This window comes from Trifolium pratense, linkage group LG5, assembly GCF_020283565.1.
Source record: "Trifolium pratense cultivar HEN17-A07 linkage group LG5, ARS_RC_1.1, whole genome shotgun sequence".
Classification (NCBI taxonomy): domain Eukaryota; kingdom Viridiplantae; phylum Streptophyta; class Magnoliopsida; order Fabales; family Fabaceae; genus Trifolium; species Trifolium pratense.
Window position 1 is genome coordinate 52,348,769 of NC_060063.1, and position 284,700 is coordinate 52,633,468.

The 284,700-nt window shown below is 33.6% G+C and overlaps 34 protein-coding genes, 1 long non-coding RNA gene and 1 other non-coding gene across 63 annotated transcripts; 12 read left to right on the plus strand and 24 right to left on the minus strand.

Annotated features, from left to right (window-relative positions):
* Positions 1–14,585: 14,585 nt before the first annotated feature.
* On the plus strand, positions 14,586–18,943 carry LOC123884150 (serine/threonine-protein kinase STY13-like). The gene is made up of 6 exons (XM_045933170.1): positions 14,586–15,219; positions 15,492–15,613; positions 17,047–17,243; positions 17,346–17,520; positions 18,148–18,282; positions 18,403–18,943. The coding sequence occupies exons 1-6, from the start codon at positions 14,880–14,882 to the stop codon at positions 18,607–18,609; spliced, it is 1,176 nt and encodes a 391-aa protein (XP_045789126.1). The 5' UTR covers positions 14,586–14,879; the 3' UTR covers positions 18,610–18,943.
* A 1,604-nt stretch (positions 18,944–20,547) lies between these two features.
* LOC123885288 (bidirectional sugar transporter SWEET5) lies at positions 20,548–23,119 on the minus strand. Its single transcript, XM_045934565.1, has 5 exons — positions 22,249–23,119; positions 21,938–22,154; positions 21,487–21,648; positions 21,242–21,361; positions 20,548–21,114 (listed from the first exon to the last, which is right to left on the minus strand). The coding sequence occupies exons 1-5, from the start codon at positions 22,305–22,307 to the stop codon at positions 21,001–21,003; spliced, it is 672 nt and encodes a 223-aa protein (XP_045790521.1). The 5' UTR covers positions 22,308–23,119; the 3' UTR covers positions 20,548–21,000.
* Positions 23,120–24,230: 1,111 nt separating this feature from the next.
* LOC123886884 lies at positions 24,231–26,868 on the plus strand. The gene is made up of 2 exons (XM_045936158.1): positions 24,231–25,955; positions 26,857–26,868. Exons 1-2 carry the CDS (start codon positions 24,231–24,233, stop codon positions 26,866–26,868), a joined length of 1,737 nt encoding a protein of 578 aa, XP_045792114.1.
* A 4,195-nt stretch (positions 26,869–31,063) lies between these two features.
* LOC123885801 (protein DSS1 HOMOLOG ON CHROMOSOME V-like) lies at positions 31,064–31,879 on the minus strand. Its single transcript, XM_045935133.1, has 2 exons — positions 31,691–31,879; positions 31,064–31,413 (listed from the first exon to the last, which is right to left on the minus strand). The coding sequence occupies exons 1-2, from the start codon at positions 31,776–31,778 to the stop codon at positions 31,283–31,285; spliced, it is 219 nt and encodes a 72-aa protein (XP_045791089.1). The 5' UTR covers positions 31,779–31,879; the 3' UTR covers positions 31,064–31,282.
* A 5,132-nt stretch (positions 31,880–37,011) lies between these two features.
* Positions 37,012–39,463, minus strand: LOC123884536 (U-box domain-containing protein 19-like). The gene has a single exon (XM_045933649.1). It carries the CDS (start codon positions 39,258–39,260, stop codon positions 37,176–37,178), a length of 2,085 nt encoding a protein of 694 aa, XP_045789605.1. The 5' UTR covers positions 39,261–39,463; the 3' UTR covers positions 37,012–37,175.
* A 3,156-nt stretch (positions 39,464–42,619) lies between these two features.
* Positions 42,620–46,393, minus strand: LOC123883149 (aldehyde dehydrogenase family 2 member B4, mitochondrial-like). 2 transcript variants are annotated; one of them, XM_045931878.1, is made up of 13 exons: positions 46,250–46,393; positions 46,035–46,154; positions 45,730–45,864; positions 45,230–45,372; positions 44,988–45,141; positions 44,654–44,883; positions 44,410–44,499; positions 44,073–44,246; positions 43,849–43,986; positions 43,536–43,673; positions 43,384–43,445; positions 42,831–43,102; positions 42,620–42,795 (listed from the first exon to the last, which is right to left on the minus strand). In XM_045931878.1, the coding sequence occupies exons 2-13, from the start codon at positions 46,117–46,119 to the stop codon at positions 42,734–42,736; spliced, it is 1,683 nt and encodes a 560-aa protein (XP_045787834.1). In that variant the 5' UTR covers positions 46,120–46,154; positions 46,250–46,393; the 3' UTR covers positions 42,620–42,733. The 2 variants fall into 2 exon arrangements, with proteins under 2 accessions (XP_045787834.1, XP_045787833.1); XM_045931877.1 differs by lacking the exon at positions 46,250–46,393 and having other exon boundaries at positions 46,035–46,212.
* Positions 46,394–47,407: 1,014 nt separating this feature from the next.
* Positions 47,408–50,704, minus strand: LOC123883150. The gene is made up of 4 exons (XM_045931879.1): positions 50,176–50,704; positions 49,998–50,078; positions 48,007–48,146; positions 47,408–47,908 (listed from the first exon to the last, which is right to left on the minus strand). The coding sequence occupies exons 1-4, from the start codon at positions 50,494–50,496 to the stop codon at positions 47,659–47,661; spliced, it is 792 nt and encodes a 263-aa protein (XP_045787835.1). The 5' UTR covers positions 50,497–50,704; the 3' UTR covers positions 47,408–47,658.
* A 789-nt stretch (positions 50,705–51,493) lies between these two features.
* LOC123884700 (protein NUCLEAR FUSION DEFECTIVE 2) lies at positions 51,494–52,565 on the plus strand. Its single transcript, XM_045933864.1, has 3 exons — positions 51,494–51,724; positions 51,811–51,866; positions 51,941–52,565. Exons 1-3 carry the CDS (start codon positions 51,665–51,667, stop codon positions 52,347–52,349), a joined length of 525 nt encoding a protein of 174 aa, XP_045789820.1. The 5' UTR covers positions 51,494–51,664; the 3' UTR covers positions 52,350–52,565.
* Positions 52,566–62,950: 10,385 nt separating this feature from the next.
* LOC123887544 lies at positions 62,951–66,777 on the minus strand. 12 transcript variants are annotated; one of them, XR_006801564.1, is made up of 7 exons: positions 66,324–66,777; positions 65,562–66,039; positions 65,232–65,455; positions 64,551–65,150; positions 64,083–64,319; positions 63,907–63,979; positions 63,355–63,718 (listed from the first exon to the last, which is right to left on the minus strand). It is a non-coding gene; the product is annotated as an uncharacterized LOC123887544 (long non-coding RNA). The 12 variants fall into 12 exon arrangements; XR_006801566.1 differs by having other exon boundaries at positions 62,951–64,158; positions 64,551–64,584; positions 65,050–65,150; XR_006801568.1 differs by having other exon boundaries at positions 63,351–63,979; positions 64,083–64,158; positions 65,050–65,150.
* Positions 66,778–69,408: 2,631 nt separating this feature from the next.
* On the plus strand, positions 69,409–70,322 carry LOC123887213. The gene has a single exon (XM_045936495.1). It carries the CDS (start codon positions 69,527–69,529, stop codon positions 70,154–70,156), a length of 630 nt encoding a protein of 209 aa, XP_045792451.1. The 5' UTR covers positions 69,409–69,526; the 3' UTR covers positions 70,157–70,322.
* A 795-nt stretch (positions 70,323–71,117) lies between these two features.
* On the minus strand, positions 71,118–72,185 carry LOC123886228. The gene is made up of 3 exons (XM_045935562.1): positions 72,165–72,185; positions 71,601–71,859; positions 71,118–71,499 (listed from the first exon to the last, which is right to left on the minus strand). Exons 1-3 carry the CDS (start codon positions 72,182–72,184, stop codon positions 71,257–71,259), a joined length of 522 nt encoding a protein of 173 aa, XP_045791518.1. The 5' UTR covers position 72,185; the 3' UTR covers positions 71,118–71,256.
* Positions 72,186–73,650: 1,465 nt separating this feature from the next.
* LOC123886885 lies at positions 73,651–74,712 on the minus strand. The gene is made up of 3 exons (XM_045936159.1): positions 74,334–74,712; positions 74,124–74,246; positions 73,651–73,923 (listed from the first exon to the last, which is right to left on the minus strand). The coding sequence occupies exons 1-3, from the start codon at positions 74,664–74,666 to the stop codon at positions 73,651–73,653; spliced, it is 729 nt and encodes a 242-aa protein (XP_045792115.1). The 5' UTR covers positions 74,667–74,712.
* Positions 74,713–87,584: 12,872 nt separating this feature from the next.
* On the minus strand, positions 87,585–93,277 carry LOC123886886. The gene is made up of 7 exons (XM_045936160.1): positions 92,350–93,277; positions 91,822–92,263; positions 90,839–91,740; positions 89,523–90,743; positions 89,226–89,444; positions 88,257–89,105; positions 87,585–88,174 (listed from the first exon to the last, which is right to left on the minus strand). The coding sequence occupies exons 1-7, from the start codon at positions 93,275–93,277 to the stop codon at positions 87,585–87,587; spliced, it is 5,151 nt and encodes a 1,716-aa protein (XP_045792116.1).
* Positions 93,278–95,320: 2,043 nt separating this feature from the next.
* On the minus strand, positions 95,321–96,607 carry LOC123884217. The gene is made up of 2 exons (XM_045933278.1): positions 95,713–96,607; positions 95,321–95,608 (listed from the first exon to the last, which is right to left on the minus strand). Exons 1-2 carry the CDS (start codon positions 95,986–95,988, stop codon positions 95,354–95,356), a joined length of 531 nt encoding a protein of 176 aa, XP_045789234.1. The 5' UTR covers positions 95,989–96,607; the 3' UTR covers positions 95,321–95,353.
* Positions 96,608–96,679: 72 nt separating this feature from the next.
* Positions 96,680–101,701, minus strand: LOC123884216. Of its 10 annotated transcripts, none has more exons than XM_045933273.1 (20): positions 101,273–101,605; positions 101,132–101,157; positions 100,988–101,023; positions 100,803–100,838; positions 100,631–100,666; positions 100,439–100,471; positions 100,312–100,347; positions 100,180–100,224; positions 99,566–99,760; positions 99,189–99,456; positions 99,014–99,104; positions 98,790–98,917; positions 98,608–98,698; positions 98,353–98,512; positions 98,104–98,261; positions 97,899–98,019; positions 97,617–97,790; positions 97,455–97,523; positions 97,302–97,361; positions 96,680–97,137 (listed from the first exon to the last, which is right to left on the minus strand). In XM_045933273.1, the coding sequence occupies exons 2-20, from the start codon at positions 101,153–101,155 to the stop codon at positions 96,976–96,978; spliced, it is 1,923 nt and encodes a 640-aa protein (XP_045789229.1). In that variant the 5' UTR covers positions 101,156–101,157; positions 101,273–101,605; the 3' UTR covers positions 96,680–96,975. The 10 variants fall into 10 exon arrangements, with proteins under 10 accessions (XP_045789229.1, XP_045789228.1, XP_045789230.1 ...); XM_045933272.1 differs by having other exon boundaries at positions 101,132–101,160; XM_045933274.1 differs by lacking the exon at positions 100,439–100,471 and having other exon boundaries at positions 101,132–101,160; positions 101,273–101,701.
* A 4,093-nt stretch (positions 101,702–105,794) lies between these two features.
* Positions 105,795–107,377, plus strand: LOC123883019 (norbelladine synthase-like). 2 transcript variants are annotated; one of them, XM_045931700.1, is made up of 3 exons: positions 105,795–106,108; positions 106,703–106,991; positions 107,028–107,377. In XM_045931700.1, exons 1-3 carry the CDS (start codon positions 105,922–105,924, stop codon positions 107,029–107,031), a joined length of 480 nt encoding a protein of 159 aa, XP_045787656.1. In that variant the 5' UTR covers positions 105,795–105,921; the 3' UTR covers positions 107,032–107,377. The 2 variants fall into 2 exon arrangements, with proteins under 2 accessions (XP_045787656.1, XP_045787657.1); XM_045931701.1 differs by lacking the exon at positions 107,028–107,377 and having other exon boundaries at positions 106,703–106,995.
* An 8,637-nt stretch (positions 107,378–116,014) lies between these two features.
* LOC123883016 (RNA-dependent RNA polymerase 2) lies at positions 116,015–122,444 on the minus strand. Its single transcript, XM_045931696.1, has 4 exons — positions 120,274–122,444; positions 118,072–119,984; positions 117,249–117,399; positions 116,015–116,998 (listed from the first exon to the last, which is right to left on the minus strand). The coding sequence occupies exons 1-4, from the start codon at positions 120,823–120,825 to the stop codon at positions 116,234–116,236; spliced, it is 3,381 nt and encodes a 1,126-aa protein (XP_045787652.1). The 5' UTR covers positions 120,826–122,444; the 3' UTR covers positions 116,015–116,233.
* On the minus strand, positions 121,461–122,437 carry LOC123883017 (RING-H2 finger protein ATL47-like). The gene has a single exon (XM_045931697.1). The coding sequence runs from the start codon at positions 122,435–122,437 to the stop codon at positions 121,532–121,534; it is 906 nt and encodes a 301-aa protein (XP_045787653.1). The 3' UTR covers positions 121,461–121,531.
* A 1,438-nt stretch (positions 122,445–123,882) lies between the features above and the next one.
* Positions 123,883–129,413, minus strand: LOC123883018 (ubiquitin-conjugating enzyme E2-23 kDa-like). The gene is made up of 7 exons (XM_045931699.1): positions 129,233–129,413; positions 127,372–127,444; positions 125,953–126,032; positions 125,564–125,678; positions 125,406–125,458; positions 125,111–125,239; positions 123,883–124,254 (listed from the first exon to the last, which is right to left on the minus strand). The coding sequence occupies exons 2-7, from the start codon at positions 127,413–127,415 to the stop codon at positions 124,115–124,117; spliced, it is 561 nt and encodes a 186-aa protein (XP_045787655.1). The 5' UTR covers positions 127,416–127,444; positions 129,233–129,413; the 3' UTR covers positions 123,883–124,114.
* A 1,672-nt stretch (positions 129,414–131,085) lies between these two features.
* LOC123883020 (RING-H2 finger protein ATL48-like) lies at positions 131,086–133,742 on the minus strand. The gene is made up of 2 exons (XM_045931702.1): positions 133,485–133,742; positions 131,086–131,503 (listed from the first exon to the last, which is right to left on the minus strand). The coding sequence occupies exons 1-2, from the start codon at positions 133,561–133,563 to the stop codon at positions 131,328–131,330; spliced, it is 255 nt and encodes an 84-aa protein (XP_045787658.1). The 5' UTR covers positions 133,564–133,742; the 3' UTR covers positions 131,086–131,327.
* Positions 133,743–134,772: 1,030 nt separating this feature from the next.
* LOC123884344 (WAT1-related protein At5g40240-like) lies at positions 134,773–136,971 on the plus strand. Its single transcript, XM_045933430.1, has 6 exons — positions 134,773–135,158; positions 135,496–135,612; positions 135,760–136,000; positions 136,084–136,242; positions 136,333–136,484; positions 136,683–136,971. Exons 1-6 carry the CDS (start codon positions 134,902–134,904, stop codon positions 136,825–136,827), a joined length of 1,071 nt encoding a protein of 356 aa, XP_045789386.1. The 5' UTR covers positions 134,773–134,901; the 3' UTR covers positions 136,828–136,971.
* Positions 136,962–143,087, minus strand: LOC123884343 (protease Do-like 9). Its single transcript, XM_045933429.1, has 9 exons — positions 142,235–143,087; positions 140,513–140,712; positions 140,242–140,422; positions 139,927–140,118; positions 139,065–139,297; positions 137,819–137,920; positions 137,685–137,735; positions 137,470–137,574; positions 136,962–137,390 (listed from the first exon to the last, which is right to left on the minus strand). Exons 1-9 carry the CDS (start codon positions 142,845–142,847, stop codon positions 137,292–137,294), a joined length of 1,776 nt encoding a protein of 591 aa, XP_045789385.1. The 5' UTR covers positions 142,848–143,087; the 3' UTR covers positions 136,962–137,291.
* A 12,791-nt stretch (positions 143,088–155,878) lies between these two features.
* LOC123882937 (nucleobase-ascorbate transporter 6-like) lies at positions 155,879–161,859 on the plus strand. 2 transcript variants are annotated; one of them, XM_045931589.1, is made up of 15 exons: positions 155,879–156,225; positions 156,403–156,546; positions 157,605–157,702; positions 157,853–158,029; positions 158,153–158,253; positions 158,542–158,617; positions 158,706–158,765; positions 158,908–159,092; positions 160,005–160,101; positions 160,335–160,421; positions 160,514–160,572; positions 160,669–160,760; positions 160,844–160,921; positions 161,027–161,187; positions 161,330–161,859. In XM_045931589.1, exons 2-15 carry the CDS (start codon positions 156,426–156,428, stop codon positions 161,546–161,548), a joined length of 1,611 nt encoding a protein of 536 aa, XP_045787545.1. In that variant the 5' UTR covers positions 155,879–156,225; positions 156,403–156,425; the 3' UTR covers positions 161,549–161,859. The 2 variants fall into 2 exon arrangements, with proteins under 2 accessions (XP_045787545.1, XP_045787544.1); XM_045931588.1 differs by having other exon boundaries at positions 155,965–156,225; positions 157,853–158,253.
* Positions 161,860–165,741: 3,882 nt separating this feature from the next.
* Positions 165,742–166,629, plus strand: LOC123886888 (uncharacterized mitochondrial protein AtMg00810-like). Its single transcript, XM_045936161.1, has one exon. The coding sequence runs from the start codon at positions 165,742–165,744 to the stop codon at positions 166,627–166,629; it is 888 nt and encodes a 295-aa protein (XP_045792117.1).
* Positions 166,630–175,822: 9,193 nt separating this feature from the next.
* LOC123887122 (myb-like protein D) lies at positions 175,823–177,576 on the plus strand. Its single transcript, XM_045936412.1, has 3 exons — positions 175,823–176,348; positions 176,470–176,609; positions 177,201–177,576. Exons 1-3 carry the CDS (start codon positions 176,042–176,044, stop codon positions 177,315–177,317), a joined length of 564 nt encoding a protein of 187 aa, XP_045792368.1. The 5' UTR covers positions 175,823–176,041; the 3' UTR covers positions 177,318–177,576.
* A 4,162-nt stretch (positions 177,577–181,738) lies between these two features.
* LOC123885091 (LIM domain-containing protein WLIM1-like) lies at positions 181,739–185,644 on the minus strand. Of its 2 annotated transcripts, none has more exons than XM_045934319.1 (5): positions 185,319–185,644; positions 183,340–183,436; positions 183,186–183,226; positions 182,947–183,036; positions 181,739–182,114 (listed from the first exon to the last, which is right to left on the minus strand). In XM_045934319.1, exons 1-5 carry the CDS (start codon positions 185,454–185,456, stop codon positions 181,923–181,925), a joined length of 558 nt encoding a protein of 185 aa, XP_045790275.1. In that variant the 5' UTR covers positions 185,457–185,644; the 3' UTR covers positions 181,739–181,922. The 2 variants fall into 2 exon arrangements, with proteins under 2 accessions (XP_045790275.1, XP_045790276.1); XM_045934320.1 differs by having other exon boundaries at positions 181,739–182,102; positions 185,319–185,633.
* Positions 185,645–187,701: 2,057 nt separating this feature from the next.
* On the plus strand, positions 187,702–187,862 carry LOC123887734. The gene has a single exon (XR_006801737.1). It is a non-coding gene; the product is annotated as a U1 spliceosomal RNA (small nuclear RNA).
* Positions 187,863–189,351: 1,489 nt separating this feature from the next.
* On the minus strand, positions 189,352–194,100 carry LOC123884395 (calmodulin-binding protein 60 A). Its single transcript, XM_045933481.1, has 7 exons — positions 193,581–194,100; positions 193,052–193,130; positions 192,045–192,097; positions 191,396–191,883; positions 191,015–191,175; positions 190,388–190,591; positions 189,352–190,292 (listed from the first exon to the last, which is right to left on the minus strand). The coding sequence occupies exons 1-7, from the start codon at positions 193,652–193,654 to the stop codon at positions 189,708–189,710; spliced, it is 1,644 nt and encodes a 547-aa protein (XP_045789437.1). The 5' UTR covers positions 193,655–194,100; the 3' UTR covers positions 189,352–189,707.
* A 5,729-nt stretch (positions 194,101–199,829) lies between these two features.
* Positions 199,830–201,585, minus strand: LOC123884641 (snakin-2-like). The gene is made up of 4 exons (XM_045933782.1): positions 201,428–201,585; positions 201,136–201,201; positions 200,991–201,033; positions 199,830–200,298 (listed from the first exon to the last, which is right to left on the minus strand). Exons 1-4 carry the CDS (start codon positions 201,482–201,484, stop codon positions 200,114–200,116), a joined length of 351 nt encoding a protein of 116 aa, XP_045789738.1. The 5' UTR covers positions 201,485–201,585; the 3' UTR covers positions 199,830–200,113.
* A 4,535-nt stretch (positions 201,586–206,120) lies between these two features.
* Positions 206,121–211,254, minus strand: LOC123885337 (alpha-mannosidase I MNS5). Its single transcript, XM_045934610.1, has 15 exons — positions 210,954–211,254; positions 210,675–210,717; positions 210,527–210,592; positions 210,370–210,431; positions 210,151–210,250; positions 209,789–209,971; positions 209,310–209,358; positions 209,043–209,222; positions 208,806–208,926; positions 208,602–208,683; positions 208,434–208,519; positions 208,205–208,305; positions 207,045–207,186; positions 206,766–206,916; positions 206,121–206,603 (listed from the first exon to the last, which is right to left on the minus strand). The coding sequence occupies exons 1-15, from the start codon at positions 211,199–211,201 to the stop codon at positions 206,385–206,387; spliced, it is 1,833 nt and encodes a 610-aa protein (XP_045790566.1). The 5' UTR covers positions 211,202–211,254; the 3' UTR covers positions 206,121–206,384.
* Positions 211,255–212,076: 822 nt separating this feature from the next.
* Positions 212,077–215,367, minus strand: LOC123887027 (putative DNA glycosylase At3g47830). Its single transcript, XM_045936302.1, has 4 exons — positions 214,972–215,367; positions 214,673–214,873; positions 212,685–212,741; positions 212,077–212,607 (listed from the first exon to the last, which is right to left on the minus strand). Exons 1-4 carry the CDS (start codon positions 215,317–215,319, stop codon positions 212,356–212,358), a joined length of 858 nt encoding a protein of 285 aa, XP_045792258.1. The 5' UTR covers positions 215,320–215,367; the 3' UTR covers positions 212,077–212,355.
* A 14,807-nt stretch (positions 215,368–230,174) lies between these two features.
* LOC123885561 (ribosomal RNA small subunit methyltransferase G) lies at positions 230,175–234,484 on the plus strand. Its single transcript, XM_045934845.1, has 7 exons — positions 230,175–230,462; positions 230,552–230,744; positions 231,270–231,379; positions 231,465–231,543; positions 231,981–232,048; positions 233,175–233,241; positions 234,025–234,484. The coding sequence occupies exons 1-7, from the start codon at positions 230,280–230,282 to the stop codon at positions 234,135–234,137; spliced, it is 813 nt and encodes a 270-aa protein (XP_045790801.1). The 5' UTR covers positions 230,175–230,279; the 3' UTR covers positions 234,138–234,484.
* Positions 234,485–235,873: 1,389 nt separating this feature from the next.
* On the minus strand, positions 235,874–237,809 carry LOC123885562 (protein JINGUBANG-like). The gene has a single exon (XM_045934846.1). It carries the CDS (start codon positions 237,185–237,187, stop codon positions 235,976–235,978), a length of 1,212 nt encoding a protein of 403 aa, XP_045790802.1. The 5' UTR covers positions 237,188–237,809; the 3' UTR covers positions 235,874–235,975.
* Positions 237,810–247,579: 9,770 nt separating this feature from the next.
* LOC123885556 (betaine aldehyde dehydrogenase 1, chloroplastic) lies at positions 247,580–256,619 on the plus strand. The gene is made up of 14 exons (XM_045934835.1): positions 247,580–247,817; positions 247,911–248,134; positions 248,237–248,385; positions 252,976–253,068; positions 253,158–253,281; positions 253,418–253,483; positions 253,670–253,736; positions 253,894–253,970; positions 254,192–254,305; positions 254,936–255,013; positions 255,104–255,255; positions 255,354–255,414; positions 255,501–255,607; positions 256,229–256,619. Exons 1-14 carry the CDS (start codon positions 247,709–247,711, stop codon positions 256,317–256,319), a joined length of 1,512 nt encoding a protein of 503 aa, XP_045790791.1. The 5' UTR covers positions 247,580–247,708; the 3' UTR covers positions 256,320–256,619.
* A 1,414-nt stretch (positions 256,620–258,033) lies between these two features.
* On the minus strand, positions 258,034–261,731 carry LOC123884120 (E2F transcription factor-like E2FE). 2 transcript variants are annotated; one of them, XM_045933131.1, is made up of 11 exons: positions 261,316–261,731; positions 261,119–261,186; positions 260,973–261,025; positions 260,786–260,863; positions 260,645–260,695; positions 260,423–260,558; positions 259,402–259,466; positions 259,212–259,284; positions 259,052–259,113; positions 258,536–258,916; positions 258,034–258,376 (listed from the first exon to the last, which is right to left on the minus strand). In XM_045933131.1, exons 1-10 carry the CDS (start codon positions 261,399–261,401, stop codon positions 258,536–258,538), a joined length of 1,053 nt encoding a protein of 350 aa, XP_045789087.1. In that variant the 5' UTR covers positions 261,402–261,731; the 3' UTR covers positions 258,034–258,376. The 2 variants fall into 2 exon arrangements, with proteins under 2 accessions (XP_045789087.1, XP_045789086.1); XM_045933130.1 differs by having other exon boundaries at positions 258,544–258,916; positions 261,316–261,729.
* A 4,104-nt stretch (positions 261,732–265,835) lies between these two features.
* LOC123884121 (RNA-binding protein 25) lies at positions 265,836–278,469 on the minus strand. Of its 3 annotated transcripts, XM_045933134.1 has the most exons (8): positions 278,128–278,469; positions 273,381–274,091; positions 273,196–273,247; positions 272,411–272,494; positions 266,840–266,904; positions 266,580–266,738; positions 266,439–266,503; positions 265,836–266,105 (listed from the first exon to the last, which is right to left on the minus strand). In XM_045933134.1, the coding sequence occupies exons 2-7, from the start codon at positions 274,077–274,079 to the stop codon at positions 266,453–266,455; spliced, it is 1,110 nt and encodes a 369-aa protein (XP_045789090.1). In that variant the 5' UTR covers positions 274,080–274,091; positions 278,128–278,469; the 3' UTR covers positions 265,836–266,105; positions 266,439–266,452. The 3 variants fall into 3 exon arrangements, with proteins under 3 accessions (XP_045789090.1, XP_045789088.1, XP_045789089.1); XM_045933132.1 differs by lacking the exon at positions 265,836–266,105 and having other exon boundaries at positions 266,130–266,503; positions 278,128–278,468; XM_045933133.1 differs by lacking the exon at positions 265,836–266,105 and having other exon boundaries at positions 266,130–266,503; positions 273,381–274,096; positions 278,128–278,468.
* Positions 278,470–284,700: the final 6,231 nt, after the last annotated feature.

Genomic DNA, 284,700 nt, shown 5'->3' on the forward strand with positions numbered 1-284,700 from the left:
CATCGAATTTTCTCAGTATACAGAAAGCAAAAGCAAGGATCTTAGACTAATTCATTCTAACCCTCATAAAAGAAAACTGAAATTTATTTTGATATCTCACAGTAAGAATATAATTCTTAGTCTTCACAAAAATAAACAAAAATATTTTAATTAAAAACTATTTTGATAGTCACAATAATATAAATAAATAAATTTAGCCTTCATAAAAATAAACCTAAAATATATCGGTCCTTGACCGAATCTCTATCGAATATATACACCTAATTTAAATCTTTAAATTGGTCCCGTGAACTTAGCTCAATTGTCAGGGACGTTGCATTATATGTGCAGGAGGCCCAAGGTTCGAACTCGATCATTCCACTTATCCACCTTAAGGGTAGAAATTCCAGTCACTAGGTTACTTGACCCCAAAAAAAAAAATCTCTAATAAATTTTATTTTTTTATGAATGAAATTGTATCTACTTAAAATCCGGGATGGCGTAGGTGGTCCGGGGGCGGGTGGTTCAGGGAGAGTGTTGTGAAGCAGGTGGATGACGGTGTTGAGACTTTCTTTTGGACTGATCCATGGTTGGGTGGCAGCCCTTTGTGCGAGAGGTTTGGGCGTTTGTTTGATTTGTCTAAGAACAAATCGTGTTCGGTAACGGAGATGTACTCTTTGGGGTGGGAGGTCGGGGGGGGGAGGTGTGGGAGTGGGAGAGACAGTTATGGGCGTGGCAGGATGAGATGTTGGGGGAGTGTCAGGTCTTACTCATGAATTTCTCTTTTCAGGCTCAGTCTTCATATTCATGACACTGACAGCCAGACCCTGACACAAATTATTCAGCGTCTACTAGCTTTTGACCTCACACTATCCGGTTAATACTTTGACACTTAATTGAAACACCTTTGACACAACATGATATATGACTTCTATAACTGTTCTGGGCCGAGCTTAGAGCTCGAGCATCAGAGGGTGTCGAACACACATACCATCCGAGCACGTCCTAACGGTCAGATACCCTTGCGTATTGTAACGGCCGTAAACCGGAATGATGAGCATTTACTGCACATCAAGGCCTCCAAGCCGTTTTCCGGCAGCCACTTGATGGCCATTAATGCCATCAAGGGCCTTAGCCCAGCGCTGGGGGCTATATATATGCATCTCCACTTCATTTGCAAGGTACGCATTTTTATAGCTAAGAAAACCTTACACACATACTGACTTGAGCGTCGGAGTGCCTGCAGGTACACAACCCCCCTCCGCTCCAACAGGGGTCTCAAACGCTCTCAACCACCGTCAAACGCCGGCGAGGTCGCATCTTTCTGGTCTACACGATCAGTGGCGCCGACTGTGGGGACGATAGTTTCCCTGTTTATTCAAACCAAAACTAAAAACTTCCTCAAAACACCTTCTTCACGACCAATGGCTGGCGTTAACAACCACCAAATCCCGGAGCACGTGGCGGAGAACCATGGATCACCGATGGACTACGCAGCGTACCACCCAGGGGACGGCCAATTCGCCTCCGTAACGGAAGATGGCCAGGGAGAGCAAAACGCGCATTACGAGCCCTACAACCCAGAAGAACCGCAGATCCCTGTGGCTACCCCGCCACAGGCGACTCCGGCAGCGGCTATCCCTCCGGGCGTTCCCATGCAAGAAATGATGGCTGCGCTGGTCAATGCAATCAACCGCCAGTCGGACTTACTGCTGCAACAGAACCAGCGATTCGAGCAGCAGAATCAAAGGCTCGAGCAACAAAGCCGTCGCATCGACGCAATTGCCGAGTCGAGGATCACGGCGCAAGCTCGCCCAGCTCGCCGTTCACCCACACCAGTGAGGAGCAGAACCTACTCCAGGTCTCGCTCACCACCTCGCCACAGAAGCGAAAGGAGAAACGAGGCTATATCTCGAAACTCCACCCCGCCGAGGAGACATTCCCCTAGAAGGGACAACCCTCCTCGTCGCCAAAGGAACCGATCCCCGGAAGAGAGAGACAATCACCAAGGCCCCCTCTCCCGAAGGATCCGAGAACTCCCCCTACCGGTCGGACTCGAAAAACCACCGGCAATGGATACCTACGATGGCTCGACAGACCCGGACGAGCACATCGAAAATCTTGAAGCTCTCCTCGAGTACAGAAATGTACGAGGCTCTATCAAGTGTAAGCTCTTTCCCACAACTCTGAGGAAAGGCGCTATGGCTTGGTACAAGAGCTTGGCGCCAGGATCCATAGATTCTTGGTCGGACCTGTGCGCCCGTTTCCGGGCTCACTTCACTTCCTCGAGGCGTCACCCAAAAACTGAAGCAACCCTCGAGGCCATCATCCAAGGCGAGAACGAGCCTCTAAGGGCCTACCTCGAACGGTTCAACAAGGCAGCCGTTGAAGTGAAGGTCGATGAGAGCATGAAGCTGTACCTGCTCGACAGGGGATTACATCCAGACAGCGACTTTGCTAAAGCTGTCGGTATCGAAGAGCCGAAAACGCTGGATGCATTCTTCGAAAAAGCGAAGAAGTACATTACCTACGAGGAGAAACAAAGGGCCAAAGATATAAGAAGGCCGAAAAGTCAAGAAAAAACCAGGAACCATGAAAAGGACGAAGCTGGAACCTCGCGAAGAGGTAACGAAAAGCAAAGGGAGGAAAGGATAAAAGATTCCAAACCTCCTCGAGGAAAATTCACAACATATACTCCACTGAATGCGTCAAGAGATCGCATTTTCGCCGAAGTCTCCGCTGCGGACTTCAAAAAGGCTGGGATCCACTTCCCGAGACAGCAGCCCATGAAGGCAAATACTGATAGGACGAAATTTTGTCGCTATCATAAAAGCCATGGACACGTCACTGAGGACTGTGTCCATTTAAAAGATGCCATCGAGATTCTGATACAAAAGGGTTATGCCCGAAGATATGTTCAGAACGATGAACAAGCACAACAACAACAACAACAAAGGCGGGAGCCTCAAGAGGTCGCAATGGCCATTGATGTTCCCGAGCAGGAAAACAGAGGCATCGTCCCTCAGGCGCTTGCCATCTCAGCTCCTGAAATTCCACTTCCATCCCCGGGGTCAGACGAGGGAGCGCTCCTGAGGCATTTCAACGCCCACCTGAATGGCTCATGGGAAAATTTCCCAAAGGCACTGGTGATAACAGGTGGAGGGCTAAACAAAATCACCCTCGGATCGGTAAAAAGAAAGTTCGAGGAGCTGGAAAACGTTTGCTCGGTGACTCTCATCACCGTCACCAAACCTGAGGGAGACTCCGACCCGCTGGCCTTCTACAAATCAGAAGTTCCTGGGGGCTCACCAAACTATCAGATACCACTGTTGGTGAGGGCTCGCATGGCAAACTTCGACGTCCACCGCATCCTCGTAGATCAGGGGAGCTCGTGCGACGTAATGTACTCGGGGCTATTCAAAACTCTACAGCTGTCGGAGAAGAACTTGGTTCCATACGTAGGACCCGACCTTCAGGGGTTCAATGGGTCGACTACCAAACCTTGGGGATACGTGGACCTCATTGTCACCTTCGGCGAGGAAAAGGCTATGAAATCCGTAAGGACGCAATTCATGGTCGTCGACTGTCCCTCGCTGTACAACTGCATCATCGGCAGAACCACTTTAGCGGAGCTATTTGCTGTGTCGTCCACTGTTCACTTGAAGCTGAAATACTACACACCGGACGGCCAGGTCGCCACCATCAACGGCGACATAGCTGCTGCGAGGAGATGCTTCGAGGCCGCGGCAAAGAATCTGAGCACCGTGGCAACCCCCAAGAAAACTGAAAAGAAAAATCCGGGGGTAAACACTGTTGGAGGTTCCGTCGACATCGATGCTCGACTCACAAAAAAGGAGCATCAAGAAGAAAAACAGAAGGACCTCGCCGATGCTGAAAAGAAAATCTACCGCCCCATCCCGGACGGAGATTTCGAACTGGTGCCCTTGGGCGAAGACCCCCTCAAAGGGATCAAGATTGGAACTGGGCTCCCCGACTTGGTCAAAAAGCAGCTGATCGCCTGCCTTAAGGACAATGCTGAACTGTTCGCCTGGAGCGCTGCAGAGATGCCTGGTATCGACCCTGAGGTCGCTTGTCACCAGCTGACTTTAGATCCTAGGGCTAGTGCCGTTGTTCAGCGGCGTAGGAAGCAGTCTCCCGAAAAAGCGGAGGCTGCCGAAAAAGCTGTAAAAGACCTCCTCGAGGCAAATTTCATTTCGGAAGCTAGGTATACCACCTGGCTATCCAATGTTGTACTTGTTAAGAAATCGAATGGAAAATGGCGCATGTGTGTTGACTATACCGATCTTAATAGGGCTTGCCCTAAAGACGCTTACCCTTTACCTAACATAGACAAATTAGTAGATAATTCATCAGGATTTAAATTACTATCGTTTATGGATGCGTACTCGGGTTATAATCAAATAAAAATGGCTGAAATCGATAAAAAGAAAACAGCGTTTATGACCGAATCCGGTAATTATTATTACAACGTAATGCCTTTCGGGCTTAAAAACGCAGGCGCCACATACCAAAGGATGATGAACAAAGTCTTCAATAATGAAATCGGTGACATGCTCGAAGTCTACATGGATGATATGATCGTCAAATCCGAAAAGGAAGTCGATCATACAGCCCATCTAAAAAGAGTATTCGACCAAGCGAGAAAGTATAACATGAGATTCAATCCTGAAAAATGCACGTTCGGCGTAAAAGCTGGGAAATTCCTCGGGTTTTACTTAACTGAAAGAGGAATCGAAGCTAACCCCGATAAATGCAGAGCATTCTTTGAATTCCCTACGCCGGACTCAAAGAAATCTATCCAATCATTAAACGGGATGCTCACCGCCTTATCTCGTTTTGTCGCAAAATCCGCTCAACACGCGCTACCTTTATTCAAATTACTTCGAAAAGAATCCGCATTCGAATGGACAAAGGAATGCGAGGATGCGCTACAACATTTAAAACGAGCACTATCCGAACCTCCTGTCCTAACACGACCCAACAGAGGGGAAACATTATATCTTTATCTCGCCGTAGCATCGGAGGCCATCAGCGCCGTTCTCATAAGAGAAACCGAGCAAGGGCAAAAACCCGTCTATTTCGTGAGTAAGGCTCTGCAAGGACCAGAACTCCGATATTTACAGATTGAAAAAACGGCCTTAGCAGTAGTCATGGCCGCAAGGAAGCTAAGACACTATTTCTTAGCTCACTCCATCGTGGTTCGAACTGATCAACCGATTAAGCAACTCCTTGCGAGGCCGGATATGACAGGACGAATGCTAAAATGGTCGCTCGAGTTGTCCGAATTCGAAATCTTTTTCGAAAGCAGAAAGGCTTTAAAAGCCCAAGTGCTAGCAGACTTCATAGCCGAGATGACCACACCATCTACCCCGGACAAAAACAAATGGACCATCTTCGTAGATGGATCCTCGAATCCACAAGGGAGTGGTGCAGGTATCATACTCGAAAGCGGTGAAGGAGCACTCATAGAGGTTTCACTCGAGCTCGCCTTTCCAACCACAAACAACCAAGCCGAATACGAAGCTTTCTTGGCAGGATTAAGGTTGGCTCAGGATATGGAAGCCGAGGAAATTAAAATATTCACGGACTCACAGCTCGTCGCATCACAAATAACCGGGGAATACCAAACAAAAGACGAGCGACTCACGGAATATTTAAACTTAATCAAAGAAAAATTAACCAAATTCAGACAAACCGAAATCAAGCACGTTCCTCGCGAACACAATGCAAGAGCAGATATCTTATCAAAGCTCGCAAGCACTAAGAAAAAGAAAGGCGGAAATCAATCGCTTATTCAGGAAACGCTATCCAAACCAAGCATAGTGAAACCCACCGAGGTATTCCTGATATGCGAGATCGACGCCAACAGCTGGATGACACCCGTGTTCGAATTTCTGAACACTGGAAACCTCCCACTTGACAAGAAGGAGGCGGCTAAGGTAAAAAGGAGAGCCTGCGCATATGTAATCCTAAATGGAAAAATGTACCGCCGAGGATTTTCCATCCCTCTGCTAAGATGTGTCGAGGAAAGCGAAGTAGCCTTGATCCTCGGCGAGATCCACGAAGGAATAAACGGTCAGCACATCGGTGGACGCTCCTTGGCCAGAAAGGCCTTGCGAGCAGGATTCTATTGGCCTACCATGCAAGCAGACGCAAAAGAGCATGTCAAAAAATGTGACAAATGCCAACGTCACGGGGATATGCACTTGGCCCCTCCAAACGAGCTAAGAACGCTATCGTCCCCGTGGCCGTTTTCTTGGTGGGGGATGGACCTCTTAGGACCGTTTCCAACGGCAGCAGGACAAAATAAATACCTAATAGTAGCTGTCGACTACTTCACGAAATGGATCGAAGCCGAACCTCTCGCCCACATCACAACATTCAACGTGTTGCGATTCTTCAAACGCAATATACTTGCGAGGTTTGGGATCCCTCAAGTTGTCGTCACAGATAACGGGACTCAATTCACGGACAAGAAAGTGCGAGAATTCATGGCAAAAATAGGTACAACCCAACACTTCACCTCTGTCGAACACCCTCAAACGAACGGCCAAGCCGAAGCTGCAAATAGGGTTATACTGCGAGGACTCAAAAGAAGGTTGGATGAAGCAAAAGGAAAATGGACAGAAGAACTGCACAGCGTACTCTGGTCCTATCGAACCACTCCACATTCTACAACGGGAGAAACGCCTTTCCGACTGACGTACGGAACAGAGGCCGTAATTCCAGTAGAAACCGGAGCATCATCTTTCCGAACGGAAGTACCCCTCGAAGGGGAAGACAACCACGAAATGCTCAGAGAAGAGCTCGACCTCTTGGAAGAGCTCCGAGACGGCGCAGCCCTCCGAGAAGCTACTTTGAAACAAAAAATAGCAAAACGGCATGACAAAAAGGTCATCAAACGAGAATTTGACGTTGGGACACTAGTACTCCGACGCGACCAAAAAGATTCTCGCGAAGGTAAACTCGCGGCAAATTGGGAGGGACCTTATCGTGTTCGAGCCAAAACCGAAAACGGTGCCTATTATTTGGAAGATCTTTACGGAAAAGAAATTCCTCGACCTTGGAATGCCGAAAAGCTCAAACAATACTACAGTTGAGAGAAGTTCAAAACCATCCCTCAACGAAGGCTGTGTCTTCGCCCATGAGAAGCACGCCTATACAACGGAAGAGTGCTTAGGTACGGGCATGAATCTTAAAATCTAAAACAAAGTCGAGACGTTTTTGAGCTCGATGATGTTGGCGAGGAAAGCTCTAGACCACGGAGCACCATCGTCATAGTACACGCCCGGTAGAACCCCAGCTCGCGATGGGATGTTCACACCCCGAGGAGGAAAGCTTAACAACAGCCCCTCTCCTCGTTATTAGTTTGGATTAACATCTCCAAACACTTAGAATGGTTCCCCGCACCTTCTAAGCCCGGCATCTAATGGTACCAGCTACCACAATGATGACCACGATCCAAACACACACTAGCGCGAAGAAACGAATAGTTCGGCGTATAGAATGTTTGGAAAATTACCAAGTTAAAAACCTCAAAATTGGTCGAGCGCAAACAAAAAGACAATCAAAGCATAAGCTTAAAAGCGTTGAGCGTACAAACGATCGATTCGACATTCAGAGGAAATTAAAAGCATCGCCACACAAACCCTAAATCTAGATATGAGATAAAGGTAAAAAGGCAAGAGAATAAATCAAAGTACTGATAGTTAAAGACCCCGAAGGGCCATAATTGTCGGTTACATCAAAAAAGGGCAAGTGCCCGAGCGAAACAAAGAAGAAAAAATAAATCTACACTTCATCATCAGGAGGGGTAACAATGGCTCCATCTCTCACCTCCTTCTCCTCATCTAAACCCTCCTCGTTCAAACCGGGGTTGAGAATCCTAAGCTGAGCCACTGCGTTGTTGAAACTAAAAGCTGCAGCAGCCACCATGTTGGACTCAAGCTCCTGGATCTTGGCGATCAAATCAGCACGAGAGGAAGAAGCATACTCCCCTTGAGGATCGAGCTCCTTTTCCCGATCTTCAACAACCCCGGTGACTTGAAGCCTCTCCAACTTCCCTGTCAACTCGCCAATCATCGCCTTCTGTTCCTCAACCGTCTGCACAGCGCTGTCCCTCTCCTCCGAAACTGTCTTGAGCCTATCCTCCGCTTCCTTAAGGTTGGCCGAGAGGGTCTTACGCTCCTCCCTGAACACCTCGCAGGAGGCCTCGGATTCTGCCAACCTCCGCTGCAACAACGGCAACTCCTTGCGAGCTTCGTCCCTTTCCTCCAGATACTTGCATTCCCGGCCATTCAAAAAAGTCGCCACCCCGACTAATTTGAGCAGAGCCATCGATTGAGCGGCAATTTCAGTCCGGAGACCCTCGGGACCCATATCCGAGAGGATGGCCTCATCTGCCGGATCAACCTTCACTTTGGTCTCTCCGGACAGCAGTCTCTCATGAGCGTAAAGTGGAGGAAGGACGAAATTTTCAGCAGGGACACCAGCAGTCAACCTGTGAGGTCCGGGGAGAGGAGGATCATCCTGACCAGAAAGATCAACGACCACATGATCCTGACGAGAAGAGGTTTCCTCCTCCAGTCGAGTCCTCTTCGAGCGATCCACGTTGGAAGCCGTGGGAGACTGAGGGGCAGAAGAAGTTGTAGCAGCACTGCTCGCCTCCCTCTTGTTCTTGGCAGCACGAGCTTTGCGGAGAGCAGCAGATCCACTAGTCATTGTACCTACACAAATCAGAGCATCAGTTAGCAAAACAGAAGGCGAGTAAATAGAGAAAGCAATAACAGTTGGTAGAAAATAAATAAAGAAAGCTACGAGCATACTCCAAAAAACGGTCAATTCCTCCGAGGTGTCGCAAGCGAGCAGCTCTTTCGTAGCGATCACCTTCGGGCAGGTCAATCTTCGACCATCTTCCCCAAGCAAAGGCTCGCCATTCGAGTCACTCAGAAGGAACGGAGGCAAGCCCTCCACAAACTCTAATAATTTTTTATAATCAGCTCTCTCCTCAGCTGACAACGCTCCCAGCGTAAAAACAAATTCTTTGGTCGACATGGAATAATGATCCCTGCGCCAATAGAAAGGAAATCTGGCAAAATCCTCCTCGATAGGGAGACCCTGCTCATCAAGCACTTCCTGCCCAAGCTCATCAATTCGATGCCCCCTACGAACGAAATTGTTCCAACCTTTCGTCGTGATTGGCCTAACTCCATAGAACACGGACTTGAACCCTCGTACCGACTCGTCGAACATATCAAAGAGGCGTTTCCGTTGCCTCAAAGAAACCCATCCATGCTTGGTGCTCGGTACTGGGGCTCCCTTTGCGAGCTTCCCTTTCGCCTGTTCCCCCCGAGGACAGCTCCGTTGAAGGCCAAAATGGTAAAAGAATAAAGGCAAGGTGGGGCCCAGACCCAAATACTCTGCTGTTTTTTCGAAAGCCTTGATAAAGGCCAACGAGTTCGGATGAAGCTGAGAAGGGGCCAAGTGAAGATGGCGAAAGATGGACACTTCCAGATCTGTGAAGGGCAGCCGAATTCCCAGATGTTTAAAGGCAATCTCGTACATGGGAATCGTCCCCCAAGCCCAGTTGCCGCAGATCCGGTGGCGAGCAGTGGGAATCCGCACCTCGAAATCTTCGGTGGGAGGAGTCTGAATATCCGTGCACATCGTCTCTGGGATGTCACTCTCGCAACCCTGATAAACTGACTCCGTCTCTCGGGGTTCATCCGCAACCCACGAAACGTCGGCTCGGATGCGAATCGATGAGGAAGGCTGTTGATCTACGAACGCGAAGTCACTTTGAGATCCCTCAGCCATCTAGAAAACCTGAAAAAGCAGAGGAAGGAAAAATGAATTCGACATTCAAATCCACCCTTCCACCGCCAAATCAAGCGAAAGGGCGAGGATCTCAAACAAAGATTACGCAGAAACTAAAGGCGACAAATAATCCCTCCGAACGCGAAATTCATGTGAACAACCGAGCACGAAACGCATGTGGTGCTCGACACTGTTCTAAGATAAAACCCAACCGTCAGTTGGTGAAAACAAGCGATTTTTCGCCTAAAAACCACGAAAAACCTTTCTTTTGGGGGGAAAAGGGTGCTAATCACCATCTACAACCTCCAAAAAGACTACCCAAACCACATGAAAAACACACACTACAACCCCCTACCGCGTAAACTATCTACAACAATCTAAAGCAAAATCCAAACAAAATCTTCAAAGATTAAAAGGATGAAACACTTACTTGTTGGTTAAATGAAGATAGGAGTAAGGAGTTTGTAGTAGAAAAACGCCGGAGGAGCAAAACCACTAGAGGAAGCTTGAAAAGGAAAGGCTAACGATGGAGAAAATGAGTAAGAAACTGTAAAGTTTCAAACGAAAAAACCTCCCTCCTATATATAGACCAACGCATCCGTACAGGAAAATTCGCGCCGCTTCCATTTGAACCACAGGATCGATCTAACGGTCCGGATCAGTCACGATCAAGTGGCCCAGATTCGATCTCAGGAGAAACGAAAAGGCGCGAAAATCCAACGGTCCAAAACGACCTCGAAGTTCAAATCTCAAAGAATAGCCACTCGAGTGCTATTTCATAGCCTTTACACGTGGCGAAAGGAAACGAAGCGACTCGTCCTTTCAAGTCACACCCGTCTGCTCGCGCAAATCTCGCGAAATCCAAGACACCACATCCCGAGAAAATTGCGACCAAATAAGGAAACGCAAGATCCTCGGAATCCTTCCCCTTATTTCTTTGCTAAAAATACGGGGAAGGCCGCAGCAACCGAATAAGGAAACGCAAGATCCTCGAAAAGTCCGCTCGGAATCGTTCGGAAAATCCGCGACATTATTAAACTAAGAGCATACATAAAGCATGAGTGCAAATAAATTATGCTCGGAAAAATCAAAGGAGAATTATTTTATTAATGATAAATCCATTACAAAGGGAAGAGAATTACAAGGGAACCGAGCACCTAATCCTCGTGCTCGGAACCTGAGCTAATTGCGGAATCCGAATCAGTCCACAGCACCTCCTCTGGCCATATCTTAGCCTCCTTCCCAACCTGAGACCCTCCTTCACCAGAGGCAGGGCCAGGAGGATAGAGATGGGGAGATTGATGAGCCCTCAGGAACTCCTCGACTGCCCCAATGAAATCCGCCGATTCGTCGGAACTGGAGGTATCAGAAGTATCCGAGGAAGGGAACATCACCTTAGCTTCTTTCCCCTTTTGAGAACGAGCCGGTGCAGACTTAGGAACTTCCGCTCTCTTTTTCCCTCTTCGAGACTCAGAGCCATCAGCAACAACCTTCTTGGAATCCCTATTATCCATCGCTAGCCTTCAAACTCAGGATATGGGAAGCAAAGGATAAGCAAGTATTTATAGCAAAACTTGCCACCCAAAGGACCAGTCACCACACCTGACATCCCATAAATGCGAGAGGCGGCTGCAGAATCCTAGGATTGACCACTTGGAATAAACGATTTTCCCTTTCCAAAGCTTGACTTTGACCATAGGGACGTTGCGAAAATTCAGCTACCCAACTCGGATCTGTCACGTTCGGTAAATCGAGACGAATCGATAAAGCTTCAAGTCATTACCCTCGCCTACGAGCATAACGACTTGGGGGGCTCCTGTTCTGGGCCGAGCTTAGAGCTCGAGCATCAGAGGGTGTCGAACACACATACCATCCGAGCACGTCCTAACGGTCAGATACCCTTGCGTATTGTAACGGCCGTAAACCGGAATGATGAGCATTTACTGCACATCAAGGCCTCCAAGCCGTTTTCCGGCAGCCACTTGATGGCCATTAATGCCATCAAGGGCCTTAGCCCAGCGCTGGGGGCTATATATATGCATCTCCACTTCATTTGCAAGGTACGCATTTTTATAGCTAAGAAAACCTTACACACATACTGACTTGAGCGTCGGAGTGCCTGCAGGTACACAACCCCCCTCCGCTCCAACAGGGGTCTCAAACGCTCTCAACCACCGTCAAACGCCGGCGAGGTCGCATCTTTCTGGTCTACACGATCAATAACCTTCTTAAGGTTATTAATTTTGTCTTTCATATTTCTCCGCATGTGGTCTTACAAGATGAACTTTGAGATTAAAATCCATGTTGCATAAAACGCATGTGTGACATTTAATAGCTCTGAAGTACACATTGATTAGTCTCAAAGTTCTTGCAAAGGTACCTCCACTCCACCACCTACTTCAACTTGTTGCTCGACGTCCACTCTGATTACCCCGGATCACATATAGTAGACGAGTTTCAAATGAAAAAAATAGTATATTTAAAGGGTAGAATTTGAAGATAAAAAATATCGAAAGAAAATTTGCATTGGTTAAAGTGGAGATAAAAGAAAACTATGAAAGATAGGCTTATTATAGATTCGTAAATCCATCTATAAATAAGATGTATAAATATAAATTTGATCAAATATTCAATCCACGTTACGGTAGTTAGATTTTTTTAATATTTATAGAAAATCTATCAAAGCCATGAATGGTAAAATAAATTTATGGCTTAATTCGTAAAATGGTATCTTAAAGATATTTTTTGTTTTATATTGGTCCTTTAAAGAAAAAAAATTGAATAGATTCCTTAAAGAAAAAAAAGGTCTGAATAGGTCCCTTAAAAACATATCCGTTAATCAGTTTGGTCCTATTTGGACATTTTTTTAGGACCAAACTGATTAACGGAGATGTCTTTAAGGACCTATTCAAACTTTTTTTTTCTTTAACAAACCTATTCAGACTTTTTTTCTTTAAGAGACCAATCTAAAACCAAAAATATTTTTAAGAGACCATTTTACTAATTAAGCCTAAATTTATGATATCTTCTTTTTGGGTGAAAATAGGTGATGCTAACATGTGCCTTTGTTACTTTAAATAGTAATTTTGTTTTGAAAAAACAATTTTTTTACTTTTAAAATCATAAAATACACAAGTTTTAATACAAAATTTCTTCAAATAATTCACTAAAAAATGTCTCAAAACCCCATGTACACTGTTTACCTTTTTCTTTATTCCTTTAATCAAATCAAAATACTTATTCTATTATTCCAATCGTATTTATGTTGATCTCAACTCCATACATACCAACCAATACGTTTTGAAACTAATTATTCAAAATTTAAATGTTGCTTTACTCTTGGAATACTAGTGGCACACGTAACAATACAAAAATATGTCAAACATTTAGGAGTATTATTTTATGAATTTAATTTATATGCACCGTCGATGTAAAGTTGTTTTGCACATGCGTCTAATAATATACCGACACATCATGTATGGTAATTAAAAACACATGACGTGTCACATTTATTAAATGATGTGGCAACGCATCATTGAATGTATGTGTAAAAAAAATTACACCGACAGTGCACAACAATTAAACTCTTATTTTATAGTCAAATGTATATTTTTTTGCCTAAAAGAGTCAATATTATTTGTATCTTAAAATATAGTAGTACTATCAAGCACTAAATTGAGTTATAAATAGTAATAAATTAGTCAACACTTAAATAATAGAAATTTAATATCATAAAATATTAACTAAGAAATTAAAAAAAAATGATCATGTTAAATGTGAAAATATGATTTTCATGTAAGGGCAGTTTTTTCATTTATATATAATATATATATAATTTTTTTATTTACAATAGAACTGAAGATCGAACTCAGAACGTTAAGCATATTAGTCAAACATCTCACTACTATACCAAATTTAGTGGCTTTATATGATACTCTCTTTATTCGACTTATCTAATATGTACAATAAAATCATTTTACTACTCGTGATATTTAAAATTATTTATTTAGTAGGGTTAATATGTTTTTTTCCTAAAACAATATAACACTATTTAATTAATTAATTTATTTTTTAGTATTTTTGTTTAATTTATTAAAATTTTAATTATTAAAAAGAAAAATTAATTTAAAAAAGATATATGTTAAGTATTTCATAAGGGTAATATCCTCATTTAAATATGGCATATATTTTATGAGTTTAATGGACATTAGTGTAAAATAGTTTTACACTGACATCCATTATGAGTTTAATGGACATACATGAGCCGGGTGATGTGACAAATTGGTGGATTTTCATTTGATGTTCGTGTAAAATTATTTTACACTCTGACCGTGCATATCCTTTAAATCCATATTATCGTGAAGGAGAATGTTAACTTGTGCCCTTAAGGCACATGTTAAGGAAGCAAAAATAGAAATTATTAAATGCTAATTTGTGCATTTTGATTTTGAAGCATTAAATTTCTTGTATCATTAAATGATGAATTTCTATTTTGGTATATCTTAACATGTGCCCTAAGGGCACATGTTAACAAGACCCTATGGTGAATTTGTTAATAAAGATTTTTGCTGCTAAAAAAAAATCAAGACTATTATTAATATCATGAAAAGTCCACACAAAAAATATTTGTATCATCTTTATATATAGTATAGATATACCAAACACATGATATAATAAATATTTATCATTTATTATTATATTATATCCTTATCTAATTTCTTATGCTATCTTAAAAGTAGTATAAATTAGTCAAAAAAGAAAGTAATAGTACAATTTAATTTTGGTAAAACAAAAAAGAAAAAAGTAAAAGAAGAAGAAGAAGAAGAGACTGAAGTAGTGGGTCATAGGTACACGTTTTGAGCCGGCAATTCCATGTGCCCACATGGAAATACAAGAATGAAGAACAACACCACCACCATCATCATCAATCAATAACACAATCTCAACCCTAAAAATTCCATCTTTTTTTTTTTTTTACCTTTTTCTCACACCAAACCCAAATCCCAATCCTAATCAATCATATCTCAATCATCACCACCATCATCTTCAGATAAGACACAGCCATGAAGGAAACCAGTGATGGATTTGTTAGAGCAGATCAAATTGATCTCAAAAGCATAGATGAACAGCTTGAAAGACATCTCAACAAAGTTTTAACAATTGATAAGAAAAAACGTGGTGTTGAAGATGAAGATTCTTCTACTGCTGCTTCTGCTTTTGATCATGTTCGTGTTCATAATAGTGCTACTACTTCACCTACATCTATTAAGTTCAAAACTAATTTCAAGAAGCAGAAACAAGATTGGGAAATTGATCCTTCTAAGCTCATCATTAAGAGTGTTATTGCTCGTGGAACTTTTGGCACTGTTCATCGTGGTGTTTATGATACTCAAGATGTTGCTGGTTTGTTGCTTTTTTTTAGGGTTAATTTTACTCATCAGATTTAGATGTTAAAGTTTTTATTTTTCGACTGAAAAGAGTTGACTTTTACAATTATTTAGTTAGGTTGAATAATTTTAAGGAATAGTATAAATTTGGGTGTTTTTTTAGGTTTTGGTTTTATGGATGTGATAAAATTTGATGTTTATTGTTTTGTTGGTTGAAATTTGGTAGATAGTGGTTTCATTTTCTGTATTTGACTGATAATTGACTGTGATGACTTACTTGATGATCAGTTAAATTGCTTGATTGGGGTGAAGAAGGTCAAAGGACAGAAGCTGAGGTTTCTTCGCTGAGGGCGGCGTTTATACAGGAAGTTGCTGTTTGGCATAAACTTGATCATCCTAATGTCACAAAGGTTGATTTCATTTTATTCAACTTTAACCTCTTTTCTTATGTTTGTGTGGTTTTTTTATAATATTACATGATGAGTTGTGGTTTCAATGTTGCATGTGCTGAATGCTGATGTTATTTGCTTAATATTTTCTGTTATTTGGGGTGGGATCTATCAATTTTTTCCTTTTCCGGATAATGCAACTCACTCGTCCCTTTTAAGTATACCTTTGCATGTTATATCTATGCATACCTGGGCATACTTTCATGCAGTAGTTTATCGAACCGAGATTCTAATCTTATTATGATTCATTAGAATAGATATGTTATTTTAAGTAAAAAAAGATTTTGTTGAAAGCAGAAAGAACAAGTGAAATAAGCAGAAAACATTGTTCATATACGGCAAAAAAGTGAGCGCCGGATAGTGGAATTTATGCCCAAATAGATGCACATATAGATTTGTATTGATTGGGTCCAATTTTGTTTCAAATCGAGTTATTACTCACATTTATTATGAGATACTGATAACCACTCAGAGTTATTGACACCAGATGGTGGAAGGCCAAAAACCCACCATATAAACATTCCATTGCGGCCTGTGGCACCGCCACGAAAGACATCCCTTCACAACACTGTAACCACTGTCAAGTGATTAGGTCATTTGGTTGGTATTTCTTTTATACCTAAAGATGAAATCGTAACTGTGTCATCACTACCGTCATAGCTCCCTTGTCTGCTCTTCCTTAATTTACATTAAGCTTGATTTCTATTATATCATTTAATCACCTGTGGTATTGATTTATATAATATTGCCTTATTAACAAGCTACAGATCTTGAATTCTAGAGTTTTTAGACAATTCCTAGTTGAATGCATGTGTACATATTTGGAGTTTTCTTTCTTTCTTATTCCAAAAGCAGTTTTGAGGAGATCTTTGTTGATAATATCCTACCCATCAAAAAGTTGTATATAGGATAACTTGACTACAGCTTTCTAATAAAAATATAGAACTTAATTCATATCTTTGTTATCTGTGTTAAATACTCTAGATGTTTTGTGAATATTCATTTTCTATTTGGTTCAGCATCCTTTGTACTGCTGAACAAAGATTGTAAATAAATAAACCAGCCCACCGGCATGTTTTGAAATTTCCTTATCGTGAAAGCTTCAAGTCTTCAGCTTTCTACAATTTATGGTGAATCTGTTCTTTTGAAGTATTTATGTTTTTTTACCATGTTCCCCTCTTCTTTTATTTCCCTTTTCTGCAACAAAAGATGCATGCAGGTATAGGCAACAAGTATAATCATAACTCCCCTATGGCCCTCTTTCCTCTTTTTCTTCATGACATTCTATTTCTTTCTCTATGATATTTTGTGGTATTTGGCAGTTACTTTTTTATTTTCTCTATTTTCAATCGGTATTATGCACTTATCTGAAAGCGTCTTGTTTCCATGTTTAGTTTATAGGGGCAACTATGGGATCTGCAGAATTGCAGATACAAACTGATACTGGTCTAATTGGCATGCCAAGCAATGTCTGTTGTGTTGTTGTGGAGTATCTTGCTGGAGGTACACTGAAATCATACCTAATAAAGAACAGGAGGAGGAAATTAGCTTTTAAGGTTGTCATCCAGCTGGCGCTTGATTTAGCAAGAGGGTAATTATCTATTTTAATTGAGGTTTACCATATTGGCGAAAATAGCATGGATAATTTGTCTATATAACTAACTACTCCACCTGAACTCACTTGGTCTTACAGGCTGAGTTATCTTCACTCTCAGAAGATTGTCCACAGAGATGTGAAGACAGAGAACATGCTGTTAGACAAGACTCGCACAGTTAAAATTGCTGATTTTGGGGTTGCACGAGTCGAGGCATCAAATCCTAATGATATGACTGGGGAGACTGGAACTCTTGGTTATATGGCTCCAGAGGTGTGTATTCAGTTCCTGTAAAATTCGTTTAAAATTAGAAATTATTGTACTAGCTTGCGAACAGACTGGAAACCGTAGTGGAAAGGCATGCAGTGTCTAAATAGGAAAGAATCATCTTGTAAAATTTGAAATGACCCTGTCATGTGAAAACCGCTGTTGTCAATCGCGGATAGTGGATTGTTAAAATTCTGCTATGCAATAGGACTATAGCGCCACTATAGTCGCTATTTGACAATATTTTTGTACTAATAGCGTAGAGCGGAAAATAACAGTTTGGCTAAATTCCGCCACGCTGTAGCTACTATTTGTGAAAACTTTGTCTATCTCTCTTCATAGACTTAAATAAGACCATATCAGATTTTATAAATGTATGAAAAAAGCGTTAGGCACAAACTTTTCACAAGACTTTGTCTTCTGAAAATCTCACACGAAAGGATAAATTCCGTCTGATGGGGAATGGGTATAACTAGCCCCGATTTCATCCAATTGAGGGTGGGTGTCTCCATTCTCCAGCGTCATTTTAGGAGTTCTTCGATGAGAATTAATGATTACCTTAATGTTTAGTTGTTCAAAGAGAAAACGGTTGTAATTGACTATTAATTTTTTCCCCAATGGACTTGCTTACAGGTTTTAAATGGAAACCCCTATAACAGGAAATGTGATGTGTACAGTTTTGGTATCTGTTTATGGGAGACATATTGTTGTGATATGCCATATCCTGACCTAAGTTTCTCAGAAATTACTTCGGCTGTCGTTCGCCAGGTATATTTGCTACCCCGTTTTGATTTTTTGTCTCATTTAAGCATATACGTAATTGTCACCGGTGGATCCAGGGTCAGTGAATCCATTATAACTACATTATTATTTTCTGTTGGAATTTAGAATTTGAGACCAGAAATACCAAGATGCTGCCCAAGTTCTCTTGCAAACGTAATGAGGAAATGCTGGGATGCCAGTCCTGATAAGCGGCCAGAGATGGACGAGGTAGTTTCCATGCTGGAGGCCATCGACACATCCAGAGGTGGAGGTATGATCCCTATTGATCAGCAGCAGGGTTGTTTTTGCTTCCGCAAGCATAGAGGACCATGAAATTTTATTCTTTAGTCGACATTAAACAATTTGGTTTTAGTGGTTTTTCACTATTTGAGGAATCAAATTTGTATCTATGATGAAAATACAGAAATTGGATACTGTACTGAGATGAGAGAAATACACAGTAGCAGGTATAGGTTGGAGGATACCTCTGATTTTCTTTTACTCTTACCTTTTTTTCTCCACCTTGGTTAGAGTTTTGTGGATATGGGTATTAATTTCAGCCTATGTTGCCTCCTAGCTGGATCTTCATTATACTATATATTATATTATACTGTTGCAAACTTGCAATCATATTTGATGTGATTAAATTGGATCCATTTGCTTGGTATTCTAATCTCTATTAGCTTTCATTATCTTCAGTTAATGCTAGTATTATTCAAAAAGGTAATGGTGGGTTAATTGGTAATTAACTGGTCTAATTGATATATATATATATATATATATATATATATATATATATATATATATATATATATATATATATATATATATATATCAGTATAAGAATGTGGAGGAAATACAGGTCAATATTTATGTTTCATTGTTCCTGGTGTTCATAAAAAAGGACAATGAAACAACGAAGTCAAACCGTATAAATATATACCAATGGTAAAATTTACATCATATAGATCATTTGTGTAAAATTTCAGACAAATCCAAAATCATTTGATATGCTATTGAGACACATAAAGATTAACGGCATTTAAAAAAATACAAAAACCGTTAATTTTGATGTATCTCAATAACATATCAAATGATTTTGGATTTATTTGAAATTTTACACAAATGATCTATATGATGTAAACTTTCAATCCAACGGTGGATTTTATAAAATTTATATCGGTTAAAACGTTATTGAGAGGTGTAACATTTGGTGTCAAACTAGTTGGTGTCAACGGATCCTGACTCTAATACAAAGAGTCAGGATCCGTTGACACCAACTAGTTTGACACCAAATGTTACACCTCTCAATAACGTTTTAACCGATATAAATTTTATAAAATCCACCGTTGGATTGAAAGTTTACATCATATAGATCATTTGTGTAAAATTTCAAATAAATCCAAAATCATTTGATATGTTATTGAGATACATCAAAATTAACGGTTTTTGATATGTTATTCAGGTCACTTTGGACGAGGCAAAATTGTGGCCTTGATTGTTGATCACAATTGCTCAAATTTGATGGTCCTTTTTCTTCCAAAATCTATACATTACTCTACGACGTGTGTGTTTGGTTTGGCGGTAACTAGAATTGAGTTTGGAAGAATTGAGTCTGACAGAATTGATTTTGATTAAAAGTGAGTTTAATTAAAGTGATTTATGTTTGGATACGTTTATGGCAAAAGCAATTTACAACAAAAATGTTGTTTGGATAATGTAAACCAAAATTGATTTTAAAGGGTAAATTACCAAAAGGGTCTTATAGTTATGGAATTGTCAAATTCAATAGTTTTGTTTTTCTTATTTGCCATAAAAAAAACCCAACCCAATAGTAAAAAAAATAAAATCAATCCAAGAGTTGAAAATTCAATCGTTCACGTGTCCCCCTCTCTAAATAACACCAACACCACCACCACCACCAGCTCTTCATTTCTCTAAAAAATCCCATAAGCATCTCTGATTCTACCATTTTTCTTGACCATCTTTAATGTTCTTCTCAATTTTTCATAAGCATTTCCTATCAATATCTCATCTCCCTTTTTCCTCGGATCATCATCGACGTTTCTACGTACAGATCTGTGTGGCTGTGAATTGATCAATGAGTCTAAAGATAAGGTTACTGTAATTGTATTGCAGGGAAAAATGCAGGAGAAATAAATGAAAAAAGAGAAAAAAAAATTGCTACAAGAAGAAGAGTACTGAAGCAGGAAGAAGAGTGGTAAATATAGAGTTTATTGAAGGACAATAAAGGAATATTATATATGTCATCAAATATTAAATGAGTCACCAACAAGAATCAATTTTCCATCAACGCAGAAGCTAGGAAAACCAGCTTCACTTTGAATCGCGTCTGAGTCCTTGGAATTGATTTTACATCAACCACCCAAACACCATTCTAAAAGAAAAAACTCACGTTTTGTCTTTGAAACGCACGTTTATTGGTTTCCAACGCATAACCAAACATATACAACATCTCATGCAATGACATGAACCTTTTGTTTTTTTCAATGAAGTAAAGATCATATACATTAGGTCCACAACAATAGCTGTAATGATCTCAAGTAAATTCTATTCTACAAGAGATCACTGCTATATGAAAACAAGTTATTCCTTTCAAAAAGTAAAATGAGAAAAGTAAAAAATCCCAAGAGACTTGGGTATGTATGTATTGAAATGAACAACTTTTTCTTTTGAATTTCCTCTTGTGATTCCAAGCTGAAATCATACCATGTTAATACTAGGTGGGGCATCATCGTTCCAATTTGTTGTTCTGTAGTAAACAGCATATAGGATGAGCTGAACCAATCCAGAAAGTGCTCCCAAACTATTTGGAATCTATGCATTCAAACATTTAATTAGCAATCATAATAAAAACCTAAAATAAATATAGATTCTTAGAACAAAAGTGAACCAACATTTAATAATATAGATAGATAGACAGACAGACAGATAGATTACTTACCACTACGAACGGATCCCATTTAAGGAGTGCATAAGTCGTCCAGACAACTCCGTTGAGGAAGTTGGCGAGTGAGAGCAAGAATGGCATGTACTTCACGCTCTTCGTTCTAATTACTTGACGCTGCTCTTTTTTTTAGGAGTCAAAATTTAAAAAATAAAACAGACAAGTAACTGCTATTATGCAAACCATAAACACAAATTTGGTAGGAAACTTTATTAGTTAAGAAACTGAATAATCACACGTACCATGACAGTCAAGGGTGAAAAGTACATAAGAATGTTGAAGACTATACATATAGATCCAACAACGAACCCTCTGTCTTTCATTGAGTTAATGAAATACATGACAATAAATACCACTAACACAAAGAAGACAACTTCAGCTAGAAGGGCCAACAAAATCTTCTTCTGAAAATGATAAAAATTCATCCAATCCAACAACCAATTAAGTCAAAAATTATAAAATCACTAATATTAATAAATTATCAAGCGAAAGAGCAAATGTTTTAAAAATTGAATCAAACATCGAACAAGACATGATTCAACTGTTTTAAACTGTTCGAACTGGAACAATAGATAATGCTACTTCACGATTCAACTGGTTGAGTTGAATCGTCCAGTTCGGTTCAATTTTTAAAATATTGAAAAGAAGAAAGATGCTTTAATTAATTAGTAAGTTTGACACACGCTTACTCACACGCTTACTCCCATTCGAGTATATGAAGAAGATGAAAGTGTAGAAAATCTCAAGGAAGAAACCAAAGCCATTAATTGTGAGGACAAGTATGTTATATTTACTCACAAAGGGCATTCCATAGAATGACCACATTGCACAATTGAGTATTGTTACCACATATGGATCTGATTTGAAATCTTGCACTGATTTTGCTTTCCATATTTTTATAAATGTAGGTCTGCATATTAAAAATACATATTTGACATTAATTATAAGTGCTAAAATCCATCCATTAAGTATAAGAATGAAGAGAAAAAGGGAGAGAGATTTACACCGGAGACATGAACAAACAAAATGAGATGACATTTCCTGCAAATAAAAAACACTGCATGCATTAGAAAAAATAAAAATTACCTGTATATACTTATGGAAAAAATTTTACCTGGTCGATTCTAATTCTAACGAAAAATTAAAGTTTATTTTAAGAGGTCGATTTTTCTCAACAAGTGTGTTTTCATACACACAAATCGAGATTGAATCATGATCTTATGCTTCAAAAATCCAAATATCTAACATTTATGTTACACCATGTTGATAATTTTGTTAGATTAAAATGACTAATTAAAAATATTGAGAGAGATTTTTGTGAACCAACCGATTATGCCAACTATAGTTCTTATTAAATCAGTGTTAACCATGGCTGCAACATTCAAAGAAGAAACTGAAGATTGAGTGAGGATGAAAACAAATTAAAATAATAATGTAAATGGAAAATTGTTTATTAGATAATTTTTTTTAATATTTGTACTTAAAACAATATGCCATAAATAGGTATTGAGACACTTATCTAAGTTTGGGTGAAGTTTAGTTCTTCACCGCAATAAGTGTGAAGTGCTGAGTGGTGAACCTGCATTCTAGCCACAAGAATTAAGCTTCTCTTTCTACGGAATTCACTGTCTAACTCCAGTCATGAGATGAGTGACATGCGGCAAAAATAAATCCAAAGGCCGAAATTATGAATTTTAATAAATAAATAAAAAAAGCAAAAATAAAATAAAAATAAGCCGGTATATTTTTTGATACATAGACGAAATGACAAAACCATCATAAACTCACACGCACATGTAAAGGAGTCGGAGTTCGAACTCCGATCATGACGTTTTGCCTAACAATTTATTTTCATCATGTCACAGCTGCTTCTCCCTCTTCCTATCGGTCTTTCCTAAACTCTTCTCCACACACGTTCTCCCTCACCTTGTCGCCGGTATAATGAGCAAACCTCACCATCCTGCCGGCGTTGTCACGAGTCAACCCAACATTGCCGTTACTGTTCTCATTTTACAAGATATTGCTTTTTGAAATTGCACTTTTAGTTCTTGGTTCTCTTTTGTTCTTGCAATAAGAGAATGATATTCTACTAAAATTGAAAATAAGTTAATTTTGTGTTGTTAGTTGTTCTTGCCGTGCTTCTCCATGAATGAAGGAATATAAAATGGGAAGGAATATAAAAAGTAGTAAGGTTACACTAAAATATAGACGCTCTCGCAAGATTACAAATGACTCTATTAGCTTGTCTTTTAATAAAAAATAGATTGTATCTAGTATTAGATGTAATACAAGTGACACCATTGGCGATGTCTGATGTAGGAAGGTTGGCCGCGCCAGATTGAAGATCAAGTGACGCGCAAGAAAGGTTCACTTGAAAAATAGTGAAGATTTAATTTTTCTATATTTTATAAAGATTCAGTGAAGATTTAATTTTATATTTTAGCTAGATTTATTATTTTTATATTTTAGCAAGATTTATTATTTTTTTAGCTAGGTTTGTTATTTTTATTTTTACAATCTTTTAGAAGATTTGTTATTTTTATTTTTCACTACTATTTAAACTAAACTATTGTAGCCTTGAAAGGCAACTTTTTCATTCAATAAAATTATAGAGAATTTGAATACCAAAAAAAAAATTATAGAGAATTTTCTCAAATTTGGTGGACTCCAAATTACTCCTTCTGGTGGATTCCGGAAGTCTAGTGGATTCTAGATTAGTTACTCCTTCTGGTGGATTCCGGAAGTCTAGTGGATTCTAGATTAGTTACTCCTTCTGGTGGATTCCGGAAGTCTAGTGGATTCTAGATTAGTTACTCTTTCTGGTGGATTCCGGAAATCTGGTGGATTCCAGAGCCTTATCTGACAGGTTTGTCGCTTGCGAACCTGTGTTTTATTATAGGATTAGCGCTTGCTTTTCCTTCACGTTTCCGTACTGCGTCAGTTGGCATCAGAGCAGGTTTCCCCTGTTCTTTCGTGAAGTGATCAGATGGGAGATCAACCGGTGACGAAAACAGAGTTTGATGGTGCCATAGCGGGTTTAACCGCGGCCATCACCGCTCTGACAACACAGATGACGACGTTATCCAACAACGTTAACAACAACAGAATCAATCTGAACAGGGGAGGAGGTCGTGGAAACAATCATACGATGGATGATTCGAATTCAGAAGAGGAGGAGGTCGTGACTGAAGAAAGAAACAATCGTGGCAATCACCATGATTACCGCGTGAAAGCAGATATTCCATTGTTTTACGGAACGATGGGAGTAGAGGAATTTTTAGATTGGCAGATTGATGTTGACAGATTTTTCGACGTCATGGACGTCCCTGAGCACAAACAGGTTAAGATGGTGGCAATCAGGCTGAAAAGTACCGCCGCTGTCTGGTGGGACAGACTCGTTGTTGAGAGGAAGAGGCAGAGAAAGAATCCCATTCGAACTTGGCGGAAGATGAAACAATTGATGCTTGAGAGATTTTTACCTGAAGATTATGAACAAATTCTGTATAAAATGTATATTGAATGTGTTCAAGGCAAGCGATCAGTGACAGAGTATACCGCTGAATTTCTGCGTTTTTCTGAACGTAATGAATTGGGCGAATCAGAAAATCAGAAAGTGGCTCGTTATATCAGTGGATTGAAAGGATCCTTGCAGGAGAAGATGGGTTTGCAGACCGTTTGGACCGTTGCTGAAGCGTCCAACCTAGCTTTAAAGGCGGAATTATTAGAGAAATCCCCCTTAAATTCCTCAAATTTCATAAGGTATTCTCCGGAGAATAATGTTGATGACAAAGAGAAAAGTGCAACAACCAAAGATTCAAACCCTGTTAACAAAGCAGGCAATTCTGGCAATGCACCGCAAGGCAAGACCCTCGTCCAAAAACAACACAACCCTTACGTGAAGCCTACCGATGATACTTGTTATCGTTGCGGTGGGAAGGGTCACAGGTCCAATGTGTGTCCATCAAGGAGGGTTGCTGGAGTAGTGGAGAAAAGGGATGATGATGATGATGATGAGCATCTTGCTGACAAAGATGAATACGCCGAAACTGAATTTGCTGAAGAAGAATCTGATGAGAGGGTAAGTTTTGTGTTGCAAAGAACTTTACTAGCATCCAAAGATGAAGAGCAGCGCAAAAATTTATTTAAAACACATTGTTCTATCAAGAACAAAGTGTGTAATCTGATTGTGGATACTGGCAGCACGGAAAATCTAGTGTCGCAGAAACTAGTAGACTATTTGAAGTTATCCACTGAACCTCATCAAAAGCCATACTCCCTCGGTTGGGTAAGCAAGGGTCCCCAAGTTCGAGTTACACTAGCTTGCAAAGTTCCTATCTCCATCGGAAAGCATTACAGAGAAAAGGTACTTTGCGATGTTCTTGATATGGATGTTTGTCATGTTTTACTTGGTAGACCTTGGCAATTTGATAATGATATCACTTATCGAGGAAGCGATAATGTGATGATGTTTACATGGGGCACACATAAGATTGTTATGGCTCCTGTTTTACACTTTGAAAAAAACCAAAGGGAAAAGAAGTCAAGCTTCTTGTTGATGAAGCAAAGTGAAGAGGAGCTTAATAAGGATGTTAAAGAAACTGTCAAGGCTAAGTTAGAAGATACTGGGCAGAAGAATATAGCAGTTGCTGAAAAATGTAGAAGTGTTAAAGTTTTCAATGTAGCAAATATATATGAATACCATGTCGATGAGGTCCTTTATCAAGATGAGAACTCGGGGTCGAGTTCTTTTGAGGTAGAGGAGACTGATGTAGGAAGGTTGGCCGCGCCAGATTGAAGATCAAGTGACGCGCAAGAAAGGTTCACTTGAAAAATAGTGAAGATTTAATTTTTCTATATTTTATAAAGATTCAGTGAAGATTTAATTTTATATTTTAGCTAGATTTATTATTTTTATATTTTAGCAAGATTTATTATTTTTTTAGCTAGGTTTGTTATTTTTATTTTTACAATCTTTTAGAAGATTTGTTATTTTTATTTTTCACTACTATTTAAACTAAACTATTGTAGCCTTGAAAGGCAACTTTTTCATTCAATAAAATTATAGAGAATTTTCTCAAATTTGGTGGACTCCAAATTACTCCTTCTGGTGGATTCCGGAAGTCTAGTGGATTCTAGATTAGTTACTCCTTCTGGTGGATTCCGGAAGTCTAGTGGATTCTAGATTAGTTACTCTTTCTGGTGGATTCCGGAAATCTGGTGGATTCCAGAGCCTTATCTGACAGGTTTGTCGCTTGCGAACCTGTGTTTTATTATAGGATTAGCGCTTGCTTTTCCTTCACGTTTCCGTACTGCGTCAATGTCGTTTACCACAATTTAACGATCACTCTTAAAATTGACTCAGTCATAACCATTATCCGTCACTATCTGAAACGGCGCAAGGAGGGTTGAAGCTCATATTCAACAATAGGAACAGTGTGAGGAAAGCACATAGTGCAAATTAACACAAAGTGACCTTAACTAGATGTGCATGTCACACATCTAACAATTAGATGGAAGTAAATAGAGGTATGCTATAAAAAAAAAATGGCGCAAGAGGTATGCTATAAATGGATTACCTGAATTCCTAAGTCACAAGGCTGGTTCCTATTCAGGTGCCAACATAGAATCATGAATGAAGTTTTGAGTGGTTTTGGCTGTCCCCATCACTTCAACCATTGTTTCTTCTTCTACCACTGATGAAAAACAACCACTTTTATTCATTCTAGGAAATTCTCCATCACTAAGGTCAATTTTTGGTTGTCCCGTCTTACTCTTAGTGCGGTGTTTTGTTTGATGGGAGGCAGATCAACTTTGACTCATTATAGGTTCAAACAAATTATATATAAATTTAGAGGCATAAATACTATAGTTGGAGTAAGGGGATTCTGGCGGTTATCACTAAGGTCAATTTTCTCCCAACCTCGTAAATTTATTGTTAGTATGTCGCAGAATCGGTCACCTCAAAGGCCACATATAGTCAATTTTTTGTGCAAACATATGCAAATATCTTTTTTCCGGAATTGAATGTCATCAAAGACTTTGGATCTCAAATTACTTTTTATCTTTGGTCATATGTGGGAGAATTTAGTCTGGTTGTTAAAATTTAGATTTTGGTTTGTTAATGTTATATTATCAGCTGAAAGTTTTATATATACTCCCTCCGGCCTTATATATAAGCAAAAGTTACTTTTTTAAATTCATTAGTAAAACAATGTATCTAGTCCAAATTATAGACAAAATACATATCTTTTTGAATGAATCTAAAAAAATAATTTTTGCTAATATATGAGGCCGGAGGGAGTATCTCTATTGAGTATTTAGTTATCTTCATTTCTTGTATCGCTATTATTTTAGCTCATAGGAATGAATAAAAGTTTATTTTATTGTAAAAATAAATAAAAATTCTCCATCAGTCCTTGATTGAAAACATTATGAGAAGAACAGAACCACTGTTTGCCCCTTATAAAATTGAACTTAGAACCGGTAGCTACCACATAAACTTTCACTTGATATTAGAAACCTTAATTAGTAAACAACATCAAAATCCACCAAAAAAAATTAATACCCATTAGAAAAATTAATACTCGCCACATTCAAAAGGGGTAAGGGATTGTTATGTCTACGGTGACAACCTCATATTGGTGTTTCATATGCAGTCGTTTGTAAGGTTAGGGAGACAAGAAACGCTTTTCATTAAATAAAAATTAAAAAGATAAATGAAGGAGAAATAATAAACTGATGTATTTGCCAGATAAAGATTCACCGGTGGTCGCTGCCGGCGGTGTGGTTCGTTGCATTAATGGTGTAGTTTCAGTCTAATAGAAAAGTTGAAGTGATGAAGAGAGGTCTGACAGGATTGTGTGTAGACAATTGTATCTAGGGATTTAATAGCTCCCTCATCTTAGACGTCATCATAAAAGAGAGTTAAATACACCATCTATAAATAATATAATTATTCCTTCTTTCACTCTTGGTCCAAATATTCCTTAGTTTTAAAATGTCTCAATTTACTTCTTTTCTAAAAACTTATTCAATCCTTATTCAAAGAAAAAAATTATTCAATCCTAAAAATTTACAAAAATAATAAAGAACAGCTGTTCATCAAAACAGACATATGCAACTAACATTTTCTCTAATTTCTACAAATCTAGGCATTCTTGGTAATAACATATTGATCTCCTAAACAAATGTCATAAACCAAATAATTTTTTCAAGGAGTCTTGTCTTGATTGTTGTCTTCATTGACTTGTAACACCTTCAGCTAAAGACAAGTCTCTAAAACAACGAGCAAGTTAAATCATCCATTAGTAAGTAAGTTCAACATCTTCTAACACTTTTTTTATTGGAAGTATTTGTTTTTTGTGCGTGGAGATTATTAGAAATAATTTTTGTCTTGACTCTAAGAATGTGTCAATCTTTTTTTGAAACTTTATTCTTCCAACATTTAGTGGTATTTGCACAACAAGGGTGGAAGGCTGGAACATGCCTTCCTTCGTCTTCCTCCCTCACAACCACGACCAATCATGATGTTCATGCTGAAGAGTTAGTCAACAGTGCCACACCCTAGATCACACTAGTTGCACCAAGTGTTTGTCACATCATGTAGCCAACAAGGGGAAAAGGTGAAAATTTCGGATTCCACCCTTTTACAACGTTGCTCTTGGTCTCTTAAAGTCGTTCTTCAACAAAGGAAGAAAGCAATCTGCGATAGGGAATTGATATGTGGTTTGCAAATAGGGATGACAATTTCAATTATAATTTGAAAGGTCAATTAGGTGGGAAGGGTTGAACTTGATAGACTGTGTTTTGGCTTGCAATATAAGGTGCCTCGAGTGAGGATCAAAAGTTGGCTCGATGTGGCCAAGATGGTGTGTTTGTGAGGATGGAGTGCTGCAAACTATATTAAGTCTGGAGGAATGATAATAAGCTTGGGAGAACATATCAGAAGTCTAGGTTTCCAAAGAGAACATTACTACTGTTTTGAAAAATGAAAAAGTTATAGGACTTCAAAATAATTATAGGACTTCAAAATAAATATCAAATTAACAAAAATTACTCCTTATGGGATATATATGAGTTGATTTCCCATAATTGAGTATTTATCACAAATTGTGGCAGAGCAAGCAACTCATATCTCATAAGAAGGAGCCCAATTTTTGTTGATTTGATATTATTTTAAAGTCCTTTAACTTACTATTTCAAGACTTGATTGGATGACAATCTTCCTTGTATCGGTTCAATCTAAAATCTAGATGATTCAATGTACAAAAAAAAAATAAAATAAATGATTCAACGAGCACACCAATAATTTATCACAACAAAGGACACCTTTCTATTCGAAGGTTGCACTCAGAATTAAGAGAAAATTCACAAGTTAACTTGTGTGAGATCTATCAGTCTTAAGTGATCTTTAAGATGCACTTCAATTCGACATATTTATAAGAAAAAGTATGAACCCCAACCCCAGATGATATCAAGATGGAACCATACCTCCTTTAGATTTTGACCTTTGAGCAAAGAGTTAAGAAATAACCAAAATTTGCTGCACTGCCACCTACGGAAGAAGGTGGGATTTAACATGAACAAATGCACTCTTATGTTACCTCTACATTGAATTTTGTTGATTAATTGAGTTCATGAAAAGAAGAAGGATTTAATCAAGAAATAGAATCAATCTCAAAATTGCATGACGCCTAGAATGATATCTTGCTTCAGAAGGTAAAGAGTTCAACAAAGAAGTTTTCTTTCGCGGAAATCGACAACTAGCAGATACCAATGTACTCCTTCGTCATTCATAGAAATAAAAATCTCGGAAACAATAGAATTTGTTGGCATGAACTTATCTTGATATATGGTCCTCACATACTCTGCATTGTGGTGTCCACCTAGAGCATATTGCGTAAAATCTGTAGCAAAATACCAAACAGACTTTCTTTTTTCTAATGAATCTATCAACCAATTGGTTCGCGCAACAACCAGATTGACAATCTCTTGATCAACAGAACATCTCGACATCAAAGACTTCAATGTTTTTCTGTCCCTAACTACATCTGATGTAGATTTTATCAAAACCACATCATCATTTTTTGCTCATCGTCACACACTAGGAAAGCATCAAATGACGATGAGAAAAAAATGGTGATGAGGTTTTGATAAAATCTACATCAGATGTAGTTAGGGATAAGATGTTATGTTGACCAAGAGATTATCAACCTAGTTGTTGCGCGAACCAATTGGTTGATAGATTCGTTAGGAAAAAGAAAGTCTGTTTGGTATTTTCCCACAAAGTTTGCGCAATATGCTCTAGATGAACACCACAGTGTTGAGTATGTGAGGACCATATATCAAGATAAGTTCATGCCAACAAATTCTATTGTTTCCGAGATTTTTATTCCTATGAATGATGAAGGGAGTGCATTGGTATTTGCTGGTTGTCGATTTCCACGAAAAAAAACTTCTTTGGTTGGACTCTTTACCTTATGAAGCAAGATATCATTCTAGGCGTCATGCAATTTTGAGTTTTGAGATTGATTCTATTTGTTGAGCAAATCCTGCTTCATTCTTCTTTTCATGAACTCAATCTAATTGGTTCTGATAATTTCATCAACAAAATTCAATGTAGAGGCTAACGTAAGAGTGCATTTGTTCATGTTAAATGCCACCTTCTTCCGTAGGTGGCGGTGCAGCCAATTTTTGTTCATGTTATTTCTTAATTTATTCAGATCTTTGGTGCCATTAATCAACAAAAAAAGGATAACATGCAACTCAAGTGCACCTTTAAATGATACTATGTCACAAACACAATAATTTGAAGTGGTGTAAAAGAAAAATTAAAGCTAGATGCCAATTACTAAAACATGACTCGGATCCAAGTGCAAACGTTCAACAACTTCATCGTAAATTTTCTTAGCGAACAATCAAAAGGAAAATCATGCTCTTATATGTTTCTGATCTAACATTCAATACACCTAAGGCAAAGTTTCAATTTCTTTTGCAGCAAGAAATATTTTATGGAACTCAGATACCTAAAACATGGTTTTATTTCTTCTGAGCATTGTTTTCTAGCTCCCTCCTTAGCTGAAGAGAGAAATCATCACTAACATCATCATCATCCCAATCATCTTCCCATTGCTGATTCACCTCTTTCCCTTCTTCCTTGTTCTCCCACTCTGCAAAAACAAACACAAAGAAACATCAATATGTAAGCATCAATACTAAAAGGATTTTCAATACAAACCCATAAAAATAAGTACTAGATTTAGACTCAATGGGTAACAATAGATCAAAAAACTCAACACTGTGATGAACAAACATTTAACTAGTCGCGATTGAAGGCATAGAAACTCGTATAAGACAACGAATTGAATCATAAAGCAAAATCGAAATTGAAATTAGACGAAATTGATTGCAACAGCGATTGGGAATAGTGGAACGAATTGGAGTTACCTTCGTTGATTTCAAACTCTTCGAACTCGTCATCGTCTTCGAAGAGATCAACCTTGACTTCCTCGGAAGGTTTTGGTTCAGCTGCCATTGGATTAAAACCAGATCTTCAAAAAACCCTAAAACAGAATTTGGGGAAAATTCAACCCTTTAGCTGAGGAAGTGTTTAATATATAGTTTTCTTTTTTGGTTTAAGCAAATATATATGCTTAAAAATTTGGTATAAATCACCAATCTCATCATTGAATCGTACGGCTTAAAAAATTGGTGTAAATATTATATTTTCTTTTTAGAAACTCTTTTTTTAAGAAACTGTCGGATAAATATATTTTACCCTTTATTAAAAATATTTTCTCACCTCATCTCTCTTTCATCTCCTTCGAATCAAACGGATCTTGTCTATCATATATTTTTTATTCTTTTATAATTATTGTGCATCATATTTTTATTTAATTTTTTTTGATGGATTTTTTTTTCGATAAAACAGTTTATCTATACCTATATATAAAGAGGATACACAATTTTTGGTGTGGACTTTTCGTAATATCAACAGTACCCTTAATTTTTTTTTAGCAACAAAAAATCTTTTATTAACAAACTCAACATAACATAAGACATTTTTTTAGCAACAAAATTTTTTTATTAACAAACCTACCGTAACTAAGGAATGTCTTTTTTTTTACATACGTTTGCATAATAGACACATACAGGCGCGGAACGCGCCCTGTCTGGCCACTTGTGAAAATAAAATACATTAATTAGTTTTTTTTTATAAAAAAAGACATTAATTAGTTTTGTCATTATATTAAATTCAAATCGAATTTAAGTTTTATGCACCATCGTCAGTATAAATTTATTTTACACATTCGGTAATGTAATATATCATGTGTTTTTAAACACATTATAAGATATGGTTAAAAAATAATATTTTTTTATGATATGTCAATATATAATTAAATGCATGTATAATTTTATACTAAAATTACATACAAATTAAATTCGTATCAATCAATGTGTTCTTATCCTTAATGTGATACGGTATGTGTATATGTGTAGTATGAGTTGCCACACCTTCAATTAGTAATTGAAGATGTACAAACTCATATAACACTATGAAGGTGTAGAAACTCATATAACTAATCGTGATATGTCAAAAGGATTGATATTTATCTTACTCACCATTCCCTTCCCAAAAGCTTTCTCACAAAAACCTAGAGAGCCATCTTGCACATTCTAAGGGCAATGATAGCGATGATGTGGTAGTGAAGGTGGACATTAACAATATCATTCTCCTTCTAATATGAAAGAAACTTAAAAAACTAGACAAAACAATCGACGATGTTAGGCAAAACATAAAACTTTATAGGGTGACGAAAAGGGTCATTTTGTTAGGAAGATAATTAGTCGGATTTATTCGTACATTTTTTCTTTGTGACGATCGCCGAGGTGACAAGTACGGTCTCTAGCAAGGTTAAGGTCAAAAAAGATTAAAATGGATTTAGGACTGAGATAGTATTATATTTGTCTTTAACTTCAAGAATGAGGCTTCAACATGACTGTGTTATTATGTTGCATTTGGAAATTGGTCGCATTTGGTCATAGGTGATGGCATTGAGTCTCATGAACGAGATCATTTTAAACCTAAACTAAATTGAATGAAACCTTAAAAATGAGTAAAAGATGAATACAAAAGATGAAGAAAAGTTTACACATGTTTTAGGAATTAGGAAGGGGTAAAATGAAGTAGAAGGTTACAGAAGTTATTTGCACACAATTTTTACTGAGATATATACGACAGTTGATTTTATACAAGGCATGGGGTTTGGACGTTTGGTTCTTGCACATAAACTAGGGTTAAAACATTGTGAAGAAAACCAAATTGAACCACCACCTGTGCAAATTTATGGCTGAAGCGTTGGGTGTTCCCTGGACAAATCCAGTTTGTCCGCGAGCAAGGTTTGCACTCCGTGTCTATATTTTCTGGTGCAGCAAATGTGGTTGACTGCATCTCTAACAAGGTGAAGATTGATTCCATTGAGTTGGTAGCTCAAAATTGTAGGGAATTGTTGTCTAGTTTTCCTAATGTTAGTGTCTTGTCTTGTTTGCCTAATTGTTGTCAAGATTGTAGGGAATTGATGTTCATAACTTAGCTTCTTTGGTACTTGGGTAGGGGCAGCTCCCAATGCTTCTGTTGTGTCAAATTATGCAGAAAATTCTGCTACTAATTGTATTATGTTTGGCTGCGTTCCAGCCTTTTTCTAATTATTTTGGTAAGACCGGCCTTTTTCTAATGAAATTATGTTTCCTCTAGAATAAAAAATAAAAAACTTTTCTCTGAAATGATTCAAATTTTATGAACCAAGCATATTTCTTTGTAATGAGGCCAAATAAAGTCTTATATTAAACATAACCAAAGCCAAAAGGTACAACATGTAGAAAAATCAAATGCTGCATAATATTATGCAGATATCACCCAATTCTTTTGGACACCTAACCTATTCCATGATGTTTTCTCTCCCAACCCCCCTCAATTCTTTTCTACCCCCTGAATTTCCATTTTTGCCCTTGGGGGTACTGCGGTTTATACGAACCGAAATAAGCTGACATGCTGATAAATTTCGGTAACCACTTACCGAAATCTGGGACATTTCGGTTCGCAGGTACCGAAACAATTATTTCGGTAAACTTCTACCGAAAATGGCCTAATTCCAGCGACCAACGTACCAAAATCTAGAACATTTCGGTTCGCAGATACCGAACAAGCTGACGTTCGTTTTTTGTGTACCGAAAACGCTAATGTTCGGTTTGCAGTTACCGAAATGGTCTAATATTTGGCTTCGGTGAATACGAACCGAAGTTTTTTGGCAAAAATGTTTGAAACCGCAAGGGGCAAAATTGGATTTTTGGGGGGTAAAAAAGAAAGGAGGGGGGTCGGGAGAGAAAACATCCTATTCCATTCCTACACAACAACCCTCAACTAACCCCTCTCATATATCCTACACAATTCACCAACTCCAATTGAAAGAGCAAACCATAAAAAAGGAGAAACAAACAATAGACCCAAATAGACTCCCACATCAGTGCACAATACAACTTCACCAGAAGCAACACCACTACACACCAGTGAGATGACTAAAATTAGACACACAAAAACATTGTTGATTTGGCAAAATTTCAAAATAAAGAAGAAGAGAACTGGAAATAATCTAATAAACCAACTTCATATCAAGCATAATTAGTATTTAATTATTATCATTATTATTTTAGGATTTGTATTCAATCACCTTAATTGTTGGAGATATTTGTTCCTTAATTTACTCCAATTAGGTTACTATACTTGTGTATATATACACCTCTTGTAAACTCTCAAAAGTAATGCAATATACAACTTTATTCATTCCCTTATATGGTATCAGTTGGTAACGTTCCAGCCCTACCCTATTAAACCAGAAAACGCCGTTTTTTCTCCGTTTGCCGTAACACTTTGCCTCCCATGGCTTCCGATGGCTCTCGCTCCATAGCTAACCCCTATGAACCCTCCAAACCCTTTGCGTGCATCACCCTCAGCGGTGTCACCAAGCTTCTCCCTACCAATTACCTCAATTGGAAACTCCAGGTAGAAGCCTTCCTTGATGGTTTTGATCTACTCAAATACACTGATGGATCGTTCCCTGCGCCGACAGCAACGATCACCATCACCGCAACGCCTCCGGTAACATCATCAAACCCTGCTTTTCAAACATGGCGTCGCCAGGATCGCCTCATCTATGGTGCCATCCTCACCACTCTTTCCGACGAGGTGGCCTCCTTGGTGTCCCAGACGAAGACCTCGCACGACCTCTGGGAGCTTCTCAAGAACACCTATGCCAAAGCCTCCCGCAGTCACCTTAAACAACTCAAGGAACGTCTTCGGATGGCCTCGAAAGGTACTCAATCCATCACGACCTACATGCACTCTCTGAAGCAAACTGCTGATCTCCTCGCCTCTCTCGGATCTGCTGTCTCCGTCGAGGACATGACCGACCATGTCTTGCGCGGCCTTGATGACGGTTACCGAGCAGTCATTGATGGGGTCAACGCAAGGGACACTCCAATCACCTTTGATGATCTCCTCGAAAAGCTCCTCATCCAGGAACTCTCTCTTGCTGCTGCTCAACGCCAATCACCTGCTCCTGTTACTGCGCTGCACGCTCAGGCAAGGTCGACCAACAACAAGCCTCGACCAAGTCAGGCACCTGCACCGACCAACCAACGCCCAGGTGATCGCAAACCATTCCTTGGTCGATGTCAATGGTGCAACACCAAGGGACACGTCCTCGCTGACTGCCAACTCTTTCGGACCCAACACCTCAGCGTCCCCGCACCTCCTCGTCCTTCTCCGAGCACCACTGGCCAGGCCCAGGCCCACACCGCTACTGCTGGCACATCCTCGCCTGGTTTTCTGCTCGACAGTGGAGCAACACATCATGTGACCAACGACCTTACAAATCTGGCACTTCACCATCCATACACTGGCCCCGACTCCCTCTTCATGGGGAATGGTTCAGGTTTAAACATCTCTCACTCTGGAACACTTTTAATTAATGATTTATCCTTGTCTAATGCTCTTTATGTTCCCTCCATGAAACAACAAATCATTTCTGTTTCTCAACTCACCAAACAAACTAACTCTACCACTGGTTACCTGCTCTATCTTGGCGACACCCCCATCTCTTGGAGTTCCCGCAAGCAACGCTCGGTTGCTCGATCATCCACTGAAGCTGAGTATAAAGCCTTGGCCGACACGGCCAGTGAACTCCTGTGGGTACTCTCTTTGTTCACTGAACTTGGTCACACTCCTACAGCTGGTCCTGTCATCTACTGCGACTATCTTGGTGCTACACATCTGAGTGCTAATCCTGTCTTCCACTCCAGAATGAAGCACATAGCCTTAGCTTATCACTTTGTCCGTGAAAACGTTCAACGTGGCCGTTTTCGTGTTTCCTTCGTCTCTACCAACGACCAGCTTGCTGACATTCTCACCAAGCCTCTGCTTCGCCCCCGGTTCGAGTTTCTACTATCCAAGTTGCATCTTTCTTCCAGGTCGCCCAACTTGCGGGGGGATATCAAGCATAATTAGTATTTAATTATTATCATTATTATTTTAGGATTTGTATAAAGTCTATAGAGTCAATCACCTTAATTGTTGGAGATATTTGTTCCTTAATTTACTCCAATTAGGTTACTATACTTGTGTATATATACACCTCTTGTAAACTCTCAAAAGTAATGCAATATACAACTTTATTCATTCCCTTATACTTCATTCATTAATTTCACACCACTTTAATTCACAACTATACCAATTACAACATAATCATAATTAAGCTTCCTGTGTATAAGCTGAAGCTCACTTATTGAAATTAGCTCACTGGGGAATGTGACAATAATCGACGTATATCTTATATTATTTACACAAAAAAGTATACCTATATATTCACAAGAGATTCTAATTTCTAATTTCTAACCTATTCATTTCGCGCAGAATTGAAGAACCTTTCAATCGAGAACTAGCTGTTTCATTGAAATCTTGAAGAACTGTAATAAGCAAACGCGCTTTTTTAGCAGCATGAGAATTACCATCAGTAAGAAGCGAATAAAGCATAGGCATAAGCGTAACATCCTTAGCAAGAACACTTACAACATCCACACCAACATTAACACACAGAGACAACAAAATCGAAGCACAATGCTCCTTCCCAACACGCGAAGTAGCAGACCTCAACATCCCAATAATCAAAGACAATGCAGAAGCTTCAAAAACAGCATTGGCACCATCAAAATTCTCAGCAAGTGCAGCAAGAACAGCCAAAGATTCAGTAACAAGTTCTTCCTTATCCGAAGAAGCCAAAATAGAAACAAGGGCGTGAACAACACCGGATTCAAGCACGCGTTGATGATTCCTAGGAAATAAAAGAAGTCCAAAAATCGCAACAACTGCATTCTTTTTCCCACAGGTTGTTCCTTCTTTAACCAATTTCACTAAACCATGAATCACTTCTTGATTTTCACCTATGATTTTTCTATATTCTTTTACAGAACAAAGATAGAATACTATAGCAGCTGCAATTTGACGAGCTTCAAGACTAAGCCCGTTTCTCAGTACATAAACAACACGCTTTAAACCGTTATGTGCCATTATATTTTCAGGCCCAGTTGCATGCTTTGAAAGCTTCATCAATGCAGAGATAGCATTCTCTTGTGTCGTTTTATCTTCCGTAGCTAAAAGTTCCAACAATGGTGGAACAGTTCCAACTTCAATCAAACATGCTCTATTAAAAATACTTGACCTTGTTAACAAACGAATCTCATAAGCTGCTTTGTTCTTCTGTTTCTCAGTTCCAAACACAAGCCGTCGTGTTAGAAACCATGAAAGAAACTGCATAGCATGAGCTGCTGCAGAACTACCTGGTAAAATAGTCCTAGTTATGTCGCGGCTACGGTTCGAATTAGAAAATCTGGTGTAAGATATACCATTGTCGAAGCAGAATTGTTGGATAAGTTTCTTCAGTGTTGTGTTTGGAACTAACTCTGTGTTCTTAAGATTCTCTCCTGTTTTGGGACATGTAGTGTTTCCTGATTTAAGCCATTTCTGAATTGAAGCACGATCATAGGTTTGTCCTGTTGAAACTGTTACTGGTTCAGTCATTAATTCTAGCGAAATTGGACATCGAAAATCCTCTGGATTTAGACAAGTAGTTAGAGTTATTATCTCAGTGCTTCGTCGAGCTTCGAGTTCGAGTTCATCAAAAGAATTTCCATCAAGAGATTCAAATATAACTACTCTGCAGTAGCTTAAAAACCCAACTAAGCTACTCAACAATGGAACTTCTCGTTCGTTACAATCGCGATTCTCTAACAAACTTATCTCATCTTCTAAGAATTTGATTTCTCTATCACAATCATTCCAGCTTTTTATTTTCAAGTAATCAATAATCTCATTCATTGTATTCATGTTTGGTTCAATTCCTCTCTCGAATTGTTGCAAAACTAAATGAAGTTTCTTGGTAGCAAATTCATCGCTGGGTTCAACTTCAAATTTAGCTTTTCTCGCTTGTTTAGCTACTAATTCAACAAACTCCTTAACTTCGAAGCAAATTTCCACCTTATGTAAAGGTAAAACATCTAGTGTAGTAGACACTGCACGAATAAGAGAACGAAACAAAGATGCCACGTGTTGCGATTTCGCAAGCAATAAGAGCTTGGAACCTTCTAGAATACAATCTTGCATTAAGAAGAGAATCTTTTGTAAAGTGAAGTGAAGTTCTGAAAAACAGAGGATTATTGAGTTAGGGATAATGGATTCAGTATCTTTAATTTCTTTGAGGAAGATTGAAATGATGGAGATTTGACGTGTTAATTCTCTTGCGTTACGTTTTTGGGTTGTGAATAATTGAGGTTGGAAATTTGATATGGTTTGTGAAAGTGTGATTAGTGAAGTGATTAGTGTTGATGAAGATATGGATTCACAAGGATGAACTGCTGGGAATGATAGGATACGGCGATCCCTTTGATTAGTAACATGAGTACTCATTGTTGAAACAAATTAACAAATAACACATATAGTAATTTGATTTGGTTATGGATCATGAGATGTTTCGGTTTCATAGTAGTAGTGTATTATTACTGCGGGTATTATAGGAAGAGATTAGATACTGTAGAATATTGAGGACACGTGGCGGGTATATGTTGACTAGGATTTAGAGGAAAGGAGTAGGAAATGAGAAAGATTCGTTACGGACACGTGGAAGATTAAGGTTGCTGTAATTTATCTTCTGTTTAATTGTGGGGGAAGGACTAAGTAAGGAAGGAGATAGGAGAAAGAGATTTGAAATGATGATGATGGTTGATATGGGACCATCCTTACAACCGACCTTACAAGTGGAGGTGTTATGTATTGACGTGTGTATCAGGAAATTTTGATGTTGTTGTCTATGATGCTGCTGACCTCAATATTAAAAAATTTGTACTAAACAATCGTTAGTTAGTTCAGTGATAATTGACGCTGAATTTAGTAGAGAGATCATGATTCAATCTCCCATAATTGCGATCAGAAGGAGGTTGAAAATTATTGATATCAGAACTGACTCCTAACCAGATTAAATTGGTGCCGTAAGGAAAAATAAATCTGTACTGGAATTTTAATTCCGTGTGTTTACCGGATCAAGGTTTTGAATATTGCTTCATACAATAATGTTTCATAAATGATTGGCCCACTCTTAGAATTAACACCAAAAAATCTTCGTACTAAAAAAGGGAAACTAGGATTTCTAGAACACCATGCGACCATTCAGGTTAGATATGACTAATCAAGAACGATTCTCTGTAACACAAGGTGATATCTCAAATTAAGTCCAAGCCGTTAATCATACTCCGATTGTACGGCGTGATAGAACAGATCCTGTTCAAGTAAGGTCGTGTTTGTACTTGATAGCAGTGGCGGCTTACACACATGTGCGAGGTGTGCGACGACATTAGGCCTCAAAATTTTGAGGGTCTCAGCTCAAAATTTTGAGGTCCTATAATATTACTTATATATTATTTATACATATAAAATATCAAATGTATATTAATAGATTAATTTTTAAGCCCTAAACTAATAGTTATATATTGTTAATGTTCATATAATATCATATGAGTATCAATAGATTAGTTATCTATACTCGTAAATATAGTTTTAGTCCATTTTAATCTTTGCATAAAATTTAAACTTAGATTAGGAGGTTCTTTTTGACGTTATATAAAGATAATTATTTTGTATTTCTTATCTCATTTGATTTAATGCAATTGATTTAATATTGATAATCTATATGTTTACAAGAATAAAAATGATTTTTTTATATTATAAGCAATTTAAATCGACAGTTTTTTTAAAAAAATTAAATTTTTTATATTAAAAAACCACTTTTATATTTTGCACAGAATCTCCTAAAACCCGGAACGCTCGTGCTCGATAGTTTGTAGGATTATGTTTAAACAATGCATGCATGGAGCATGGTCAAACACGAGTATGTATATGGGTCCTAATCACTTGTGCATCAACATATCTGGTTGTATATTGTAAAGTCCATATTTTCCTACTGCTAATCTTATTTATGTTACAATTCTATTCAATGGCTTATTGAAAATGTTAATCAAATTATGATATTGACGTTAAAGCATGAGGCTTGACGTGGACCAATGGCAACATGCCCAATCTAACGCGTTTCCTTTGTTGATCGAAATTATTATAGCAGAATAAATAAAAAATATCTGTTTGATTGCTATAATAAGACAAGGAAATATGTTTATCCCAACAAAAAAAAAAAACTACAACAAAATCACTTATCTCAACTGACAAACAAACAGTGTTCAATGTACAATTTTACAACTGACACATCAAAATATTCTCTGGAATATTCATGATTAACTAGTTTCTAAACTAATTGAATCCTTTTAGAACTGAAATCCTGTATCTAATTGTTTTCATTACATTCCAAGCATTAGTCCTATAGATCAACCTTTGTTGCTGATACACAAAATGCAACAAAACAGATGCAATGATATATGCAAGATATCATGGACTTCATTAATCTTTCTTGAGGCGAGTAACCAAGTCCATTGTGTCACCATAGGTTCTCTTTAGTGCCTCAGCATACCAACCTAACCCGTCCCTGAGCATCAAGTCTGGCACTATTGTTTGTATAGCAGGAATTGCAGGTTTGCATGATCCAGGAGGCATGATAACAGAAGCTGCAACCGTGAGAATGTTCCGACTGTTTATGTTCATATGCACCTTATTTCTGGATGACATGGAAAAAATTGTTCCCATCGACTTGAATTCCGATGGAAAGTGGTGTGACTTGAGAAATTGACAAATTCAAGTTCTCGGAGGATCAACAATGCCTGAAGCAACGGCTGCTGCCACTGCTGCCCCACAAACAGCAGCATCCTCTCTATCCATACCTTCATAAAGTTATGTTTGTGTACGGTTACATATCTTAGTAACCAAATCCTTCACCCATGGCCAATAACCACAGCTTCCAACAATTATAACATCATTTAGATTCTCAACTTTTACATCAGCATCTTCCAAGCATTGGGTGATCAGCCTTCCACACTTTTCAAACACCTCTTTGTTTACCGCTTCAAACTCCTCCCGACTTACATCTTTGCATCAGTATGTTCAGACATATTCAAACAATTGACAACATTTTGTGTGTCAAATGTGGGATTTCAATGCAACCAAACACAACCAATATGTGTCTGAGGTGTTTGTGTTCAGAAGTCGATATTACAGAAGAATTACTGAGGCATCTTATGCTTGTGCATTGCTCTGAGTGTGAAAGTTACTTGCAGCCACCGAGAACTTGGGACAAGTCTTTACTTACTAGCAGAGATTTAGTGGAGTATATAGTGTTGACTCTGGAGGTTGTTTCATCTAAAGTTGGTTCATCTGAGGTTACTATGTGTGGCACAGAATATGTTTTAGCAGATGTTCAAGTTGCTCGAAAGTCAGATTTTGGAAGGAATGACACAATACTTGAAAAAATATTAAAGGATTTTGAAGTAAGCAAGAAGTTGCTTGCTGTGGAGGGTAACATAGAAGAATAAGTGAAAGCAAGTCACTTCTATCCTAAAATATAAATTTATATATTGAATCTTAGTTTTATTGTTTTCAAGGGTACCATTATTTCATTCATGCTGTATTACTTTTCAATCTCTATTGATGTTTTTATTAACTTTGATTATTATTGTATTAGTTTGTTAACTATCTTTCATTAAATCTTCCATAGAGAACAGTGATGTTCTTGACTGTTTCATTCTCCAATCATATAAGTTCACTGGCCATGACAAGGGAAAATACTATTGTCATTATTCTTTTGGTCTAAACAATAACTTAAAATAAAGAAGTTTTGAATAAGTTATGTTTATTAATAACCTCATTTTTCTCAGCTTGATAACAAGTTTGTTGCTCTAGTACTAAGAGCTAACAAGTTCAAGTCTAGTTTCCATGATGAAGTAAGCTCAATAACTTCTAAAATGTGGATTCAAACTCGAGATCACTGAATAAGCTGAAAGTGACTTATGAATTAACATACAAGTTATTTTCGATACAATATTCACAACCATGCAGGATTGTTCAGTGGGGATACCACAGCTTTTACCTGCAGATAGTTGTGAAGACTGTATATTCCTTTCTCCCTACCAATCCCACTCATTTTGTAACCACCAAAAGGAATCGCAGCATCAAACACATCAAAGCAATTAATCCACACTGTTCCAGCTCTTAGTGCCCTCATCATAGTGTTGGCCGTGCTCACATTTTTTGTAAAAACACCTGCCGCTAAACCATAACGCGTCGCATTTGCCCGTCGTATCACTTCATCGATGTCCCTATATTAATATTAGAAAGAAGAAAAAAAAAAAGTATTAGAAACATTCCACATTGCCTCACTAGTATTCTAGTCATATTTAGAAAGTCATATTACGTGATGCAATAATGAAATATGATTGAATACATGTGTAAAATTCTTTTACACCGTGACTGCAAATAATGATGAAATCGATTCATTTAGAAGGATCTCATGCAGAATAGTTTGGAAGCTGGATCAAAATTGTATTCTTGTTGAATTTCAGCAAAGAAAACAAGCAAGTGGGATTCAAATTTCACTTACTTGAACTTCAAGATGGTCTGAACTGGGCCAAAGATTTCATCTTTTGCTATCAACATATCATCCTAAATAATCATTAGCATGTGTTAGAAAAAAGTACAATACAAAATCTTACGGTGATTTTCTGTAAACAACTTGTGGCAAATAATCAATACCTGAACATTGGAGAATACAGTTGGCTGGACAAAGAAGCCTTTTGAACCCAATCTCCCACCTCCACATTCAAGAATAGCATTGCTATCAATTCCAGACTTTATGTACCTAAGCACTTTCTCAAATTGTTTCGAATCAATCTGTGATTTTTGCAAGGACCAAGAAATAATGTTATTTTGTAACATAGAATGATCAAGAATATGCTGCTCCATCAAACATTAACTTATAACACAAGAAAAGAAAAAGAAAAATAACAATGAGACAATATAAGGTAATGTTACAATCATATAATGTTAATATTGAAAAGAAAAATACCTGAGGACCTTGTTCTACACCCTTCTTAAATGGATCACCAACAACGCGTCGCAAAGCTCGTTCCTTTGATTTCTCCAAGAACTCGTCATAGATACGCTCATGTACAAAGGTACGGGATCCAGCACAGCAACATTGCCCCTGGAACACATCTAGCATAAGGCATAAGCTACTACTCCACATTTGTATATGTGTTTAAGAGAGTAGTTGAAATTGATTGCACAAACCTGATTAAAGAACAAAGCAAAGTGTGCAATTTCAACAGCCTTGTTAACATCAGCATCCTCACAAACAATGAAAGGTGATTTCCCTCCAAGTTCCAGTGTCACTGGCTTAAGATTGCTTCTTGCAGCCAGTTCAAGTACAGTTTTTCCAGTATCTGTCGATCCGGTAAACGCTAACTGCATAATTAGAAGGAAAACAATTGGATGTGTATATGATATAAATGACTAAATTTTACTAATATCATTGTGTAAGGGGTATTCTAAAGGATATGGACATAAACTTCACTACAATCATGTTATCAAAAACTTAAGGAAATAAGCTGAAAACAACTCAAAATACCTTGTCTACATCCATATGACTTGCAAGAGGTGCACCAGCAGTTGGACCATACCCAGAAACTATATTCAGAACACCTGGGGGAAGACCAGCCTGTCGAAAATGTGCAAAGGTTACAACTTAACTTTGGAAATCCAAATACAACTGAAATAGTAATAAAAATCTAAATATGAAAATCAGAATGCTAGCACAAATTGAAGTTAACTTATATGAGGTCAAAAACTAAACTCATGAGTTATGAGCCAACCTCATGAAGTAGTTTTGCTACAACGAGAGCCGTTAGTGGTGTTTGCTCAGCAGTCTTGAGGACAATGGTATTACCACATGCTAGAGCTGGTCCAACTTTCCAAGCAAACATAAGTAGAGGAAAATTCCAAGGTATAATTTGTCCTGCTACACCAATTGGTTCATGCAAGGTCTGGACATGATAATCTCCATCAGCTGGAACTGTCAATCCATGAATTTTATCTGCCCATCCTGTAAAAACAATAATGGTTGGGAACAGAAAATTTATTACAACAATTGAAAAAGGATTGACATAAAGAACATGTAATTGTTGATAGTGTTGATAGTGATACTACCAGCATAATAGCGAAATAAACGCACAAACATAGGTAATTCAGCCTTCGCAGCCTGTTCATAAAGCTTTCCGTTGTTCCATGACTCCAAAGCTGCAATCTCGTCATTGTGTTTCTCAACCAAATCAGCAAACCGCAGCAAAATACGACATCTTTCCTGAAGGAGTTATCAACAAATCATCATCATTATAAATTTAAAACTCATAGAAGGTCATGCAAGAAAGGGACGCTCGAGAAATGCTTACATAAGCAGTCATTTTAGGCCAAGGTCCATTATCAAAGGCCTCACGAGCGGCTGATACTGCACGGTTAATATCTTCAGCATCGCCTTCAGCAACTTGAGCAATCACTTCCCCTGTGCGTGGATCATAAGTTGGAAACGTTTTCCCTGAAATCAAAAGGAACTCCATGTATTAAGAGAAGAACCTAGTTTGTTCTCACTTCCACTCAATAGATGGTTACTTTTTTGGTACTCCTATGATAGCTGCGAAGTATGCACTGTTTTTAAAATGACTAATCTCTACCGCAAAACCTAAATGCACACAAAATAAATAGTCCCTCCCAACCCGATATTTTTCATCCATAAGATTCAGTATCCGAACCCTTGACCATATGCTTAAAAGACCTAAGTTCTTAGCTCTCATACCAAGCTAAGATGGTTTTCTCAGTTCATGGATTGAAACAAAAAAAACACCATGATTTTGCTAGATTGTATAGCCGAAAGTATATATAAACCAAAACATACCTGATGCAGCATCCACAAATTGACCATTTATGAGATGCTGTGTATAATTTATAGAAACTTGTGGAGTAATCAATTCCTCAACAGCTGCAGCGGTGCTAAATCTGTTTCTGTTTATCCACCCTTCAGATTTTGTTCCTGAGGTGAAACAAAAAACATCAAATAGAAATCTTATTCCATCAACTGAAGAAAGCATAATGATAATTCAGTATTCAATCAATGCATTAGAAATAAACATATCCAAACATAGTTACATGATAATAAGGAATTAAGGATAAGTTAAAGAGAATTGTGAGTTGAATGAACACCTAGTGATGAACGAAGCAGAGAAGCAGAACCTCCAGAAGAAGATAGAGAGCGAGAGAGCAGACGAGAAAGTGTGCGAGCTGCCATGATCAAAGAACGTGATTCTTCACCTTATTCTGATTCTGATGATAAAAAAGAAACAAAGGTTATCACAATGGATCATTTGTTTGTAAGTATGTTATTAATCTTATCACTAATTATGATGTGAAATACTAACCACAAAAAATTAATGAAAATACTAATTAATCTTGTGGGGTTTGAACTGTTAAACTGATTTGGGAAGAAATTATTATTATGAAAGAAACTTGTAAAAGTTTGTCGTTTTATTAAAGCGGGAAGGTGGCAAACACAAATCATATGCATAATGCAAGTGGGGATGGAGTGTGGTGGAGATTTGTCATCTGACTCATGTCACCCTCGTGTGAGGAGATTTGTTAGGGTATGTTTGGATGAAAGGTTTTGGACACCAGAAGTATTTTTTTCTATTTTAAATTACGGACACCGTAAATTTTTTATTTTTTTTTGGAATCAATTAAGTGTGATTGAAGTATTATATAATCATTTATTACGTTGTTGAATTTTTTTAAAATATCTTATTCGAGCTGGATCTAGACGTTGACTCCGTTGATGGTGGTTGAGCAGCGACTTGTGTATGTTGATAGCTGGATCTAGAGGTTGTCCAAGTAAGTGAAGCTGAAGTTAGAGGTATGTGGAATGTAAATTGTGTACCTTTATCTTTGGTTTAATAGGTATTTATACAGGAGGGTTGAAGCTTTTGCGGAGATGCTTTTATGGCCGCGATGGTAACGGCCAAAATGGCCCCTTGACTTTTGCCTTGCCCATGTCCCTTCCTTATGTCCAGGCCCTTGTCCCAGTTAGTAGTTGCTAGCATGCTGAGGAAGTTTGACCCTTGAAATAGATCATATACTTTAAATTGAGTCGTTGATGATATAAACCCACTTTTACCTAAAATCTTAAGATATTGGACATGAGTAGTGCTATACATAGCGAAGTGATTCAATCGCGAAAGTCCCGAATCTATGTGTCATACTTTTATAAGTTGGTCAAAATTACAAAGTTGTTGTGCTGTGGAAATCAAGGAGGTATGTGGATAAATGAACCAATGGCAATGCTTCGTTATTTTTCACGAATCAATAATTCGGGATAAACAGCATTTCCCTATTGGACATATGGCTCACCTCCCTTATAGGTTTCTCCACAGTTTCATAAAATGTGGGAATCCTTACTCACATTTGATATTTCCAACAAGTTACAACTTAGAACAACCATAATTCATCCATCAAATAAGTTTGTTGATGTTAGTTAAGGTCAGACATAGTAACAATTTCATATTCACCGGACAGAACTTATGTTATTAGCAGCTACAATATGCTTTATATTTCGAACAACTTACAAGTACATTATGATACAAATCAAATGTCAAACTTCTGTATTCACTATCTTTTCTTCAAATTACAGATAACATGGAACATTTCTACATGTATGGAAGAGTTCAGGTCCAATTCTACAAAAATAATTATGTTTAATTAACATCTCATATGCTGGGAGCAAGATTCTAGACCGTGTAACCTACATTGCATTGGCAAAATCAGAAAAATCTCTACGTTAAAGTGGAATTTGATTAGAATCAAGATCTTTTGGGTACATGGACATTATACACAAACCATAAGGTAGAAAGAAATATACAGCTAAAAACACAAGAACACCAAGATCAGCTTCTTCTCCAACTGCTGGACGGCGCGGAGTGATCCAGTATATTTGGATTGTACACCATAAGCAGTATAAAGAAGCTATAAATATCATAAGTAGCATTGACTGATATGATTTTTTCTTTATTGAGTTTGAGGAACTTGCTCTGCAAGGCAATGAATGAGAAATAAAAAACATGTCAAAACTATGTTGTCCCTACATTAATACTTGATACTTAACATGGAAAGTTGCAATGACAACCACCTGTTGAAGTACAAAAATCCACCAATTAAGCAAGTGCATAATATGATCACTACAACAACAGCATCCGGATTAACCGGTGCTCTACTTTGCCACCAGCCAGTGCTTAAAATCCAAGTGTACATGGTTGTTTTCCCATTCTCCTATAAGATTTTGAGAGTAATTAATAAGTTTCAATCAGTTTAGAAAAGTGTAAGTGTTAACTTTTAGGAAAATTTATACATGCAACATGGCTACATCATTTTGGGAGCTGGAAGAAATAAAATGTCTCAGTGTTTGTTATAGGAGGTGGGGAACCGAAAGCAATAAAATGTCTCAGTGTTTCTTCTTTGAGTGGAGTTGGGATCCGGTTTTGTGCTTGATACAGTGAAAATTTGGGGAGCTGTTTGTGTTGGTTTTTGCTGCCAGCGGTCTTTGTTTATGTTTAGTGCTGGACTTTGTTTTGGAAGTAGTGTTTGGTTCCCTTGGGCTATTGTTTTGCATTTCGCTGTTGAGAACATCGGGTGCATGATCATAACCCCTTTGGTAGTCGAATTTTTTTGTTTCTGGTATTTAGTAGTTTTGTTTCATATTTAGGTGTTGGTGATAGTGGTATTTTTTTATAGCTGCCTTTCTAGTTGTTGGCTGTTTTTGGGTTGGAGCTTTTTCTTTAGATTGCTATCTGGTTTGTTGGTTTGAGGCTTTGAGCAGTTGCCATTTTGTTCCTTTTTGTTGTACCTTTTTGATGTACTATTTGTACCTTTATCTGGTTTAATATACTTTTGCAGTTCAAAAAAAAAAAGCATGGCTACATCATTTGGCTTTGACACCATTTGATACACTAGTAAAATTGAGCTGCATTCCAAGTTTCTCCCTTATTTTCCTTAAAAAAATCAAAATAATAGCCAATTTGCACTATATAAAAGCTAGAGATAAAGAACTGCAGAATTTAGTGTTGAAAAACATATTCACCTTATGATACAAGAATAAGCGGCAAATTGAAGTTGGAAACATGGAAGCCATAGTAAGTGTTGTACCGGGCGAATCCCAGAAAATCATATGGGCTTGATTCTCCCTTTACCATATATGGGTTGCATCCGCCCAAAATATATGGGCTTAGCTCGCCTCAATATCGCAAGGGCTCATCGGGCCTATAGGGTTTGGCCGGAACGCCACACAGATAGGAACCTAAAGATAACGATGGACTCAGTCATAGAAAGAAGGAATGGCCTAAATAATAGGCCACATAGGACACCTCATTCAGGGATAGCGGAGCTAACCGCTCCCATGACGCCCTTGAACTATTCTTGCCAGGGCAGGTACCTAAAGGCCTATATATATATATATGAAACCCTAGGAAAATGAAAGGATGGTCACTTTTGACAAACTCGCTCATTCTAAGACTTAGATTCAGAGCATTTCTGACTAAGTATTAGCATAAATTTTCTACGCAAGAACAAGTGTGAACTTATTATACAAAGCTAAATATAGGTGTTTGTCCCTTAAAAGACCATACACAAGCTAGTAGAGTAGAAAGTTCAAGATGCTGAGTGTAAAACTGCAGGGGAACCAAAGGTTTCACTGAAGAGTTGAAATGAAGGTAAATGACATGAACCAAAGCATTATCTTTATAGATTAACACCTTTGTCATTCACATATTTAAATGAGATTTCAACAAAGTCCCCTGGGTTCTATATTACTACTATTTTGCTTAAATCAATTTGAGATTGGTCCAATACTTTAAAATGGGAAAGTGCTTAGATTTGGTCACCATTTTTGCTGACATGTTATTATGTACACATTAAGAAAGTTATCACTTATCAACTTTTGGACTTTAAATGCACATACAAACAATTTAGTATAAGAAGGATTGAAACTCAAAAGCCAAAACATTCTGTGGTTATTCGATTCACGTGAATAATGAATGATAAAATATTGCTGAAGTTCAGTCAACAAAACAAAGATAAAATATTGCTAACAAGATCCAGCAGATACAAACAATGAATTAATATTACCTCAAAGAGATGATCTAGATAGAAGTGAGTAAAAGATCCAGCAGATATCAGGTAAAAACACTGCATCTTAGTAAGGGGCACCTGCAATATATATCATGTCATTAATAATTAACAATAACTGATGAGATCAAGCAACTAGATGGAAATTATACTTTTAGTAACAGTAAGAGTAAATCACCTTGGAGAGAGAAGAATCAAGGATGTGATTATGAAGAAGAAAAAATGAAATCCTAGAGTAAATAAAACTAAGAGGAATTCCCAAGATAAGGATATAGTAAAAAGGATGGTGAATGAGATCAGCTATGGTAGATCCTACAGTATCAGCTGGACCACCAAGAAGAGAACCAAGCCATTCAGAAAAAGAACCAATATCAGGTCCAAAGAAAGAATTAATGGTGTATGTAAGTGTGTGGTGTGGGCTAAACCTGCCATTAGTGACAGTGGTTAGACCCAAGCCAGAGGCCATTGCATACATCAGATGAGGACCAGGGCCTGGCATGATTAATAAGTAATAACCTCTCTTAGCTTATTGATGAGTTGCAAATTTTAGGAAGGTGCAAGAAGTATCAAATTTGAAGAAGAAGAAAGATAACTAATTGTACTGTGGTGGTCTTAAAAGAGTAAAGGTTGTGTAGGTGGGTGGGTAGTAAATCTATTCTTAACTATGTTTAGTTATTATATTCAATTGTGGTTACCGCCACTGGCTTCTGTTAACTATCCAAAATAACAACCTACTACTATATTATAACCTGTCATCATTTTCCATAGGAAAAAGGAAAATTTTGTATTGAAAAAAACATTTTATACACTTTTAAGAGATTAACTACTCATATTTTAAAATACTTTTATTATATTTGAGTTCATTAAATAGTATTTCAGTGTACTATTTAACATTTTCCTAATATAACTATCCCCATTATTTAATTAAGTTATACTCACGTAGGAAAATGTTATGACATGTGTTGGGATATGAACGAAGAGAGGCGATGTTAGAATGAATATAGAGGGAAAACTCAATATTTAGTTCTAAGATCGACTAATTCCATTTCCGGCATAAGAAGGACACTAGGAGGAATCTAACCTGAAACGTTGAGAGGGGCATACCTCGAGACCCAAGTCAATACCACTAGACCAAATTTTGAGCTTATAGCTTATAAACTCAATAAAAGACCTGTTTGGTAAACGTTTTTTTTTAAAAAAAACTTATAACTTATTTTATGTTTATAGATTATAGTTTTTCATTTTTTTCAAGTAGCTTATAGCTTATAGTTTTTCATTTTTTCTTTCAATTTTACCTATATCATCTTACTTGAAAAAAATTAAATATTAATTAAAACAAATAATTTTTATATTATTAATTAAACCACTAATCTTACCAAAACTACGAATTCAACTAACTAACTTATTCACTGTAAACTTATGGATATAAACTAGTTTATCAATTATCCGCTGACAGATGCATTTTTTGTTAATGCAATCTGAAATAAACAGGTGAAATCCGTTATAGCATAATGGAATCCGGATCCAACAAAGATACCTCCTTATTCGCAACTTGGGAGTAATCAATTCGCAGGGAAGTAAAAGGGGTTTTCAACTTTGAGTAACTGAGTGTGAGAACAAATAACAAACACTGAAGAAGTTTGTTTCATCACAGTTTTGATTTCAAAATGCGATCCACTCCTACCTTCACCATCTTCGCCATCTTCTTCATCACAATCCTTCCCCATGTAACTCCCTTTTCACTTTCCTCTTTCATTTTTCTCTAAATCCAAACGTTCCCTTACCAAAAACTCTTTTGCTTTTCTCCTTACAGGGACACTCATCCTCACCATTTTCTACTGCCCTCGAAACCCTCCAGAAACAATTAGGGTTTGTACTTTTTTTATTTTCCCATTTTCTTTATTTTTATTTAATTTAATCTCTTATTACTCGCTGCTGATCAGGTACAACTTCACGAGCGTAAGTCTTCTTCGTCGTGCCATGACTCACGCTTCCTTCTCCCAAGAGAACAACAAAGCTTTCAGCATTGTTGGTGCTACTATCATAGAATCAACGGTTTCTTTCAATTTGATTTCAAAATACATTGATATTTCTGCCAAAGAGTTGAACCATAAATTATCACTAATCTCTAATGTGGACTCTTCATGTGCTGTTGATGGAATCAATTTGGGTTTACATAAGGTTGTTCGTGTCTCGTCTAAGACGAATAGTTCTTCCACTGCTGTTGTTTGTGGTGCTTTTCGATCAATCTTTGCTGCTATTGCTATTGATACTGGTAATCCATGTAATGCTGGTAATTTTTTCTTGAATATTCATGGTGGTCTTGATCTAGGGGTTTACGCCGCCATGTGAAATGTTGCTCCAATTTTATGTTTGTCTTTCATGTTGAACACTTACTTCTTAGTGACTCGTGTATTTAGTTGTTTGTGTTAAGTTTTAGTTTATCTAATTCACTCTAATTAGTAATAGACCTGTGGTTGTTAAGCTGTGAAATGCAATGTATGATATTATAACTGAATTGTGTTAATTGAATCAAGATATATATAACCGGTTGGTTTTATATTATCATTGTTGTTTGTAAATTTGTATATGCCTTATTTTTTTTTTATTACTCTAAAGATATGGAAGATATCGTGTCGTCACATTATGTCCACACCGGTCATGTGACAAATATCGCTCCCTAGTTGTTGCAGGTTCGATCCTCAGCACGCTTCAAATATAAGATATGGAAGATATTATTAGGTTGGTCCTCTATAGATATGCAGGACATTGATTTGGTAGCTTATGTCAATTTTGTTATGCTAATTCTTTAAGGCTAAATTCTCAATTTTTTTCCTCCAAGGGTATCTTTGGGAACTAGGTTTTGGAGGGCTAAAACTATATCTTGATATATATTTGACACAATAGAATAGATGATAAAATAATATATGAATCACTCTTTCAATCAATATTACAAACATTTTATAATTCTATTAATTTAGAAATGAAAAACAAGTCTTTCTCTCCCCTTTCCTCCAAAAGCCAACTCCCAAACATAGTCTAAAGGTACACTGGAGATTAACTATTAAGTTGATCTTCTAAACATCACAGGCATCAGTTTGTTCCTGCATGTTCAGAATGGACATCTCTTTTTTGTCTCTCAACTTTTCTTTTATCTCTTTAGTATCTATAATGTTCATCCTACATTAATAAAAGACCAACATGATGTCTTATTATCATTAAAGCTTGGAGGAGTCTATTTATCTATATAGTTTAAGAAAATTCTTCTGCTATTGAGATGTGGCAGAATTTTGCACCTCTGCTGCAATTTTTCCCCACATTTGCATGGTATCTTTACTAGTAATTTAAATAATATAACCACCTGAATTAGATGTATTTCTTGCTTTGTGGAAGTTCAACAAGGATCCAAGTTTTGTTGTGTTCCAAGGCCTTACTTTGTGCATCCATTTCTAGCCTCCAACAGACACGTGAGTTTAACTAACTGGGTATAGCTTTTGAGTTCGGTATAGGCTATAGCGGATATGGCTAGGACAAATTATCCATGTACTGCCTCTCACAATAGCTTCGCTGCTTCGAAGGGGCAGATTTATTTAAAAGAACTTGGGATTAGCCTTGGCTATGCCATGATTGTTCTTAGGCTTTGTTTTGACGGTAGAAATTATAGGATTAGACAAGATGCCAACTTGTAATTGATGTTGTTGAATTACCATTGAAAACACATTGTTGAGGTATGGTAATGGATCAATTGATATTATTGTTGGAAAGTATGCAGCTGCATAATTCTCATTTAACCTTCCTTAAAGGAAGCAGCTCAAACAATCATTGTCATTGCACTGCTAAACTGTTTTAGAGGCTATGCAACAGCAGGTAGTAGGAGATGCTCATTGGATGGAAATTGTAGAGTTCATCTCATAATATCTTTAAATTTGTGATATTAGCGGTGGTTTTAGGATATTCTCACCCGAACATTATGAGTTTGAGTTTGGGGAGGGCAAATCTATCCCGGCTCTTTGCTGTTGCCATACCTAGAGAAAATGATGTCCCAATGAGTGCACTTGATAAGAATGATAACATGTTGTGAGAATATCCATGCCATTTTTCTCACTCTTTTTCACTTATTTCTCTTTTCACAATTTTTTTTCAAACCAAACACACTCTTAAGAAAACATGATATTTATTCCACTAGTCTTGTAATAATTGTAAAATAATAACCATAAAATTTACAAAAAAGATTGTTCCAAGAATATTGTTATTTTTAATTTTCAATATAATTTTTATTGTTTATTTTTTAATTGTAATATCTAATTATGTTATTATATATCATTTTTGAATTTTTATTTTTTATCTATAATAATGAAAATGCATCACTTGTTAAGATAAATAATTAGATAAAATCATATATTTTTTGTTTTATTTTTCTTCCATAATATGTGAAAAATATAGTAGGACCCTGAGGCACTGAGAAAGTAAATATGCTTTGTTTGAGGTGACAGAATTATGGATAAGAGCTGATGCTCAGCTATTTTGGTGGACTATGTCGACTCATCACTAGGACAGTAGGAGAGAGTCACTCACTGCCATGGGTGCTGGATTACGAACGAGATATCCGTGCGCAAGACGTGTGTGACACTCAGCTGTTTTCTTTTCTGTGGGCGCCCGCTCAACATTATTGCTGTAGTTATTAAATTTTAATCATTTTTTATTGTAACCAGTGTTTTTTGGATATTAGTTTGAGAAAAAAAAAAATCAAAACAAGTTTTATATTAAAAATAGTATTTCTTTATTTTAAAAGATTAATTATGTTATGAATAATATGTGATGAATGCCCATTATGGTGTAGGTTTTCTTGTCCCTTACATATGTCCTATAAATAGCACTCTCATTTTCATGTAAAGACACACAAGAAAGAAATACTACAACTTACTTTCCTCTTTCTCTCTATTTGTTTTCTTACTCTTTTAATTTTGTTTCACAACACGTTATCAGCACGAATGATCTCACCAACTGAGACATGTAATTCTTGTTAATCTATTTTTAATATGTATATAAATTTTAATCTTTGTATCGATGATTATAGGCTATACTGTTATAATTCCATCAATTGGAATGAGCGCCTTATAGATACATTTAATCACTACTAGTATTTTGTGAATTCATATATAATAAAGAATCACGAAAGATTCACAGATGATTTTGGAAGAATTCAAATTCTTCTAGATAGTTTGTTGGTATAGCTTAAATCAATTGAATGTTGGCCACTCACACATGACTACGGGTAGATTTGAATGCAACACATATTAAGGGTTCCAAAATTATTCTGGAACTGAAAGGTATGTCTCCTTTTTCATTTCATTTTTGTTGCATCCACTGTTTCTATTGTAATTGATAATAATTCAATGTGTTAAACTAATACACACTTAAACAAAACTATATATAGAAGAATATATTTGTTTATGCTGTTATAGTTGTTAATTCAATATACCTAAACATATATGCAGTGAACATAGAACGATGCAATTTTTTTTATATGTCGTAAACATGTAATTATGTTTTTGTTTTTATAATTTATTTATTCCTTATATATTCCAGAAGAATATATTCATGCATCCCTGAAGGATTGCACAAGATATTATTGTTATTATTATACAATTCCTGAAGAACTGAAGAATTCAAAAGCAACTCATTATTCTCTATGAATTCCTGAAGAATTCAAAAGGGTAGTTGCGGAAGAACTCAACATTATGCTATGTGAATTCCAGAAGAATTCAAAATGGTTAATCCTTGAAGGATTGATTAGAGAATTAATTTTATTGTTAAAATATATTATCTAGTTCCTGAAGAACATAGAAAACTCAATTTTTTCCATCATGAATTCCGGAAGAATTCACTATTAAGAAGTCTCACAGTTTATTATGATCTTAGTTCCAGAAGAATTTACGAATCTCAATTTTATTATGAATTCCATAAGAATTCAATTGTCATATATACCCTGATAAATTTTTATACGGTTCAATTGTCGTGTAAGTGAGAATTATCGGCAATTGGCTGAACACTTAAGTTGGCAGTGCCAGGGTTGTAGGGAAGTCTAGACACTTCTGTTAAATTAAATTGCCTACAATTGTTGTAGGGAAGTCTCCTGAGACACTTGGAATTATTAACTCGGGTTAATTAGACCGGGTTAATATCAATCTAAATTTCCTAATATTGTGGTATCCTAAAACAAAATCACGTAATATTAAGGTACTGTTTTGTTGCTTATGTGTGTCTATATATATATATATATATATATATATATATATATATATATATATATATATATATATATATATATATATATATATATATATATATATATATATATATCCATATCTTCTAAACCAGTAAATTTTATATGCCACGTTTCCTATTTATTTTGGTACATTAAGCCATGTTTCCTATTTTTATGTTGATTCAAAAAATATATAATTACGGGTGTACATAGTTTTGATCTTATCTCCTTTTAATTTTTTATAATATTGTTTTTAGAATATTTCTTTGATTCTAATACATCACATTTTACGATTATAATATTTTTTTAATTCAATCTGCGTTTAAAGAGAAAAAGGGGGAAAATTGATTGGTTATTTTCTTTATTCATATTTGTAACTAATGCTATTAAATAGAGCATTTCGGTTGATTATTGTCATCAATTTATTTTTTTTATTGCATTGAAAGAGAATCCCATGATCCCATGCGTTTATTGCATTGAAAGACAATCAATTTATTTTTTTATCACTTGAAACGTAACTACAGGCAAGGTGATAAATGCAAAACCGTTTTTATTTCTTTTCTGATGCCAGATTAATTTATAGTGTTGTGTGCAAGACTTTTAAAATTAGAAGTATATATTTATCATTATTTATGAAAAGAAGCAATAATTTTTTTTATAAATCCTGAAGATTCATTCTCTACAAGTTCAGAATAATTGTAGTAAAATAAACATAAATTACGAATCCGAAAAATTTATTATATACAATACAAGTAAACTATGAGTCCTGAAGAACCATAGTATGATATAATAGAGCTATGAATCAAGAAGACTCATTAATAGTTCCAACAAAGAAAGAATGTAAGCATTGAAATGCACTAGAAAATTTGATGCTTAAAATATCATATTTGTTAAGCTATGACTATTGATTTTCATAGAGAAAATGTTTATCTCGCTGATTGTGCAACAATGCACAATAAATTATCATTCGCATCCTTGGCAATGAAAGAATCAAATGTGAGCACCATATCTGGTACTGTAAAAATGATCGAAAGCTTCATAAGAGATAATGTATTGTTACATTAAAGAACAAGCACAATGCTAATGCAGTAAGTCCTATAGAAATTTATTAAGTTTCAAAGATATATTCGTCTAAATGAATATCATATTGAAACAAGAAATGGAGAGATGCCGAATAGTGATGCAAGAATTATTGAAAGCTCCAGAAGAGCTAAAATATTGTTATTTAGAGGAACTCAAGTAAATATTAAGAATGCATGATATTCCTCAAAAGCTAATAGAAATTTATTGAGTTTTAAATTATGAGCTCGGAAGAGCCATAATATGATGTACTTTAACTAAGAATCCAGAAGATTCATAGCAAAAATTATTGTAAACCAGAAGTTTACAAATCATATTAAATTTATCGTTGGCAAGACCGGATGGGTCATCCCGAATCTATTATGATGTGAAATATAAAATAATTTTATATGAATTGAAGGGCCTGAAGTTTCTTCAATCTAATAATTTTATGTGTTACTAGTTCCCGAAGGAAGTTGATAAATTAAGTAAATGAACATCTTTTATTTTTTAGAATATATATAAGGTGATATTTGTAAATCAATACACCGATCATGTGGACCGATTCGATTCCTAAAATTTTAATTGATGCATCAACTAAATGGTCACATGTATGATTGTTATAAACTCACAACCAGAAGTTTGTGAGATTATTTTTAAGAGCTCATTTTATATATATTATTCTATAAAGTATTTGATAAGTATCATATGTTAATTGAAATTTATACTGAACATTTTGTAGAATATGTTCATACAAACAAAAATAATGGACTTGAAGATCCATTCTTTAGAGGTCTAAAGTTAATTACACGACCGATACTTATGAGATCGTAACTTCTAAGTTATAGTTAGGAACACTCATGTATGTTGAGATATTAAATAGCATCATGCCAACAAATTATTATATACATAAGTTCTCCCCTAATTTATTTGAATTTTGGTTTATAAACCTAATTTCCCATATATAAACATTTTTGGATGTGTTGGGTACGTCTCAATTGCTCCAATATAATGCATTTAAATGGGTCGTAAAAGAATATTGGGAAAATATATTTGATATAACTCTTCATCCCTTATAAATTATATCGAGCCAATAAGGGACTTGTTTATAGCCCAGAAGGCTAATTTTCAAGTGATGAATTAGTTTTCCCAATATTAGGGGGAGATAATAAGCAGCTAAAAATATGAACTAGAAGTTCAATTGAAATGTTTTGAAATAAATTAATAATTGTTATTTTGATCCTCTTAGAAATCAATATGAACCAGAAGTTCAAAAGATAACTCATTTGCAAAGTTTATGAAATCAATCAACAGCTGCTAATGCTCCAATAAAAATGAATGTCTCTGTTGGACAATCTAATATTGCAAATGATTCTTAACCACGCTTGAAGCATGGTAAACAAATCGGTTTCAAGGATAAATTCCTCAAATAAGATAAGGAGCTAAAAAAAAAGGAAAGATGACCCAAGTGAGGATATGAAAATCTCAAAAGAGTATTTGACATAATTGATTTTTCAGTTCCAGAAGAACTCATCAGGTACCTGTAATTTATTAAAACAAAGAGATCTCAATAAATTATGTCATGAATAAAATACGATGGAACCGAGATGAAGTCAACGTTGACAATATGTTTGCACATAATAAAGCGCTATATGTGATAAATGACAATGAGGATCATGGATCAAAGTCTATTAAAGATTATAGACAATGAAATTATTGACTAATTAAATAGGTAGATGCGATTGATACAATATTAAACTAGCTTTGCAAAGCAAAAGGTTGTTGGACGAGCAGTCCGTACACCTGAAGATGAAAATAACTAGTACAAATTAGTTTTCGCGCGAAAAGAAAATGATGATAAACGTCTACCATTAATTTTCAAGAGGCGTACTCACCTGAAGTGAATTCAATACTTCTTAATAATTGATTAAGTTTTGTAGCACATGAAACGCTCGATTTATTTGAAAGATGTGTTACAACGTGTTTGAACGGCTCATTAGATAATGATTATGTGAAAATCCCTGAAGGATTTAATTTTCGTGAGACATGTAAAATAGACTATTGAATAGATGATTTAATAAAATGAATAAGTCCTTTTGTCTCTCAAACAATTTTGATGCATGTGAATATTTCCAAATGAGGAATATGAGAAGGACATCATTTATCCATTTTTAAGAAAATATTTGAAAATGAATTTGTTATATTTGAGACTTATATCGATGATAAAAATATCATTAAGACTCCTGAAGAGCTTATGAGATATTGTCATTTTTTCTTACAAAATAAGTAATTGAAGAATGCTTAGTGAATCATGAATATTATAGAAAACATGATTCTATATGAAATTGTTGTAAGTTCCTCAATAATGAAGAACTAATTGGTCCCGAAGTACCACATTTTAGTTCAGTTGGGGCCAAATACATTATGGATCTAATATTTGTTGACAATATATCATAAAGTATACGTTTCGTTATTTTAGATATTTGCAGGTTATTTCTCTTATCCTCATAATGATATATATCACAAACAAACTATATGTTTACATGAAGAAATAAAATCACTCATAGAGATCTGCGAAACAAATCACAACAACAACCCCATGAAATGATGAAGAAACTTTAGCGCTACGAGAGATGAGTCAAGAATGTGTTTTAATTGAAGTTCGTGATTTATCACATACAAGAGATTTGTAATTTTTTCTTCTAAAGGGTTCTTGCAACAATTCAATATGAAGATAACGTCGCAAGACTGCTAATTCGCGGAGTAACATAAAAGGAAGATAGAGCAAATTTTCTACAAGTCATCGCCAAGTAAACTTTTGAGCAACTACTACAGAAGATTATTTAAATTTTCTTCGTCTCATATATAATTGTCTTTATGAGGGGGAGATATAAATATGTTCTGCACTCTTTTTCCCTTAACCATGGTTTTGTCCCACTGGGTTTTCCTGGTAAGGTTTTTAATGAGGCAGTTCACACACAAAGGATAATGTACTCTTTTTCTTTCACTAGGATTTTTTTCCCAATGAGTTTTTTACTAGTAAGGTTTTAACGAGGCATATCCTTAATGGACATTCAAGGGGGAGTGTTATGAATAATATGTGATGAATGCCCATTATGGTGTAGGTTTTCTTGTCCCTTACATATGTCCTATAAATAGCACTCTCATTTTCATGTAAAGACACACAAGAAAGAAATACTACAACTTACTTTCCTCTTTCTCTCTATTTGTTTTCTTACTCTTTTAATTTTGTTTCACAACAAATTACACAAATTCAAAATTATTTTAATATTTTTTATTTCTTAACTAATATCTCAAATCCAAGAGCACTTAGATGAGATGACACGAATCTCTTTTAGCTTAACCAAGGTTCTGGATTGAATATTTTTTTTTTTTTTTAATGGAAAAATAATTTTATTAGGCACAAACATAGCACAAGAAGTATTCTTTTATCAGCAATACCATAAAAATGAATAAAGTTTTAACAAGCAAAAATGAATAAAGTATTATTATTTTTATTTTGACAAATAAAGTATTATTACTCGTAAATAAAGAAAATAGAAAAGTGTCTCGTGAGCTTAGCTCAGCTGACAGAACATTATATTAATGCAGAGGTTGAAGTTCGATTTCCGGTTATTCCACTTATTTATTTAAGGGGTGAAATTTTTATCATCATACTCAAGGTTTTAAATAGCGGTTGCGTCAAGGATTTCGCGATTTCGGCTGTTACAGCTGTTGCGTTATGAAATATGGTCGTCGCGGTGTGAATTAATCACAATATCGCACAAATCTTATTAAAATTATTTGTACTATGATATATGTATATCAACTTAAATATGAGATAAATGTAAAGTTTTGAACTTGGAAAGAATTAAAAAGATATAACATTTTATAATTTATGTTTGTAACACCCAAACCCATTATTTATATATTTCTACCTTTAGTAAAATTCTTTTTCAAAATACGCAACGGAAAATCACATCACCAAATAATTAAACACTTAAATAGTGAATAATAAATTTGGGTCGTTACAACTCTCCCCCACTTAAAAGATTTTCGCCCTCGAAAATTACGCTACTAAAACAACTCCGGATAACTCCTGTATCCGACCCTCCAACGAAACGCTCAAAACGCTACACATTACCAAGTATGACAAAATTAGTTTATCCCATCCAACACAATTTTTGTCTATTTATCAACAAGAGATCAAGGACGGCCAGTTCCTCAATTTGTCGATAAATATTCAACAATCATGATATCGACATAAACTATTCCTATCAAACCGCTAAAACGTCCACTTCGCACTAAACATCCACAGACACATTCTACGGTACTCACAATCTTTACCCCAAAACAGGTACAAACAATCGAACCCTCCGAAAGATACTTCCGTGGAATACTTCCACAACTCCATAATTCCCATAAACCTTTGATTCCCTCATGAATCACTTAACCGTGTTACATCACTTATTCATATTCGAATCTTATTCCAACTTATCACTTGATAGTTCAATTCCAACGATCACTTGATGACCCACATTCTCAAATCTTCCTCGACACATGCTAAAAACTACCGTCTCTAACCGTCAAATTCCTTTTCTAACATATCTTCAATCATTGAGTCGAATCTCATTACGACTATTCTATTCCCAAGTAATCTCTTAACCAACCTTTGCATTCCTTAACACAAACAATTTCCAATACCACTTCTTTTTAATCCCTTAGCAATTCGCTACTTCAGACTTAGGCTACCGCCTAAAATTGGTTCTCCAAACAATCATAACCTCTATCTCGTTGATTCCAAACGACATCTTCAATTTGCCCATAATCCATCTATCTATGTTCCTCATCATCTTGCATTGCAATAAGCATAATCTTCTCCGTTTATTCACTCATCGGTTTCTTATTCACCTTCGACCTCTACCAATCATCATCTTTCTATGGATAGCTATCTTTAAACTCCTCCTTAGTACATTCGATACCCAAAATCAAACTCTTGAATTTAAATCCACAAGGCTTCAAATACTCGTCATACGATCTAACTCTATCCATTAAATTCTAATATAAGGTACAAGGTCTTCCAATATCAACTCTTTGTCTTAGTATTCTTACTAGCGACTCCTTGTCTACTCCCAATATGACATCTCTAGAAAATTTCCAAAATTCTCGTCCAAAATACATCTCAAGTTTATTCCTCGAATCACTCTCATCCCGTCGTCCACGATGAGACCATACTATATCAACATCCACGATGCATCTAACAAAACTAGTCTCTACCGACTCTTCCATTCCATGAATCCAAATTCCTTAGCAAATACTTACTCACTCTTATCTTGTGGGCACTACAAAATGCTCTCCGACACTTACTTTAGGCATCACCTTCAACCCCTTACTATATGTGCTCAAACACAACATCTACTCGCATGTGCGGTAATCCTTTTCGCAACTCTCACCTAGCACAAGTCACTTTCAACATGACCTCATACTACTCATTCTCAACACGTTCTCCAACGGCTAACTTCCTTATTCTTCATCATTCAAAAATGATACCTCTCACAAAATCTTTCGAATTGTTATCCTACTTCCATCTTCGAATAAACTCGACTACTCATACAATCCTCACTACTACAAAAAAGGGCTTTTATAGCGTTTTTTTTTGGCTTTTATAGCATTTAAAAGCGCTATTGATGGATCCGCTATTATAGGTATCACGCCTATTATAACGTTTTCAAAAAGCGCTATTATAAGTATTAAAACGCTATAGTATAACTGATTACGCGTATTTTAATGCCTTTGTCAATAGGTTTTAATAGCGGTTTATGAGAAAAGCGCTATTAAAGGTTCCAGTTTTAATAGCGCCCGTGCTTAAAGCGCTATAGTAAGGCTGTTTTTTCTAAAGGTTTTATAGCGATTTATATGAAAGCGCTATTGTATGTCTTATGATTTTTTTTTTTTTAATTCAACCTGGTGCTTTTTTTTTTTAATATATGTAACCTGGAGCTTAATTTTAAAATTTAAAATATAGCAAATAATATCAAGTACTTTATAGAGAATAAAAAGTACTTTTCCAATATATAACATGAGTAATATACATTTGGACTGATACAATATTCAAGCTGAGTACATAACTATCACCATCAAAAGAAACTCAATTATGCTAATATGCTAATACAAAGGTCCTTCCTATATATGATTCTCAACCTTAATAAGATAACAACCAGCACAAGACAACAAAATTGGTTTACTACAACGTGAATAATAACCTCCCAACAGACCATTTCTTGCAACTAGCTGATGAGTTCAGAACACCAAAGCAACCAAATTAAAATTAACCTAAGCATTCCTCTACCATTTCCCAAACCAAGCCAACACCTCTGATGTTTTCATGTAGTCCCTGAAAAATTAAAAATATACTCAATATAGTCAATATCTTGTGCTCATGACATATTGATCCAATAACTCGTGTCTAATAGTGCAACTGAAACCTATAATAACAAAAGAGCAGAAAAAGAAACACTACGAAAGCATCACTCTCCAATTCCAAGCGTGACAAAGCACATAATGCAAATAGCTCAGGAAGACCTTAATTGATAAGGATGGAGATGGAGGTTCGACGAGATGGAACAACGACGGTCGCGGTCTCGCACAAACTAACCTATAACAAAATTAATTAACTATAATGAAATTAAAAAGAAAGGGGGAAAAACATAAACTAACTAATAACCAAAAGCTTTAATATCAATTAAGAGACATATAACCTGTAGTTGAGCTCTTCCATTTTGACATTCATATTAATTCTCACCTACACTCCACTTGGATACCTTAAGGTTTGTGCTGCATCATTTATATAACTTATTGATTCAAATGAAGCACCTTCGACAGAGACTGGGCATATAAGAATTGTTGCTGAATAGAGATTTATTCCATTTTCAATCTACAACCCTCGAATGCATGGCTTAATCATAACAGGACTTTCAAATGTCTTGAAACAAACACTATAATGAACATGAATGAGAATGTGAAGTTATTATTATCATGAAATTACTCATGTGATATGAATATAACAGGTTCTATTGAGGCATTTTAAAGTTATATAAAAACTTGTCGGCGCTTGGGATGTGCCAAATATATGCAAGACAAAAAATATACCCCTCAGTCTCTGCTAGAAGACAATACGTGAAAACTTTGTTTCCATGACTAAAGAAGTCCAACATTAGAGAACATACCTTGACTAAAGAGTTCTCCGAATATAATAATAACCTTGAAGTAAAAGACCATGTGGATAGTAAAAGAGAAATCAGCATTTCTAAGACAAATTGGAATCACTGAAGTACATTAAAACAAGGCTCAAAGTACAAAGGGATATCTAAAACCCCTGCATACATTTGGTCGTTCTTCTGATTAGAGGAAAGGATCAACTAAAAGTGGACATGGAAATATGTATCGAACTTTTATTCTACAATAAACAAGCCCAAATCTAACACTTGAAATTTATAACAACACAAATAAATTTAATGAGAAACTTATGACATAGATAAAATGGTGAATGGAGTGCATTAACTTAATCAATTTAGGACATGTACAGTGTAACTAGAATAAGGCTAGATTAATAACTTCAACTCATACCTAGTACCTACATAAGTATATAGTAACCTAAATAGATGAGTGGAGTAGAGAAACTTGAAAGAGTAGGCATTCCAAACAACAAAATCAACAGATACTCACAATAGGATGGGCAAGTAGCTCTCGAAAGTTGTAGTTGTAGATGTTTTTTTGAACAAGGTAGTTGTAGATGTTATCTCCCAGCAGTGCAGAAATGCAAAATCCTAACAGATCACAAAAAAAAAGAACTGAATTGAAATGCAAAAAATTTGAACAGACTTATACAGTACAATTTGAAAAGTTACCGAATTTAGCCATCTTCCAAATTGTTATGAAACTGCCACATCTAGCCAAAACTGCCAACTGCAGAAAAACTTCAGTTCTGGAGCAGTAAAAGATAAACTCTTTAGTGTAGATTTCTAACCTCAAATTGATATATCCCTTGCATAAGAAAATGAGATTATAATGAATGTTCCAATACTAAACACAAATGCTGATCTTGAAACATCTTTCCACATTATTAAATCCACTGAAGAAGAGATTCATAAATAAGAATTATTATTATTAGTTGGTATAAATTGAATTGAATGAAAATTTGTAACACGCAATCACATAATTAAAGATGAGAGAGTCACCTAGACTCTGCAACTTGCTTTGGTTTTGTGGAAAAAGCTACTGTGTTCTTCTTCCTTTGGACCCAAACCTTAAAAATCAGTAACACAAATTTTTTTTATAAAAATAATAATAAGGTAAACAAATTAAACCCAAAAGTAAGAAATTGAAACTGAATATAATAATAGTTAAAGTGATCAAATGCCAAATCCTAACAGATTATAAAAAAAATGTGCATTCACTAATATCATATCATATATCATATATGCAGATAAATAGAAAATAAACCATAGACTACTATGAACTCTCATGTAACTCTCATGATTTGAGACAGCAAAAAAGGAATAAATATATCAACAAAACATTTCACAGTCAATAACATACCCGTTTGAGTGAATCAGAGAGTGACTCCACTGCTATGCATACTCAGTAATAGCTCGCATACACAGTTGGATCAATATATGTCATGTTGTCTAGTGGCTTACAGTTTCTCAATGACCCCTTTAAAAATAAGTCAAATTTAATGAGTCACTTTAAGTGCTCTGTCATACTACTTTGGTGTAAGAAGTGGAATAAGCTTCTATAGCAATTGAAAATTAGAGTAGATATGGAACAATGAACTAAAAATAAGTGCAATTGGAAATCACAAATTTAATATCTTCCACTAAAAATCACAATTGTAAACACACCACTACAGTTGAAAAAATAACAGGTGATTACCAACACCCAAAAACAACTTTGTCTTCTAAATTAAATCAATTTTGCAAATTCAATTGTAAGCATACCTTAATGACGGCAGTTTGAGTTGTGAAAGCATGGCGGCGAACGAGTACGACTATTGACGGTTAAATTCGTGGGTTATTGGATTAAGGTTCTTGGAGAGAAGATGATTTTTGGGTTATGGGTTAGGGTTCAAAGTGGTTTATGGGTTCTTGGATATTAGAATTGCCGAGTGTGATTGGAGAAGACGAGTTGAACGATTAATCTGGGAAACAACTTATCTGAGTTCCGATTGCTCTAACTTCAATTTATCTGGGAATCAACCTCTTTGAGTTCCGTTTGCTCTGAGTTTGATTACAGAGGACCGAGATTCCTTTGGGTTTGAAGCCACAAGACGATCGATTTTGAATCTTAGGGTTTGAGTTCAATGTTTGCTGGGAATGGTTTGAAGAAGTTAGAAGAACATTGATTTTTTTTTTCTAGGGTTTGAATTCAATTTTTCCTTGAAGTGGATTGAAGATCGTGGTGATAAATTAGTGATAAATTTTTCCCTGCTTATTTATTTTTTTTATGTGTTTTTTATTATATGATGATTTAGGAACCAAGGACCAGGGTTCGACACCCACCCACCACAAATTTTATTTATTAATTTCATTTTACAATAGCGGTTATGTAAAACGCGCTATTATAGGGTATTAGCTTTAACAGCACTTTTTCAAAAGCGCTAATATAAAGCTGCGCGTTTATGTCTTTAATATCGGTTTCTAACAAAACGCTATTATATGTACTTTGGGTCAAGGCTTTAACAGCGCTTTTTAGAAAGGCGCTATAATAAGGGCTCTGTTTAATCTTTTAATAGCATTTTCAAAAAAGCGCTATTAAATGGGCGCTATTAAAACTCTTTTTTGTAGTAGTGCCTTACTTCCAACGATTCAACAAACATACCAATCCTATTATGATATTTCTCAATTCCATTCTCGTTTACTTTAAAACCTACTTCCCTTCATCGATTAATGAACACCAACGGTTCACTAATCTTCACATCTCTTATGAAAATTACTTCACACACTAGACTTAGAACTCCAAATTGTTCAACCAATTCAACCTACTACCAAATGCACGACTCACATAAAGCTTCTTACTCAAGAATCCGGTACAACATCCGATCCACTTGGATGACAACTTACTTCAAAATCATCACCTCTCAAGAATCATAATCACTTCCTCTTCCTCATATTCGACTCCTTCCGATCAAACAGGTACTTCAACCTTGGTCCACAAAAATGATGCCTTCAAACTTTTAGTGCAAGACACAATCTCCAACCATTCTGAATACTCTTCATCTCACTTAACCAATCTCACTAACGCCCCACGGCGAAACACTTGGTCCGACAACTCCTCTTCTAATAGTTTCTCACAACTTGTTGTTCCCATCCATTCCACTTCGAACAACGTCACCTCTTCCTGAATATTCCGCTTCAAGAACATCTCTACTCATCTCATCTTCTCACGTTCGAAACATCTCGGAGGGATATAACCTTCTCCCCCACTTATCTCAAACCCACTCCTACTCTTCCACTAGAACTTCCGGTGCTCACACCTAACGGTTCTATCGCCTCTAAACATATTCTTCCCAAAAGAAGAAACTAGTATCGACATCGTTTACACGCATGTCGCATACAAGGGACAAAACCTAACCCACGATACCTAAACACTAACACAAATTCATGCAAGCATTCAAGTAACCTATACTTCCCTCACTTCTCAAAGTTAGGAAATCAAAACAACACAAGAAAAATGAACATTGCATAGCAATAATTCATACTCACATTCAATCAACTCAGAACAAGACGTCAACAAAATAAATTTCTTGTCTGGCTCCCTCGCTTAGCAAAAGCTAGCGAGCTCCCGGCGAGACAAGTCAAAAACATTCACAGGACTTAGCAAGACTTAGCGAGACTCAGCGAGGTTCATTCTTCGCCTAGCGAGCACATCCAAAAATCTGGGTGCTCTGCTACGGTTTTGAACTTACGCTCACTAAACTCTCGTTTTCTCGACTCACTAATCCACAAAATCCAAAACATCAAGCATATAACATCATTATAGACTTGAAAGCACAATTAGAATCATGCATCACAATTACAACATAGGATTATGAGATCTTCATGTTTTTACTCATAAAACGCATAGCAATTCAAATGCCTAGTAATCATCTAGCACATGTTATAAACAAACATATAACAAACACATACAAGGACACATTAATATCCTAATCTTCTCATCATTTTGAAAATTAATTTTCACTTATTCAAAAGAAAATAACTCTTTATTTTCACCAAAATCTTCAAGAAATAATATTAGTTTTTAAAATTATTTCAAATCATTACCACATGCAGTTTTATATCATGCCGGATCGTCACATGCAGTTTTACATCATGCCGGATCATCACATGCAGTTTTACATCATGCTGGATCATCAACAATTAGTAAATAAGCATCAATCAACCAAGTTTAAACTACACAAAGGTTAAACTCTAAGCATATACAACTATTATAAACATAGAAGCATAGCACTCATACAATTACTCAACAAAAGAATGGATCAACTAATCCAATTCACACCACTCATAGTTCCTAAATGAACAACATGAATGATTTCACAAAACAAACAACACAAAATCGTTAGACAAACACGACTGACACACAATACTCACTTGGTCTGACTGCACAGACCTGCTCTGATCGACACATAACCCACACAGTCCGAAGACAACGGGGCTCTGATACCAATTGTAACACCCAAACCCATTATTTATATATTTCTACCTTTAGTAAAATTCTTTTTCAAAATACGCAACGGAAAATCACATCACCAAATAATTAAACACTTAAATAGTGAATAATAAATTTGGGTCGTTACAATGTTCATATTTGTATTAAAAATGTGATTTTTATGCATTTTCTATTGGAAAAAATAGAAGTCTCTATCTATTAGCATTTTGTCGCGTCGTATTGCGTTTCTTTGCAGCTGCATCAGTGTTTTGTCGCGGCTGTAACGGAGTTTCGGCGTGATTTTTTTTTACCATATAAATTCGGTGAAAAACAATAACGATAAACGCCAATACCTTTCTGTCACGGTCATTTTCGCAGTAACGAAACTTTATTTAAAACCTCGATCATACTACTTAAAAAAAAAATAGAAAAAGGAAAAAGAGTGAGTGTTGCAATATAGTGTGCACCAATTAAATTACATTAGGATATTAAATACATGTGGCCAGCCCATATCCAGAATGTGTTACCTATATTTATAACTGAAACCATTTTCTCATATTCTCTCTGTCTTCTTTCATCTCTACACACACACACTACTTCATCATCATCATCATCATCATCATCATTTAATCATTTTTCAATCTCAGTTTCTGACATGTCCGTTGAGCTTGAGCTCGAATCTGAATCAACCTCACCAACCGCTCATCTCCAACAGAGATCAACAAGAGCCTTATGTTTTCCAACCTGCTTCGCTTCACGACGCAGTTCCATTTGGTGGGAGCGCGTCCGCTCCGCCTCCTTTTCTCAATCCCATCCCACCACCACCGCAGATCGATGGTGGTCTCGCGGTCTCAAAGCCTTAAAGAAACTCCGAGACTGGTCAGAAATCGTCGCCGGTCCAAGATGGAAAACCTTCATTCGGAAATTCAACCACCATCGTTCCTCCAGACGAATGGCCAATTCCAAGTACCAATACGATCCGTCGAGTTACGCCTTGAACTTCGATGAAGGTCAGAACGAGTTTAGCCACGACGAAGGGTTTCATAATTTCTCTACGCGTTACGCCGCCGTTAATGTTAAGTCTGTTGCGCCGGAACCGAATTGTGAAATCGGAGTTTTGGTTTGAGTGCGCCGCGTGTGCTGTTGTGCGCTGGAGTGTGTGCACATTGTGAGCTGGAGAGTTCTGTTTATTTTGTTGCCTTTTCCCAATTATGGGAATTTACTTTTTTTTCCTTTTTATATCGTAAATATGTTGGTTTAAAAATGGAAATGGAAATTATTAGTATTAGTTATATTATTGTATACCTTTATTTAAGTTGGAATTTATTTTATTTTTTTTTGAGGTAATTTGAGTTGGAATTTGGGATCTATAATTGTGTGTTTAAATTTTTGGTGGCCGAAGGCCAATAATATTCATCTAGGCACAAACAACTATATATGGTGGTCGAGCTCGTTTGTATGTCTGGGCATTGACTAAACTTTTAATTTAATGTACTACTGAGAACTGTAAAACTCTGCGGTTTTATCTGGCACATCTTATACTAGGCAAGACTCTCTTTTGATGTAATATAATTCATTTTTTCTTGTTAAAAAAAAAATTAGTGGTATTTATTACTTTGTACACATTAACAACAGAATCATAATTTTTTATAGGGAGATAGTGGAAATTTTATCTTAAAAATTCCACTAATAGTAATTGGGTGGAGTGAAGAACCAGAAGTGGGGAGGAAAGGCTTAGCTTGCAATTCTTAATTACTTTTTTAAATTTCATAATGGCTAATGATGAGGATTTTTGGATGGTGGAGTGTTGCTTTAAGAATTGTCAATTGAGATATCGATATCAATAATAAAATGTGTCCAATATCAAGGATATTTTGCAATTAATTTTTGTGTGTATTATCTTGTTGTATTGGATGATATTGATAACTAGTTAAAAACCCGTGCGTGCGCACGGGACGCGCCTTCGGCGCGTTATATTTCGTTGGTGCGTTAGGTCGTAAGGGTTCTACGGCGCGTTCCACGCGCCGATGTAGTTGGTTAAATAAATATTTTTTTTATAAAAAGAACAATTAATTGGATTTGGGATAATAGTATAATCCATTAATAAGTTAAGATAAAATTCATTACAACCTTATGACGGAATATGAAATACTAAGAAAATAACATAATTTGTCTTAAAATAAATCATCTCATAAAGTTGCTTAGTGTTGTAGCATAAAACTTGGTCTAAACTACGGAAAGCTGACAAACATTTAAGGTGATATCTTTGAATTCAAAACTTAATCTATCTCCTAATTTAATATTGTTGTCGAAGCAGAAATTTTTCCATCCTCTGGCAATCTTGACATTCTCTGAATGATTTTCCGGAATTTGTAAGTGAACAATTGAACTGCTCTTGTTTGGTACTTCCAGAACCAACTTATGAAAATTGTATTGCCTTACATAATTGCTAAATTCAGAAGGTAATGTCTACAAAAAGTAATAATAGTTATTAGAATAAGACATTATAAACAATATGGTAGTAAGGAAATGAAAGAAAGACATAAAATTTAGCTTGAATAAGAACTTACAAATCCAGTTTTTTTAGCCTTGTTTAATTCACCAAGAGTCAATTCAAAAATATATATTTTAGTGAATTGACCGGTAATTGACAATCTACCCAATGATTGACCGAACACATTATCAGTACACTGTGATATGTTGTTATCAATATGTGATATGTCCTCATCAGTTTCATTTGTAGCTTGACTATCGTAATTATCATAGTTTTTTGCATAGTCATCCAGAAATCTTCCATATTCTGCTTCCAATTGATCAATTCCAGAATCACTATATAAAAACATTTATTTAGATGAACTTTCATACATTCATACGGTTGTTAAGGAAGAATATATACACATACACAGGTAATTTGAAAAATCAAATTGTGATTAATGAAATTCATATTCAATAGATTCGAAACAAATAAATTTATAACAATATGAGTCTATGAATTGATCTAATATTTTTCCAATTAGGGTTTATAATATGATATTTATCCCCAGGATTAAAAAAAATAAAAATTCTGGGATTGATTCGTCTAAATTTTTTTGTGTAATTATAAGAAGGCAAGGCAAAGGAAAATTGATGTATACCTGTTATTTGACGAATCCATTTGTTCCCTATATGATGATTCAGAACAATCAGTCATAAAATGAAGCCAATTTATAGTAATTATCAAAGAAACATGATTGTTGAAGGTTTAGATAGGTTAGGATACATAGTAAAGAATGGATAATAAAACCAAATTTAGTGATATGTATAAGAATAGGAAGAAATAAGAAATCGTATTGAGTAAGAAGGGGGAGAAACTTACTTGATTGAGTGTAGCCGTTTTAGGTCAGATTTTTGCTAAGATGAAGGTGGAGTATGTGTTGTGGTGTTTAATTGGGCTAAATGGGTCATAGAATTGGGCCAAAAAAACATCTATAAAAAACATAAATAAAAAGGCTTATTTGAATATCAATATATGCCCTATACCCAAAGTTGGCCCATTAGAAAGCCATGATCCGAATTATGAAACCCATATCTAATTATTGTGAATTGAACACAAAACACGGATAGGTTTACAAAGGTCAGCTATGAAAAATTTTCCATCTCTATGGATCCAAATTTTCAGACGTTGAAAGAACAATTTCGTTTTAGAATCTTACCAAAGTGTCTTGATCCAGATCAGGTAATTATCAATGTTTACCTGAAGGAAAAAAAAAATCAGTTTTCCTCTTTGGTATTTTTGAAATATATGATTCTGAGAGTTTATACGCCTAAATCTAGTTGTAGGAATGTTAATCTACATAAGTAATATCTGTTGTGTTAATTATTCTTCTAATTTTATCTTATACATATTTTATTTGAATTTTGTTGACGGGGAAGATATTCAATCACCCAGAGTTTGGGATATTGTCATCAGCTCCTACGATTTTCGACACAGAGCATCATTGGTAATACAAATAATCAAAGAATCGTTATTGTTATGGTCTGGGAGAATTTGGTTATTAATGTCAATTGTGAAATAAATTCATCAAAATTGAGTAGCAATGACAGATATATATGCGATGGGGAGAATGCATTTATCGATACAGGTAATATAAATGTTGGTCAGAAACTTTGTTTCACCATTTTAGATCTACTTATTTTTTTGTAGTTTTGAAAAATTAATTAACATGTATAAGCCTATTCTGAATCAATGTTTAAATTTCACTACATTATAAGATAAAGTATTGTTTTGTTATCTTTTGATTTGTATGTCATATAATTTATATTTTAAGAACAATATTTGTAATATTAATCTTAGTCAAATGTATGCAACAATAAAAGATAGAATATTATGTTTCCATAATGAAGGCTAAAGTACTTTAATTAAAAGACCCACAAAATATAATATCTGTCATATTACATAGGAAAGGATATTGACTTAAACATTAATCTAACACAGATTATAGTAGCTGACATTTGTGCTTACTGAGTCTTAATATACATATAAATTCATTAAAGCTTTTGCAATTCATCATCATGAAAGATAGCATAAGATGAGAAAGATGGGTCTGTTATAAATTGAAGGAGCAAGAAAGATTACCGCTCCTAATCCCGATTCATATTACGACGTTCCAGCCTCACATATAGCTCTGGTCTTTCTGGATACAGCACAAACACCATATTATCCCCAATCCTTGGCCTGTGAAGGCGTACATATTCATACCATCCTCTGCCAATATGCTTTTCAAATTTTCCAGTTTTCAGCGATCTTTCTGAAGTATGAATTTTGCATGGAATTTCAAAATCACTGTCTTCTGCTATTAGCTGAATCTGGTTAGTATTGGCTAGCACTCCCCTTGAAATAGGATTTGGGAAGTGCTGCAATAATAACAAAAAAAATTAACAGAATAGTTGGCAATCAAACTTTACATCATACATGAGACAATTTACATTGCAACTTAGAAAATCAAAACCTTATATTTATTTGTTCTCCAAATTGATCAAATGTAGTAATTCTAGATTAATCAAAATCTAATTGTAATTAATTAATAAAGAAATTGAATGTTATAAAAATTTACCAGCACTTGTTTCTTTGAAAGATTAGAAATGGCCTTTGTTACTGTTGTATTCCATGTAACTGTTAGATCATCCTGTTCTTGTCCAGCATCATCTTCTTCGTGTTGGTCTTCCTCCATTTCATTCTGAAAATATAGATATTTGTAAAAAGAACATCAATTCTTATCTGAAAATTGTATGTTTCAAAATTTAACACCAATAAAAATCATTACCTGGACTTCCGTTGCTCCATCTGATTCATTCCCATCTGATTCATTTGCTAAAACCTCTGTTTGGTTAGAGTGTTCCACATCCTCAACATAACTTACAAAGGTCATGTGAAAATCATTGTTGGTAATCTGATAATCAAGGAGGACCCTTATTGGTTTTTCAATTCCAAAAACTTCAGTAATCTGGTTCCCATGCATAAAGTACTCTGTACCATGCATTTCAAAATTGACTTGTGCCCATAGTTTTTCTGCTACAATCCTGCCGTAGCTCAATCGATTCAATTCCCTTTTCCAAAGTTCATGGAATTCAGATGGAATTTGAATTTTGGACTGCATTTGAAGGTAAAATAACAGTATTAGCAATAATTGATTCTTTTTATGGTATAAAACAGTCATATAAAGCAAAAGTATAGTATAGAACAATATACCCTCAAAGGACTGATCACAGTTTCAAATGTGGTTGGTCTTTCTCCAATCTCCATTGTTTGAATGCATGTCATCTCAAATTCGTTACGGGCGATCTTATAATCAAACATTACTCTGGTAGGATGTTGAAATCCAAATTTTTTAGCTACTAACTGCCCATAGAACATGAATGATATGTCTTCATTCAAACTCAGTCTGATTTTCACTGATCCAGAATTTGTCGTAATGATGGCATCCTTATGATTATTCAGTTCACATTTCCAATCATTAAAAAAATCCATTGGAATAGTGATTGGTCCCTAAATTGGAAAAACATTATATGTTTTAATACTTGACATTTAATATAAGGGAAAAATTAAAGTATTTGTATAATGATTTCAAAATTATGGGTTGAATTTGAAAATAATAATTTATGTATCTATACACATAGATAAAAACTACTAAACTATTATAATTCAAAAAAACAATTTATGTATCTATAGAACTTGAAAATCATAAATCTTACAGTATAATGTAAAATTTCCACAAATATTTGGATTTATTACAGTATAATATTTCCATTGATTTTGACTCTTCTTATGTTTCTATACACATAGATAAAAATTACTAATTATAATAATATTCATCTATATAAACATGGTGAAAAAAATACAAAACATTATATAGTCACAAACCTCATTCGGATAAATGATACTCTCGAAAGTGCTGTTTCGTTGATCTCCATTGATTTGTGTAGTCCTAAAACGTATGAGAAATTTAAAAAAAAAATTGAGAAAAAAAGTCAGATATATCAGGGTTTAAAATTATAAACTTTTATATACCAAATCCTACAGATAAAGTTACGAATAATGAGCAATGTAAGTATTAATTGAAATCGATTTCGCAATTGATCAATATATATGTTAATCTGGAAATTATGATTATCGAAAGCGTTTATCAAACATGCATGAACAAAAAGAACAAAAAAGAAAAGATTTAAAAACGATTGAAACTGCAAAAAGGTCGAAATCTTTACCCATTTGAGGAAGACGCCATCTTGAATCTGAACGGTTTTGGTTTGATAGTAAAGGAGGTTGCTGCAATCTAATGGCTGGGGAAACTTACAATTGTTGTTGTAAAGTTCTTTGGTTGAAAGGGAAAGTATATGTTGGAAAAGGAAAGTAACAACGGTTTTGTCTTATTGTTGGGTAAAGTCCAAGAAGGATATGGAAAGTTCTTTTTGTCTATTGATTTTCAATTGTCGTGTTGTCATTTTTAGTAATGGATAAAATATGAATTACATATAAATTGTGACTGTTCATTTTGGTATTCCTTATAAATGGTGACTGTTCATTTCGTACCCCTATATGGACGGTTGATTTATTGAAGATGATTGAATTTGGGCTATAAAGTTGAGCCAAAGATAAACCCATTAGACCATCTCCAATGGTGTAGTACCTATTAGGTACTTATGGTACTTATTAGGTACTACCATTGGAGTACCACCTATTTGAGTACCTATTAGGTACTACTTCTAAAATAAGAACCCTCTCTCTGCTCTTGGACCCACCTTATTTTTCATTAAAATATTATTTTCATGAGCCCACTTTATTTTCTATATTCAATTTGAATTAATGGTACAAAAACACAATTTTATTTTTGTACATCACAAAAGCATAATTTTTGAATTGGCATGCCTCTAAAAAAATTTAATGCCAACCATATAGACGTTGGTGCAATATTCGGTAAATAGAACCTAATATAATATGGGGTATTATTTAGCCGATGGTATTTATCCATAATGGGCTACACTTGTCAAGAATAGCACAAATTCAAGATAGGCGAACTCATCTTCAACTTCAACATGATCTTGTCGAGCATATTTGGCAACGTTTTGGGCATGATGATCAACAAAATTAATTGTTTTTAAAATTATGTAATGTTATTTTAAATTATTTTTTAATTATCTAATTCTTAAAATTTGGCAATATTATTTTAAATTAAATTTTGAATTTTAATTATTTTTCGAATTATAAAAAAAATAGTACATACTAATTTTGTAATTTTATCATTCAATCAATTTATATTATAAAATATATAATTAAATAATAAGTTATTGTAATGATGTGGAATTATTGATGGGACCCATTTTAGAACTTTTTAAAAAGTGCTCCATTGGAGGGGTTGAGTACCTATTAGGTACTATTATTAAAAAATAATAAATTAGTGATGTGTCAATGTGGGACCCATTTAAGTACTCAAAGTTGGAGTGCTCCATTGTGGATGTTATATTCAACCTTGTAAACCCATTTCCAATGTGTTGCATTTCAAATTTAAGATATTTGTGAATATTTTTCTATATGCTAAGGCTTTTAAGATTAATAATATAAAATAATATTTTAAAATTCTTTACTTGTTTTGTAGTGTTGTTATTTCTTAAAATTTATGTTATATATATATTGGAATATTTTTTGAACTAAATGAAAAAAGTCGAATTAGATTAAAAGTAGCACAAAATTTTGGTATATTTATTGGTTTATTTATTATATAAATTTTTTATTAAATTATTCCTTAAACCTATAAAAATTTAAAGTAGTAGTTAAGGTTTAGAGAGTTTCATATATCTAAATGTACTAACATATTAAAAAATTAATAAACTCAACAATAATGGTATTTAAAAATACCAAATATTTTTCATAAATATATTCATAACATCTTAGAAATTATGAAAAAATATATATATATGCCATAATAAATTACATATTACTGACGATAATAATATTTATATACATAAATGCATCACAGTTAAAATCTAATATATTCCCTTCAACAATGTTATTGAGTTTACACCATTTGTTCCATCCTTTTGTAAAGGTAAACTCAACTATATTTTCACCATTTTTTGTGAATTTGCACGTCACATTTTCATGATGAGCACCGCATACGATGAATTCTGTAAAAACTGATAATGATAGGTGGTATCCAAAATCATGAGGTAGAACCTAAAGATTGACAAAATTGAATTGTTAGTATATATGTACTGAGAAAACATGGCTATTAAATATTAAAGTTGTTAAAAAGGATAAAATTTATGAACTAACCAATTTAGAGGAATTCAGATGGGATTCCTTTATCACAAGTAGGAAAGAACGATAATCATTAAGATTTGTACTCAAACTATGATATTGAGGAAAAGAAGATGGAGACTCATTTTGTTCAAACTCACAAACAATCATAAGAAAAGTATCTTGACCATAGTAGTGAAATGTAAGGCTTTGATTTCCATTCCATTTATAATAATTTCTAATCCTTGGCCAACCAAAAGTTATTAGTGGTTTGGTAATTGACATATTGAACTCTACTTGGTGAGGAATTCCATCTCCATCATACAATTTCCATTGATTACCAAGTTCCTTAGAATATTTTCTAATAAAAAAAGGATCTAATTCTCCAAAAGTCTGCAAGTGATTGACTCATGTTAAGTTATATAGTATGGAATATTCAAAAACTAAGAAAAGTTTTTTTTCATACCTCATTAGGAAGATGGACAGCTTTAAACATCGTTAGAGGACTTCCACGAATTATAGGAGGCCATTTTGATGCCATTGATAATGAATTAAGAAAAGTAAGTAAAGCTTTGTTAAATGCATGTATTTATAGATAAAAAATAATGACTATTTTATAAAAGAATATTTTATTGTACTACTTGTAATTAACTTTTAGATATTATTAATTTTTTTTTGATTGAATTTAATAATCGTATTTTTTGGTGCGATCATCTAATACACACAGCCACACACTTTTGGTTAATAATTTTAAGTGTTAAACACAATTAATACACACAGCCACACACATAGAAGGTATAGATTTAGAATAAATTGTATTTAAATATTTGTTGGTTTCCAAAAGGTAGATTCTTCAAAAATTTGTTCACGTGAGAGATGTAAGTAGATTCTTTGTCATTGTGATATATCCAAAAGGTAGATTGATTCACTTAAGCAAGTACAAATCATGAAGTGAAAAAAATTGTGCATGAGTCGAAAATCGTACTGCATGATCTTTAGTCAAAACATGCAAAGATATTATAGATTAATAAAAAATGACTTGTTTTAACAATTGCATGATCCTAAACATAACATAATATTGGTTTATTATTTTGAGAGAGGAATTATGCTAAGGTGATGATGAATCACTTACACAAATTATCTATTGAATACGAATATAATGAAATTGAATTTTGAACAAAAATTTGTAATTTTTATTGTTTTTACGTGTCTAAAGTACATATCAAATGATTTTAAATTTTTTTTAGGAATGTATTTTCCAAAATTTTTTAAAATTTGTACTATAAAATTCGTAAGACACGTTCCGATTTTTTTGACTAAAGGTATAAATGGAATATATATGGGTTTGGTGACAAAGTCGTTAGTGGGATGAGAAACTTTTAAAGGGCGATTTTTTAGTGGGATGATTAATTATATTAACATAAGTAAAAAACAATATACATAATAAATTGTTGACAAACGTTGATTAAACTTAAATAAAAAAAAAAATACAATGCGATAAATTGAAAGTAGTGACTTATAATTTAAAGGTACATAGATAAAAAAAAAAAAACGGATAGTAGAGTTGTCACATTTGTTGTTGTAACAGTTCATCCAGTCACCCACCCAATTTGTAGACTTTGCAGTTTCCATTTAAATTTGATAGATCGAATTTGAAACGAACGATGTCCCCAATTTTGAAATATTGACTTGCAGCGAATTTGTTCCATGAGTTTGCTAATGAAGTGTTGTTTGAGTCATGAAAATCATTAACTGAGCAATCCTCTTTAAACCCATTATCTCCTATGAGTAAAAGAAAGTACAACATATGTTCTCTTAAGAAGTTTGCAAAGTTGTATTGCAATTTCTGTGGATGAAAATAAGAACACAAATTAGATTGTGTCAAAATGTTAGGTTTTTGATAATAGTAGTATATATTGAAAAATATTAAACAAATCTAACCAATGTTGTTGCTGTGATATTTTCAGGAGTCATGAGAATCTCAAAAAAAATAGTTTCATTTGGTTTAATACTTCGGCTGTGGAAAGATGGAATTTCAGTAGGTAGAGATATTTCTTTGTATGAAATTAGGTTGAATATTCTTGGTCCGTAATGTCCAACCGTAATTTCAACATTGTTGGGTAGATTATTGAGAGTTTTGAATTCGGCCCATCCTGTTTGGATAAGTGGATTAATATAATCTCTATTGAAACCCAATGTTGTCGATGATTCATTATTGTTGAAAACATGCCACTTTTTTTTCAGTTTTTGGTATTGTCGCGCAGCAAAAGTGGGTTCAACCTCAGGATATAACTACAAAATGTAATCAAGTAAGTGTTAGTATTAAGATAAAAATAGTGTGAAAAAAAAAACTATAACAATATTGTAAACTACATTATTTGAATATTAATAGGTAATAAAAATATAAAACCTGATCCGAAATTTTGACAATAACAAAAGTTGAAATTGGTGTTCCAGTTATTACAGAAAGGAAAGGCATTGCTATGAATAATATGGTTAAGCTTATGATGAATTATCTATGTAATGGATTTCCTGTTAAATAAGCAGCAGAAGTTACTACACCCATAAAAATAAATATTAAAGTACATCAAGTTGTTGGGCCATAATACTGAGCCAAAAAAAAAAGTTGTTGGGCCATAAGTGATATGTTGGTTGGTAAATTTATAATAACCATTAAAACGTATTAGTATTATTAAAAGAAAAATGTATTGATACTTTTGATTGATTAGAATGTTACTTATTTAAGCTGTAAGTAGGTAGTTGAAATTGATGATGAAATTGTTTATAAACATGTCCATTAATTACCAAAAAAGAAGGGATAAAATTATTAATTGAAATGTTTATTGATTTTGATAAATTTAGTAGATTAAGTAATGCTAATTGCAAAAAATATGTTTATTGTACATACAATATAATAATTAAATATTTAACAGCATAAGATAAAATTAAAAGATGCAATAAATCGATATTACTTAAAAGACACCTTGAATTACTTGTTTACAAATGATCGATAAGAAGAAATAAAAACACGATAATTTTTTTAAAAAGAAGAAAAAAAACAGAATGACATGCATGAAATAGTAAACGAAACTAAAAGGTGTCTTGATAAAAATACAAATGTGATATTTCATCACACTAACTTAAAAACATGGCATCTGGTGCTAACACGGGTGTTACTAATATGGAACTTGAAGCGAATAATATTTCCAATTTTGAAATCAAGAGCTTCGCAAATGTCCTGCCAATTGTAGCCTAATAGCATGTTTTCGACGTCGGTAGTGTTTAAAACTGCAATTGTGTATTTGTTCCCATCATCTCCACACAGTATAAGGTTTTCGATTCTTTTTTGTTGCAGGAAAGTAGCAAAGTCCAAACCCAATTGCTGTAAATAAAACCAATTGTGAATATATAAAAATAAAAATAATTTTATAAAATGTATATATAATAAATGAATTAAAAACATTAAAATAAATAAATTACTAAGTATGGTAGATCAGTGTTTGTATGATTAAGAGGGACTTCGAAAATTTTGGTGTTATCTGGAATGAGGCTTCTACTATGAAATGATGGAAGGTGAACATCATCATCAAGGTCATTGATACTGAAAATTTCAAACATATTATTTCCATTGAATTTCAGTTCGATCTCAACATTGGGAGGGAGGTTGTTAAAATCTCTAAACTTATTCCACCCTTGAATCAATATTAGAGGATTATCATAATCGTTGTTGAACCTCAATTTGTGATAATCAGTATCATATTTTTTTATCTTCCAATACTCATGTAATTCACCAACATGCCTTCTTGCAAAATCCGTGTCAACTTCCGCGTATGGCTACGATAGTTCAAAATTTAATTATAATGCATTATAAATGAATAGAAACAGATATAAAAATTAATGTGGTTAGATAAGTAAATAAAAGAATTACTTGATTAGCTAACTTGACAATTGAAACCATGTCATTCATGGTAGGAAGGTTACTTTGTGTAAAGAATGCCATATAGTTCAATGTTGAATATAGTGGCTAATTCACATAAGTTTGTAGACTATATTAAGTTTAATAGTGTATATATATGTGTATAATTGAATACCCTGGGTTGCAAAAAAAATTCGAAACATTTGAATAGTATATGAAAATTTCGAAACATTTTGGCTTGTTATTGATAAGACTTATCAATGCAAAAATTGTAAAGCAAACATGAAAAAGCAACACAAATTACAAAGCAAATATATTGTCTTTATTATTTGGGTATATTTTGCACTGAAGTAAATTGTCATGTTATTTATAAAATTATACCATTAGATCCTTAATATAAGAGAAAATTTATTTTGTAGATACATTGAAATATTAAATTACAGTGTCTATGATATAGGCTACATATATTGATATTTTAATAAATAAAAAAAATTAAATTTTTTCTTATATTAAGTACCGGATAAAGTAAAATAAATTTTTTAATCGGTTGTTGTTATAATTGAAAATTTAAATCTTAGTTTTATATAAGTTACATTGTGAGATAAAAGTCACTATATAGCTACGTGGTGTTGGTTATGCGGCGAGGACAATTGATTTTGAATGAATTAATTATTTAGAATTAATTTTAGTTAAAAGTGAGTCGAATATTGCTTTAACGTGTTGAAATCATTTTTTAGAATTGATTTTAGTCAAAATTGAGTATTTAAATGACTAAAATGGGGTTTCACGTGTGTACAATGAATAAAAAAAAAAAAAAATTTCGTTTGTCTCAACTTAAAAGCTACTAATTCTAATGAGTACAATGAATAAAAAAGTTACATATATTGCTGAGACAATAAACGTACGAAAATGGACAATAACTTGAGTCCAACCACCCAGTACATAGCTTCATTATTTTGCTGACTATCATCTTTTTATTGAGACAATCCTATGCTATAGATGATTTGAACTATGCATGTGAAACCACAGTCTATAACTATAGACTATGTCATAGTGATATTGTCATAAAAAGACTATGCATGAAAATTTGTCCATAGGAGTATTGTCTATACATATAAGCATAGCATAGACAAATTTTCTTTATGCAGTAATAAAGATGATGGGAAATGAGAGCATGCATAGACAAATTTTCTTTATGCAGTAATCACATCCATATGTCATAGATATTTTGATAAAATATCCGAAAATTTATATTGTTACTTCACACTGCATTGCTTTATCCATTGAACAATTTATATATTATAGTATTTCTAATAGAGTTTTGCTAACGTACACCCACTTGTTTTTTAGAAGGTGTGTATTAGCAAGTCATAACTAAAAAGTGGTAACATATACCTTGAGGTGCATGTTGATAAAACAGTCCTTCTAAAAAATAAGTGGGTGTACGTTAGCAACTCCTATAAGCATTTGCTAGAGTACACCCACTAATTTTTTAGAAGGTGTGTTTTAGCAACTAATAACGAAAAAGTGATTAAATACACCATAAGGTGTACGTTGCTAATCCACATCTTCATAAAAATGGGTTAGTGTGTTAGTAGCAAAACCCTTTTTAATATTATATACTCAATTGAGTCTTAAATATAAGAGAATATCAACTTTTATAGGTACTTCACGAATTCAATTTTACAGTTGAGAATATAAACTATATATATATATTAAATTGTTAATTAATATAAAAATTAAATATTTGCTTAAAAAATGATATATTTAGAGAATACTATAGTTTAGTTGAATGAGTTATTAAATGAATCTATAAGGTTAAATATTTTTTTATATATATGACCATATAGAGTAGTTTTGAAACAAAGAAAGTGACAATAGAAATTTACTATTGTTCACTATATTAAAAATTATTGAAAATAGTTAGAAATCGTATTATTTTTATAATTGTCAAATGGAGATTATCCAAGGTAACAACAACATTCAAGAAATACCTTCCTCTACACCACTAACTACGTTTCATATAATTCATTATGGAAATCAGGTAATCAATTGTTATCACAAAGGTTATATTAGTGTTTATTAGTGTTTTGGTTCGGTGAAAACTAATGATTTTTTGTTAATTAACTATAATACAATTTGTGTTTTTTAGATGTATGCTGAGGTAGATCCAAAGTTTGTTCTTCAATATTGGAGAGATTTAAAGAGTTTTTGGCATGTTATTGATAACAGAGGTTCTTTTAATTTGTTGCATTATAATAAAAACTTTGACCATCCTCTTATAATTGGTGGTTGGAATGCATTATCTAATTCATGTGGATTAGATAACAATGTTGATATTAAATTTGCATATTATGGTAATGCGTTCTTCAGTATCATTTCAAAGTTTGTTATTGAATCTTCAAATCTATTACGACCATTCCATAGTAGGAGCACTATTCCAAGATCAACAATATGGTTTGATCTATTGTTAACCGATGAAATGGTTACAAAAACCACATTAGTTGAGTAATACTTTTAACTTTTATGGATTATTTTATTTTGATAATCAGTTTTATTAATATGTCTAACGTTAAATTTATTTTGTAGGAGATACAAAAACCATTCAGCCAATTCATAAGATTATATTCATTTGACGAATTGAAAATCTGTACTGATGATGGTCGGGTTAATAAGTTTTTTGTTATCAAGAAGAATTATCCAAGGAAGAAAACCAAAATAGGATACCAATGGAATGATGTTTGTACCAGAAATAATATTATTTCTGGAATTACTATTCGATTTAAATTTTGTAATCTATATAGATGTCATCTTTTTGTCATATGAATGTAATTTACCAAAAGAATAACATATATCCGTCATTATCTATTTGATATTGATAAATAGGTATTTTATTGGTGTACAATTTTTAAAATATGAAAAAATTTAAGTTTTAAAAGTAGATACATATAAAAAAATGGTAGAAAACACGATGAATATTAAAATGACCACTAAATGACCTCTAAAATAAAAAAAGGATGAATATTAAAATTGAAAAAAATAATAATTGAAGGGTGGAGATTAAAACTGCAGGATATCTAAATAAATTATGACTTGAGAGAATCCCTACCTTATTGTATACTATATAAGTTGCTCACTGGCATATCATAAAATTGTTTATTTGTAGTGTGTAGTCACAGATACAATATTTTACTTTCATAAAGTTTTTCAACATGGAAAATGGAAATGTTGGTACTAATGTTCTGAGAAATCCAGAAGTAAGTAATTCTCTACCTCTGGCGCATCGTGGAAATATAGCTTATTGGGAATTTAAGGTGCTTGATTCCACTATAGAATTGAACGGTGTTTTGGTAAGTCAATTTTTACAATGAAATTTTATTTCCATTATTGTTTTTCTAATACTATACAACCATTAATTTTTTTTGTTTATGTGTAGGAAATTCCTAAAGAATACCACTACATATTTGTAGATCAAAGTCAAAATGAGATTATTTTGGCTGATAATGATTCTAAACAAACCTATGTCTGTGATATTATTTTTACGCATCAAACCAATTTGGAAATAGTAATAGGAAGAGGTTGGTTGAATTATGTTAGAGACGTTAATTTGAAGGCTGGAGATACATTGGTGTTTCTCCTATATGAAAATCATCCGGAAAAGCTTCATGTGTGTGTTATTAATAGAGTTTGAAATTGTAATAGTAGTAATAAGATGTGATCTACAATAATGTGAGTAGGGTGTAATCCAATTCATCACATATTTTAAGCAATATATATGGAGTAATTTGTGTAATTTATGATGTTAAATAAAATGTTCTGTAATCCATCAACTTTTTTAAGCAATATGTATGGAGTAATTTACCAATACTAATTTTGCTTTAAAATACTTATTATAATTATAAGACATATATAATTTAAGATGATATGGTAATTCAAATGAGCATTTTGAAATCAGATTATTGTCTTTCATATATTTGTATATATAGTTGAATTTGCAATTAATGATTCCTGACCAAAAATATTGTAAGGGTTTTTGTGTTTTAGATATTGGTACTATATAGTGATGTAAGTGTTGTGATATATACAGCTGGGAGTTGATGTCTGATTCTTTGGTGCATTGCCAGCTAAAATTTTCAGGATTTGTACTATATGTTATGGAATAAATATAAAATTTACTGAAATTATATTAAATTCATTGCCAGCTATTATTGGTGAATTATACACCAAAGGAAAGGGAAATACAAAAACATAAGTTAGACAAACATATTAAAAATATCATACATTTCTTGAAAACTAATCTAATTTGAAAAGATGGCATCTGGAGCTGATTTCATTTCCACTTTTGATCTCAAACTTAAAACGAATTGTAGTTCCAGCTTTGAAATTTAGTTCTCTGCAGAGATCATCCCAATTATATCCGAGTTTCATGCGCATAACATTATCAACATTCAAAATATTGATATCGAATTTTTCTCCATTATCTCCACATAGCACTAAATCCTCGAAATAGGATGTCTGCAAGAAAGTACCAAAATCTTCTCCAACTCTCTAAAACATAAATGTCATAATATAAATCACAAATTACTTCCAAATAATTTAAATTAAATTTGAAAATATTAGAGGTACTTACAAATTTAGGTTGATCAATTGATGTTTGTGTTAGTTGGAAATCGAAAACAAAAGTATGTGGTGGACGAATGCTACGACTATGAAAGGGTGGAATTTCGTTTGGAGAATTAAGTTGCTTCACTGAATGGACCTCAAACTCATTATTTCCATGGAAAATAAGCTCAATATGAACATTGTCTGGCAAGTTGTGAAAATTTTTGAATTTATTCCACCCTTGGATCAGGATCAATGGGTTCTGATAGTCATTGTTGAATTTCAGTTTGTGATAATCAGTGTCATTTTTTTTTACATTCCAATAACCATAAACTTCTCCTCTTTGGCGAGAAATGAAATCAGTTTCAATCTCAGCATAGTTCTATATTTGACAAAAGAACCAAAGATAAATTACTCATCCATAAACAAATTTTTAAAAAAATGCTTCAGTTAATAAGTATAACTTACTTGATGAGCTAGCTTGACAATTGAGAAGATGACTCTTTGAGTATGAGGAAACAGTGGTGCTAAATTTGCCATGCCTTTCAGATTTAGTCTTTCTATTGTGGTGTTGTTATGAGTGTAAGTTCTAGAGTGTATCTATATGTCAATTTATAGATAAATTAATTTTTTATAATGATGCAAACTCTTCACGTGAATGTTTGCAGGAAAAACAAATTTTAGTAAACAATAGTCATGTGGAAAACTGCTACATGTTAAAAATAAGATTGATAAAAAATAATGGTTAAAGGATTATTCCAATGATTTATTCCAAAAATATTTAACTGTTTAGTACTTAATTGAATAATGATGGATAGTTAATTCTGTAAAATTCTGATACTAATAAATTAATATGTGTAAATATGACACAAAAATAAATTTTGTAACTAAAAAAGAAAACATGAAAAAAGTTCAAGGTCGCTTAAGTACAACTCCTTTATCGGAGAAATGGTTTGTGAATGATAAAAACATAAGTTCTGCACAAAAAACAAAAATAATAATTTGGTTCTACAACATCCATATTACTTGTGCAGTCAGTTAAATTATTTACCTAAATGGTAAATATTACACAAAAATGAAGTTTGAAACTTAAAAATACAACAAAAGTCCAAGTACGCTTAAGTATCACTCCTTTATCGCATAACCTGTTTGTCGGTGATAAAAACATAAGTACTGCAAAAAAAAAAATCACAAATAATAGTTAATTACGATATATAGCAAAAATAGGTAATAACTAATAGAAAAAATTTAATGTTGTAACAACCTCTAAAGATTAGCAAACACTTCTTTAAAAACTACATTAGTAGTAGTAGTTGATTCAACATTTGCTGCTTTCTTATCTTTATCATGTATCAATATCTTTAAACCTTGTTTTGTTGTAACCCTTGACATTGCCACATATAACTGACCATGGCTGAAAACATCTTTTGGTAAGTACAAACCAACGTTGTCCAATGATTGCCCTTGAGATTTATTAATAGTCATTGCATAGGACACAATTATTGGAAATTGAATTCGGTTGAGTTTGAATGGCCATGGTGCTTGAGATGGAGACATTTTCATTTTAGGAATGTAAAGAACTCCACCAATATTTTTGCCACTGATTATTCTAGCCTCAATGACATGATTTGCAAGTTTGGTTACTATCAACCTAGTACCATTACACAATCCTTCCGAAGGATCGAGATTCCTCATGAGCATGATTGGTGTTCCAATTTTCAAAGTGATTTTGTGATTTGGCAGACCAGATGTCCGAAGAGAATTAAGAAACTCTGGTGTTAGTGTCTCAAAGATTTGACAGTCATTGACATCAGATCGATCGATAGAGTCACAGCTATAATAATCTTTGGATTCACCTGAAATTAATAGAAAAAGTAAGGGCCAATATATGTCAAATTTATTGGGACTTATAGCAATAGTTCTAACTTGTTAATTTACCTGGGATCAAGGTTAGAACATAGGAATTGATCTGTTCAACAACTTCAATTGTTGAGGCCAATATTGCTCTGCTTTGTAGGAAATTCGCAGACTTGTAATGTTCAATCAAGTTTGGATAAGTACTGTGAACTATTGCATGTATAGGATCATCATAATCAAGAATCAGGAGGTCTTTTGGAATATCGATATCTGCATAACCATCGTTTGGAACAGCAAGTTTTCCTTCTCCAACTTTCAAAATCCATTCAGAAAACTTTTTCAGTTCATCACAATTTCCATTTCCTTGTAGCCTCATATTTTTTGTTAGAGTTAAGACTTTACAATGATCCCAAATTTTTGATGAATTTATGGAAGCATTTACAATATCTGAACGACTACCTCTAGGAACTACCGGCAGAATTTGTCTGAAATCTCCTCCAAATACAATGACCTTTCCACCGAAAATAGTGTCTGAGTTTTTGTATGAACTCATCACATCTCTCAAAGTTCTTTCAAGGGCTTCAAATGTGAATCTGTGAGCCATTGGAGCCTCATCCCATATAATCAATTTTGTCTGTTTCAGAAGGCCAGCATAATCATCATTGTGTTCAATTTCACATGTAGAATTATCTAAGGTTGGAACTGGAATTTTGAACTTTGAATGAGCAGTTTTGCCACCAGGTAGTAATAGTGATGCTATTCCACTCGAAGCGACGGTCAACACTATCTGTGATCTTGATCTCAAAGATGAAGCAAGTGTCCTCCACATAAAGGTTTTACCAGTTCCTCCATAACCATGTAAGAAAAAAACACCTCCTTTTTGTTTTTGAACAGCCCTCATTATAGTATGATATATTTCTCTTTGTTCAGCTAACATAAACAAATATAATCTGGTTATATTATAAATCTATGAAAGTAATTAAATAATATTACAAAGCCTGTTGTTAAGTAAATCTATAAAGGTTATGAACAAATTATGTATGTAAGTACCTGTGAGTGCTCTAAACAAAGTTTGGAATTCCTGTTTTTGTTCTTGAATATCATAATTGGTTTCATCATAAATAAGTCTATTCCCCAAATTAGCAGTAACATAATGCTTTGGATAGGGAATACATGGAAAATCTGCCAAACTTTTTCTATTGGCCTGTAGTAATTTTTCAATCTCAATGAGTGTTAAATTTTCAATTTGTGCATCAGTTAACTGTAGACCTGTATACATACATAAAACACAATGTTGAAATATATACATTATAGAAGTATTACAAAATTATTATGTAGGGAAGATACCTCTATTTTTTGCAATGATGCGCTGGTGATACAAAATACCATCAGCGAGCCAAATTTTGGATTCATCCCAAACATGTCTAGGACGATTCATTGTATTTGATTGTAGCAAAATGACGAAAAGCTTTCTCAAAAAGTGTCCAGAGCCCCAGTCTTTAGCTTCCTTGATAGCATTGATGTATACCCGATCATCTTCAAGAAATCCCATCGCAAAGCATGCATCTCTGTAGGTAACATATTGATCTTGGTCAATTTTCCTGAGGTCATCATAGCAAGTAGGTCCTTTGACTACAGTTAGCATCATTCTTAAATAATACAGCTCTCCTGTTGTTGGTGGCACCCAAATTAATCTTCCAATTGTAAATCCTCTTATTCTGGGTTTCCAAAGTCTTTTCTTCTTGACATATACAAATTTTGAAACAAATTGGCCATAGGTCAATGTCCTGCCTTCTTGAAACTTTTTGTTGGCTTCAAACCATGCTGTAAACATAGATTCAGTGACACTTGGTTTAAGAAGAACATCGTCTATTCGTTCATAATCTTGGAAATAAACAGAATGTTGTCCTTCCAAATGATAGAACAATCTCTCAACAGCTGGTTTACGACCATGGATGGCAAAAGAGAAAATTCTCCAGCAAGCTTCACTTGGAGACACATATCTACAATCAATGTATTCTTTGACTTCATCAATTTCTTCATTTTTTGAATTGTTCTTCTGATTTGACCTAGAAATAGCAGCTGTGATACGATCATAACCCTTGTGTATATATTTGAAAAGATATTTGATAGAAGTACATTGGTTACACCATTCCATATTGATGTGAGCATGATATTTCAATAACAAAAATGGATTGTAAGGCACAACATTTTGATTATCCATTGTTATACCACTTCTTTCTATGGTGAAACCATTGCTTCTTCTCCTGTAAACAGGATATCCTTCTTGATCAACAATTGTTGTCTCTTGATACTTCTTTGGAAAATATTTGGAACACCTTCCCTCACGCATGCAAGGTGATTCTGTATGCGTTCTTCCACATGGACCATGGATCATATGAGTTTTAACCAACATATACAATTCTTTTTGACTTGTTGGATCTGGAATTTCAGCTGAGATGATTTTGTTAATGTCATCAGGTGATGGATATTTGCTCTCCGGATGAAGGAAAAGGAGGATATGTGCATGAGGCAGGCCACGCTTTTGAAATTCAATAGTGTACAAAACTGTCAACAATATAATTAGTCTTAATTAAATTTACAAATAATTCAAAGTCGTATTTGATATTAAGTAATTATAGATTAAATTTAAAAGTACTTACATGCCATGACCTTTCCTAGAACATGTTTTTTGGTAAGATCTTTAAGTAGCTCAGTTAATTTGATTTTGAAAACTCTTGTTATGATATCTGGGCGTTCATGAGCCTTTAAATTTTGCTTCGAAAGCAACCTAGTGATTTCAGGCCAGTTTGGATTGCAAGTAAATGTGATGAACAAATCTGGAAATCCAACTGATGCAGATATCGCCATACCATCAAAATATAATTGATCCATGTACCTCTTGCTTCCAACAAAAGATGAAGGTAATACTACTCTCTTACCACTTTTTGACTGTGATTCAGTAGAAGCATTGAGTCTTTGGTATTTTCCGACCCTCAAAGTGGACTGATTATTGCGTACAAATGATAATCTTTCAGCCTCCATCATTGTAAAACCATCAACTAAAAACTGTTGGAAAAGTCTTCTTGAGCACAACAGTGTTTTAGCTTCTGATTTTCTCATTTGAATTCGAAAAGATAGCCAATCCATAATAGTAAGCCGGTTCCTCTTTGTAATAACAACATCAGGTCTCTCCTTGTGAAGTGTCCCACGTCTAAATCCATCTTCACCATATGGAAATATTAGAGGATATTGGTATCCAAGGTAAGATGCATGAAACTCATTAATTCTGGTAAGTTTTCCACCTTTTTCTTGAATGATTATATCTCTTGAATCTCCAGCATCAACATCACCTACAATTAGAGCTGCTACTTCAGAAACTGTCGGTGTATTGTAAATTCTTCCATCAGTTTTTCTATCATGAATGAGTCTCAGTTTCAATTCTTTAACATTCCCAGCTTGTAATTTATCTCTTGCCATCCTAAAAGCTTTTGCATGAACATTGTGTTCATCCAGCATTCGACTCAAGCTTCTAACAATATCAGGATCAATTGATTTATTGTCCCTGAAAAATGGAAATTAATATAAGTAGAATAAAAAAATGATCCAATATTAAAGAGATATGGTGGATACTAAGATAACTAACCTAACACTATGGATTCGATTAGCCAGCTCATTGTCGGTGTCATAAATATAAAGCTGAGCAAATTTCGGAGGGTCACCGATATTTGGTAACATGCTCCCAATTCGATGACATGGTTGTCCATGTAACCTCAAATTTGGTGGACCTTTACCATGATTAAATCTTTTATCAAACTTCATACCAGGTGATGTAAATGAAAACATCGAATTGTACATTCGAACATTTTGTTGGAAGTGTTTACTTTGTTTTGATTTTGTATCAAACAGTAAATTTCCAAGAGATTCTGGTGGATTTTTTAGCAATGGTAATTGAACTTTCCCATTACTACAACACATTTGAAAAGTAGGGTTAGCACTATGTCTTGCTTTTTGACGTCTCTCTTGATACCACATGTTAGCTCCACATGATTGACATTCGAACAGAGCATCTCCAATGTCTGAATAAGCTATATAAAAAATTTGATATGTTCAGATTGATGAGTTAACTGACATTCATATTGGGTAATAGATAATAAAGTAAACCAAAATTTACCTTGTGCAAAACCTGAGTTTGTATCAAGAACTAAGGCCGAACATTCATCATGATCACTGTCGGTATCGCTTTCAGAATCAAATGAATCTTCTTCACTACTTGGTGAAAAATATTCATTTGGTAACACTTCGGAAGTAGTATCATCAGGCTGAGAATGTTTCCTTTTGTTTAGACTGGTTGGAATTGAAACGGGTGGGATAGCCATAGTACTATTTACACGTGTGGGATTGGTAGCAATGCTATTTACAGTGTCAAACTTGGTTGCCAAGTTAACATGTACCCTTTCGATATGAGGCTGTGTACTGGGTTGCTTAGATTTTAAGACACGGTTTGGTGAATTCGGGGGAAACCTCACATTGGTGGTTCGTTTGTTCACAATTGATGATGTTATATCAGAAAGTGGAGTGTTTTTTCCTGTAGGAGTCATAGAGGTATGTGTTGTCCCACTATTAGGAGATGAGTTAGGGATGTGATTGAAACGAATATTTGGTTTGGGTGTTTGTTGGTTCACAACAGATGAGGTTATATCAGTCAATGCAGTGTTTAGTCTAGTATGAGCCATAGAGGTTTGTGTTTTTCTGCTATTAGCACCTGAGTTAGTAATGCTATTGTAACTCAGATTCTTGACTACTCCAGACAATGGGGTTTTGTTAATTGAATTTGAAGGGAAGTCTTTTGTGATTGAAACATTTTCGAATGAGTGATGTAAGTGTTGGTGATGGACATTGTTTAATAGTGGTGTTACAGTGGATGTCGTCTTACTTGATTCCCCAACCATGACAGCTCGGTTAGTGCTAATGGAAAATTGATAGTTAACATTTCTATGAGCCTTAAGTTGTCGCAATCTTTTTTTGTGCTGAAGGATTCTCTTGCGGACAAATCTAGCTTTTCTGGTGCGAATTTTGAATGCATCTAAGTGTTGATCCATTAAACTAAGCAGTTTCTACAATTGAAGGTTCAAGAAACTAATGAAGTCCATAAAAATGTCTTATCAATTGTTCTATCAACTAAATCCTTTATGTATTACAACTACAATAGGTGTAAAGCTTGAGTATGATTTAAATCAAATAAAAAGAAGGCGCAACAATATATGACTATTCTACCATAATATGAAATGCAAATAAAAATAGATTATAATTAAGCTATGTACAGCCATGGTCAGTATTGATTGTATACATAATATGTAAGAAAACATAAATTTGAAGAAGTTAATAACAGTATACCTGAGTATGTAGAATGTTTTTTGAAGCTCTTTAAGTTGTTCTTAAGATATTAGTCAGTAAACATTGAGAATTAAGAAATGCATCGATCCTTAGTTGCTAATTGATTTAGGTAAGCTGGATGTGATCATTCATGAATTGTGAGAGAAACACCTATTTCACACCTCATTGATTGTGTTTGTAATCCTAATAATTTTGGTTGACAGGTAATAATATTAATTAATATTATATTGAAATATGTATAAGCCAAACTATATAGGTGAATTAAGTTAAAGTTAAAAATTGGTGATGTATTTGGGTAAATACTAAAAAATATTATTGCAAAATATATGCAGTACGGAGTCAAATAAATGTGATGTATTTGGTTAAAAGTTTGGACAAAATATAATTAATGATGTCGTACAATTTTGTTTATATATTGAGACGAATAAAGTAAATAAAATTAACTTAATAAAAAGATTAATGAGTAGTAACATTTGTTTATTTATAAGTTTGGAGGGATGATAATTTTTACATTTACTTGTAGAACATTTATAATAGAACATTTACTTGTCTTTCTAACGGATATTAAAATGTATCTATATAATAATATAGGCTAAATATATTAGATTAATAATGAATCTTATAAATATATCTTCTCTTATACTCCCTCCGGTCCTTATTATAAGGAACAGTTTGACAAAAACACACAGATCAAGGAGACCTATTTTTTTTATTAAAAATTCTAAAATGTTATGTTTAATTCCAAAAATAACCTTGGTCTTAGTTGATTGTTGTCTCTTGTAATTATCAATATACTAAACCACTATTCTTAATTCCAATGTAACTCCTCTTATACACAAGGCTAATTAATTCCAATGTTACATTATCATTTACGTGACTCTTTGTTTACTAAAATTTGCCTCCATATTTTTTGTATAGGAAATATGTGTGTAATTAATGTTAAGCATTGGAATAGGTTATATTGGAGGATACAATTCAATTCAATAAGAGTATAAAAGGAATGACTTATTTAATAAAACATAGATTTAAGGAGTGTTTCTTATATAAAGGACCAAAAAAAAAATTCAAATTGTTCCTTATAATAAGGACCGGAGGGAGTATTTAGGACCGGAGGAGATAATATATTATCATCCAAACAACTTGTATAAGCTACTCTCCTTGTTTGTTGACCCATCCTTTTGCAACTTGCAACAAAGAAAGGGCAGGTTAGGTAAGCTTGAATAGCTGTAAGACATAAGACATTTATAATTTTAAGGACATGCATTTTTGAGGTAGGAGTCTTACCTATTTTGCTTTACATTTAATGCAGGATCAGAAACTTGATGTAAACTATTACTTGTTGCAGTCACTCATAACTATTACCACATTTTGGGGAAAGCAAACATGCACAGTAAATAAATTCACAAAGTACAATTGCTTCTATGAGTCTATGGAAACTAAATCATAGTGTACGGTGCATTGAAAGGGTAAGACTTACAATTGCATCTTTGAATCCAAATTTTTTTCGTAGGATTGCTGACAAATAGTTACTAAATAGTATTCAAATTGTTGAAAAGTTAATAGTTTATTGTAGTTAATCTTAACCTATTTACATTGACCAGTACACAAATTCAGTCACAATAAGTTAATTGTCCTAACAATCCAGAAAGATAATATTAATACACAAATAGCACCCACACAACTATAAAGTTAATATATTATATTGCAAGCTGTTACAATAGTGTGATTAATTGCAAACTGCTTGATGCAAGACACAAATGACTAATTAATACTATTATGAATTAGTAGGGATCAATTTGTCTAACATGAATCAAGTTGGATGATAATGTTCCATCGAATTTGAATCTGATGGTATCACCATTTTTGTAGCCTGAAATTCTGCAGAATTCTTTCCACCCATGACCCAATTTCACCGATGGTTTTCGTGGACCCCTGCATAGCACAGATGATTGAACACACTTGATAGTTTCATTACATAGCATAACAAATTTAAGATCAGTAGCTCTTAGATAATCTCCAAAGTCCTTATGTAAAGTCTGCAAAATTAGTGTTGCATTAATAATTAACACTATTTACGTATGAATTGACATGAAAAATATGAAAAATAGTATGACAACTATTAGTAAGGTTGAAAATGTACCAATTGTGAGCTAATTGCAGTGTATTCAGATAAAACGACATCAAAGTAAGTAGTTTCGTTAGGTTTTGTAGAACTTCTAATGAATGCAGGATACTCATCAGTTGAGTTTAGTACATTTCCAATGGAGATAAGGAAGCTTCCACCTCCACAGTAAAGAAACCAAATTTCTTTGACTTGTACAATATTATAATGGTTCAATAGATCAGACCAACCAATACTGAAATGTGGAACAACATGATCTTTATTCAAAGTCAAGTAGTGTTGCATTTCATTCATATCATTTAGTTGACACTCATTTGGAAGATCATGGTAAAACTTATGGACAAATTCAGTAGGCAGTTCTCCAAATGTCTTAAAAAATGAAAAGAAAGAAAGTTAGTTTTGTTTTATGAAAATAGAAAACTTGATGGTAATGTTACAGAAAAGTATGTATGTAAGAGATTTGAAGAAATATGTCTTGTTTGAAGAATACCAATATTTAGAAAATTACCTGATTTGGTTGCACAATAGATTTGAAGCACTCTTTAGGAAATCTAGGTTGAACTGGGAAAGTACGATGCATATTTGCTAACTTGTGTGAAATCTAATGAGGTGGAATAAGTATTGGTTGGCATACTAATTTATAGTATGGAAGAGTTGAGGTAAATAATTAATGGTGGTGGATATACATTAAGTTTCACTTTCAACCATATAGCTGATTTTGTAATAAATGATCATAACCATTTGTTGAGCAATGTAGTATAAATAACATATACACCATAGACTATAATTCTTTAAAAATTTGTTCCTGCCAATGAATAGTTAATTGCATGATTCAATTTTAGTCATAAAGTACCTTACCTTCAAATCATATAAAAATCTAAAAAGTTGAACAAAACATAATAGTACTGAACTTTTAAGATATAATCATTTTGCAAGAAAAAAAATTAAAATACAGATGATTACATCAACTATGTAACAAAAGAAATCACCATAAAGTTTTTGAAGGATGGAGATTAACAGACTGATGAATAAATTTTAATCCATATTACAACAAAATGGTTACTTGATCAGCAAGTCTTCCTACTAACATATAGGATAATACAATATTTAAGTTTGTCAACATAAAGTTTGTCAAGGGTTTGAATAAAACAAACTTCAAAATAACAATAAATTACATCATGAAATTTAATAGTAACTTCTTTTCAACATTTGTGTGGTATACAAAAAGATAAATCAAAACCACATTTCATGATAGTCTGCTGCTAATAAGTGATAGTTATATTAAATCTTCTCCTTTTTAATCACCTTGCGAGATCTGGTTGATGAGAACTGCGATTCCAGGTTGATAGGATCAACGGTTAATGGCTTAACAGCTATTCTTGTCGCCGGTGTTTTGTGAGAAGAAGCCGATAGGTCATTGTCAGCAGAAGCAGAAACATTTGGCTGGAAAACAATTAAAGGTAAATAAACGATATTAGTTTGTACCGTATGGTTCCAAATTGTAAATTGAAAACTATATTCCCATTTGCTTCAGAACATAAAACATTACATTTCACACAAATAAAACAAAGGATTGATACCAATAAAAGTTTGGAGATGGATTATACCGTTGATAAGATTGAATCATCTAAGCCAGCAAATTTGTCAATATCAGATTGAGTAAAGGCCTGCATTGAGAAATAAAATTGTATTAATGAATATAGTGGTAATTGTAAAGTTAAATAAAACACATGAAAATCTAATTTTGCATAATGACAAACCTGAATTGGAGGTTCTTCAGTAATTGTTAAAATTTCATCTTCAATGTCCTCAATATTGTTGCCGATACTCTAAAGTTGTAAGATGGTAGTAAATAAGATAATGTATAGAATGAAGAGCGTATTAAACATACATAACGAAAAGAAACAACGTTATAAACCAACCTCCCCAGCAGGTAATTGTTCTTGGATCTTGTCAACCAACTCTTTGCTATCTTTGCACTGCAGAACTGAAGCCTGACCTCCATACCCTGGTTGCCACTTGACTCTAAAGGCAAATTTCCTTTCCATTAGGTCATCAAAACATAATGGATATTCCTGAGGATCGCCAAAACCCCTCTACATATAACACGTGACATCTTAGTATTCCAACAATGTAACTGATATATATATATACACACACATACACACAGTTCGAACAATTAATCAATATAAAAGTAAGGTAACCTTTTTCTCTTTAGCAAGTAGAGTTGCTGCATTCATGCCAACCAAGTCATCTAGCGTGCTGTCCCAGAAAATAAACTTTGCAGTGTCATCACCATCATAAACTTCCACATCCAGTTTATACCTGGATAACATTGTCAAATGATATGTAAGGTATCACGTTGGTTAAGTGAATTTCAATGAGTAACCGAAAGTAAATTGTGCATACTTGATTATAGGATTATCTGTTTGGTGTCCCTTCCTACATTGAAAAGGTGGTTCAGTTCCATCGGCTCTGCAAGAGCAATCAGGGCAGGACCTGAAAAACCACCCTTGGTTTGAAACCCTAATGTGTGAAGTGGTAACAACAGTGACACAGTAGGTATCCTGCAATAAAAATTATTAATATTGAAGATGTGATACATATAATTGATGTACAAACTTACAACCATAAATAATATATGAATTAGAGACAAACAGCTTTAAGTTTTTTCATATCTCCTAGGCCGATCACACGGGCCTGATTGCAAAAGTTTTCATCGGAAGTATATTGAGATCCAACAGAAGATTGAGTACGAAACTGAGTTGAAGTGGTCCCATGGAAACTTTGCGATGGGTATGTCGCATCATTTGGTAAGCTGTGGTTTGAAACAATTTCGATGTTATATAACATGAAAAGCTAGAGTCATAAATATGAAATTTCATAGCATTTTATTAGACCAAACCACCAAACCTGTTTTGAAAAACTTTGATTTCAGGGATGTTTCTGTCAAATAACAGTTTTGTACCATTCCACACATTAGTTAGTTGTAACGGGAAAACACCTAATAAAATAAGACAGGGTTATTGTTAGTGTAATCCTTCCGGTAATTTTAGTCTAGCATCTGCAATCATACAATTGTGAGGATTTATTACCTTGTGGTTCCTTCACGCGTGCATGTTTGATAATCATCACAGCAGGACCCATATCAGTTAGTTTGTTGTAAAAGTTAATAAATTCCACAGACAAACCATCCCAAAGAGTGCAATCCAGAACATTATCCCTACAGATATCAGACACACCGATATATATAGTAAATATTGAGTTGTTGATATCATCAATTCTATATGATTATAAGCAAAGTTTGATTAAATTAAACCTTAAATCCTTCAAGGTGAAAGCCACATTCCCTTTTTTTGTGGATGTTGCAGTAACAGACTTTTTGATAGATTCAATGACTCCAATTGCATCTACAAAATATGAATAATTAGACTATCCTAACAATGTATGATGCATAAAAAATGAGTAATGTATTTAATTCAAAGGAGATTTACCAACTAAAACATCAGGTTCAAAATTGCCTGACTGAATCTCAGAAAAATCCTTAAAGTTGAAAAGGGTTTTTGGAATTCCAGGAATGTGAGCTTCGTCAACTCTTGTGGCTCCAACAAATGTTAACCGAAATTTGTGTGTAGTCATTTTAAAACCCTGATCATTGTCATGAACGCGAAAATTACGCATGTAATAGGTCTTCCCTTCAGCCAACTTTGTTTTCCATAACTCAATGTCATTTTCCAATATTGAAACTTGAATAGTGCTTCCCTAATAACAAACATATGCAAAACCAAGTGTTAGAGACTATAATCGAAGTAATTTTGATAACAGGCGAATAAAATGTACATGCCTAACCAACACTTGTGAGTGAAAGTACCTTGATATCCCTAATCAATAACTCAATGCTAACTTCAGTTTCTGCCTTTGTTACGATCCACATGTCATCGACAATGACACCTAGCCTCCAAATCTCCTTTTTTTTGTTAACATTATTAACTGGATCATATGCTCTATCATCAACCGGGACGATAATGTCATTGTTTTCTGGCTGTGGCTCAACCAATATGTCTGTCTGAACTCATAAAGTTACATGATAGTATTATTGACAATCTATCTATTGAAATAATATATTTGACTTTCTCCATTAGTTTGTGGCATATGGTGTCATAGAAAAAGCCATTTTGTAATGTTGTACTGTAATAAAACATTAGGGAGGACAATATTGAATATTTAATAGTATATGGTCTATCATCAAGTTTTAGTATAATGTCATTGTTTTATTAATTCGGCTCATCCAGAATGTCCGTAGGAACTATTAAAGATCCATGATAGCTTGAGTCACAATTTTTAATCAGTAAATTTATAACTAAGCTTTTATACCAATTGCGACAAAAGTACCCTAATTTTTTAAAAACGTATAGCAACAACAAAAACTCAATAACTTAGGATTTGATTAGAGGCCAAAATACTTATTTTGAAGGTAAAAATAACCTTGGATTTTTCAGCTTCTATCAGCGAGCTACCAACCTTTTGTTTCTACAAAATAAGACAACATGAGGTAAAAGAATGGTTGAAAATCACATGTAATACTTGAAAAAATACAGATATCTAAATAATAGTTACCTTAATCTTATCAGCTTCTATAGTTGTTGTTTCGTTCTACTCAAAAAAAATGAATAAATTTATAGGTCAATATAAGAAATTTTAAAAAAGTTTTAAACAACCACAGTTAAATCATATAAATAGTTACCTTTGTCTTCTGAGTTTCGATGGGTGTTGTTTTCTTAGAGGCCAAAATAAAAATGATTTTTGGTAGGTTAATAAACAATAACTTTACAAAATCAAAACTTGATAGTTTGTAGATAAATACCTCATCAGTTGACAAATGAAGAACAATATAAAATAAGCTAAAAAATACATGTATCAGTTGACAAAAACTTACCTTAGTCTTCTCAGTTTCCATCGGTGTTGCTTGTTTCTATGACCAAAAAAATTATACTTCACAGGTTATTAAAGATTAAAGATAATAACTTGACAAATGAAGAATGACATAACAAAAACGCTAAAAAAACATGTATCGGTGTTCAAAACAAATAAATCTAACAAATACTTACCCTAGTCTTCTCAATTTCAATCACAGTTTCTTGCTTCTACAAACAAAAAAATGCAATCTTGTAGGTTAATAAACAATAACTTGGCAAAAAACCAACTTCATAGTTTGTAGATAAATATCACATTTTGAAAAATCAATATTTATATAACAAAAACGAAAAAGATCATTAATCATTGTTTAAAGGACCTTGGTCTTGTCAGTCTCCATGGATATTGCTTGCTTCTAAAAAAATAAAAAAAAATTACAAAAAAATCAGAAGGAGGATGAATCAGTGAATCAACTATAAAATAGAATGCAGAAAGATATGAGTGGGTAATAGAAAAATAAAACCTTTTGATGTTTGCCTTGCATCATTTCTTCTACACACAACAACATGAACATAAGTGGATAAACTATTAAAAATCGATGCATAAGGATGAATAAGGATGAAGAAAGACAAAGGAAAAAGTTGAGGATTGACGAAGAACAAACCTCAGCAAAGAAGAAAAGAAGAAAAACGCTGAAGAAAAGTTTATGAAAAATGAAAAAGGTGATTGTACTTGTCTTCCTAAAAGGCAATACAATACTACTTCAAACTCCATTTTGTCCCATCAAACTGATCTTGGTCAGTGTGTAAATCTATTATGCAATACCAAAAACGCCCTTCATATTTGAATTTCCTTTCTTATACTTATGTGATCCGGATTTTAAATTTTGTGGGTTGAGAAGGCATAAAGTTGCAAAAGGGCATTTTCGGTAGAGTTTCAATTTTTCTGTGAGGAGGATGGATACAATTTTATGCCAAATATGACAGTAATACCCCCACTTTTCAACACAACCAAAAAAAAAAAAATTAAGGGTGAGAGGGACAATTCAGTATTTTTGGTAGTATATTACTGTCTTTGATTAGTAGTTGATTGTAGAGAGATAAACCAAGGGAGTGTAGTACCATTTGGATTGGGGACAAGTTGATATGCTTCTTGGAACATGTTGGAGCATCTCACTATTTGTGTCACGACCGCGTTATGTACGAGTGATGGAAATTTATGTGTAGGGTAAAGGGTAGAGTGTTCTATTCCTGCAAGTGGTAAATTAAGATTCTCTTTTTGGGCATCAGCTAAAAATACTATTGAATCAATTCATACAAGATTAATTAAGAACTTAATTAAAATAACCCACTTGGGGTTGGTCGAGTGGTGTTGGCTTGGGCCCTTGGAGTATGCTCCTCTCAAGGTCTCAGGTTCGATTCCCATTGGTGCCAATTTCGGTGGGCTAAGTCCATACAGAGCAAAAAAACTCTGGCTTTAAATGGGGCCCTCGCAAGTGGGCGGTGGGATTGGTCCCCTTGGATTAGTCGGTCCTAAGGCCGGATACCAAGTTTTCAAAAAAAAAAAAATTAAGAACTTAATTTATCGATCGTTTGTTAGTTTAGTGGTGATTGACGCTGAATTTTGTAGGGAGGACCCCGGTTCGATCCCCGCAACTGCGATCGAGGAACTGAAAGAACTGATCCACTGACCCCCCAAATTAGATTAAATTGGTGGTGAAAAAAAAATTAAGAACTTAATTCACCAAAAAAATAGATTAATTAAGAACTTTCTTAAGTAATTTGATGTTCATGCCTTTTAAATCGATTTTGTACATTTAAGTAAATTAGTTTTCTTGTTATAGTGTACATGAAGTACTATGTAAATAACATCCCTTACCCACCATAAACGTCACTACTAACTAGTATAGAGATGGCTAATAATGTAATGTAGATTCATGTTAGGCATTGTGTCCCATTTTCCTGTCTACTAGAGTCTCCCTCCCAATGGACATTGCAAGGCCAATTCCTGCGGAGTACCGGGCCCTTAGACAGCCAGTAAACCTACACATAATTTTTCCATTAATGCAAGAATAAGGACAGAAATGAGTATATATATATATATATATATATATATATTAAGGTTAAATATGATTTTAGTGCCTACATTTTTGTGGACTTTCAATAATAGTCTTTACATTTTTTATTATATTTTTAGTCTACATGTTTTTGTCGTTTTTAACATTGGTTCCTACCGTTAACTTCAAGATGATTGGGCAAACGGAATACACTAATTTAGACACCACATGGGGTCAATAATTGATGTGGCATTACATAGGGACAAACGTTTATTTAAATAATAGTTTGTATTATTAATTTTAATATTTTTATTCAATTGAACAATGACGTGTGAACATTTCACATTAATTAATTTTTAATAATAAGCTTCTTTTCAATTATTTTTTTTTTAAGGCTTAATTAGTAAAATGGTCCCTTAAAGACATTTTTGGTTTCAGATTGGTCCCTTAAAGAAAAAAAGGTCCAAATAGGTCCCTTAAAGAAAAAAAAAGTCCGAATAGGTCCCTTAAAGACATCTCCGTTAATCAGTTTGGTCCTATTTAGACCTCTTTTTAGGGACCAAACTGATTAACGGAGATGTCTTTAAGGGACCTATTCGGACTTTTTTTTTCTTTAAGGGACTTATTTGCACCTTTTTTTCTTTAAGGGACCAATCTGAAACCAAAAATGTCTTTAAGGGACCATTTTACAAGTCTTTTTTTAATAATGAGCTGAAAAATTGTCAATCTCTCTTAACCGAATTACTAAATTTTATTAAGACCATCTTCAATGATAGGTACTTATTTTTTAAGTACTAGTACCTAATAGGTACTGGTTCTACGATAAGAAGTGGTACCTATTTTATTTTTGTCGGTTCCATTTATAATGGTGTATAGTTACTAGTGGAATGTGTTATTTGTGGGATCTATTTAGAACTTATTATGTATTATTATTAAAAAATTATATATGAGTGATGTGTACACGTGGGGTCCAATTAAATACTCAAAAATAAGTATTTCCGTTGTGGATGCTCTTGTTGACTCATTTTCGAAAAACAAACAAAAGATACGATACGATGGTGTGTGGGATCCTTTGTATCTTTGCTGGAATTGGATTCCATAAATTCAGGAACCATGCAGTCAGGCTGCAGTCAGTAATTTCCAACCGTACGATCAAAATTGAACGGCATAGATCTTATGCAGTTTTATTTTTTAAAATAATAAAAAATCTGACTTTAAAACCTGAACCGTCTGATTTCAATCGGACAGTCCAGATCTTACTGACTGCATGCGGTCATGATTTTTGACTGCACATAATGTGCATCCATCTTTGCTTGTGGCACGGTTTGCATTCTAATGCATGTAATGTAACAAAAGAAAATCCTGTATGACAAATTGACAATCTTCTAGAAACAGATTGAGCAGTAAGAATGAAGATATTATTAATAATTTGGCAGGCAAAAGCAAATTTAGCAGAATCACAAATAACAAGGAAGACATTATAAATTAAACGGTACAATTAGAAGAAAAAATGCAACTAAAATTACATTGAAAACTAAAAGTGAATTGAAGTACAATTTTCTTTTGCAAATGTGACGATTACTAGAGGGGGGGAAGGAGAATTTTCCTGCTTGATATGCAACAAAATGTCACCGACGATCCATGGAAAAATTAAAAAAGTGGAGCTTTTGTCATAATATTCGGGATGATAGGTCACATGATACCATGCAGATGCCATAAGTCGATATTCGTGCGGCTGACAATCACTTTCAAACCATTCTTTAGCTTCGCATTGAAGATCCTTAACCGAGATCAGGATTCTATCCTTCATGTCTCAATATCACCTCCAGAGCACTCATTTGGATGAGGCCTGTAGGTGCAGCAAGTATTAGAAAGCAATAAACATCAGTACAAGAGAAACATTTATAAATAACAGAAATAGTTAATAATTAATTGAAAGCTTTGTCAATGGTGTTTTAATGTAACATTTATATATATATAGTACAGTAATGTTGTATTTATATTTGTACGTTGCTTTAGGGTTGACCACGAACTTGTGATCCGACTCGAACTGATGTAACCGACAAACATTAAAACATTTGATCGGGTGCGGGTTGGGTCTCCTGTCAATAGTTGTAAAAATTCGGACATGAACGGTTGCATACGGACGGATACGAGTCTCTAAAATTCTATCTCTTGGTAACCGAAACAGCAAAACCGACTGAACCACCATCAAAATGCAATTTTTTTTCCTTCTCTCCCTCTCTCAATCTCATATACTCTTCTCATGGTTGTTTTTATCCATCTTTGATACAGGAGATGAATGTTATATTTTACAAGTTTATAATATGTTGACGAAGGAGGTGTGAAAAATATTTTAATATATTCTAGATCTATTTTAAGTTATACTTCTCTTATACTTGATTTATTATTGTCTTTAAATCTACAGATTTGAAGCAAAGTAAATGCATCCCACCATTTTTATTTTTTCATTTTATTGCATCGTGTACGAGGTATTGAACTATTTGAAAATTAAGAATTTTTTAATAATGAATTTTAGCTGTAAATAAAGTTTCAATCTAACTCGTAATAGCCGACTCATTCTACCCGCTCCAGTTTAACCGCTTTTGCAACAACGGATTCGAGTGTAGTGTAAAATTTATGTGGCAAAAAAGTCACAGTTGTACCACAGTCAATTATGATTGTTTGAGTAGAAATATTTGTTCCTTCTCGTTTGAACCCTTCAAATTTTATTCTTTTGTTTCCCACGCTAAATGCTTCCAAAGTTAGGTAGTATTCTAGTTGACCACTTGTATGTCTGACTATAGGAGTTGAAACAACGTTGTTACCGGATACAATGGTACAACATATTATTGGTGTGTCCACATCCTATTAGAATGTTAGGAAATGATACACTAGAGCCGGAGGTGAAATCCAATGTAAGAGTCTCCATACTTAGATGATAGATCTCCATGTGACTTTGATCCATCACCATATCTACTTGTATATTCACAAGCATCATCATCGTGTGAACAAGAGATATTTTCCACAGAAAAAGACAAAATTATGAAAAAACTAAAATACTAAAATAAAATAAAGAAAAAGACAATGATCTATAGTCATAAACTAGAGGTAACGGTCTCATTGGATATAACGTAAAGGATATAATATAATAATCCCTGATATTTTGGTGCTAGTATACCATACATTAATTGATATTATATATAAGTAACACTTTTCACACTTAAATTCACAAGTTTTTGTGGAAAAGAGAGAAGATGGCAGCTGGTCAACTTGAGCATGAGTTAGAGCTGCATGTACCAGCTAGTGAGGCATGGGAACTCTTTGGCACCCTTGGTATTGGAAAATTGGTTGTGGAAGAGATGCCTCAATCATTTCAGAAGGTGGAGCTAATTGAAGGAGATGGAGGACTTGGAACTATTCTCAAACTCACATTCACTCCAGGTATATCATTTTTATTTTTATAGTAGCTTGTCACAACTATATATACAAAAATTCTATTACATCAATTGTAAACATATCCTCCCTTTGACTCACTAATCCAGATTCTTGTGTAAGGAAAAAAATTATGGTGGGTTCTCACTAGAAAAAATATTGAAAAATCCATAAGTTTATGTTTGGATTTACTTTTGTGGATGACGAAAGTGATTTTGAAAGTATAAGATCAATTTTGACATTTTTTATTAAGATTGTTTGCTTTTGTCTCAAAAATTAATTCGAAATAGAAATTGAGATTTAAAGTTTTTCTCCAAACGTGATTCTTAATGTTTATATGTTCGACTCATTTTTCCGTAATGTTTTCAAATTAATAAATGAATTAATTGATGATTGAAAAAGATATTCAGATACTCGGGTCGGGACAATACAAATCTATAGAGTTTTGTTCTAACATAATTCCTTCTCACGAAAAAACAAAAAAAAACAAAATTAGACAACTTAGGCCGCCATAGCTAGCGATAGGGTAAATTATCGGCTCTGAGGGTAGACAGCAAGCGTCTTTATTGTCGGCTCTGATTGTTTTGGTTGGAATTGGATCAGGTGTACCTGGGCCAGGTGGTTACAGTGAGAAGTTCACCAAGATTGATCATAAAAACCGCATAAAAGAAACAGAGGTAGTTGAAGGTGGATATTTGGTGTTTGGATTCACACTATTTAGAGTTCGGTTTGAAGTGATAGAGAAAGGTGAAGATTCAAGCATAATCAAATCTACAATAGAGTATGAAGTCAAAGAAGAGTATGCAGCCAATGCCTCACTTGTTTCAATCCAAACATTGGTAAACATTGTAGAAGTTGCAAAGAATTACCTCAACAGAAACAAGACTGCAAAATAAGTGAAGTAGTCATCTCCATCTTTTACTTCAAAATAAAAATTGTTGAAGGGAAAACCAAGTGTCTTGTGACATTTCCTAGTTCATGAATAAAATTGATGAAATTGTTTCTTTGCTTCAAACCTTTTGTTTCATTATCTAATTCACATCTTCATGTATTATTGTTGATTACTAGATTGAGAAGCATTGCTATTTCTTGCTGGAAAGAAACCGGGGGAGGAGGAAGTGTTTGTTTATTTTTATTTTTTTGAGTCAAGCGTTTTGTTTACTTAGTAGAAATATGAAAATTCATCTTGAAGCTTGGTACAAACAAATTGGGGACTCGTGTTATTGTGAATTTGACATTTGTACTAAAGATATTTTTTCGCAAGTATTTTTTTAGCAATTCCTTAATATGCGTAAAAATGTCAAAGTGACTTATATTTTGGAATTGAGAGAATATTATATATATATATATATATATAGAGGGATTAAAGTTTGAAATCGAGACTTTCTACTCATTCATTTCATATTGATGAATTTCTAGTCATCAAAATAATAGACAAAAAATAGCATGACCCAATATTAAAAATAGCATGAATTTCTAGTCATCAAAATAATAGACAAAAAATAGCTTATTGAAAAATAGTGCATTTAATGTCTTGAAATTTTTTAAATTTTTATATATTTATTTTGGTTTCCTTAACATTACCTTGGGTCACTATTTAGCATGACCCAATATTAATTTTAGCCACACAAGGATTACTTGACCAAAAATATTTATTACTAGAGTCTTAAAAAGAGGTACTTTTGAATTAAAAAAAAAAAAAAAACACCCATTTTCATAGAAACTAGTGATAAAAGAAATTATCTTTATATATATAAAAGTTATAAAGTCTCGATGTAACCCTGATTTAACCATAATCCTAACCCTAATTTAACGATATCTTTTTGTAACTGGAAGATTTTGAAGGATCAAATATAGGAGATGTTTGGTTGTAACATATATTACAAGGCATGCACTGAAGCCAAACTAAGTCACTCCCTGTATCAATCACACTGTAGACCTTAAATGGTGGGGTACCAATTGAATAACTCATTAGATATTCGAATTCACCGTCATCAGAGGTCAAAGTTGTAACATAATTTTTTTTAGTAGAAGAATTTTTTTTGTTGAAATGAATGTCACGATTGATAGAACAACGCACAATTAATATTGAAAATTCTTTGGAATTTAGTTTCTGTGGGGTTGTAAAGTGGGGATTTAAAAGAATCACGTTGGACAAGTTCAACATTGAAACCATTGTTTAAAGCATGACAAAGAGCTATTAAGCAAGAATGACAAAGAACATTGATAGGACTTTGTTTTGTCAAATATTTTTATTAGACCTTATTTACATTTACATTCAATATATTTACCAACTATTTTCATTCAACTTAATGCCATTATGTTTTGACCAATTTAATGTCATTACTTTTTTGTTATACAATTTTGTGCCAAAATAATTAGTAAAGCGTAAGATTTTTATTAATTGCCGGTAAATAAAAAACACTTTTTAGAAGCAACCTTATTTGAGGTCACCTAGCTCACATATATATATATATATTAAGCTGCTTCTTTCTATATGCTTCTTGACCATTTGCTCTTTTGGCAAAATGTCATAAGCGCATTTTATTGTTTTGGTTTAAAATAGCTATTGCCCTTACTAATAACCCTTTATCCAATCTTTGTGCATATAGACTGTTGGTCGATTTTTGGATTATTCTATGATAATTTTGTACACAAAGTAAAGTGTTTCTACTTTACTTCTTTTTTTTTGAAGAAGCTAAATTAGCCCACCCAAATTGGCGCAAGAGAGAATCGAACTTCAGATCTCAAAAGGAGCACACTCCCGGGTCCCAAGCCAACCCAAGTGGGTTCTACTTTACTTCTTTTAATGTATTTGGTATTAATTCTTTCATTGTTTATAAATATTACACTAATTTTTTACATTTCAATAAAAAAATCGATATTAACTATTATGAGAAATCAAAGTTCAAAAGAGATAAACTTTTATATTTTTGACAATTTTGATAAATAATATTTTATTATTATAAACTTTTCAATGATAAATAATATTATATGACTTTTATATTTTTGATAAATAATATTATATTTTATTTTTTTTGTTACACGACTAATTGATGATTGGGTCTATTCATTTTATATGACTTTTCTTTATAATTTTTTTTTCACTAAAAATGATCTTATTTGAGATGTGTTTGAACATTAAATATAAATCTCTTTCAGTCAAAGGATTTAAATGTTGATGTTTCTTTTTTCATTTTTGGTTTATATCTGAGCCCATAAGAATCGAACATTAAATTTTGACTCTTTTTTTACCAATGTTCGGCTCATTGAATCGTATTTTGGTTCGGGGATTAGTTCTGCTATTAAGTGATTTCGAATCGTGTTACTCCTTTTTTTTTAGTTTATAACTCTCTGGTTCATAGGGGAAGGGGACCCTAGTAATCTAGAGTTCGGCCGTGAGGTAAGTAAAAGCTGGCCAAGAAATTGTTCCACCCAGGAATCGAACTCGGGTTCTCCTGAACAATGCGTCCTTTGGTGAAGCTCATTAACCACTTGAGCCCAATGACTTGGTTGAATCGTGATACTCCCTTTAATTCAATCACTACTAAACCAACTAATTAGATCGATTAAATGTTGATTTTTATGCTGTGAAAGTCTAACATCTATTTCTACAAAACTTAACTCTATTTATTTCAGTCTATTTATTATAATATGTATATATTTATTTTTTAGTTACACACACTCCCTCTATAGACCTAAATTGAATAAACTAGAGTGTTTTTATATTAATTTTCATTATTATCGGAGTAACGAAAATATAGACAGAAAATGTATTCATAAATTAAAAAGAAGTATATAAATTTTTTTATTTAATGATATATCTTTTTTTTCTTTTCTGTTTTGATGATGGTGTATATATGTTAAAAATTTAATTTCCGTGTAATGTTGCTTTCACCTACAAATGTTGTCATAATTAAGACGCGTGGAATAATTAGCTTTTCATTGTTAATGAGCTAGCTCAAAAGTCAAAACTTTTAATTGATTAACTTGGGCAAATGTTAATTTACCTAAAAATAGAAATATAGAATTTAATGATACAAATAATTTAATATTTAGAAAATTGAATACACCACAAGTTCAATAAATGTTTTCTACATTTATCTCCTTAAAATGTGTCCTTAAGGGCACAAGTTAACATTCTCCTAGAAATTATATTAATCGAAGGGCACACGTTAGGTATGTTTTTTCTCCTATTTAGGATCACTTCTACTAGTGACCAAAGCCTAAAATGGAATTTTGCCAAAAAAAAGAGACTAAAATGGAATAATATTTATTTTCCAATCAAAATAGTTTGTGGTAAACTTATAAACTTTTGGTTGACACAACAAGGAAAAACCAGTGCAAGTAATTTTGTTTTTTATGCAAGGGACAGCCAGATTACAGAGGGATTCTAAAATGAACAAAATGGTAGAGGTAATGTTTGACTTGTAACTCACAAACATGTTATTAATACCATATATTACATATTATATCCACTTAATGATGTTAATACTTGACTATGTTCGATCCGGATCCTCAGCTGCGAGACCCTCTGCTGCGGTCCCTGCTGCATGTGTATTGGCCATTGGATTATTTGTACGGCTGATATATTAGTGAGAAAAATAATGATGAAAACAGTCTAACATTTCCTTGTTTCATTTGTTTTTGCCGACTTCACCTCTGCTCTATTCTTCCCTTCACTTTCTTTCTTCTATTTTTTTTTTTTTTACGAATTGTTCTCACTTTGCAACTTAAATTCACCTCTGCTCTACATGTTTCGATTAACTAACTTAACCCAATTTCTATTTCAACATATGAAAACCACCAATATGTAGTAAAGTGTCATGTTATATATGATGATAGAAGCCTTGGGTTTGAACTCGTTGTTGATTTTGCTTCAATTTTTTTCCCCAATTTGTTGATATATAAGCATAATTAAAGAAGTTTTTTTTTACTCAAGCATAATTAAAGAAGTTATATGTAGATAAAAATGTATAGTGATACTTATCTAGAAATCCCAAAGTGAGAGATCTATTGTCCCCAAATCCCAAATTGATTTGTTCTGCATAATCAGGAGGAGAATAAAATAAAGAAAAACTGTATAGAAAATGGGTTGAAGATTGATTGTGTTTAATAAAAAAGATGATTATCCTGAATAAATGCATGGTGTTTGATAAATAAAAGAAGATAAAGAAAATGGTGTGATGATGGCGATGGTAATGGAAGCTACGCGTACAGAATCTTGAAATAAAAGACGGTGGGAAACTGGGAATGGAGAGAAATTGGCTAGAGTGTTTTACCTATATTTTTTAATGTTAGTTTTTATCTTCTATCTCAACCACTGGATGAATCAAGTGGCCAAAAATATTGCAGCAGAAGCGGCAGTAGAGAACTTGCAGCTGAGGATCCAAATTGGACTATGTTTTAACTTTTAATCTGCATTCATAAAATGGGTTTGTAAGAAATTAAGAGTAGGTTGGTTGGATGTCATTGTATTCATGGGTTTGTAAACATGTTATAAATTATCATAGAAAACATTATAAGATGTTTCTGAAAATAAAGAAATTAACTTTAAATTGTTTTCATAAATTATCATAGAAAACATTATCTGAGAAAATATAGCTTGTTGACATGTTATAAGATGTTTCATTAACTCACACAAATAAGTAAATTCAAATAAGTAAATTTTTTTTTTTTTTTTTTTCGTCAAAAAAAAAAATAAGTAAATTCAAACAGATCATCGGTTAGGATTTTCAAATAGACCTGACATGATATATGAGAGTCCATTAACCCATATTTTAGAGGAAATTCTTAACTAGTGCTCTGAGGATATTAGTTAATATGACTCTCTTTTGGACAAATTGAACCGTAAAACAACCCATTTTAACCGAGTACAATTTATCCAAAAAAAAATTTGGAATGGGCTGGGTCGGACTCACTCTTTAAGCTTCAAATTAGTCCTATCAACATTTCCATGCAACTCTTTAATTTAAAGTTATTAAGTAAAAACCCTTCATGTACCAAAAAAAAAAAGTAAAAACCCTTCTTCTCCCCCATCCAAACCATATGTTTCTAAATTTGAATACCAAAAAACTAATAATAAAAGAAAATAATAAAATGTATTTGTTGCAAGCCGATAAAATAAAGAGAAATAATTGTTTTGATTAATTTACTTATTTCTTGATGGACTTATCTTATAATAAATTTAATAATAGTAATGTAACAAAAAAAAATAGTAATAATAAGTAAAAACGTGTAAAGTACATTAATTTTTGATAATTTGGTTGTTGATGGCAAGCAAGTTAATCACGTTAAGTAAAAGCACATTAATAGGAGGGTGGCTTTATATAAATAGGTGGCTTTATATAAATAGGTGGCATGTGAAATGTTTGAAATCACAAACAACACTAAGAAGAAATAAAAATGAATAGTAAAAAAAAAACAAGAAATCAAAAGGAAAATAATGATGAAGCGTGTTTTTTTCATGATGATCATCCTGAGTAGTGTGATGATCATAACAACTGGTAGAGGAGTTCCACCTCAGGATGATCACACTGACTGTTTTATCAGTTGTAGCTGCATTGACGTGATTCACTGTTTGACAGGAATCACTCACCACCACCACCACAAGCTCGGCCAATTCCACCACCACTTCTGACGACTCGGGATGCTCAGCAAACTTGGAACGGATTTTAAAAAATGTTCATTTTTCTAGTTCTAGCTTTCTTTCCTTTTACAATAAGTTGTTCTATATATTTTAAATTAATCTTGAGAAGAGAAAATTCCGAGATGTCAAACCTTCACCATTAGGGCAACTAATTTTAATTAACAAGGTCACATTTATTAAATATAATATTAAATGGTTTAGATTTTGGAAGGGCAACTATATGATATTAAAAATTAAAAAAAAAATTGTAAGTACAAATTTAATTCCTTTTATTTCTTTAATTCCACAAGATAGTAGTTACAATGATGGAAATTATCTTCTTGAGTACTGAATAGAGAGCTAATAATTCATAATGTATAATGAATATTTAAATATTTAAAAGGTGGAGCATTCGAAAAGAAATCGCTTATATATCTTCATGAACACCATGTTTTATTTCTATACAAGTAATTATTGGGCACCAAAGATTATGGAGTTAAGCTAACCACTTTATTTTAAAACGCGTGCATGCACGCACGCGTGCGTGCGTGCACGCATATTCACACAATCTAAGTAAAAAAAATTGGCAAACCTAAAATTTAAGTAAACTCTACTTCTAATAAGCCCAACAATGATTAAATTTTCTTAACTTAAAATCATATAATAATTACATGTTAATACAGAGGACCCTGTTTAGTGACATACATCACAAACTTATAGTCAGTACCTATGAGATGTAAAAGAAAGTCTTCATAATGTCCTGATGTGTCTGAACGAACAACATGTGTTAATGGTTTTCCATATTTATTTATTATAATATGCTATTTTAATTTGTTGCATGTCAAACTCAGTCCTTGTTACAATTACCCTTGTTAGTCTACTATCATCGGTGTCAATACCCTTCATTGACTTGCGCAAAATCTGCATAAAATAAACAATTTAAGTTCAAATCTAAATCTAAATATTAACATGGAGTTGAAAATTGAAATTTTGTTGTCTTGATGAGATTATACATATATATCTCATGAAAACAAAATAAGAAAAAGTGAATCACGAGTGAGCATCCCGAGTCGTCAGAAGTGGTGGTGGAATTGGCCGAGCTTGTGGTGGTGGTGGTGAGTGAGTGATTCCTGTCAAACAGTGAATCACGTCAATGCAGCTACAGCTGATAAAACATTCAGTGTGATCATCTTGAGGTGGAACTCATCTACCAGTTGTTATGATCATCACACTACTCAGGATGATCATCATGAAAAAAACACGCTTCATCATTGTTTTCCTTTTGATTTCTTGTTTTTTTTACTATTCCTTTTTATTTCTTCTTAGTGTTGTTTGTGATTTCAAACATTTCACATGCCACCTATTTATATAAAGCCACCCTCCTATTAATGTGCTTTTACTTAACGTGATTAACTTCTTAGTGTTGCTTGTTCATACATTAGCTAGGGCGGCGGTGTCTGGGGCTAGTCGTTGTATATTAATTTGAGGTGATTCCTCTTTGTATTGAGAACTATTTGATTAATAAAATGAGGTAAGTTGTTATTGTCAACAAAAACAAAAGGAGCTGTTTATGTGCATGGGGACAGCGAAACTTAAGGGATGATAATAGAGTAAACAAACTATAAAAAAATGGCACCAAATTCATGTAACCCTAGGATTGTTTGTGCAAAAGCCAAGGATAGCATAGAACAAGTAAAGGTTGCTGAATGTTATGCAATGGCCTAGCTAACGACCCTTTTAAATCTCCTCCCCCAGAATATTCCCCATTTTGTTTGTTTTATTATGAAGCTTTTTTGCTTTGAGTTGTGTGCGTGCGCACGCGCGTGCGTGCGTGCGTGATAAACTCGTACGAGCTTTTAAATTCTATTTTTTATGGAAATTCAACTATCACGGCAAAATAGGCGCAAGGAAAGAGTAATACACCGGACCAACCAAACTCTAGCATATTCTTGAAAACTCACTTCGGATATGAAACTTTGAGTATTCAGAGATGTTTTTGTTATTCCCAATAATAAAGCTCGAGACTATAAGAACTCGACCCTTGGGGACAAATATCCGGTATTTGCTTTTCAAATCAGATAACTGGTACGCATAATGAGCGTTGAGCATCATTGATAGGTAAGGCTCACTGTTTGGCTCAAAAAAGCTTTGCAGCATCCTCACTAGAATGCTTTTTGAATCAGCTCCACTTAAACTTTACAAAACATCCAAAGCCACATCCTTGTCGGTCAATATCCTTCCTTGCAATTGCTGCTCTTGCAATGTCAAAAGTGCCTCATCATTTATCCCTAATGTATATAATCTCTCGATTTAGAAAGCAAGGCATTGACTTGTTCCAGCACATTCTTGCAGCACATTTAGAGACACTGCGGATGTTATTGAAGCTTCCCATCCATTCTCTAATATCTGCTGCTTTCACTTCATCATTGGAAGCAAAGTTGACTAGCAGAGAAAGCCAGAAACTCAAATCTTTTTTATCCAATTACAATGTCATCTCGAAGAATAGTCAATATCCGCTTATATATTTCTGTTCCGGTCTGGTTCTGATTACCTTGGGGTAAAGGCTCATAACAAGTGGTCATCACAATTTTAAAAACTAAACAGAAGAAATAAAAGCACTTTTAACACTTACGTAAATTCAAAACTAAAAAAATAAACAAATAAAATTAAAAAATATTTTAAAAATTAAAGTTTGTACATGTGCAATACAATTTTATTTTTTTATATTTTTTGACAAACCCGATTATTTTTTTATTTTATTTTATTTTAATCCAAAACTCAAAATGGCTTCTTAACTTTTAATTCTTAAATGTACAATTATTGTGAACGGCCAAAAACTAAACAGAAGAAATTGCAATATCTTTCTTCCTCTCTTTAAGATTAAAAAAATTCAACCTGTATAATCTATACTTAACAAAATGCTTCAGATAAAGAATCCTTTGACAAGCTTTGATTTAATGTATTCTGTGACTTCTCCATCAACAGCTAAATTCAATGCCTTCATGTAGACAAAAAGCTGCCAGTATAGAGTCTCCAATAGATGAACAGTCAGATTGATCAAAATCTGCAATGCCACAGCAGGCAAGCTCGGAGGCGAATCAGACAACAGAAAGAAAGAGCGGCATCTTCTTCAGAGGTTGGAACCAACTTAGTTATGGTTTGTGCAGCGAGATTTGAAAGCATAACAATCTCGCGAATTATTTTTTAATTATAATTAAGAAGTATAACTTCTTATTTTTCAAACTATCTCAAAATAGTAGTGTCACATCACATTTGTAAGAAAAACATTTGCAAGTACAATGAAGATATTATTAATTTAGCAGAACTAAATCTAGCAGAGTCACAGATAAATACAGATACCACTACCACCTTGAGTCACAGATAAATACAGAATACCACTACCAAATTCGATCAACTTATCAACAAGTACATCAATATGTCATACAACAAAATGGTCTGTCTTCAGATTTTAAATTCTCTGGTGCTCATAGCACTAGAGAACGTTATTATGGGACAGAGGAGCTATTTGCAGACTTGATATGCAACAAAATGTCACCGACGATCCATGGAAAGCTTAAAAAAGTGGAGTTTTCACGGTAATATTTGGTGTGATAGGTCACATGATACCATGCAGATGCCATAAGCGGATATTCATGCGGCTGACAATCACTTTCAAACCATTCTTTAGCTTCCCGCTGAAGATCCTTTACTGAGATTAGAATTCGATCCTTCATATCTCCATATCTCCTGTTATCACGCTGCAAATAAAAAGCACGGGTTTGCAAGTTACCGGTTAGCATTTCATCTTCAGTCTCTGCACCATAGAAGCTCATTAAAGAGCTCATCTTCTGAGCATACATTTCTCTGTGACTTAAGGCAGTCTCAAGAAAGACCTCAAAACCATTAACTTCAAGTTGATGATCATATGCTTCTTCGGTAAACTTCTCTGACAAGACAGTATTAGACCTTACTTGCAAAGTTGAATCAACTAAGGCACGATAGAGTTTTCCTAGTACCCCTTTGGATATATACATAGGCTTTTCAAACCTCTCCATGAAATCTGGAAACTCTCTTGGTTTCAAAACTCTAGGCATTTCTGCAGGAGCTCCAGTCTTTGCAAAATCAACAGCCATGGAATGAAGCTCAGCCAACTCCAGACATTTTCTACTCCTTGCCTTATCTGGTTCACGGTCAGCGTGAACCAAATGTGCGGTGGAGATAGCACCCAAAGTATCGTTGATCATGTAATCAGCAAAAAATTGATGTATTTCCTACGCAACGGTAACAACATATAAGGAGTAGTTTCAAATTAATCAATTTTGTTTTATGAATCACTAGCATAAACACAGGCACGGACACTGGTGGTAATTTAAGAAAATGTCAAATGAAAAATGTAACTACATGTGTCAGTGTTGTATGAGTGTCGGACATCGACACATGCCAGTGCTATTATGAAACAAGTACAAAGTATAATCAAAAAAGGAAACAAGTACAAAGTATGCATCTTGGTTGAAAAACTACCTCCAGTGTCACGTTATGGTTCATTATACGAGGCCTTCTTCCCGTGTAGTCCATTGGATCAACAGTTTGAGATGGGATTAGATCTTTGTCCCAGCTTATGAAAAATAAATCCCCATCAAGATCACCTCCAGAGCACTCATTTGGATGAGGCCTGTAGGCGCAGCAAGTATTAGAAAGCAAAAAACATCAATACAAGAGAAACATTGTAAAAGTAACATATTAGAAAGCAATAAACATTAATAGAAGAGAAATATTGTAATAGTAACAGAAATGATTACTTGAAAGCTTGTGAATGGTCTTTTTAATTAACACACCCCCTCATGCAATAGCCCATTTAGAAAAAAGGGGTTGGTAAGGATAAAATTTCTGATCAATTGGTCATAAAGACGTTGATACCATGTCAGGTGCCAACACTCCTAAAAGTTTAATTTTGTAAAAAGGTAAATGAACAATGAAAAATACCATATCGCTATCAACTTGTCCACCAAACAATGAATCTAAGGAACTGGTTATGCAGACAGGGACAGCAAAACTTAAGCGATGCAAACAGAGTACATAAACTATATTATATTGGCACAAAATTGACAAAAAGTCAATGATAGCACTTAGAGGTTGCTGAATCTTCTAATTGACATGCAATCCGATGGCCTAGCTAATGACCCTTTTAAATCTCAACCCCAAGGACATGATCCCTTCATTTGTTAGTGCATGATGAATGACATACTGTAGTTAATGAAAGCACACCTGATCAAAGATTAATGTAAAAGAAGTGATAATTATTACAATCAAATGCAGTTGGAAATCAAGTCCATTATATACATACCTAGGTCCTTTTTGTGGAAATACAAGGCAATCCCTTAAACCCTTTTCTTCTAATTCTTCATTGTAGACAGCATCAAGGACTCTGATATCACCTGGGTGAAGACAAGGGTTTTTTGTCACCACCACCTTACCTACTATAATCCATGTGCTATCATCACCATCCACTTCCCTTAAGTTTTCATCTCCAAATTTTTCCTTATTTTTTGTCTTAGTTATGCGGACAAATACTTGGCCATAATTCAAAAGACCAGTTTCATCCAAGCAGCCTATCAAAACTCGGGCCTTGGGAACAAATATTCGGCATCTGCTTTTCAAATCAGATAACTGGTATGCATAATGAGCCTTGAGCATCATTGATAGGTAAGGCTCGCCGTTTGGCTCATAAAATTTATGTAGCATCTTCACTAGAATGCTTTTTGAATCAGCTCCACTTAAACTTTCCAAAACATCCAAAGCCGCATCCCTATCAGTCAACATTTTTCCTAGCAACTGCAATTGATCCTCTTGCAATGCCAAAAGTGCCTCATCTTTTATCCCTAATGTAGACAACAGGGATATAATCTCTCGATTTAGAAAGCAAGGCATTGACTCGCTACATTTAGTGACGCAAAGCATCCTGTTTTTGGATTCAAACTTGAGCATACTTTTACGCAATGATAGCTTTCTAAAAGAATGGCGGTCAACAGCAATGACACCTTTATATCCACCATACCGAATTTGAAATGCTGAAGGAATCCGATTTTCATCCAATTTCAGCTTTTGAGCAAGTTGCCTTGCAAAAGATAGGGAAATTTTCCCAATACCGTCTGAGAAACAGTAGCTTGTACCATTGGAGTTGATCTCAATATCAGGAATTAATTCCACATCTTGAGGGGACATTTCAAATGTTTGCCTTGAAGAGCTGAACAGCTGGCCCATTCTTGCAGCACATTTAGAGACACTGCGGATGTTATTGAAGCTTCCCATCCATTCTCTAATATCTGCTGCTGTCACTTCATCATTAGAAGCAAATAACCAAACAGAATTGGACCGCAGTTGACTAGCAGAGAAAGCAAGAAACTCAAATCTTTTTGATCCAATTACAATACCATCTTGAAGAATAGACAGTACCCTCTTATATATTTCAGTTCTCAAAGGCCTTGCCTTGATTCCCTTTTGCAAACTGGTTGATAATGCATTGACTGGAAGCTTGCTCCAATCCTCTTCAACAAACGTAATCCTCATGAAGTCTGAAGCATATTTCGCAAAATGCTTTACCACATGATTTGAGGTTTCAAGCTCGGGACCAAGGCAATAAATCTTTGATGGGGTAATCAAAGCTCGATGACAACTCATTATGTTATTATCCATCAACCTTTTGTGTTGTGATGGGCGAACACTTTTATTCTTTATACTAAGCACATGTAATTGAGTCTTCACATATTTTAGAGGCTCGTAACAAGTGGAATTCATCTTGTGCAATTTTTGAAAAATCACAGCCTTAGTTTCTTCATCCAAGCTTGCCAACAAGTCAATCAACTCATCATTCACCGAACCAAGACTAATCTTGTGGGTGTGGACAAGAGAATTCAATTGGAAAAGAGACTCGTAAGGTAACTTGGAATCCAAATGACACTTAACAAGAGGAACTGTTTCGTTTGGAGAACAGAATATACCCCCCTCTTCCAGACATAGATCCATCAAATTCTCTTTGTACAACGGCAAACTTCGAAAAACATCAGAATCAAACGATTCTTCCACAATTTCCCAAAAAAATGAGGTTGAGTGCCCAATTGACTTTGAAATTGTGAAGTCAGTGGTACGCACCCACATAAACCCAAAATTATCCTTACAAAATCTATACCTATTACCAGTAAACTTGTCATCTACATCTGGCCCCTTCTTTTGTTGATATATCCTTGGCGCATATTTCAGCTGAGTAAAATAACAAAACATAAAAGGAAATCAGCTCTAACTTAACAAAACATATTTTCATAGTCATCAGATCAATCTATCAACTAACAACACAAAAATGAAATCCACATATGTAATATGAATCATGATTTCATATAAACATGTTCTTTTTCCAAATTTCACTCACAATTAAGATCATATTATCATAATACATGGTATATTACATTCAAGAGAAGTCAATCAAAACATACCCTAAATGCTAATTAAATCATATAAAATATAGATGAATAATTAGACAGATTATTATTACCTTCAAGAGAAGTGCATTTGGTTTTGAATCACCAGCACAATACCCAACAGACTCCAGAATATTTTCAAACTGAATCTCAAGCTTGTAACAGTCACCACCATGAGTGACCCAGAATTCAAGTCTGCTCCTTTCCGGCAAAACCCAACCTTTAACACCTTCCCATGTCTCTAAAACGCTCATGCAATCAGGTCCAATGGGAAAACCAGCATGAAGGGTACAATTGTTGAGACGATTACGAGCAAGGTAAGGTCTAGCAACAATGTCATCTTTGGAATCAGATAAACGAAGGAAATGGGATTTGAAGAGAAGCTTTTCATTGTTAGAGAGAGTTAGGGCTTTTGATTTTGCTTCGAATGTTTCGAACTGAACTCGACCTGTGCCACGAGATTTCCAGTTGTGGTGCTCACTGAAGATTTCGAGGGCGAAGATGGAAGAACGACCAATGGCGGATTCTAGGTAAATGAGGAGATCTTTGGCGGTGACAGTTTGTGGTATGTTGTTGACATGAACGGTGGGTGTGGTGGGTGTTTCCTCCGATGAAGGAATCGTCATTGTTGTGGGTGTTAGGGGTGAAGTGAAGAGTGAAGAGTGAAGAGTGTTAGGTCAGTGTCTTTCAACTATGGGTAAGCAGTCCTTGACAGTGACATGGACTTTATACTTATAGTGGCAAGAAAGAACAAAACATTGCAAGGTATCGACCCGAATATAAGTAAAAATGAGTCAAACAAGTTTGATGTATTTGGTTTAAAATTTGAATCAAATATATTCATTTTTGTTGATAAATTTTTGCTTATATTTTAGGACGGTGGGAGTATGTTTGGATAATAGCTTCTTTTCCTGCCCATTTTTTTTTATATCCTCGAAAATTTCATTTTGCCCTTAAAAGAAATTCGCAACGCAGAAATTAAAGTTTTTTTTTAAGTTTTTATAGTGAAAATTCATGAAATAGAAACCGAAGTTTTTTTTTAAGGCAAAAAAAAATCGATAGATAGAAACCGAAGTTTTTATTAAAGGACAAAAAAGGAAATTCAGAGAAAAAAAGAAACATGGGGACCGAGAGAGAGGCTAACTGTTTGGATTTATGTTGGGCTTCATCTAGGGTTTATGTTGGGCTTCATCGGGGGTACTAGGAAAAAAATCCTAGTTTTGTACATTAAAATCAAGAACATTAACAAAGTCATGATGCATTAGAACAAGAAAATGGAGCTTCCTCATATCATACATTTACCTTTCTCAGTTTCTTACAAGAAGAAAAAAATCAAGGAAAATCAGCATTAGAACTAGTAAATTTGTTCTTCTTAGACCAAAGCCATATCTTAGAAACAGAAAAACTCTCAACTTTGGCTGTGTTCCCTATCCTCTTTCCCTCTACATTCCCATTTTCATCATCACAAGATTGAGACAAAACCACTTGCAAATTTGAATCGCAAAACACATACTGATACGAACTCATCGAATAACATCTCCTCTCATCCAAACTACAACTACTACTACCATCCTCCAATTCATTATTTCTGAATTTTCCAAGTCTAACAGAAAACACTCTTTTCCCAACTTTATCTTCTTCTACGATTATTTCTCTTTCACTAACCAAAGAATCATCAACACTCACATTCTCCAAAGGGAAACTACAGCTAGAGATATTTGCTCTACAAAGAGGACATGTAGAATTTGACAGAAGCCATGTGTCAAGACAATTCATGTGAAAAGCATGGCTACACATTGGAACTAATCTCAGCTTCTCCTGATCAGAAAACTCACAGAGACATACAGCGCAGTCAAAAGGTTCCTTCAAACCCAATAAATCTTTGTAGCTGAAAATAGGAAGAGTGTTTATGACAGCTTGATCTAGACCTGAATCATGTAAATGAAATAGGTGTTGTAGTTGTCTCTGAAAAGCGCGGGTTCGGGTGGATTCTTGGAATCTGTTGGAATTATAATGTGATGAAGAAGATGGCCTTTTCATCAGAAACCATAGGACTAATTGGATAAGTCCATAGAGAAAGAAGATAATTGCTAGTACTATTATAACCAACAAAATAAGTGGACTGATTTTGCTTATAGATGAAGAAGTTGTTGTTTCTTTGTTGTTACTACTATTGCAGTCATTAAAAGTTTGCAACGACGCATAGAGAGGTGGTTGAGGAGACGGCGATGCTGCCATGTGGTACGTACAATGTGAATAACTGAACTGTTCGGAAGAACTTGAGTTTGAATCTTGACTGAAACAATTTTGACTAGATTTTACTTAACCTCCTGACCGAACTCCAAATTACTAGATACTTTTTCTGAGAATCGGAGGTTTAAAACCAAAAATAAGGAAGATTCTAGTGCAACTGAGTTACTGTGTTCTATTGTTCTAAGAAGAGAAGCATCATATATTATATGGCTCTTTAGTCTTTATAGATAGATATTTTGTATGGTATGAACATTTCTTTCTATTTTATAATGATATAATAATGGAATAGGGAACAAAGATTTTGTGCACCACAAATCCTTCAAGGATGTGCACCCATCAAATACATTGATAATTTCATTTTCATGCAACTATTACATTTTGACTTTTATGTGCAAACAAGAAAGCTACAAGAGCAAAAAAAAAAACATACTAATAAAGAAAGAAAATAAAAAAAGCAAAATGATTAAAATGTTGACCTATATATAACACACCTTGCCATGTCTAAACTCTAAAGCTGTTTATTTTTGTTGGGTGGGTTCTTTTTCTTGAGTATAGAATAACGATTAAAATCATTGCAAATATTAGTGCCCTGTAACACACTCCGGAAATCAAGCTATTCCTAGCATGATTGCACCAATATAACTATTCTGGCTCATGGCTCATACACTGTTCCTCCAAAATTAAGTGAATGTTTCGTTAAACAAAAATTACGGCGGCACTGAGATTTTATTAACACTTCACCTAGTTCTCCAGAGGCACTGTTTAGCATTTCTCTTGACTTATATATTTTACTAAACAGTGGTAACGTGCTGTTTTCTACATGAAATCAATAATTTTGTACGAAAAACCAAAGCATCGTTTTATCAACAAAAGAAAATCTTGGTCAAAGAGATGAAATTGTGATTAATCATGTCTTAAGTACAGTGTGTACACCTAATGAAGACCCAATAAAGTAATATTGAAAGAACATTGGGACAAGTTGTAATGTTCTAATTTTGAATGGTTGATTAATGAGTTATCTAAAATTTATTATAATATGAAGGTTAAAGCAATTTTAGTTTTTTCTCTTTAAGCAAAGTTATCTTAGTTGTCATTTCACTTTTTAGAACCTTTATTATGTCAAGGAGGCAAATTCTTATTGCTCTATCTTTTTATAACTAGTGAAAAATTATGTTTGCAATAAAGATTAGTCTAAAGATTTGACTTATATCCACAAAAGTATGAGTTCAAACTCTGCTACAATTGTGAAAAAATCTCATTAGTGAGTAAAAAAAATAATCATTTTTCACAAATCCAAACAATGCATTGTGACAGACAAAATTTCAGTTTTTTCAAGTGTACTAACACATCCAAATTTAGATGAGATAAAACAAAACAGCTAAAATTTTCAGCATGTAACTTACATTTCTGGTTTCTTAAATTCAGAAAGAAAGATAAAATGTGAAATATTATTAATATACAAATTACATTTAAAAGTTTAAAGCCCCCTAATGACATATTATAGTATAACTTTGGTAAGAAATTATACAGAGGAATAATAATTGTTATTTTAAGGGCACAAAAAATAGTACATATAATAAACCTACATCTTATCTCATAATTATTTCTGAACAAGTAAATATGTGTAGTAATACATGGACCCTTAAAAAGGTATGTAACAACTTAAAGATCAGCACGACCAGGAATTTCATCATCACTTGATTGAGTTTCTGCTTCACTTATGTCTTCATCATCACTCTCTTCATCATCACCAGTACCATTGTTGCAAATGTTTTCCTTCTTTGCATACCGCTCACAATATTCTGTCCCCACAAATATCACACTAACGTTTACACATCTTTTCCCACCACATATATATCAAGTAATCTTGAGTAAAATCTTCATGTTTGAATAATGATTAAACAGTTATTTTGGTCATCAAATGCGTGAGACGTCAAAAAATAAACATATGTAGACAAAGGAATATGCACGTATTTTACACTGTCAACCAATCACAATCATGTTTTCCGCCACGTCACCCCACTTTATCCCTTTTTACTGGTTGTCAGTGCGTATCCTTTAAACTCAAATATGTAAGCATACCTGAATGTGCATTTGTTACTTGAGGAGTGCTAGCAACACACTCTTTAACAAACACACTCTAACACACTTTCTTCTATTGGTTAAAATTTATATGGGTCCCATAAAAATTATATGGGTCCACATTTTTTTATGGGACCCATGTGAATTTCAACCAACAAAAGAGAGTGTGTTGGAGTGTGTTTGTTAAAGAGTGTGTTGCTAGCATTATTCTTTGTTACTTAGTTTGGTCCTCGAATATGGCTTTCATTATTCAGTTTAGTCCCCGATTGTCTTTTCGGTTGGTCAGTACTAGTCCATAAAATTACTAACGAAAGACACACTTGGGGATGATTTTGTAATTTCAACACATTCAGGGGTATAGTGACAACGCTTCACACATTAGTGACCAAAATGACTATCTATCTGCAACTTGAACTAATTATGGTTTGCAGTAATAGATTTGAGGCAAGCAATTCAGAGGGATCATGGACTCAAAAACAAGACCATTATGCATCATTTTATTATCATTAAAAAAAAAATTATGAAATTTGGTCTTAAATTATCAGAAAAAATTACCATAACTAAAAATATGCTTACCTTTAACTTTTTGGTCATACAGCTTTCTATCCTTCATCATTAACGACGCTGCATCGCCATTCAAAGGATCTGAAGCATTTGGATAAAGCAAGAGTTGTGGTAGAAACACTTCAAAGACATTTAGAAGATCTGAAACAATGAAAACCCTTGTCATTGTCATCCATAGACATTAAGAAGGTGGAGATTCCATATAATCCTGTCGAATTTTTCACACAATTGTTTACCAACATACATACACAATATTACAACAAATCAATAAAAATGTTAAACTTTGAAAATCACATAATAAAATTACCGAACATTGGACTCCATGATTGGTTAATGACGTCCAAGCATACAGAGCCAGATCTGCAGTTGATGAAATGTAAAGGAGTCAGGCATAATCCATGTGCGCAGACACCTATCAATATCAATAAAGGATAAGATTGATAAGGATATGAAGTTTTTTCTTACAACTCATCAACATTCGGGTGGTATATTTTGTTCACGAAGCCAATTGAAGGGGATTTGTATGGATATGCATCAGGTAGTTCAACACGAATTTTCCAGACTCCACCTTCATAAAGGCCTGCAACAATCACAAATGTAACAAATCAAGGAACAACCAGATAACTTAAAGATGAGTAATTAGTCTTTTCAGAGAAGAGTGTTAGCAATGTACTCTTTTACACTCTCCCTCTAACACTACCTCTATGATTGGGTGAAATTCACGTATTTCGCCTAAACATAGGAGTGTTGAACGGAGAATGCTAGAGAGTGTGTTGCTAGCACTTCTTTCTTTCAACTGTATGCACAAGTTCGTTAAACAAAAGACTAAGTCAGCTCTAGAATATTGACAGTACTTTCTTTAGGACCATGAAACTCCACATTGAATTCAGTGAGTCCATCATTTATTGTCTCCACTGTATAATCACTCATCATCCTGTAAAAAGGAAATATATGACCATGAAAACTTTTAATAAGAATGAATTGTGCATACATAAGAAATAGGTAACATGTAAATGTTATATGAAGTTATAGTCTCAATTCATCTAACAGAAATAAAAGTGAACTATCATGCGCATATGCTTTCTAGCTCTAGACTGATGATGGAACCATAATTAGGATTGTTTGAGCAATGCCAAGTCCCTCAAAAGTCCAATCCATTGTGTTTTGTTTTTCAGTCCTAATAGAATGCAGACACTTCACCATCACCACTATTTTAGTAATTCATTTCAAGCATGAAACTTGATATTTTTGTTCTATATTACTAAATTAAATACATCCATATGCTTAGATTTAATTTAGCAAAGGCTTCTGCAGCATTTATTTTGGGGATGTGTGCAGGAAGGACGGAGGGTTTTCATACCGACATTCTCACAGAAACTGCCAACAGATGTAAACTAAGACTGGGGTAGTATTTTATTAAGTTCAACTTCTTTTCTTCTTTATTTCATCTATTATTCTTAGTAATCTGCAGATTACTATCCCCGTGAAGAAGGGTGACATCTGCGGTATGAAAATGTTGATTTCAAATAGCCCCCTCGACTATATTTTGAAGAAAAAAACATTATGTGGGAAGGTTGAGAGTGTATTGAACTGTAAGGGGTAATGTGCACCATTGACAGCAACTAAAATTAAGTTTAATGAAAATCTAACTGGTAGGCAAGTTAATGTTTTCAATTAAACATAAGTTAAGGGGTGACCATAAGCTGAGGGGGTTCCTTAAAAGGGTGAAACTAAAAGTGTACTTTACCATGTATCAAATGGAAAATAAGGCACATGGACACCATACATCCTTTCCATTACAAAAAGTAATGCATCAGAAAGTATGCCTTAAAGTTTGGTTTGACGTGTCCAGAGATTAAAAATTGCTTGACTAAACTATAAAGTAATTTTTTACTTGAAACTAAACTTCATGGGGTTAAGTAAGAACTAAATGCATCTCGCCTTTTATAAATCTATAAGGGAGTATGCTGGGAAAGGCTATACTTCAAGGGATTAAATGCATCTCGCCTTGTATAAATCATATTTTTTCTATAATGATTGTCTTACTACATACAAGTAGTCTAGGTCCTGTCAAATAGAAGTTTGGTTTTTAAATCACCACGTGTGAAAAAAACTACAGATTCTTCCTTGTAAGTCAAATTTCAACTAAAACATGTTTTAACTAATTTGAGAATATACAGATTTCCACAAACTTATAAAAAACCTATAAATATTAATCCCGTAACAGTTTAAGAAAGTTTAACTATCAATGCAGAGTAGAACAGTTTACTCACAATTTCATTACATCCATTTCTCGTCTCTTGCTTGGAGATGACATTTTCACTATAACAAGTCGCTTATTTCAACCTGCCACAAGGACAATTAAGAAAAGTTACTTTTTTATCCAAATTTACATAATATACATATTTGTTACATCATCAACACAATGAAAAGTCTATATTCCAATAAGCACCCAATAAGCTTAATAAATTTCCATTAAATTTAAAAGAGAATGTGAACTTGTTCACATTGCTCAATATATCTGTTGATATGTGTCTGCATATCAAACTCACAAACTTTTTCCCATAAATATTCACAAGAATCTGGTAAATGAGATAGTGAAGCAGCAGAAAGGCAAGATAAATGAAATAATCTGGTAAATGAGATATTGAAATCGATTTGATGTTAACACCAAGGATAAACAGACGCGTCAATATTGATCCACAAATAGAAACTGTATTGGCAAACAAAGAAGTAATCATATAAAAATAAAGAGTAAAAGGGAAAAGAAAGCTTTTGCATCGTATGTTAAAAGACTTGTAGATGCAAAAGCTAAAAACGAGATACAAACGTGGCCTCAAATAAAACAAACTAAATATTTTCAATCAACAATGTAGATCCAAACAAGACATATATGAAGGAGGACAACAACTTAAATCAGACAAACCAATAATTTTCACTTATTGGTGGATATGGATCCACTGAAAAAGGACAAGTAGACAAGGAAAACTATACAATATTATGCTCGAAGCCATCAATTATCAATCTTACATTCAATTACAAATCAAAACAGAAAGAACAATAAGGAAGTTGAGATCCATCTTCTTAAGGCAGAAACAATCATTTCTGAAAAAGTAGGCATCACTCACTAGACAATCACATCAATTATAAGTAAACAGACAGTAACATAGCATGGTCAAATTTCAGTCTTCTTGTAGCAGATCACTATGAATATTAAACAATTACTATTAGGGAGTACATAACAAATTTGCCCCAGAGTTAGACATGACACTTTCGATGTACAAACTTATGCTCATTACACATCAGACTCTTTTGATGTATAAACTCATGTTAATCACATCACAGACTCTTCGTGTATGTTTGGATTGACGGTGATTTTGGCAAAATCGCGGTGGCAACATGAAACTACAAAGTTTAGCTTTTGCCAAAATCATTGTGATTCTGACAATCTCATCGTCAATCCAAATATGACTTGGAAGTTTATTGGCAAGTTTACACTAAATTCCAACAAAAACATAAACTTGGTAAGAAAAGATGAATCAAATAGTCAAAAAGAAAAAATCAATTGCAATGATAGAAGCAACAGTGTGAACAAAAGTGTGGACACACACACTGTCATCCTTCATAGCATCAAAAGACAAACAAGGGAGACACTAAACAATGGAATGGTCTTTAAGCTGTAAAATATGACACAAAAGGGTGTGATACACAATGTGACATAACTGCAAGCTTCATCAGGCACAAACTACAAATACATCAAAATCCTATCTTTTGCAAACAACTACATCCATTTCAAACACAGATAAAAACCCAAAATTTCTCATTTCACTATGATCAACTTAGCAACAACCAATGCGGCAATAATAAAAAAAAAGGTAAAATCATAGAAAAAAAAAACACAATCTGTTCTGCAATTAATCATGAAAAATCCAACATAGAATTCACCGACCGACCCATGTTACAAAAAACATCATTTATGTTCCGATTCAAAGATCTATGGCGACCCATTTAACCAGAAATGAAGAAAAAGTTGAAATAGTGGTAAATCAAAACAAAACCCAAGAAAGAATTAATGTGTAAAAGATGAAAATTTGATTGGTATTGGAGAAGTGAGAGTGAAAAATGAAGGCTTGCCTGAAACCCTTTAAGGCGTTTGATGGTGGCGTTGTGATGAGAGAGTGATTGGGAAGGAAAAAAGAGAGAATGAATGGAGAAAAAGATATATAAGGGTGAGGGTTGTGTTATGTGAGAAAGAAAGAATGAGATAAAAGCAAAGGAAGAAGATGGATAAACACGTGTTAACAAAAGTTTAAGGTAGCGTGGCAACGATGTCTTTCCATTGTTACGGTTTTTTTAAGAGCTAAAATTGCTCATTTGTGATTTTTCAAATTTTGAATTATCATGTTAATAATAAAATATATTTAATTTTATTTTAAATAAATAAATGAAAGGAGATTTAGTAATTTTAGTATTTAAAATCTTTGACAATGGTAACATTCTTTCTTTTTTTTTAATGAAAATGGCAACATTCTTTCAACACAAACTTTGGCAATGGCAACATTCTTTTGACCACAAAAAGTGTGGTATTGCATCAGTTTTTTTTATTCTCACCAACATAAATATTGCAATGTTTGTATTTACTATTTAGGTATATTTACTTTCAAAATTAAAAGTGTATTTTAAAAAATAGTTCTAGTTTGATAATTTTTGATCCACCAAAAAAAATGTGTAAATTAGTAAAGTTTTTATAAAATTCACAAATTTGAACCACTAATTTTTTAAAGTAATTAAAGTTCATGCTAAAATGTGCTCTAAGAATCCAAAAATAAAAATATTTTTTAAAAGTTTATGCAATTAGATTATAATAGCTTAAAAATTAAATTCAATACATAGATTACGATAAAACATTTTTTTATTTGAATCATTAACATGTGTCATTAACATGTGTCATGTTATCAACAGGATACATATTATTTACAATGTATCATTCAACGATAAATTATTAAAGTGATAAAAAGGGATGGAGCCCAACTATACAACATAACAATTGATTCTATACAACATAGCAATTGATTTAAATCATTTTTAAGCATGTTGACTTGAGGTTATAGACTCTTATATTTCAAGTTGACTTGTCCTATTTAATCCACTAAAAAGTGAAACAATGATAGTACAAGGTTGTTTAGCTCGTCAGAGCAATTTACAAATGTGTGAATTATTTTTTGACCGAATAGTAATAATTCTAGTAGATGTCTATTTGACATTGGCTTATATCATTGACGCATATAAATATGGTCTATATTACAATGTAAAAACACACTTGAAAATAAGAAATACAAGAATTCTATACTTTCTATTCTTCTCTTTTCTCCCTTTATCTCATTCATCTCTATTCTTCTATATCTTGATAATGTTTAGAATATCTATTTTTAAAGGCTTTATAGTTTGTGTAATTTTGAATTTAGTGTTTTTTTTTTTTAAACATATTTTAGATGCGTTAATGGTGGGTCAAAGTGTGCATTGGGCACATTTTGGCACCGCTACTTGTTGACTTCAGCAACACTCAATCACTAATCAATTTCTAGCTAGTAAGGAGTATTTAGGATATAGATTCCTTCATATTAGACTACAAAAAAAGCTCTAACCCGTCAAGAAAAAGACTACCAAAACTCAAGAAACACAAGAGGGAGATAAAGATGATAAATCTTGATAACTAAAGGTTTCTAATGCTTTTTATAATTGAGGGATGTGCAACATGTCTTCTAGTGTGGTTCGGTCCATCGATGGAATAAAGCTACTCGAAAGTAAGCGAGTATAATATCAATAGTTAATATTATATGCACATGCATAACAAATAACAAATTATGTATGATGATAATATCAACCACTGATTTTACTGATTTTCTCCCTTTAGATGAGCCAAATCCCCATCAAATGATATTAAGCCATTTTCATGTCGATCAAAGATGGCACCCAATTCCATTCTGTTTCCTCAAGACAGCAACAGTCGACCGAGAGTCGTTTATTTCATTCAAAGAACTATAGTATATATCAGAATACATCCATATAAGAATCTAATTATTATGAGTTGAAATAAAATGTTTCGAAAGTAAGACGTGAGCAAGGGTTTTGTCCTCAAATGAACAAATTTCAATTCACATAAACAAAACTAAAACCAGCAAGAAACAAACAATTACAAAGTTTAGCTTTGATTGTTAGTTAGCTATGTTTATTTTGTTTGTTGCCAAGGATTGTCTCCATAATAATAGGCAGTGCCAACCATTAGCGCCACTGTAGCACCTTGGACAACCACACGAGCCCTCATTAACTTCTGGCCTAATTGAGAATTACCTCGTCTAAAGCTGATTAAACCAGCCGTTAGTACGCCGGCAGTAATAAGTGCGCCTGAAATTAACACAGCAAAGTTAATCAAAGAACACTAACCAACAAAGTTAAATGACCAGATGAGCGATCAAAGCAAAGAAAAGGAAAAGCCGAAAAGGTTATGTTCAACAATATTCATTCATAATGTAAAATTGATGTTCCACCACTGTCAATTTCCACTTAAGTACATATATAAAAATTGTAAATAATCAAATTCCTTCATTCTTTGTATATACAAACAGACCCAATATTATTTCCAAATTCACATGAATGGTGATTTCATTAGAGAGATAAACCTCAACCATACATCCTATGTCCTTCACATTTTTTTTCAATCATGCAAAACAGATCAAATTACTTGTCCCCCCAAACAAAGAAAACAGAGTATAAATTCCAATATATAAGTTAAGAAATTCATTTCCTATATCCATCAGTGTTCAACAGTAAGCAACCTATGAAGTACTGAGACTGACACGACACGGACACAGACACGTAGAAACCAGTAATAACTTAAGAAAATAAAAGTGATTGTATATAATCAGTAATCACAAGTGTCAGTGTCACACACACCACCACAATCTAAGGTATCACTGCAACATACTCCCTCCAGTCCTTGATATAAGAAAATTTTTATTTTCAACATTGAAAGATTGATGTATCTTAGTCTATAATATAGGTTAGATACATCAATTTTTTAATGTATCTAAAAAGTAATCTTTTTCTTATATTAAGGACTTTTTTTTTTTTTAAAAAGGCAAATATTATTAGAAAGATAAGCACAAGGAGTACTTAGGATAATTACAAGGAGAAACAAAAGGGAAGCACACAAAACCGCCTAAACAGAAGCTACACCCAAAACACATACACAGAGGGCAAAAAACACAAAAACATCAAAACAGAGCTCCTGTACAAAACCAGAACACTCAGCAGCAGCACCCTCCGCCTCACACATCAGGGACAAAAACGCCACCTACTGCTGCTTCAGCCCACCACTTAATGCGTAAGGTAAATACCGGGGTCCCAACACCATTCATAGAACAAGCAAATTGGGATTTTTCTCCGACTCAGCCCCCATCGCCACGAAAGCAATTTAATATCGTCTACAATTTTCTCCACATCTTTAATGCCATTCGCAAAACACAAATCATTCCGCGATCTCCAAATCCTCCACACCGTCGTGTGCCAAATCAGAGAAAAACCTTTCCTAGCCTTAGCGCTGGAAGCAGCCCCCATAAGGCTCTCGAGCAACACGAAAAGATTCGGCGGCATAATAACAACAACTCCAAGCCACCGAAAAATATCATTCCACACACCTTAGCCGCGAACTCACAAAACATGAAGAGGTGGGAAACATCTTCCTCCCTCCTGCCAGTACAGTGCACACAATCCAGCGACCCACCCATCAGTATTCTTTCTTATATTAAGGACTAGAGGGAGTAGTAAGCAACAGTTGCAATCTAGAAACTTGATTGATCACAACCAACCAAAGCAATAATATCTTATCCTTCACAAAGCAATTATCAGGCAAAATAATCCCAATGGAATACAAGCAGATTCAGTATCACTATCAAGCAAACAATGAAAATGACGCACATTGAGATACCAACTAAAACAAGTAAATCCAAACCTTCTCAATTTATGGATCACATGTATCAATAATGTTATTGAAGCATCATGAACCTACAAGTTTTCTACTCAACAACCATATACAAAAACCTTTTCCCATTTTCTTTCTCACTAGACAAATTCAATAGCATACACCATTCCCCATTTCCAACAACCGTAAAAATCCACCAAATTTTCCCCCAAATCAATGCATATCCCTAATAATAAACCTTCTAAACTCTTTATTGACCCATATACACTTCAATTTCTTTCAATGAAAAAAGAAAAAAAAAAATCCTAATACCAAAATGAAAATTGACGTAACAAGATGTGAAGAATTGAAATTAGATTAGATGATGAAAATAATAATAATAAAAGAAAAAGGGTTTTTACTTACCTACGGGAACGTAAGGGTTCCTAACGCGCTTCTTCTCTTGAAGAAAATCTTCAAAAGCGGGTTCCGAATTACTACCCATCTTGATTATTATCAAAATCGATTATGAAGCTCCGAATTACTACCCAAATCGATTATCAAAATTCCAACCAAACCAGAATGTATCCACGCAATCAATATATACGAAGTCGGTCTCGCGCTATTCCAAACGAACACTTTTTTCTTTTGTTTGGTTTGATGCCTCTCAACTCAACTCAACTCAGTACTGTATGAAAATTATTGTTTTGGTCTATGACGTGGTTATATAACGTCCATTAACTAATATACTATCAAATTTTAATTGGTTTATGAATATATTGAAATTCTAAATACGTTTACAAATATTTATTTTATAAATAAATAAATAAATTGTTTTGGTTTTAAAATGATTTTTTTTTAATTAATTAGTCAACTTAATTTTTAAATTGGGGTGGTGAATGAGTTGATAATTTAACTGATTTTAATTTTTTTTAGATAGACGAGTAATTAGAAATTCACGCATATAAAATGGAGGGATTGATATTCAAACTTTGACTGTGGGATCTGAGCTAATAATTTTGATATTTTTATCAATCGAGTTAAGATTTGTAGATAGTTCGACTGAATGGGGGTTAAAATGAGTTGGAGGATTTAAGTCAAACTTAGGTGAAAGAAAATATGGGAAAGAAATCATTTGCGGTGTAAATTTTCTGCTATGAAATCTTGGTCCTTCGTTCGATAATGCTCTTAGTTGGTCAAACATAATTGTAGGAGAGGATCATCATTGGACACTCTTCGGTGTAAAATCCACTAGGGAGGATCCTTTTGAGAAAAAATATATTAATATAATAACAAACTAATAGCTAACCGTTTCAGAAAAAGTTCTGAAATGTACTTTTTGTTTGTTGATTTAGTTCAGGGATTAATGGACAACAAGTAGATTTAGAGTTATACTTTTAAAGACTAAAATGGTGGACCAACAATTAATTGGTCCAAGTAATAAGAGTTTTGAACCCCTTAAGCAAGTGGTCGAATATTTGATTTCTGACTCCTACATATGAAGAGAATTCGGTTGAGAGGACAAAACTCACCTTATGTGTCACACAAATTCTCCGACGGAGATTGATCATCGTTAATGTACAAAAATTGTGCTCCACAAATTCCCAAGATAAATTAATTCTCGTTAATTGCGATAAAAATTTCGTAACTATTAAAAAAAAACTAAAAGGATTAGTTGTCCACATAAATAGTTTAATCATTTTGTTTTTTGACTGTTAGTTCAATCATTTCATGTCTACAAAGTTAGGTGACGATGGTAATGTTGAAATCTTAAAGTACAGTACAGTGTGTGTGTGTGGCTATAAGCTACTGAGAGCAACAGTGAAGACATACTCATTCTAAAATGAAAATGAAACAATATTTGCTGGAATGTACTCCATTTGCAGCAATGGTGATTGTAGAGTGCCTTGACGTGGGGTTGACCACATTGAGTAAAGCAGCCATGTCCAAAAAAGGAATGAATCATTTCATCTTTGTTCTCTATTCCAATGCTCTTGCCACTGTCATTCTCCTCCCTTCCTCTTTCCTCATCAACAGGACAACAAGACAACCCCTTTCTTTCTCCCTTCTTGGAAAATTCTTCTTCCTCGGCCTTCTCGGGTATGTATGCAACAAGTCTAAACACTCGTGTGATGCACGCGTAAATTTATCAATATCGATTATTATGTAATATGAATTAGCTAATAAAAATGAATGAACACTACATTAATTGTATTATTTAAGGTTTAAAACCGTGATCACAGTGAGTCTCATTGTTATTATTGAAGTTTCGGTCAGATATGACCGATGATCGGACATTTTTGTAAGAGCGGCCGCTATTGCGGTGGTGGATTGTTTTATTAAACTTTGGTTGGTTGTATATGTTTTCTATCCCTTAAAGAGATTAAAAAAAATTAACAAATAGAGATGAAGAATCTTGATCATTGGAGATTTGCAGCATAACTATCATGCAGAATTGTGTATTCACTGGCATAAGCTATAGCTCTCCTACCCTTGGATCTGCTATGAGCAACTTGACTCCAGCAATCACTTTTGTTCTAGCAGTCATCTTCAGGTAATTTAGTGTGTTGGAAAGCTGTTAAATAATGTGTCGCTCTAGTACTAGAATATACACGACAATGTTTAGAGATTTTTATGCAAACTTATATATAAACTTATGCATAACAATTGGATCATTGTACTAATTTCAAAACCATTGTAGGATGGAGAAGTTGGATGTTGGAAGCTCAATAAGCCAGATCAAAATTGTGGGGACTGTTGTGTCTATCTCGGGAGCATTTCTAGTGACCTTTTACAAGGGCGCTCCCATTGGCAGCTTTCAAACTCGGCGTTCTACATTGCAACCATTGGTGTCTCTATCCGCAGAAACCGGTAACTGGGTCATTGGAGGTCTCTTCCTAGTCATTGCCACTATATCTCTTGCAGCATGGAATATTGCTCAGGTGAGATATCTACCTGGTCTTAGATTCAAGTGGTGATGATGTATGAGAGAATACTGATTTGACATAGTTGAGCATATTTGCAGGCAGCAATTCTTAAAGGATATCCATCCCAGTTGACCATAGTTGCATTCTATTGCCTGTTTGGAACATTTCAATGTGCAATACTTTCTCTGATTGTAGTCAAAGATCCAAGTTCCTGGATACTAAGTCCTGACATTGAGCTAATCTCCATAATCTATTCAGTAAGCAAGTAGTAGCAACCAAAACAAAAGTTGTAAATCATTGAGGGTTAGCAATAGCAAAGCTCATTCCTATGTGAAAAAATATTGCAGGCTATTTTCGGAAGTGTGGTGACATTTTCTGTACTTACTTGGTGCATAGATAGGAAAGGACCTCTATTTGTTACCATGTTCAAGCCTGTTGGGATTGCCATTGCTGCATTTATGAGTGTTGTCTTCCTTGGTGAAACACTCCATATTGGCAGGTAATTCTCATTTTGAAAATATCCTTTGATATGTTGTTTACCCCAACGAAGAAGATGAAGGAACACAAAAATGCCTGATTATTTTTTTTAGTGTCAGTTTTAGGAATTTGAATGTGATCAGCAATTTACTTAAAACATGTAAATTTTACTAACACATGTTTTCCATTGACTTTGATTTGTTTTCCACTCTGCTTCAAGTGTCATCGGCGCACTAGTAATCGCCATTGGATTTTACGCAGTAATGTGGGCACAATCTAGAGAGAAAAATATGAAAGGCCTTGAAGTTAATGGATTGCCATCATCCTCGTCTGCCCAAGAAAGTGCTCTACTAGAGTCTCCATGACAGCAAGTACACAACCAGCGACTGCTGTCTGCTACGTCAGTTTAAAAACGATGTATTCACCACACCAACGTGGAAACAAACAGCTATAATTCGTTTTTTTATTTCAATAGGCATCAGTGATAAAGGCATTTCTCTTTTTCAGGAGTATAGTTTGTTTTGTATTGCTTGTCTAAAAGGTATCACATCTGTGAGTAATACTCTCAACATTGCTCAGTGCCCTCAAAATTTAAAATATCGAAAATAACAAACGACAATTGTAGATCCTGCTTAGCTATCTACCATCCTTTCAAAATGCAGACTCATTAGCCCAAAAGGCATTACTACATATAAATGAAGCATTCTGAAGTTCCCAATAACATGTAGGAAATCAATCTAACAAAAAATCAAGTCAAGCCTACACATCTGCTCTATTTTAACCAGTACTATGCATGAAACCGCAGCAGCCGAGATGCAGAATTACATGACTATGACTTAAGATCTTCAGACATTGCTGATGGAATGCAGTGTGTTGCAAGAATATCTAGCGTGGCAGCTTTTGCAGTCTTCGTGCGAAGGACTACTATCTGCATAGAAGAATTAATAAGGGTTACTTAAGCCATTTTTCATAAGTACACAAAGACAGATTGGAAAATAAAGACGGACCTGTTCATAATCTAAATCAAATTTTAGATACTCATCATCACAATTCTCTACCATAGCAGCCAAGCTCTTAAGGTTTTTCACTGGTTTACCATTAAAACCAACGACCTTCAGAAAACAAGTATAAAAAATTGTCATTATCAACCTGGGTGTTAACGAGTATTAAAGTGGTTAAGCCAATAGAAAAAGCAGAAATATAAAACATTGTCATTATCAACCTGGGTGTTAACAATCTCTTCGTATCCAATGTTGATGTCAGCCACCAGCACCTAAATGTGTCAAAGAGATTGTCAGACATGATAAGGTACTCAAGAGAAACAGCAAAAAGAAAAGACTAACAGAAGAAGTGTACCTGTGAAATCACAACAAGTTGTTCATCTGGTGATTGTGGCATTGCATACAGCAGTTTATCCAAAATCTTCACTGGAGCTTCATACTCATAGTCCTTTCCGTACTGTTTATAAATGAAAAATTGAGGTTGAAAAGAATGGCCCAACAAGAAAGCTTAGCAAATTTGTATTGATGAATTTTCTAATTAATGCCAAAGCCCACAAGTAAAGTAAAATATAAAGCTGCAAATTACAAGGCCTATACACCACTATTGTCACAACACATGCACATTCCCCCATACCACTTTCTTTGTTGGATCTCAGTTATATAACTACAGTTTACCTCATAAAAAAACTCACTTCTGCAGTACTCAACAATATAAAATGAACTCCAAATCTAAAGAGAGTATCTTTTTGAGGCACTCGTCAGATCACAAAGGTTACTTTACAAAGGTCTTGCTAATGATGGCCACATCTATGTGTCTAAAGATATCTTGTTTAATGAATATTGAAACTACTTTATTCTGTTCAGAACACCTTCGTCAACCCCCTCTATGTCCCCCTCGTGTTCCTCTCAAACTCCTGTTTCTTTTATGTCTACTGAGACCATCCCCTCTCTGTCAGTTACAGTTTACACTCATCATCTGCTATCAATCTTCCTGGGTATTCATCACCTATCCTATCTTCACCACAGGCATCCACTTCTTTGGACTTTGTTGATTCCAATTCCACTGTCTCAGGTCTTTGAAGGTACCATCCTCTTTTTCTACCTCCTCCACCGCCATTTCCAAACACCCACTCAATCCAGATCCAAAACAGGAGACCGCAAACCTATAGCTTTACTACTTACTTGCATTGAGCCATCAGCCATCTACTGTTAAACAGGTATTATCTCATCCAAGTGACTTCTTAAAAACAATAAATGGACCTCGGTCAACCTACCACCTCAAATGTGAGCTAAAAGGCCGCAAAAGGATTTTTCAGATCAAAGAAACTTTTCCAAAGTCTTTGATCTGGAACCAGGATTCAATTATATTGAAACTTCCTTACCAGCAATCGAACCGCACACCATTCAGGAAAAATTCCCACACTTTGGCTCTCACTCACATGTGCTTATTCAGCAAACTGATGTTAATATGTTATTTCCTAATGGCTCTCAATGTTACATGGTCCGATCAACAAGTTTACAAGCATTTAATAGAACTAAGTACCACTGAACACCAAATATCAGTATTGTTAAAGCATAGGGATAATGGATTAACCACAAACCTCAGAACGAAGATAAGGAACTGAAACAGTTGAAAAAACAAATCCTGCAATAATATAATATGAGGGAGGCTTGCCCTTGCTGTGTGCTGGAATAAGCCTTCTATGACCATCAAGTTTAATATTGAATTTGAGAACATTTGAATTCCGCAATACTTTGATTGCTGCGTCATCGCCAGTATATTTCTGTGATATGAGATAACTGAAACCAATGCGCTCTCCATGGCGAAATGGGACTGAAAAAGAACACCATGAGTACAAAGCTTATTAAACAGACTGTTAAACTCAGACCATCAATATAGGTAATGACTATATAATTAAAAATTGCATAATGAGATGTTGAAGTGGTTGAGTGATGTATTATGACTGGTGAGCCTTGCCAGAGTTTCATGCCTCCTCTACCCTGTATCTAAACTAGAATTAGTAGAACTAGAACAGGACCTAAACCATAACATAGTACTAATCCAAAGAACAAGCGTTAAAAAATTGACAGATATGGAGATTGGAGAGAAATAGATTCCGCCAATTCTATACAAATAATTCGTTGGGTGTTGAGCTCTTCACTGAATTTTCCAGGTATTATTAAGAAATTTTGCAACGCACTTTCTAATTCACAAAATTAACAGCTTATGGAAAAGATCCAAATCCAAAAGACATATTGATGGAGTTCTGGCATGATGAGTGAATGTTATCATTGTGTCTAAAAGAAGTATAAGTTTAACATTGGTTTCTCCTATCATATCATAGTTGATGTCAAATATGAACCATTAAATCCTCCTAGAAGGGTTTTTTAGTAGCTAGCTAAACAAATATAAACTACACAGCATACATAACTGTATAAAGAAACTGAAACATAAACATTCACCTGTTCCATCATTGGCAATATCAATCCCATCAAAGCTAAGGATAACATCTGACGGTTTTAAAACCTTAGATTCAGGAGAAGTAGGATCAATTCTTCTGATACGCACACCTTTCTGATCTGATTTCATGCCCACTGACATTCGTAGATCAGGATTTTCCATTTTCTGCCACTCAACCCCGAGAATAGGGAACCCTACAACAAAAGATTGTGAAAAATAAGTCTAAGCAAATAAAACTTCAATACTTAGATTTTATGATGCTCAGCTAACAGCTGTAAAAGTAAAATCTACATCTTAGTTCCAAGCAACCACATTACCAGTATATCCCCCATTCTTCTCATAATCCTTGATGAAATGCATGATAACTGGCGTTGGAATGACATAACCTATATTTTCCACATCTTCATGTTTGAGGGACTGAAATGCTATCCCCACACAGTTTCCTTTACCATTAAATGCAGGTCCACCAGAATTTCCAGAATTTATAGCAGCATCTATCTGCAAAAAATAAAATTGATGAAGGAAAACTGGGATACATTAAATGAAACCACCAGTTAACGATGAAAGTGGGCGATCAATTATTCAAACCTGTAAACCTAGAAGTTCTGTGGAACCATGGACATAAGATAAAATCTCAATACGTGATACAACACCACTGGTCACAGAGATAGTGTCTCCCCCAATTGGGTAGCCCACAACAGTTACTGCATCTTGAAGGGTAGGCAACTCCCCAAACTCCACAGGCGACATCCCTTGCCAGAACTCATCATCATCAACGGTAAGCATGGCTGCAAATGTAAAATAAAACACATGCATTAATTAGGATTCATATTAGAAGTTCAGCAAAATTGCAAAGTGACTCCTTTGTGATACTTTAGTATAGTATATTAGTAATTCCATGATGCCCGTCCCTAAATTCCCCACCTAAACCTCGCAGTTACTAATCCGGGATAGCGGCATGGGCCGTGAAGTGGTGGTAGACCATAAAAACGCTATAGCAATACTCCCTCCGGTCACTATTATAAGCAAAAAAAACACTGTTTAGGTTCATTGCAAAAGTAATGTATCTGGACTAGATACATTACTTTTTGAATGAATCTAAAAAGTGATTTTTTGCTTATAATAGTGACCAGAGGGAGTAAGGGTCATGTTAACTAGGGAAACCAAAAAAAGTAAATTTTGCATTGGAAAGAGTATTTTTTTATATTTTGAAAAAGTAGACTACACAAGTTTCAAGAACATAGTAATGGACACCAACAAGTGGGTGTGCACGAAAGCTCCCATAATGGCCAGCAATCAGTGGTGTGATAATTTGTGATGGGGATTACTTTCTTTTAAGTTTTGAATTCAAAGTTTCTTCATGTTGGTAAGATTATGCATAACAGAATCCTTACCGGTTATCCGTTATAGTTTCGATTTTTATTTCTTTAACTTGATAAGATTCCAAATTAAAAGAATCCTTATCAATGGTAGTTTGATTAGGATCTCTTCATTATTTATAGCCTTTAAATCATTTTTATAGTAAAATCTATTTTAGTCTAGGTGGGGCTCTGTAAAGGATGAATCTACTTCTTTCTTTCACCACATGTTAAAAGAAAGATTCTACTGCCTCTAGACCTATGACTTGATCCCTTGCAAATATTCATAGCATAATAACCTTTTTATAAATAGCCAAGAGCCAAAGCATATAACGAGAAGGATCCACACAAATTATCCATATCACCATTATTGTTGTATGATGATTCTATAATTGTTTACTAGTTTCATATAATTATTCTTTACCTATATTCCATTCATTTGCTAAATCCAGTTTATTAGTCTGTAATGAAATAATGAATAGAAATGTGGATAAAATGTATACATATATTCTAATATCATTTATATAATAAGTATATGCAGCAAGAAATTATATGCAGGTAATGTTTTTCCTCTATTCCCAATTGTTACAACATTCAATTCAAGTTAGTAATCTATGCTAAACTTCAGATCATAACGTACAACTCCACACATAATGATTCAATCTTTATCAACAAAGCAAGACACAAAATTGAAAATGTTTCAGCAATAATTATGCAAAGACTCCAATCATGCAAAGACTCCATTTTTAGGGCATTGCTACAAACACTTTCAATGAACTATTCTCATTATAGAAAGTAATACCAATACCAATGTATCACAAATGCAAAACTAAATTAGCTTACAAAGTAACCAGCATTAATACATTTTCCAATTTGATATGCATAAAAAGAAAGAAAAACAAGAAATCCATAAACAAACAATAGATAACAAAGAAAGAAAGAGCATAGTTACCAATATCACACTCAGTTCCAATAGCAAGAACAGTAGCCAAATACTTAGTATCAGAGCCACGTTTCTTAAGCTTCACCTGAGTATAATGCTCAACAGAATGTGCATTAGTAAGAACCCTCTTCCCACTTATCACAAACCCACTACTACTAGAACTATATTGTCTCTTCCTCTGCCATGGTAACGAAAAATTCGGTTCTGTATGTACACAGAACACTTTCACCACCGAATCCATCGACGGCATCACTCTCGCCGATAAGCTTTCCCATATAGGATCTGCATCCATAGGAGTAGCGCCCCCGACTTCAACCGGAACGGTCGGGACAGGGACAGCACCGTTACTGTCGACACCACGGGTGGCACGGCGTCCGGCAGGAGCCTTGTCGGGAACGGTGGCGGGTTTTTTAGGGCGTCCGCGTCCACGACCCCGGCCGAGTTGGGAAGAAGCGGTGTTGTTGTCGATGAGTTCAACGTTTCCGATTGAGAAATCATCGTCGTTGTTAGAAGGAGAAGGTTCGGCGGCGATTGTGGTGGTTGGGGCGGTGGTTGTGGTTTCTAGGGTTTCGGGAGAAGGGTTTTTGGGTTTGCGACCTCTTTTGCGTTTATTGTCACCCATTATTTATTTTTTGGTAAAATAAAAAATGATAATTTCGATTATGTGATGTTTATGTATGAAAATGAATTGAATAGTGTTAATTATTATTACTAGAATGTGCGAGGAGGTTCTTTCATTGGGAGGGAGAGAAGGAAAATGACAAAGGTAGGTTATGGTAAGTGGAAAGGGAGAGATGGGAAACCAGGAGGGAAGAGAACTGGAAACCCCAAATCAAACTTATTTTGTTTTCCTTTTTTTTATGAAATAAATTTTGTTGGGTTGAGGGGTTTTTGTTGGTGGCCCAACATGAAAACCAACAAAAATCAATGAGATTTTTTCTCGTCCTACCTACTTCTCGTGCACCCTAACAGTTTATCTGTCTTTGAAGTGTATTTCCTACCTAAGTAGCGAGCAGGGGTATTTTGGTAAATTTATTGGACACACGAGAAAATAAGTTGACTCGCTAATGAAAATCTCAAAATCAATAGACTTACCACAATTAGTAAGGTTTGATTTTGCATTAAGCCTCTTGCCTTTGTAAAAAATATTAAAATCTATACTTTCCATTTTTTTAAATTGCCATTTAATTTTTTATTTCCATTTAAAATTATTTAAACATACTAAAAAAATTAGTGAATTTTGTTACTTTTTATAAAAATATTTGGATTTTTATATGGTTCACTTAGTTATTTAATATTCCATTCTATAGCAATCTCAGTTGTGCTTTTATGGTGGTAGAGATTTTGAAGAATGTTATAGACTTTGAAGATAACACTGTTTCTAAATTCTAGAGCTGCTGATATTACAGAAGATTAGTTTCATCGTTATGATTAATCACTTTTTGATATTTTGATGTAAATTGGTTATAATCCAAAATATATAAATGACAAATCATACTATTATATAAAAAGATGTTTTGATATAACTTACGTGTTTGTGTTTATCATCATATCTTAGTTTATCATAAATTTTATGAGAGATGGTTTTTTTTTACTAGTATTCGTTTCTGATAGAGTTTGCTAGTTAAACAATATACCATTTATAGTATTAGTAGGGATGTCAATTTGCATATGTCAGAGTGGATCCTTGTGGAGATTGTCCCGTTCGGAGCTCCGAAAACAGAGATTTTTTCCCGTGGAGGAAGGGGATGGAGGCAAAAATTTCCCCGCAGGCACTTCTGGGTGGCGATCGGGGACGAATAATCTGTCCTCGCGGATTCCCCAAATTCTACCACCATAGAAATTTTTTTAATATTCGATATCTGTGATCTCCGCGGGTACCGTGGGGATGAGGATAGGGACAAATATTCCTCTGTGGGGACGGGGATGCAGACAAAAATTCCCCCACAGACACTTCGGGGCGGGGAACGGGGAAGTTTTCTCCGCACATTCCCCGCCCTGTTGGCATCCCTAATTTATAGGGTGTTCGCTACTTAACTAGTAAATCAGTACGAAATATGGTTTTTTCCTATTTTTCTGCATTTTCTGATATTTATAGAAAAATAGTATGGCTCCCATTGACCAATGTCACGTCATGGCCGCACAAGTGGCTAATTAAAATTGGCTACTTGGCAAAACCTTTGACTGTGACCACAGATCGGTTCGCTAGTTACTTAGCGAATAAAGTTCGCAAGACAAATAACAAAATGTGGTTTTTCAAAATTTCGCAGTTTTTCAACGTCCGCTACCTAAATAGTGGAAGAAGTAAATTGTACATGAGAAGAATGGGAGGTGTCAAAAGAAATTCCCTTATATAAGAGCCTAAATCAGCCCCAATTTTATTTAGGCAGCTTTTATAAGCCTAAATTTAACTTCAAAACACCAAAAATAAAGTAATACACCCCTAATGTTTACATCCAGTATTTGATATCAGTCCTTAAAAACACAACACAATTCTCTCGATGTCAACCTAATTGTATTAGATTAAGAGCATCTATACTATTTTTTAGTCGAAAATTTTAAGGCAATTGATTTGTGTTTTTATCTTTATTTTATTTATTTATATGTTATTCAACTTTCACTCTTTTAAATAATTAAGAACTTTCAACCAAAATCAGCCTAATGACTGAACTTTTTGTTTTGTTCAGTCGATCAGATGAGAGATTCATATCTCGTTATAATCAATCATTGAATTCTTACAAATTTTAATATTTTAAATTTATTTTTATAAGTCTTGTGTGTTTTTTTTTTAAGAGATTACTAAATTTTTTGCTTTAGATCTTTACACTTGCAATCGGCCCAATTTTATCGACCTCACACTTACAACAAAAACATGAATTAATTAACTGGCTATTATTAATAATTATAATATATATAATAATAATTTTTTAGTTTAGTTGAAATGGCACTATCAACCTTTCTGAATTTATAATTAGAAAGTAATGAAAAGCAAGTCGTATGTAGTTTTACATTTGTCATCATATTTTTGGTTTGAACTTTGAATACTAGTGACTTTGTAGAGTTGATGATTATTTTATATTAATTCTTAGTTTAATCTCTTGTGAAGAAATTATATTTTGGTTGCTTAATTTGTCAATCTCTAGATTTTTGTAAGGAAAATATATGCATCTGAATTTCATTAAAAACCACATTCAATTATTCAACTAAAGTAGAGTCTACTGTGAGAACTAAAATTAAATCTATATCTGATTCAGTGATATAAAATTGTAAATTTGTGTTGAAAGTGACGATCTAATTCATAACTTACATTCATTTGTTAAAATGACAATTATTTAGGAATAAATGAAAGTGTAAAGAACCCTGATCAAGTCTCATATCAAATATAAGATAATCTGAATGTGAGTTTATAAGTAACAGACAATCTTCACAATAAAAGTCGGTTTTGTATGATTGAGTTAGACCAAACTCTCAATTATAAGATGATATGAGAGTCTCTCCGAACTACCCGTTATCAGACTACCTATCATTTATATCGACACATCAAGTCCAATAGTGATGAGCGTGAGAGTATGTGTTAAAAAGTCTCACAATGTGAAATAGTTTGAATATGAGTTTATAAGTAAAAGACAATTCTCACATTATAAGTCGATTTCATAGAATTGAGTTAAACCTAAATCCCGAAAATAATTTTGACTAAGTACCAAGTTCAATGAGTTAGGACTAAACTAGTTCTTCTACCCGTGCGATGCACGGACGAATTTTGGAAGAGTTATATATTACAATAATTTTCTTAAAAAAATGTCTATGAAGAAGAATAAAATATTTTTTAAGTAAATAATTATGTAAGTGTAAAAAAAAATAAAGTAAATAATTATGTAAATATTTAAATATATATTGTATAAGACTTAAAATTTGACACATCAACAATTTTTTTACCACGCATCTTATGTTTCCATTTTTAGTGTTAATTTATTAAAAACTGACATGAAAAAATTGTTTATGTGTCAATTTTAAGTGGAAAACAGACAAAAAAAATGGATGGTATTTTACCTAAGTTTTCTCCTAAACATATTTAATATGTCTCTAATCTTTGGTCATTTTATTTTTTTGTTAGTTTTTTCCTAAAATTTGACTTTTTTTTGGGTACATGTTGCCTTATTTAATATGATGGGTCAATTTAAATAACTTTTATAAAAAAATAGAAGTATGAGTTGCTTATTTTTGTACCATTGTGAGTTGCATAAGCATTATAGAGACCATTTGTTAGTAATGTATGAAACTCAAAGTGATATTACTATTGAAGATGTTCTAAAAGCAAACTCAAAACATAGCCGGAAAATTTCATCACCATTCTCTCTTAGGCTCTGTTTGGCAAAATTAACGGATGACTGATAAGCTAGCTAATAGCTTATAGCTTATGGTTGATGGCTCTTTTTAAAAAGATTATTACCAAACATGTTTTTAACTATAAGACATAAGCTATAAGCTAATTTTTTTGTCTTGTGAAATAGACTCTTGCCTTCCGTGTTCCCTCAACTGTCTCGCATTCTATTGTTAAACTTATACAATAAGTGGGAAAAAAATAAAAAAGGAGTACTCCGAACATTGAAGAACTCAATAAATTGATTAAAACATGCCTAGAAATATGATAGCTTTATTAGGAGAAAAAAGTAAGTGAAATTCTAGAACATGAATAGTAATCTAAACACACTTCCATAACTTCATACATTAGTAATTTAATGTCAATAAACTCTAGTAGAATTTTTGGGATACTTAGTAGAAAGACAATAGATTAGACACCATCAAACTACACATTTGTTATTTGAACAACTTTTTTATATAATTTTGAGATAACTTTTTTTATTAATTGGATAAAAATAATAGAGAGATATAAAGAAAGAGAGAAAATAAGAATATAATGTAAGTATAAGAGAGAAAATTATCAAAAAAATTGTCTAAAAAAGAAAAAGAAGAATACACGTCGCTGCAAGAACATCATGAATATTCCTTTAGAATTTCAAAGACATGATACCAACTAAAACTCAAATACTACGGTAAGTTTTGGTTATTATCGATCAAATTTGGCCCGTGCAACTATCAAAAGTAAGCAATAAACAATTTTTTATTTTCATAGAAATTAGATTTTAGTTATTATCGATCTAATTCAATATTCATGAAGAGTACTAATATGAAAAATAATCTATATACAGTATATACTACATATATATATATAAGCAGCTACCAAACCACTTCAATTTTAATTCATATACTATTGAAACCGCACATCAATCAAATAACAAAAAAAAATGCAAGATTCCATAATTCATGTAATATTTTAACAGTCAATTTTCCTGCATCATTCTACAAATACAAATTAGACCACAAAGTATAAAGCTAATCTACGAACACATACATTGTTTCTCATCCCATTAAATTTCTCATCCCAATAATGTGAGTTTAATTAATTATTTTATATCGTCGGTGTAAAGTTATTTTACACATGCATCATCCAATAATGTGAGTTTAATTAATTATTTTACACCGTCGGTGTAAAGTTATTTTACACATGCATCATCCAATAATGTGAGTTTAATATTTACACCGTCGGTGTAAAGTTATTTTACACATGCATTAATTATTTTACACCGTCGGTGTAAAGTTATTACACATGCATCATACAATAATGTGAGTTTAATTAATTATTTTACACCGTCGGTGTAAAGTTATTTTACACATGCATTAATTATTTTACACCGTCGGTGTAAAGTTATTTACACATGCATTAATTATTTTACACCGTCGGTGTAAAGTTATTTTACACATGCATTAATTATTTTACACCGTCGATTTACACATGCATTAATTATTTTACACCGTCGGTGTAAAGTTATTTTACACATGCATTAATTATTTTACACCGTCGGTGTAAAGTTATTTACACATGCATTAATTATTTTACACCGTCGGTGTAAAGTTATTTACACATGCATTAATTATTTTACACCGTCGGTGTAAAGTTATTTACACATGCATTAATTATTTTACACCGTCGGTGTAAAGTTATTTTACACATGAATCATCCAATAATGTGAGTTTAATTAATTATTTTACACCGTCGGTGTAAAGTTATTTTACACATGCATCATCCAATAATGTGAGTTTAATTAATTATTTTACACCGTCGGTGTAAAGTTATTTTACACATGCATTAATTATTTTACACCGTCAGTGTAAAGTTATTTTACACATGCATCATCCAATAATGTGAGTTTAATATTTACACCGTCGGTGTAAAGTTATTTTACACATGCATTAATTATTTTACACCGTCGGTGTAAAGTTATTACACATGCATCATACAATAATGTGAGTTTAATTAATTATTTTACACCGTCGGTGTAAAGTTATTTTACACATACATCATCCAATAATAAAAAAAACTGTTATGGGTATTATGGGAATTACAAAAAAAGGCTACACCAAAATTTGAGTATTCCCTTTATTATTAGTATAGATTATTATTATTATTATTATTATTATTATTATTATTATACTATTAATTAGTGAAAATTGAAAATATCAAGGATGTATGAAGGGAATTTGGGCGGGATATGTTGAAAACGTTTAGGCGTTAATTGTTGTTAGCACTGTATTCTATTTTAATATATAAAGGATTTATTATAGTAGATTGAGTAACCGCAATGTGTATGTGTCCAGAATCCAGATATATACATGTAAACAAGGCCTAAAAACAATTGATATTACGTCAACAAAAAATCATATGTATAAATAATAAATAATATGTATAAATAATGAATGATACGAGGGAAAGTGGAATACGCTAACACTATTGTTTGAAATTTTGAATTCACAAGTCTTAAAAAGTGTACTTTTTTCACCTTTAAATCCTTAAATTGTTTGATGTCAAATGGAAAATAAAACCAACCCAATTGAATTTGAAAATACAGTACTACTATAGAAATTGAATAATGCAAATGGGGAAAGTGACTTCTTTCCCAAGGAAAAAGCATATGCATGTGCATAAAGTTCTCTACAGCACATGGAAAGAGTAAGAAATGGTAGTGTATTATTGACCAACGTAATGCATATGCATGGATGGGTCATGACTGAGAAAGGCTTTGAGCAAATGAGAGTGATAGCAACCTTCACATATTGTGTGTGTAGTGGGTGTGTCCATTTTCTTGTGTCTCTCTTTGGCTTGACACCAACCTTTATATTCTCTTAACCACAATTACGGATTTGGATTTGAAACAAAAAATAATTACGAATTGGATTGCGTCAAAACCGTATGTAGTCATGCACGTCAAATTTAAATCAGACAATCCAAATATAAAGCAGTTATACAGTTTATTAAATCTTTTTTACATTAGACGGTTCGATCTTAATGGAACAGTCAAATCTTCTTTGACTGCATACAATTTTGACCGCATGCAATTTGAATACCACAACTAGGTACGTCTATTCTCAAATATTAGTCATTTTTTTATAATAAAGTTAGCAGCATGCTCAATTTTAGGGTGAAATTCTTATTCGAATTTCAGACATTCCAGTTATTCACTTTTAAGGTGAAATTTCTAACTAGTAAACTACTTGACAAATAAAAATTAAGTAAGCGGTGTGATGGACAAAATTAATGATTCGTCGGCGTCGTTGCGATTATGACTGTTTCCGTGAGTCCAAATACATGTATGTGGAATACCGCGGTGATATCTCCATGGGTATTGTATTGGAAGCTATGAGGTTATAATTAGGAACTTGTGGGGTAAGGACCATTCTATGCCGTTCAACAAGCACTTTGTTTGTCTAACGAAATAATGGAACATGTTCTTCTGATAGCTTTTTTGTTCATTCTTTCCCTTTTGTTAGCCATAGTGATAAGAATGAATATAGTCCATCTATGATCTATCCCTTATATAGACACTAAGGGTATATTTGGAATGTGAGAGATTTTATATATATGTTGTGTTTGATTCAATTCAATAAGGGGAAGAAGAAAGATTTTATATATGGAGGAATAGTATAAATTTATTATTTTTTCTTCACACATTTTTATTATTTAATATCACATTAAAGAAAATATTCAATTCAATTTTCTAAAACAAATTTTTGCTCTCCAAATTTTCACTTTTTGAGGAGAGTTAAAAATCGACTCAAACAACTAAAATTTTAAATAATATATCGTATCTTCTTTTTTTCTCATACAAAAAAATAGACCAAAGTGCATTTTTTTATGGAAGTTTTACCAAATTGTATATATTTTTCTTGTATATATTTATCAAATCGTTAATTATTTTTCTTTCATCAAAGCAATTTGAGATTATTGATCCGTTTGGTTGAATGGGAAGAAAGAAAATTATAGAAACCGAAGAATTAATTTAAACTAACTTTAATCTAAGTTCATTTATTGATTTCCGTAATTTTTGTTCTTTCTTCTTTCTTTCCACTTAACTAAACGAACCTATAAGTTGGATTCATAAATTTTTTTGTGACATCTTAGTAAAACACTATATTACGCACATAAAAAAGATAATTTGCTGTGTTATGGATAATGTGGACCACATTAATGGGTCACTAATAGTTTGCCCAATTTCTCTTAGCATTTGCATCAAGTTGAGAATTTTTTAGCCTCTTACTACTATTATGAGTTGTCAAGGAGATGTGATAAAGTCTTAAAAGTGAATCATGTTAAACCGTATTTGGGATACTTGTTAAACATAATAAAAAAGACTAAAGATAAAATTAATGTAAGAAAAATAATTTTTACTATGAAGAAGATATCACAAAAAAATGTACGGTGATGGAAAATAAATGGAGAAACAAATCTTAAAATTTGCAAAGAATAGATGAAGCATGCGATGGACAAAAGAATAATGGAGAAGGAAATTAGGGCTTCCAAGTTTTAATTTAGGAAAATAGAATTAAAACATAAAACCAATTTTGCTGATTTGAATGCCTAGTCAATTAATGAACTTATATGGCGGTGTCAAATCATTAAAAACTAACACATCAACATGCTATGTTATTCGTCGTTTTACTCATTTAACGGTATGGACTAATTTTATTAGTGACATAATTTATTTTTTTTACTTTCACCACCAGTTTAATCTGGTTCGGGGGTCAGTTCTGACATCAAGTGGTTCTAGCCCTCGTTCGATCGTAGCTCTCGTTCGATCGCAGTTGCGGGGATCAATCCGTAGTCCTTTCTACCAAGTTCAGCGTCAATCACCACTAAACCAACCAACGATTGATAGTGACATGAAATTTTAGAGAGACTGTTATTTGATGAAAAATTTTGGGAACTAAAAATGAAACTTTTAATATTTATATGGACTAAAAACATATTTAACTTTTTCTTAATCTACTACGCAGTAAGACTTTTAAATAAATAGAGGTGCTCCCTCTTTCCCAATTTTTTTTCTTTACACCACTAGTTTAATCTGGTTCGGGTTCAATTCTGGCATCAAGTGGTTCCAGCCCATCCGATCGCAGTTGCGATGGATCGAACTGTGGTCATCCCTACCAAGTTCAGCGTCAATCATCAATGAACCAATTAACGATTGGTTCCCTCTGTCCAATTTTAAATGATCTAGCTATTTAACCATTTCACACAATTTAAGAAAAATATAATCATTAAAAAGAGATAATGAAACTTTTATTTTATGAAAAATGCTAACGAGTGTCCTCATAACACTCTTTAAAAACTTTGAATAAATAGTTTGTTTAATTAAAATCCTTAAAGAGTGCTTTGGAGATAACAAGACCCTTACTCCCCCATCCCAAATTATAAGAGAAATTTTTTTATTTTTTTGTCCCAAATCATAATGGAAAAAATCATTTTCAAGAATATTTTTTCCTTATTCTCATAAAATTAAATGCAAATTGCATTTCTCTCTCTCTCTCTCTCTCTCATGTTCTCAATAAACAACAACCAATGAATTTTTTTTTACATCCTTCTATGCAACTTATTATAAGAAAAACTCACAAAAACATATTTCAAATTTATGTTTTACTTTTTCTTAATAAGTGTGTTTTTTTTCCTTATAATTCAGGACGGATAAAATATTTTATTACCTTTAAACATATTGAGAGAGTTACTACTTACTATAAAAGTAGTAATAATTAAAAGATATTCCTTCCAATATTTTTTATATAAAAGATTTAGTCAACAAAGATTAATGTATTTAATCTTTAATATTGGACGCATGTGTAATATAATTTTACACTGACAGTGTATATAATTTAAATTCAAATTAAATACTTCTTCCGTCCCAAAATATAAGCAAAAATAAATCAAAAAACTTAATGTATCTGGTTAAAAATTTGGACCAAATACATCAACTTTAGTTGACCAATTTTTACTTATATTTTGGGACGGGTGAAATACATTAACTTTTATTAATCTTTTATTAATTAATTTATGAGTTTAAAGAATATGCACATGCAGTGTAAAGTGGGATTACACAGACGTCCAATAACATTTCATCATTCTGTCATGTCATTATTTTAAATTAAAATTTTAAAAATTATTCAGCCCACTACTTCTCCCACGTTTTATCCCTCCTTCTCTCCTCTCTCTCTCAATGCGTAAAAACATTTTCACCACACTAACACCGCTAGGGGTGTACATGGGCCGGATTGGGTTGAGTTTGGCAAAAACCAAAACTCAAACCACATATGGTACTCCGGGTTGGGTTTAATAAAATAACCACCCGTTATAACATTGAGCCGGGTTGGGTAAATCCGCTAATTTCCGGGTTGGATTGGGTTGGGTTGTGGGTTACCCAAATTATTTTCCTATTTTTTTTATATTAAATATCTAAATGTTGAATCATCATATTTTTTCATAAAAAATAACTCAATTAATGTATTTTCTTGAAAAATAGGGTAACTTTTTTTCACTATAAAAAATAATCACTCATTTTTGTGTGTAAATCTACTAATTTACGGGTTGGATAACGTGTTATCCAAATGATGTTTTTGCTTTTTTTAATATCAAATGACTAAATCATAAATCACTATATTTGTTTATGAAAATTATTCAATTTTTTTAAAATTTTAAAAAAATAATGCGAAAAATTATCATATTTGTTCATAAAAATTATTCAATTTTTTTATTTTCGTAAAACATAGTATAACTCATTTTCAATATAAAAATATTTAATAATCAAATGAAAAAATCTTTAGTATTTTCATAAAAAAAATTCAAGAAACATAGCACTAGTGGGTTAGTGAGTTTTTTGGGTTGGGTCCGGTTTTACCCGAAACCCGATTTTTTAATGGGTTTTTCATTTTTGAAATCCATATTCACCCACTTACCCGACTCAACCCATTTTTTTGGGTTGGATTGGGTGGGTTTGACCGGGTCGACCGGATTTGCCCAACCCATGTACACCCCTAAACACCGCTTCTCCAAGCCATTTGTTCTCCACCATACCTATATCACCATGTTTCACATGCCCTTACCCCCTGAATTCTAGCCGGTGGCTCGTCTTATCACCACCACCCCCGTGATTTCTAGTCGACGCTAAACATATTAATTTCAGTGTAAGAATCATTAAAGAGAGAAATTAAATGGTCCGTTTGCGGAAGATTAATTCTCATGAATTGATATGAGTGATGATTTTGGAGAAACAGTGACAGAAGAAGATGAAAGTGAAGACAATGGAGAGAGAGAAAAGGAATTAGGATAGGATCGGTTGCAGAAAAAATGGAGAAAACGGTTAGAGTAGAAAACATTTTTTTTTTTTTTTATCAAAAGAGTAGAAAGCATTTTCTATTATTAATTTTTAATATATTTATTTATTTGTTAAATATAATCTGATGTGTCAAAAAGATAGATTTTAATTGGTTGTCCGTGTAAAGAGTGCATTACACTATCTATGCACTATCTTTAAACTCTTAATTTATCTCTTTAAGATGGATGAAGTCTTAAATATAAATAAAAGTTAAAATGTATTTGGCTCAAAGGTAAACTAAGGGTCCGTTTGACCCAGCTTTTTTTTAGAGCTTATGCAAACAACTTATACAGTATTAATTAGTTTTTATGTTATTCTATAAGTTCATACTAGTGAAAATTGTAATTTTATAAGTTATTTTATCATAAACTACTTTGACAAACTTATAATAATATATAAAAATTATATAAGCTATTTGCATAAGCTCTAAAAAAGCCGGGTCAAACGAGCCTTTAATACGTTTTAACTTTTGCTTATATTTAAGATCGGAGAGGAGAATTTTTGACACTAAAAAATTTGATTTGCTCGCCGATTTTGACCTTGGGCATAGCGAAAGTAAACGATAAGTTTCACACGGTACCGTTTGGACAAGTCACAAAGTTCCAGCTAGCTACTATGCTGAGTCTGTTTTCCACACCGCTTCTCACATTTGACCGTAAGTCCCTGTACAATTTTTTTTATAAGGAACGTTGGTCGTTAGTATTACAATACAATGTTATGTTAGATTATTTTCTCCGTCAGGACTTAACTGGTGGATCTCCTGCCCTTAACTCTTAGGTCAATTAACTTAATCAGTTAAGCTATTCATCCATCATTTCGGTGCAATTAATTTACCTTATGAATCAATTCATTCGTTCATTCACTGTCGGCATACAACACAATCCAATTGGTATCCAACAACCATCACCGTCATCACTCATCCATGGCCCTCTCTCTTTTCTCCTTCCTTCTACAATGTCACTACCCAAACCAAACCGAACAACAGCATAAAAATAAAATAAACAAACAAACCATATTAAATGTGAAAATGATGTCTCATAGTTAAATAAATAAACGTTTTGTTAATTTTGGGTAGATATACACGAATTTTATTTTAGTATATATTAAACATGAAAGGATAGATTTCCTAATATAATAACTCGTGTGGTTGCATAATTGCATTCACCTGGAGAGAGAAAAAATAATTTATTCTAGTTCTAGTTTTATAGTAGAAAGATAAAGTAGAGCACCGCAATAGAAAAATGGTTTGTCTTTCATTCCCATAAATTTAAATTAGTCGGTAATAATATTGCATTATATATATATATATATATATGTAGGTATCGTTGTTTAAATATTGTACATTTTACTTATTCATCTTTATAAAATAAAATTTTTAGCAACCGGACTACTTGACAATTTTATTTTTAACATTTCAATATTGTACTACATGTTAAAGCAAATAAAAATGGTAATTTTTATTGAAAACTAATAATTATTTATTAAAAAATTATACATTTAATATAAAATGCACAAAATTTCAATACAAACTTACTATTTTAAAGTTTTAAATTTGTGCAAATTTGAACATGATAGAAAAATAATACTTATATAGTCACATGTATTTGGTCTTTCGATTCGATTTGGTCACCAATATCGCTTAGATGAAATACACGTCTTAATAAAGAGATTGAGTCTTATCTAGCACAAATTGTTCAGAATAACCTAAATTTGATTCTTGATCAAAATAATTTTTTAAGAGTGTTTATTTATCTCGCGGCTGAATTCTAGATTAGTGATCTCCCCATTCCGTTGGAACTAGAGGATTAATGAAAAAAAGAGAGAAAAAGAAATACAGATGTCTCTTTCAGATTAACCAAACTTCTGAATTAAGTCACTCATTAGAGTAACCAACAACATTTTCATCCATTTGAATTTTATAAGACCAGAGATTAGTCTATGAAATTATACATATTCAATATTCCATTTATATAATAAAAGAATAAAATAAAGTGAAGTAGGAGAAGAGAGAGAGAACATTATTCATTTTCTGTGTACTTCTTTATCGTTTCTGAAAATCTTCAACATACCCTTTGTTTTGTATTGGAGTATGCTTTACTTGACACACTCTACAAACAAACACTCCCCTAGAGCTAAAAACACAACCTTCTGAGTTGTCTTTCACTAAAAATAAACATTTTTCTTTTCTATTATTTATGTTTCTGTCTTTACACAGTTCATAGCTGAAAAATACATCGTTAAAAGGTAGTACTTTTTTTCTTCTCTTCTCTGTTAAAACTTTGCAATTATTGTCACTATTTTACTTTCCAAAACCAAAACAAACTCTTTTGTAGTCTCACACTCACAGTTAGAGTGTGTTTTTTTCTTTCTGTGGTTGGTATGAGTGAGATTTGAGGCTTAATTTATTGATTGTTGTTACAGTTAGGTAGTGAAGGAAGAAAGTGATGGCAGGAGGTGGTGGTGGTGGAGGAGCTCCGGCACCAAAAGCAGATGAGCCACAGCCACATCCACCAAAGGATCAGCTACCAAATGTTTCTTATTGCATAACAAGTCCTCCACCTTGGCGTGAGTTTCATTTGCATTTCTTAACTTTGAACCTGATTCTTAATTAAAGAATAATTAAAGATTTTTATTTTTATGGTTGGTTACTTTATATGTTTGTGATTGTGAATATTAACTTTTTATCCAATTGTCTAAAGTGTCTTTCTTTAAATTCTTTCTTTTTAATTGCTTTGATGAGTTTATGAGGAAAATTTATTCAATTTAAATAAAATAAAATCAAAACTAACCATTCTTTTATTGAATTATAATTCTATATTTAGCAAGGTATGTGGAGGAAGTAAGGTGAAAAATCTGAGTGAAAAAAAAGATTCCTTTATCAATTAAGTCATCAGTCTTGTCTTGGCTTGTAACTGTTCTTTTTCTTTTTGTTCTTATGCCTCCTTTTCTTGGAGAAAGGGGTTGGTTAATCTGGACTCTGAGTTAAGTCGAGAGTTAAGTAAAGTCTGACAATGATTGTTTAAGTCAAACATTGAACTCGGTACTCCTGATTGATATATGACCGGCGATAAGGAAAGTGTGACTAAGGATTATAATTTTTCTTTTTCAAAGTGATATAGGTGTGTTTGTTTGAGGGTCTTGGTTTGTGGTTGTGTGTTTGTGATATTCAATGTATCTTTTTAGTTATGTTTTAATTCTGCATGCCCATTGAGACTCTTCTTCGTAGTTATTTTCATATTACGGATTGATTGAATGTTTCGCAAATCCTTTTTATGATACTTTTATTTCTGTTCCCTGGTGTCATCATTTAAAAACATTTTACTGGTTCATTATAAGATATTTTTCTGAAGAAACATTAAACCATTATATAACAAAAACAAAATTGTTGAATTTGGAACATTATATAACAATGCTGAGACCATGCAGTCGACAGCTTCAGATTGGACTATATAGATTTTATGGCTAAATTAAACCATATATCATGTCATCATGCTAAATAGTTTAAACTTTAAGGATCATCCCTCTTCTTCACTGAGCTTCAGGTTGTTCAAGATATGACTGATTCATCTGCTTTTCTTTTTCATACTAAATTTGATGTTAAATTTTGGGGTATTCTGATGCAGCTGAGGCCATACTTCTTGGTTTTCAACATTATCTTGTGATGCTGGGAACAACCGTGTTAATTCCTACTTCTCTCGTTCCTCAGATGGGAGGTGGCAATGTAAGCATTAACAAATTAAATATACTTAAGGAAACACATTTTTGAGATGAATATTCATATTTGACATTTTGGTTGAAGTTGCACTTCTGTTCTAGCCAAAAATTATTATCATATTCAAACATGAGAATTGTAAGTCCATTTTTTTCGCAGGAGGAGAAAGCTAAAGTTATCCAAACACTACTCTTTGTGGCTGGAATCAACACATTGGTGCAAACTTTGTTTGGAAGCCGATTGCCTGCAGTAATCGGAGGGTCGTATACCTTTGTTCCGACAACAATCTCAATCATTCTTGCTGGTCGATTCAATGATGAGCCAGATCCTATAGAGGTTTGTATGAGAACAATTCTTGCTATAAATTGTGCAAAGTTGATACATCATTCACTTGCTTGGTACATGAACTGTTCGATAACTGTCTTTACCGGATTTTTTTGCTTTATTTTCTCTATGCAGAAATTCAAGAAGATAATGCGGGCAACCCAAGGTGCTCTTATTGTTGCTTCAACCCTTCAAATAGTACTAGGGTTTAGTGGTCTTTGGCGTAATGTTGCAAGGTTGGTCTCATGTTCTTAGTAAGTGGCTGTGTTATACTTTCTTGGTCTTTATATGTGGCTTGAAAATGCCCAAAGTGGAGCGTAAGCAAGATTTATGAAATGTCCTATTTTTGATGATTGAATTTCATATTTTACTAATATGCTTGAGTGCTTTGTGATGTGAAATTTGTATTAACTATTTAGTCTTCAGAAACCGAAAACATGAAATTAACTTAAAAGTTCTTGTGATTGATCATAATGTAATATCCCCAAATGATGCAAGCTAAACTTCTTTTTTTCTTTCTTCAGGTTCTTAAGTCCACTTTCAGCAGTTCCTTTGGTTTCTCTTGTTGGTTTTGGGCTGTATGAGTTGGGCTTTCCTGGGGTAAGCCTTATGTTACTTATTTAAAGCGACCGTATTCATCATTTAATTGATAAAAATAATTTAACATTGATACCTGGCTTGGGTGCAGGTTGCTCAATGTGTAGAGATTGGATTGCCAGAACTTGTTTTGCTAGTATTTGTTTCACAGGTACAGTTTTTTGAAGTGGCAGAAACCTTGTATATATGTTTCAAATCAGCATCATGATCTCTGTTCATGTTTCTTTATCTTTCTATCATGATGATTTCTGTGGAACTGAGTTTGTTAACAACATTTATTGGTTGTCGTGCAGTTTGTACCCCATGTGCTCCATTCTGGAAAACATGTCTTCGACCGTTTCTCTGTTTTATTCACGGTTGCAATTGTCTGGTTATATGCTTATATTCTCACCGTTGGAGGGGCCTATAACCACGTTAAACATAAAACACAGATAACCTGCCGCACTGATCGTTCTGGCCTAATAGATGCTGCTCCATGGTGAGTTGTGGAATTCTCTGCATGGTTTCTTCTTTGGCAACTCATTATTTAATGACAATTAATAATGTCCTTAAGTTGTGGTGCACAGTGCAGTCACCATAAGTCTATTACATTGTATTTGAAGTTTTTAACATTTTATATTTATCTGAATATTTCATAAAACTTAAAACAGCACCTTTTTCCAAAAGGTGTTATGGGGAATTCATTCTTGTGAATTCCATTATGGTACTATTAGTGATGTTTTTTGGAGGTGAGATTTGGAAATCGTGCAGTTAAATATCTTGAGTCCATCATACAATGTGACGGGGGATAAACAAACCAGTCAACCATAGGATCCAAGTAGGATGGATGAAATGAAAGAATATTTCAAGTGCGTTGATTGAGCAATTAATTAGGAATTATGAGATGGTGAATGATTGTCATGTGAGAAATGCCAGTAACACACTTTTAGAAGACGTTCTTCAATGTATTGTTTATATTTAGTCCATTTTCTAAAATATGGTTAATTTATGAGGCAAGTGTGTTGACTTGTTAAAAAATGGAATAATCATAAAGCGTGTATCAGTGTTGTGAAATAGCAGCTTTAGCATAACAAAATTTGAAAAAATGGCCGTTATATGTGATCAGCGATATATCCATCTATATTGTCAAATAGTAGCATAGGCCATGGCAGTGCAATAACATGGCAGAATCTGAACGAACAACTATTTTCTGCGATTTGCAATTGACAACGCTGGTGTGTATTAAAAGAGTGTTAGTATTCGATAGTCACATTTGTCATTCTTGTACCTTTTCCTTTTGTATATAATTATCATTATTTTGAACCTTAGAGCAAACATGATATTTTGAAGCAAAATGTAATTCCATCCTTAAGATATTAGTTTCTTATTCTCTGAGATTTTCGGTTTGCAGGATTCGTGTTCCGTATCCATTTCAATGGGGTGCACCTTCATTTGATGCGGGTGAAGCCTTTGCCATGATGATGGCATCCTTTGTTGCTCTAGTAGAGGTAATTCCTTTATTTGGATATTTTCATTTCTTTTGAAGTTAGACTGAGAGTTCCTATTTTATTTAAAAGTGTGCAATTTTATTCCTAGGCAATAATTACTCTATTAATTTCTACTCTCATTGCTCCAGAACTTAATAGTGTTACAATGTGTTTTTAGTTATTTGCATTTTCAATGAACAACACTGCTTCACTAGAGTTAAATTTTATACTCGTGTTTTATTTGTTACAAACAGTCCAGTGGAGCTTTTATTGCTGTTTACCGGTTCGCAAGTGCAACACCATTACCACCATCAATTCTTAGTCGTGGTATTGGTTGGCAGGTACAAATGTAGCTGGTACTTTGCATTTAAATATACACAATAGTAGTTTAAAGTCAACACTGATGATTATACATTTTATCAATTCTTTTCAGGGTGTTGGCATTCTGTTATCAGGATTGTTTGGAACCGGCATTGGATCTTCTGTATCTGTGTAAGAATGTAGCCGTTATTTTTGTATACAGCATTTTAATTAAGAGGAATTGACATCCTTATTGATGAAAGATATGTGTTTTTGGTTTCTTTATAGAGAAAATGCTGGTCTTTTGGCTTTGACACGTGTTGGCAGTCGAAGAGTGGTGCAAATATCCGCCGGGTTTATGATTTTCTTTTCAATTTTAGGTGAGTTGAAAATCTCAAGTGCAATGTTTGTAACTAGTGTATTTCTTTCTTTCAACACTTACTATTTTTTCTTCACTGTGTAGGAAAATTTGGAGCAGTATTCGCATCCATCCCCCCTCCCATTGTTGCAGCACTATACTGCTTGTTCTTTGCTTATGTTGGTATGTCTGATATCACATATAATCACAAGTCATTCATTCTTTTGATTTATTTTGATGCTTACGGTAAACAGCATTTAACTTTCCACTTTCATTCATCATTTGTAGGTTCGGGAGGTCTAAGTTTTCTTCAATTCTGCAACCTCAATAGTTTTAGGACAAAGTTTGTATTAGGCTTCTCCATCTTCCTGGGCTTATCTATCCCACAGTACTTCAATGAGTATACAGCAATTAATGGTTTCGGTCCAGTTCACACCGGAGCAAGATGGGTATGGCTCTATGGTTATCTATTTTTCTATTACTATTGACACCTCCCCGCCCCCTCCCCCCAAATGTGCCACATGTCATGTTCTTGTCACTCGCGTTTTATGTACCTTGGCTGCACTAACCTTTTTATGTACTTGGCTGCAGTTCAATGATATAGTAAATGTGCCATTCCAATCAAAAGCATTTGTTGCTGGAGTCGTGGCATATTTCTTGGATAACACGCTACATAAGAAAGAATCTGCTATTCGGAAAGATAGAGGAAAGCATTGGTGGGACAAGTACAGGTCCTTCAAAACTGACACAAGAAGCGAGGAGTTTTATTCACTGCCTTTCAATCTAAACAAATACTTCCCATCTGTGTAATTTATTTAGGTGGTTTGGTTTCATCAAATATTGCTCCACAAAAGTCTCTAATATGTCGTGATTTGATCTTTTTCGAATATGAAATCGGATCTTATTACAGGATATAGTTTATATCAAGTTATCTCACTTGTTATAGAGTAGTCTAAAACATTAGTTTCATAATGCAATGTTATGTAACAAAAAGAACATTTGTTTATTGTTTTTCATTCTGTAAATGCTGACATGGGAACTGGATTCACTGTAATAGTGTATGCTTTATATATCATTCATTTGGTATTTGAAATATATCATCAGTAATCATGTTCTCCTTAGGATTGTTTGGTTTGCATCAATTATTAGATTGAGTTAAGATTTTATTATATTCATATTCTATCATATACTACTGCTATTTAACATGTTACATTTACTCATTTTGCTTGTTAAAAAAAAACTTCTAGCCACTAGGCTACTTGGCAAAAAAATAAAAAAATAAAATAAAATTATGCTACAAATATTAAGAAACGTAAATAATACTGCAGAATTTGTAATAAATATATTTGTTAAATTGTTTTTTATTCTATCACATTAATTATAATAATTGAAGTATATACCTTAATATTTCGGAGCATATTAGAAAGAAAAGAATACTAAAATGGAGCAATTTTTTTTTTCTAAAAACGTGGATTGAGTATTTTTTCGCACCTCCTAAAATTTCAAATATACCTCTATTGCAAGATATCTGGTGAAATATTAAAAGGGGTAAATTTTTTGAAAAACACAATTCGCTACTTAAGTGACGAACTCCAGGGGGCGTAAAATTTGAAAAAATACAGTTTGTTACTTAAGTAATGAACTAAGATTTAAGTAGCGAGCCTTATAAAATCTAATATTTTTATCCCCGTTACCCTTTCTCACCCCCTATGAAAACATTTTTATAAAGTTTGCTGGTTAAAATGCAAACTCAATTCGCTACGTATCTTGCGAGGTTATCTTAGAGGGAGTATTTTTAGAATTTAAGGAGGGGCACGCACGAGAAAGGCAAGGTACACGAAAAGAAACACTGTGCTCGTTAATCTATTGGGCTATATGGGTGTTTTGACTTCTTTATATATTCTTTTCAAGCCCAATCTAGTGAACTAACATAAAGTGGGTTATGATGTTTTCTCTTCCCACCTCCATGAATCTTTTATACCCCCAATATTCCAATTTTGCCCTTGCAGAAAAATTCGGTTCGCAGAAACCGAATTTTTACCAGTGCAAATTTAGAGTAAATTTCGGTTTTTAGAAACCGAAATTTGTTTTCAAGGCAAAAAAAAACTTCGGTTTCTACGAACCGAAGTTTTTTCAAGGGCAAAATTGGAAATTCAGGGGGATAAAAGATTCACGGGGGGTGGGGAGAGAAAACATCGTGGGTTATAAGTGGAATCAATTTTGTGGTCATAAAAAAACTGCAATCAATATTTTTAATAAATATATATGTTAAGAAATATAAAAAAAAATGGACAAAAAAAAGAAATATAAAATTTTACACAAATTGGATCATCTCAGTCAACATACCTGTTTAACTTCTCTGTCTATCCCTAAACGAAGAGAACAAATATAGTTTAGGCTATGTTTGGATTGATGGAAAGTGGTGGAATGGAATGGAGTGGGATAAAGCCAGATTCCATTGTTTGGTTTTGTACAAAATGAATGGAATGGAATGGAGTATGATGGAACTCATTCCATCCAATACCACTCATTCCTTCAATTTTTCATTCCATCCAATTTGGGATGTATCCAATGGAATGAAACACATTAATAATATAATTACAATTTTGTCCCTACTCTTCTATTACATGCTTGCACTTCTCTTCACATTTCTTCTTCATCGTTGTTTGTCCTTTAACTGTGTGCAACTCGTTGCATTGCTAATTTGATTTTGTTATATATATATATATATACACGTTATTCATTTTTTATTTAGTAATAGATATGATAAACTCGTATTATAATTTTGTGATCTTGTACTCATGTTGGTTTAGGAATTCTTATATGGATTTTGTTTTTTATTATGGAAGTATATGTCCTGTTACAGTGTTACTGGGTGCAATTTTTTTGTGTTGGGGATGAGGTATATGACTGGTATATAACTCATACACCATGTACGATTTTATAATTTATGTCCTCCCTCCCTTAGCAATGAAAAAGTTATGGTCAATGTTTAGGTGATTAGAAACTAGTATTTGAAACTAGTATTTGATTGTTATCATGTTTAATGCTCATGTTTGACTATTGAAATTTTGCCTCTGCACTAGTGTTTTTAAATAAGGATATTGACATTTGGGGTTATGGCTTATAGTTCAATGTTTTAAAGTAAGGGTAAAATTGGAATAAAAATGTTATAATTTATTTCATTCCGTTCATTTCCCAAACGATGGAGTGGTAATTTTATTCCATTCCGCTATTGAATATCCAAACAATGGAACGGAATTTGTGTTCCATTCCGTTCCGCTCCACTCCATTCCATTATATTTCATTCCGCTCTATTCCGTTCTGTACCATTAATCCAAACATAGCCTTAAGAAATTGAAAAAGATTAAGAGTGAGACAATTGTAAGAGATTGAGAGAAGTGTTAGAAGATCAAAATTTGTGTTGGAGTCTCCGTAGCTTGACTTTTGTAATTTAATTATAGAGAAACATTTAATAATTTTGTGAGCTTAACTCAATTAATTATGGTATCATATTATATACAGTATGTATGAATTAGAGTTCGAATCTCGAACACTATTTATTCACTTGAAGAAGAAATTATATTCTCGAAAACTATTCATTCAACAAGAAAAAAGAGAAACACTTATGAAACGGAAAACCTGTAACAAAAATATCTATCATTTAATGAATCAATTTGCTTCAAAAAAATGAATATTTCTTATTAGACATTAACAATAAAAATTTGATGTGTACATGTGAACCGTATGTGGGGACACTTAAACAATCTCTATTTTTTTTAAGCACTTAAACAAACTCTTAATAACAACATCATCGAAGTTGTTCCAATAATATCCCACGTATTATGTAAATTTTAGAATCGACTTTTTCCAAATATACGCAACATGAGTTTTTTACATTTTTTGTTAGAAAGTAAATCGTACTAAATAACAACTTTCTTAGATATATCCATCTTTAAAATCATTGTATTTGTTTTTACGAGTATAACATAATTGATAGAGATATTGTATGTAATATATAAAGATTATGTTCAAACTTTAGTACATGTACTTATTCACTTTAAAAAAAATTAAATTCTAGCTACAATACTACTTAATCAACAAAATAAATCGTTGTATTTGAACAAAGAATAGGTGAGTTGGAGGTCGACACAATTTTTTTCTTTGAAAAACCATATTATTTTGAAACACGTGTTGAGGTCAAAGCCAAAATCAACCAAACCTCACTAAGCTATACCTAAATCTTAAAAAATTTAGATAATCTCTAATCTCTAATAAGAAAAAGACAGAAGTGAAAGTCATTTTCTAAAGTTCCTATCCACATAAACCCTACATTACATAGTCCATGGATATAGTAATTAACGATAGGTACGTACACCGGCAAAGTTGTATTTATATAATACAAGTAAAAGAAGAAGAATAATTGAATAATAAAAATTGAAAGTGAAAGGAACATATTCTTGGAGGAGCTAACAAAGAAATAATTTGATGAGTGAGGTCAATTTGGGTGGGAAGGAGTTGAGAATTTGGGGGACCACTTTAATTCATAATCGAATGCTCTTTCTTTCTTTTGTAATGCAAACGTAAAGTTTATGACAAACAAACCAATCCCTTATCTATGGATTGTGCATACTGGGCATCGCCTGCAACAACACCCACTCATTACGTGTCCTATGTAGGAGGGACGTGAATGCATGAAATCGGAGAAGTGACTACACTGCAGTCGGTTATATTTAAATTGTTTGATTAAGATCATACGATTTAAATTTGCAGCTCAAATTTTATATTCAAAAATAATTAAAATTTGGTTTTAAAATCTATATCGTTCAATATTGATCGGAAAATTCAAATATCTTACCTATATGGGTGTGTTTTGTCAAATAACCGATTATCCCAAAACCTTAAGGTGTTAGGATAGAGCCATATCAATGGTTATATATTATATTTATATATTATTTCTAACTCAACAAAAGTACACTAATGATCTGTTATTGAAAACAAAAATGCTTGGATGTAAATCCATTGCCACACCACAGATTCTTAAAGAAAAGTCATCATCTTCCGATGATATTATTGTTGATGCTACTGAATTTCGCAGCATTGTAGGTGCACTTCAATATTTGACTTTCACTCGTCCAGACATCACCCATGCTGTCAATCGTGCATGTCAACACTTCAGCAAGCCCACTATGACAGATTTAAAGGCAGTTAAGCGTATTTTGCGCTATCTCAGAGGCACACAAAATTGGGGACTTCGTTACCTCAATAACACTCCACATTCCTTGTATGGGTTTAGTGATGCAGACTGGGCTGGTTGTCCCGTGACAAGACGAAGCACTACAGGTTATTGTGTGTTTCTTGGTGCCAATTGCATCTCTTGGTCCTCTAAGAAGCAACCCACCGTTGCCCGCTCTAGCACCGAAGCAGAATATCGCTCCATGGCTCACACCACTGCTGAACTAACATGGATTACCTATCTTCTTCAAGACATAGATGTTTCTCTCCCTCGTGCTCCACAACTGTTTTGCGATAATATTAGTGCTCTTCATATGTCGGTCAATCCGGTGTTTCATGCTCGCACCAAACATATTGAGCTTGACTACCATTTCGTTCGTGAAAAAGTAGCCATGGGAGCTCTTGTTACTCGCTACACTCCTACATCTTCCCAAATTGCAGATGTCTTCACCAAACCACTAGCAAAGGATTCATTCTTCAAGTTTCGCAGCAAGCTAGGCGTGTATCCCAGTCCACCCACTAGCTTGAGGGGGTATGATAAGGAACCAAATCAAAATCAATTAATAGGTGTTGACTCTATGATAAATAAGGACGAGAAATCTGCTAAAAGGGAGGATATTAGGATTGCAACAAATGGAAACAAATCCCTTAAATGACAGCTAGTAACCAATATGCTATAGTCAAGGCAATAATCATGGGATAACAACATAGAGATATGCTTAATGTTCTCCTATTTTTCATGTATAAATTGTACTCTTTGACATAATAATAAAACATCGCTTCTGCAATTCTCTTTATGGTAGCAGAGCTTGTAAACCTGCAAGCCAAAAACACCATGTCATCAAGCAGTACCACCAACACATCCCTCCCAAAAACAGAACCAGAGCTAACAATCCAATCATTCCACCAATGTTCAAGTTTTATCTCCATGAAACTGAACCCAAACAACTTCATATTGTGGCGCAATCAAATCACACCTTTAATTCGAAGTCTCGGTGTTCTCCACCATCTCTTATGTGAAGAAAAACCAGAAGAGGAAGTTAAAGGTGATACAGGTGAAAAGAGTCCAAATCCAAACTATTCTAAGTGGATCACCAATGATGGTCTCCTGTGTTCGTGGCTACTTGGAACCATGAAGGAAGAAGTGCTGACCATAATTGATGGTGATACTGCGTATGAGATCTGGACCTCCATTGAAGAACAACTACTGCCGGCCACGATTGAGAAGGCGCGAAGTTTGAAAAACATGCTGATGACAATCAAAAAGGGGTCACGAACCCTTGATGAATACCTTCGAGAGTTCAAATCAATTTGTGACAATCTTGCTGCTATAAAAGAACCAGTTTCTGACCAAGACAAAGTTTTTCAGTTTGCTTATGGCCTTGGATCAAGGTATGAAACTTTTCGTGTTGCTATGCTTACTAAACCACCTTACCCTTCATTTAGTCAGTTTCTAGTAGCTCTCCAAGGACATGAGCAGATACAAAATGTCCGAAAGGATGAAGAAAAGAACTTAATGGAGCATGCCCAAGCTTTCTTTAGCCAAAGAGCACGCGGTCGAGGTCGAAGCGCACGTGGCGGCAGAGGTCACTTTAACTCTCAAGGACGAGGCTTCACTCCTGCAGGTCGATATAATAGACAGCAAAACAACGAGTTCTTCTTTAAGCATAACCGCAACTCAAAGGGAGAAAAATCACGTCCAACTACCCAACCCAAGTGAGCTCTTGCGTGAGGGGGCGTGTTAGAAATAATATATAACCATTGATATGGCTTTATCCCAAAACCTTAAGGTGTTAGGATAGAGCCATATCAATGGTTATATATTATTTCTAACACGCCCCCTCACGCAAGAGCTCACTTGGGCTTGAAGCGTGGATAATGCATAGACCCACCTACCATATGCTTAAATTCCACTTTTTAATTAGAAAGTGAGGGGAGCGGGGATCGAACTCTAGACCACTTAGTCATAGAGGCTCTGATACCATGTCAAATAACCGATTATCCCAAAACCTTAAGGTGTTAGGATAGAGCCATATCAATGGTTATATATTATTTCTAACATGTTTGTTTCAAGGTATGAAATTGCATTCCTTGGAATGATATTCCTAGGAATATTATTTCCAGGAATAACATTCCTACTCATGTGTTTGGTTAAAATTTAGATTTCCTGGGAATATTTTTAAAATTTATATAAAATAAAAAATTGAAAAAATAAAAATATAAATAAATGTGAGTGGTAGTGGGAAGTTATGAGAAGTTATAGGAAGTTGAGTTTTATTCCCATGGGAATGTTATATTCCCACCCTATTAGCATGGAAATAACAAGTGTACAAGTTATGTGTAATTAACATTCCTGGGATTAAAAAATTCCTGGGAACAAATTTACAAAACTTGAAACAAACATAGCAATGTTACATTCCAGATCTCATATTCCCAGGAATAACTTTACAAACCTTGAAACAAACACACCCTATGTAATCAAACTGCCCATAATCCAATACCATGTAGAAGGGCGTCTTGAGAGTGAACAATTCATTTAAAAACTATGATAATGTGGGTAGATCAACTCATTTGAACAAATAGTTAAAGAGTTAAAGAAGTTGGACGGTTGGTGTAGTGGTGGAGCTAGCCCAAAAAGTTGGGGCGGACCGTTACAAATATCAATTGAATATGCAAAAAAATTTACTAAAAAGAAGACATATCATATTGATGTCTGTCTAATATGGATATCTCAAAAATAGTTAAAAGGTGGACCATTACAATTTTTAATAAATAAATTTTAAAAATATATTATGAAATATATTTTATGTCAATTAATATGTAAACTTCATACTTTTTAATTAGTTCTTGTATTTATGTTTATAATATTATACGAAGCTCTCCAACAAAAATTTAATTTTTTTTAACAAAAGATTGATGAAACATGAATTTTTATACAAAAACTCTATTTTAAATAAAAATTTGAGTACTTTTTTCTCCAAAAAAATATACTTGAATACTTCGACAAAATAAATTACACATTTTAAAACATTTATAAATTATTAAACAATAAAACATTAGAAGGAATGCTTAAAAAAATAAATTAAGAAGGATATTTGAATTATTAATATATAATAGGGAATTCTGGGACGCCCAAATAGCGGGGGTTTGAAACCCCGCAAATTGAAAACCTGTTAAAGAATTCTGGATTGTCTGTTTTGAAAACCCCGCAAACCGAAAAGTAACAAACTACATAAACTATATAGCGGGGGTTTATAACCGCCGCTAAATAGTATACCTGTTGGATATGCCTTGAAATCTCAGTCACAATAAGTCAGGAAAAATCTGGTGTGAATCTGCCTGCTGCGCGAGGCGCAGGCTTGTTGTGTTTTCAGGATTTTGGTTTCTGCCTCCTGCGTGAGGCGCAGGGAGGGCTGCGCGAGGCGCAGCGCGTGACCAGAATTTTGCATCTTTGCAGATTTTGTGAAAAAATATATTTTTTGGAAGACACTCTGACTTGAATTTGTTTTATTTTAAAACAGATTTGTTACTAATTTTTTGGCATATATTTTTCTATAAATAGGGAGTGCTTTATTCATAGAAAAAATAGAGAGAGAAAGGGAGCAACAATGTAGGGTTTTCAATTAGGATTTGCCGCCGACACAAGGCCAGAATTTTAGAGAGAAACAAGAGGGGTTGTCTCTTGGTATAACTCTAGGGTTGGGCAAAGGGGATTGATTACACCTTGGGAAACACTTATCAAATTGAGTCTCTTGGACACGGGAAGAGATTCGGGTTTTGGGTAGAATTAGGATTAATTCTTGTAACTCAATTAGAACTCTTTGTAAAGTTACTCGTTTGATATAGTGGAACAGAGGGGCTGCTCTCTCCCCCAGACTAGGTCATTATTGGACCGAACTGGGTAAACAAATTATCGTGTTCTTTCTTCTCCTTTATCTTTTATCGGTTATTATTATTATTGCTTATTCCACTTAATTATTTGGTTGCCGTCCTATTGCTCCACACATCAAATTCTTTTATTGGTGTGATTTATAGACGAATTCACAACAATACCTATGAAAAAAATTTAAAATTCTGGAGCGGGCCATGGCCCTGGCTAGCCCATGAATGGCTCCGCCCCTGAGTTGGAGGTCCAAACAAAACTAAATATTAGTTGGTCACTAACCTCTAAAAATAGCAAATATGTTTGTGTGAGTTCGGGCAACTGCTCAAGCTTGTTGGAGTCTTGGCTCTGCACATGTGCCTTAAAATCTCAATTTTTCTATTAGAGGGGATTCAGATTCTGCCTCATGTGTGGGGCACATGTAATGTTGAATTTCGTGATACTGAATTATGTTGAATGCATAGGGCGTAAAACTCCCTGCACGGGGCGCATAGACTACTGAAAAATGGAAGATCTTTCGAGTTTCGCTTCTGCCTCATGCGCGGGGCACATTAATTTTTCCTTTCTTCATGCGCAAGATGCATTTGCCACACATGTTATAAAACCCTGCAAATTTGATAGATTTCGACGGCTTTTGAGAGGTTTTTGGTCCTAGGGTTATTGAGACAAAGAGAGAATAATTAGGGTTTCAAGACCTAATGATTGAGAGCTCTTTAGGTTGGATCTAAGGTTAGGAAACACATGGAAAACACCTTGGAGGTAAGATTCATTGCTTATCGTTGTTCTTGAGTGAAGAGAGGAAATAGAGAAGATGAGTATTGTTCTTGGAGAGAAATTGTGTGCATTTTCTTAGTACTTTTTGTTGAATCTCTTATTCAAGGGAATGGACACTAGTAGAAAAAATACTTTTTCGACTAAGGGTCTGTTTGACAAGACTAATAAGCTAGCTTTTAGCTTATGTCTTGTGCTTATAAGCTAAAAGATCTACCTGACAGTCTTTTCATCATGAGTTTATAGTTTTTTCATCCTGAGTTTATAGCTTATTTTACTAGTTTATAACTTATTTTCTAGACGTTTTTTCTAACCTGTAAACAAACTTAAAATAGTGAATTGGAGATCGAGTTGCACTCTCCCTTAGACGTAGGTCCTTGTTAGACCAAACCGGATAACAATCTCTTTACAATTTCTTGTTATTTACTTGATTGATTTATACTCACACTTCGATTGTAGAGTTATTATTGTTTGAAATGTTTAGTGTTAGCTGCCTTTGAATTTTTGTTCCACTTTTATTATTGTTGGATTGAACAAGAGGTTCAAAATTCACAACAAATATTTCTCTACTATTATACTCCATTAAAATGGAATAAAAAAAGTCATCTATATTCACTTTATTATTATAAAAACTAGGAGAAGTTTTTTTTTCTTCTTTTCAATGAGGATTCAAAGCTTTTCTGCCCTCTTGACATGAGACATTCGGATTTACCAATTTCTTATGAATGAAATGGTATAATGACACACAATAGCAGCTAAAGTAGTTCCCTTCCCATAAGGTCCGTATAGAAACACCAAAAAAATTGACCAGTTCCAAGGGATGTTCTCATAATAAGGTTAAGATTAAAATTTATAGACCCATGTAGGGAAAAAAAAATTAACACAAAATTTATTAAAATAAACTAAACCAAATTTTGTAAAGTCCAAAGTTTGAGTTAGGTCAATAAGCATTCTTCAACTTGATAAATTAAAAAATCGGTAAACATCAATAGTTATTTTGTCATATTAAATTAATTAATTCTCTTTGAGTTTATTTTCTACTAAAATTTTAAGGTCTAAAATCTTAATTTGGACTGCGTGCTTAGTACTTGGACTATCCTTGCATCTTTCCTATAAATTCATGATTCATGTTTCTTTAACCAACCTCAGAACCATTAGTTAGAACATTATGAATTGCTTACTCAATTTGTCTTTTTTTTTTTTCTTTTTTTTTTATAAAAATAATAATAATTTTTCATTCATTATCCACCACTCAACCAAAATAGTATCATTTAAGATATAAGAGAACCCACTTGGTCCTCTCCTCTCTCTTACATATGTGGTCCAAGAAAATTGATAAAATAATGCCAAGCTGAAGTTGGTCATTTCATCTTCAAGTTGAAAATGAAATCCACTATATACATATATGTATATACAAAATTTATCTATATATATTCTACAGTCTATAGTTATTATTATATATGCATGCACATTCTCATTGTAGGATGATTATGAAAGAACATGGAGAATTATTGAAATCAAGAGATTGAAATTTTCATGCAATCCAATATTTGGTATATGAATCATTGAAAGTGGACTATAGTGGTAGTTATCAAACAAGGAATGCATGCTGCCCTACTATGTCTCATTCACAAGTGAACATACCCAAAAAAATAAACATTCATGCAGCATTTCATAGTATATATGATTACAAATATGAATTTTATTTTGATCATACAATGCAATAATTAATATTACACTATTAATATAATATGTTCAAACTTCAAAAAATTAATAATGTTATGAATCATTCTGAAACAAAACCAAAATGAGAGTTGTGCAAATAAAAAAACAACCAAAATGGGACAAGACAAGGATCAAAGTGTAGATCTCAGTATCAGAATGGTGACCGGTGAGTGAGAGAACACATGGCTGGTTATGGTCAGACTATAATCGGGAAAGGATGATACAGTTCCTATCCTTCTCTCCTTCGTCTACGGATTTGGATTCCCTGCAGTCAAATAGTGACTGCAGGTAAATCTCAACCACTGATTTTATTTATGACTTTTATTTATTTGATGAGTTTTGAATCTGGACCATTAAAATGAAATGACTGCATGACTGCATGATTTCCCTGACTGCAGGGAATCCAGGTCCGCCGTCTACCATATATGACTAATCCAAGAAAATGTGGTTAATTAGCTTTATTAATACTAGTAATTATTTATTATAAAAAAATACTCGTAATTCTTTTTATCAACTAGCCTTAGATGAATAAGTGAAGTGTCTGAGATTTGAATCTGATCATAATATATAATGTGATGTCATTAACAACTAAATTAAGATCACGAGAGGATAAAATAGTACTACTCTAATAATTAATTATTATTTTATCGAAATTGTGCCTTAAACACACATTAACATATGTAAATATAATTTATTTTTTTTCGTATTTAATAATATAAAGACATTGGTATTTTCCTAATTTCCTCTTTAAAACAATTGTTACACGATACAGCCACCAAAGAGGCTGTGGGGAATAATAATAAATAAAAAATAATTTAAGTGCAGATAGAAATTTTTTGTAATGGATCAATAGTGGTTTAAAAAATAGAATAGCTCAAGTTGCATTAGAATTTTTTTAAATGATGAGTCATACTTTTTAAAATGATCTAGATAGATTCAATATTATGACTCTTGTAACCCACTTGGGGTTGGTCGAGTGGTGTTGGCTTGGGCCCTTGGAGTATGCTCCTCTCAAGGTCTCAGGTTCGATTCCCACTGGTGCCAATTTCGGTGGGCCAAGTCCATACAGAGCAAAAAAACTCTGGCTTTAAATGGGGCCCCCGCAAGTGGGCGGTGGGATTGGTCCCCTTGGATTAGTCGGTCCTAAGGCCGGATACCAAGTTTTCAAAAAAATATTATGACTCTTGTTATTGACTTATGGTACCATTGAAGAATGCAATGAATAATGATCAAACAAATGAAATGAAAAATTATTCTTTAATTTTTATCTTTTCTTAGGTGATTTTTCTATTCTCGAAATAGAGTAAATTAATGAACAACGTTAAAAAGTTGTTCATTACATGCGTATGATGAAACAATATTTAGTGAGTTGAAAATTGAAATTCTCTCCATTTTTTTTTTTGTTTTTTTTACTTTCTTCATTATTGTATGATTTTGAAAACATAAATATAAAAGTGTGACATTAAATGAGTTTATACACACTAAAATATTTTAAAACTTCTGTAATAGAAGAAATGAAAATAATAAAAAATGGAAAGAATCTGAACTCATATTTAGTGTCAAATTAATTGTATTTAGTTCTTTTATGAGAGTTAAATGTTTTATTTTTTAAAAAATGCTAATATATGTCCTTAAAATACTTGTTTTTATCTTAAAAATTGTGTATTTTATTATTCAAAAAGTTAAAAGTACTTTCTCAAAATATTTCATTTCTCTCACTCTACCCGGGACCTCACTCTAAATCCAAAAGCGACGCCCTCAATCCCTTCCAATTCTAACCTCAAATCCACGATGTAGACTCAACAAATGGTGGTGGGACTAGATCCAGCCCCCACACCATAAAAAATTCGTCCAATTCACTGTCTTAAAATCCGTATCTTTCCTTCGTGAATGAATTCAAAATATCTGGCTAGAAATAACCGTAAAGTTACTATTGTTGTTTCGGTAAATTGTTGGTGCGAGAATTCACCATTAAATCATTGAATAATATTAAGAAATAGAAAAAGAACAAACACTGATATTCAAACATCATAAGTTTAAGGATCTTGCTAACCAGTGCTCAGAATACTAGTTAAGAAACTAAAAAAAAAAAAAAAGTGCATTGAAAACACTAAAATTTAGACTTTTATTGTGTTGACATACCGTTTTAAAAGAAAAACTTTCTAAATTTGAATCATCAACACGTACTCCTAAGACACTATTTAGTATTTGCCAAAGTTTAATACATTCGAAACATGTCCGCCTTACTTGAACAAGATTTATTCTATAAAATCGTACTACTGTGTACTTGATTTATAAGGAATACATTAAAAAATGTGATAGTGAGAAAAATAGAAATCAATAAAAAAACAAGTTTTCCAAAGAAGAATTACCTTAACCTTATGAAGAATATGGAACAGTGACATTTAACTTTAACTTAAACAAAGACTGTACACCACCACAAAATGTAACGCCTTATAGCTGCACATCACATCAACTCATCTGCCAAGGTCCCCTTTCTCCATTACTCTGTTTCCCCATCCCTCCAACCACTGTTTATCATGTTCACCCTTGTGTTTCATAACAGTTTCACTTTCTTTATTTATCTTTTTTCCACTGTCTTCATCTAAGTTGGCGCACCCCCTTTTGGGTGCCAATACCCATGCCATCTTTTTTTTTCTTCCCAAAATGTTACTTTCTACCGCCACTACCTCTGTCTTTTCTATCCATGTATCATTTCTTGTAATTGCAGCGATTGATATCACAAACAAGTACTTTAAAATATGTAAAAAAAAAATTCACCACCATTATGCATTCCATTGATTGGACAGTTTAATTTGACTCAAGGTCATTCTGGTATTAAGTAGTTCTAGCACTGCCTCGATTATAGTTGTGGAGATTGGAGATCGAATCGTGATTTTCCCTACCAAATCAAACGCCAATTAATATTAATCCAACTAAAATATGTAATATAATTATAGATATGAATCTTCTTCTCATCTAAACACTAATGTATTACATACTACTGTACTATAATGTTTTTTTGACCTGGATCCTATCTTGTTGGTGACTGTTGTAGTCGTGCAGTCACATGTTTTTGATCATTTGATTTTGATCTGACAGTTCATGATAAAGATATACTTTGATTTTAAGATTTAGTCTTTAAATTTTACACTGTATAAACTTAGATGGACATAAATGGTTGCATGCAAGACTCTACGCAATCACCACATGCATAGGATCCTGATCCAATGTTTTGAGGCAGTTAACTTAAACATAATTCAATTGGTATGAATATTGCATATAATATGTAAAAATTGAAATTTAAATTTTAATACGCACACTTATTCACTTTAACAAGTGAAATTTTAACCACTAATTAACCTAACAAAAAATTAAACTCAAATTCTATGAAAAAATTCATTATTAGACAATTTCTTATTATTAACAATAAGTACTATTTATATATGCCTTTATATATAGGCCTGCATGTGTACATTTATTATATCATATGCTACATAGCATAGCATATAATAATATTAATCATAGATGTATGTATATGACTTTGTTTGACCCTTTGAAAACTAGTGGTATGAGAGTGAGTGGCTGCTATAAATATTCTAATATCAACTACTTCAACATTCCGTTGCATCTTCCTTTCTTAATTATCCTCTTCTTCCATTAAGAGAGAAAAAGAAGAAAGAAAAATCATGGGAAATTGCCAAGCTATTGATACTGCAACTCTTGTAATACAACAACCAAATGGAAAAGAAGAAAAATTATATTGGCCAGTAAGTGCTAGTGAAATCATGAAATCAAATCCTGATCATTATGTTGCTCTTCTTATCTCCACAACATTATGCACATCAAAAGACAAAGAAAATTGTTCAAACAAGACAAGTGACAACAACAACAACATCAACAACAACAATAAAGTTCGTATTACACGTATCAAGCTTCTTAAACCAACAGATACACTTTTGCTTGGTCAAGTTTATAGACTCATCTCAACTCAAGGTATGCAAGTTTACAACTAAATTTGAGCTTGACTTACCCTTTTCTTTATTTTGTTGTTTTTCCTTAAAAAGTTTTGTTTTTTCTTTCAAAGTTTGAGTCTTTATGTTGTTTTTGGTTATAGAAGTTACAAAGGGTATGTGGGCTAAGAAACAAGCAAAGATGAAGAGAAACTCTGTGTCAGAATCAGCACAAAAGTCAAATCAGATTAAGGAAAGGATTAGTGACAAAGCAGCTAAGAGTTCTGAGCTTGAAGACAATAAGGTAAATTCAATAATCAATTTATTCATTTGTTGAATCTCAAAGAACAAGAACAAAAGTTTTGCTTATTTGTCAACTAACTTCATTTTTATGAACAGTCATATTTTTTTTTTTTTTTCAAAAGGATTTTGATTTTACACATTGATTCAAGTCTATTTTTTTATTTGTTCTTAACCCTCTAATTCGGAGGGAAGGGGTATGATAATTTAGAGTTCGGCCTAAATATAAATTAAATTTGGTCAATAATTTTTTCAGTCAGATTTTTTTAAAAATTTGTTCTTAACTAATTAGAGAAGTGTATGTGAGAAAATTGAATTCACATGAACAAATTTAGAAATATTTCTGAAATTTAAAGTTCGACTGCGGGATTAGTAAAATCTAGTTAATAATTGTTTTCACCAGGAGTCGAACTCGGATTCTCCTGAACGATTTATCCTGAAAAAAATTCATTAATCACCTAAATTCAATGTCTTATTCGTAAAATTAAAAGTATTGGTTGCAAAGAATTAGACAAGTGAATTATTTTGAAGAAAATAAGAGAGTTTGTTGAATGGTAATTAATTAATTAATCTGTAATTGGTTCCTTATTTTCAGGAAACAAAATCTGAAAGACATGAGTCAAGGACAAAAGCAACAAGTAATGGTGGCAATCATAATAAGTCAAGAACATGGCAACCCTCTTTACAAAGCATCACTGAATCTTCCAGCTGATATGTGTTTTTGAATCTTACTTCACATGTGATGACTCAACAAGAGACAGAGGAGAAACTATTATGATTGCTTAGAGATCTGTGGAAAAACTAAATTAAAATTAAATACAGCACATTTTAGGGAAGCTATAGTGACAAATTGAGAGAGATGATAAAATTCACTCATGCATAATAATTGTGTATATTAAGTAAAAGTTGACATATAATATTTCATGTATTCAGATATTGTTCTTCAATGAAATCAGGCTTCATCATTACCAGTTCAGCATTCACCATTATTCTTATGTCATTCTTTTTTCAATAATATGGTTTCAAACGAATCATATGTCGACATATGACACATATAATTACATAAAATCAAAAGATATATATATATATATATATATATATATATATATATATATATATATATATATATATATATATATATATATATATATATGGTCCTAATATATATTGATCAAACAGAAGAATATTTTTTCATGAGAACTGTCTCACATAAACTTATGCAAATCAGTACACTTAAGATTTTTGTACCTAGCTTTAAACCTTAATTATTAATTAAGCAATAAGCACAAATTAGAGATCATGAACATTATTATTTTTTTCTTCTAATTTCAAGAATATAGAACAAGTTGGCTAATGAATATTTTATTGTCCGTACATGTAAGACTAATGTTAAAATACCAAGACATTGGCACTATTTTTTCTAGATCTACTTCATAAATACACATCTACATATAAGAAGGGTTGTAATATCATCTTAAAATTTAGGATAGAATCCTCGCAACTACGATTTAGTAGGGAGGATCAAAGTTCGATCTCTCACAACTGCGATCGGGAGAGAGCTGAAACCACTTGATGTTTGACTCTGAAATTAGATTAGACGGTCCAACGAACTGGATACTAATAGTGAAAACAAAAAATAAAATAAAATTTAGGATAAATCTAACTCATTTGCTACGAATATGACTTATAAAGTGAGAAATATCTCTCAATTATAAACAAAATTTCAGATCTTGTCTCATCTAATGCGGGACTCTCAACACCGATATATATCTCATATTCAATTATACATCAAAGAATACTACAAGGCATGTTACTTACAAAGGAAAATGCATGATTTGAACAGTATTTAGTTGATGTATGCTAATGCAACAAATAGTTCAAATGGGGTAATTGGGCATGGTTGTCTTCAACTATATCTTTGTAATTTTTAAAACTAAAAGAATAACCCTTGATCAATTTAAAGAAGCAAGAAATTACTAAGATAATAGCAACTGAGGAATTTTGTTCAACTGAAAAGTAAAAGTATGATTAAGCATGAAGATGTGACACAACACAACACAACACAAGGTTTACTTTAAAAACATTTGCAATCAATTTGCCTGTGCATTTTTATATCACTTTAGACATACATGACACCTTAGGGATATTTTTTTGTTGCATTAGAAGCAGAAGAATTTTTCTAATGGCCCATTGCATTATTCCTACCTCAACTTTCTTTCTTTCTGTCTATTTTGGCCACAAAAGCAAAACACCCTTTTTTAATTTCATTAGTTTCATTTTTTCCCTCTTTACCTTCCTATATTTTCTACTCATTTTTAAATCCACCATTATTAGTGTCTTTGGCACCTCAATGAGTCCATTAGGGCATAGCTTTGCTCTCTTATACTGGCTATGAGATTGTTCTCGCTATGTACTCGAGATTGAACCTCGACCAGCAGGTCATGGGTCTGATGGGACATTATGTGCGAATTAGTGGGAGAGCGGACTATGATAGTAAAAATAATTATGTTAGTCTAGAGACTAATCTTCGAACCGTCTAAATGAGTATGATTTTTTCTTTGATTCTCAACCTTATGATGCTGGTGATTCACCCGAATTCGAGCATTGATTTTTCAGGTTCATTTATTGTGCAAATTAATAGGATAGCGCACAAGATAATAAAATATTTATGATAGTTTAGAGACTAATCTCTAAACCACCTAAATGAATATGATTTTTTCTTTAATTCTCAATCTTCTGATATGGGTGATTTCACCAAGGATGCAGATTTTATGCAGTCAATTTCTCATGCACCATTTGATTGAAATCCGGATTGTCCTGATGACTATGATTCACCTGCAGTTATTTTTTGACCGCAGGAAATCCAAATCCTTTCACCAAAGAGTTCGAACATTGATTTTTTTAGATTCTTCTTCTTTAATTACATTTTTATTTAAAAAATGATATTACATCAAGTCATATGAATAAAAAGTATAGAATAGGACAATTGCAACCAGCTCACAGCACTCGTGCAGTTCTTACGCATGAAAGTTAGTCGCACTGCACGAGGGGGTCTTAAGATTCCATCACACAGTACATGGAATTCCTTCCACAAGGCCCACCAATATTTGGCTTCTTTAACTTTTCTTTTCCATGAGTGCTTTTTCATTTGTTTAAAAAATCCATAGCATAGTCACTGCGCTCTTTCCTTTCTTTCTTTTCTGTTTCATAATGTTTACCTTTTATTTTATTTTATTTTTTTGCCTTATGTATGATGAACAATCATGGAGGATCACATGCATGCATACATACATACATAGATATTTGAGCAAATTAAGCATGGCTTTTTCTTTTTACAGATTGCATTTCTGTCGGTTTAAGAAGTCTCACATCGATTGCGACATGGTTTGACTAATTATTTATAAATTAGAGTCAATCTTCACTTTATAATCCGGTTTTATAAGAATAAGTTAGGCCTAATACTTATTTCTAAGATGGTATCAGAGGCTATCCACGATTCGCTGGGTCACTTTGTCAGACCACCTGCAATCAGGTTTCTGATCGGACCCTCCACCATTTATATCCGCGCCTTAGACCCAATACTCATTTCTAAGATTTGTCACAAGTTTAGATTTATGTTTTTCACATGTCTCTCAAGATGGAATATTAGAGATGTACAATTACATAAATAAAATTAGAGTGATGTTATATTTGAACATATAAATAAAACGTAGTATTGTATAAATTAAATATATTATTTATGACTATTTATATAATTTGGAAAAGAAAAAAACTAATAAAACATAAATTATTTCCACACTGTATATATATGATATGAGGTGTTTGTTGCTGTCAAAATAATATTTGTGTCAGAAATTTCATTCACATCATATGTTTCATGACCTAAAAACGAATTTATAAGTAGAATTAACACTCACCTATAAGTTGGGTTTTTTATAATTGAGTTAGACTCAATTTAAAATTTAAAATAATATCGATATGTCTTTCAAGATTTATTGAACCACCTGCTATTGGCTTTCCCATATTAAAGTCACTCACTATTTATATAGACGCACAAAACCCAATAGGTACCGGTGAAAGGGGACGTGTTAAGAGTGCTCTACCTCAAATGCTAGCTGCTATCATATCTTCCTATAAGACTACCCATTATTTATATTCACACATCAAGCTTAATAGTGTCAGACGTGAAAGATGTGTTAAGAGCCATATCAAATATAAAAACAATCATCAATTTATAATTTTAAATTTGTTTCGTAGGATTGAGTTAAATCTATTTTAAGAATCGTTTAAAAGTATGTAAGATTGAGTAATAAACAAAAGTGTGTAAGATGATAATCTTTTTTGCAAGCGAAGTATTGGTTAGGACGAAAGCTCATGCATATGTAGAGAGAGAACAATCATTATATGGTACGGCAGAAAGCAACAATTATAAACAAATAAACCGTCTTCAATTTGAATGATTAAGCATAGAACTAGAAGTATGTATTGTATGATTTTTTGATTAAGTGTATGTACCACTGAGCAAGATGAATTTAGCTTTATGCCATTAATTATTGGACCATATATTCTCCGGGGCTACACCAAATAAAAACAATAGACTAATTGACAAAAGTTAGCCTAAGGGTTGTTGGATCTTGTTGAAGAGTATAGTCTCCAGAATGTGGTGGACTAAAGTTTAATTTTCTTTTAAGAGAGATATATATTTTTGAACAGCAAATATATATATATATATATATATACAAAAACCGATAAGATAAAGTACAAGAGGTATTCTACCCAGTGACGTGAGTTAATTAGTTTTTGTTTTGAATCGGATTTGAAGTTGTCTCAAACCTACCTCATTATTTCTCAAGGTAACTGAGTCAGTTACAGCTCTCAGCCGTATGGGATCATTTTACTTAAATCACCACTCAATTCTTCGTCGTAAAAAAATTCACCACAAAATTAAAATATTTTCAGAAACTTGCACCACAAATTATATAGGTAAACACCGAAGTATATATTCAAATAAGATAAGTATCGAAAAATTCATCAATTATACTTTATCTGTCCCAAAATATAAACAAAAGTAGGTCAATAAAAGTGAATATATTTAGTCCAAATCTTTAACCAGATATATCAAGTACATTTCTTTGACCCGTGTTTACTTATATTTTGAGACGGAAAGAGTATAATGTACATAATAAAACAAATAGAACTTATTATTGTAACAATGTCATTTTAATACCAAAAAAGAGTCAAATCAACTGGACATATATTCCAATTGCAAAGTTTCATAGTATTATTATTACTCATATAGTGTGTTCTCAATGATCACTTAAACATGTTCAATCTTGTCAAATTGGCTGAAATTTCCCTTTTGCTTGAAGAGTTGAGTCTGATGGTGTCTACAATAAATACGATGTTCATGAGCTACATAATTTGATGGACTAATTACACAACCTCCATGTGTGCACCTGAAGCAACTCTTATGGTAAGATTCTCCATCAACAGATACCTGAAAATTATTCTAAGATATTTAATTTTAATGTCCCTATCAGATCTCAGAAGGATTTGAATCATATATATACTGGACAATTTGTGCTGGTATGAGCTGTGATATTTTTAACCTGTTAATTAAATTAATTTTGGGCTCCAGGTTTTATTTATTTACCCCCTTAATTTTATTTAAGTAATATTGATGCCTAATGGCAAATCTCAAATCTGAATCTTTCACTTCATGTGGCTCCAAGCTATTTATATATATACATATATATTTCAATTTCTAGCTCTGTTTTTAAGATCGTGATTCTCTACAGTTGGAGAGAGGTGACTGCATTGAAGTCGATTATATTTGGACCGTTTAATTGAGATTAGAAAGAACTGTTTGATTAAGATTAAATAGTCTAGATTTTTAATTTGAATTTACTATTTAAAAAAATTAAAATCTAATTTTAAAATTTGAACTGTTCAATATTGATCAAATGATCCAGATGTTTATAATAAATGAATCATAATGTATCTTCACATGTATAAAGGTATAAAAACTTGGTAAAGAATACATTTATACATGGATAAGGGAGATTCTCAGTTGGTTTAATCTAATCTTAATCTAATCTAAATAGTATGGCAGAAAATTTGGATTTAACAATAAAGTTGACAAGGATAAGGTTCTTTAAAGTAAGAAATAAGAATATATTCACCATTAATTTCATTTAAAGTGTACTATGATGTTAACTGGATAAAATTTAAGGGATATATTCACCCTTACTCACTTTAGAGGTAAGCTTACTTTTAAGTTTTAAAGGGGACTTTTCCTTATGAGTAGAAGTTTACTAAAAATAGTTCAAGTTATATGATACCTTTTCAATTGGGTACACTGTTTTGTTGCAACCAACACATTTTTCTTGAGTTCCAGCAAAAAATCTTGAAACTTTGTTATTGGCTTGGACCTGTTACATTATTAATAGAAATAATTTAGTAAGTGTAGGGGAAATTAATGAGACATGTAGCAAAATATTTTAATTACAAACTAAGTGAGATTCCTAAGGATGAAAAAGAAAATTTTGTTATTGGTATTAATTAAGAATGTATTAACAACCTGAGTAGTAGATCTTTCAACTCCATAAATTCTTGCAATGCCTACAAGCAATAGATATAAAAGGCAAACAAGAAAACAATATAAGTGTGTATTAGAACTTTAAAAAAAAAGTGCTTATGATTAAGAAACAACTATGTAAGAGATATTTATTCACCTTCAAAACTTTTGTCCAAACTACCAGTCATCTTAAAGAGTTGATCAAAATGAGGCTTGCAGTATAGGACACCCTCAAAGGAACAATAGTTACTCAGCTGCATCAAGCATAATGAAAAAACGATTAAGGATATTTGCATACATATAACAGGATGGAAGATTATTTTGAGAGGTCACCTTAAGGTGGATTTTTTAGCCACTAGACTAGATGACAAAAAAAAAAAAAGTCATATGGAGAGGTATGTTGTTAAGCATGATGGTAACATTAATGTTTTAAACATCAGGATGGAAGATTGAATTGGCGAGACCTTCAATTCATGGTTGAATCATGAATCAGATGACAAATATATAAATCAAAGGTAACAAAATATTTAATCAGACTAGAACGTAGTCAAGATCATACTACAATGTAGTCAAGATCAAATCAACTGACAAACTGACTAATTCTCAGCTCAACCGATTGAACCATTCAATTTAATTTTTAAAACATTACATATTAATACACAAAGCTAATTGGTCTAAAAAAACCACATTAATGTATGAATGTTATGAAAATAGAACATTTTTTTAGCCATGTAGGTTATTAGAATCGAGTTTTTACGTCAACTCATTTAGTCTAGATGGAATCGAAACGTAAACTCGACTCGTAAACTGATAGAGTTTACGTCATATATATATATATATATATATGATATTAAGAATTTTATTTTTAGTCTAAAAATTTAAGTGTGATGAATATTAATTAAAGAAAATATAAATAATTTTTTTATTTTTTTCAATTAAAAAATCTATTTTAAATATTAGATAATTCACATTCAATTGATTTTGTCTTATTCTCATGAATTAATTATGACTATAGTCATGCATTTCAATATTAAATATTGTTGATGTTGGTTGAAAATATACATGTCAAAAAGTCTTGATTTTCTCAACAAATAGCACCAACAACTATATATAAGAATAACATCAATATATTGTAAAAAATAATATTTCTTTCATTTTTTTTCTTCATGTATTAAATATGATTCTTTAAATCATGCATGTCATGTAAGAATGACTATTATATATGATATAAATATAAAGTGATTGTATTGTAAATTTTAACCCCACTTATTTTATTTTTACGAAACCCGTATTACATTTATGTATCTATTACTTATTAAAAAACTTATTATATTTAGATTGCATAAAATTTTGTAATATTCTATTATTTTATCAAAATATAATTACTTATATGTTTCGTGTGTCACATGTTTTCATCTTCTTTTGTATTTCTTTTCAATTTCTTATTTTGGCACACATGCATAAAAATAAGACATATTGTTGAAAACACACGAGTACTAAAAATTCTTATTTTTCTAACGTACTCCCTCCATTTCATAATATAAGGGAAAATTCACTTTTAGAATAATCGATGTGTTGATCTATAATATAGATCATATACATTAATGGTTATTCATTGAACCTAATAAGAAAGAAACGGAAGTATACTATTATAAAAACTAAGTGTCAAAAATTGTTACTCCTCATGTACTACTATTAAAAAAATAGAGTCTTTTGAGATTTTTAATAATCCAAGTAGATAAAAACATGTGAATTTAAATGATTTTATTGTAGGTGAAAACGTGCGAGTTTAGATGATTTTACCAATTTTACACAGAGTAAAATCATGTAAACTCGTTTGACTCGTGATTTCACTCAAAACTAATTTAGCTTTGATTTAACATGCAAGTCATACATAAAAACATAGAATCGATAGAATTTACGTTTTAAAACGAGATTTTAACAACCTTAGTCTAAAGCATTTGTTTCACCATTTATCCAAAATAAAAAGTAAAGAGCCAAATGAATAATGATCTAAAAGGTGATCAAATTGATTAAGATTTCTGAATATCATGCATGCAACGATGAAATAAACCTTATTGAAGCATTCATCAAAACAAAGAAAACTAAAAATAAAAGCTTGGTCTTGTCTTATACCTTAAGGGTGCCCTTGCAATGGTGGCATTTGAAGCAAGACTTGTGGTACAGTTTGTTGTCAGCAGTAAGTTGTTCCATCCAGTAGACTTTCTTTTCACATGTATTACACTTCTGTGTAGTTCCTCCAAATGATGCCATCTCAAATTCTCACTTGAAAGTTTGAATGAATGAAGAAGCTTGTTTTTTATTCTTTCAAATTCTGTTTAGGGGATACTCACAGCTCAAGTATATCACAAATTATTAGTGATAATGTTCATTGTCTTACATATTAATTATTAGGGGAATAACAATGATAATTATTGTTTGCCATAATAAAGGTCTTTTTGGCTGAGTCAAATGTCGGACGCTAGCTTATAAGTTACTCCCTCCGTCCCAAAATATAAGGGAAAATTGGTCAACTAAAGTTGATGTATCTAGTCCAGATTTTTAACCAAATACATCAACTTTCTTTGACCAATTTTCTCTTGTATTTTGGGACAGAGTAGTATAGCATATAGTTTATGAAAAAAATGTTATCAATACATGCAAATTTAATTTTGAGTCAAAAGATATATAAAATTTAAAAATAAAATTGAGTCAAAAGAAATACATGCACATTTTAACACTATATGTATTATTTTTTTCTTAAAGAAACATTTGTTTTTGGGTCAAAAATATCAATAAAACATTACTAAAATTGCTTTATTACTATTATGATCATAATGACTTTATCTTTCTTTATTTTTCTAAAAATGATTAGCCGAAAGGTCTATGATTTGGATTAAAAATAAAAATATTAGCCAAAAACACTTGGGTACATTGGACAATTTAGTAATTTGCTAATTCAAAGCCAATAAGTGTTTTTTGACCCAAAAAAGGCCAATGAAAAAGGGATACGATGAATCTATAACAAAAAGGCAATCAACAACTTCATATTTGCTTTAAAATTTCCTTATGATGATGATTACTGATCAAACTTTTTAGTATTAAACTCCATAAGCTTATCTCTTTTTTTTTTTGGACTGAATTAAACTCCATAAGCATTTTTATTGAATTAAGCTCCATAGGCTAAAAGTTAAGGAATAAACATTGGTGTCAAATTCTTAATGAGTCTCTTAACACAAATACAAAAAGAATGAGTTTGATTGAATAAATTTTGAAACAGTTTATTATTATTTTTTATTGTAACAATAAAATGGGACGGTTCTAAACTGGTCGAAAGTTCAATCTACCAACATCTTAAAGTCCGTATGAGAAAGGCTGAATCCAACCGAATCTCCCCTATGAACCTCGGATACTGCCTAACTCATAACGCCTCAACAGCTAGTAACGTCTTCAATGACTACCTGTTCCGAACATTAATGAGACGTCATTGGTATTAGTAATGTCCCCCTCCATCAATCCTCAATGGTTCCACTTTATTGCCTATATAGAAACCTTCTCACAACTGACTAAATTACATGATTACGTACCCCTCCTCGTCCCCTTGACGTCTACACGGACCAAACCCTCAATCAAAAGATACCATTGAGAATTTAAGAGCTTTCACATAAACTTAGAAATTAAGATTACAAGAGCATATGGACAGGCTTATATACATAAAATTACTACTAAAAGCTAGTAACTATTATTTGGCAGTAGAAAGCTAGCCTACTTAATTGATATTCAAACTGTTTGGAAGATTCAAACAATATTGTGTGAAAAATAGTGTACTTCTATGAAGCGTGTATGCTCCTCGAATTAGGCGTGTCCCGGTGTCGGGCACCAACACACACCGACACTTATGATTATATTTAATTATGTTATTTTTTCAAATTATTATTAGTGTTGACGTGTCACTGTCCAGTGTTTGTATCTGTGTCCATGTTTCATAGGTGTACTTATTTGGATTGCAAAAGGCTCAAATTCTGATGTCTTACAAACACTGCACAGGAGCAGCAAGAAATAAAACATGAAGCATTTACTGTTATCATTTTCTTAAGTTTATAAAATACATATATCATCCAAAATTATCTTCTACATTAGATGCATCTAGATAGACTGTTTGAGCAATCAAACTTGTGCTAGGAAAAACTATGTTTTATGTGTTTCATTATGGGGCCAAAACTTTCTTTCTATAGCCCACACACAACAACCAGCAACAATTATAATCACATGGAGATAACAAGAAGTTATGATAAAAGGTATAAATATCATACATGTGTAAGGGAGAAGAAAAATTGGATCACATCAACAGAAGAAACAGATAAAAATAGGTGGAAAGATAGAGAGAGAATACACTAAACAAGAGATAAAAATGTGTGACAGCTTATTATTGAACCAAGTTTAGTCCCACATCGGTGAAAATAAAGGTACAGGTTTGCTTAGGATTGTATAAATAAAGAGGTAGTAGCACCGTTGTTACATACTTACCTGGATGGGGTCTATGAGTGATCATGAAGACTCATGGCCTAGGTTGGTGACCTCCATTGCACTTTGGAGGGTCGCCTGCCTAAGGTGTTCTCAAGTAGAACAGCCTACATCATAATTTGTTGCTGAGGGGGCTTGCGTTCGCGCAGCCCCTACCAAATCTAGTTTAAAATTTAATTTAATTATTATTTTTATTTAAAATTTAGTTTTATCATACTAGTAATTTTATACTATACAGTATTAAATTTAAATTCAGATTTCAGTGTTTTTATTGAAGCAAACTTGATGCAATGCATTGCATCCTCTTTGCTTGCTGCCTTTAGCAAAGGCACCTACATAAGAAAGAAAAGAACAACATTGTGAATGAGAAAATCATATTCTGATCTATTTGCTTTGGGGTGGTTGACATCTTCCACAACCCTTTTGCAATCCATCTCAATAATCACTTTGTTATAATCGAAAGCTGCAATCCATTCAAGCCCTTTAGCGAACCCCGAGCTTCAGCTTCAACTGGTGTAAGAACAGCATTTGTGTGACCTGAAAATGCAGCTATAAACTCATCGAATTCGTTAACGAGAAGACCGCAGCAACAATATTGCATTTCAAAGTAGCTGAATGCGGCGGTATCCAGCTAAATGCCTGCAGCCGCGGGTTAGTAGAGGTGTTGCGCTGCTGCATACTATGTGCAATGTGTAATCAGCTCGCGCTATAACCTGTTCTACCATTCTGTCTGGTGTTCCCATAACTGTATGTTCCGTTTCCGTCATAAGCTCCATGCTATCGTTGCAAATATCACCAAGAGCTGTTCGTCAAAACTCTGCAGCATAATAACAAAGAATTGACGAAAGTTGTTTGCATTCAGCATCAATTGTACCAACCAGGACCAAATATTCTTCTTCCTCCAACAATTGATGCTATCCGCACAACATAAGAAGAGATGCCAATTATATTCAGTGTAAGTTTGACAAACAAGACAATTTTCTTGACAATCAATGCCTTTGCTTGTGAATCTTTGTCTATTTTGTAGACAGTCTCAACCAAGCCTCCACATAAAATGCTTCACCTTGGGAGGGATAGGGAGTGACCATAACTTGTTACCAATAGGGTGGGTTGCTGGAGTGGGGACTATGTATAAATTACACCGTTGATGAAAGCATTCGTATCTATTAATTCGATATTACCAGTTTGATGAAAATTGGCATATAATGGACGGTTTAAAACAATTTTGTAGCTCATGAGACAAGCTTTCAACAATTGTTTCTCCATCAGAACATTCAAGATGAAACTTAATCTTGTGGAAAACATAAACCAAAGAGAATTCAACTTTGTAGGTAGCAAATTTCTGCTTGAGATAAATTTGCAAAAAGATTAATATAGTTTATATTTTTTAAATGCTATCTAAAGCTTAGGAAGAGCACTATGATAAGAGTTAGAAGATGGAATGAGAGAAAAATGATGATCCATATCCATGTATTCAACAGACTTATTGACGATGGAATAAGGAATATGGTCAATTGCGGATTGCAGAAAATAGTGGTACGTTCAAACTCCACTACGCAACAGTATAGCCACTATTGCTATTCAAACTCCATAGTGCAATAGCGTTATAGCTTCTACGCAAAACACTGATTGATCAAAATTTAACTGGGAACCAACAATAGAAAACTGATTTTATTGGACAAATTATGGTCACAAAAATATGATCCAGAATAAAGGTCTCTGGATCATTAAATCATTACTACTTACTACCTCACTAAGCATCTCCCAACAATCAGAAATCCTCTCCTGACTGTAAATAAAACATCTCAAGTATTTACAAACTCAATTTTAAACAACAAAAGAGAAGAGCAAAACCGCTCTTTAACCTCTGGCAAACTACAAAAACCAATGCATAGAGGATGTATATTTACATATAAGAGAAAACCATAACTTTTCTCTATCAACACAGCAAAATATTATTTTTGTTGGCTGCATTTGCAAACGCAATGTACAAAACCTTCCCTATATATATAATTGGTTTCGTCGTTTCCTCACCAAGAACCATTTTAGAACATTGACTACCTTTCTCCATCGTCTTTGAGCTTTTCCATTAGCCATAGATGGAGAAGGTGCCAGCATGAAGCTATCAACAGCACGCTGTAAATCTGCTTCAATATGGCACTGAGATTGAAGATCAGCATCGAAAAATTGCATATGATCATCATCACCGAAAGCATGGACTATTGAATCTGTGTCGCAGATCAAAGAGTTGGATACTTGGACTGGAAAGCCAAGATGCTGATCATATCTAAGGCCGATGCTGTCAAAATTCGGCAAGCCATAGTCATCCAAGCCACTAGATCCACCGACCGAATAAATAGATGGCATGATATCTGTAGAAGAGGCACTTTCTTGTGTATAATTGAACCCTCCAATCTTTTGCGGAGCCAAAAGCTTGTTGGCACTTGATCCCTCAGTTCTCGGAGAGCTCGGGGAGTAGTGTACATTAGTTAAGTGTGAATAACCATCCATTAGGGAGGCTTCATCTTCTAAAGAGGCAAAATCGCCTTGGGTAAGTGCAGAAATAACCGAGATTTGAGCATCAGCCTGATTGCGGAAAAGCAAATTTTGTCAGTATTAAGAAGAAATGATGAATGGAAATGAGAAAGTAAGCAAAGTAATGAGTGATCAGAGATACATGCCTTTTCGGTTTCAGACAGCTTATCTACAGCGACATACTCGGATTCAGAGAGCAGTCCTGTCACTTGTCCAACGGCATTGAAGACCACATGAGGTTGTTGAGAATGAGCGGCGAAGGACACGTGCCTTGTTGTATCAAGAACACAAGTCCGAGCATGCTCTACAGTTACTTCCCACATCTTTGCAGACATCCCAGTGCCTAATATCTACATATTCACAGGCAAAGAACTTAGTCAATTAACCAATAGAAACCAAGTAGTACGTGTCTATTTCAAAGAAGAAATAATAATGACAAGAATGATTCACATTCCTATGAATCCCACGGGATATATTGGACGTCCTCATTGATGTATGAATCCATTACCTAGGATGTGCCTTACTTGATAAGACCAAAGCTAATCTAAATTACTTGATTCAGAAAATACTTTTAAAGAGAAAATCTACCAAAAACAATTTAAGACACTCCTAAAACAAAGATGACAGGTTTATACCGACTAGTGGACAAATATATATATATATATATATATATATATATATATATATATATATATATATATATATATATATATATATATATATATATATATATATATATATCGATATTTAAATACTACTAAATTAGTTCTTACAGTTCGCAGCTTTGATGGATCGAGATTGAGTAGTGTGAGAAAATCTTTAACGGTGCGGATCTTTTCACGGCTCAAACGCCGGTGGAAAGCTCCATCTTTGCCTATCTTTTCCAGTCTCCAAACTTCATCCGACAGACTTGGAGGGTGGTGTTTCTTGTACACTGCAGCGAAAAATCAGATGTTAAACAAAGTTTCCCTTTAATACTTCGATAAGTGTCATGAAAAGATCAAAAAAGTCCTGTAACCGAGGAACCCAATTTTTTTAGCCTTTTACATTTACCAAGAACAAAAGTACAAAATGAGATAAATAACTCGTTTATTTACACGCACAAAAAAAAAATCTGGTAAAGTTTAGTATATGTTTATACTATAAATGCTCACATTCTCCTCTGTGATCCCTGACAATAAATGAATCTGTCTTTGCTTCTCTTATTCTAATACCATCGAAGCTGTCCAGTACTCTTGCTCCAAGCCGGAACCTACGGCTCCTTGTCCAGCTTGAATTATCTGTATATGAAATTTCACCCACCATACAAAACCCATCTTTAAGATATAAAATCACATCTCCTGTAAGGAGGGGCTTTTTTCCATCCCTCTCTCTCACAATATTGTTCTTGAAATCTTCAGGCATCCAAACATCGCTTTCTTCTTCAAAATCACCCTCAAGGACTACAATTTCTACCTTAGCTGAAGATTCAGGTCCTGTACAAACAACCTTCCCTGTTAAAGCATCAACTAATCTTATCCTTATGTTTGAGCCATCTTCTCCTTCAATTCGAGCTCCTGTGAAGACGGGGAGAGAAATACTGTTTTCAAACTGAAGCTGCAAAGTTCTTAATTCCTTAGTAATCAACTCCTTTCCACAAGTCCTGAAAACAAATCAAAGAAGATGCATCAGAAACGACTCAAGCTAAACAATTTAAAAGCATTTAGCAAAAGATTGTTATCCTAATCCATTCCATTTGCTTCATAAGAAACACGGCCAATGAGGCATGTGAAATTAAATTATCATTAGAAGATTATTTCTTACTGTTTCATGCTGCTCAAATGCTTCTTTAGGGCCAATTCAACTTCCTCCTTAACCTGTAATCATATTATATTTCAGTAAAAGTGGAACTAACATTTACAGGACCAAAATCCAAACCACGCTCCTCCAGAAAAAGAATCCATATAATAAAACCATACATCATAATACAAACATTACTTCATTTTTTGGGTTCATTCATTCCACAACATCATAAAAATAAGCAGTGCATAACCTAAAACCTCTAGTATTCTATTCACACAACTCAAAATTCATGTTTTCTATATACATGACAGAAACTGAACTGGACACTGGAAACATTTAAGGTTGCATTCAACCAAGAAAGTTCTTCGAGTGTTTTCTTTCTCTTCATTTTATTTATAGACAAGTTGCCAACTTTATGAGTCAGTATAGGATCGGCAAGCTCCTTTAGGGCTGTGGAGGGCCATGGCCTGCCCAAAGTTCCAAATTTTTCATTTTTTTATAGGTATATACATATATGAAACCATTTGCAACTATATAATAAATGTGTAATGTGGTCTACTGGTTAAGAAGCATAGCTCCATAGATTAGGACATGAGTTTGATTCCAGTGTTTTCCATTTTTAGCCTTTAGCCTCTATTTTTAACAAAAATTACTATAATATTATTGTAAAATGTTTGATTCGAACCCTGGTTTTGTAAGCAAAATTAAAATGAACAAACCACTACACCATCGATAATACATATATTAAAAACATGGTCGTCCCATAGAAATAGTTCTAGCTCCGCCATTGTATAGGATAGTAGCCCACTTATATGTAATGTAGTGAAACATTTCAACACTCATATCAGTGTATATCTAATAATTGAAGCCAATCAAGGGTTTGAAACAAATAATGAAGTAGAATTTGAAGTGTTTCAATCGGGAGTCTTAAACACTCATCAGTGTATATCTAATCATTGGGAGTCTTCAAAGAATTAACACCATACATATAAATGCAATGAAACATAAAATAAGAGGAAAATTCATACCACTCGACGAACCAAGGGCTCTAGAATCGGTTCCATCAAATTCCTAACTGATTGCAACTTCATCACCTCACGCACCACACTAAACATTATTCATTACAACCAAAGCAAAATGTCAAAAACATAACAACACCAACAACAACATAGTCCTGTTAAAATCAAATAAACAGTGCATACAAGTACAACAGTTAATCAGTACTCAAAATACTACACAATGGCATTGTCCTTTTTTCTTTGAACATGAAATTACACCTACTCAAATAACCAAAAGTGATCAATTTTAACACTAGTTTCTCATTTCATCATGGAAAGAAAATACTCATTGCCCAATATCAATTCTCATTCACACATATCAAAACCAATTTTTGCAACCCCCCATTTTTACATACCCAGTGCCCAATCCACAATTTCACATTCGGATAACAAACACACCCCATTTGAAGATTAAGATCAAAATTAATCATTTTCACAATTCCCATTTCCTCAAAACAGAATCCAGAAACAAGAATAAAAAATTAAGTAAATAACCTACCTGCAAAAAGGAGGAGGCTTTCTACGCTTATCATCTGAAGTCTTGTTATCATCGGGACCCCTTTTGAGCGACATGATCAAAGAACAAAGTGTGTTGTGTTGGGTGTTCAAAATTGAAAGCGAAGAAGAAAAACAACATGGGGGTGTAAAGAGCAATAAAAAAAGATAGGAAAGAAACAAAACATAGCCCACAAATATATAGTAAAAGAAAAGGGGGGTGTGTATTGTGACGCCAAAAAGAGGAAGTAACTGAAAAAGACAAAGAAGAATAAAAAGTCCAAAAAAAATGAAATTAAGAAGAAGTAGGAAGTTTTGTGTTGTGTATCTTAGTTTGTTTGGTGTAGGATGTTTCTGAGGTATTAAGAATTATCGTAGTTTAGTGAAAACCAGAAGTATATAATTTTGGTGAATGAAGAGAAAGAGTGTTTCTTACTTCTTAGCTTATTAGAGAAAGGAAGAAGAGTTGAAAGCGAGAAGAGAAGAGAAGATGACAACCTTAGCTCAGGCTGAGAAGGAAGTGGGTCCCATGATAAGGTTTGTTTGTGTTGTTGTGTTGTGTCTGTCTGACTTGGTAAAACTGGGTCCTACTAGTCACTGTTTTACATCAACGCGCTTCTCGTGGGCTTAATGGTTTTGCCACATCGATTCATTCACCCATTCAAATTCTAGATTAAGCATAGTTTAATTCGTAAAACAAAGTACTGAACATAACAAGATAATATAAGACATGATAAAATTGTATCGGAGAGATATATGACGATAATATTTTTATATTAAAAAATAAAATGGGTATTTTCGTATTTTTTATAGTTGTACTATGGACAAAAAATTGTCTCGTGGTTTAGCGAGGGACAAAAAATCTTGTTTTTGTCTTGTCCCTTGTTACCTAATTTGTTCAGTCTCATAACCAGTTTCAAATCAAACAGGGTACAACAAAAGTTGTCATATCCAGTCCCCTATTTTTTAGCAGATCAAACGCACCCTAAGTTGTTTAGTTCAGTTCTCTGTTTTTTAGTAGATCAAACGCACAGTGTTTATGTATACGATGATATGAACTATTAAGCTATGTTTGGATTGGTGACATGTGGTAGAATGGAATGGAATGAAGAGGTATATAATAAAACTCCATTGTTTGGATGTGCAAAAAACTAATGGAATGGAACCCAATGGAACTAATTCCATCATATACCACTAAAACCTTCAATTTTCTATTCCTCCCAATTTGGGGGGTATCCAATAGAATGGAACATCAAATTTTTAATATTACTTTTTTACCCTTATTTTATCTGTCTCTCCCTCTTCTCAAATACTCATATTTCACTCATCTCTCCACTTCATTTCTTCTCTCTGCTGTTTGTGACTTTTCATTTTTTCACAAGTCTTCTTCACTACTAGCAAGGTATGACATTTTTTGTTTTGGTTTTTTTTTTTCACGATTTTTCTTCTCTCTGCTACTGTATTGATTTTTTTTTTTTATGTGTGTTTTCATATTGAGGTTGTTTTGTTTGTTTTCCCATTCGATGGTTTAGGTGTGTTTTGTTTGTTTAGACTGCTATCATGTTATTTTATCCCCTTTTTTCTCTACTTGTGTTGCGCATTTGTTGTGGGTTTTGGTGGCTATCTGTACCCTGCTATATGTAGTTAGAAGCTTATGTCATGTTAGTGGTTTTTATATTGTGTTTATTTTGTTGGATGTTAATTCTATATAAATGAATCTTATTTTATTTTATGATTTGTTATAGATGACTAATGAAGTTATAAGAAAAAAAAACATTTTGAATTGCTCCAAATGATGGTTGTTCAAGTATCCACCATTATATTATGCAATGGTAGTGAATTATGATATTCAAAATTCAAAAGACCTGGTTCCCATTGTCATGATCATATGCCATCTTGTATTGAATATATTGTTATGAATGAAATGAGTTAATTTAGTTTTTGTAAAAAAAAAAATCCAAAAGACCTGATTATGAATTATGTTATGATTGTTATCATCTGAATTTGCTACTTGACTATTTTGAAATTAAGATATCACGTTTGATGCTCAGGTTAATGTACATTGTTTAGGTGATTCGAATAAGGCACTAGTATTTGAAACTAGTATTTCATTGTTATCACGTTTGATGCTCACGTTTGACTATTGAAACTTTGTCTCTGCACTAGTGTTTTAAAATCAGGATATTGACATTTGGAGTTATGGCTTATAATTCAATGTTTTAAAATAAGGGTAAAATTGGAATAAAAACGTTATAATGTATTCCATTCCGTTCACTTCCCAAACGATGGAGTGGTAATTTTATTCCATTCCGTTATTGAATATCCAAACAATGGAAGAGAATTTGTGTTCTATTCCGTTCCGCTCCACTCCATTCCATTATATTTCATTCCGTTCTGTACCATCAATCCAAACATAGCCTATAGTAAAAGATATAAAATAAAATAATTGTATATTTGGAACTTTTATAGCCTAAATTAAAGTTCTTACTTTTTACTTTTAAGTGCATTTATGTGTATTGTAATGACCAAAATACCTAAAAGTTTTGCTTAAATGTAGGAAATGCAGGAAATTATGACTTTAGGAATCCAAATCTGACACAAAAAGATAGGTTAATGATATTCACTTAATAAGTGGATCCCACTAACGAGTCTCATAAGTCTTTGATTTGTGTCTATCTCTCACATAAATAGACAACAAATAGAGGATATAAAATTAATGATATCATTCTTGTTATGTTATCTGGTGTAAACTTTGAAGTTAAATTTGTTATGAGGTCGAATTCGTAGGCTAGCTACAAAGTCAATAAATTGTAGCTAGCGGTCGAATTCGTAGTTAACTTTTAGTAGATGATTAATTTATTGAAATTAGTATATTAATTTTTTTTTTATGAGGTATTGTATACTTAATTATATATTTAAATTATATCAATAATTCAAATTTATGTGTCGAAATATTATTTCTCAATGATTGAGTAAATATCTCATTTTGTTTTCTCAAAAATAATAATTTGAACAAAATTGCTTAGTGATTTTAAAAAAAAATAGCTTATCATTTTAAAAAGTTTGAAGAAAAAGGAAATAAATTATTTCAAAAAACATAATTAATCATTTCAAATTACCTTATGGTGCAACTTTGAAAAAAAAAGTGGAAATAAAGTGTTAGTACTTTCTGATTAGTTATTTTTGTCAAGCTATGGTCATACATTTTAAGTTAAATTTATTCTTAAGGGTGGAAAAAACTTAAATTGTGGAAGACTAAAAATTTCCACTATACTGATCAACACCTATTATCTATTGGTGGTTCATTAAAAATTGACTGGTGATTTCAAATAATTTTACCATAGAGTGTAAGTCTTTTTGGGGTGGTAAAGCTGCACAGTGTAACTTAAATTGATCTATATGTATATATGCTGTGTTTTATGTATATATGCTGTGTTTTAGAGAGAAAAAAATGAGAGAAAAGAATATTTATTGATAGTGTAAATTAATTTTACATTGTCAAATAATAACAATCGTATTTTCTGATACGTTATCCCACTTAACTTCACTTTCTTAACATGATATAGAAGGTTGAACCATTCTTATTAGTTATCATTGTAAAATTAATTTACACTGTAAAAATATTCATTTTCAAATGATTTAATAAAATTAAGAGTATAACCCTTTTTATTAAAATAAACATTGGAGGCTCATGGTACAATTAGCAAACATCCATGAGGAGAAGAGATACCCTCCTGTGTTAATCCAAACTATTAGAAGTCATCTCTCTTTAACTTTTTTCACTCTCTATTTTTGTGGAGGATTTTGATTTCACTAGATGGTAATATTCCTGCAGGGAATCCATTCTCCCCCATGACTATAAAAAAAAAATTAGGAATCCTAATAAACATTTTAAAAATGTTCAGAGAAAAATTGAACATTATCTCTTAAAAGTCACAAAATCAAACTCTAACCGCTTACTTAGGTGACATACATATAATGGACCCAAAACTTACATTAATGTTAGGATGAAAGAATTGAGATTTTTTTTATCATCGTACCAGTTTTTTGCGTGTCCTATTCATTTTCCGGTTTTCTCTTTCGTTATTTGAGTAGTGAATGTTATAAACATGAAAAAAATTGTAAATGTCATCCGTTATTTAAGTAGTAGACATTGTAAATGTAAGATATTTTTTAGGGGTATCCGCTACTACGGAGATATTTTGATAAATTTGTAAGACACGCGAGAAAATGGATAGAGTGGCAAAATAAAATCTCGAAAAAAATAATGGAAAAGCAATCTATGTTCTCTGATGCTAACTCAAAAAATAGCATTTTAAATGTCAAGGAAACAAATCAATGAATGCTAAGAGTTGAGAGATGAATGCCTCATTCCAACTTTTCTGGGTCATTGAGCATAAAATCTACCTCGTCTTGTCCTTAATATAAGATGAAGTTTGTTTTTTAGATTCATTGAGAATCTAATATATTTAACATGTATTGTAGACTGAATATATTATATTTTCAGTGAATTTTAAAAATAATTTTTCTCTTATATTAAGGACCAGAACCGAAGGAGTATATAAGTAATAAAGTCATGCATGTATATGAAGGGCGTGTGATATCCGTAATGTAGGCTTAATTAGTCTTTTGGTTCCTTAAAGATATTTTAGGTTTCACAATGATCCCTTAAAGAGAAAAAAAAGGTCCGGATTGGTCCCTTAAAAACACATGTGTTTCTCAATTGGTCATTTCCGTCAATTTTTTTAAAAAAAGTTAGTTTTAGTTGACTGAATTGTGGATGTCATTAAGTGTAAGTGATCCAACAAAAACCTTATTAATTTTTAAAATTTTAACCATGGTAATTTTTTGTTATATTTGGAGTTAAAATTTAACGAAAAAGACTAATATGACAATCATATATGTCTTTAAGGGACCAATCCGAGTCTTTTTTTCTTTAAGGAACCAATCCGGACCTTTGTTTTTTTAAGGGACTATTGTGAAACCTAAAATGTCTTTAAGGGACCAATAGACTAATTAAACCCCGTAATGTATTATCACTTCAAAATACCCAACGTGGTCCCTAAATAAGATAAGCTATCGCCATCAATGGTCAAGTGAATCACTTCACAAATACTTCTCCATACATATGAAGGATTGTGCTCCGATGGAGCTTCAAGTAGAGAAAATGTAGAGTAGTGTTACCTTTAAACCGTTGATTGATTTTTTCTAGCATTGCTCTTGAACGTTGGATTCAAATTTGTAGTTTTCCACTTCTCCGTAATTAATATTAATAATTTAATACATAAGAATTTAGTTGTCAGGACCATTTTTGAGATTTTTGGTATATTGTTCGAATTATGAATTTTTTTTTTGACAAAGTTCGAATTATGAATTTAGTGTCCTATTATTTTTATAAGTCATAATTTTATCTCCAAAATTTCCTGTTGGTTGCTACTTGCTAGACACTAGATCTTTAGATCAAAAGAAATAGCAAGATCTTTAAATTCAATTAATTAATTTTTTATAACTTAATTATTATTTATACAATCAAAGAAAGAATAACTTATTAACTACATAATTTATTGTAAATTAAAAGCAATTTCAAATTTTGTAATTCAAAATAATTTGTAAAGATACAAATGAACAAAAACTATATATTTTATGCTAATGAAACACATTATAAATGGTTGTAGATTTTTTTAAAAAAAGTAAATAGTTGGTAGTTGAAGACCCAATAAAATATATATGGAAAATGTTAACGTAAGGGCACATATAAGAAAGTAAATGTGAAAATATTATTTTAGAACTTGTACATTTAATATTTTAAGTATTAAATTTTTTATCTTATTAAATACTAATTTTTTATATTTCGATACTTTATCATTTGCCCTTATAATACATGTTAACATGACCTAATATATATTAATAGGTGTGTTCTTTTATTATTTTTAAACAGGCTGTCAACAATTTATTTTTTTTAACGGAATTGGATGAAAAAGGAAAATGGTGCATATATAGTCTAACTTAAACGACTAATGTGTTTAAAAATATTTAGAGGACTAATGTATTCAAAATGTATACCTTGAACACTATGACAATGCATTTGCCCTATTTTTTTATCCTTATGCATTTGCAACTATCTAATGTTGTTATGTAATGTTAAAATATGAGGAAGAAAATATTAATTATTTTAATTTATTTTTTATAGAGTTAAATATATTTTTAATCCTATAAAATGACGACCTTATAAATATTTTTTAAGGGCTCGGTGTTACAAAATAGTAGTACACTAGTTTATATTAAAAACTATCTTAAACATAGTTTATACATATGATTCATGTCTAGCTACCATAACAGATAACCCTACATCAAAATCCTACAAACACAAAGGTGTACACCTACAACAGCAACATAAGAAATACCTCTTCTTCTTTTGATAACCCAAACAAACACACAATTTACTAAATGAACCACACTAGCTAGTAAGTACTAAGTAGGAAGTGAAGAGAGCCCAAACTAATTAGGCCCATTATATATGGGCTTTTTAGAAGCCCTCTAAGGGCACTTGGTCTTGTTGCCATGAGTGACCATATCAGTGTAACAAGCCCCACAAAACTCTCTATTGCCAGAAGTACCAGGTGGAACACATTTGCACCTCACACAACAAGTCCCACATGCCCTTTTGCATAAGTTGGGCCTTGAATGCACACTGCACCGAGACCCACATAATCCTCCACAATCTGCACTCGTAACATCACCATCAAAAATATCAAAATATAAAACCTACTTAACAGAGAAAAAAATTCAAACCTTCACTTATATTTTATCGCTAAATTGGGTAATCGGTCAATTAACTAATTAACGTTACAAATTGGTTTCTTAACTTTAATTTAATTTGTCATATTGACCCTTATATTATTATGTCTGCTAAGGAATATGATTATGAGTTCAGACATATTTTTTAGACTAGAATGATTATGAGTTCAGTTCAGACATCGTTTCTTAGATTAGAGATAAAGTTAACGTTTTTTTAGAAAAGTTAATGGAAAAGGTCAATATGACAAACAAAACTAAAGTTAGTGGTGGTAACACTAATTACTTAAGGGACCAATTTGTAAGATTAATTAACCAAGGACTAATATGAAACCAATAAATAAGTTAAGGGATAAATTATCCAATTTTATTTTAAATGAAGACTAAAAAAATACTCATTTTATTTAAAAAATCATAATTTTTTTTTATTTTATAAATAGACCAAATAATAAGCCATTAAAAATTCATATACTCAAAGTTTAATCAATAAGATGCTCAAAATGCTTATATGGAGACCATAACAAAAAAAAAAAAACTTCTATGGAGTCAAATTTCAAATATACTCTGATCTGTGTGTTTACAAGGAAAAAAAAAATTTAACTATTTTATCTTGGCTTACCTATGTCAGACATTAGCCTTCTGTTTCCGTCTCGGACAATAAGCTGAAGATAGTTCCAACAGAAGCATTAATATATATATCATGTTTGGTTCTAAGAATCACTTTAATAATATATCATTGGAGAAAATTTAAATAAAAAATATACCAGCTTATCATCAGGTAACTGAAGTTCATCATCTTCTTCCATTTCTATCTCATGATCAGATGAAATCTGCATGAGATTGACAAATCACAAAAAATAAATTAATTAAAAGTTTAAAACCACTCTTAGAACGAAGAAAATTCTAAATAACAACTTATAGTCCAAATTAAACACCTTAGACATAAACAAAGAGGACTTGGAACAATAAATTGTTTGTTAAGTATAATAAGATGAAACTATTAGTGGTTTATTTCATAGTATATGGTTATAATTACTAGTTAGTTACTTAAGTTACCTTAGAGATGCACACTAGAAGTAACAACCCCAACACAAGAAGCTTGCTTAACGCCATTACAAAGGGAATTCTAAGTTGATGAGTATGGTTTATACTTATTGATATTTATTCACTCTACATGCTACTATTTATATAGGTGAAAATGGTCCCGCAGCTCAATTTGCAACCAGCTGAAATTACCACCATAACCCAATATTGGCACATTATTATTATTTTTATTTTTTTACCTCTGTACTTTTATTACCTCAGAATTCACATTAAATGGGAGATTTTACATGAAGTGAGAGATTTTTTAGAGTAAAAACCATGGGTTACGTACTAAATGTTAGTTTGTTCAGTCAGGGACGGAACTAGGCATAGTGGAAAAGGGGCGACCGCCACCCAACATATATATAGGACTACTATACAAAAAAAAAGGTCGAAGATAATTATTATTTCGATGGCTATATTTTGGTATGTATATGCTTTTTTAGGATATATGTTTTTTATTTTCTATTAAACTAATGTGTATGCAATTATTAAATAGTAGAAGTTAGTTATGGTTGATGTTATTTATCAAGTGTTATATTTCTGCCACCCTCGATGATTTTTTCTGGTTCCGTCCCTGGGTTCAGTGGTGATTGGCGCTGAACTTGGTAGGGAGGACCACGGTTCGATCCACGCAACTATAGTTGGGAGGGGACTGGAACCACTTGATGCCAGAACTCGTCCTGAACTCTGAATTATTAGGGTCCCCTTCCTCTAGGAACTAGAGGATAAAAAAAAAACATCAATTATGTAAATTGATGACTTATGTGATTTTTCTTGCATAGTAAGACTTTGATATGGTAAATTCAAGAAATGAAATGAACTACCACTTAAGTGACATTTGTCTAGGGTACGTTATAGTAACACTTATGTGACATCCGTCATGAGGATTTTCGGATATCTTAAATCTGTTTCAGTTTGTTGCGATTGAATTTAAATTGTATGATTTAAAAGAGTCTTTAATGCTTAGTGTGTTTTACAATAAAAATTGTTGATACCTAAATTAATCATTGTTGACGGTCGATTTATTCATCATCTTGTGTGAAGGCTCACTTTTTTTTTGTTGAAGAGAACAAGACCGTGGTCCAATGTCCTATTAGTTTATTTTGTTTCTTTTTTGTATTTGGATGTGATCAAAATAAAATTAGTCCAACTTGACTGCAATCATCCAAATGAAATAAATAAGGCAGAGTTGTTGAGAAGTTGGGATGATCGAGAGAGAGCATTGATAATTGTAAACAGCTGTATGAAAGCTGTAAAAACTGTGCACTCTGCTCCCTCAATCCTTATCCCATCATCATCACTCACTCGGTGAGGACAAACAACAAAGGAAAAAGTACTTACTTTACTCCTATGAGATGAGATGAGTCATGAGAGTGTAAAAAAGAAAGAATCACAATGATTCTACAAGGGTAAAGGTAAAGTACCTTCCGTACTAAGCTCTGCCCCAAAACGTGCTTTAAAAGCAAAATTTCCTTCTTTCAATCTCTTTAACAATAGTAAAAAAGGAAAATTTTAGTCACGAATAACATTATAACAAATACGAATTTTATAAAATTTATTGTTGAATTGAAAGTTTAGATTATATAGATCATTCATAAAAAAAATTAGAAAAATTGAAAATCATTTGATATGTTATTGAGACACGTCAAGATTAACGGTTTATCAAATAACGTAAATATTGATGGTCTCAATAACACATCAAATGATTTTCAAAAAATTTAAAAATTTTATGGATAATCTATATCCGATATAAAACTTCAATCCAACGATAAATTTTATAAAATTCATATTCGGTAGATCACTTGTGCGTAGCATTAGCTTTGTAAAAAAATATATTCACAGATTCTTACTGGTACTATTTTAAGCACAAGATATTTTTCTCATATTTTTTTTTTTGACAATAATATTTTTCTCATAGTTGTTCACAGCTTAACATCCAATTTTACTAGTACTATTTTAAGCACAAGATATTTTTCTCATATTTTTTTTTTTGACAATAATATTTTTCTCATAGTTGTTCACAGCTTAACATCCAATTTTACTAGTACTATTTTAAGCACAAGATATTTTTCTCATATTTTTTTTTTTTGACAATAATATTTTTCTCATAGTTGTTCACAGCTTAACATCCAATTGTTAATAATAATAAACTATTTTAAGCCAAATAAAAACCGAAAAAAATTGATTGAGTGAAATATGATTTTGATCCTTAAACAAACACAGCCTAGCCTAGTAGGTTAGTATTTAAGAAAAGGAAAACACAATTTTTATGTCACAAAAATAAACCAAAAACATTGTTTAGTTTGGAATTAAAATTAAAAAAATTTCGATTCCTCGTAACTGCAATCGGAAGGGAAATGAAACCACCTGATGCCAAAAATGACCCCCCAAAACAAAGGAAAAACAATATTTAAGGACACTTGTCTAAGTCTTCTAATACGTTCGTACGAGTGTCATACAAGTGTTGGACACCGCGACACGCTTAATCCTAGCGGTGTCAGTGCTTCAAAGGAAAAAATAAAAATGACAGGGCAACAGAAAGACAAAGTATACATACATCATTATCTTTATAAACTTGTGCTTCAAGCTTTGATTTATTCTTTGCTGCTTATTTTTCTCTTTATACCTGATGTGCCCAATAGGTCTAGAATAGATGGGGAGGGTAAGAACTATTGGGATTGATTGCAATGTAAGTCTCACATTGCTAATGAAGAAGAAAAAAAGGTGAAAGAAATTATATTGAAGAAGTCCCACATCGCTTAGAATTGTGAAGCAATGAGGGAATCAAGGCTATATAATGGACCTAAGTTCTTTGTTTGTAATTGCACCAAGCAGTAACACTTGTAAACACTTTAAGTTTATATTTGTGTCTTTTTTGCTTTTCTCTTATGCTCTTGTTTAAGAGTATTTGAGATGTAGTTCAAATATTTACTTTGGAGAGTGTGGGTGTATTGGAGCATGGGGTGATTGAGAGTGAAGTCTATGTGTTGTAACAATTTTCACATAGTGTTTATTCTCTGGTTGTCGGTTTTGACAACGGCCGTGGTTTTTTCTCCGGTTTTGGAGTTTCCACGTTATATTCTTGTGTTATTGATTGCGTTCATTTATTTTCTCTATGCCGGTTTTTCCCAACAACTGGTATCAGAGCTCTTGGTTTGATTCAGGAGGAGGGAGTTCCGCTGTGAAGTTTAGGCTAGAGAAAATTGATGTTTGGCTTGTAGAAAATCAAGTCAAGGATGTGTTGATGCAATCAGGGTTAATTACACAAGGTCAGCTTGGAGAGACGGTGGTAATAATACTCGACATCAGTCTGGAGAGGCGGTGCTAGTGGAAGTTGAGAATCGGTGGAGTGTTGAGTCATATGGACTTTGGAAGCTCCTATCACATGTGTTTGAAGAAAAAATACTTTTGAATCCCTATAGCTAGTTGAAGGTGGAGTTGTTCATCTTGGTGACGGAAAGCTTGTAAGGTTCAAGGTATGGGTGAGTTTCTTTTAACACAATGCGAGGTATTTTCTTGAACTTTGATGCATAGATAGTAGGTAGATTACTTGTTAGATAGTTCTACTATTATTGGTTATGCATCTGTTACTAGTGGTGATTCTCATGTTTTGGTTAAGTTGTGGATCTTCGGGTGGGTACTTGTTAGTGACATGAGTTTAGTTAGACTAGTGAAACAAGGTTTACTAGGTGATGTAACTAAACTGGAATTGTTGGAGCCTAACAATGGTCTGAGGTGGTTTCACAGATGTTTGAAGTTGTTCAAGTGACACATGGGCATCGGTTGACATGGATGCAAGGTGTGTGATGATAGCGTGCGGGCATTGGTTGGCATTGATGCAAGGTATGCGGTTATCTCGATGGCTGATGAACTTCCGGAGAAAGCCAACATGGAAGTTCCACCATAAATTTTCAGCGAGGTTTCGAGATGAAATTCTTGGGATGGCTTGGTTCCAAGTGAAGAAAAATCTTGGGATGGTTTAGTTTCAAGTGAAGAAAATTCTTGGATGGTTAAGTTCCAAGTGGAGTATACTCTTTATGGTGGAGTATGATAATTTAATTTGTCGGTATAGACAATGAGAATTATGATTGTCGGTGAAGACAATGATTGTCGGTATAGACAATGGAAGCAGAAGATAATGATTGTCGGTGTAGACAATGAAGATCGAAGACCATTACAATCAAGGTGGAGATTGTTGGGATTGATTGCAATGTAAGTCCCACATTGCTAATGAAGAAGAAAAAAGGTGAAAGAAATTATATTGAAGAAGTCCCACATCGCTTAGAATTGTGAAGCAATGAGGGAATCAAGGCTATATAATGGACCTAAGTTCTTTGTTTGTAATTGCACCAAGCAGTAACACTTGTAAACACTTTAAGTTTATATTTGTGTCTTTTTTGCTTTTCTCTTATGCTCTTGTTTAAGAGTATTTGAGATGTAGTTCAAATATTTACTTTGGAGAGTGTGGGTGTATTGGGGCATGAGGTGATTGAGAGTGAAGTCTATGTGTTGTAACAATTTTCACAGTGTTTATTCTCTGGTTGTCGGTTTTGACAACGGCCGTGGTTTTTTCTCCGGTTTTGGAGTTTCCACGTTATATTCTTGTGTTGTTGATTGCGTTCATTTATTTTCTCTATGCCGGTTTTTCCCAACAACAACCTCATCAGGAAATAAATACAAAATTTCCAATGTTTCAAATTTAGTAACATCATTTTGCGGCGAAATACAGTGACCTTTTTCTCCCATCTCTTCTTCTATCAAAGCATGTCTCAAAATAAAACCTAAAACCTTTTAAAAAAAAACCTGTTAAATTGTGTGCCTACGAATTTACTCTAAACCCTGTAATATTTGAATTTTATCTTTCTTTATGACACAATTCTCACTTACATTTTCTGTTCCTAAAAAGAACTTTGTCTAAACATGGTAATCAAATAATGACGAGCCATAGCCCACAATAACCAGCCATGCTACATGATCTTCTTCTGCAGGTAGTTGCATCAACTCCACAATCTTCATCAGTCAAACACCTGTGGTCAATGCGAACATCGGAGATGTGGCAAGCACTCTCTATATGTTGACCAGAATTTAAAGTCATAGCAGGACATACTTGCATAGACATCGCACTGGCTCGATTTGTTGGTTGCTTCTGCACAGAAAAATATATATGTGCATTTTAAAAATGTCCATGGTTTATAGATGTGATCATTAGTTTGTCATACTTTACGGACTAATTTTTGTGAATGAAAGAAAATTTTAGGGGTCCATACACTTAAAAGTATAGTATCATTTCAGCTAATTGTTAAAATACCTTCAGGGTGGTCCAATTAGTTGGAATATAAGTTTCTGGAAGCTCTTCGTGCCAAGTGCTTAATACCGGAAGGGGATGACCTTCAGTGGTAAATACGTAATTACTCTTGAGCAAAAACGAATCATCAAAGAGAAGATATAAATATTTGCACCTGCAGAAAGCACAGGATCACTGATCAGAGAAAATTTAAAGTTCAATAATTATCTGAGTGAGGAATTCCATTTTGATTATTTGTTTTTTTATTTCTTAAGTAAAAGAGGAAAGACAAGAAGGTTTTACGTTTCAGCAAGAAAAAAACTATGTTGATGATCTTCCAACTGCATAGTTGTTACATCCTTGATGCTTGCAAACCCACCTTCTACTCTAGAGTATATATTAAGGGAATTGATTATTAATTCGCCGACTTCAAGATACCATGGATCTGAAATTAACAAAAGTTGATGCGAACAAGTGAAATGAATTAATTGTTATTGGTCAGATTCAGATATAATTGTTTGCAATTAACATTATATAGTCAAATTGAAAAGGAAAAAAAATGGATTTAGCTTCTCTAAAGTGATGACTGCTGTCTATGGGATAAGAAACAAAATTACGACCATTAATCGGTAAATCAACTGTTCAGTTTTCAACAACTTCGTAGCTTGTTACTTAGGTGTATACATTTTATCACAATCTCAACCACCACTTACCAAACGACTATCCTTGCACTTTAACAGTTTTTATATTGGGTTGGGTCTAACTCATCCTTACAAAACCGGATTTTTAAGGTGTGAGGTGTCACTGTTTATAAACTCATTTCAGGCCTTCATCTCTATTCAATGCGGGGATTGGATTTTTCCCAACACATCCTCTCGCGCCCAACACTATTGGGCTTGGTGCATAAATATAAATGGTGGATGGCCCGAATGGATAGGCTCTGAAACCATATTGGGTTTTAATATTGGGCGCTTAACTCATCCTTAAAAAACCAAATTGTAAAGTGAGGGGTGCAATCATTATATACTTATTTCAGGCCTTATCTCTATTCAATGCTGGACTTAGGTTCTTTCTAATACACTTATCCTCTAGAGTGCACCTCCTCACTTCAAATGAGTCAAATACAAAGAATATATATTTTATCAAATACAATTCTGAATAATTGTGATATTGTCATGTTGATACAAAAATGTTTGGCTGCTACTCAAGTTTTATGTCAATATTCTAGGTTAAGTGGTAATGTAATACAAACTGAACAGGCCTGGCTGCGAGCTTATTCAACTAAAATATTGGTATTTGCTAATAAATATCCTCTTAAATTTAGAGTCATTAAGTTTTGGTGATTTTTATCACCTAAAGAAGTATTTACAGGTGCAACAATAAAAGTATATAGAAGCAATCACACACGATGCCACAATATCAATAAACCGAAAATACAAATATAGAAGAAGAACTATTCAGACCTTTAGTAGCTTGATATAAGTAGAATGTTGACTCAGCAAACTCTGGGCGCAATGGATAATATTTTTCAGTTGGATGAAGCATCTGATGGTCCAGCAAATACCTTAACATGAATTTATGATTCAATGTGATATATTATCTAGTACTGTAATAACAAAAATATGATGATAGAATGATGACGATATATAATGAAACAAATGTTATAACGAAACTAACTAAATCAGAAAATACCTCTCTGGTAGCACTCCAAATTTCTTCCACACATAGAAGAACTCGCGGTGAGATGAATTAGCAGCAGATATATCCCCAATAAGAACCTGGTTTCAATAAGTCATATAAAAACTTGGAAAGATATCAAATAAAATTTCTAATCTGTAAATTCAAAGTCCAGCTACTAGCCTGTAGGCCAGGCCAAAATGCTTGAAGACTCGTAAGCTGCCAATAAGTTGCTCTTCCTGTCCTCATATCAGCTTCGTGGTACCTGTGTTACATCAACTAACCTGATTATAACTGTCGATCATATTTTCTTCATTAACTTTCAATTTTAAAGTACTGGATAGCCATTCTCGTAAAAACAAGTGTTTTTTGAAGTTAAAGTGATACCAGGGGCCGTGTCTGAAATGCTTTTGCACAGCAACATAAGCAGAATGAAACATTCTCCAAAAGTCCTCCTTTCCGAAAAGGATATGGGCTTTAAGTAGATATTCATAGAAGGAATCTACCCCTAAATACATCAGGAAAATAATTTCAACATAATAAACATCAAGGTCAGCTCGTTAGCTTTTGCAAGTTTAGATGTAACTAAAAAGATAGACAATATCTGAGTTCAAAGCTAACTACCAGCTCCAATTCCCGAAGAATGTTCAATCCATTGTCCGGTTGACACATCAAGTGTGGTTCCAAATAATTTTAATGAGCTCTGCATACTCCATAGCTTACGGAGGGCTCGTAAAGCTACTGATTCATATCTGGGGTCACCGGTCAATTTTGATAAAGCACCCATTTCAAGAATCAGAGAACCTGCACAAAGTTGGAAATTTAGAACAAATCGTACATATCGTTTTACTATACCCTAATAGTCTTAAAACACTAAGCTTGACCTCTCACCACACCCTGAAGTGCTTGTTTCTGTAGTCTCATTCTCCATTACTCCATACTGTGCACAGAATATTTTGTATTGGTATGGAGTTATATATCATTCTAAAAGGATCGAAAACAAAAGAAAGAAAAAGCAATAGATTATAATTTATATATCTTATATCCAAAAAACACTGAAAGCAACATGGTTCATATACAAAGACAAACATCTAATAATACTACGACAAGAGCAAATCTTAACTATCTAATATATGATTGCATTGTTATGTATGCTATTCCATATGATGAAATAATTTATACTTTACTAATTTTTTTCTTAAATACTAGTGATGTAATGAGAACTCCGGACAGTTAGGCATAGAAGAGTATTATTACCTATCATTTAACACTCAAAAGCATTTAAATGAAAATAAGTTGCAAGTGTCATGTCTCTACGTCTAAACAAAAAGTTAACAGGATTTCAGACATTTGAGTGTTTAACACGGTACCTTTAAGTTAATCCATGCATATGGTAATCCAGTGGGCGTATTGAATGCAGGTAGAAAACGTTTCCCTAAATCTTCAGCCAGACCTAGTAGCTGATTATTGTAAGATCCTTGTAGTAACTTCTTTGAAGAATCAGATGCCAGTAAATGAGCAGAGACGAGACCTCCAAGAACTCTAATGTTGCACTGAATGATTCCAAATTCCAATCAAGCGATAAGGAAAACACAATAAGTGCTCATAATAAATAGTCTTTTGATATCATTCAGAAATCCATTAAATCCCCAAATTTCCAAATTTTGAGCTGTCTTATATCATGTTACACGAAACTATAGAATCAATAATTTCAACCAAATCAAATATTTACCTCAAACAGATTTATGCGAGCATCAACATCAAATGTTAAATTTTCTGAAAGCCAGCGCACTCCCTTCTCGAATTCGGTATTGTTCCCCATAATAACAAGGCTAAAAGACAAAAACAATCCGTATCAGTTTCAAGTTCAACAAACTACACAACAAGATGTGCTCAGCAAAGAAGCCGTATCAAATACTAGTACTAATACATTAGAAGCCGTATCAAATACCTAGATAGCGATTCAATTAGCGAAAGGGCAGAGCCGTTGTAATCTTGAGGCAAACGTTCAAGCTGCAATAGCAAATGCCAAACGGTTACTTCTACAGTTTCTGACTAATTTCCTTTTTGTTTGTATTCTCTTCCTAAATATATATGTCATTGTTTACCTTCAAATTTCCCAGCTCGCTTAGGGAATCGGTGAAAGTTTTCGTGAGAGGTTTTAGCTCATCATGCTACAAAATTCATCACAATCTTAACATTGCACTCACAGTGCACACATTAATAAACAACAAACATTGAGTAACATTAACTAACCGGAAATGCATGAGTCATATAGTTGTCATAAGCATGATGAAACCTACAAACACAAGTACCAAAAAAAAAAAAGTGATAAGTTTTAGCTTTCAAATAAGAACAAAATATTACTTAGCCAATTACAAAGGTTATGGAAATTCTTCACATAGGATACAAAATTGACAGATTTTGAAGTTGCATAATAATTCATTGCGAAATCGAAAATTTGGATTCATGAGCGAAGAATTGGAATGAATTGAAAATCGAAAAGTGTAAAAGCGATTGAATGAATTTACTTACATCTTGCGAACTTTTTCTCTCATGCGTTTTTTCTTGGTAGAGGAATGGGATTGTGAGTGAGAGAAAGAGAAAGTAGAAAGTACGAGGAGTAAGATAAGGAGACATACGGAATAGTAACGATGAGGAATCATAGGATGTAAAAAAGAGGTTTCGCGGACTTGGTTTGAAAATGTTGTTGAAAGGGGAAAGACAAGGAACAGGTCGTAGCCTCGTAGGTAAGATCTGTATGTTTTGTTTTTCAATTTCATGGATCATCACAGTTCACAATAATGAATTTCGAGAGTACACGTGAGTTTGTGTTTTTTTTTTATTTTTTTTGTACACGTGCTTGCAACCGGTTCATTGAACATTAGTGTTTTTTTAACGGCAAAATACACTGTACATAGTTCGTACAATAGCAAGAACAACACAAGTAACAAAATAAACAAAGTAAGATGAAATGTTAAGATAGAATGTTAGGTTTATATTTTTCGTTTGAGTAATGTTAGGTTTCTTTCAATTTCTGATTAGAAGATGAAATGTGACTGTACAACAACGCAAAAGCTTGGTCATGTAACTTCTTAAAAATCACGGTAGAGGAAGGATAGACGTGCGCTTGGAGATGTAGAGACACAATCAAACATACATCTGTTTTACTTAAGCATGTTAGAAAATACCATTTTACTATACTTTTGAGTTTTTTATGAGGTGAGTGAGTTACAATTAGGTTAAAATAACTCAATCTTGCTTGTGATGTTAGTCAAGCTTACAGAGGACTTGGAATTAGAGCTATCATCGTCAACGTTAGCTGATGAAGGGTGTAGTAGAGTGTGCCCGCTTTGGATTTGGGTCATCCGTCTGTCATCAAAGTAGGCAACTCTCTTTGATGTTCACCTTTGTCTCTAATCTTGAATGATGCCAAGTTCAGATAGGTGGTTTCCTCCTTCTTCCAATAGTATACCAAAAAGAAAACTTCCTTTGCTCAAATTTTCAATTATGCTATACTATTACTAATGGTGATTAATCTCAGTTACATGTCGGATACGAGGAACATGGAATTAGAAGCATGAAGAAATGCATGAAGCCAAGAACATGTGATGCAAAGTTTAGAAATTAAAACATACTTCCAAATGGATTGTATCTGTAAACAAAAGCATATGTCACATAAAAGACCAACTAATGAATTAGAGATTGACCATATTCATACAATCCAATGACCATATTCATACAATCCAAACTAAACCCTACACATGTTTGAAGCACCAGCACAAAATTGTGAGCCATTCTTCTAACTATTCTCAAAAGAGTTCTCCTGCCTAAGTCTGTAACACTAGTCACTAGGGTTCTATACAGTTAAAAGATCAGAGTTCCCGTGTTGAACTGGGAATCAAAAGATTGAAAATAAGTTTGCAGAATTCAAAATTCAAACCAACTCTTTATAATAATTTAATAAAGGACAAGAGTCGTCATTGGATTTCTTCTGTTGCTCTTTTTTCTTCTGTTGCTTGTTGCCCTTTTTACTGGAGCATTTACTGCAGAGTTTCCCGTGAGTATACAGAAGGCAATTTAGGTCAAACTTAAGTTCATCTGGGATCCTTTGGTTTAGATGAAGGTATGTCTTGTTTCTGTCTGCAGCAGCGGGTACCCAACCAATGGTTTTCGCAATCTCAAATATCTGCATAAATACGCAAGTGTTGAGAAATAACTCAATGGAGTCAAATGCGGTAAAAGAAAGATGGAATCAATACATACATGAGTGTCCACGGGAAAATCATCTAGCTGAAGGTTGAACAGCAACACGCAAGAGACCTATTATCAATCGCGTAATTTAGAGAAATCAACTCAAAGGAGGAAATGATCAACACATTTATGTTGAATTGAATATTAATTTTAGAGTATCAACAATATTGACATGATGTTACAAAGGATGCAATAAAATAAAATCAACATTGATATAACATCAATGCAATAAATTATCCCAGTAATAGCGTTCTTTGAATTGGAGAAAGAAGTTTACACACTTAAGTCAAGTACTGATGTCTAGGTGCCATCATATCCCAAAAACAAAATGGAAAAGTCCCTTCCTTCATCTGATTTGAAAATTATCCTCCTTCTCATAAAAAAGGTTAAAGAAAAAATGTCCAAACACACGGGAACTTTTAGATAGTTCAAGAAAATAAGCAACATGGTGACATGTAGCTTATCATTTTACTCCCTAGGCTAAGCCAGGTTCTGTTTTCTTATGAAGGGAATTCACTACGCATTACAAGAGTCAAAAACCTTATAAGCATATGCCCTGAACATTAAACCTATTGCTCACATTTCACATAACATCAAAGTTAAGCCCATTGTCTCAAAAACTGTACAACAGAATCACTCAAAGCACTTGAATGCATGAGTGCTGGGAGGGTCGTTGATGTAGGAAGATTGGCCGCGCCAGATTGAAGATCAAGTGGCGCGCAAGAAAGGTTCACTTGGAAAATAGTGAAGATTTAATTTTACTATATTTTAGAAAGATTTAGTGAAGATTTTTTAATTTTATATTTTAGCTAGATTTATTTTTTTATATTTTAGCAAGATTTATTATTTTTATTTTAGCTATATGTGTTATTTTCTTTTACTATCTTTTAGGAGATTTGTTATTTTTATTTTTAACTACTATTTAAACTAAACTATTGTAGCCTTGAAAGGGAACCTTTTGATTCAATAAAATTATAGAGAATTTTCTCAAATTTGGTGGATTCCAAATTACTCTTTCTGGTGGATTCCGGAAATCTAGTGGATTCCCAGAGCCTTATTGACAGGTTTATAGGATTAGCACTTGCTATTCCTTCCCGCTTCCGTACTATGTCAGTCGTAGCCCATAGGGTACCTTCGCTACACCAAATAGCTTTGAGTTGAAAAATTAATAGATTTTCCCTGCCTCAATCTCTTCACCCCTGATATCATATACCACATAGTAGTAGCTCGTATAGCTAAAACAGGGTCATATCGTATACATGAACGCGTCTACAAAATAATCTTACTGTGATGTACTTCAGCTCTGCTATGTTGCGCCTCTTAACCAAGTTAAATAGTAAAATAAAAACATCGACAAAAACTATCACTACAAAAAATGCTAATAATTTTCTCAAGACTGTCACTTCATTCGTCAGATAAAATGTATGTATACGATGTGGAGATAAAATTTTGGAGGATGGTCATATCTGAATGAGAATCAAGATGCTGAGTAGTAATCAAACAAATTGGGAAAGAGATCGGATAGACAGAGAAAATTGAATGGGAGGAAAACAACATTATGTGCCTACCTGAGTTGACTTTTTATCAAATCATAGCAAGATGCATCTATTTTTTACAGCTTATTATCTTTGCAGCAACATATGAGCATTGTTTAATAAGCAAAAGACATTTACAAAGCCATGATAATAAGTTCCAAAACCTACTGATCATCGGAATCATAAAATTGTAGTAATTCAACAAGAAACAAGGCAAATATTATACATAACATTGTATACTATGTAATTCAATCTAAAGAAGTTACGAGGCTAATCTAATTGCTTAATCTAATGTGATTCAATCATAAAAACATTGTATACTATCTCCCATTCAATCTATTCTATTGCTTCATCTAACTTGTAGTGATTCCTTCAAAAATCAAGTCTAATAACAAGTACTAATTTTGATTTTGATTAACACCAACCAATAAGCTAAAAAAAAAGAGATAAGGAAAAGAAGATTACTGTTTTGGCACCAATTCCTTTGAAAACAGATAGTTCAGCTTTAACTTGATCAACAGACAAATCTCTTAAATACTCCAAACACAATTTCCCTTTTCTCTCTAACAAACAACGCAACAAATTCTTAATACACGAAGTCTTAGTCGGTGCTAAACCACCACATCGAATAGCATTCTCCAAATCCTTAGTCTCAGCATCATGCACCTTCAACAAACAAAACGACACCGTTTCAGATAAAAAACAAAAAAAAACCTAATAATCATAATGATACAATTAGAAACACTAATGAAGTTGTTACCTACATGTTCCCATGTGGGAAATAATGATTTGAGAGAAACGAAAGCCTTCTGAGAATTTGTTTCTGTAGTGTTCTGTGAGAGTATGGTTCGGACTAAACCGTCGAGAACGGTTTCCGTTGGTTCTGAATTGACGGTGTCGTCGGTGGATTGCGATTTGCGGTATTTGGCGAGTTCTGGTGGTAAGCCGTGGAGGGATAAGAGTGTGTCTCGTATGTCGAGGCATTCTTGTGGAGTGGGTCCACTGTGTGAAGGAAATGGTTGCTGCTTTAGATTCTCGGCTACCGGAACCGATTTTGGTTTTCGATCGCCGTCGCGCTCCGCCTTTTGATTCCTTTTCCGCTTCTTTTCCATTTTTTTGTGGCTTCTTCACTGCTTTGGGGTGTGTTTGGATTAAATTATGCGCCGATTAAACTTTGTTTTATTTTATTTTTTTGTTTTTTTCTTATTTAGATCAGGCATCTTTAATTATTGTCCAGAAATTATTATTACGAATGAAATGTACTAAATTTGTTTTTGTTAAAAAAAAATTAAAATATAAGATGATATTAAATTTATTTCGATGAATATTTTTAAAATATTAAAATTTCATAATTTTACTAATACATAATTAAATATATTAATGATCGTGTAACTAAAAAAATATTAATAATCATATATTTGAATAAACAATATAAATAAAAAATAATAAATCTGACTTCCATTTTTATTTCTCACTTTCAAAGCCCCCAGCTGGTGAGGCTTGATGATATATAGATGAGTCAAATGAAACTCCTCCAACATAACCTTGCATTATTTTTAATGTCGATAATAATTATCTTGGTGACCCTATTCGAGCCAAGTTCGAAGGCTTATTTATCATCCTTCTAAGGCTTTCATCTTAGGCTTCTTCGGATTATCTGATACACTATGTCGTGCTCCATGGAATTCATCGAGGGTTATTATTGGGTAATCAACTAAATTACGAGTACATTGCTTGCTATACAGACTTTCGCTCAAATGTGTTGACATCCTTCATGCTCAAACTCTTGTATTGATATCCTTCATGCTTAAACTCCTATATTTCATAAATTTGTTACTCTAAGATATAAAATTTTTTCATTTAACTTAATTGACAAGTAAACATTGTCCACACCTTTCAAGAAGGAATTAACTCTGATGACTTTCCTAAATTTATATCCTCCTTTGACATAGATTGCTTGTTCACCACACTCCTCTGAATGACCTGAGAGAACTTCTCTCCGCAGTCTTTTTCGAAACCAACTTAGTTCCGGAAAGTGTAATTTATCCATTTTATTTTTGTTTTTACTTCTTTTTTCTTAACTTTTTAACCCAAAACAATCAAGTGATCAAAGTAATAGAGACTTGTCTTAGATCAAGTCAGATCTCGGTCAACCGTGTCCTTCCCTAAGACCATGCCATGCCAGTGAGTGAACTCCACAACCATATAATATTCCACCAACACTAAACGACAGAAACAATTTGTACTTGTTTTTCACACATGTACATGTCAAATTCTCACCTCCCTGCTGTGTTCATGTGAGAAAGGAAAGAGAGGCATGCCATTTCCCAAACTATATATTACACACTTTTTTTTTTTTTTTTCACAAGACAGGGAAATAGTTTAATTTAAGTTTTACTAGTATGTTTGAATTCTAAAATATAATTTTTTTTTAATTAAGAGCAATGCTATATTGTACGAATACTTGTGCATAAGAAAAGCAAAAATGTGTTACATTACATGTATCACTTAAAAAAAAAGGACGCTAAAAAAAAAAAAAAAAAATCCCATCATTTTTTTAAAAAAAGGACGGCTATATATGACTTTTGTGTAAATCAGGCCCGCATATTTTGTGTAAATCAATGGCTACAATCATTCTTGCATTTCGTAAAGAAATAATATTTTCCTATAATTAATCTCTACTTCACTAACATTTGCGCATAAAAAGAACCAGACGTGTAGCTAGCATGCAATTAACTAATGATAGATATCAAGGGCTGGGGAAAAAATTAAAGTTGAATAATGTTGTTTTTTTGTGTGTATCCTCTTGTACTTAGACTTAGAGGAAGAGACTAATCTGGTTATTCATAATTCGACCGAAAAATTAGTAAAATTTAATAAAAAAAAAATTGTTTCTCTAGCTCAGAAATTAATGTTCTCCCAAGCAAATTTGTAAAGGTTTGATAAAGTTACATATATACATGAATATGGAATTATGGTCTATGGAGACTGAATATATTCAAATCAAGGAGTAGAGGGAGAGAGATGAGAGAAATTCAATGGTAAAGGATTTCTAGTCATGAAGTTCATTACTATGTGTTGTATAGTATAATTTTGATGAATTTATGCTCCTTAATTTTTCAAGCACTATAAGCGTAAGCTATAAGTTCAATTCGTCTCTCGCTCATCTAACCCTCATTCACAGATTCGTGAATTTTGAGGTATATCCATGCATATATAATTCACCCAAAAATACCAAATATATAGAATTGCTTTCCCCGAACTCATCAATCAACATATATACCAAAAGAATTACTAAATAGAAACCAATAAGCTTTGATCAAATAAGGAAACCAATAAGCTAAATAATAGTAATACAAAAATCATATATATAGAGCCAGGGAAAACCCTAGCTAGCTAGACCAAGCAAAACAAAAATAGGCGCATCATTAAATCATGTTACAATACTCTCCTCATCAGAACTATGATTGCTCCTACTTATCATCAACACCATTTCAATTTACTTTCAAATATTATTAGTATTTAATACTATATATTAAAAATGTAAATAACAATAATTCATTTTCAATTCTACACCGACACTATAGCAAAGAATTACCAAAACCTTTTGATCTAGACGACAAAGATTTATATCAATCACAAATAACATTTTTTTGTTCTTCTAATCAACAAAAGTACCATACACTTCTACACACTCAAAGAGAGAGAAGAAAGAAAGTGACAAAGCATGCAAGCTAAGTACATATTCTTCTGCCAAATCAAACAAAAATTAATTTGGTATGAAATAAAAACAAAATTATAAAACCATACTTAATAATAGTAGTAGCAATTGAAATGAAATATACTTATAACATAAACATAAATGGATCGGACCAAAACGCTTGATTCCCCAAGAGTTGATGATGATGAATATAGTTGGATCTTATATATAGCACCAAAGGCTATATATAGACCCTAGCTATAGTACACTTTTCACTCTATATATAATCAAGTTGATGAAAGTAGGGTTTGTCTTCTTGATTTAGATCTTCTTCTTGTGCTTGTTCTTGAGCTAGTTTTGAGTGGTTTTGATAATGATCATGAACAAAAGTATGGTGGAAGAAGATGATGATGATGATGTTTGTGATGATAAAGAAATTAGAGGGGAGAGTGTAATGATGATGGTTAGGGATATTGGTCAGAGAGAAGGAGGATGAGGGAATCATCATGATGATTGGTGTTGGGTGATGAGGTCGTAGGGTTGAAGAAAAATCTCTCTCTCTCTCGAGAAAAAGAATTGATAGCTCTCTCTCTCTCCCTCCTTTTCTATTGTGGGATCGAAGAATGAAAAAATTATCATGAAAACCGTGGTGTCTACTTTTTTATCCCCTCTACCTCTTGTTTCGCAAGGAAAAGGAAACATGACCCCATCTTATTTTCATTGGACAAATAATTAAGTATCACATGCTACTCTAATAATCGAGAATTAAGAATTCTTATGCGGCACAACTCTTTTTTTTAATAGACGAAATGACACGTCATTAGAATCTCACATATATATATATATATATATATATATATATATATATATATATATATATATATAAAGTGAAGGAACCAAAGTTCGAACTTTAAAAATAAAGAAATTGGGGTTTGAATTCCGATCATGACATCTAACAGTAATAATTTCGATGTTTTTACAATTGAGGTAGGATAAATATTTGGACACACACTCACAGATGAAAATAATTTAAAAGAAAAATAAATTATTGTAAAAAAAATAAAAATTGTCGCATCATTTAATCTTTTGCTTATAAAAAAACACATCATTTAATCTTTTAATTTATTTTGCGTAAATGTGACTAAATAATTAACATTTAAGATTGTGCCGGCCATAGTAAGTATTTCTGCTAATAATCACCATAAAATAGTATAATCATTACATTTAGCAAACTCGTGTTTCGGATTAGATGATTCAAATTTCTTTTAACTTTAAAAAAATGTTTACGAAATAAATGTAAATTTTATAACTGTGCGTGGACAATAACTAGTTTAAAATTAAATCTATTCCCCAATTGTTAGTTGGTTCAGTGGTGATTGACGTTGAATTTGGTAGGGAAGACCACAGTTTGAACCCCACAAATGCGATAAGGAGGGAATTGAAATCATTTGATGCCAGAACTGACCCCGAATGTGATTAAAACTGGTGGTAAAAACAAAAAAAATTAAATCTATTTGAGTTATGATCTCATTAAGTCGTCAAACATGAAATGAGAATATGAGTCAACAGTGTCAACTGATCTAGTGATTAAGATTGAGTAATGAGTGCACTAACTATTTTAACTACAACAATTTTGTACAGTATCATTTTTTTTAGGAAACAATTTATTACTATCTTCTTGCTGTCCACATTATAACATCAACTCATCAAGTGAAATTTTAGTGCATGTAGGAGCAATTTGTTGTTGTCACACAATGCAAGTAGAAATATCTATAAGTGTATGATCTTGATTTATCAACCTCATTAATATATTTTTTTTGAAGAAACCTCATTAATATTTTGACCGCATGAATTCAAGGTATTTCGACTACAAAATTGGTGACCTATAATTATTGTGTTGTCTATTTAACAAAAAATATTGAGGGTTAAAAAAAAAAGTGCAAAATGATTGGTACCTAAATTCCATTTGATTTTTAATCATGTTTACAATAATAACTATTTTTATATTGAAAAACAGTAAAAGGCTGTTTATGACCCTATATGTAATAGATTTATTATATATAAGCTTTATAGGGTTTAGTTAAAGAGAGAATTTGGCAGAACATAGAGAGATAAATATACTCATAAGAATAAAGAATGAGAAATAGAATATACATGTGGTTTTTCTGAATGTAATGGCTGTCCTTCTGCAAAAAGCAAACTTATGGGGACAAAAATGTTAGTTACTATTCACATAAACACAAATAATATTCCCGACATTCTGAAACTTGAAAGCAATAATTCATTGTTTACAAAGATAGAGAAAAAAGATTCCAAGATAAGCATATTTTGAATGTTTGTCCAGTACTATATACCTGGTCTCACTCTCATCATAATTCTTGATCCTTGCATTACTCATCATTCTATAATTTCTAGTAATAGAGTATTAAAACATCTTTTTTACTTAATTCTTTTTGTTTTTATATTGTCTTTTCTTTCTTGCTTTTTAACATTTTTGCTGCACGCCCTTGCTTTTTGGGCTCACTAACTTATCTCAAAATTTTATCCTATATATGGATCTCGATCTCCGGCGGTGGCACCAGCAAACATTTTGCCGCAGTAATGGATCTCAACTGTTGATTACATATCAAACTATTTCAATTTGATATAAAAATTAAGTATAAATCATTCTTAATCATCAATCGAACAGTCCCGATTTGTTACATCAGGATGTTGTAACGGCGGGAAATCCAAACCCTCCTATATAATGTACCATAAATGATTTTTTTGACATCAAGTCTTATCGTCAAATATGGCGTCTTTAATTTTTGTATGTATTTTGAAATATGTATGAAACTATGAAAAAAAAAATAAAGAAAGATATAAATAATATTACATGTTGTGTGTATTTTAATGTTCAAATAACATAATTATGTATTGTCTCAATTATATAATCTCATTCAACATAGATTTTCTTGGCCTTCATCAAAGTTTTAAGAAATCTTATAAGGACATATAACTTATAAGGGCAAAAGTAGTTTTGGAAAACAACTAATCAAAGCTTTGCTTATGACTTTATGTTTGACCCTGATAAAGTAAGTCACGCACAAGCCAGCCTTTTCTTCCACTTTCTCCTCTCATGAATGGAGGAAAATGTGGCAAACATAATGAGTTTTAAGAGAAAAGTAGGACTCTGGAATAAAAGTTAAAAATTTATAATCTTTTTTCAGGGATTCAAATCTTTTTGACACAAAACAAAGTCTAACTCCAAACATATATATAAAGGGCACAGTAAACCATGTTCCCCTTGTCAATTTCTTATATAGAGGTTAATTATGTGCAAGTCTTGGTCACAAGAATTTTATCATTTTATTTGGTCACACACATATTTGATAAAAGATAAAAGAGAAAATAATTAAATAATATATATTTTTAAAATAATTAAATATGAGTAAGATTAAATAAAGTGATCAAATATTTGTGAATATATATAAGTATTTTTTAGTTGATTTAGTTGGACTCCAAAGACACAAACCCCTAGTACCCTAGTACTTACCTCGATGAGTGTATATATACTTTTACCAACATTAGGACATTGGGAGGATAATTTTTCCTTGTAAAAAAATAGCCAAACTCTCGATAAAAAAAAAAAAAAAGAGTAGCAAAAATTATAGGGTTATTGTCATTAACTTATTGATGAAATTACCACTCAAACTATAGCTTTATAAGGTTTGGTGTAACCGTGTAAAGAAAATTTCTTTTGAGTAAGTTTGTACTTAAAACAAACAAATAAATGTGTGTTAATATTTTAAAACTTTAGTGAATAGTTATGTTACTAATATTTTAATTTCATCTCTATACTCATTATATTTATTATAAATATAATGAGTATATAAATAATTTATATATTATATGTTCATCGGTTCATATCTAAGGTGAATTAATGACCTCAAATATTCTTGTGGTGTTACTGTTTAGTGTATTGATTAGTGTAGAAGATGAACTTGTGAATAGGAGTGCTCGCGGTTCGGTTTGGATCGGTTTTGAGGCAAAAACTCATCCGTTCCAAAAATAAATTTATTTGCGGTTCGGTTCGGTTTTGGATGATAAACAAAAAAAAATCCAATCCGATCCAATTTTATGCGGTTTAATTTGGATCGGTTTTTGGACATCCAAATTATAAAATGTAATTTTTTTTATTAAATATTAATATTATAAAAAACACTATAAAATAATAGTTTGACTTTTTTGACAAAATAAATATTTAGTTTGATGTAAGAAATAACATATAATATATTAAAAGTTAATATTTTGGAATGACAATTGTCAATTGTATTTTTTTTTTACAAAAGTTGTCAATTATATTTGAAACATATCAAAATGTGAAAAATTAATTAAATTAAACTAATAAATAGTATTAACAAAATTTAAAATGAACAAAAAATAGGTTAATGCAATATATATTCATACTAATAAAAAGATAAATAAATATTAAAATATATGTATGCGGTTTAGTTCGGTTTTGATTGGTTTTGAAAAATTGATCCGAAATCCGATCCGGCGATTTTCACAAAAGGACATCCAAACACATCCAAAAATATTCGATTTTTTGCGGTTTTCAGTTTTTGTGGATCGGTTTATGATTTTTGTTTAGATTGGTTTGGATTTGAGCACCCCTACTTGTCAGCATCAAAGCATCAAATTAATGTATGAACATAAATGCTTCGAGCCTTCGACGCTTATTGTGCGGTCATATTGATAGAGTCATAGGGCTAGTGCCATAATCATAATTATGCATGAATTTTTCAGTGTTTGTGTGATTATTAATACGGTGTGCTACATTGTATTCGTGAGATTGACTACACTACATTTATATATTCACTTACAAATATTTTCAAGAATGCATCTTACCAAGTATTCAGCTTTGTAAGATCTTCAACCTTAAAAAATATATCGTCCACATAAGAAAACACACAAAACATTACAACAATGAAATGAATAGAAAAACAAATCAAATTTTGCTTGTGTTTGTATAGCACTAGATATAGTTTAATTTAACATTTTTGTAAAAATAAATAAAGATTTTACAATAATGGAAAAGAGTGTATAGAATCTATACTACAAGTCATATCAATATATCGCCAGCATACGGACCCAATAATTTGTTTATTTTTTTGGATTGAAAGGGGCTTAATCAAACCCAAAAGAAATTACACACTTATTATCCTAGAAGTAGAGATTCTCATTACATCATCATCAATTAGTTTTTGCACTTCTATAGGTGGAAACTCAAACATAGTACTTACATTGACCAAATTACATCCTAAATTTGCTAACCAATCTGCAACTCTATTTGTTTCTCTATATACATGTTTGAATTGAACTTCAATGTCTTGTTCAATTATTCCTCGAATCTTTCGCACCAATCTTCTACCTCTGATGTTGCCATTCTTCGAGCTTGTTACACATTGCAGAACTGCCTTGGAGTCGACCTGAACTTCAACTCTCGTTATATTTCTATTTTTTGCTATAAGTATTCCTTCAAGAATCCCCCGTAATTCTGCAACGAAGGCGCTACATGGTCTCGAGGCTTTCACGAAACCACACATCCAGTTGCCATTACCGTCTCTAATCACGCCGCCTGTTTGATCATTTGTGTAAGGCATATGTCTTTGATTATTAATCCTTGCATTAATTATTTTACTGCACATTAAACAACAAATATTTAAACGCTTCTTTAGACTTTGCGGCGAAAGGTTTACAAAAGTTGGGACATTAATGAAAACACATTTTAATCAAAATTATTTCTATTACTTCATATATATTTCTTTGTAATAAGTGTTTTACTTGACGTCAACATGTATATGCCTAGCAACGAAAATATAAATTACAGTCTTTTTTTTATTAATCAAAGAATTTTTTAAAAAAAAAATTGTGAACTAATCAAACTTTATAAAAGGATGAGTTTCTTTTTTAAATGGATAATTTCAAGTTGTTTAACAACTTCTCTTGAATTTTTTTGAATATTAAACGCATTTTAAAATAAATTTGATCATCACGTAATTGCGTAATTCATTGAGTTAATAACAGAATTCAAACAAAATTCATTGAGTTTGAATATATTTTGAAAACATGCATCTAGTAAAGAATGAAATACAATTACCCTTTCAACAAGTACATAAATAGATTGAAATGTTCGAGAATATAGAAACTTGAATAAAATACAATTACTCTTTCGATAAGTACGTTAAAAAATGTTGGTTGTAGAACGATAACAATCTGAATCCGCAGAACCCAATATCTTGAAGATACAATGCAATACTTTAATCTCATCGTTGGCACGAAACAATATCTTTTTTGTTATCAGCTCAGCTACAACCACAAATAAAGAAAATTTAATGAATTAAAAATTAAAAATATCTCACGAAAGCCTACGCCCGTGAGAGAAAAAGAAGAAGAAAAAAAAAATATGATATGACTTAAGAATTCTACAAAATTAAACGTTGATGATGCTATTTAAGATATGACTTTTTTTCCTCTTCAGGCAGCATTCTTTTGTTTTTTAAATGCCCTAAAAGTAAGATTATTTGTAAATTAAATATACAACTAGCACACTTTATGTTGGAAAATCAGATGCATGCAAACCGATTTCTCAATTATGTTGAGAAATCTTTTTTCCAACACATATAAATAAGGTGTTAGTTGTACATTTGATAATAGTTGAAATTATAAATAAAAAAATAAAAAAGAGTCTTGCAAAGAAAAAATTATATGGCTTACCTCATTGGTATACTCATTTCCATCGTATGAGACATTAGCTGTCATCTCTCTTGAAAGGCCAAAATAAACAATTTTTAATGTTTTTGTTTCTCCGCAAAACAAAAGATTTTGGGTCTTCAAATCCCTAAATGAAAATGTGCTTAAGCAATAAAAAAGTAGAAGATTTGTATTGAAAATAACAACAACCTTTAAACTTTTAAAAAAATTAAATGCACAATATTTTTTATATTTGGTTACTTAACATAGGATACATGTAAGGGCTTTCATCAAAATAAGAAGGTTCCTCAAAAAAAAAAAATTGAAATAAAAGGAGGAGGGATTTTGGTTACCTGTGCAAGATTCCATGTCTGTGGCACCATTCAATGTCTTTCAATGGCTGGTATATCAACATTTGTAAGGAACCAAACATAAATAAATTTTAATAAAATAAGAAGTCTAATATAATAATAAATAAAATTAAAAATCATACGGAGCAATCAATCTTTTATTTAAGACGTGCAATGGATACCGATAAGTTAATTATTATTCAAAATTGTACTTTGAACCCACATAATAAAAGAAACATAATTATAACAGATACACATGTTACTGTTTAGTAAACAGTAACAGATTATTTTTTAAAAAATAATTGGAGTAAAATAAGAATTTAAATCAAAATTATTTTTACTTACTTTATGTATATTTTACTTGTAACAAGTGTTTTACATGTGCTAACATGTACATGACGCAAAGAAAATAAAATTTAGTCATTTCTTATCAACTAATCAAAGAAAAAAATGTGAATTAATCAAACTTTATAAAAGGATAAATTACTTTTTTAAATGGATAATTTCAAGTTGTTTAAAAATTTCACTTGAATGTTTTTGAATTCGGCCTTCAAAGACAAAAAAAGAAAAATTAATCTTAAGCAATCAAATGATAATGATAATAATAATAATGATATCTACAACATGCATTTGTGTGGTTCACATTACATTGTTTAAGAGCTATGATAAAGTCAAACAAATAAAAATATCACGCGTCCCTCTAATTGATCTACTATAGCAAGTTAAGGTGGCTAGTATTTGAATCAAAGCCATTGATTTTTACCTCAAGTAATTCGCCATTTGCAAAAAGCCTTTTGCTTATGTCAATGTATATATTTCCAACAACAAAAATCGAATCGCTAGCTTTTGTTGTTAGCTAATCAAAGAAAAAAAATAAGAAAATCAATATGTGAATTTGAAATTCATTATGTGAATCCCAATAAACTTTGTAAAAATATGACTTACTTTTCTTTGAAGAGTTTAAATTTAACTTCAAGTTCTTTTGCAACCTCTTGAGCCTTCTCGAACGTGTTATGCGCTTTGCAATTCACTTCCTCGTTGTGAGTTCCGGTCATCGGAAAATATAAGTTTTGTAAAATCTTCCCAATCACTTAAGTTTGCAAGATTATTTACAAAGAACATTTCGTGCACAAAAGAAACGCATAGAGGTTCATTAAGTCTACTAGCTAACCATAGTGATGGCAACCATTGTTTAACTTGAATTCTAATCAATTTGAATATTTCAAGTGTTACTTGGTATAAATATCACAAAAATCAAAATCACTATAAATATAAAAATTATAGAAAACAATATTATTCATAAAGAAAACTTGCATACCTTTATCTGAGATAAATCTATGACATTAAAGAGGAGTACTATAGTTTTGCTTTTCAATTTAATCTTCTTTTTATTAATATCGCCATCTTTATAAATCGTTCACCACAAGTTCAAAGAAGTTTTTAAACGAGATCCGAATACATGTTTCAATTTTAGCAGAAACCTAAAAAGTATTATTTTTGGATTTTCGGAATTCCAGACATTGTTTTCAAATGTAGTAACTTAAGGGAAAACACCAATGTCCAATATCTACAATAAAAACGGGAAATATCTACCGATCCGGATCCTCTGCTGCAAAGATGTCTGCTGCAATTTCTGCTGCAACTACATCAACTGTAGGATCCAACGGACGTTTGTGATTAAAGATGAAAACAATAGCATTAAAAGATGAAAAAAGTAGGACTAAAAAACCATTCAACTGTTTCAAGAAAAGATAAGGAGATGAAATGAAACCCCCAAATTGTTGAGCGTAGACACAGACGGAGAAGCCAATCGGCACACGACGGCGAGCATGAGATAGTTAATTCACAGAGATGAAACTGCCACTACCAGAAGGAGAAGCCACTGCGATGAAACCCCCGATTTGTTTCACTTATAAACACACACGAAGAACTTAATCGGCGCACGGCGGCGGGCCAAATCGCGATTCACAAAGTCGAACCTTTTGATATTTTAGTTGCTCTTAACATTATACAAAACATTTTGCTGCAAATATTTTGGTCAATTTTTTTAATTCAGTTAAGTATAAAAGTTCAATTGTGGTTTTTTTTTTTTAAACAATTCATTTGTGGTTGTTATGTCGTGTTGTCTGTGCAAAATGAGGAGGAAAATTATTAAGAAAGACAAGTTGATAATGACTATTAAAATGAAAAAAGATGATTACGGATAACCCAATTTTCAGATGAAAAAAAATGGGGATTGATAATGGGATTAATGGCTAATTGGAGTGTTTATGTCAGGAGATGTGTAAAACTTCAGAAGTGAAAAGGAAGACCGTGGAAAACTTCAAGCACTTTTTCATTTTTAATCACAGACGTTGGATGGATCCTATGGTTGCGGTAGTTGCAGCAGAGACTGCAGCAGTGAACTTTGCAGCTGAGGATCCAAATGCAAATATCTACTTGCATGGATCACATTAATTACCCTGCCCTCTTTCTAATTAATGGTCATAGAGAAAAACATAATTAAAACACACACATGTTATTGTTTAGTCAACAATAACAAACTATTAAAAAAATAATTGGAATATAATAAAAATTTAAATCAAAATTATTTACTTTATGTATATTTCATTTGTAATAAGTGTTTTACTTAACGTCAACATGTACATGCCTAACAACGAAAATATAAAGCATGAGTTTTTTTTTTGGTAAATAGTGTTATACCCCCTGCAAAATAGCAGAGTTTTGCGTTACCCCCTGCAAAATATTTTTTTGAGATTACCCACTGCAATGTCAAGATTCTTTGCGTTACCCCTCTGGCTCAACAAGTGGGCATATGACATGGAAGAATCTTGACGCGGCATGACACGTGGAAATTAATTTATTTTTTATTTATTTTTAATTGCCAACTCATTAATTAATGTGGGTTTTTAATTAAAAAAAAAAAAAACTTAAAAGTTGTTATATTTTTATGAACTTACTTAAAAGAAAGTTTTTTTTTTTGACTAAAAGTTGTTATTATATATATATATAAAAAATTCTTATATATATAATAACTAATAATAGAGTAACAAAAAAAAACGAAGATGAAAAAAAAACTAATAATAATAATAGTAACCAAAAAACTAATAATAATAATAATAATAATAATAATAATAATAATAACTAATAATAATAGAGTAACAAAAAAAAAATTGCAATCACATAGTAACGCAAGAACAATCGCTTTGCCCTAACCCCCAAATTGATATTGAAAACGAAGAACAATCGCTGCATATGAACGGAACGAAAAAAAAAGTTTCTTTAAATAAAAAAATTTCTCTAAAAAAAAAGTTTCTTTAAAAAAAAGTTTTTTTTTAAAAAAAAAGTTTCTTTAAAAAAAAAAGATTTCTTTAAAAAAAAGTTACCGTAAAAAAAAAAGTTTTTTTAATTTTTTTTAATTAAAAAATAAATAATTACTGAGTTGGCAATTAAAAATAAATAAAAAATAAATTAATTTCCACGTGTCATGCCACGTCAAGATTCTTCCATGTCATATGCCCACTTGTTGAGCCAGGGGGGTAACGCAAAGAATCTTGACATTGCAGGGGGGTAATCTCAAAAAAATATTTTGCAGGGGGGGTAACGCAAAACTCTGCTATTTTGCAGGGGGGTATGACACTATTTACCCTTTTTTTTTTAAAAATGGATAATTTCAAGTTGTTTAACAACTTCTTTTGATTTTTTTTTTTGAATGTTAGACGTATTTTGAAATAAATTTGATCATCACGTGAGCTTATTATATATTTTTTTCCTTTTCTCAATAGACCGATTCTTTAAACCCCTTACACGATCTTTATAAAGATTGATCTCTGCTTATTGATTTAAAATCATAATCAACATAACTAAATTTAATAAAGATTAATAAAGCACTAATCACACAACACAAAAAATAACAGGTCAATTAGATTCCCCGTCTTTTGTTGTGTTAATTTTTTTTTATGTAAAGTCGGGTCATCGGGTTCACCAAAATTAGGGAAAGTATATGAGTCAAAGAATACTTTAAGAGATCATCAAAATCAAATTTCACGTTAATAAAAGAATTCAAACAAAATTCATTGAGTTAGAATATATTTTGAAAACATGCATCTAGCAAAGAACGAAATACAATAACCCTTTCAATAAGTACATAAATAGATTGAAATATTCAAGAATATAGAAACTTGAATAAAATACAATTATCCTTTCAATAAGTACGTTAAAAAATGTTGGTTGTAGAACGATAACAATCCGAATCCGCGGAACCCAACACCTTGAAGATACAATGGAGTACTTTAATCTCATCGTTGGAACGAAACAATATCTCCTTTGTTATCAACTCAGCTACAACCACAAATATTTCTTTTAATGAATTAAAAATTAAAACTATCTCACAAAACTCTATGCCCGTGAGAGAAAAAGAAGAAAAAAAAATATGATATGACTTAATAAGTCAAGATATTTCGTCATAAAAAATAAAATAAGACTTGCTACCGAAGATACATCCCATGGACTATATGTCAACAGATGTTGAGTATCTGTATTGTATCTCCCACGAGAATCTCAGACGCTCTATAATGTAGCGATTAGATCTAAAAAATAATGGACATAAGTGTACATAATTAAACATTGATGATGCTATTTAAGATACAACTTTTTTTCTCTCTTCAAGCACTACTTAAGTAACGAACCTGACTAGTACAAATAATTAAATGTAGTGCATACAAAATTGAATGAGGGAAGGTTTAAATACATATTACCTCTGTGTTCAGCTTAGTGGGATGTCTGTAGAGTTCCTTAATATTTTTATTGTGTTGAAAATAAGATTTTTGTGAAAAACAGTGGTTTTTGGAAGGGTTTAAAAAAAAATGTTTCTCTCTCTCACCCTTCCTAAGTAGCGGATGGGAAAAAAGTTCACACATTTTTTAAGCGTGTCATTGTGGTCTCTCTTTGGGTGAAGAGAGACCACAAGAATGATTCATTAGGGTGTGCAAATTAAATTTATTACTTAAGTAACAAACAAATGTATTTCGGTAATTTAGTAGGACACGTGAGAAAATTCAAGGTGAACAAAAAAAAAACTCAGCAAATCTAATATTGCAAGTGGATTTTAATTCGAAATTCTCTACATATCCGGTTTACAGTTTTGGGCTAAACTGCTTCAACCCGGCCCATGTAGACGGTGTTTTGGACATTTGATCCGGTTGAGAACAACTAACCAACTACAAACGGCTACCAATAGTTGAGTGCTGCGGGATAACGTGAAAGCGCGCGCGGTCGAAGGAGGGAGATGGTTGTACTTTTCAATTTGCAGTTTTCTCGGTGGACTTTCTACAAACACCTTACGCCTCGGAAATTCACAACTCTCTGTAAGCACAATTCCACCGCTAATTTATCCCATTTCGTAACCCTAACTTCCCGCCAGAAAGATCAAATTCATCTCTACGTCGACACACTTCTTCAATGGAACAAGGTATTCATTTATTCAGTTTCTCTATCTCACACGCAAATCAATAACGCTCAATCTCGTTTAACACTTGCATTTTGTGATTGTAATTGCAGCGCATGAATCTAACCGCTGTTAAAGAAGTTAATGAAGTTATGGAAAGACACATTGAGGACTCCCTCGCGATTTTGCCTCCGATGAGCGATAATTATATCAATCACTGCAGCAGTTCCATCGATAAGCTTAAACTTGTCGATGTTGGAACTGGTGCCGGCCTTCCTGGAGTAGTTTTGGCCATAGCTCGACCAGGTGAAGTGAATTTCATTTGTTATAATGTATTAGCATTTCACAACCAAAATGTGTTATTGTTAGATAGGGTTAATTTTGAAGTGTGATTTAGGCATGGTTTGTATAGCATAAGCACTTATCATATACTAAGGGCCCGTTTGGAATTTGGATTAGCTTATTTTTGAGCTTATGCAAACAGGTTATGCAATATAAATTAGGTTTTATGCTATTTTATAAGTTCACACTAGGGTTAATTTTGAAGTGTGATTAAGGCATGGTTTCTATAGCATAAGCGCTTATCATATACTAAATGCTTAAGTATAAGTTATTTCGATAACAAAAGATAAAATGTAGTCAGTCTATGTTCGTATAAGTTATAAGTTGTTTTCATAAGTTATACGAGAGAGTTTATGAAAATAAGCTGAAAACAACTTGTGTTCATGTTATAAGCTATTTTATAAGCTCTTCTGAATAGTCTCATAAGTGCTTATGTTTGTAGATAAGATCAATCAATAAACTAATCCAAACATGCCCTTAATGCAATAGATTGGGATGTAACGCTGATGGAATCTATGTACAAGCGGTGCGTCTTCTTGGAGCATGTTGTCAGTGTTATAGGTTCCTCTAACATTCAAATTGTAAGAGGACGAGCAGAGGTACAATGGATTCATTTCTTTTTTAATGAGGATTTTAATTTGAGTATTCAATGTGTTTGTTAAAATGTAAATGGGCACAGGACAGAGTTTGGGGCAGAATCTTTGCTTCAGAGAGAAATTTGACATAGCAGTAGCCAGGGCAGTTGCAGAGACGAGAATATTAGGTACTATTTGGCGACTTAATGATAATTTAATACTTTATTGTCGAGTGAATTCTTAAGTCGATCCTTGGAATTGTAAGGTTGTACCAATGTAGTCCTCCACATTATCAATATTCAAAATTCCAAAATGATACTTCAAATTATTATAAAATGTTAATCAAACTTGTCCCTTTGATTGTGGTACCGAATGTATCCTTGACATTATTCACCTAGTTTTAAATTTATCCATGATATGACCAACTTCATATCACTCTAGTCTCTTCAAATACAGAGGTACACATTTGATTAAATCTTTGTAATTTCAGTGATCATGTTGGAATATCGATAATGTGAGGGACTAGATTAATACAGACCTACAATTCTAAGGACCAATTTTATTTCCATAATAACACTTGTGATTTTTTTTTTTACTATGGTGTTTCTTGTTATTTGTTTTCCAGCTGAGTATTGTCTTCCGTTGGTTCGTGTTGGGGGAATGTTTGTTGCTGCCAAGGGTCATGATCCTGAGGTATGTAATAGATGTTAGATATTTATTTAAGTTTTGATCCTTATCTTATGCTGGTATTTAATGATGCTTCAGTGGTTGCTCTCCTACAAGAAATGTCTGAGAGCTTATTTTTTTAACCACAAGAAATATGGGTAATTTGTATGTGTGATGCCCGGTTTTATATCTGATTTGAATTACAATGTTTTAATCCTTACACTGAAAATCACTAGCTTCTCCTGTTCAGTAAATTACAACAGAGTGAATATTGAAGGATAACTTATGGGCCTTGTGTTGACGGATAGGAATAACCACTTGTCAAAATGTATTCTGTTTGGGCATGCTCTAGATTGAGTTATTTTTCAGGGTACAATTCTAAATTGATAATGTCATAACAGGGCATCTTCTTCTAACCACTTGTGTTTCCCAATTCTGTTTGGGAAACACAGACAATTTGCAATTATTAAGATTTTAAAGTTATTTAATTCTTGTAGATAGTATAAAGGATATAACATTTAGAAAAGAGAAAACAGAGTAGGCTGATAGTTATTCCCCTGAATAAAAAGTATATTTAAGAATAAGAAAACTAGATCAGACCGGATTAGTCTTACTGGTCAAACTGTGAACCATTTCACTGGGTGGTGCCGTCTAAGTCCCTAACTTCTCTAACTGGCAATTTAAAAATCAGTCATTGAACCACCATATTGATAAGGATATTTATTTAAGCATCACTAAATAATTTGCTGGCACAAAATACCAGTAAAATGCAAAGTTTTTACACTATCATTTAATGATTTGCTGGCACATCATTAAAATGTTAAGTTAAACTTACTTGTAGCGTTGTGATAGTCAATCTCTTTCAGCTATTTGGTAAGTAAAGAAACTATACACCGACTGTAGATGAAAGTTAAATCATACTCCCTCATTAGGATCCAAATTTTTTGTCTAAATTTTGGACCAAATACATTTGATTTCTTGGATCCTTTTGTTAAGTATTTTGTTATGGATTGGGTATTATTTTTTGTTTATTCAGATTATAAGTACATGACATCTCAAGTCTTGCTGAATTGTTCTGTGTTTTTCTATAAATATCCCATGGATTTGAAATTGTGAACCATCGATTAATTTCCTGTGTGATGAACTCGGATAGGATGAAGTTAAGAAAGCTGAAAGCGCTATCAAGAAAATGGGTGCATCATTATTGCAAGTATGCTCAGGTACACAGCTCTAAACCTTCAAACTTAACTCTTGTTGTACATACTTTTGTGCCAAGTTTGTTTTTTATTAGAAAAAATAAATCAAATTGGTATGAATTCCTGAGATGAATCTTTCATTTGTGTTCCTACGAATATAGGATTTTAATATTTATATTTTCTGTTAAGTGTAGAGATTTATAACTTCCCTATCAGTTAGTGCCAACCATCATGTAATTTTTTTAATATTATGACAACCTATCCAACTACATTCTAAACTAATACTACTACCTCAACTACTGACAGGTCAAGTTACATACTACATAGGTGATTACTGATAGTTTTTAGTTGAAATGAACTGAGGCTGAATGTTAGAAGATAACATTTTGTTCGGAAGAATGGAGTGAATAAAATGAATGTTCTATTGTCCAAAGAAACTCATAATCTTATATCACTTCTATTGTCTAATGAAATTCTAGCTGAACAAAATAATTTAAAATCACTTAACAATTAATTCCTAATTAAAGAAAGTCCTGACAGCCGTAAATACACATTTCTTACACTCTTAAATGAGTAAATTTCACAATCGCATGTTGCACATTAGAAGATTCCCATACCTGCTTGCCTTTGAGTATATTCGTCTTCCTTGGCATTTTTAGAAATAGTTAATTTTGGCTATATACCCTTATGTTGGTCCCATCTTTATTTCTATTCCAAGAGTTTGTGTTTCATTTTTATTTATTGTTTCATCATCAGTGAATGAGCTAAACTTATTGAAGTAATTTTCCGTTGATGTTGCATGTTCAGTGGAATCGCAAAGCCCATATGGTCAGCGTACTGCTGTCATATGTCTTAAGGATCATCCCACGCCAATGAAATATCCCCGTGGTCCCGGTACACCAGCTAAAGAACCATTGTAAGATGGACCCTCATTGTGTTGGCCGAGTTCTGCTGTTCTTCCTACACGGTCCTATCACTTTTCTTGAACCAGCGTCTGAGAGAAGGACCCTATGATGTGCATGATTGACCTGATTTTTCACTCATATAGGACAATTTGTTATCTAATTTATTATAAATTTATAATGTTAGTGTTGTTTTTTTGTTTTTTTGTTTTTTTTTTACTTTGTATATCTTGTGATGCTACTCTACTTGCACACTGACAAAGCATTACAATATGCCTTTGTATAAACATATTTGCAAGCTGTCCTCAAACCTGTCCTCTTTCTTTGTATAGCAATTAAATTTATTGCTCTGTTGAATTTGATCACATTTTGGATTTGCTTTTGAAAGGTGATCTAATTTAGCTGCTGTTTGTTCTGTGGAAAATTAGTCAACGCGCATTGTCTCTTCTCAAGCTGCTATTTGTAGCTTCGACAGAGCCACAACAATAAGGCATTTGGACTCGAGAAATTAGAAGCTAACATACACGTCAAATATGAATGAACTTATTTGCACACGGGGGAGAAACTCCCTGTAATTTTTATTTTTTTTGCAACTATTGTGGATTAATGCAGCAACGATGAATGTACTTTTTTTTTTTTGCAACTATTGTCGATTAACTGCAGTTTGTCTTGATATGCTTCAAATCAAGGATGAAGTTACAAATCATGAATTAATTTAGCAAGTTTGCTTTGCTTTTATTTTTATTTCAAATATTGTACTGTTGGTATACAGATTATATATGCTCATAATTTAGATTTTAGAATACGTATACTGGTATACTTCAAGCTATAATCTAATCCTTTATTGGGGTCAGAACTCTATTCTGTAAACAAGAATACATGGCATCACATATTCTTCATACTGACATGCAATTCTATTTTGCCGAAACTAAGTAATAGTTCAATTAGAGTTCTGAACAGTTTAAAAGATCAAGTAAAGAGGAGAACGAAGGTGGTCCAGTGTAATCACAACCATCCATGTTTCAAAAAGAAAAATTAAAATTGTAATGAAAATTGAAGGTTCAGATTTTACTGCATATAAAGTGTTCTCATACAGGACAATAACCACTGTTAGTTTAGAGATGGTTTTCATTCTTAATCTGCTCCCATATTATGTATATCTCGATATTTCCTGTGATTTATTAAGGGTGGTGGTAGAGTGTTATGTGTTCTGTGGTCTGTTCGGTTAAATAAAAAAATCATTCAAATTCATCCAAATCAAATGCGGTTTTTGTGGTTTTCGATTTGGATTGGTTCGGTTTGCGATTTTGTTTTTGGATTGGCTCGATTTGAGGGAAGATGCTAGATAATAATTATATTATCATGTAAGCGTATTTTGTCTTTTATAATCTATAGTTGATATACTCCATTGTAACTATAGTTCCATTTAGCTTTGCTCATTCTATTGAAACCCTAAGTAAAGAGGGTGTTTCTCTTTTTTCTCTATGTTTCTATATGATCAATCATCATTGTTATTTTTGAAGAATATATTATCATTATTTTCATTCTCTTTTTTCTCTTGTAATAAAGATATGTATGTTTCTTTGCTTTCTATACATCTGAATGCAGAATCCTTGCCCAAAGTATTGATGGTTGCTGATTCAGATGATGGCAGTGCTGAGATATCCGACGTTGAAAAATAGAATACAAATATTTTAAAAGAGGACAGAGATTTGTTGTCTTAACCCTCCCGTTCTCTGGAGAACGAGACCCTGGTAATTCAAAGTTCGGACAAGAGGTAAGTAAAATCTGACTAGTGATTGTTTCAGTCAAACCTTTCGAACTTAGAAGGCGTTTAATTAGATATATACAGTTTATTATAAAAGAGGAACGAAAACATGCCAAACCTTAATATCACAGTCCAAACTACCACTATAGATAAGAAAAGATGTTTCTGATGATTGGTCATGAAAATGATCAAGCACAGCAGTTAGACACTTAATTGGACCTTTATGCCCTTCTAAAACACTCAAACAACAATACTCTCTAACAACATTATTACCTCTCCAAATTCGAATTGTCTTATCCTCAGAACCACTGCAAACCAAATCAGAAACCACAGCCAAACACAATATAGACTTTGTGTGACCGCGAAGAGCACCTATCACAACCAAGTTACCATTTTCATCTTTCTCAGATACCAATATTGATCTATCACATGCACCAGAATATAAAACAGAACCATCATTGTTAAGAGCCAATGCATTAATACCAGATTTATGTTTCTCCAATGTATCAACCAATGAATGTTTCTTCTCACCGTTTTCTTTCTTCCAAACCTTGATTTTTTTATCTGCTGATCCGGTGTAAACATATCCATCGTTAGAAACTGTGATTGCGTTTATTGCATCGTCGTGTGCATTGTGAACTGATTCTAAACATGTGAAGTCATTAGTTTTCCAAACCTTGATTGTTCTGTCCCATGAAACAGAATACAACAAGGTTCCGTCTTTGGATAAGGCAAGGGAAGAAACTGTATCAACATGGTGAACCCATGTACATTTTTTGTGCCTTCGAATCTTAACATGGTTTTTTGGGATCAATATTTTTGAGAAACGGTCGATGAATGTTGGGAGTGTGGCTAAATGAGTAAACTTTTGTTGTCGATATTCATTCTTATCGTTAACAGTGATTTTCCAAACGCGGATTCTGTTGTCTTGGTGAGCTGTGAAAAGCTTGTCAGAATGAACAAGTATGGATTTCACAGCACCGTTTCCGGATTCTAATGTGTTAGTAATCGATTGTTCAGGATGAGAATGAAAATCAGAAAGGTTCCATGACGTGATTTCTTTGTTAGATGAACCAGTGTAGAGGAATTTTCCTGCAAGGGTTAAAGAGGATATGTAAGTTTGGAGTTTGAGAGTTGTGATACATGTGAAGGAAGAATTATGATGTTGTTGCGAATTTGATGAGTTGAGGGAAGGAACTGATGCGAGGCTGTGTTGCGAAGAAAGAGTACGTGTAGTAGTAGTAGTTGACTCATTTCGGATGTCATTAGAGTCATTGCTAAAGGATCTTTGATATTCCATGTTTGATTTTACATGGTATAATTAAGCTTAATAAGTTAAGCAAAAATGGTATATAAGTGAAGTTATGTAAATGGAGAAGAAAAAATGATTTATATATAGCATAGCATTTCACATGGTATAATGAAGTTAACTCTTTTTGGAAGTTATTAGAGTTTGCTGAAATATCTTTGATATTCCATGATTCATATTTCACATGGTATAAGCTTACTAAGTTGAGCAAAGTATATATATAGATGAAAAGTAAGTAAAGTTGAGCAAAGTATATACTTATATAATAGTTCATGCAGTTCTGTTATACCATAGCTGAGTACGAGGTGGGACCTGCAGACAGATACATACATATACGATGATTTGATTGGTTAGCATTAAGCAAGATTGGTTATGCAACCGTCGGTGGATAACTAACTTGGAAGTAATTTTTTAGTATATACAAATGTAATGCTTTCTTTAGTTGGTCCTAAGGGAGGTAGATTATACTATGGTCCCCTTTGATAGATTGTTCACTAGCTAGTTAGCAATAGCATTAATCAGATTCAGGTGGCTGTTTCTGCCTTTGTAGTGCTGGCATGCAATCATGTAATCAAATCACCATGGACTAGTCAGATATGAATATACTATGATTGAAACATATACCAGTGCCATTAAATTAATTGTTAGTTATCTATCATATGAGTTGGTATGTTAAGGATAATCAGGCCAGCTAGAAACCATATATTTTAGGGGAATTGGATTAGCTGCGGTCGTGATGGCCGATGATGGATGAAGCTGGGTGCAATTAGTATCTCAATATTATTCAATCAAGATTGAGTTCATATTTTCGTCTAATATAAAATTTCAAGGTTATATTTTGAATTGTCTGATTATGATCGGATGGTCTCACTCTTTTTTTTTTTTTGAGACGGTCTCAAACTTAACAACTACATAAATGAACCTGTTTTTTACCGCACCAAAACCTGATCCATATTTAATTTCAGCCAAGAATAAAAATGAAATTACACATTAAAGTAGCAATTTGAGATTAGTTATAGATAGCAGTCATGCCACAACCTAATTTAGTAGCTATTGGCTTAGCAATGCATTACTTTATCAAGCACTATTAAGTAGCTTAATCATGTTAAGTGTCAACAATAATGTATAGAAAGGGTAAGTTACAGTGAGATAAAGAATATTTGTACAGGAGAAAAGATGGGGAATCTTGATTAAAAAAAAAGAAAGATGGGGAATAAAAATCATAGGCATGACTTTAAAGTTTAAATACCCTTTAAAATCAATTTTTCATATACAGTATACTTCAAATTATTTTGACAAGAAAACCTTATTTTTGACTTTTCATTCCTTTTGTTTTGTTAATTTTCTTTCTTGTTTTTCTTAGTAGACTTAATTATTGTTTTTATGAAAAGGAATTTTCATAAGCGAATACAGTATATTTTTTAGTTCTCACACATTTTAGAAAGAGTTTAATTGTTGTGCACTGTCGGTGTAAATTTTTTTTACACATACATCCAATGACGTGTTGCCACATCATTTAATGAATGTGACACATCATGTGTTTTTAATTACCATACATGATGTGTCGGTATATTATTGGATGCATGTGCAAAATAATTTTACACCGACGGTGCATATAAATTAAATTCTTTTAGAAAGATCACTAATTTAATAGGGTAAAAACCTAACATTAATAGAGACAAAAATACAACTATTATATCATCCATAACCAACCAAAATAGCCGCCGCCCCCCACCTTAACCTAGTTTTTTTTTCCTTCTTGATCTATCAAGGAGGGGTGGTTTTAGGGTCAATTTTTGACCCAAAATCACCCCTCATAATTGTTTTTCCTTTTCTTTTTTATTTAAATAAGTGATCTTCACATTGATCAAGTTTTTCTTTTGTGATTTCGCCGTCTGAGTGCGGCGTTGTGTTGTTCGTCGTCTTGTGCGACGTTTTTGTTGTCCCGTATTGTGCGGTGTTCATTTGATTTCTATTGAAAAGATCGGCTTCAGTCAATTACAGATTCAACCAATGATTTGGGCTTCAACGCTGCAGATCCGGAGGCTTGGATACTTCGGTGACTTTAACTTTATCATATTATTTGTTGTAGGCATTTTGTCGTTGTATGCTATTAACTCGGATGCTGTGAGTTTTGTTCGCAGATTCATCCTTTACGTTTTTAGCGATGTTGATTATGTGGTTGTATTTGATGTAATCTATCAATTTGAATAAATGAATATCATTTTGTTATTGTCAACAAAAAAAACCAAAATAATAAGTTAGTGAAGACAACGGCCTAAAAGTTGTTGTACTTGCATATTCATTCTTGCTGGTACTAAACATTCCGGTTAATGTAAAATCATTTGGATAATATCCGAGTTTGATTAATGATTGAAAAAATTGTTGACATTATTTAATTTGTCGCAAAATTTCAAATTAAATAGGGCTATTTATCTTGAGGGGGTAATGTTTTGTAAACACAAATTTATTTCATACGATTTGGATACAATTTTTATTTTCAAATAATATATTTGTCTCTCCTTATCAATGTACTTCATTTGCATGCACACTCCCTCCCTTTTGTATTTGCTAATACGTAAAATACATGTCGGCCAAATTTGTGTGCAAATAGCATGTCTCTTTATCTTAAATATCAAAAAATTAAGGAGGAACAAATATGTATCCATGCATTGCACGTACAGCTTGTCTAGTTGTCTTCACTTATGTCTCAATCAATTGTTCACATGCTTCTTAATTTCCTATATGTGAAGAAAATGTGCACTTTGAAGTTTGAAGTTTCTATTTCTTTTTTTTTTTTAATTAAAGTTTTTGCTTTCGTTATCAACAATTTATATAGACGTTTACCTATACATATGGACCCTAGAGTAGAGAAGGATCAATTGGTGTATAAGCTCTTGCTCTTCATCGAGTTTTCATGGCTCATATACCTTTTTGTAGTTGAAAATTAGTTTGTTTCATAACCACTTGACACACATTAATTAATTTGGACCTCCTATTAGTTTCCAATCATCAAATATCTCATGATCATTGCTTCCAATTTTTCCCCCCAATTTGGGTCGTCCATTTGATTGGTACCATCCAATTTAATTCCCACGACCCACCATTTATGAGTGGAGGTCCATTTTTCTGTTTACATGTTACATCTTTAATTGGGTTTTATTCATATGCGATTATACACAATTTAATTTGATCTTGATTGTTAGTTTAAAATTAAACGGTTCAAATTATACGATAATAAGATTAGTTTAAAATTATCAAGACCATTAATTTAAGATTAAATGGTTGAGATAAAATATTGCTTAATCACTAAAATGCACATATTATTAAAATATACACAATTGCGAGGTTTGAAGTTCTAATCCATAAAGGTGTCAGAGCTAACAATATCAATCTAATCTCAACTTTGTTAAGCTCATATCTTGTTATTAGGGGTGGACAAGGCCCACACAACCAGCCCAGCCCGCTATACCCGGGAAAAAAAAAACCGAAATGGGTCGGATTCGGGCGGTTTGCGGGTTCACGGGTCTCACTTTTCGGTTTCAAGTGACTATGAATGGTCGGGTTCGGTTCAAATAATTTGAACCACGGTTAACCGAACCGACCCGCATAATTATATTTTATTTATTTATTTAACTATACGAAGTCGTTTACGTGTTTTGTTCACAAGATCACCTCCATTCACTCATTCACCACAACTAGTAATTCTTCCAAACCCTAGCAGAGAAGTGTGCCTCACTAGCATACCTCATCTGCCGCCGCCTCCTCCTCCTCCTCATCCATCGCCGCCCGCTCTCGTCCATCCACCATCATCTCATCTGTTTCTTGTTCCTTTTCTTTTTTTCGTTTCTCTTTCCTTTCTTGAATTTTTTTGCTAACTCTAAACTTTTTTTGGTTTATTTATCTTGATATGTACAAGAAGAAGGAAGTATATTTGTTTTTCAATCAAAGGTAATATTATCCAAATTCCCATCTCAGTTTTTTTTTCCAACCATCTTCAACCTTTGTATCTCTTTCCTTTCTATTTTTTTTTTACTTCAATTTTTAGAGTTTTCAAGTTAGTGTTTGTTATTTCAATTTCTATTTTTCTCAAGTTTTGGTTTTTGATGTTACTATTCGACTAATTATTTTGTTAATTTGTGAGTTAGGGTTTGAGAATCTTTAATCTCTGTTTGAATTTTTCATATTTGTGATGAAACAACATACTAAAAAATAGATCTGTTTTTTTTTTTTTGTTAGTAAATTGTAGATCTGTGTGTCTGTTTGTGGTTCTGGAAATAAGGTCTTACAACATTAAACCCATAAATTCATTACGTTTCAATCTCTTATGTGTGTGTCTGTTTGTGATTCTGGAACCCTTTCTTGTTTGTGTTCGTGTTTTGGATTTAAATTTCTATTAAATTTCTGTTCTTGTTTCCATGATTGATTGAATTTAGGTTAAATTTCTATTGCATGATTGATCGGTAATGGTAGTGATCTTGAGCTTTTGGGTGAAATTTAATTGTTGTTTGGGTAATTAACTTGTATGGTTTATGTCTAAAGGCAATGTAAGCATTGTAATTCTGGTTTGTGTCTGATTTATTTTCATCCACTTCTTGTCTAATGGATACTTAGGTGTTGATGTGTATATTAGTTTTGCAGTTCGATTTAATATGCAGTCCATTGCACATTAACTTTTCTATGCAATCATTTTGCTTCCTGGAATTGATTGTTAACAGAACATTGCTTCCTGGAATTGATTGTTATTCATGACACTTCATATTGCTTATTTTGCTTCTTAAAATTCATATTTGCTTCCTAAAACTCATTTTCGATTGTTTGTTGTTGTTCCAGCCTGCTGCAATTGGTTGTTTCTATTGTTGTGAAAGAAAGAAAAAACCTAAATTGAGGAATCTAGGATCCGAAATTATTGCCGTTCTCAAGCTATGCTCTAAAAGGGTAATTTTGTCAGTTTGAAGGGGCTGGAAGCCTTATAAGGGGACCTAAAAAGCAATTTTCAAAAACTTGAAAATAGGCCCATTAAAAAAATGGCAATTAAACAGAGAAAAGAAACCAATTGGACTGCAAAACCGTATAAAACCATCTGTTTGACCCGTAACCCGCTTAAACCCAACCCGCCCAATCCGTTAATAGATTTTGGGTCGACATGGGCCAGAGATTTCCACCCGCGGATTGAGCCGGTTTGAGGTTTTGGGCCCATACCGACCCAACCCGGCCCGTTGTCTTGTTATAATCAATTCTTATTTCTAACAACTTTTGACGTTCTCCTAAGAAACATATTCAACTTGTGATCAATCATTATGGTTAGAGTTTAATGTATCAATAGTGTCATGTTCGATTAAATATTTTAAGAAATATTGGATAAAAAAAAAAAAAAAATTTAAGAAATAAAATAATGAAGTAGCTAGTAATAAAATGATATATAATTGGAAGAAAACGTAATATCATATGTCCACCAATATCTATTTGGGTTATAAGATTCATTAGTTGGATTTAAAATTATTTCATTTATTTGTAATTTTATCTTTGCAAAAGATGATTGGTGTTGCAGAGAGTTCATAACCATGTCTCTCATTTAAAAAGAGAGAGAAAAAAATATATATGAGTTCATGTTGTGTTAAAAGTTTCATATTTTGATGAGATGATATTAAGTAGAGATAATTCTCATTTTAAATAAAGTTGATTTTATAAGTTTAATACAAAATTTTAATATGATATCAAATCCTATTAAAGATTCGTTGAATTACATATTATCATATTTTTGCTATTAGATAATCACACTTAAGGTGTCAAATTTTAGACAGATTTATTGGAGAGACCATTGAGAAATCTAACATGTTGCTAGGTTAGGTTGTAGGATTCTCTATCATTTTTTGGTGTTATTTCTTTACTTCTTATTTTTAAAGGAAAATGTTAAATAATGTCCTACTATATTTTAGTTTCTTTACCTAGTACTAGCTAGTTAATATAACCCAATTTTAAACACTGAATTTGAGAACGGAATCCTCTACCGTGAAATTTTTACTAGAGAAAATCCAATGATAATCTTGAAAATCAAATACTTTTTTTAATAATGTAACTACAAGCAATAAAAAAAAAGTGTATGGCTGAAATTTAATTGGAAAGATTATCTATTGCAAGGGATTTCCTCCTTATGATTTGATGCATCAATCAGTAACGTGATACTGATACTCCTATAAGATGAGATAAATTGGTTGATGTTGGTCCAAATCAGTTTGATGTGTTTCTTTGTTAATTGTTATTAAGAATCGGTTAAATAATAATTAAGATATTAAACTCAATTGATTAATGAGTTTTTTTTTACAACTTGTTTGGGAGAATCCAAGTTCAATTCCTGATAAGAATAATTTTTTATCATATTTTACTTATTTTGTGGTCGAACTCCGCATTACCAGGGTTCTTTCCCTTGAAAATCAAAGGGTCAAATAATTGGTAAAAAAAATGTAAAATAAAGTTCTCAAGTCTAAACCCGAGAGAAGGTTCCATTCCATCTAGACAAACGTCTTTGTTGAACATGATGGCATGCGTGACATTAAAAAATGTCTTTGTTCGTGCCATATTTATAATTTTATAAGTTTAATTACGATTTTAATCTCAAGATATATATAGTTTTTTAGTTTAATTAAACTTAAACTATATAGTTCTTTGTCCGTATAATAAAATTATTTTATACATATATCTAGGGACAGATCTAGACATAAAATACTGGCGTGACTAAAATTAAACATCTCTAATATAATTTTGAAGTTGATGTCCCTTAAGTAATTAACGTTACAAATTGACCCATTAACTTTAATTTTGTTTGTCATAATGGTCATTTTCGTTAGTTTTTCTCAAAAAACGTTAACTTTGTTTTATGTTATTCGTTATATGTACGCATAAATGATTTATTTATGAGTAATATTGATAGTCGTGCTAAGAAATATGATTACGAGTTCAGACATCTTTTTTAGTATTAAACGCACAAAATACACAATATAAAATTTCCTTATTAATATAGTATCCGAGACACTAACACAAAAATCTGGTGTGACTTTAGCCACACCATGCCCCTTAATGCATCCGTCCCTGCATACATCTAATAATATTAATATGTTGCCACATCATTTAATGAACGTGACACGTAATGTATCAATATATTATTGCATGCATATGAAATTTTTTTAAAAAAACAAATATTATTATTAAGCTATTTATTTATGTAGGTGGGATGACTCCCCGCCGCACATAGGATTCATGCAAAAGATATATGAGGTTTTCTTTTGCCGCTTAATTGCTTCTTGCGCTCCGTGCTCGTTTTTATTTTTACTCTTCCGTTATTTAAGTAGCAGACGTTATAAAAAAAGAATTTTATAAGTTTAATTTTGCTTGTCCATTTTGTTGGAGAGTCCATTGAGGAACATGACATGTTAGGTTGTAGGATATTATCTCTCTAATTTTTGGTTTTTTTTTTTTGGTTTTTTTCACTGAGTCCTTATTTTCAATTTGACTCTATAAATTAATTCCTGACGGACCTCGAAGCTTCTAAGAAAGACATTTTTGGAATAAACAGAATATGGAGCCTCATCCAGATTTTTTATATTTTCATTTTTTTGACTAATTGGTCAAAGAAACTTCTCAAGTCTAAACCCAACAGAAGGTTCATCAAGATGTCTTTGTTGAACATGGTGGCGTGACATTACTAATATATTATTAAGATCTAGTTAGCAATGCCACTTTTAATTAAAATATTCTCAACAAAAAAAATTTATAAATAATAATATTCATTATTCACGTGCCAAAGTTCACACGCTTTCGTAACTACTTACCTCATGCATTTGCATTTGGATATAATTGAATGTTTTTCTTTGACAATATAATAATTGACTATTTTTAATCAACAACTACTACTATTATAAATTTGCCTACCATTCATCACTATATACACATTAATCCTCAATTCAATTCCATATACAAAGTGATATATTTTTTGGGTGGAACAACAACACAACACAACACAGAAGAACAAAGAAAGAAGTAGCTAGCTAGATCAAGAAGATATGAATCATGGGAACGTGTACAACTCGTATGGAACATCATGGGCAGACCAATGGGACAATGGTCCAGATCCAATAATGGTTGGTTCCTCTAATAACAACAAGAGCACAACAAAATATAAGGAAAAACTTGGAGATGGTTTAGGTAAGACCAAAGTAGTGGCTTCTACTGGCATGAAGAAATTAAAGGATGGTACCTCTGTTGGTCTCCATTGGATCAAAACTAAAGTCACCCGCAAACATTAATTAGTCACTTGAAGAAATTTTGAAATATATATAACTCTTTTGTGTACATTTTTTCTTTTAAATTCATTTATTCTTGGTGTATACCTGTGATTCATATATGTAGATGCTTGCTTGTATTTAGTTTCCACGTTTTTTATGTTCACCTTTGTTGTACAATTCATATTTTACTCTAAAATATCATGTTTTGATTCATCTTGTGATCCATTATAGTACTTGTTGATGTTTTGATTAAGAGATTAGATTATTGATTCATCTTGTGATCAAAGAAAAAGAAGCACCAAAGTTTGTAATAAGCCAAGCCATAACCCCGCAAGACATGAACTTAAAAAGATTAAATGTATAGTATAAGATCAAAACAACAGTAGTTGAATTAACCATCATATTCCGTTATTCACCTTAAAAAAACACTACTTCAATCAAATTAAAAGCATATCTTTGTTCATAAAGCTGTTGCAATATGCATGGATTTAAGTTTGAACTTTTCACTTATTCATTTCATTCTATTTTTGGTATTAATTCTCCGGTTCTCATGAAAATGCATGGGTCCCGATAACTCAGAGTTCAGTCGTGAGGCAAAGTAAAATCTGATGAAGAATTGTTCTTACTAGAAATCGAACTTAGACTCTCTCAAACAATTCGTACTAGGAGGGCTCATTAACCACTTATTCATTTTAAGAGATGAAATTATTGTCACTAAATTACTTGGAGAAAAAAATAAGTATCATAAATGAATACTATAAGTTAAGAAATAAAAAAAAAAAACTTTTTACTTTATATTTGATCGTTTAACATACACACTTAGCGCTGATGTGAACAAAATATTTTTTTTTTGCGGGCACCAACGGATCTTATGTAGTTGGTCTTTTTCATACATATTAGTTGACGATTGAACTGTGAACTAAATGGTTAAGGGATCAAGTACAAGTTGTTTGTATCTGATCTTACCTGATCACGAGGGTTATGGTCAGTGAAATATCGCGTCTAGACAGAGGTTGTAACTTGTAAAAGTGGTATACCTGCAAGAAACTTCGGCGCTCAAGTAAGAATGTTTGTGAAGTATAAGGTTTAAGAGTAAGAATTTAGATAATCGGTCTCTTTGCATGTGAGGAAGATTTTGACGATCTCGGCATTAATGGTTGTCGGAATAACGACCTAGATGTCATGATTGACATTAAACGCCAATCATTCTAATGTCGACTGTTATAGGTAGTTATTTCTAGTTTTAATTTAGGTCATAGGATCTAGTGGTAGCTTTTCCCACAAGGTCTATATATATCTGTTTGTAATAAGAATAAGGTTGTTGAATCCTATTTTATGAAAGTCTTGCAACACCCATGCCGCGGATCCAAACGGGTTTAGGGGGCGGACATAGATGGATTTCAACCACCATTTACATTCGAATGTCATTTAATCTTTCAAGTTCATTACTTGTTTTACCTTTAAAGTTTCTGCACTTTATCATTCAATTGCAATTTATCTTCAGGTTCTTTAGCTTTTATTTGCAAATCATTTAACAAATTTCTGCAAATTTACTTTAATCTTTTTTGTATTTTAATCTGATCATTCGACTTCGTCGAAACAGTCTGTTTTTAATGAATTTAATGCAAATCAGATAATAAATGTTCAAGTAAAAACGATAAACATTCATATTTTTCTAAAAAATAACACACCAATATATTTCAGGATTTACCGGTTGATCCTTCAAGCAATAAATCTTAAACTAGCGCTTGTTTACCAAAAATCAGTGTAAACAATGGGGTGATTGATATTTCTCGGATTAATCGTTTCTTAGGCCGAATACCGATTCTAAAAATAAATAAAAACCAAAAAGGAAGTAAAAACGATAATTTTGGTAAATCCAAACATAGGACACAAGCATAAATATAAGCATCATGCTAAACGGGACTTTCAGACATTTGTTAAGCATACCAAAAAATAAAATAAAAAATAAAATTTATATTAAAAAGATAACTTTTAATACTATTAAGACATGTTTGTCAAAAAAAATACTATTAAGACATTAAATGCACACATTTTGAGACAAAATTTTTATTTTAATATGTTTAAGTAGTGTTCTCCTAAATATAAAGACGCGAAGAGTAGAAAACGATAAGAAAAGGGAAAAGTTTAGCTCAGTTCTGTTCGTTCAGCTAAGGTGAGTCAATAATTTCAGCAACTCATCCTCGTACTGTGATCTGATCTATCAAAAATGGATATTTCGATCCCAACTCGACAGTTATTCATTAACGGTGACTGGAAAACTCCAATCCTCAACAAACGAATTCCCATCATCAACCCTTCCACTCAACTCATCATCGGTCTGTTAAATCTTCTTCTTCTCCATTTTTTACTTTACACCGTTAGATTAATCAATCAAATCATCTTAATCTCAATTTTTGTGTACAATTCAGGTGATATTCCAGCTGCTACTAAGGAAGATGTAGACGCCGCCGTTTCCGCCGCTAAAACCGCTCTCTCCCGTAACAACGGTGCCGATTGGGCTTCCGCTTCTGGCGCTGTTCGTGCACGCTATCTACGCGCCATTGCTGCCAAGGTTACTGAGAAAAAACCTCTACTAGCTAAACTTGAAGCTATTGATTCTGGAAAACCACTTGATGAAGCCGCATGGGATATTGTAAGTGGCGCGCAATTAATCGTAACTAACTAAATTACTGTACTGTTAAGTGGTTGTTAATGATTTAATGTTGTTGTTGTTGTTGTGTGTGTGTGTGTGTAGGATGATGTTGCTGGTTGCTTTGAGTTTTATGCTGATCTTGCTGAAAAATTAGATGCAAAACAAAAGGCTCCTGTTTCTCTTCCAATGGATACATTCAAGAGTTATGTCCTTAGGGAGCCTATTGGTGTTGTTGGATTAATTACTCCATGGTATGTATGGTGCCGCCACTTGCTTCTTCGTTTCCATTTTCTAATTGTATAAGTAATTAACTACTACGTAGTATAGTATTCATATAATTCTTATTTAGCCTTGTTTGGTAGTAATTTAGTTACTATTTCGACTTCCGTTCGGTCTAAATTAACTCTAGATCCCACAGTAACTTGCCGGTAAGTTTGCAGTTTTACTAATGCCAAATCTCCAACTGCCAATGCCAAAGGAATGCGCTTCTTGTCAGCATAACCCTTCATTAAAGCTTGAGCCTTGTGTAAATTTTGCTGCAACTGTGTGAGGATTTGATCCCTGCTAAGTAAGTGAGAATGGACTGCATCATCCACACCTTCTATCATGCCAACAGATCGCGTAAGAGTAGGAGGATCTCTGCCATATAAAGCCTTGAAAGGTGTCATTGCTGCACTTGTTTGAAAGGCTGTATTGTACCAATATTCTGCAAGATGCAAAACCTTGGATCAAATCTTGGGATTGTGAAATGTGAGACACCTAATATACATTTCAAGACATTTGTTCAAAGCCTCAGTTTGGCCATCACTCTGAGGGTGGTAGGCAGAACTCATAGCAAGTGTAGTACCTTGTAATTTGAACAAATGCTGCCAAAATTATTGGTAAAAAACCTTGTCCCTGTCAGACACAATGGACTTAGGAACACCATGTAACTTCACAATGTGTTGCATAAAAACCCCGGCTACAGTTTTGCTATCATAATCAGATTTTAGAGGGAAAAAATGACCAAATTTGGTAAGTCGATCCACTACTACAAGAATGACATTAAAGCCACTAGAGTTGGGCAAACCCGTGATGAAATCCATAGCAATGTCCTCCCAAACTTGAGAAGGTATAGGCAAAGGAGTGAGTAACCCAGCAGGTAAAGATGTAGAGTGCTTAGCTTGCTGACATATAGCACATAATTTGACCAATTAAGCAATGTCACGTCTCATTTTTGGCCAATAAAACTGACTACTCATACGTGCTAAAGTCCTAGTGACACCAGCATGCCCCCCCACAAAAGAATTGTGAAATTCTTTAAAAATTTGTTGAATAAAAGAGCTCTGAGGAGGAATAGCAAGCCTATCATTCCAATATAACAACTGATCTTTCACAACATAATTGGAATGTGGGGCCTTGTTAGATAAGCATGACCTTAGGATTGGACCAAAATGAGAACAATCAGGTAGTGCAGCTCTGAGTTCTTGTAAAAATAAATGTTGAGGTTCAGACCAAGCTAATAGGAACATGCGAGAGAGTGAATCAGCGGCAATGTTGTCTCTACCCGGCTTGTATTCAATAGTGAAATCAAAGCCAATGAATTTGTGTTGCCAAGCTTGTTGCTCCGGAGTTTCTAAAGATTGCTCAAGTAAGGCTTTCAAGCTTTGTTGATCAGTACGGATAATGAATTTATGGCCCAAAAGGTAATGTCGAAACTTGGCTAGAGCCTCAGTGATAGCTCTAAATTATCTGACATAAGCTTACTGTCTTTGTGCTTGTGGTCCTAGCTTTTTGGAAAAATAGGCAATAGGGTGTCCCTGTTGGCTCAACACCGCACCTATGCCCAAACTTGAAGCATCTGTTTCCAGCACAAAGGGTTGTGAAAAGTCAGGTAAAACAAGGACAGGGGCAGAAGTGATTGCCTTCTTGAGAGAAACAAAAGCAATGTCAACATGATGTGACCACTGAAAATTGTCTTTCTTCAAAAGGTCAGTTAAAGGAGAAGCAATAGTAGCATATGCTTTGATAAACCTCCTATAATATCCAATGAGCCCCAAAAATCCCCTCAATTGTTTCACAGAAGAGGGAGTTGGCCAATCCACCACAGCTTGGATTTTGTGTTTATCCATGGTGACTCCTTGTCCGGAAATAATGTGGCCTAAGTACTCCACTCCGCGCATACCAAATGAACACTTAGACAATTTCACAAATAGCTTATGAGCACTGAGAAGCTGCAATACAGTGCGAAGGTGATCCAAATGAGTCACCCAAGAGGGGCTATAAACGAGAATGTCATAAAAAAAAAAACAAGAACAAACTTTCTCAAGACATGTTGAAAAACATGATTCATGAGACATTGAAATGATGTTGGCGCATTGGACAAACCAAATGGCATAACCAACCACTCATAATGGCCATGGTGAGTACGAAATGTAGTCTTGTGTCTATCTTGAGGATTCATCAAAATTTGATGGGAACCCGACCTTAAATCCAATTTTGAGAAGAACTGAGCACCAAACAATTCATCGAGCAGTTCATCTACAGTGGGTAATGGAAAACTATCCTTGATGGTAATGGCATTTAAAGCACGATAATCAGTGCAAAATCGCCAAGTGTCATCTTTCTTTTTTACTAAAATGATTGGTGAAGAGAAAGGACTCGTACTTGGTTGAATGATACCTTGTTGAAGCATATCATTCACCATAAGCTCAATTTGCGCCTTCTGACTATGAGGGTAGCGATAAGGGCGAACTTTTACCACTTTGGATTCATCAATCAAAGGAATGGAGTGATCTTGGGCACGTTGAGGAGGCAAACCAGTAGGCGTTTGAAATAAGGAGCTATATTCCAATAACAATGTAGCCAAGTCAGGGTGTATGTCAACGGGAAGAGGCAAAATGCATAACTCCTCAGTAGTAATAGGAAAACACTACATCATATATAACTCACATATGGCCTTGGTGTTATGTAAATGAGCCAAGTGATGAAATTGTGCAGGACCTGGGGAAGCAGCAGGTTGTCCTTGCAGTGTCACAAACTTGCCTTGATAGAAAAACTTTAGGCTCAAGGCACCATAATCAGCCACATGAGGGCCCAAAGTAGCCAACCATGAAGAGCCCAAAATCAAATCCGCACCAGCAAATGGCAATAGAAACACAGGTACAGCAATTTCATGACCTTGAATGGACACTTTCAAGTCAAAAATCTTGCCTTCAGCAACTATTTTCTGGCCATTGCCCACCAACACATGAAAATTAGGCACTGGTTCAATAGGAAGTTTTAAAAACGTAGCCACACGTGGTTGAAAAATATTTTCCGTACTACCTCCATCAATTAACACTTGAACAGGATTACCATTGATAAAGCCCTGAAAACTTATGGTGCCAACAGAAGCGAGACCATTCATAGCATTCAAAGAAAGGTGGCGATTAGTATTTCTCTCAACAGGGTCAATAGAATCAATTAGAACATGGGAATCCTCACAATCCTCTAATTGCAGTAGCATAAGATTCTTGTTAGGACAACAATGTTGTGGACTGAATTTATCATCACAAAAATAACAAAGCCCCTTTTCCCTACGTAATTGGATCTCAGCCGGACTAATGTGTTTAATGGAGTGTTGGTTTGGCATTTGTGGTGTTGTGGTGGGTGTGGGCAATAGGGGTGGTTTCTTTGGAGGCGAGGGTGAAGATACAGGGTTAGGGATTGTGTATTTGGTACGAGGCTGAGTGAATTGTGACGGCTTCGGTGTAGGGTGAAACTTATCAGAGAATAAACGAGCTACAGCCACAGCTTGAATCAGAGAATTAGGTTGTTGAGCAATTACCTCACGTTGAAGCTCTTTCTGCAAACCACTAATGAAGCAATCTAACAGAGCTTCCGCTGTCAAACCGGTGGAGCGATTAGCAAGGGCCGTGAACTCCAAGTAATAATCATCCAGCGAACCCGTTTGAGAGGGTTTGAACAAGGAAGCGTGAGAATTCCTGCCATGAAAGGAACGGCTGAGCCGCTGCAACATTTGATACCAAGGAATCACATATTGATCAAAGTTCACGGGAGCAATGGTAAGGTGTTCTGGATCTGCAGTGTTATAATAATCGAAAAATTGATTCGCACGAAACAACCATTCAAGAGCATGCGAGCCATCGAATCGGGGAAATTCGAGCTTCATGTTGCGAGTATGCAGAGGAGGGTTTTGACATGGTTGCTGCACATGACCATGGGTGACGGCGTTGTCAGTTAAGGACTGCAAAAGTGTCTCCATGCGTTGTAACACAGTGGAAGTGTTGGTGATGTAGTGGCTGTGGTTTGCTACCGTTTCAGTGAGGTGGTTGAGTTGGACTTGATTTGGGTTTCAATGGTGCGGAATCTCATGCCGTCGGCCATGGTGACAATGAAAGCACCAAATTGTTATGACTATAACGTGAATTAAGGTGGAAGGATAGATTTTTATTGATGGAATGATGGAATTACAGTGTACTGATATGAAAATAACAAGTATAACAAACTATGAGTTTGTTGAGAAGAAGAAATATCCAAGAGGATCCAAAGAGAGAGAAGAGAGCTACACACATTTCACACCTTCCTCTAACCAATTCTCTCCCTATTTAACGTATTTGGGATTGGCCTTCCTTTCTCTATTGCTTCTTCTTACTTCCATGAATCTTGGATGTATGGCCACGTGGTCACTATTGCTCCCCATGCATGCCTTATCATTATGTATCATTGGCTCATCATAATGTATTATTGCCTCATCATTATTATTCCTAACACATTGTTCGTTTGCTTACTGTAATAGAGCTATTGATTGCTATTAGAGTGTTGTACTGCTTTTAATGATTAATAAAATGTTGATTTAGGAATTATCCTCTGTTAATGGCTACGTGGAAGGTTGCTCCTGCTCTTGCTGCTGGCTGTGCTGCTATATTGAAGCCATCTGAATTGGCATCTCTGTATGTTTGTGTTATGTTCTCGTCTACTGTTAAAATCTTGATTCTTTGTTTTGTTTGTTTCTCATGCTGTGTTTTACTTACAATTTTAGAACCTGCTTGGAGTTGGGTGAAATATGCAAAGAAGTGGGACTTCCTCCGGGTGTGTTAAATATTCTCACTGGATTAGGACCTGAAGCTGGAGCTCCTTTGGCATCCCATCCTGATGTTGACAAGGTTCAATTATCTTTAGATTTTTATATATTTGGAGTTATACAGGGTCATATATTGTTCTATGCCCCGCATTCATTTTGCTATCATCATGTTGTAAAGACGCCATGATCCCATGACCAAAATTTGGCATTTCTAACAGATTGCTTTTACTGGAAGCTCTGCAACTGGAAGCAAAATTATGACAGCTGCAGCTCAGCTGGTCAAGGTATTTTTAAGAAGTACTTTCTTCAAACTTTGTACATATTCGTATTTCCTTCTGTTTTAATGAAATGAATAACACGCACTGACACACACTCAATAAGATTTTGAAACCTTTTGTGCCTATTAATATTTTTATTTCCTATTTTTCACGAGTTCCTGCTGTAATATCAAATTGGTGGTTTCTTGGCAGCCTGTTTCACTGGAGCTTGGCGGAAAAAGCCCATTAATTGTTTTTGAGGATGTTGACCTTGATAAGGGTCAGTGCCTTCTCCAGTATAACTATTTAGTTATGAACCATCCCACATTTGCTTGCATTGTAGTTTTACATTTCCTAAACAATTGATCGAGGATGAGTAAATTTTATCAATTGCCTATTTCTTAATGTACTGATCCCCTTTCTCCTTGATTTTAAAGCTGCTGAATGGGCAATCTTTGGTTGCTTCTGGACAAACGGTCAGATATGCAGTGCAACTTCCCGTCTTATTGTACATGTAAGTATAATAGATAGATCCCTCTCCTTCCATAAACGTTTGTGCTATCTCGTAAAACAAGTAATTGTAACTTTCATTTACGTTTTTTTCTTTGTCTGCTATATGGGACTGACCATGTTAACTTCAATTGTGCTAGAACTTTATCAGACAAACTGGTAGTAGGGATTTTGTCGGCATTCATCTGCGAAAATTGATAAGCTAAGATACTCTTCTTATTTCAGGAAAGTATAGCAACAGAATTTTTGAATAGGATGGTGAAATGGATCAAAAACATCAAAATTTCAGATCCCTTGGAAGAAGGTTGCAAGCTAGGACCTGTTGTTAGTGAAGGACAGGTATAGTTTCATTTCTCATTTGTATATGTTATACATTTAAATTAATAGATTAATTTCAATTTATTGACGGTGTAAAACTTTTTTACACGTGCATCTAATCATATCATGCCAAATAGATATTGTAGAGGTATTTTAGGAACTAACCTTACAAAGTGGCATCTTTGAGTGATTTGATTGGATGCATGTGTAAAATTTGTATACACTGTCAGTGTATACAAATTAAATATTTAATAGACTTGGAGTAACTTATCTTCTGAACTCTCTGAAGTAAAAGACAGGTATGCTTTTGTATGTTCAAATTGCTTCTTCATATTCAATGAAAATGTATCAGTAAATATGATATCATCATGAAATATGTCAATTTGTTTGTATTATGGACTGATAAATCTTCCTGAGAAGCATTATTGGCTAGTTGGTTTTAACTTTTATGTACACTTTATGATTTATGAGAAAGAAGAAAGAATCTTCTTCTGATGACTTGTTCAAAAAAAATCTTCTTCTGATGATTGTATATGTCCGCATAATGTAGCTTCCTTTCTGGTCAGGCAACTAAGACATTATAGTGATACTAAGCATATTTGTCTTGAACACTTCTTATGTGGCATCTAATATTCACATTATATGGTTCAGTATGATAAAATATTGAAGTTTATCTCGAATGCTAAGAGTGAGGGTGCAACCATTTTGACTGGTGGGTCTCGACCAGAGGTATGATTATGTTTTCTGTGCAAGTGTGTTCGGTTAGGTATCTTGGCAATTTCCATGATAATTGATTACGTTTTTCAAATGCAATGGCAGCATCTTAAAAAAGGATTCTTTGTTGAACCAACCATCATAACTGACGTGACTACTTCCATGCAAATTTGGAGAGAAGAAGTATTTGGACCTGTTCTCTGTGTAAAAACCTTTAGCACCGAGGAAGAAGCTATTGATCTAGCAAATGACACTATGTGAGTCGATTTTCTGCGAACTAACATTAACTTCATCTGTATACAATTTTTCCTTCATTTGTGGATGTTATCTAAGTTAATACTCTGGTCCTCTACAGCTATGGCTTAGGTGCTGCTGTAATATCAAATGATCTAGAAAGATGTGAGCGCATTACTAAGGTGAGACTGGTCATAGGTTATCAAAGAAAACGACTAAATAATTGGATTGTTGCTGCAATTAATTATTTTATCTTACTCTGATGCAGGCTTTCAAGGCTGGAATCGTATGGATCAATTGCTCTCAACCATGCTTCACTCAGGCCCCATGGGGAGGCATTAAACGTAGTGGTTTTGGCCGTGAACTAGGAGAGTGGTATGGCTCTATTTTCTTTATTAGCAAACTTAGAAGTTTCCTTAAATGCCTTTCTTTTTATTTATTATTCTTTGAATGAAGAGGTGATCACAACTTTTTAATATGCAAAAGAAACCCACAATTGAAAGGTGAAGCATATGGATTGTTGAATGCACTAGTCTTATTCCCTGTTGAAAGTGTATTGATGACCAGGTCCTGCACAACTTAATTCAATCCAACAGTCAATAAAAGTATGAACAGATAATGGCACTGGGGCGGACCTTGCACTGTAAATTGGAGTAATTATAAATCATAGAGATTGTTGTGCATCAGCACAATTAAATTAATAACATTAAATAATAGTCCCTCTGTACATTGAAGAATAATAAAATGCAATGCTAGGTCCCCCCACCCCCACCCCAACCCCCAGGGGGGTGCTGGTTGGGTGAGTTCAACTCAAATTGCATGTTTCTTTGGTCTAAAACTGGCATAAATGTAGAATCGGGTTGGGAAGACAATTAACTTAGACAGTTGCTATAGAAACTGCATACTAAACTCTATCATTGCCAGATCTGGTGTGGGAAATAAACAAGTTCACTAAACTTATCATCTTGTTTGATTTTTTTTAATGATTTTTTTCAGGGGACTTGACAATTACTTGAGCGTGAAGCAAGTGACTCAGTATATCTCTAATGAGCCATGGGGCTGGTACCAACCTCCTGCAAAACTGTGATAGGTATCTAAAAATTGACATGATGAATAAGGGTTGGGTAATACCAAATTATGACTATGATCCTAAGGTGGGAAGACATATATATAATGTCTTTGTAAAACAGTAGAACTGGTTACACTAAAGTTTATGTTGGTAGTGTATTTGATTTGGTTTTATGAGTGGCCTAACCATCATGCTTCAATTTCTGAACGCCATCATGACAGATTTCTCTCAACTCTGATAGCATTCCTACCATCCATGCCACAGTTATGTGTAACAACAGTTCTTAAGTTCATGAATATCACCTTGGTTCAATGGAAATTTATTCTGAATATCCCAAATAAGTAGGTCTTTGAGTTCTATGAGGGGTTGTGAGTATAAAGTTTGCGCACACGGCATTTTCCCCTGCATACTTCTTGACATACGCTCACAAATAAAAGGGTCACAGATTTTATGGTGGCATGGACTAAAAATAATGGGTCTATTTGTTATTGATCAAAACTAAAATAAAAGTGGTTTTAACACATAATTTTTTTTTTTAACAAGGTTTTGACACATGATTTGTTGAGTACTTTACAAACTTGGCATAAAAAGTCATAGTTTTGGTAGTGGTGCAGTAAAGCCTTGCAACTAGAGAATGTCCCCTAGCTCAGTGTGATAGTTGCTGTCTCCAACAACGTCATCTACTTGCAATCTCTAGGTTTTCCCATACTTTGTCATTGTGCCATTGCCAAAGGAATCACACTGTTGTTGGACTAACAGGTACCTAGCAAGTTTATATAACAGGTCCACAAAGCTATTAGCATACTCGACGACAATATCAGATACCACACCTTATGCTAGCTTCCTAATCGGGTTCTCAATTTTGTAAAACACTCTGACTTGATGAATATTTCAAAAAAATATTTGATTTTGTTAAATTTTACTCATATTAGTCATTCAAAAAATATCTTAAGCACTAAATTGAGAATAAGTGGATAAATTTAATTACCAAATTAACGGTAAGTTATAAAATATTAAAACTTATTTAACAATAAATAGGTAAGTTATAAAATATTAAAACTTATTTCACAATAAATAGTTAAATAGATAAACCAATTTGACAATTTAATAGTTACACTCAAGTTATTGTCTTTTTTTTGTTAATAGACGAAATGACAAAGCCATTAAAAACTCACACACACAAAGTGGAAGAACCGGAGTTCGAACCCCAGTCATGAGTCATGACATCTGACACTAGCAATTTCGACATTTCCGACAATTGAGCTAGAATTTGTGACACTCGAGTTATTCTCTTAATTTATTTATGTTGGGCAAGTTATTTAACTCTTTGAATCAAAGTGGTTCTTCCAAATCTACAAATTGGTCCTTTCAATTAATATATAACCCTAGCATCCTTAATTTTATCTAATGTGGCAAACTGGCAAATTAGTTACCAAAAATATAACACATTGAATCAAATATTTTTATTTAAAATTTTAAATGCCGAGAGATCGTCCAGGAATCAATATCTTGGGTTTGGCATTTAATGTAATCCATATGTTAAAGTTAAAGTGAGACTCGTCATGATAATTAAATAAGTAGAAATATTTAATCAGATAATATTAATAATAATAAAGTGTAAGGTTCATTCAATCATGATGACGTGAGAAAAGGACCAACTTATAATTTCTAGAATCAAGAGACCAATTTGACCCAAATAAAATAAAGAATCTAACTTGCACAGACAAAAGAATAGTTCGCTATGTTATCATCACACGGCTCACAAGATTTTCCTTTGCATAAAGGGTTGAAAACTCTATGGTAAACAACTAAAAAAAAGGTGTGCTATAAAAATTCCAAGTTCTCTGCCTAATCAGATATTAGGCTAAGTATGGCTGCTAAAAAATCCGTACATGATATCTCTAAGTTGGTACATCTAGAATGCAACTTACAATGGATTATCTCTCTGAAAAAAACAATTTTATTTGATTTTGTTGGATATTTAAGTTACAAAACTTGAGTAGATCTCTTGCCAGCAACTTCAGAGTACCAAGATTTCCATGCTTCCATGTAATGAGAGTATAGTTCTTTCAAAGCTGCATCAAAAGTAAATAATACCATATTAGTTGAATTTTCAGTAATATATTTCAGAAAGTATCAAAAGAAAAGCATCACATGGTGCAAAATAGTAGAATGAATGAATAATCAATGTAAAAAAAAGTCATTGATAATTGTTTTGCAAAGATTAAAAGTACTTATTTGCCTTGGTTTTGATACTGAGGGCAATGTTCAGTTGCGAGACTCTCCCAGTCATGCACCTGCTTCACTTTGTTCTCTGAGGTTCCGGCTTTGGATACATAGGCTGGAGCAAAAGGACCAAACTGATAGCTCTGTTTTTGTTTCATATTGTTCTTGTCATCCTGACATAGCCCACTGTCATTTTCCATTGTCTTTTGCTTCTTAAGGTTCTGGCTGAAGTCCCCGCCCATGAACGAATCCGTTCTGTTTCGCCCAAAGCTAATGTTTGTGACATCATTTCCAAATGCCCTTTTCCGAGAAAGTGAGGCCTCATTCCATGTCTTCCCTTTTAAGCCTAGCCACCTGAATGCTGGTTTTCTTGTATCTGTGGTATGGGTCTGCATAAATTTAGAGTGACGATAATCAATAAATAGATCAATGCAAAGTAAGGGAATGTAGGTCATTCTCACTACTATCTAACGGTAAATTTAAACAAATGAACAAACAAATATAAAATGTGAAGAATATATCACCTTCTCGATAAGGTTCATGGAGGTTAGCACATTTGCAATATCATAAAGGCGCCTAACTTTTGCTGAAAGAAAAATCAAATGGGAGAGTAAGTGAAACGGTTCGATGCTGATTGTTTTGTTAATGAAAGCTAATAAGTTGGTAAATCATGCTATCACTTACTTCTCATTGTTGATGAATTATATGCATCTCCAAGCAACAACCTTGCAGCATCATCAAGGGATATCATTTCCAGCTATAGAGTAAAGTGAGTATTGTTAATGCAGTTTTTTAACACATCAATCAGATATATTGCATGGATAACAAAGACATAAAACAACTTGGAATAGAAAATAAATGTAGCAATTCTCACATTAGAGCAGACAAAGAGCTTGACAAAATTCTGAGTAAGCAGCGCCAGAGATTTTTCCCTTCTATCTGCAAAACATTGGAGTAGAAGATTGAGCCCCAAATTGCAAATGCTTGGATTTTTTAAAAAGTATCATAACTACATAAACTTATAAGTGTTAGTTCACTTTTTTAAACTAAATTACTATACGTAGCACTAACAGTATCATGATTTTAAGAACTGTTATGTTCAAGTATAAATGCAACTTCCTCATCCTGAGAAAAGAAAACATCCCAAAAACTAGAACAATCTGTTGAGGATAACAGAAGTAAAAACTAAAATTTCAGCAATCATGCATCGAAGACAAAATACAAGTAGCAAATACAATATGTAGAAAATTAACTAAGTGATTGTTTATATTAAGGTCATGTACAACAGAAGCTTAAAATTATAACCCATAAGGTATTAATGTGTGTTTAGATTAAGGTCGAAGACCCCGCAACTTATGCTTACCCAGCAAAACTGGATGGACTCTTGTTTAGTTTTAAGTTGGGGATATTTACAAACACATTTTTTGACATCAAACATGATTTTTAAATATGAAGAGAGAATTGCTTTTGCAAACTCAATTTGAAAAAAAGGTTGGCTTAAACTTTTAAGATAGAGCTAGAAAAAGTTTGTTCTAAATCCATATTTCAAAATTCTGCTATTAAAGTAGTTCCTCCAAAATTCAACTTATCATCATTCTTGTTTTTCTTTAAGAAAACAAAAGTATGACGATGTTTTAAATCATTAAAAGGCTAATTTGAGTGACACAATTTGAAGGAAAAAAAAATTGAATCTAATGACAATGTGTCTAGAAAAATAAACTGCTAAGCCAGTTTTTTAATAAACCAATACAGTTACAACTTCAAAGTTTCAAAAATCAATTCAAGAGGTTATTATTTAATTAAAAGACAAAAAAAAACATCATATACCACAACAACAAGAACAAAAACACAGGATCATATATCTTAAACATGTCTGTACCCAAAAAAAAAATTACCATTTTTGAGAGATCTGGGAAAAGCAGAATTAGGGTTCAAAATGTCATTCTGACTTCCAGTAGGTTGGGATAATGATTCACCCTGACTTCCAGTGGGTTGTGACAATGATTCATCTTCATCCTCTTCATCAGATACCTAAATCACAAAATTAATTAATTAACACCAAAACCTAATAACCCAATTAAAAAATAATAATTACATATTATCAAAAAATAACCCACCTTTGTATCTTCATTCCCACCTTCTTGTGAATTCTGCCATAACCCCTCTTCCTAAAAACCCATTTAAAAAATCAGAACCAAAATAATAATTTAAATCCCAAAAATTAAATTAAAATAAAAAATAAAAAAAATTGAAACTACCTTGAGCTCCTGTAAAGCAACAGGAATTGCCCCAAACCCTTTCCATGTATACTGATTCTTAGCCTTTCTTTGAAGAACCTAAAACAAACACAAACAAAAACAAATAAATCCTAAATTAAAATAAATAAATAAAACAAAACAAAAACATTGGAACATAATTGAACAAAAAAACAAGAAGAAAACAAACCCCGATGCTCTCCAAAACATTGACAATATCATAGATCCGTCTTCTCTCAACACCTAAACATTAAAAACAGTTAAATTAGATCTAATTTTTTTTCAATTATTTATTTTTTAAAAAAAAAACCCAATCGTAACTATTATTATCGTTACCTAATCGACCAGCGGCATCGTCGAGACCGACAACACGAACGTCGTCTCGATTGTACAAGCTCAAGAAACTGTAATTGAAAAAATTGAAAAATGAAATCAATAAAATAATCGGTTAATTAATTTAATAACAAAGTGAAAGAGAGAGAGAGAGAGAGAGAGAGAGAGAGAGAGAGAGAGAGAGGGTTGCATATGCATACTTGGTGCATAAGAGGCCGAGAGATTTTTGTTTACGGTCGTAAGTATGGTGTCTGGAAGAAGGAGGAGGATCTGAGGAAGAAGCCATGAATGAATGAATGGGATCTGAATGAAATTTTCAAATTTGGAGGGAAGAGAAAGATGAAATTGAAGAGAGAAAAGAAACTCGATGATGTTGTTATAGAGAAAAACGACAGAGCCGTTGAGATTTATATTTAAGAATGGGGTTTTGAGAGAGAGTGTATGTGGCGGGCTACAAATTTTGAAAATTGGTGGAAGCGAGCGTTTTTTTGGATCCAAATTTTGGTTTTTCGTTTCAGAAAAGAAAAGAAAAGAAAAGAAAAGGGTTTTTTTTTACGTGGTAAGGGTTTGGAGGGAGGAATCTTTTTGGATTTGATTGATTGATTAATTAAAAGCGCTTTTTTTTTGTTTCAGTTAAGCGGCTGAGGGAAAAAATAACATGGTTTGGTTAAGCGGGAATTAAAAAAAAAAATGGGATGATTTTATTTATTTCTTGATTTATCATTACGTAATTATCACGCGCCAGCCGTAACCTCCAATTTTTAAATTGTATCTCAGAAATTCAGAATCTATCCACATACGTGGAGGAGTCTCCACGCTAACTAAATTAGTTGCTATGTCCTAATTATACGAAAAAATTTATTTTTTAAATACATTTAAAGTTTGATGTATTTAGAATATAATATAGACTAGATACATTAAACTTTTTGTATCTAAAAAGTGAATTTTCTCTTATAATTAGGACCGGAGAGAGTGATAGATTTGGATTTATTCATTTTTTTTTATATGGCATTCATATTTATTCTTATACTACAAATATACAAATAAAAATTATATTTATAAACAATGTAATTGAACTCTCTCTATAAAAAAAATATATAATTGTACTCAAGAAGTTAAAAAAAAAATTAAAGGTAAATTGTTTGACTTTTTTACTGAAGTTTTTTCCCTTGTGAGATTGACGACCGAAGATTTTACTTTTTGACAGGCCACACTCAAAGCTGTTTCAAGTAAAGTGATCAAACATGAGAGACTTTGTTATGACAATTAACATGCGTTTATGCATTTCGTATTTGACATTTTTGGTTTCCTGTCGATAGGGGCCGTATATATTTTAAAAATAGTTCAGAGAGAAATTAATATCTGACATATCTATATTGAAGAAAAACTAGTTTTTCTATTACAGTGTATCAAAGACTAATTTCTCATCTACATGTATATGACAGGAATCAATGTGATATTTTTTTTGTCATCAATTAAATTAGACAACAACAAAAATTTGAAGGTCCAAATTAATCTTTACTAAAAAAATAAAAATTCTACAAACAAAATTGTAATAAATAAAAGTATTTTTTTGTTCATATAAAATTGTGTTATTACAAATTTAATTAGTCCTTGCTTCCAAAAAAAATAAAAAATTAGTCCTATTAAATTTTATTTGAATTTGCATCACTTATATATTCACTCTATGTAAGAACTGTCCTAAAAATGTACTACTAATATGGATAAATGAATTTGCATCACTTATTTAGTCCATTTTATACGCGACGTGAAGGAAACATACCTACGCTAATTAGATAGTTAGTTTTAGTCTCAGACTGAGTTTGTAAGATGTAAAAAATTGAGAGATTCCTCCTAATGAGCTTCAAAATCTATTTACGATGACATATTTGAGATATATGTTTACAAGTGTAAGACCATATACAATGGTTTCAACACCAAAATATATTCAACATCCACTTTTTCACTCCACATCATTTTCTCTTTCTTCCAACTAATCATTCAACACACATTCAACTTTTACCCTCTCCAATGGTTTTTCTATTCAACACCCTACCCCACCACTTTCTCTACCCCACCACTTTCTATTTCATATTCTTATTTAAATTTAAATTTTTTTTTATGATTAATTAAAATTATAATTATCGATTAAAATTAAATTAAAATAATTAATACTTAACGAAAAAAGAATTGTTGGGATAATTAGAAGAATTGTTGGGATCCATTTCACTAAAAAAAGATTAAAACTTCAAAAGAAAGACTAATTAGAAAGATAATAATAGAATAAGATAGTGAAAAACTTGGTTTTTTTTTTCTGTGTCCAAATGAAATGAACCAAGTCTCTATTTGTAGAGAAAAAAAAATCACGAATTTTGGTAAAAAAATAAAAAAATAAAAAATTAATTTGCAATGAAATAATTGAGTTCAAAAGATAAAAATCATAAAAATCCAGCGAACCAATCAGCAGCTGACAAGTGGCAGATTCAACATGTTGAATTCTTTCATCATCTCCCTCATCCACATCACATTAAACACCCACACTCCAATGGTTTCAACATGTTGACATTCATTCAACACCCCATATTCAACACCACTACACATGGTCTAAGATTAGTTTTTTATTATTTTTTTCCCTTTTATTTTCAGCTTTACCCACTTTATTTAACCAATAAATAAATAACCTATCTCACAAATGGTGAGGATGAGAGTCAAGTAACCTTGCGAGCTCTAAAGTGCTGCCAAAATAGGGGATGACCATGCAAGTATGCAACTATATGACAAACAACATACGAGGAAGATGTTGCGAGCTGGAGCGATGCAAATAAAATAAAGATCAAAATTTCGTTCACCAAAGTCCCATGAATTTAACTTACATGGATCGGAGTTCGAGTCTCGGTCATATCACTTATTCACCAGAGTGAAAATTCTAACCACTATATTATTTGAAAAAAAAGCTTTGTTCACCAAAGACAACATAATTTGTCAAATTACAAAAAATGTTAAACCATACTTCATTTGCTTAGTGAAAAGGTCAAAAATTTGTTGACGAAAGACTTAACTACAGTTCATCAACATATACAAAATTCCCATTTGCTTATGATTTAAGCTCTCATGTTATAAACATTTGTGTAAGCTGTTTATCTAAATGTGGCATAAATATGAATTTCAAACAAAAAAAAAATGTGGCCTAAATATACAATCAATAATTCAATGGGATTCAAGTCTGATGGCCTAAATATACAATCAATAATTCAATGGGATTCAAGTCTGATGGCCTAAATATACAATCAAAAATGTGGCCTAAATATACAAAAAATGACTCAGTTCTAGCTTTCTTGATGTCAAGGATTCAAGTCTGCATAACCCCGTTTAGAAATATATTTTTCTTGAATAAATGTGTCTTTTTAAAATATTATATTTGGCTAAAATGGTAGGTCGAATTCAAACTCAGTTTACATAAACTAAAAACACAAAAAAAACCAGACCAATAAAAACCACTAGACCACAAAAAACCAACCATTAGACCAACAAATGAACTACGTAACAAAATGTAATGTTACCAATATATATATTGTCTTAGATGTTTGGCCTTAGTGCCTTACCACAAATTCTGACACAGCTCCTCCAGTGACTGTAGTTAACTCTAGTGTCACCAAAACAGGTGCGTGACCACTGACCATGCACCTATGTGACAAACAAGGAAGGTGTTACGAGTTGGAGAGACGGAGATAAGTCTGGTTAGTTAGTATACAGAGCTCAGAGGCCGTTGCATTTATTGGATTGCGAACGGATGTCGCCTATGCGGAGGTGCAACCGAGGGCCATCTATTGCATCTTATTTGTTTCTTCTTGTTTCTTCTTTATTTGGTCTGTTGTTTAGAGGACTTTGAGAGTGAGGATAAGGATGGTGATTGATTGGGTCTGTCATATGTGATTTGGGTGAAGATCTCTCATAGATATTGTTTAGGTTGCTAATAGATGGAAATTGTGATTGTATATGGATGTCTGGCTACGGTTATTATGATTCACAACAAGGAAGATGTTGGTTTAAGCGAATTTTCTTTCACGACCGCTTCATGAGAATCAAATAAACATTGTGATTGGTCAGCTTTTACACCCACTCCCCCTTTTTTTCCACCAAACACGGTTAGTGGTGTTTTCCATCCAATGAAAAATGTACACCAAGGCATTCGTGAATTTCACGAACGATTTCCTTCGCTGTAAATAGCACTCCTCTTCACAACAATTGCGTTTTAGCTCTATTTTCTAATATTGTTGCGTTTAAATGGGAGTTTTATGTTTGGAAGCATGACATTTATAAATATAATTAACTTGTTAACTTGATGCTACAATATGTATATCTATTATTATGAAGAAGAAAATTTCGAAAGTACATGGCATCTATCAGTTCGAACTAATATTTCCTCAAGATAATACCTGGACTAATCTCATAATTTACGGTGTTTAGATTGAATGACAATTTTATTTTTCTTAACCTTAGAAGAAAGGGTCTAGGGGTCCAAAGTTTGATCGAAAATTTGGTCTTAACTCTTTGAAAAAATCTATCTGTCTTGCTTTGTTGGTGCTATACGATAGCTTATTTATTAAAGTACATGGAAGAACAGTTTATGACAACTGCAGGTAATCCAAGGCTGTTGATCCACACATCAATCTCTTTTTCATTGCCCTTAATGTCTCTTTTCATGCTTGCATCACGATTCACGAAACATACTCATTACTGCAATTGACCAAAAAGACCAGGTTTGAAAATGAAATCCTTCTGTGATTTTTTTCCTACCAAAGTTGAGGGCAAAAAATTTCGTGCCAACTGTCAAATCAATATTTAATTACACATGTACACTAGTATGACATCAACAACAGCCTCCCCTGCTTAAATTCTTCAGATACATCCCTTAAATTCACATAACCTGATGTATGGTGCAAATTTGAGGGTGAGTGTATTCAACACTAATACACTATACTATGAGTGTATCCTTTAATTTCATTCTAAAATGTAGTTCTGAAACTGGCCTTTTTTTATAAATAATTCCGAAAGTAACATTACATGAAAGGCAAACGTGTTTCATATATCCCGCTCCTCCTTTTAATCATCAGTGCACATAGCCGACTTCACCAGAGGCATATGCTTGAAAATAATGGCAATAACTTAACAGCCATATATATACAAGCTGTATACATAGTTAAAGCCTACTCATACATATAAAAATAAAGCAAACTGCATACTAATTCCAGTTACAAAATTGAATGTTGTGCTACAATATTCATTTTACATTTGGCCGGCTTTTCTATCAGAAGTGTTGCGTTCAAGGTCCAAGTTCTATGCCTGACGAACCCGGTCACGCCAAGATCCTTTTTGTTTGGCCAGCACCTGAATCCAAATATAATGATTATTTCAATTATTTGCTATGTGTATCAATGTCTTTTGTGGTATGCAAATCACTCACCGTTTCACTTAAAAGGCTTGAAACAAGGTCTTTTTTATCATCAACCTCCTCGTTCTTCCTTTCAGGCTCGCTGTCTGTACTGGTGGTGGGAGGTGGATGAGATGTACCCCCAAACATAGCTTCGTCATGAGCAGCTTGAATTTGTTCTTCCCGTTTGGACTACATAAGAATATGAATTCAAATTATAATCAGGAGTGCATATAAACAAGGAAATGAATTAACTATTTGGCGATTTGCTCATTAATGATAAGGGAAGATACCTCGATTGCAGAAAACCGGAAACTCTGGCCAATGTGTTTGACTAAGGATGCATCATCTTCAGCAACTGCAGATAAGTGGGCATGTGCACTTCGTTATTAAGTTAGAAAGGCATTAAAGTATTTTGCAATTGGCAACATGCACAAACCATTTGAGACCATAAGAAAATTATGATAATCAACAATTACATTACTGGTAAATGCCACAAGGAGTCCAAAATAATGTCTAAACCAAAACGAGAAATGTAAAACAGATGTAAGAGGATTCCAATCACTCTTAACAATATTAATGCAGAACAAGCAGCTAACTTAACATGTTCGAGTTTCTTATCCAAAAAAGGAAATGTAATCTGATAGATTATAGATGTCATAAATAATAATGAATGGTATTACATGATAATAATGATCAAGTGCTGCAGCATGACAACAATAGTGTAGAACATGTAGCTTAGTTCATCTTGATTAGTTTGTTAGAGGCAGTTATGCCAGCTAAGCTAGTCAGTTACACAGTTGGGATTGTATATAAGCTAACTCTCTTTGAAACTCTCATTGTAACATTTCATTTTTCTCAATTCATTCTAATAGATTTCTCATTTTCTCTCATGAGTTCTTTTTCTTTTCTCTCCATTGGTACCATCTTCGAGCAAATCTAAGCTCTGCTGCGATTCTAACCGTCTTGTAACCATTTCTTCATGGCGCGCAACGCTAACAATGGCATGGTTAATCCACCGCCGGTTCTGTCACAAGATCCTTCACAAACTCCCGGTAATATCTACTACATTCATCCCTCCGATGGACCTACCACCGTCGCAATTACTCCTGTTCTTTCGAATTCCAATTATCATGCGTGGGCGGGATCTATGCGCCTGGCACTTGGTTCAGAAACTGAAGATTCCAAAGCATTAATCATGCATGGGCGGGATCTATCGTGTTTTCTCTATGGTAATGCAACATGAGAAACAATTTGCTAGTACTGATTTTAGATCAGAAACTGAAGATTCCAAAGCATTAATCAATGCTTCAGATGCACGAAGGTCACAAAGTCATGGCAGAGGATACTCCAATGGTTCCTCTAGTTCTAAGAAACGTGTGTGCACTTATTGTGGTAAGGATGGACACACAGTGGAAAACTGCTTAGAAAGCATGGATTTCCACCTCATTTTGGTAAGAATTCAAGAGTCAACAATTGCAGTGCAGAAGATCCAACTGATAATGATGATACAAAGCACTAGAGGTGTTGAAGCTTTTGGTCTTAGCAAAGATCAATATGAGAAGCTTGTGAACCTTCTGCAAACTGCAACTATTCAACCTGGATCATTTTGGTAAGAATTCAAGAGTCAACAATTGCAGTGCAGAAGATCCAACTGATAATGATGATACAAAGCACTAGAGGTGTTGAAGCTTTTGGTCTTAGCAAAGATCAATATGAGAAGCTTGTGAACCTTCTGTAAACTGCAACTATTCAACCTGGAGCTTCTACTTCTGCTCAGGTTAATGCTACTGCACATGATTACTCAGGTAATGTGTGCTTGACTTATTCCCTAAGCAATTTCACTTATGGTTCACGGATAATTGATTCTGGAGCTAGTGACCATATATGCTCCGATCTTGCTTACTTTGATTGCTATCGTGCTATTGCACCTATTCAAGTCAAAATGCCAAATGGCACTACTGCCTGTGCTAAAGTAGCTGGTACTGTTAGTTTATCAAATGAATTCCAAGTGCACAATGTGCTACTTGTGCCTGAATTTTCTTTGAACTTGATTTCTGTACCACAATTGACTCACAACTCACAATGCATTGTGTTATTTGATGGTGTGCAATTGTGCATTGTTCCATACAGGAAAAGCAGAGCTTGGGTCCGATTGGTTCGGGTGAATTAATTGAAGGATTGTACTATCTTACCTCTAAGACCAAGACCATTGCTGCAGCCAATTCCCAAGCCAATAACACTCACAACTCAAACACACACATTCCAAGCCAAACTCTATGGCACTTTCGTTTAGGTCATCTTTACAATAATAGATTGCAAAATATGCAACAAGAATTTCCTTTTGTAACCTTAGATAAGAATTCTATTTGTGATATATGTTACTATGCACGACATAGAAAACTTCCTTTTAAACAGTGTAAATAAAGCAATGGATATTGGTGAATTGATCCATTTTGACATATGGGGTCCCATTTCTATTCAATCCATTCATGGTCATAAATACTTCTTGACTGCAGTAGATGACTTTACCCGCTTTACATGGATAATTCTTCTTAAAGCTAAATCTGATGTGAGTACACTTGTTCAGCATTTCATTAAGATGCTTGAAACTCAATATAATGCATGTGTCAAAACAGTAAGAACAGATAATGGCCCAGAGTTTCTTATTCCTCATTTTTATGCATCTAAGGGTATCAACCACCAAACTAGCTGTGTTGAAACTCCCCAACAAAATGGGAGAGTGGAACGCAAACATCAACACATGCTTAATGTGGGTAGAGATTTATTGTTTCAGTCAAAATTACCAAAAAAAAATTGGTCCTATGCATTAGTTCATGTTGTCTTCATAATTAATCGTGTCAATACACCCTTGTTACAACATAAGTCACCTTATCAATTACTATACTCTAAACCTCCTGACCTTAATCAACTCAAGGTGTTTGGCTCTTTGTGTTATGCTTCCACCCTACACAACCATAGAACCAAACTTGATTGTCGAGCCAGAAAATGTATATTTTTAGGTTACAAAACAGGAATGAAAGGTGTCATACTTTATGATCTCAATAGTAAGAAAGTGTTTGTATCTCGAGAAGTCATACACCAGGATCATATCCTGCCCTACCATAGCACATCTTCTTCTACGCCATGTACTTACCACACCTCTTCTCCACATAAACTCTCAACACCTAACACCTCTCTTTATGATGACTTTCCTGTTACCACTACTAACCCAACTATACCTTCACCTACCAATACTGAACCCATAAACCACCATACCTCTGACACAACTCCATCCAACAGACACATTGCTTGACACTAAGTTATCCCTCACACTGAATCTACTACTACTGATGCTTCAGTTACACATTCACCACCCATTACTACTCCTGCACCAGCTCTTAGAAGATCAACTAGAGTGTCCACCAAACCTCCACACCTCACAGATTACTTGTGCAATCTTTCAAGCAATTCTCCTGAGCAATCTCCTTCAGGTGTCTTCTATCCCCTGTCTGATTATCACTCCTATTCTAATGTTTCTACTACTCTTGGTAAGTTTGCTATGGCATTAACTGCCACTGTTGAACCTAAGTCCTATAATGAGGCCAGCAAACACCAATGCTGGATTGATGCGATGGACTTAGAGTTACAAGCTTTGAAACAGAATAGAACCTTGGATATATGTTGATCCACCTCCACACATCAAACCCATAGGGAGCAAATTGGTATACAAGGTCAAACACAAGTCTGATGGATCCATTGAAAGGTATAAGGCACGTTTAGTGGCCAAAGGTTATAATCAAGTTGAGGGGCTTGATTTCTTTGACACATTTTCCCCAGTTGCCAAAATTACCACAGTCAGGACCTTGATTGCTATAGCTTCTCTTAAATCTTGGCATTTACATCAAATGGATGTGAATAATGCATTTTTACATGGAGATTTACAAGAGGATGTATACATGACTGTACCTCCAGGTGTGACTAGTCCTAAGCCAAATAAAGTATGCAAATTACTCAAATCTCTCTATGGTCTTAAACAGGCTAGTAGGAAGTGGTATGAACGACTCACTGCCTTATTGGTTAAGCAAGGTTACAAGCAATCCAACTCTGGTCATTCTTTATTCACTTTAACCAACAAGTCAGAATTCACTGCCCTTCTCGTTTACGTTGATGACATTATTCTAGCTGGCAACTCTCTGGCTGAATTTGATAGGATCAAAAGGATCATGGATGATGAGTTTAAAATCAAGGATTTGGGAAAGTTGAAGTACTTCCTTGGCATAGAGGTAGCACATTCTAAACAAGGAATATCTATTTGCCAAAGAAAGTATTGTTTGGATTTATTGCTTGATACTGGCCTCACAGGTTCTAAACCTGCTCCTACACCACTTGACTCTTCTGTGAAACTATACCAAGACTCAAGTGCTGCTTATGAAGACATAGGAGGTTACAGAAGACTCATAGGGAAATTGCTGTATCTCACAACTACTAGACCAGACATTGCATTTGCCATTCAACGACTTAGTCAATTTTTATCATCTCCCACTATTACTCATTATGACAATGCATGTAGGGTGCTGAAATACTTGAAGAGTAACCCAGGTAGAGGCATGTTTTTCCCCAGACATTCTACTCTACAGTTATCGGGTTTTGCTGATGCTGATTGGGCAAATTGCATTGATACAAGGAGGTCAACTTCTGGATACTGTTTTTTCTTAGGTTCTTCCCTAATTTCTTGGAGCTAAGAAACAGATCATTGTATCTCGAAACTCATCTGAAGCTGAGTATTGGTCCCTTTCTTTTGCTACTTGTGAGATGTAGTGGTTACTTTACTTGTTCCATGACTTAGGCATCACATTTGACCGACTTCCAGTCCTTTATTGCGACAATCAAAGCGCAATCCACATTGCTGCCAATCCTGTCATCCACAAATGCACTAAACATCTTGAGATCAATTGCCATTTGGTGCGTGACAAGGTTCAACTAGCAGTGTTCAAATTGCTTCCAGTTTCCACCAAGTGTCAACTTGCAGACTTCTTCGCTAAGACCTTGCCCCCTAAGACTTTCAATTCATTCATTTCCAAGCTGGGTATGAATAACATATACCATACTCCAGCTTGTGGGAGGGTATTACATGATAATAATGATCAAGTGCTGGAGCATGATAACAATAGTGTAGAACATGTAGCTTAGTTCATCTTGATTAGTTTGTTAGAGGCAGTTATGCCAGCTAAGCTAGTCAGTTACACGGTTGGCATTGTATATAAGCTAACTCTCTTTGTAACTCTCATTGTAACATTTCATTTTTCTCAATTCATTCTAATAGATTTCTCATTTTCTCTCATGAGTTCTTATTCTTTTCTCTCCATTGGTACCATCTTCAAGAAATGGAACTTCTATCATATTGTGGAAATGTAGGAAAACAAGTCTGTAACTTATAAGGGATAGCAGAATTGGATATCACAGTACAGGTATACACAAAAAATACAAAGATGAAAGATAGTATAGGCAATTTGAGAGGCCTAGTCTGTCTCAAGGATTCCAACTGAATTCCAGTCTACCCCCACTCTTGCCTCACTTCTCCATAATATTTCCTCAGCCACATTGTCCATATCACAACCCTCAACACCACTAACTGCCAACTCAGCAAGTGGTTATCAGTTGGGCCTCCTCCGTCTTGGGTTGTATCCCGCATGTAACCCCCTTTCTCCTCACATAGACTCGGGTTATTTTAAGAGTTATATTATAATCAAAGAGGATTGAAGAGAATACATTATACATTATGAGTGGAAAGGGACAGAAATCCCACAAATATATTCATATTCATAGTATTCATAATAACAATATTATCAAACAAATCAAACCTTCAATTTCTTCATCGTCAAGAGGGGCATCCTTGTCGAATTCAAATCGCTCCCAGCCCACACCTTTTTCTGAATCACGTGCAGCTGCATTTGAAAGTACAGGATAAAAGAGAATGAACAAAATATGGATAAACTATCTCATTTGGCAAGGTAGGAAACAACTATTTCTAACCACACTTTGACTTTGAGTATGAAACATTTTAATTTTCTTCAACAATACCCTACCCTCATATATATACCACTAGATAGTGGCAACCTAACCCAGAGACTTGTACAAAATGATCATACTGCAAGAATATCAAACAGGGAGACAACTCAAGCCAAAGATTAAATTTTCAGAATTCAGAGTAGACCTAAACAGCAAGCTTTGGAAATTTGAAAACTATTCTTAAACAAGTACGCAACAGCGAAGATTTCCGGTAAATTTAACGTCAGTCATAATAAGTATAGAGAACAAATGAATTTTTCATTAGAAACCATATGGTGCGCATAGGTACATTAGAGAATATGAACAACTACTTCCTATAAGGTGCCATACTAAGTATAGAACAAATGAATACTTCCTATAAGGTGTCATACTAAGTATAGAACAAATGAATTTTTCATTAGAAACCATGGTGCACATAGGTACATTTGAGAATATGAACAACTACTTCCTATAAGGTGTCATAATAATAAGTATAAACCAAACGAAATTTTCATTAGAAACCATATGGCGCGCATAGTTACATTTGATTATTTGAGATATGAACAACTACTTCATATACGGTCTTTAATTGACTTACCAGTTTCAGAAAGCTGGAGCTTCATCTTGGCTTTGACTCTTTCAGCAGGTGCCTATTCATAATTCATAATCACAAACATACATAAGTAACATAACAATGACTCATTCATAAAACTTAAATCTCAATTAACCAATTAAACTAGCATAAAAAAAACATAACAATGAAATTAAGAAGCTTTTAATTACCATATTATCATAACCATCAATTAGTTTAGCATAATCAACACCAGCATTCTTCCCCTTTGTCCTCTCACTCATTTTCCCTCTTTCCCTAACATCACTTGATTTCACCTCAGACCGATATTGTGTCCGGGGAGAAACACTTCTACTTCTACTCCTCCTTCTCCCTTTTTCCCTTTTCCTCCTATCTCTACCCCTATCACCATCCGAATGGCTTCGACTTCGGCTTCTATCGGCATCTCTATCACGATCCCTGTATCTACTATATCTCTCTCTACTCCTACTTCTCCTCCTCCTTGAATCCCTATCCCCATCCCTATCTCTTTCCCTACACCTATCTCTGCTTCTACTCCTACTTCGCCTTTTTCTTCTATCGCTATCCCTAGAAGAAGAATCGTGATTTGTTTTCTCAGAAACCCTAGATTCGGTTGTAGGTTTCTTTTTAAGCTTGTTTTGAATGGATTGGAGCTGGGATTTTCTATCGGGCTCGGAAGGGACGGTGGTGGTGGTTGCAGTGGTGGAGGAGGAAGAGGCTTTGACGAATTGTGAGAGAAATGAAGAGGAAGAAACAAGAGCTGAACCGGGTTTAGGAACGTCGTCGTTTGATGTGGATGTGGAAAAGCCGAGACCTTGTTTGAACTTTGCGGCTCCCTCACCTTTTCGAGTGAGCTCGTCGTAGTATGCTGCAGCTTTTTCTTCTTCCATCTTCCTCTATCGCTGTTCTTTCACCAATATCAAACAAAGATTATTCAAAAAAAAATTTGAAGGAAATTTATTAAATACAACTTTAAAAATAAATAAATAAATAAATATTGGGTAAATAGTTTTTTTTTATACAAGGGTAAATAGGTCTTTACCCTTGCAAAGTATGCGAATTTTGTTTTAGCCTCTTTAAAAAAAAAGTGATTTTCCCCCTCACAATGTCGACATTATTATCTTTTATCTTCTCAATGGACAACATGTCATGAAATCTTCATTTTTTTATGATGTGGCAAGCTGATTGTATATTTATATTTTTTATATTTAATTTCAGCTCACTTTTTTTTTAAAAAAAAAAAAATCATACAATAACAATATTAAAATTCATCATCTTCATCACCATAACCACCATTTTTCCGCTACCACCACAGCACCACCATTTCTCCACCACAATCGCAATCGCAACAATACCATCATTTTTTTTTACCCTTTCTACATCAAATGACTCTCTTTCACCAACAACTATTTCATAAATTTTCACGCCAAGAACGAACAACAACAAGACAAACACAACAATAACAACAACGTGATTTGGTGAGTGACAATGGTGAATGGTGTGAGGATGGTGAACAACAACCACAACAACAAAACCATCGATTCTATAAAGCAAATCTTAGAAACACCAAAACTCAAACCCATTTGTTTACAAAGCTCAAACATATTCTAAACCCATAAAGCAACAACTCAAAATCATCTAAAAGACAAACTTTGAAAAAATTTAACCCTTCATATTCTAAAACATAAACCCAAAAAACAGAAATTCAAATCGTTAATTAAGAACATGAAATAACAAATCAAAACCCCTATCATTAATTTGAAGAAAAGAAATACGAAACCCATAAATAAGAAACTCAAATCGAAAAATTAAGAACATAAATATAATTAATTTGAAGAAACTCATATTGAAGCCTAAGAACCCATATCGTAAGTGTCGATGTCGTCGTCGAAACCCATAAATTAAGAACATAAACTAATTTGTTTGTGCTTCTTTTCATTTCAAATTTACAATTTTTTTTATATTTTTATTTTTCATTAATTAATTTGTTAATACAACATAATGTATACATACATTTTAACACGGGTAAAAGATTTGTTACAAATGAGATCTATACGTGATAGGTAACAATGATTTTTATTAAATAATTGTGTTATAATTATGTTTTATTATTTAAATGTTATAACAATGTCTAGTGGTGCAATAATATCGTAATTTGAACAAAATTCTATATATATTCCACGTACACATACATAATTGAAATTTGCTTTATAAGATTCCCCAACTTAAAATATACATCCTTCAAAAAGAAACATATTGTGTAATATTTCAAGAAAATGATGCTTATAATCAAAACTTCACTATTACAACCACCTATTAAATTCGGGATCATAGTTGTAGTCTATGACGCAATATCAACATATTTTATATATTAGTTGTGTCTGTTTAATGGCAAATATATTCTCCTGGATTTCCACGACACAATCATCAACGACATGTGTGGAGAAATTGTTAAACGAGTTTCTATCAAACAAAACTCATACACTGTTGAGGAGCATATTGTGTTCCTCACCCTTTTGATCAGTGTTTTCATATAATCTCACTTTGAACAACAATAGTGTATAAAAAAGGAAAAAAAGAATAAGAAGAAGAAGATAAATATATTTTGTAAGTAGATACATTGCATCTAACTCAATTTGAACCTCTAATCATTTTTCAACGCACGTACTGTAACACCCAAATTTTACCCCTTAATTTTATTTATAAAATAGATTCTTAAATTATTTAAAAGAGAGTGTTACACTACTTCGCATCAATTAGTTAATAATAATGCAGCGGAATTAAGCTTTTAAAATAAAAATAGATCGTCCGAAGAATTCCAAATCAACAAAGTTTGAAAATGAAACGACATAATCCAATTTTTAACATTCTCAAAGCAATACAATAATTGAATTGACATTTATAGTTCCCCATAGGACTTCCTAACAGAGCGACTCAGAGACTGAAGCAATAAAGTAGACGGCTCTCTAACGCCGTCGCCGAACTAGGTCTAGTGTTGCTCTCACCTACCTGAAAATCTACGGTTGCACACCGTAGGACCAAGCCAGAAAAGGGAAACAACAAGGGGTAGAGAAAGTCTTCTCTGGGCACAATTACAACACTTCAATTTTAGGCACAACTAATAAAGTCTCGACAGCTCATAAAAGATAACAGAAGAAAAAGAAACACGTGACTATCACTCTCTTTTCTGAAGAAAAACAAAAAAAAAAAAAAAAAACAAAACAAAATCTTCTTTCTCTCTTCCAAGCAAGTTTTTGTATCTTCTTTACTGAAAATCTTCTTTCATCTCAGTTCAGTTTGATTTTTGAATGGTGGAAGAATATGATCGACAATTTGTGTATATTTTTAATGTAATTAAAAGATTGAAAAATTTCAATTAGTTTTAGATCTATTGTTTCTCTTGAATGAGTTTTATCCATCAAGGACAATGAAATCATTTTGTTTTTATCATTGTGGTTCCCCGGTTACTTTTGTTATTTCGTTGAGTTTGCAGCATATATAATTTGGAACCCAATGAAATTATGTTTGCATCAAGATGTTGAATCTTTGAGATGCTGAAATATTGGGTTTGTTTGTTGAAATAGATCTAGATTTTTATAAGAAAAACAAATTGAGAAGTTGTTATTCTTTTTTGGAGATCCCCACAGTGAAACAATTGTCGAAGTCGGTTATGGTGAAGAACCACCGCCGATCGGTGGAGAAACAGTTGCTCAAAAAAGTCAAAACAGTGGCGGAAGGAGAGGAAAAGGAAGACTGGTTCTTGTTTGTTCTTTTTTACATTTTTTTAAAAATTTAAATGAGATGTCATATTTCTATTGGATGTGCCCAAATGTTAAGTGTTGGGGCTGTTCCTAAGCAAGAGTTTCTCCAAGGGGTAAGTAATACAATCACAAAGAATATCAACCACAAACGAGCACAATTATTAAAAAAACAATAAGTCAACAATATCAACATCCATTCCAATTTTATAACATAGAGGATCACCACCAATTCCAGTTTTATATCATGGGGGATCACCACCAATTTCAGTTTTATATCATGGAGGATCAACGTCAATAGTTCGGCATCATTCTACAACATCATTGACAACATCATTAGGACTCAGCATCATTAGACACGTGAATGAATACATAGTCATGTTCCTAATTAACAACATCAGTTAACAACGTCATTATTTCAAAAACACGAATAACATCATTACGTCAACATCATTATAGCAACACGGTTCAGCATCATTAATTAACAACAACGGCAACTTCATGATTTAGCGACTCAAATTATCAATTTTAATTCAATGAACTCAATTAATTAGCCTTACTAGACAGCGGCGAAATAGCCCCTCATGCTCGTATGAATCAGGACCTATCTAAAGTAATAGGAACCATATTGTAATTTTATCCATAGGTTTCCTCACATTATGACAAATTGACAAGTTTGACCGCACCCACTTTAAATGCTTCGATATAATCCTCACAACTAGTTCAGCCACTACATAAATCATTCTTAATATTAATCACCATCCTGTGATAACAATTTAATATTACATCTTTGAATCACCAACAACACTTGCTTCTAAAATTAGTGACCAATCACCATAACTCCAAAATCATTCCGCTTCAAAACCAAACTCTAATTACATGTCTCTAAATGTTGATGTGATTATTCCTACGGGACCCTAACATCAACATACAATAACTACTCACAAGGTATTTCAATTTAAATGAATTCAAGCAACGTGGACATCAAGAACAACAGCAACAGTCCCAAAATTCAATCGACATATAGGGCATAAAAACTCGATTCCGAAACAAGCACAAACAACAACAACAACAACAAACAACAACACGTGTAATAAAGAAAAACGGAAAGGAAGGATAACAATTAAACCCACACTATTCAGAAATTCAGAAACATAAATGAATTGTTAAACACCCTTACTTGGAAAAACAATTATCTTAGGTCAGTTGTGAGTTTTTCTTTTCTCTTCTTTCTCTTCTCCCTCTCGTACGTGTATCTCTCTTTTCCCCTTGCTCATCTTTTCTTTCTTTCTCTTGTTTCTTTTTAGCAAAAAGTGGATAGATACTTTTCAATTTGATTCTATCCTAATCATAATCTACTTATAGGAATAATTAGGTGAGATTTCCTTCCCATGAAGGAAAATTATGTCTTTATCTATTAATTGGTTTTTCTTTCTACTAGGCCCAATTTTATTATTTCTACTATTTTACTATTCTTTCTTACTCACACCCCCTCTCCACCTATTATATAATTTCTACACCTCATGCCTACTCTTTCTTCACTTTTATTTTCAACTTATCATTCTACTCATTTATTCATTAATTATTTAATTACTCATCACACACAATAATTAAATCATTATCAATAATCAACTCCTACAAAAATTACTAATTAATTCTAAATTTGGGGCGTTACACGTACTTCCATTTGAGATTTACAAGATCCTTCGGTGATCTAGATTTGTTTGCTTGAAATGGAAGACAATGCCTTGAGGTTGAAGAATTATGATTAACTTCATTGCAAATACACTTCTCACCATCAATTCCATCTAGACAGCTCAATGGATTTTTATAAATATCTTTTTGAGTAATTTCAAAGCAAGGACATATTTTATTTTTGCATTCTTCTTGTCACATGTTGAAATTGACATTTGAAATATATTTCCAAAGTTTTCGTTTAGGGTAACCTTCACCCTTTTAATACATTTCAAACAAAAAATATTTTGTCATTCGAAATATTTTCCACAAACTCAAATTAGGAACGTGTTTTACCGCATAGCTCTTGTAACTTTTTTTTTCCCACAAAAGTACTTGATTTGGGAAAGATTTTTCCTAGTATATAAACAAGACAAATATGATAAATTAATAAGTGAATTAAACTTATCAATCATAGTGTAAAAATTGTAACGTATTTAACAATTGTGAAAATGTCACTATAAGCATGAGTAAACGAATTTATGAAATAGACTTTCCTTATTGAAATAGTATTGAGCATCACTTTTCATTATCAATTGCTTCGTTAACTATCCCTACTTGAAGTGTACACTCAAGGTAGCTTTGCATTACTTTCCACAGGCTAAGGTAATAATGTTTTCCGATGGACTCTGATTTAGAAGTCAAGTAGAAAACTTTTTTTATGACTTTTTCCTCCACTTCTATAAGTTTCTTTCATTGATCATTTTTTGGTATATTTTCATCCTCTACTTCATAATTTTTCGTAAATATTTTCTCAAAGACTGCTTCAAATAAATTATCGGCTTTCTTTGCATATAGTAGAGTCTAACAAGTAAAAGAAGACCAACGAGATATTACATGTTGGGGAACAATGCAAGGTAAACAATGTCATTTGCAAGAAACCTTTTACTCATGTCAAGGTATATATTTTTAGCAACAAAATCGAATCGCTAGCTTTTGTTGTTAGCTAATCAAAGAAGGAAAACAAAAAAAAGGAAATCATTATGTGAATTTTAAAGTCATTGTTAATTACTTATCTCATGTAGCTCGCCATTTGCAAAGAGTCTTTTACTTGTGTCAAGGTGTAAATATCCGGTAGCAAAAACATTATAACTGTCTTTTGTTGTTAGCTAATTAAGGAAAACATGAGAAAGTCATTTTGTGATTTGAAGAAGAAAAAAATGGAGTCCAATAAACTTTATAAAATCATGATTTACTTCTTTAGAGAGATCAAATTCAACTTCAAGTTTTTTGCAATCTCTTGAGCGTTCTTGAACGTGATATGCGCTTTGAAATTCATTTCATGATTGTGTGACCCGATCATTGGGAAATATAGGTTTCGTAGAAATCTTGTAAAACACATGAGTTTTCTTTAAGTCCATCTTCCCAAGCACTCAAGTTTGTAAGATTTCGATCTACCTCAAAGAACACACCGTGCACAAAAGAAACACATGGGGTTCATTGAGTATTCGAGTCAACGATAGTGATGACAATCATTCCTTAACTTTAATTGCTATAGATTATATGTTTAAAAAAATAAAATATACCTTCAATTGTGATAAATCTATAATATTAAAAAGAAGTATTATGGAATTACTTTCCAATATTCAAATGTCATGAATGTCGCTATTGATGAGTAATTTGCAAGTGTACAAATAGCCGTCAAGTAGTATAAAAATCGTTCTTTCCACAGGGATTGTTGTAATTCAAAAACTAATTGAATTCATATTTAAACATATAAATTTCAATGTAAAAATGGGGGGGGGGGGGAATTTGTTGATTCAAATTTCGATCACAAGAATTGGAAATAACTTAAGATTAAAATCAATAGGAGAAAAGCGATTGATCCTTTTGGTTCATCTAATTACTACTTCTCTTGGTAATTTCATGTATAATAATGAATTTACTCAATTTAGTTTCACGATTAGATTAAATCAAAAATAATTATGCCCAATGTCTTGGTAACATAATCCTCTCCCTTGATCATCGATCCCTAATGTCTTAGGCAATCTATGATCAATTGAGGTTTACAACCTTTAATCCTTTAATCTCAATTAACGATCCAAAATGTCTTAAGTGAAAGTTAATTGATCAATCGTTCCTAGATCGATCATTCATTCCTATCGTCATAGGAAAACAAATAATTGAAAACATTACACAATTGATCAAGTTATGCAAAGCATTAAGAACAAGGAATGATTGAAGAAACTAACTTCGTAATTCATTAATCATAACATATGATAATCACATAGTTCAAGAGAAATAATAATAAGAATCCCCTAAGGATCAATCATGGTAATTTAGTTACACATAGTGATTAAAGAAATTACAATCAAAGAAATGAAAGAAAGCATGATTACAAGATGATCTTGATGTGTTTCCACCTTCAAATCCTTGTCTCCAAGCTCCTTGATCTTCAAAAGTTCCCAAAATTGATGTTTCCAATGCTATTTTTCGATTCTGGTTCTCAGATCTGCGTTTTCCTTTTATAACCGGAGTCAATAAATGAGAGTTTCGCCTCAGGCACAAGCATTTTCGCCCCAGGCACAGAATTTTCGCCTGAGGCACCAACATTTTCGCCCCAGGCGAACAGGCAAACAGAGAGGCGTTTTTCAACTGGGACTTTTCGCCTCAGGCACAGGAATTTTCGCCTGGGGCGAAAAAAGCAGAATATTAGCATTTTTCTTCATTTTTCAGCTACTTTCATCCTTTGCAAATATCTTCAAACTAGTGCATTATTCTTCCATGAAATGAGTTACAATTCTTCTACAAAACACTTGAAATTGGTCTTATTTTCATGTAATGACGCATGTCATCACAACCCCAAACTTATTTCATTCCTTGTCCTCGAGGAATATCTCAATCTCTAAGAAAACAAAACACTACCTCAATCCATTTGGCTACACAAACTCAAACCCAATCAAGTTAGACGCAATTTGCATAATATTTCAACGATCAATTTCGTCATGATTCAAATACACACAGTTTCAAATTTAGGCAAAACAAAGAGCATCAATATGAGCTGTCAAATGGGCTAGCCCGGCCCAGTGGGCCAGACTATATATATGAGCTAGTTCGGCCCAGCCCAATTTTTATTGGGCTACATATTTATTAGCCCGGCCTGGCCCTTATGGGCCATGTGGGCTAATGGTCTAGCCCGGCCTATTTCATTTTATTTTTCCCCAGTTATTCGATCTTTTTTACATGATCTTTTCCCCATATAATTGTATGTCAGTGTAAATAATTTTTACATCAGCACTAATTATCAATTAAACTCAAGTTTAATTCTTATAAAAGAAATTAAATCAAATTAATAAATTATAAATTAATTTTTTAAAAAGTTTTAGGTAAGTATGACCCTTTTTATTATGCTTACACATTTAATTATATTTTTTATAATAACCTTTCAATCACATGATAATTTTTTACGTTTTTAATTGATATTATTTTTACAAAAATGACATAATTTTTTCGTTAATGGCCGGCCCAAAGCCCGACGGGCTAGCCTGGTCCAACCCAATTTTTCATTTGGGCTAATGGGCTTGGGCCAAAAAGGAACAGTTTTATTTGGGCTAGGATTTTTGAGGCCCGATCCGCCCAAGCCCAAGGGTCCGCCCATTAGTCCGACCCATTTTTGACAACTCTCCCTGAAGGTAGGGGTGGACAACGGGCTGGGCCGGTTCGGTCCCAAAAGCCTAGTCCGACCCAACCCACGGGTGCAATACACTAGCCCACTTCGACCCATAAGAATGAGACATTCTTCCAAATCATATTGAGAAAGTGGGGTTTAGTGGGGCGATGTGGCGGAAATCATGGTTGATATTGGTTGACAATGTAAAATTAATTTTACACAGTCAGTACATATTCTTTTTTCTCTAAAGTTAAACATAAAAAAAAGAAAAACTAAATCTATTTTTTTTATCACAAGAAATTTACAGATTGTGCTCCAAATCAAGATAGAGAAAAATCTCACGGCTCAAAGAATATCTGCAGATATATTTACATTTACTTCCATATAAAAACACTAGTTGGACTCGAACATAAAACTTCTCAAATTTTAAAACATGCCATTTTACCACTAGATTAATTAGTTGGAGGTAAGTGCATAACTCAACTAATTTAAGCTGAAAATTAATACAAATTCTAAATTCACATTCAAAATTGTTCTGGGCCGAGCATCGAGCTCGAGCATCAGAAGATGTCGAACATACGCGATCCGAGCAAGACTCCAACGGTCTGATACTCTTACGTATTGTAACGGCCGAAAACCGGAATGATGAGCATTTACTGCACATCAAGGCCTCCAAGCCGTTTTCCGGCAGCCACTTGATGGCCATTAATGCCATCAAGGGCCTTAGCCCAGCGCTGGGGGCTATATATATGCATCTCCACTTCATTTGCAAGGTACGCATTATTTAGCTAAGAAAACCTCTACAAACACAAACTGACTTGAGCGTCGGAGTGCCTGCAGGTACACAACCCCCCTCCGCTCCAACAGGGGTCTCAACGCTCTCAACCACCGCAAACGCCGGCGAAGTCGCATCATTCTGGTCAACACGATCAGTGGCGCCGTCTGTGGGGACCATTAGTTTCCCTGTTTAACCAAACCAAAAACTAAACTTCCTTCAAAACACCTTCTTCACGACCAATGGCTGGCGTTAACAACCATCAAATCCCGGAGCACGTGGCGGAGAACAACGCTCAACCAATGGACTACGCGCCGTACCACCCGCTGGACGGTCAGTTCGCCTCCGTAACGGAAGATGGCCAAGAGGGGCAAGACGCACACTACGAGCCCTACAACCCAGAAGAACCGCAGATCCCTGTGGCTACCCCGCCACAGGCGACTCCGGCAGTAGCTGTCCCTCCGGGCGTTCCCATGCAGGAAATGATGGCTGCGCTGGTCAATGCAATCAACCGCCAGTCGGACTTATTACTGCAGCAGAACCAGCGATACGAGCAGCAGAATCAAAGGCTCGAGCAGCAAAGCCGTCGCATCGACGCTATTGCTGAATCGAGGGTCACGGCGCAAGCTCGCCCAGCTCGCCGTTCACCCACACCTGTGAGGAGCAGAACCTACTCCAGGTCACGCTCACCACCTCGCCGCAGAAGCGAAAGGAGGTCGAGCCCAAGGAGAAACGAGGCAATATCTCGAAACTCCACCCCACCGAGGAGACATTCCCCTAGAAGGGACAACCCTCCTCGCCGCCAAAGGAACCGATCCCCGGAAGAAAGGGACAGTCACCAAGGCCCCCTCTCCCGAAGGATCCGAGAACTCCCTCTGCCGGTCGGACTCGAGAAACCACTGGCAATGGATACCTACGATGGCTCGACAGATCCGGACGAGCACATCGAAAATCTTGAAGCTCTCCTCGAGTACAGAAATGTACGAGGCTCTATCAAGTGTAAGCTCTTTCCCACGACTCTGAGGAAAGGCGCTATGGCTTGGTACAAGAGCTTGGCGCCAGGATCCATAGACTCTTGGTCGGACCTGTGCGCCCGCTTCCGGGCTCACTTTACTTCCTCGAGGCGTCACCCAAAAACTGAAGCAACCCTCGAAGCCATTATCCAAGGCGAGAACGAGCCTCTAAGGGCCTACCTCGAACGGTTCAACAAAGCAGCCGTAGAAGTGAAGGTCGAGGAGAGCATGAAGCTGTATCTCCTCGACAGGGGATTACATCCGGACAGCGACTTTGCTAAAGCTGTCGGTATCGAAGAGCCGAAGACGCTGGATGCATTCTTCGAAAAGGCGAAGAAGTACATTGCCTACGAGGAGAAACAGAGGGCCAAAGATCTAAGAAGGCCTAAAAGTCAAGAAAAAACCAGGAACCATGAAAAGGATGAAGCTGGAACCTCGCGAAGAGGTAACGAAAAGCAAAAGGAGGAAAGGATTAAAGATTCCAAACCTCCTCGGGGAAAATTCACAACATACACTCCACTGAATGCGTCAAGAGATCGCATATTCGCCGAAGTCTCCGCTGCGGACTTCAAAAAGGCTGGGATCCACTTCCCAAGACAGCAGCCCATGAAGGCAAATACT

Coding starts and splice junctions, on each gene's coding strand:
- LOC123887213 (XM_045936495.1), top strand. CDS start 69,527: ATGTGGCCAGCCCATATCCAGAATGTGTTACCTATATTTATAACTGAA.
- LOC123883019 (XM_045931700.1), top strand. CDS start 105,922: ATGGCAGCTGGTCAACTTGAGCATGAGTTAGAGCTGCATGTACCAGCT. Junction 106,109..106,702: donor CAAACTCACATTCACTCCAG/GTATATCATTTT, acceptor GAATTGGATCAG/GTGTACCTGGGCCAGGTGGT.
- LOC123884120 (XM_045933130.1), bottom strand. CDS start 261,401: ATGGCTTCTTCCTCAGATCCTCCTCCTTCTTCCAGACACCATACTTAC. Junction 261,187..261,315: donor CTCGGCCTCTTATGCACCAA/GTATGCATATGC, acceptor TTTCAATTACAG/TTTCTTGAGCTTGTACAATC. Junction 259,285..259,401: donor AGCTCTTTGTCTGCTCTAAT/GTGAGAATTGCT, acceptor TTTACTCTATAG/CTGGAAATGATATCCCTTGA.
- LOC123885556 (XM_045934835.1), top strand. CDS start 247,709: ATGGATATTTCGATCCCAACTCGACAGTTATTCATTAACGGTGACTGG. Junction 248,386..252,975: donor GTTGGATTAATTACTCCATG/GTATGTATGGTG, acceptor ATGTTGATTTAG/GAATTATCCTCTGTTAATGG. Junction 255,608..256,228: donor GGCCGTGAACTAGGAGAGTG/GTATGGCTCTAT, acceptor GATTTTTTTCAG/GGGACTTGACAATTACTTGA.
- LOC123883016 (XM_045931696.1), bottom strand. CDS start 120,825: ATGACGATTCCTTCATCGGAGGAAACACCCACCACACCCACCGTTCAT. Junction 119,985..120,273: donor CAAATGCACTTCTCTTGAAG/GTAATAATAATC, acceptor TATTTTACTCAG/CTGAAATATGCGCCAAGGAT. Junction 117,400..118,071: donor TTTCCACAAAAAGGACCTAG/GTATGTATATAA, acceptor CTGCGCCTACAG/GCCTCATCCAAATGAGTGCT.
- LOC123884217 (XM_045933278.1), bottom strand. CDS start 95,988: ATGAATGAAATGCAACACTACTTGACTTTGAATAAAGATCATGTTGTT. Junction 95,609..95,712: donor CTGCAATTAGCTCACAATTG/GTACATTTTCAA, acceptor CTAATTTTGCAG/ACTTTACATAAGGACTTTGG.
- LOC123884536 (XM_045933649.1), bottom strand. CDS start 39,260: ATGAGTACTCATGTTACTAATCAAAGGGATCGCCGTATCCTATCATTC.
- LOC123885288 (XM_045934565.1), bottom strand. CDS start 22,307: ATGCAGTGTTTTTTATTTGCAGGAAATGTCATCTCATTTTGTTTGTTC. Junction 22,155..22,248: donor TGTTTGTTCATGTCTCCGGT/GTAAATCTCTCT, acceptor TTTAATATGCAG/ACCTACATTTATAAAAATAT. Junction 21,115..21,241: donor AATGGGATCCGTTCGTAGTG/GTAAGTAATCTA, acceptor TTGAATGCATAG/ATTCCAAATAGTTTGGGAGC.
- LOC123885091 (XM_045934319.1), bottom strand. CDS start 185,456: ATGGCATCATTTGGAGGAACTACACAGAAGTGTAATACATGTGAAAAG. Junction 183,227..183,339: donor TTTGGACAAAAGTTTTGAAG/GTGAATAAATAT, acceptor TATTGCTTGTAG/GCATTGCAAGAATTTATGGA. Junction 182,115..182,946: donor CAGTGTACCCAATTGAAAAG/GTATCATATAAC, acceptor TAAATATCTTAG/AATAATTTTCAGGTATCTGT.
- LOC123886885 (XM_045936159.1), bottom strand. CDS start 74,666: ATGCAGTCCAAAATTCAAATTCCATCTGAATTCCATGAACTTTGGAAA. Junction 74,247..74,333: donor ATGGAGCAACGGAAGTCCAG/GTAATGATTTTT, acceptor CTATATTTTCAG/AATGAAATGGAGGAAGACCA. Junction 73,924..74,123: donor TTTCAAAGAAACAAGTGCTG/GTAAATTTTTAT, acceptor TTATTATTGCAG/CACTTCCCAAATCCTATTTC.
- LOC123885801 (XM_045935133.1), bottom strand. CDS start 31,778: ATGGCAGCTGAACCAAAACCTTCCGAGGAAGTCAAGGTTGATCTCTTC. Junction 31,414..31,690: donor AGAGTTTGAAATCAACGAAG/GTAACTCCAATT, acceptor TTGTTTTTGCAG/AGTGGGAGAACAAGGAAGAA.
- LOC123887122 (XM_045936412.1), top strand. CDS start 176,042: ATGGGAAATTGCCAAGCTATTGATACTGCAACTCTTGTAATACAACAA. Junction 176,349..176,469: donor TAGACTCATCTCAACTCAAG/GTATGCAAGTTT, acceptor TTTTGGTTATAG/AAGTTACAAAGGGTATGTGG. Junction 176,610..177,200: donor CTGAGCTTGAAGACAATAAG/GTAAATTCAATA, acceptor CCTTATTTTCAG/GAAACAAAATCTGAAAGACA.
- LOC123887027 (XM_045936302.1), bottom strand. CDS start 215,319: ATGGAAAAGAAGCGGAAAAGGAATCAAAAGGCGGAGCGCGACGGCGAT. Junction 212,742..214,672: donor AAGGAATTGGTGCCAAAACA/GTAATCTTCTTT, acceptor GATTGATAATAG/GTCTCTTGCGTGTTGCTGTT. Junction 212,608..212,684: donor ATTTTCCCGTGGACACTCAT/GTATGTATTGAT, acceptor GTATTTATGCAG/ATATTTGAGATTGCGAAAAC.
- LOC123886228 (XM_045935562.1), bottom strand. CDS start 72,184: ATGGATTCGTCAAATAACAG. Junction 71,860..72,164: donor ATGGATTCGTCAAATAACAG/GTATACATCAAT, acceptor GTTTTTATATAG/TGATTCTGGAATTGATCAAT. Junction 71,500..71,600: donor AGGCTAAAAAAACTGGATTT/GTAAGTTCTTAT, acceptor TACTTTTTGTAG/ACATTACCTTCTGAATTTAG.
- LOC123884150 (XM_045933170.1), top strand. CDS start 14,880: ATGAAGGAAACCAGTGATGGATTTGTTAGAGCAGATCAAATTGATCTC. Junction 15,220..15,491: donor TGATACTCAAGATGTTGCTG/GTTTGTTGCTTT, acceptor CTTGATGATCAG/TTAAATTGCTTGATTGGGGT. Junction 18,283..18,402: donor CTTCGGCTGTCGTTCGCCAG/GTATATTTGCTA, acceptor GTTGGAATTTAG/AATTTGAGACCAGAAATACC.
- LOC123886886 (XM_045936160.1), bottom strand. CDS start 93,277: ATGGATCAACACTTAGATGCATTCAAAATTCGCACCAGAAAAGCTAGA. Junction 92,264..92,349: donor AAACTCAGGTTTTGCACAAG/GTAAATTTTGGT, acceptor TTTTTTATATAG/CTTATTCAGACATTGGAGAT. Junction 88,175..88,256: donor TGTTCTAACCTTGATCCCAG/GTAAATTAACAA, acceptor TATTAATTTCAG/GTGAATCCAAAGATTATTAT.
- LOC123883149 (XM_045931878.1), bottom strand. CDS start 46,119: ATGGCAGCTCGCACACTTTCTCGTCTGCTCTCTCGCTCTCTATCTTCT. Junction 45,142..45,229: donor GGCCTAAAATGACTGCTTAT/GTAAGCATTTCT, acceptor TAACTCCTTCAG/GAAAGATGTCGTATTTTGCT. Junction 43,103..43,383: donor CAGACCATCTTGAAGTTCAA/GTAAGTGAAATT, acceptor ATATTAATATAG/GGACATCGATGAAGTGATAC.
- LOC123883150 (XM_045931879.1), bottom strand. CDS start 50,496: ATGCCAGGCCCTGGTCCTCATCTGATGTATGCAATGGCCTCTGGCTTG. Junction 48,147..49,997: donor ATCTAGATCATCTCTTTGAG/GTAATATTAATT, acceptor AAAATCTTATAG/GAGAATGGGAAAACAACCAT. Junction 47,909..48,006: donor GGATTTTTGTACTTCAACAG/GTGGTTGTCATT, acceptor ATTGCCTTGCAG/AGCAAGTTCCTCAAACTCAA.
- LOC123886884 (XM_045936158.1), top strand. CDS start 24,231: ATGGGAGATCAACCGGTGACGAAAACAGAGTTTGATGGTGCCATAGCG.
- LOC123884216 (XM_045933268.1), bottom strand. CDS start 101,155: ATGATGCAAGGCAAACATCAAAAG. Junction 101,024..101,131: donor TGCAAGGCAAACATCAAAAG/GTTTTATTTTTC, acceptor TTATTTTTTTAG/AAGCAAGCAATATCCATGGA. Junction 99,105..99,188: donor TGAACCTGATGTTTTAGTTG/GTAAATCTCCTT, acceptor CATATTTTGTAG/ATGCAATTGGAGTCATTGAA.
- LOC123884700 (XM_045933864.1), top strand. CDS start 51,665: ATGCGATCCACTCCTACCTTCACCATCTTCGCCATCTTCTTCATCACA. Junction 51,725..51,810: donor TCATCACAATCCTTCCCCAT/GTAACTCCCTTT, acceptor TTCTCCTTACAG/GGACACTCATCCTCACCATT. Junction 51,867..51,940: donor ACCCTCCAGAAACAATTAGG/GTTTGTACTTTT, acceptor GCTGCTGATCAG/GTACAACTTCACGAGCGTAA.
- LOC123886888 (XM_045936161.1), top strand. CDS start 165,742: ATGCTTGGATGTAAATCCATTGCCACACCACAGATTCTTAAAGAAAAG.
- LOC123883020 (XM_045931702.1), bottom strand. CDS start 133,563: ATGGGTAGTAATTCGGAACCCGCTTTTGAAGATTTTCTTCAAGAGAAG. Junction 131,504..133,484: donor GAACCCTTACGTTCCCGTAG/GTAAGTAAAAAC, acceptor TGTTAATTTCAG/GCGCACTTATTACTGCCGGC.
- LOC123885337 (XM_045934610.1), bottom strand. CDS start 211,201: ATGAAATTGAAAAACAAAACATACAGATCTTACCTACGAGGCTACGAC. Junction 210,432..210,526: donor GCGAGCTGGGAAATTTGAAG/GTAAACAATGAC, acceptor TTGCTATTGCAG/CTTGAACGTTTGCCTCAAGA. Junction 208,684..208,805: donor CATTTCAGACACGGCCCCTG/GTATCACTTTAA, acceptor GATGTAACACAG/GTACCACGAAGCTGATATGA.
- LOC123884344 (XM_045933430.1), top strand. CDS start 134,902: ATGAAAATGAAACAATATTTGCTGGAATGTACTCCATTTGCAGCAATG. Junction 136,001..136,083: donor CAGCATGGAATATTGCTCAG/GTGAGATATCTA, acceptor GCATATTTGCAG/GCAGCAATTCTTAAAGGATA. Junction 136,485..136,682: donor GAAACACTCCATATTGGCAG/GTAATTCTCATT, acceptor CTCTGCTTCAAG/TGTCATCGGCGCACTAGTAA.
- LOC123883017 (XM_045931697.1), bottom strand. CDS start 122,437: ATGGCAGCATCGCCGTCTCCTCAACCACCTCTCTATGCGTCGTTGCAA.
- LOC123884343 (XM_045933429.1), bottom strand. CDS start 142,847: ATGGGTGACAATAAACGCAAAAGAGGTCGCAAACCCAAAAACCCTTCT. Junction 140,713..142,234: donor TGGAACTGAGTGTGATATTG/GTAACTATGCTC, acceptor TTACATTTGCAG/CCATGCTTACCGTTGATGAT. Junction 137,921..139,064: donor TTCCTTATCTTCGTTCTGAG/GTTTGTGGTTAA, acceptor ATTTATAAACAG/TACGGAAAGGACTATGAGTA.
- LOC123884641 (XM_045933782.1), bottom strand. CDS start 201,484: ATGGCGTTAAGCAAGCTTCTTGTGTTGGGGTTGTTACTTCTAGTGTGC. Junction 201,202..201,427: donor TTCTAGTGTGCATCTCTAAG/GTAACTTAAGTA, acceptor AATCTCATGCAG/ATTTCATCTGATCATGAGAT. Junction 200,299..200,990: donor AAGGCTAATGTCTGACATAG/GTAAGCCAAGAT, acceptor TTACGAGTGCAG/ATTGTGGAGGATTATGTGGG.
- LOC123885561 (XM_045934845.1), top strand. CDS start 230,280: ATGGTTGTACTTTTCAATTTGCAGTTTTCTCGGTGGACTTTCTACAAA. Junction 230,463..230,551: donor CACTTCTTCAATGGAACAAG/GTATTCATTTAT, acceptor TTGTAATTGCAG/CGCATGAATCTAACCGCTGT. Junction 230,745..231,269: donor TTTGGCCATAGCTCGACCAG/GTGAAGTGAATT, acceptor TTAATGCAATAG/ATTGGGATGTAACGCTGATG.
- LOC123885562 (XM_045934846.1), bottom strand. CDS start 237,187: ATGGAATATCAAAGATCCTTTAGCAATGACTCTAATGACATCCGAAAT.
- LOC123883018 (XM_045931699.1), bottom strand. CDS start 127,415: ATGTCATCTCCAAGCAAGAGACGAGAAATGGATGTAATGAAATT. Junction 125,679..125,952: donor GTTTCATGGTCCTAAAGAAA/GTACTGTCAATA, acceptor TGATTGTTGCAG/GCCTTTATGAAGGTGGAGTC. Junction 125,459..125,563: donor CACCCGAATGTTGATGAGTT/GTAAGAAAAAAC, acceptor CATCAACTGCAG/ATCTGGCTCTGTATGCTTGG.
- LOC123882937 (XM_045931588.1), top strand. CDS start 156,426: ATGGCAGGAGGTGGTGGTGGTGGAGGAGCTCCGGCACCAAAAGCAGAT. Junction 158,766..158,907: donor TGCTAGTATTTGTTTCACAG/GTACAGTTTTTT, acceptor GTTGTCGTGCAG/TTTGTACCCCATGTGCTCCA. Junction 159,093..160,004: donor CTAATAGATGCTGCTCCATG/GTGAGTTGTGGA, acceptor TTCGGTTTGCAG/GATTCGTGTTCCGTATCCAT.
- LOC123884395 (XM_045933481.1), bottom strand. CDS start 193,654: ATGTCGCTCAAAAGGGGTCCCGATGATAACAAGACTTCAGATGATAAG. Junction 191,176..191,395: donor CAGGGATCACAGAGGAGAAT/GTGAGCATTTAT, acceptor TTTTCGCTGCAG/TGTACAAGAAACACCACCCT. Junction 190,592..191,014: donor ATCCATCAAAGCTGCGAACT/GTAAGAACTAAT, acceptor GTGAATATGTAG/ATATTAGGCACTGGGATGTC.
- LOC123884121 (XM_045933134.1), bottom strand. CDS start 274,079: ATGGAAGAAGAAAAAGCTGCAGCATACTACGACGAGCTCACTCGAAAA. Junction 273,248..273,380: donor TTGATGGTTATGATAATATG/GTAATTAAAAGC, acceptor AATTATGAATAG/GCACCTGCTGAAAGAGTCAA. Junction 266,905..272,410: donor TGACGATGAAGAAATTGAAG/GTTTGATTTGTT, acceptor ACTTATCTGCAG/TTGCTGAAGATGATGCATCC.